The sequence below is a fragment of the Micrasema longulum genome, unplaced genomic scaffold (genome assembly GCF_059751315.1).
Source record: "Micrasema longulum isolate JH-2025_06_02 unplaced genomic scaffold, ASM5975131v1 h1tg000358l, whole genome shotgun sequence".
Classification (NCBI taxonomy): domain Eukaryota; kingdom Metazoa; phylum Arthropoda; class Insecta; order Trichoptera; family Brachycentridae; genus Micrasema; species Micrasema longulum.
In genome coordinates, this window is record NW_028277560.1 from 1 (window position 1) to 251,738 (window position 251,738).

Genomic DNA, 251,738 nt, shown 5'->3' on the forward strand with positions numbered 1-251,738 from the left:
TGTGATTTTTCTCAAGCCTTGATGCTATGTGATGTAATTCACCACTGTTATTAGGCCTCCTGGCCTGTTGTGGTCCAAAAAAATGTTTAAAAAAAAAAAACACAAATATATTAGTTAATGGACATTTCACCTTGACTCCACTGAAACACAACTTTCGATCAATGGGGATTAGTCTATTTTCTGATCTCAGCTGTTACATTTAGTCGCAAACTAAAAAAAACTGGCTATGTGCTTAAGGGTGAAAACCTCTAACGCTCATTATTTGTAAGGAATCTAGGTGTTTTACCATGATAGTAAATTACTTTTTGACACCGATGCTGACAGCGTCATTAAAAAGACTTCACGTGCGCTCGGCTTTGGGATGAGTAGCTCTACGTCGTTCCCCATGGCAAAGACACTCAAAATCCTTACTGCACAATTGTGAGAAGCAACTTCGAAAACGCATCATTAATACGGAATCTTTTGCACAATGTTCAAATATCACGCATTGAAAATATTCAAAAGAAATTTGTCAATTGTATGTGTTTCGGTTGAAACTTGACTTTGAATCTGATCAACTTATTTGAATATGTAAAAAACATCACCTGTACAAAAACGACGCGTAAATCTGATATAATTTAAATATTGAAAATTACCTCTAGTTCAATTGAATGTCCTGAATTACTTTCCAAGTTCTTTATTAATGTTTCTTCAAAAGTTCTTAGAAATACCTTTTTCTTCATACTCGTCTTGTTTCATCTAATTACAGATAAAAGTTGAATAAGGTTGTGATCCCGTTGCTAGAGTCTCGGATATACGGCTCAAAGGTCCATGGTTCGAAACCCACTCTACCCCAACTTGATTCCCATGTTCTAATACCGAGTTTTTTACATCTCGCTGAAAATGGCCCTCAAAATGAAATATTTAGGCATATCCTTCGTACCAAGGAGTTGTAAAATACCTTCGCTGGAGCAGAAAAACTTGCTACAGGTCTGTAATTTTCTACGGGTTATTTATATCATCTTTTATGTATAGGAGTTACTTTTGACGTCTTCCATATTTCCAGGAACACCCCCGTGTCAATAGAAAGATTTTACAAAAAACAAAGCGGTTTTGTTATCAGTTCCACGCAATCTTTCAGGAAGAATGTCGGAATAAAATCTGGACCGAGAGAATTAGTATTAATGAATTTTTCAATAGTGTCGGCCACGTCTTTCTTGTTGACATTCTAAACATAAAAAAACTTTGCATCGGTCTGTGAACATTGGCTTAGCAATATTAATATCGTAATATAGCAATATGTGATCGTATGTTATGTGGTATAAAGCGCGTTACTAAAACACTTAGTCTTAAGTGACCATATTTCTTGGAGAATATAGATCAGTAAAGTTGTGTTATCATGTGATGGCAGAAACAATTTAATGGAGCTAATTGCAACTACCCCCTCCCCTTCCTACCTCCCAGCTATCGCCCAGTGTATGTCCCTCCCTCGCCCACCCCCTCCCCGCCCCGCGACCGGCACCCGCCCCGCCCAGGCCCGCCCCACTGCTATGGGCGGACCCATTTAGGATTAACCGAGACTAGAAGCTTCTTTTTCAAGTTAAATCTGAAACGTCCGTTTATATGTATGCGTGTATAGACCCACAGTACCAGCTTACATTGCTAAGTGTTTATTTTTTTACAGATTTATTTATCTATTTTAAATTAATATTTGCGACTTCTGATCCATGCATGAGTCCACAACACTAGCCACGCGATCACAACTCGATTATTTTTATTTTAAAAATTCAAAAAATATTTCACCCTACAGTAAAATTGAATAGGTTTTCAAATTGAACATATTTTCAACGTTTCGTGTCCTTTTTAATTAAACTGCTTATATGCTCAGAACAATAAAAAAATATGTTTTTTACTACGTACGAAAAGAAGAAAAAGCCAACAACTTTGATGGAGTAAACAAAAGTCCGTGTCAGAGCGGATGAAGAATACAGTTCTGTTTGTAAAGTATAACTAGAATCCTAGTAAAAATCCTGTAACGATGAATTTAGTGGAAAAAAGTCCGCCTCGTGGTAGTGGTTGATTCGTTGACGTTGATCAACTGGCACTGGAAGCGACTGACCACTGATCTCCATATATTTTTGTAACAGTTAATCGTGATACGCTGCATTTAAGTTGACAATTAAGTGGCCTAAGATTTTATTTTATTTTATGTATCTATATTTTCTTTACTTGTGTATTTTGTTTCATTATAATTGTTTTTTATTATTATTTTATACTTTGTTAAAGGCGTAAGCCGTCGAAATAAAAAAAAAAAAACAGTTTACTACGGTTTATACAATGAACTAATCAGTTTAAAATGTCAACGGCAGGCGCCGTGGTGCAGTTGATTAAACGGACTAAAAACTGTAAAACTAGTTCGATTCCTGCCAGTTGCTAGAAAAATTCCAACGAAGATTTTTTGTTAATTGGTCTGGGTGTTGTGGTGTATTATTCATTCTTTTTTTTTATGATTAGAAATGTAAAAACCTTTTCAATGTCTATTTGAAGGGGGAAAGTAAAATAATTGTTGCGAAAATCTGAAGAAAAAGCAAGTTTATTAAGTTGAAAGTACGCAGCTCATAACCTAAAAGGCAGTGGCAATACTTCGCTACCCCATCCATTCCGCGGGTGTCAGGTCGTTTCCCGCGTAAAATAAGCCATTCCGGCATAAATAATACCAAATGTAGTCTCTTCTGCGACGGCTGAATTATCTTTATGCTTCTGTTTTTAAGGCGAATCTCTCGGATCTCAAAAAACAATGGAGTGCCATCTCGTGGCGGCGCAAACAATAATAAAAATGTTACATCGCTAGTATAATAATATTGTTGTGTAACGTCGGTAATACATTATTGCGAGATAAGGGATAAACTACACCCCAAAGACGTATATAACACTTTTGCTTTGTAGGGAAAACCTCGGAACTCTACAGGATGTTGCATAAACAAATATTTTTCAAATTTTATATTTGAAACCTGTCGGTGGGAAAAAAAAATTAGCAGTTAAAAACAAAGTTGTTATATTTATTTTATTTAAATATTATTCACTTTTATTGCAACAAAGAGGGGAAGCATTTTTGAGAAGGGAATATGGATGTTTAGACGTTTACATGTCTTATGACTATCAATAGCTGGCTAAAATAGCCACTACACACATAAACCCTGAAATAGTACTCAAATATTGATAAAAATTATTTTAAGATATACGTTTATAATCAGAACCTATTATTTTTTATACAATAAAATCAGCTATTAGATAATTTATCCTTTTTGTAACTAAAACCAATATTTACTTTTTGTTTTATTTTTTTTTAAATTCTTAAATGTGTTCGATGTTCATTCATTAATAACTTGTAAAAAATTGCAATTAACCCACATAAAACCTTTTGCCAGCGCAGTTATGTGCTAACTAAAGTAAAATTAATTGCGCTCTGTCTAATTCTGGAATAAGGAACTGCGTAAGTCTGTTGGTTTCTGTGAGGCGGCCACTGATCAAACCTGAGGATGTTCAAGAGCTCGCCCTCTACCCAATAGCCCGATACTTTACGGATCTGGGCTTAGAGGGGGTGATTAAGTAAAATGTAAACTCTCTTCTTCCACACAGTAGCCAGGCTCTTTATAAACCTTAGATCGGAGGACGAGAACTATTCACGGGAACCCGTCACAATAGATCTTCACAGATTGCAGTGACATCAGGAGCTTGCATAGCACTGACCTTCACCACTAAGAATAAGAATAATAATAAGTCTTTTGGTTTCTGTGAGGCGGTCGCCCACTACTAAAATCGCAAGTCCGCACACACGCAAATTGAGATCTTACAGGCTCTGTGGAAGCAGTTCTAACAAACTAATGCATGTTCATTTTTCACCTAGGCTGTTACATTACAAATTTTGCACATAAATTGGTTGATACGATGATATTATAATATTAAACTATGAAATTCACTCTTTTATGCTGAAATTATGCTACACTCAACTCGAATTACTGTGTAGGCATATTTGACCTATGTACCTAGTATTGAGTGACTATTTCCATAATCGAAAACCTCACCACACGCCCCTGATTACTTTATTTTTGTTTTTGTATCTAATAAAAGAAGTACAGTAATAGATAATAATTTGTTTTTCATAGACCGACCACTATTGAAAATATGTTCGTTTGAAAATATTTTTCCTTTACACAGAACTCGTTTCCTCTAAATTCATTAAACCAAGTACCGATTTTACCCACTAGATAATTTTTTGGTATGCATTGGTACAATAAACGTAGCATATTTTGATGATCTGTCACATGAAAGTGAAGTGATCAGTCTTATCGTACCAGTCCAGGGACAGTTGAATATTGCAGTAAACAATCTTGAAAATAAATATTTCATATTGATCCTGCCAGGAATCGACCCGAAACAAACCCGGCACCGACAACTGCTCAAGCTAGATATTTAATCCATACATAATCTATTTCACAAACATAATTGTAATCTTCAACCGTCAAAACACTTAAAACATCTCAACTGAAATAAAACATAATGCTTAAATTTCTTGTGGAAATATAAAACGGATCACCCTGTTATCCAAATCGTATATCTCGCCATTAAAATAAAGCGTTTTGGTATTGTAATGTAAAAGATTTACGCGAGTCCCGAATTATTATTAGGAATTCTTATTTTAGCTTCTGCTAACTTAGGGCAGGTGAAATATATTTCTCCTCGAGAAACTAATTATTTATTATCTTCTTAATTTATTTCTCACGGGAAAAATATAATGCGGTAAGGATAAAAAATCTAAATTAATTCATCGGAATGAATGAAATAACCACGACGTTTACAAAATATATTCCTATTGCGGTGCCTTTTCAGGTACCCCCGACCTTGGCGATCACTACGGCAAAAGCGTCGGTCTTCTGCCACTCTTATATTCCGCAGCCAAGACAACTGCTTATTGGATGAACTCGCCACTCCTGGTAAAAGATGACCAGAATAGTTTCCCGTCGCCTTCTGTGCTGAATTTTTCTGTCGAGGTTACCTTCCCTTAGCTGGTTGGTTTTGGTTTTGAGGCGCCAGAAACTCGGCTTTCATCCTCTCGTTATCTGCTGTGATCACACCGTTATGAACGTGATCCCATTGCCCAGGGTTCGCGACGTGGACTCTAACGAGTTGGACTAGTCAAAAGTGTTGCCGGTGGAATGCAACTGGGCGTTCGCAGCATTTTAAAGAATCGCACCCCTTCTAGCAAGATGTGACTCACTGCAACCCTACTAACGGTTCGAACCCCTTACAAAATAACACGCGTTAGAAATTTAAGAGCAAAATCTTCAAACTTCATCACAATTTATTCAAAATGCAAGAAAATGCTCAGATTTAGAAACTGGTACATATTCTACCCGATTTTTCTGCAACTTATTAAAATTGTTATAAACGAATTCTCAGTATAATGAACAAAAAAAAATTTTTTTCTTTCTCATATCAGAAAAACACACGCGTACACATAGAAGCATATTTTTAACCACTTTTATTAATTCTGAAACTTGTTTTTAAACGTTTATTTGCCTGTTGGTTAGAGGAATTGGAAATGTCAACTTTAAATATGAACGGTACCGGATATTTTTTTATTTAATAAAATATAAAGTTACACCATGTAAAGGAAGGATGTCCATTTTTATGTGTTTTGAACTAATAATGGCATCGGACGGCAGGTCAAATTATCTATATGTCTATTTATTAAAAAAAATGACACAAAGTCTCTACTTTCCAAGATAATTAAACAAGAAAAAAATGCATACTGGGGATAAAGAGTGAATGTTTGTTTAATACTGGAAATAAAGCTTTAATTTAATATCAATATAAACCATTTTAAAATATATTAAGCAATATCATATTTTAATTAAGCAGGTTCCTTTATATTTATACGTTTATTTTAATTTCCAAGATGTTTGAATTAAAAATCGCTCTATCTAGAAACTTCAGTTTTTGACATTTATCCTTTATATTCTGTACTTTTCATATGTATCGTTTTAAAATACTCTACCTCACCTTTATCAAAATCATCATGCTTTTTTGTGACAATTGTGATCAATTTCCTGATCAAATTTAATATTTCTATAAACGCTATCATTGAAAGAAAAAAAGTGTTGTTTATAGATTTAACATTGTCCCGTGGCGTCCTGTTCCGTCCTGTCGCGGACTCACTGGTCAGAAGTCCGAGGCTTAAACTCCACTACCAAAACTTGATTCCAATTTTCGAATATTAAATTATTTGCAACTTGTTAAATATGCCCCCGAAATTAAAATTTTTAGGTAAATCATCATTATAATCATTCCCTTTCCTAAATGATGCATAAGGCACTTCATTGGTACACCAATCACAGCGTATCTTGATTATTTTTGTCACGTGAAGGTAAGATGATAAGTCTTACGCTTATGCAAAGGGACTACGATATATTCTAACGTAAAAACACCATTTGAAATAAATACTTCATGTCAACCATGTCGGGAATTGAACCTGAGACCTGTTGCATGGTAGACAAATGCCTTGACCACCACGAGGCCAGAAATAAATGACAAAAACAGAAATATTCATTTGTTTGTACCATAAAAAACTATTATTAACTGATAGTTTGTCTAAACGAATTTTTTGTACGTAAAATAATAGTTATTTCACAAAAAAAAGAAATTTAATCGTAAAATATTATTAACATATTACAACACAGATGAAGAACATTTCAGAAAAAGTAATAAAGAAGTCTAGGAATCTACAGGGCTTACGACCTGTCAATGGCTGGTTTAAGTGGCCACTTTACACACTGTGTAATATTCACCATTCTGCCCATATTTGAATATCTAAAACAGCTCCCCAGGAAGTTAAGTCCAGTCCTTGTCAACAAAAGTTTGGACAAACTCAAAATATTGTTGAATAATATTATATTAAAAAAACAGCTTAATATATAACTAACTTCAACTTTACTTATTTCTAATTTCTCTGGTTTTATGAATCCTGAGTCCTTCAAACAGGAGCACACTCGTATATTACCTTTAACATATTCAGGAATTTTAAAAACTGGTTCATTGTGTACGTAACGATTTATCGTTCCCGAGGTGATAAATCTAGCCATATGATTAGTTGAGTAAATTGTTGAAAGGTCTAGTGAAATCCTCCTTACGTGATTTATGAAGGAAATCCAAGCTCGCACTCTCTCCACAGAACGAACACGCGCTGTAAATCATATTAACACCATCTTTGTACTATTTATTCTTCGAGCGGATATCTTAATATTTGTTTGGGCGGTGATTTGTTTCGTAGAATAATTATTACGTCTGTAGCTAAGCTGAAAACCTTACGAGGGAAAAACAAAGCTTATATTGGATAACGTGCAGGGACTCATTTTTTAAACATTTTATGGATTTATTTATTTATTAACGCCCAAAGGGCTTTTACATACGCAGAGGTTATAAACAATTTACAAATACAAAAATAAAATTAAAAATTAAAATATTTATAAATATTTTTTTTATTAATAAAATACAAAATACAAAAATTACATATTATACTCCCAGGAGTTATTAGAAACTCATTTGGGACCGTACATAAGAAAAAACATTTTTTTGACAATACATAATATCATACAAATTAATAAATCCGAAATAAAAAGAAAACATTATTGCATAAGAAACATAAAACACCATCTTATATAAACTACATTAATAATTATCACTATTAAAAAGATTTAAGAAATATTTTTTGATTGCGACACTTCTGGATTTTTTATTCAGTTTTTCGTGTCTTAGCTCATCTGTGAGTTTATTATATTCGGAATGGCCAATATCTTCCAAGGACCTACTGCCAAACTTTGTTGAGCGAAACTTAGACACATGAAGATTCCCTGAATAACGCGTATTGTAATTATGAATATTATGACCAAATGTGTGTATGAAATTTGAGTGTGCATAAAAGTTGATGATATTTAAAATAGTATTGGTTATGTCAAGCAGTGGCATCACCTTGAAAGGAAGTATCTTTGTTTGTCGGTAGATATCCTTGACATGGGAATCCCGTTTAAGTCCAAGAATGTTTCTTAGAGCTCTGTTCTGAAGAACTTTTATTTCCGAGATCTGATTTTTGTCGTCAAAACCCCATATGCATGATCAATAAGATAGGTGGGAATGAATCAAAGCGTAGTAGTCGGCGAACAAAACGGAATGAGGAAGCAAGCCTCGGAGTCTATGTAATACGCCAGTTACGGGTGCTATTTTTGATTTTACATGCTCAAATTGGTAACTCCATGAAAGTTTGGAATCAATAAATAGTCCCAAGTATTTATTTACAGTGGTTTTTTCAATAAAGCCAGTTCTGAGAGGCATATTGATATTTACATAAAAAACATGTGAAAATACTAGAAACTAAAAATACTATTCAAAACATTTAAAAAATATTTGGTTCTTGAAGTTTGAAAAAGTTATCAGTGTATTTGTTCCCTAAATAGTGAATTCTTAGGAACAGCTAACTAATGTGTGAATTGGACTTAGATACATTAATACATCAAGTAAATTTTATACCACATTGGCCTATTAGGCACATTGAAATAGATATATTTGACCAAATCAGGAACATCAAAAAGATTATTTACAACTTTATACAAAAAAACTATGTCAGATATTTTTCTTCTATCACCAATTTAAGGTAAATTTAATGTATTTAAAAGAAGATTGTAGTTTATATTTTCTCCCGGTAAATGCAATTTAAAATTTATGAACCGGAGAAATTTATTCGGGATTTTTTCAATTTTATTCTGTAATAAATTTTATTCTGTCTGTACAGATAACCAAATTAAAGAATCGTATTCCAATAAACTCCTAACCCATGAACAATATAATGTTTTGATTGAAAGTATCAATTAAAAATTTTTTGCTGACCGCAATACAAATCCAAGCTTTTGCATACCCTTCTTCGATATATAATCAATATGACTACCAAAAGAAAGTGTTCATCAAATATGATACTGAGGTCTTAAATTTCTTTTACAAAAGCAAGGGTAACAATGTCGAGTGAATAAGGAAAAGTATGATTTTTTTTTACGACTAAATCTAATGATTTGACACTTTCTGAGGTTTCTCAAATGTACCGTTAAAAATACGGTGTTAGTATGAAAACACCAAATGTTCACATTAATTTGTTTAAAAGTAGAAGTTGTCTACATTAGTTTATATGCATGAACAAAATCCTTTAATTAGCATTTTTCCTACTAATAAGCGTCACTATCACTCATTGTTTGACGGTTTATCGGGTGTTCAAGATATTCTTTTATATAGGTATTTAGCAGTTTTGAGCTGAATATTTTTACAAATCTAAATATGTTGAGGTCAAATGCTATACAAGTTTCTGAAAAACAGCTATGTAAATTTGAAATATTCCTTTTTTTTAAAGCTTTGATTAATTTTGTACTAAAAACCACTTAGATCCAAATATTGTCTAAAAATAGCAAATATCACAAACATTTTATTAATTATTTAAATATACATACAATATTTATTAAAATATCTTTTTCTGTACAGTGCACTTAAAGTATTTCATCTATGATTTTATTTCATTAAAAGGCATAAAAATTATAGTAAACCCGTGGTATCCAGTTTAAACGCTCCTGAAAAATTGTTTGTTTATGATATTTCACGTTTTCAAAACGAAACCTTCAATTATTCTTTAGGCATTACATACAAAATATTAATATCTTTCTATGGAACTGTATTTTAATTGTGATGAGTAAAATGCATTTTCAGATTTTAACACTTTTAAATTTAATTTAGTTGGCATCGTCAGTGTTACGTATATAGTGGGTACACCGGAAAAAATGTAACCCGCAAATAAAAAATGTTTATTAAAAATTATTTTTTGATTAAAAATATATTTGATAGAAAAAAATTCAGCCTTAGAGATGAAAGTACCCAAAACCATATATATTTTTAAAATTAATAACCTTATAAACCACATTGTCATGCGGCTCATTAATTGATTATTTTAAACTATAGAGACTCGTGTAAACTAACTTACCATAATACAGTCGGTAAGTGGTCAAATACTTATATTTACTAACATTAACTATAATACAATTTCAAGTAGATGTGAGTAAAAGTATTGAAAAAAAAACTTATTTGTATTCCTTTCTAATAAGTATTGATTTTAATATTTTCAGATTTTGAAAGACTAAATTCTTCTTTGTAAACACTCTTAAGGTTCTAGGTGTGTGGCAATTAACCCTTCACCGTCCTCCCGCTGGCGCTGTAGGCTACCCACCCAGGTGGGGTAAATAGGGCGAGGTAGGGTGAGATGGGCCAAGGTGGTGTGAGTCTCTACTGGGGTAAGAAAGCGCGGCCATAACTCATCCATCCCGTAAGATTACTGATCTTTAATCCCCACCACCGCCGTTTTCTCCTAAAAGTTAAGATTTACGAGCCACCAGGAATTATATTATTAGCTAACGGGTGGACGCATCGGAAAACTTGTGTAGAAAGGCAAGTGTGAAAAGGGGTTAAAATTCATTTCAAATTTTACACACTTAGAAAGATTTACGATTTATTGTACCGAAAGCATTATGCTCGTCGATAAGGATAATTTGTTTTTTATGTTATTTTTCAAGCCATGTTCATAAATGAATTTAAAGTTATGCAACTGGTGATTTAATACTACTTTTTTATTGATTGTCTTATGCCTAGTTTGGAATGAGCATGTTTAAATAAACTTAAGTCGGTCCGAACTGATTTTTTTTTTAAGGGATAACCCACTAAGCCTCTATTCTAAAGGCTTGTCAGCAGTTGGGAAATAAAGAATATGGAAAAAAAAATATCTCTAATACAACACAACACCCAGACCAATTGAGAAAAAATCGTTGATGGATTTTTTTCTTGCAACTGGCTAGAATAAAACCCGATAAGCTATTTTCACAGTTGGCAGTTTAACCAATTGCTCTACGGCGCCTGTCGTGGAATTGGGAATTCAAGAAATATAATAAAAATGAAAACTGACTTCACCAAAGATTATTTTATTTAAAACGTCTTGTTAGACTTCTATGAAAACATAGGGAATAAGTCTCAAACATGGTGTTCTGCTTAAAAAATAATCGTTTCATTTAAGTAATGAAGTGAATTGTATAGCTGATTTCTTAAAAAAATAAAAAGCAGTTTTTTTTCTGCACCAATTGTAGACCATTTTTTTAATTGATTTGTTTGTTTACATTTTAAAAAGTAGATAAAAACTGTTATACAAGTTTTGTCATTCCGAAAATGAATGCCCACTGTCAGCTAACCTATTATCATATTAAGGACAATGCAGAAGCGAAATCATACATTTCCTGTGTTAACGATTGATAATCAAAACATGTAAATTACCGATGGAAAATTATTGTTGACATGCGCGGATATCAGCCGTATTGGTAAAATCAGCTGACAGCTAAGAAAATAGTTCACGAAATCAAGTTCCCATCGTAAGAAAAGTGGACACTGGACAATATAAATATAAGAAGTAACATCTTTAGTTACGCAGTCAATCTGCTACAACATGTAGTTCAATTAATTAGTTCATACAGTGCAGTGTAGTTCAGATAACCTCAGTTACAGCTTTATAAAGTTCAGTTGCAATAAGTAGTTCGGACAGCCTCAGACAGTTCCAGCGTGTAGTTTAGTTCGATACTTAGTGATTGAACATAAAACGCCTACGCAATTATTATATTTATTAATCGTGTAATAAATACAGTTTAACCCTCAATATCGATCTCATCCGTCAACCTCTAACTGCGTGGGTGGGTGGGAGCTCCCATGCTTCATCAACAAGCGTCAAATCCTATAACTGTATAAATGTTTTATTTATCTAATATTGAGGGCACTTACAAATATTGTGTGATTTACTGTCGGTTTATTAGTGGTTAAATTTTAGTTCGATTTGCTAAAAATACTTAATTTCTTCTTACAATTCTTGTTGAATCTCTCAGTCCCGCCCTGCTGTTTTGGCATACCTTACTAAGAAGCGATGCGGTGAAGTAAGCGTGGCTTATTATGATATATCTAGACTAAATCACATTATAACAAACACTAGCACCTCCCGCGGTTCCCCGTTTCGCCCGCGTTACTCCATGCACCCGCGTACCCCATCCCACCCTCCTACCCCACAGCCCCCCAAGAACTGGCGAATTAAAATGGTAATAAATCAAAAGATTATTCGCGGGGCTATAAAGCGGTGGTTAGATCGACTTGGGTTTCAATTAACCTGATATCTTGGTCGGCTTCTTTGAAGAGGCCAAGATATTTTAATTCGTCTGAAATATAGCATTGTTTCAATTAATTCTAGGCACCAATATTGAATTGAAAAGGTCCAAAATAAGTTTTTACGATTTATACATTTTAAATTAGGTAATGGTATTAAAAATATAATTTAAATTATAATTTGTCACTGTTTATTTTTTAATTATTAAGACTAAGTGATAGGAGAGTTATTATTAAATTTATATAAAATAATCCATTCTATGTTTGACACCCCTGCACTTTTATCACTAATTAGTTTTAATGTACCGAAAAGGACAACTCGGCAAACCTACCAATACTGTGGCAACAATACTTCGACATCATATGGTAAAATTGCAGTCATCAATAAACTTCACTCTCTAGGCAATAAGTACCAGGACATTGGTGACTCATTTCACATGAAATTTAGTACATATAGAACGGCTCTTTTTCTTTATTTCATTGGTAATAGTTCTAGGTAACTATTTATTACTATCGTTAAAAATTTGTTTTAAACTTCTTTATTAGTGTTTTTTTTTCTTTTTTCGTTTCTTTTCTTTAATTAATTTATAAGTAAAAAATATTTCTCTTTATCATTTTTTTTACATCATTATACATTTTTATACATAAACATATACTATTTACCTAAATATTAGTTTTCAAAAATAATACATATATATTTTTTTTTCATTTATTCAAAATTGTTTTCTTAGTTTTTTTTTAACTGGTTCAAAGTATTTCTAATACCAAATTATCTTTTTTTACCGATTATTCTATAACTGGTAATATTTTATTCTTTTATATAGTTTATATTTCTTAGACTTTCTTAATGAATAATATTGTTTTAAATGCTCTGTTACTAATATGTAAAAGGCACTAAGTGCCGTTTATTTCAATAAAAAAATAAAAAATAATCTCGTTTTAAATATAAAACGCAATAAACTATACGAGGCATATGAAAAATAATCTTATATTTTAAATAGCTGTATCTGTTCTGTGATTACGATAGTAAGTTTGATCATTTATCGATTACAATATTGTTTTATTCAAGTACCAACTTATCTATGATTCATAAGTACCTTATCTTGATGTAAACTCGAGTTAGCTTATAATATTTCGTAATTATATTTTGATAAGTATTTATTTTTATTACGTGTGTGTATGTCATAATATCAATACATCTACCGATGTATTGATTTAGTGTGTATAATAGTCCCGATTTAACGGAACTTTCTAGCAAGTCAAGCATAAAAATGAATCATTGTGTAATAATGTAATTGTATATTGATAAATTAATCAATTAACATCACTGGTTTTTCTGTGAATAGGTACTGTATGAATTTTATATGCGTTTTTTAGTAAACCTTATTTTAATAAACATAAAAAACATCAGCAACACTAATAAAATTAAAGTAATTCACAGTACTTGGAGTAATGTTGAATTATGTAATGCACAAAATAAATTATGTTGCTAGCTGTTACCTTCCATACGGAGATTTTTTTTACTTAATGCGCGTTTTGGAGAGATACGAGTTTTTTTAATTAACAAGTTTAGTATTGTTAGTTCCTGAATATACAAGTTTAACTCTGCCTTCCCGGTAATGTGTAGCCAGTACACATTGCGTCCAATGACTTTTAAATCACCGTAAATATAATCAATTCTAGGTTAACATTTTCAGTACTCTTTCGCCGTGTATTTACAGATCTATTTGAATTTTTTTATTGAAATAATAAGAACTTACAAGTAGCAAAGCAAAAAAAAAACATTTTATCTAAAATTGGACATAAATCACCTTTAAAATGTTGCTTCTACTGAAGGTAAAAAAATAAGTAAAAGAGTACCGAATATACGACTGTCACAAACATTATTTGCTTCTCACTCTCGACGCTAATAGATAGGTATATTTGCGCGCAATAGAGACAATTTTACGCATTATGCCGGTCAGCTAGTATCACTGCCATAAAATGCCAGTTGCTTTTAGTTGCTCATGGAGCCCGTTTGCTCACGCTGTGAGCGTTAGCAAATGTTTTTAACAATTATTTTGAAAATATTACCACTTTCGTTTTTAAATATAATAGATTTAAGTAATTACCAGTGAATGTTCAATTTTCCATGAATCAAATCTCCCATTTTTGTATGTGTTTTATTAACCAAATTAAGAATTAAAACCAAGCTATAATTATTAAAATAAATAACATACAATCAACTTCATTATGTGATGAAGGCAACAGAAAAATGTATCTCTTTTCACGTCTCGTTTCTCTTCTGGCAATAAGTAATATATTTCAATATACATGCAAGTTCCTAAAAAAGTCTTCTAGAATATACTCCAGTGGAGGAATATTGTTTCGAAGTTAAACAGAAGGAATATTTATGATCATAACTTTATTTAATATCAGGGAGGAATAAGGGAAGTGTGTATGTGCAGTTTGATGGGGAAGATTCTACCCCATTCTTACACACTTTCGAATCACAATGTAAGCGCCTTAATTATAAATAAACCGAGCCTTTAAATTAGGATTGACTTAATTTAAAATCTAAAGTAGGATGAGAAGACGGATACGAAAACTGAGCGAAGGCGATTTGGGTGGTTAAGCCACGTACTGCGAATGCCGCCTGAACTTTTTTACTACGCTTGCCTACTTTATAATGCGCCATGTTCTCTGGTTCTAGACGTCCAGTGATGACAGTCCATGTTCAAACTACAGAACGCAAATTTGACTCGAGTGATGCACAGGAATTGGCTAACGACAGAAAAGCCGAGATAATTATTTATTGACGTCGATTTTTTTGCACTTGGAAAAAAGAACATGTATTGTAAGTAAAATAACGCGCTCTTTCTGATCTGATTTGTAGGTTTTTGGAATGCACTAGATAGGTCATACAAATAAAACAAAATAAAAACCGTCTGTTCTCCAATAAGACGGGAAAATTATGGTATTTTGAATCTAGTGGAACAATAAGTATATTTTATTTAAACATGATTTATTATTAATGTTATACATAGTATAAATAATATCGTAGTTACAAATTATGTGTAACATATTTAGGTTTTCTTCGACTGCCTTAGAACAAGATATTTATTTACATGTTTACATCATGTGATCATCTTAACTTCATGTAACTAAAATTATCAAAATACGCTGCGATTGGTGTACTAATGCAGTGTCCTATACACCATGAGGTGCAGAAAGGGAATGATGACGATGAAAAACTATCAGTTTGTTAAAAATTCGACATACATATTACCTAACATTTATACCATCCAAGTTTAATCATGATTCGCAGATTACTTTTCCGGTAGGAAAACAAATTTTAACTTTCCTATTTTAAAATGAATAACAGGAAAATCTGACTGAAACTTTCGTTGTAAAATACAAGGAAGTAATATTTCCTGTAAAAATATTCAGCAGTGTTTACCGCATATTCAAAATAGTAACTTCCTTTACCAGGATAATATAAAGTATAAGGAGATAGAGGACAGCGCGGGATAATATATGGCAACCTTTCATGAATCTTATTAAGATATCCGCGACCTTCTGGGGCGGGGGCAGGAGGCGCCCCCGCGATGGGTGAGGGGCTAAATAAAACTAGGGTGGTTGGAAAATACGAAAAACGAGAGGAATTATCTATCTTTGTGAGCAGAATTGTTTTCAAGCTTAATGCCGCTTACATATTTTATGATGATTTTACAAATACATTTGTGATGTTAATAATAATTATTTGCAATCATAAGCATCAGACTTTTCTATAAAATGTATTTTACTTTAATTCGCGATTTACCCACGTAAAACTTTGTAAAAAGGTTCTTACGACCAAAAATAATTTAATTTACTTAATATTATGTAACTTTGAATTCTTGATTCTTTTACATAATTAAGATAGCAGTTCTGAAGTGTGTGAGTTTTTTTTTCCAAAATTGACATTGAATTAAAAATAAATTAACAAATCTCCGTTCATTATTTAAAGTCTAAATAATATTGTTTTTATGGGGTTTCATTTTTCATTATTAGTTTTCTTTTACTATTCTGTTACAGATATTTTTTTTTTTGCCAACCGACAGAAATATTATCATTTAAAAATATGATTATAATTGACATTGAATATAAAATAAATGAACCAATCTCTGTTAATTATTTTTTGTCTAAATAATATTGTTTTTATGGGGTTTCATTTTTATTATTAGTTTTCTTTTACTATTCTGTTACAGAAAAACTGTTTATTTGCCAAACGACAGAAATATTATCATTTTTAAATAGAGGAAAAAATTTATAAAAATCAGATAGTTTCTATATTAACGTATTATGAAAAATATTATGTATCGTGAAGAATCACACCCGATACTCACTTTTTTTATTTTATTATTCAGTTACTTTAAATAATGAGTTTAGAACATAAACCTATTGTAAAGATCCGTGTTGATTGGGAAAGTAAATCATTTTAAAAGCCAAGGCACTAGAGACACTCCCTTTGGCCAAGAAAACCTATGATGCCATCAAACGGGCGGCCCAATAAAACAGGTGACTGTTTTAAAACAAAGCCTAACCACACCGCTTTATTATGGCTATACCTTTTAGAATTCGAAAGTTATTTTCCCAATAGCCAGTTTAAAGCAACTTTAAACTAGAAAACTGAATAGGGAAATATTACATACTACAAATACCGATTAAAATATATGAAATGGATTTATAATAATTAATTGTATTTTCAATTTTTTCATTTATTTGTTTTTTTTTTTTTAATACGTCATTAGAAAAACGCATCATGTTTGGCCTTGATAGTTGTGACGTCAAGATTCGTGATAATGTTCTTAACACATTTGAATAGTCGGGAACAAATAAACATTAATCGTGACATATTAGGAGCGTGGCTAATAGAATGACCGTTTTTGCGGGAGTTAAAAATTGCAATTTTAAAAATATTTTTTATGGTACTAATAAGTAACAATTTTTTTTTTACCTGACCGTATTTTATAGAACTTCATTACTTAAAACATAAACGTGATTATATCATATTCTACAAACCACGAAAGAATAAAAATAGGTATGTATCTCTGTAGAGAATATTTTTAAAAAAGAGAACATAGAAAAGTGTTGTCCAGTCTTCATTGAAAAAACATAAAATTGAAGGGGTCACAGTGTGTGGAGCTCCTACACCAGTTAGAAAAAACAGAAGAAACTATTTTATTGCTTTGATTTGTATTTATTAGATGCTGAATAAAAGTCAGCCTCGTGGTGTAGTGGTCAGCGCGGTTGCGTACCATGCAAAAGGTTTTGGGTTTGATTTCCAACATGGTTGACTTGAAAATATTTATTTAAAAAGGTGTTTTCACACTAGAATATTTCATAGTCCCTGGACTGGCAGCTGAAGCATAAGACTGTCCATCTTACATTCATGTAATAAAATATATTTTGAAGTTTAAATGAACGACGATACCTGAATTGAACTGCACTGTGTTACCTGTTTTTTTATAGGTGGTGTTCTTTTATTCTTTACGCCTATAAAAGGGGAGTGATATACTTCCAAAAGATGCACAGATATTCGAAAATATAAATATATATATATTGTTGCAGTGAAGATTCACCTCCAAGACCGATACATCTAGTTTACCAGGAATTGAACTAGAATCTCAAGCATGGTAGGCGAACTCTCCAAGTACTGCACTAAGATGCACAGCATACAATTTAACTAATCTAGAGAGACAAAAGTCCTGATTTGAAACTTTGAAATTTTGTTTTTCCTTAATACGATTATGCCCTTAAATGTTTCCTTTAACCGGTCGTGTACTTCAAACATTTTTTCCGCCATGATCCCCTCAAAACCAATTAATGAAGTTACTACTTCGGATGCATGTTGCCAGCAACCCGCCGAGGCGACCGTGAACGTTAACTTTCGGCATATTTAAGTTTGTTTTATGTCAATGTAAGTGCTTTTTAATGATGGATTCTCTAACTTGAAGTAATGATTGATTTATTGTTGCGTTTATATTTGCCAAAATATTCTCAAAAACTTAGCAAAACACACAAAAAAACACAATTTTCAAAACACTAAAAATAGCATTATTTAATTTCGGATAGTCCTAAAGTATGAATTAACATATTACATCAGAGACGAAGCACATTTAATAGAGGGAATATACAAGGATCTACAGGACCTGTCAATGGCTGATTTAAGTGGCTACTTTACACACTGTAACATTCACCATTCTGCCTATATTTGAACATCTATATACCGTCAATTCTTTCATCTGTTGATGTTACGGCTAATAAACCATCATATTTTGTTTAGATAAATTAACATATCTAAGTCAAATTTGCACATTTATTCTCTGTCTCCGAGAATTCACCCTCTCGGAAACAAGGATACTGGTGTTTTAATATAAATAAATGTGTATCTATTCAATTTACAAGAAAAATAAATAAGATCGTTTTCAATTATTCAGTCGACAAAAAAAAAAATAATGAACGTCGAGACAATTCGAGATCTTGGGATACTTTTTAAATCACATACATAACATTGATCACATTTCCAAGAAAGCGTTCAAAATCTGTGGATTTATTTTGCGAATATCTAAGGCATTCAAAAGACCTAAAACTGCAATTACATTGTTTAAATCATTTGTTCGTAGCTTGTTTGAATTTAATTCTATAATATGGTCCCTTATTTATAATATTCATGTAACGCGGATTGAATCGGTGCAACGTAAATTTTTAAAATCGTTAATATTTAGAATTGGATCAAATACGTTCATAATCAACTATTTTGACCGTCTAGACTACTCTCATTTCTTCAGTTTTTAATTCAAAAGGATTATGGCTGGTTTGATATTCTTGTACAAAATAATATCTAACTGTATAGACACCAATGATATTCTTGCTCAGATTAATCTTAACGTACATCATCGTAACTACCAATGCTGTCTATGCTGTGGAAAATTATAAAACTAACATCGGATTCTTTTTCCCTCTGCCAAGGATCTTCAGAACAGTGTACAAAATCTCATTAAACGGTACTGTCGATGTGTTCCTACAGCAAAAGCAAGCATTCAAGAAGCAAGCGGTGTTGTCAACTCTTTACTTGCGAGGACACACTTGCCATGCCAGCATGATTATTCTATAATTATAACTTTTGTAAATTTAAATAGATTTTAAGATAGTTGAGATTAAGTGTTTTATATATACTCGTTGATGCTCATCTGTTAGGACTTCCATAAACCTGGTGATTTTAAAAAACTTTATCAAATTTCGTGAACTAATTATTCTTTAAATTTTCTAGTAAGAATTGAAATTTTAGTATCTTCAGTTTACGTTAGAAGAACATCAAGAAATGTTGATAATCGTGTTAAAGAACATATTATGAGGTGTATTCACAATAATAATTTCTCTGAATTCGCAAATCATCTAATCAATTTAAATCATATTTATAATAAAAATACAGGAGTTTAAATCTTACATACAAATAATAAAGGGTAAAAAGTAAATAATATAGAAATATTTCACATAAGGAAAGCTTTGAAAAATAATTTTCATATCATCAATAATCAAAAAACCTTTCAATATAGTCCTTTTTACGGTATTTCACTGTAATGGTTACTCCATAATGGTTCCACGTAATTTTGTGCATCAACTATGGTGAAGGTATATAGTGGGTGTAATTGGTGTCCTGACAAAGAGACGGGTACGTCACGAAACCTGTAGACAAGTCAATAAGTGGTTATATACAATAAATATTTTATAACGTTTAGTGTTGTATTTTCATTTGTTTTTTACATATATTGTTTTATTTTAAATTGCGTTTTTATTTTTGCGAATTGTTTATAACCTCTGTATATAAAAGCCCTTAAGGCGTTAAAAATAAATAAATATCTTTTCACTGTGAGTGCAAATAAGCCGAAAACATGTTCTCAGCCGTTCTGGTTCTATTTCACACTCGGGAATGTATTCTTCATCCTTCTGGATACAGAAATGTGGTATCGATAAGGAATGATTTATTATTTTCACCGCTTACACACAAAACGTATTTCGCTTCATCCACGACACAATGTACAGGTAACCAATGTGTCTCTTTTATGAGACGGGTTTTCGTATCTGTTCCGTGTGGTTATAGTGTGAGTATAGCGGAATATTATGCGTAGGACCTTATGTAGCGGTTATCAGACGATATGAGGAGAGTAGAGAATAACTGGGAGTACCGGAGGTTAGTAGAGGAGTGAAAGCGCTAAGCGGAAGATATATATCACGGAAATGAAGTGCGTATAAGCTCGTCCTACTAAAATAAGCAGGTACGATGCTATACGGAATTTAAAAAGAAAAGACACGTTCTTTAAAAAAAAAAACAGAAATTAATGCATTCTGCAAATAAATTATATTTTCGTAAGCATATGTTAATTTCGGTTTTTCTTTTATTTTTCTTTTCTATTATTTTCGTGGTCATGTTTTACCATGTATACATATGTGCTATAAACTTTTCAATGATTAAAAAAGAGATGGCCCACGCTCAGATGCTGAGGTCTTTGTGGGCATTTTTTCCAATTCATGTTATTGGACAATTGGAGAAAATCAAAACATTGTTGATTAACTATTTTAACTAGTTAATTTTTTTTAACATCTTTATATAAAAGAAAATTGGCTGCCTCTGTATTGTATTGGTTAAGACGCCTGACCTGGGTGTTCTGTACTGCTCTGCTGTAATTGGGCCTACAGATTTGTGGTGCAAAAAAAAATTATAAAAAGACACGTGTATAATCGATCATTTAAGGCATAATTTAACTTAGAGTTTAAAAAAAACTACAAAGTTGGTTTTTTAAAGAGCTTATATTCCTTAAAAAAAAAACAGTGTTTACACTAGTTTTTTATTTGATATATTCTGTGGCATTTAGGTTAAAGGGAACATGTCACTAAATTGAGAAAATGAGTTGAGTATCTCTCGTCAATCCATGCTTCATGTCTGAGGATGGTGATTACTCCTGACTCCAGGCATGGCTCGTCTGTGGACAGTCTCCCTCCATCTGGAACGGTCTTGTGCTCTTTATAGGCATTCGTCAGTGCTGATTCTGATAACTCAGTGACTGTGCTGCTCCATCTTGTCGGTTGACGTCCACGCGACCTTGTCTCTTCGACACTTCCTAGGAGAATAGTTTTCTTTTAACTATCAGAGTCTCCCCTGGAAATATGCCCCAAAAACTGCAGAATTCTTTTCTCGCACATGAATATCAGTATTTCTCCTATGTCCAGTTCCTGGAGAATAGATGCAATCGTACGTCGGGCCGTCCACGGAAACTGCAGCACTCGCCGCCAACACCACATCTCGAAAGCTTCATTTTTTTTCTTTTCAGATTCCCTCAGAGCCCAACACTCCACACCGTACATTAACATTGAAAACCAAGGCCTTCACCAGTCTCTTTTTGGTGTTAATGGTTATACTGCGATTCTTCCAGATCTTCGCCAGCCGACTCATAACACTTTTGGCAATACCAACACGTCGCCGTATACAGTTCATTTAAGTATTATTATTGTGGATAATTAAATAAAAAACATATTTTATCAAACTAACTAATAATGGTATACAAACAACCTTTGCGTGAATTTCAAAAACAGGGAGATGACATACAAAGCTACTTAAAGAATTCAATCAAATGAAGAATGGAGAAAACGAAAAAAAAAATAATTAGGAAACATAATGCGTCTGAGTCTAAAAACTTGTAATCTATATTACTATAGTTACTATTAACTAAAATTATTTTTGTTTATAATGATTATTATGTAAGTTGTAACTAGTTGATTAAGTTTTTTTTTTACAACTATCTAAATAAATACATTACATAAATACATTTTTTTTCATGCACATAATACACAATTTTTCCATAGCACGATTTTATTTTTTTATGTCCCGACTTGTTGGAAAATTCCGTGTAAAGTCGGGACTCTTCTGTACATAAATCAAAAACATATTGTACCAAATAATATACAAAATAATAATAAAAAAATACAAATGATTCAAATTGATTTAATCGTACATGGCAATATGTTATTAGTAATTTATAGTTATTTTATAACTCAATTTGGTAATTAATAGATAGTAAAAAAAAACAAATAATACAATAAAGTAATAACTGTAGCACATCTGTATGGTAAAATATTTAATTTAATAAACATAGTAATAAATAATTTTTATGCTTCGATTAGCATTACATATAAAGCGCCATTTTTGCGAAAATCACCTCAAGGGCGCTGTACAATAAGTATTCTAACACGTTCCTCTCTTAAAGGTCTACAGAAGGTAGGTGAAGATATCAAAATTAGGAAAATTTTATTTGTTTCAATATTTTGTAGTTTGATATATTTTTTAAAAAGACAGATTAAAGTGGCAATCGATCCTCTCTGTCTAACCCTTCTGGGAAACGGCGTGATGGTTGCTGTTGTTTGGATAAATTTTGGTGAATTTAATGCCGATGAAACCAAGGTGGGCTTAAACGATGTTTTCTTTCTGCAAAAATATAAATATAAAAGCAATTTGATTTGTAAACACCGTGTTGGAAATATTTCTCCGTAACTCTTCGCTTGACTCTGATTGTTATAAGAGAGGATAAAGGACTGGGAATTTTGCTTTATATTTCATCTTCTTATACGCAACCCCCTTCCAAACATTTCTTCCTCGCCCGATCTTCATATTTAGTGCCTCTCCCTTATTATGATAAAATAAGTTAGATTGCGTTTCGTTGATGAAATTTATATTAATTATTTTATTTTTATCCTACGAATTCATAATCGATTAAAAGTAAACACCATGCTCCTTTTTTATATCCAAAACAATAGAAGTGAACTTGAAAGTGACTTCTTCAAAGGTATAAAAAGATGCTTAAACATTAAATGCTTAGACATTATCGAGTCTTTTTTTTTAAATCAAAAATTTTGTTCCAAAAACGGAAAAAATTCTAATGTATGAAGCCTATATAAAAACTAAAATATGTAATACGCAATTACTATGGGGAGCAGGATATCAAAATGACATAAACAGACTACAAAGACAACTAAATAAAATATTAAAGTTAGTATATGACCTTCCCTATTTAACTGCAACTAGAGAACTTTTTAAACAAACTAAGCAATTAAATATAACTGAACTCTTTCAACTAGAATCATTAAAGTTTATCCATAAATTAGCCACTAATGTAATTGTAGACGAAGAACTAAAACTCGTAAAAAATTGTAGTCAACATGGACATAATACGAGATTATCAGACAAATGCCATATTCAACTTTCTAAAACAAGACAAGGACAATCAAGATTAATGAACCGGGGACTGAAATTATACAATAAACTACCAGACAAAACTAAACAAAAGACTCAGACAAACTTTTCAAAAGATGTAAAAAATATTATTTTGAACAACAGAGTATGAACGAAAAATGTACATATTTTCTTATGTAAAATAAATGTTATAATCCGTAAGGGTTTATAAATAAATTTTCAAATAAAAAAAAATAAAATTTTTAAAAAAATGTTACATGTGAAATTGCAAAGGATCAGTCATCTTTTTATTTTTCATAAATTGACAAATTAAAACAAATTGTGCGATTGTGTGATTAATGGCTGTATTATACGGAACGGAAAACCAATTAGATTTTGAGTCAGAGAATATTGAAATTTATTGCAACAAAGAGAGAAAACGTTTTTGTGAAGGGAATATAGAAGTCTGGGCATTTACAGGGTGAACACCCGTCGTTCGCTAGTGTAAGTGAGCACTTTACAGACTGTGTAATATTCACCATTCTGCCCATATTTTAATTCCTTCAATTCTTTCATCTGTTGCTGTTTGTGAAGTTAAAGAGTGAAACTGGTACAAAAAGACTGGATTCAACTCCCTACCTTCTCTAAAATGTTCTTAATCTCCGTTGTAATATGTTAATATTAACAGCTTCCCAGGGAGTTGGATCCAGTCCTCGTCTACAAAAATGTGGACAAACTCAAAATATTATTGATAAATCCACCTGGCTTATGATGAAGTATAGAAATTAAAAAAAAAAAATTCAGGCGTTGCCTAGTATGTAGGTGAGGTAATTCAATTAGATGAATCTCACCCGCATAAAAAAAGGTTTCAGCTCCTTAACGGAATATAGATGTTTAAATATGGGCGGAATGGTGAATGTTACACAGTGTGTAAAGTAGCCACTTAAACCAGCCAATGACAGGTCATAAGCTCTGTAGATGCCTTGACTTGCCTTCTCTGAAATGTTCTTTATCTCTGATGTAATATGTTTAATCGCAAAGTATTTTCAAACATTGCCTAGTAGGTGAAAAAATTCAGTCAAATAAATCTCACCCATATCAATAAAGGTTTCAGGTCTTTTTCTTCATGAAAGTCAATAGATGGAAAAGTTAAGGAAATTAAGATGTTAAAACCTAGACAGAATGGTGAATGTTCCAAAGTGTGTAAAGTGGCCACTTAAACCAGCCAAAGGTAGGTTATAAGCTTTGTAAATGCCTAGACTACTCTATTGCATATAGTGTATTTATACGCACACGATCCGCAATGCACTAAATATAAGATAAGAATCTGCGATTGCTCGAGTCCAGCTCGAGTCCAGTAACTGGCTTTTTAGGTTAATAAAGTTGTGTCATCTATTCTGCTGTCTTAGATACATTTTTTTTCTCATAAAAACAAAACACATTATAGAATTTATACAATGGTTTCAATATGTCAGTAGAAATACATATTTATAAAAAATGTGTTTCAATTACATTATGAGGATAACTTTTATTATAACATAATAATATTTATGCTAAGTACTTGTTTTATTGTATCAGTGTTATTATCGTACATGTTAGTGAGGGTGAGTATATACAGGGTGTTATTTAAACCCTGTCACATCCGAAACCACGATGATCAGTATGAACAAGAAGACATATTGGCGCATTAAAATACATTTTTAGAACGACTAAAATCTTAAAAAATAAAATATAGAAAAAAAAATGGTTGCTTACTTCTGCAGGGGAGAAACGAGGAGGGGGGAGTCTGATACACCGTCAACCGCACGGCCGCGCCCCCTTCGCTTCTCCCCTGCAGAAGTAAGCAACCATTTGTTTTTTAAATTATTATTTTTTTAATTTCGTTTTATTTTTTTTGTTTTATATGCTAATATGTCTTCTTGCCTATACTGATCATCATGGTTTTGGATGTGACAGGGTTCAAAGAACACCCTGTATATATTTATACATATAAATGTAAATATATATATAAATATTATTTAAGGGTGTGTTATATGTGTATTAATGTGTAAGTATTGTATGTATGTGACAATGTGTAGTGAATATAAGTGGACTTATTGAACAATGTTTTTTTTTAATTATCTTTTTAAGAGTGAAAGCGCGTATTAAGATCTTAAGGAGGAAATCTGAGAGTATAAAGGTCTCAAGTAGGAAATTTGAGTTGGAAACTCCTTGATTATTTCCCAAATAAATCAAAGTTGGTTGGATCATGAAAATATAATGTATTTCTTTGTTTTTGCTTTGTATTAATACGATATGTGTTATGTTTTTGTTTTACCATAATTTATTGCTGGACATAATGTCATTGTAGAAGACATATTATTCATCCCAAATCATCACAGTTCCCGAGTTGAAATTGATGTCCCAGTAAATGCAAATAAATCGATGGTGTAAATGAATAAATATATAAATAACTCTGCATTGGTGCAAAGATACACATTTATTTTTAAGGGCTCTAATTATTGTCATGTTATTGTTTGAACTAAAGTTATTTATTAATTAAATCTACCATTTTATTCAACCCCCGAAAACGATCTCAAGACTTCTTCACCCCCACAAAAGATTTGTTTCATAAAGTTGACACAACATCTCATAGAATTTGAAAACACCGAATTATTAATTAGAACACCTAGAGTTTGTCTTAACTTTTTTGATCTGAACAATATCTTGTTTAATTCTCTGAACATCCGAGAATTCGAATCAAACTTTTATCAAAGCTACAATCTCCGTAGGCGTAGCATTTGATTTTGATTTGTTGAGTATTCTAAATGTGTCAAGAAACTAATTAATAAATTTCTGAAGTATGATTTTAATTAACCAAATTTTAAGTGTGAATTGACTCAACTTTTACACGTGTCGTACTTTCTATCCAAAACTCAAAAATCGAATTCTATCTAAATTCCAAAACCAAAACACATTTATAATATTTGAGCTATTTCTAATTTTCGCTTTTTTCAAAAACGTTCATAAAGCTTTGTTGATACAGCTGATGATAATAGTTGCTTATAAAACAATAATTATAATTAAGAAATAAATCTTTAATTTATAGAAAGGGTGGGTGGTTCAATATCATATTTCTCATATTTAATTATTTTTATGTCAAGGTAAGCCAAGCTAAGCTTCTTTGATTCTGAGCTAATGCAATATTTCTTAATGGTATCTATAAATATAAAGAATTATCAGTTTTTCAAATAAAATAAATCAAACATTTCCGCTCAACACGGGACGGGTCCTTACACTTAGGATAAAATGCACTCAATCGAATAAATTAATTTTTGGATTAAAATAAATATCTTTAATAAATTTTTATTTCCAGCCATCATTAAAAATTCATAAGGGTTAAATAAAATAACATGTCGATAGATTCAATAAAAAACTTTCAAAAGTGGAGGTTGAGGACTGGAGAAAATCTGATCCCTTGTAAAGTAGACAAGTACGGTTTAGAGTCAACTGCGCTTTACAACAATAAAAAATTGTTTGTTAAATCAACTTAAGCAAAAAAATAAATATTCATCGTATTATCATCGCTATGATGTTTTACTGTTTGTAATTTTCTCCTGAAATTTTGAAATTGCCCTCCAGCGACGCGCGATGTTACGATTTCAGGTCGGCGGGTGATAAAAACATATGAATGGTAAAACATAACTGACAAGAAGCAAAGGAAACGTAGGTATCTGGCATTTACTGTACGAACCGCCGACTTGCAGGCATTCTACGACATCTTTTGACATGATAAGATTAGTAGAACGACAAACCATTTGTTTTTATTTCTGACATTTGAACGCAGTTGAACCCCGTACAGTTATGATTTGTACCCCAAACACACTAATCTTAGAAAAACGTAGCTACCCCGGAAACCGGAAATCGGTTGCAATCATGATCGCCCATAATTGCCGAAACAACATGACAACCTTTACGCAAACAGCGTACATTTGCGGTTGCATTTGAGGCTATGAGAGTGAAGTGATGTTGTTTGAAGTTCATGACGGAAAACAACTTAAAACTCACTAATTCTCTAAATAATTTGAGTAAATCAGTATCACGTCATAATAAAAAAATTGTTTTACCTAACTTTCAAATTTAAAAGTTTCAATTAAATTTATTTATCAATTATATTACGATTAGGGCACTAAATAAGTTATCAATAATAATAATATTATCAACGCCATAATTTATTAGCTATCTAACAAGTGATCAAATAAATCTATGGCGTTGCAAAGCAGTTCATTTTTTTTTGCAACCATTTTTTCATACGTTTTCAAGAAACTTCAGTGCACAAATAAATGTTTTAATTTTTACTACGTGCAAGAAAAAAAATCTATCCAATTTCCCGTAGCCCTGAACTTTCTTATTGTCGCCAGATATTATTATTATTTTAGGGTTCGTTGATTAATCATAAATAGACAATAGCTTTTTTTGGAAACGTTTTTCTTAGAGGTGTTTCTTTACCTGTCTGTTCCTACGCGATAAGACTTTAAAACCCCATCTGGGTTGAGATTATTGCACACATTAAGCACAAAGATCTGGTACAATATATAAGTACGGCACTATAAGTAGCTACTCGCATGGCGTCTTATAAATCACGCGAATATTTCGTGTGTAAGCCGCCCTCAGCTTCGTATAAATAAATAAGCGGGAAGATTGTTTTAAATATAATACCGAGATGAGGGTGACACTTAAAGGGTAGCGATCTCTTTGCATAATGTGCCTACACGGTGGTTATGAAAAATGTTGATCGCTTCTTTTTCGGAACAAAAATGAAAATATGTATTAAGAAGCGGCATATACGAGTACCTAGCTTCAATTTTAAATTATCATAAGGGTACAGTCCATTCCAATATTTAATAACAATAGCTGTCATATAAATTATTCTAATGTGCCTATTAAATGTTTCATAACGACGAACATCGACCGATCTTACGACTTTATATAAAATAATAAAACCAACGTTTGATACCCCTGATCTACTGAAGTTGATTTCATTATATGTACCACCTAGGTTAAGCAGAATATCTACAATATTTTATTGTCAAAATTCTCAAACGGTTGCTCAATATAACTCACCTATTTTTAGATAACAGAATACCGAGAATGAATATGCATCATATTTTGATGACATAGTTATAATTTGATTGATTAATGTATTTTGTTATTGTATAATTTCTTTAAAATATGTATGTATTTCAAATAATTTATAATGTGTATAGTTCGAGTATATATTAATATATCATACTCGATTCTTTATTTTTTATTTTTAAGCACTCTTTATACCACATATATGTAAATGGCAGAAATGCCGTATATCAATAAATAAATAACCTTATAATTAATGTATTAAGCCCCATGAAAATTTGATACAATTGTTTTTTTTTCTTACGCGCGGAAAAAAATTGAGAATTTAGAGGAATTCGTGTATCTGGGAAGTGTATGTTTACTAGGGGTGGAATGACTGAGAAAGATATTGAAAGGAGGGTGAGTGCCGGGAACAGAGTGAACCGTGCACTCAAATTAACTTTGGCAAATAAATGTTTATCGCAAGAGGCAAAATAAGCAGTTCACAATGGAGTCCCGGTTCCCACCCTGATGTATGGGAGCAAAGTATGGACTTGAAAAAATAGGAATGAAAGTAGGCTAATGCTGTCGAAATGCGATCTCTCAGGTGAATATGTGGAAAACTATTTACGACAGATGCACAAATGTTGAGATCCGTACATTATGTAAGGCTGAGATAGGTACTATCGACAAGTTTAAGAAAGGAGCTCTGCGCTGGTTTGGACATGTAGAACGAATGAACAGCGAAAGAACGGCTAAGAATATTTACAATGCGAATTTTGATGGCTGCTGAAATAAAGGAAGACCGAGAAAGACATGACATGACCAAATCCAACCAATACTTGAAGATGGATATGTCAAAAGTCGGAACAATCGGCGCGCGTGCATAAGAAGATGCATGAATGTAGAGGAAGCGAGATTTGTATGCATAGATAGAGTGATGTGGCGTTCTATCCTCTCTGCCTACCCTTACGGGGAAATGGTGTGATGGTTCGTTGTTGTAAATTGTATGGCAAAGTTTCCTGAAATTTGCAAAAAAATAATAAAAAGATTTAAATAAAAACAAACTACTTTGAACGTCACTGGTTCATATAAATTAATAAGAAAGTTAGGGAAGATTTCTGGTTTGCTTGCCTTCAATGGACCAACCGGCAGAACTGATCGAGAATAAGTGGAAGAGAACCTCTGACATCACACACGGAGGTATTTCTGAAATACAAAAATTTAAAAACCAGGGCGCTGATAATACGAAATATATATATATGTTTTAATTATCTTAGTTTAATAGTCTATTAACAAATAAAAAATGTTTACAAAAATGACTGAACTTCCTCATTGTTTTAAATATTAAATCGTTTTGAAGTTGCTGCTATTTATTATAGAAGCCTTTATAAAAAATATGTAAGAGAAGTGCTTTATTTTAATTGCGTAAAATTTCAGCGCCACCTATTCGTTGAATTTGAAGACTCGATTAGAATGTATCCGGTAATACGAGTATGAAGTCTGAGACGACGTTATGAAAACACGTATGAACAAGTCGGTAGAACATACCGAGGTAGATAGAGATAGTAGAAAAGTTAATAGTCGATATGTTAGCCATTTTTCTTTCCAAATTATCGAGATACGCTACCTCTATAGCATTAATACAGTTCCATATGCACCACTGATGCCGATAAGAAAACGATGTTGAATACGTTTTTTTCATTTCAAAGTTGTATAACTTTTTTCATATCACGGTGTGTCTCGAGATGCGCGTCCCCACTAAGTCGGGGTGAGGATCTCGGCTACCTCCCCGCAGCAGTATCGGCTAGAGCTAAGAGATGGCGCCCGCTCCTGCCGTACGAATAGGAATTAGGCTCGCGTTATTTATGGCAGTTATTGAAATTTTACGGCCAATAAAGGTTCAACTCTTCCGCGGGAAATTTTAAGACAATGAACTGCGTTTACTAAGGAAATATATAGATATTTTATACATGTTATTCGTAATTAATATCCTGTAAGTTGCGCTGTTTTCTAAGGCAATACATCTGAATAGGATATAAATTACCCACACCACAAATAAAATGCTCTTACGTTCTTTGTACTAGCAGACGAGAATAGCATTTTCTTAGCAGGTAGTGGTTAGATTTTATACGCCACAAAATATTGTTAGCAAATAATTAACCTTTTTTCTCTAACCAGCTTAGTATTGTCCCTAATATTAAATGAATAATTTTTAAATTACTTACTTGAAAACCCCCTCTTGTCCAGCTAGGCTGGTTTTTAATTCAAATCAGTGAAAACTGATTAGTTCAAAAATCAGTAAAATGCAAATATTTTTTAGCGTAAGTCGTATTTGAGAATCGTTTGAGCTTTGAACCGGGTTGTGATCTCGTAGCTGTGCTGTTGACACACGAGTTAAATATTGATTACCGTTTTTATAACTTAGTATATCAACTTCAAAATTTGAATATTTGCATAAATAATTAGTAAACAAAAGATTAAAAACATCAATTTTTTTTAAAATTGGTTTAAGATTACACTATGGTTTCATTTATGACTGCAAAAGTAATTTTTTGAAGAGATGAAATTCATAACATATATTTTTTACTTTATTTTCCATGAAAATTCTATTATAATTTTAAGAATAAAACTAAACTACATGAATATAAAAATAAAAAAAGTTCATTAGTAAGAAATTAAATGAAATAATATTTCAGTTTTTTTTTTACTCAGTTCTGTGCCTAAAATCGGCATTTTTTAAATAAAATAAAACAATGCGTTTGCAAAAAAGAGACAATGATATCTTATATAATTAAGTAAAATTAAAATTAAATTGTATGCAAACATATTAGACACTGTCCATCTTCACATATTTATTTATTTTTATATAGAAAATAAATATTATCGATCTTATAATTTACCCAAATATTTCAATTTTGGTGGCCATTTTCAACTAGTTGTAAATAACTCACTATGAGAAAATGGGAATCAAGTTGGGGTAGAGTGGGGTTCAACCTCGAACATTTTGTTTAACGTGCCATTGGGAAAAATGTATTTTTCAATCAGAATAATGAAATACGGAACCGCGTTGTGGTCTTGTGGTAGCAGAGCCGTTTATCAGAGGTCTGAGGTTTGAAACCCGCTTGCAAGCACAGTTTCTCGTATTTTCGGCTAAAAATGAAAAACCCACCCTTTCCCAAAGCTGATCACAAATAGTTGTATCTTTTTTCAGTTTCGCACATTCTCTATCTTTTATTTTGCATATTAGTTTAACTACGAAACTACAAGGGCCTTGCTCATAAACTAGGCATAAAGTTACGCCTAAGTATACATCCAAAATATCTGGCTGAGAATTTCATTCACCTTTCTGATCATGGTCTTATGCTTCGCTCTTTTCAGGATCGAACACTTTCCATTCCTTGACAAAGCACATCATTGTTAACGTTTCCTCTTCCGACCAAGCTGCGAGACTTTAGAATGAGCCACCTCTTTATATAAAAAAATGCACCTTCTCTAGCCACCTTCAAGAAACGCCTGAAAAATTATTATATATCCCCAGAATCTCGAACTCACTGAATTTTTACTGTTTTTTTTAGTATTTTTTATCCCTATTTCTTTCCTCGGTTTCTCTTCCTCTCTCCTTCCAAACTCATTATCTGATTCCACATCATTTAATATGCATACCATTATGTACTTATTAAAAAAAGTTTATATGTGCAAGCCTTATCTCCCAATGAAAAAGCAGCTGTTAATTTTGATTGATTAGGTAATTTTTATTTAATATATATATATCTTTTGATATCCATTTATGGTTTTTTAGAACAAAATTTTTACCAACTCTTCTTTTGACCAGTCCGTTTTTTAATTGCCTGGAAAATATCCCTTTTAGCAATAAATTCGCCAAAGAACTTATTCTTTGTATTTGAAGTTTTTAAATAAATAAATATAGTGATATGATTCGGATGGAAATGTCATCTTTATTATAGTAGTAGAATAAGGATGGTGTTCTCATCCTTATTTTACCACTATTCCTAGGCGTGACTTTAAGCCTGGTTTATAAGTAAAGCCATAAAAGTTGTTATCGTCGTCAATTTTCGATCAATTAAATACAAATAATTAGTACTTATCTATACTTATCTATCGAAGACTTAGGAATTTTATATGAAAACAAAAATGACATTGAAACGACTAAAACCATCAACAATGACGTGCAAAACCTATTTGAATGGACAAACAAAACTTCTTAACACTAAATGCCAAGAAATGCAATATAATACATTTCGAAACACAAAAGAAGAACCATAACATGAACATAAAAATGAACAACGAAACTCTTAAAGAACTAGAACATATGACTTACCTAGGACTCACAATGGACAGACAATTGAAATGGACAAAACACATAGACGAACTCACTAAAGTAATGGCATCACTACATAGCCTCTTCTACAACATTAAAGATTTTATACCAAGAAAGGAAAAAATTGCGATGTACGAAGCCTATGTCAAAAGTAAATTGAGTTACATGATCGCCTTCTGGGGAACTGGTAACAAGACAGACATAACAAGAATACAAAGACAACAAAATAAAATTGTTAAACTAACATACAACCTACCCTACTTGACCTCTACGACTGAACTGTACAAAAAAACACACCAGTTTGACATAAACTGCTTGACTAAAATTGAGACCTTAATAATTGTGCACAAAATAACACTGGGAAACATACAAGACGACGACATAATATTAGTCAAAAATGCTGACATACACAAATATAACACCAGACAACAACAACACTATCATATTGGAAAAGCAAAGACAAACACATGACAGTCAAAAATACTACATAATGGACTTAAACACTACAACGACTTACCTTACTACTTGAAAACTTTTACTGGAGAAAAATTTTAATTTCAATCTGAAAAAGCACATGATGACTGAACTAACTAGACTAGACGAGACATAAAATGACTAGACAATATTAAATTTCTAATGTAACCCTAACGGGTTTTTTAAAATTGTAAATAAATAAAATAAAAATGTTAGTTTAAGATTGCAACTGAAGCAATACCCTCTGCTCCCCTTTTTAATTTGTCATTTTAAAAATGACCTTAAAGTTTAAATATTTGTGTAAACTGTACGAAAATAAGAGTTTCATTTTTGTAAAGAGAAAAACACTTAAATATAGCACCTACAAAGATATAACCGATTTTGCTAGATCATATTATTTTATCTAATTTTAATAAAAATCAGTATTGAAACCTATTGAAGTAAATCAATTAGTATTACGCTACATGAAACAAACAAGTTCTACCGCTATAAAACACATAGTAAGCCCTTTCTCGCTCCTGTAAGGACATTCCTCTTCCTTACATCCCTTAAGACGTGGGACATGTAAGGTGATACAGGCGCAGGCGGCGCTAATGCCCGGACAATAAAATGTCAATATTCACAATAACTTAATGTTAAGGAGTGCCGGAAGGGGCTGAAACGGCCTACCCTTAAGGACAAACTAAAATCTTAGCCCACTTCGAGTGACGTAATTTGATTTGCTAGCTTATTAACCCTTACCCAGCAGATCACATATTGTTCAACGCTGGAGACCACCTATATTATTTGTGAACATTTTGTACAATTTTACTGGAAACTACGCTGTTTGTTTTCGTTTCAAATTATTACCGTGCTCATATTTTCAGATCACTAATGAAATTATTGATGCCAAAAGAGATTTGTATTTATCTCAAATTAAAATAATTTATTAGCTCATTTCACTATAAGGAGGATACTTGTGGGGGCAGAGTTGATTTATGGAACTCCATTTTCATTCAAATTTGTTGCAACAGAGAGGGAAAACATTTCTGAGAAGGGATATGGGAGTCTAGGAATTTCTCTCTCACCCAAATGATAAAGGTTTCTCTCTTTTCCTTTTTAAAGATGGAAGGTCAACAGATGGAAGAGTTAAGGAAATCTAGATGTTCAAACATAGATAGAATGGTGAATGTTACACAGTATGTAAAGTGGCCGCTTAAACCAGCCAATGACAATGACTTAAAAATGTTTTCCCTCTCTGTTGCAACAAATTTTAATATGAAAAACTCCCTAGAGAGAAAATCCAGCCAGTTTGCAATCATTTGGACGTACTCAAAATATTGTCTATTTTAATTTATTATTTTCAAATCGTTTTTTTAATAGATATAAATGAAACCAGAAAATTTCAATTTGTTTTTTTTGTTTCTTGCAAGATATACCGGATTATATGATAACTATGTTGGAATTCAAATGAATTATGTAGTTAAATATCTCAGTGGAAGTCTATTGTTATTCATTTTTTTTTTTTAATACGTGGCAAGTTTACACTTTTATCCATTTAGTTTGATAGACTAATAACAGGCTTCATTGAATCGTCCAAAATGTTCTTTTTACGTTTTACATTTTTTTTATTTTTTTTATTTCAAAATACAAAAATGTACAAAACTTAATTGTATTCCCATAAGTTAGCAAACTCATTCTGGGATAGGAACAATAAAAGATTATCAGATAAAAATATATTAAGTTAAACATATTTGAAACAAAATTGGACAAATCTCAGAAACCTTTTTAATTTCGGTTACCTTGGAATGTTTGAAAAATTATAAGAAAGTACATTTTCGTATGTAAAATTCTTGTTTAAGTATTTTAAAAGGCTTTAAAAAATTCGTGAAATGTTTGAGAAATTATAAGAAAGTTCAGTTTTGTACATAAAATTCTTGTTCAAGTATTAAAAGGCTTTTAAAAAATGGTATTAATTACAAATGATGTATTATAAAAAACTATTATCCCATAATCAACATTTTCGTCATCAGAAAGTCTACCTAATACTTAAAACGAATCATTATGCAAATCAGTTTATAAATGTTTTTTGACTGTCAGACTTTCAATATTTTTTTTTTATGTTTAATGTTTATTAGGGTAAAATAGGGTTAATACCTTAAAAATTTCAACTATTTATTTCAATTTTTTCACGGATTATTGAAAGCATCATTTTACAAAGAATTCATTCAAATGTATTTTTGGTTAATTTTTATATGTACTCAAGTTTTAAATGAACGGCGCCTGAAAATGACAAATTTCTTACTTTATATTTATTTTTACATAAACGTCATAAATTGCCTTTAACATATATTGAACATAAACATGAAAAAAAAAAACGTTTACAAATACATAACAAAAAACGATGAAATTGCATAACTATAACAGTAATAACAAGTAGGTAAATACACATAAGCAACCTAAAGTATTAACGAAATGTATACATAAATATGAAAAAGTAAAAAAGAAAAACATTTTCAATGTAAAGAAAAGTTTAAGAATTATATTGCTAGAGAAAAAAATTAATTAGACTCGTTTTATAACTATCAAGTCCAGAACCAAATATATCAGCCTTGTCCTCATACTGATTACTATATCTGTGGAGCCTAGGCTCACATCACAACGGCTATCCCTAGGGATAGGCGAGTGCATGTGATAGTTGGCCCTAGAACTTGCAGAACAAAAAAGAGATCTGTGGCGGGTATGTCGACCAGGAACACGGAAACACACCAACTCCAGCAAATCAGCAAATCTGTCTACAGCCTTAAATAAAATAATATGCACCACCATACATATTTATTTTTTGGGAGAATATAGCTACCAGTTCCTGTATTTTAAGATCATTACAAAAGAAATGATCTGCGATTAATGACGTATTTTAAAAATCAAAAAATATTTGAGGAGCTTCGTCCAAGTTGTGTGCTCCACACTCCCTGCGTCCCTCGCCCCCCGCACCCGCCCCAAGGTGCCCCCATGTACCCCCGAAGGTGGCCCCCTTCCCTCGATAATCTAAGTAACACATAAATATGATCAAGTGCCTTTGTAAAGCCGGGCTTTGCTAAAAGTTCCAGCGAAGAGACCGTCGGCGGGCGCGGGGGCAAGGCGGGGATATGGAGGAGGAAGGGAGAGTTTCTAAGAAACAAAGTATTTTATATTACCTGCAAAAGGTATCATTTTATTATGTATAGTAAAACTTGCACGATTTATCTACATACTTGTGACCCGTAATTGATATATTCTGACTAAGGGGCGAAATTGATTTTAAAGCTTAAATTAAGGTGGAAATATTTGTAAGAGCCATAAAAGGATTTTAGCTGAGACTCGAAACAAACTGAGTTGACGAAATCATCGACAATATATTTTAATTCGATTCATGCTTTTAATCGAAAATTCTTGATCAAATTCCATCTATGTTCTATCTATATATATAAAAGGCAATGTTTGTATGTGTGTCTGCAATAGACTACACAACTACTGGACCGATTTACGTGAAGTTTTTAGCAAAATAATGAAATTTGGCATAGGTTTATTTATAGCTGTTAAGATTTTCACAGTCTGTTCTGAAAAACAAGTTAGGAGGGTAGATGTATTATTCATCTACCTATCAGGGCTGCACACGACAAATGTGCAGATACTAAAGAATTGGGAGATGTTGTTCTTTCGTTTGTAGTTGAACGCTTTCAAGCAACATTATTTTTTTATGGATCCCAATCAGATTTTTTAACGAAATTCCTTATAATTTATACTCATTTTTTTTTTAATGGATGTTTGATAATACTAAAATAATATTCAATGAGATTCAATACATTAAAAAAAATCGTATACCTACATTAAGTACACCCCTGTAGGCAAAAAGAACACAGTTTGAAATTTACAAAAATAATTGTACATTTTAATATTTATCATTTCAAGTTTGTTGTTGTTCTGTTGTTCTGACTATATTTGAACATCTGTATTCCTTCAATTCTTTAATCTGTTGATATTTGTGAAGTTAAAGAGTTAAACCCTTTATTTAAGGCTTCGTGGTGTAAGCGTCAGCGCTTTTGCCTACCATGCTAGAAGTCTCGGATTCAATTCTTGACATGCATGATATGAAATATTTATTTAATGTAGTGTTTTTACGCTAGAATATTTCATAATCCCTGGACTGGTACCTAAAGCGTAAGACAGATCATCTTACCTTCATGTTACAAAAAAATCAAGATGCGCTGCGATTGGTGTACCAATGCAGTGTCCTATGCACCATTAGGTGCGGAGAGGAAATGATGATGATGATGATGATTTTTTACCGCGAGTAAGAAAACATTTTTTTTATCCAACAACGTAAATGTTTAAAAAAATATTTTAATCGGGTTGTGTTACCGTGGTTAATGTCTCGGATTCGGATCGAAGGTCCGTGGTTCAAATCCCACTCCATCCCAACTTGATTCCCATTATCATATAGTGAGTTATTTACAACTCGTTGAAAATGGCCTTCAAAATTAAATATTAGGGTAAAAGAACGCAACTATTTATTTTTAATAAAAAAAAAATTTAAAAATTATTCTCGCATGGTGTCGGTGACATTACCAAATATCTTTGTAATGCTTACAGTTTGGAGGAACCAAGGTACAGGAACATTATGTATGTTGGGTAGATAAACAACCAGCTCACTTGCGACTTGCGAGCCACCATTAGATGGAACTTACTAAGATAAGTGGAAAAACCCTTTGACGACTTAAATAGTTGTCCAATAGTTGGACTCTCTTACGAGAATATAATTTGGCCTCCAATTCCTGGTTCGGGGGCTATTTGCGATTGCGGAGGGCACTAATTGGCAGTCTCCTGAGAAGTTTGTTCCTCGCTAATACCTTCCTAGCTCAAGGAAAGCTTTCACGTGTTCCTCTGTACAGCGTGTTTACCGACTTATGTTTGCGGAAACTGGGGATACCTACATTCACTACACTTTCCCAATTTATTGCCATATTGGAGGCTCCGTGGACAGAAGGTATTCACTTACTTCCGAACATATCTGAAGAAAGACGAACCGATCTCCAATTTTGCAACAAAATATTTATTGTTGGAATATTTTTATACGCCATGGAAAAAATATGGTAAAAACATTTTAATGTCGCAACAGAGATTGAAAACATTTTTGAGAAAGAAATATGAAAGTATAAGCATTTACAGGGCTTATGACCTGTATTTGCGTTCACTGGTTTAAGTAAACACATAAACCTTGTAGATGCCTAGACTGCTATGTTACCTTATCTAAAATGTTTTTTATCTCTGTTGTAATATTAAAAGTTCCCTATGAAGTTAAATCCAGTCCTTGTCTAAAAAAAATTGGATAAACTCAAAATATTGCTGTTTTATCCATCTGGTCTATGAAGAAGAGTAAAAAATGTTTTTTTATTAGATGAATCTCACCCGCATAAATAAAGGTTTCAAGAAGGTTTTAAGAAATGTAAATGTTCAAATATGGGCAGAATGCCGAATGTTACTCAAAGTGGCCACTTAAACCAGCCAATGACAGCCCTGTAGATGCCTCAATTTTTATATTATATTCTCTAAAATGTTCTTAATCTCTGTTGTAATATCTTAATAGAAATACTTGAGCTCTTATTATTTACTCAAATATTTAAATTTTCAGACCATTTCCTAAAATTCGTCAGGACACCAATTAAACGACGAAGAGACGGGTATGTCCCGAAACCGGTAGACTTAGAAAACCTGGTTAGTGTTTATATACAAATATTTTTACCACAAAGTTAATGCTTTCAATATTAATAATACTTCGTCACAAACCACATTACAGGTTCTTAATAATCAACCAATAATGGAGTGTTATGATAGTTTTCCCGTTTTCGGGAAGCCAACCCACCAATCAGCAGAACTCTCAGACGAAAACTGAAGACGTCACAGGGAGAGTAATTTCAAAATTACAAAACTGAACTTTATACGATACTTAAAAATATTTTTTTGGCTTAGTTTGGTAGTATATTAACAAATAAAAAACCGCAGAATTTCCTAAGTAAATTATTTTTAAAAATTATAAAAAATCGATACTTTATGAAAAAACTAAAAATATATATATTTATCGGTAATACTTATGATAGTGTTATATTTATTAATAATCTATAAATACCATTTTTTCAAAAAAAAAACTAGTTAAAAGTGTAGTAAGTGGAGAACGAATCAACCAACAGATCAATTTAAAATTAATAAGAAATAATTAACATATTGTTTAACAGTGGATATTTTACACCTAGTATTGAATATCTGAAACATGTATTTTCTAAAACAAACTCTAATATAGACTTTGGATATTTTTAAAATCAAATATGCACAATAATTTTCAAAATAATCCCAGTGCTCGGTACAGAGAAATTATTGATTTATTAATCGTGTGTTCATTTTTGTCAAACAGGTGAATGGAAGTTTTGCGCCTTGTAAAAAAAGTAACTTCAATCCGCGTAGCGCTACTGTTGGTAAGGAATGTTATTTCCACGGGCGCCCTCCATAAAAAAGAGGATAAACTACCCGAGAGTTAAACGATAAGCAACAATTTTGTACTCAGTCGAGTGATATCCTCCTGATAAAAGTTGTGATCGTCATGTTTGTAAGTTTTAATAAAAATTCCAAAGCTTCTAACACGTTCACTGTCAGAACAGTGAACAGTGAACGAAATCTCATTAAAAGGTAAAGTCGATGTGTTCCTACAGCAAGGACAAGCATTCAAGAAGCAAGCGGTGTTGTTACTCTTGACTCACGATGACACACTTGCTAAGTTCACCTAGATTATACCATATTAATACACCTTTTGTAAAATACGTATGATAGATGTTGAGAGCACAAATGTTGAGATCCGTACATTATGTAAGGCTGAGACAAGCATTATCGACAAAATCAAGAAAGTTCGGACATCTAGAGCGAATGGACAGCGAAAGAACGGCTAAGAATATTTACAATGCGAATGTTGATGTATGCTAAAATAGAGGAAGACCGAGAAAGACATGACATGACCAAATCCAACAAATACTTGAAGATGAAGAAGATGTATGAATGTAGAGGAAGCGAGATTTGTATGCAAAATTGGAGTGATATGGCGTTCTATCCTATCTGCCCACCCTTACAGGAAATGGCGAGATGGTTTGTTATTGTTGTAAATTTAAAAAGATTTTAAGACTGTTAAGATTAAGTGTTATATATACCCACCAATGAAAATCTGTTAGGGTTTACATAAGCCTGTTGATTGGCTTAAAAAATACACATTTTAAAAAATGGCAAATGGCGGAGTTAGAGTTAGGAAGCAGTTTTTGTATTTTTTTATTAATTTATCCATCCACTTGTCGGCGGAGTTATCATTTTTACGTATTTCCACAAAAATTCGATTGCCTTATATTGCATTGTTTATTATTTGATCTCTAAGCCAATATAATACTAACACATGATCGATTTTTTCGTCATTTAAATATTTTAAACTATGGGCACGCACTCACAAGCTACAATTTTAGCCGCCTGCAACACCAAGTCCAAGACGTGCACCGGAACCGCAAGATACCGGGATTAAAGAGGCACATTAGATTATCTACGCCCACAGTCGACCCTAGTTCGTTTGCATTCTGTTCTTTCAAATACCAACTTAAAGTAACTTCGTGTCACGGACATAAAATCGCTTTTGTTTAATTTTGTATTTATCTATTATCTATTCAAACCTCAAAACATGTAAGTGAAATCATTCATTTTATTCACTCAACCGTACAACAAAACTTTGGTAAGTCAAGCTAATTATTTCATTTACACAAAAGATTCCACTACAAAACTACCAGTGAACGTGTTAACATAACATATCGATTGATCGACATTGCAATTTTTAAAGTGTTTTTAATACATTTTAAAAATATTTTCCTAATCACTCGGCTCCTCTGTAAAACTATTTACTAGAAAAATAATGAATTTATTTGATAAAAACAAAAGAAGGACGTTAAAAAAATCATAACTTTTATCACGGGGATATCTCTCGACTGAGCACAAAATTGTTGCGTATTGTTTAACTTCCGGTTAGTTTATATTCTTTTTTATGAAGGGCACCCGTGGAAATAGTAAACCTCACCAGCCGGAATGCTACGTGGATTGAAGTAACTATATTACAGGGCGGAACACTTCAATTAACTTACTTAATCCACACATTTTGTAGAAAGGAACTAGAAATTATGAGTGACGTCACAAGTAAAAATCATAGTGGCATAAAAACAGTGCGATTTTTGAAAGTGACGAAACCATATTTTTTGGCAGGACCATTGACTTAATATTGCAGTAAAGACCTCATATTTTAAAGTTGACCATGAGACTTGGCTCTACCGCGTCTGCTGTTAGATAAAATAGGCAGATTACGGTTGAATATTTCTACGCTTGTTCTAAGGAACTTATACATTTCCGTAGATAGCAGAATCAATTCTAATTTTTCATTTGCTTAATAATATTTTAGTATCGTTATATCCGAAGGACCTTATCCGGTCTTCATTATGTAGGTAAAACTCCCCTCCACGTCAGTTGAGCTTCCTCCTCCTTCACCCTCTTTCGAGGCTTTAGGGGTGGAGCTCATCCCTTCTAACCTGTTGCGCTTATCCGACCTATCCTCTACCCTCTATACACTCCAATCTCAAATCCTCTAACGGAACGGTTCGGTTTCATTCAGTTGTGTACCTTATTAAAAATTAGACAAATTTAATATTGGCAATGAAATTAATATTAAAAATTTAAAATGCAGTATCATACGTTTTCTTCGTTTCTCTTACTCATCGATTTATACTGATCTTAAAATTCAAAATACAAAAGTATCTCGTAAAAAAATATGCGTGTCCTGCGTGTGAAATAGAACCAGAATCCTGGATGAGTGTTTTTAGTTGTTGGCTGCTCTCGGGTAAATATCCTGGAAAGGGAAATCGTGTGTAGTGGTCCGTCCCGTAGTGGTTGACGTATAACTCGCCTGCCAGTTTGACGTTCCGGGTTCGATTTCTAGCTAGGATGATATTTTTTTTTATTTAACGAATTTTTCAAAGATGGGAGAAAAATACTTTATTAAATATACTTACACGCAAGTGAACGGAGATTTAAAAATAAATTAATACTAACAGGTAATCCAACAATATATTTACAAATATTCAAAAAGTGTGGAAAATATATTCATCATCATCATCATTCCCTTTCCGCACCTAATGATGCATAGGGCTTGCATTGGTACACCAATTGCAGCGTATCTTGATCATTTTTTGTTACGTGAAGGTAATGTAATCAGTCTTACACTTCAGGTACCCGTTCAGGGACAATGAAATATTCTAGTGGAAAGAAAGTATTTCATATCAACCATATCGGGAATCGAACCCGAGACTTCTTGCATGGTAGACAAACGTGCTGACCATTACACAACGAGGCCAGAAAATACATAAAGTACAAAAGAAAACAAAGGGTTAAACTTAAATAAACAAGTTTTACATAATAAAAAAAAATTACAATAAAAAATCATTTTTCAAATATTTCATTTCATGAAAAAAAATATTTTATAAGTGACGTGTATTTGAGTGGGTATTCAAAAGAAACCGAGAAATATATTTTTTCGTTTATTTGATTGTTTAAAAAAAAAATCTTTAATAACTTTTAAAGTACTCTCCATTGGAGCCAATTTATTTGTCTAATCTCCGATTCCAAACTGGGAAACATTTTTCAAATTCGTCTAACGTTATGCTTGACATCACCTCCGTCGTTTTTTTACACCTCAGCAACGTTGGCAAAATGCTATTCTTGCATATATCTTCAGAAAATGTAATACAAAGTAGTTGCAAATTTTAACATCTTTATGTTGTAGCAAAATATTGCACAGTTTGAAAAAAAAATATGTTAGTTTCGCTTAATAACCCCCAGGCAATGTATGCCAGTATGGACGTGTGTGGCGGTTCATCCTCTCTGCCTACCCCTAAGAGGAAATGGCGAGATGGCAGTAGCAGTAGTAGTAGTTATAACATTTAGTACAGCAAAAAAAAACCATTTATTTTATGTATTTAACAGAATGTGTTGGTGATGCCAAAGCTGTTCTTTCTGTATTGTTTTTATTTAGTTTTATACTTTTTTTTTATGTGGCATGTTATTAATATGGATGTAAAACTCTATTTTCTCTCTTTAAATTAATAAATCATAAGCTTATTTATAACCAAGGAATACAAAAAAATATTTTAGTATTAAACTATTAATAAGTGCCATATTTATTTAATTATATTTTAATATTATTTAAGTATGGTTAACAAACAATAAATAATACATTGGTAAGAGATTGGTATAATAATCGAGATTCTTTATATTTAGATATTGTTCGTCAATTTTATGTAAACACAGCGTGCGCAAATAAGTAATGATAAAGTTTATATATATATACATATATATATATTTAATGGACATGCTTAATTAAGTCCCATTAATAAAATGAAAGTTTTTACAACAGCTTTTTACAACCTGACTAACATAACGTATTTCAGATAACTCAACTTAACTTATTTATTTCATTATTTGACTTTACATGTTGCATATTTAAATTTTAAACGTACTAAAAAATTTTACATATCAAAATATTATTTCATTATTTAACTGAACTTATTTGAGATAAGGATATATTTATGAAATATATTTTAATGCCTTTAAAAACATTTTCTAAAGAAGTAACGAAAATAGAATTTCAAATAATACATAAAACAATAGTCGAGATTAAAACGTCTTTATAATTGTTTTTTTTTAAGAAATGAGTATTCAAAAACTCACAAAATTAATTTCACATTCTTTTTTCTGTGCCTCCCTACTTGGAAAAATCTTTAAGTGTAAAATATTTTCAGGTAGGGGAGGTAATCGGGGGAGAAAGAAAACCGAGCCTAATTATGATTTACCCCGCAGAAAAATCTCACGCTAGCCATTATATCATAATATTATAGGCTGTTAATACTACCCTCCCTAGGGGTGGGGTTTACTAATTGAGGACAGCTTAAGGAACCTTCTTGGATTGTAGGAAAACTTTCGAAAATAATATGACAAAATGTACGAAATCTTGAATACAAGTTAATAAACTCGCACTTTTACTATCTTAAAAATCCATTTAAAAATACTTAAGGGGTTCGAGGTCAGCAGAGACGCTGTGAGTCACATCTTGCTGTAGGGTGTGATTCTATAAAGTATAACACCGGCAACACTACTGACTAGTCCAACTTGTTAGGGTCCACGTCATGAACCCTGGGCAATAGGATCATTTTTATAACTGCGTGATCGCAGCAGATAGCGAGAGGATGAAAGGCGAGTTTCTGGCACCTCAAAACCAACCAGTTAAAGAAAGGTAGCCCCGACGAAAAAATCCACCAGACAAGGCAACGGGAAAACCACTCTGGTCATCTTTTTTCAGGAATCACTATGGCTTGCAGTGGCGAACAGTGATTTTATTTACAGGTAAGCTATAAAAAATTATCATTGTTTTTACCTAGACAGTGGGTACATAATATAATGTAAGTAATATATACTATAAGTTGCAATTTTTTCTGTGATTGTGTGTGATACAACTACTCTTATTTATGAAATCAAATCAAACGACGTTAGTTCGTGATATATAATATTGTGTAGCTAATTTTACACATAACTTAAATAAAATTTTACAAAAAATAGCACAATGAATTCAGTCAGTATTAGGTATTCTCATTACGATTGAAATGTCAACTGGCTGATTTGTTCTAGAAATGATATATGCAAAAACGGCCACGTCGTGCGTCACATGTGTTGCGAGTCATATGTCAAAAGTATCATCTCAAAGAAAAATAGTCCTTAAGAAATAATGTTTGAAACACTGTTTTTCAAATCGAGAATCTTCAAAGAATTTGCGTAATTTGCAAGTTTACTATAGGAAAAAAATCCCGCTACTGGGTTTAAGATGTTCAAAATATAGAACACTTGTTGGTCAATGGTAATTATTTGTTTATTTTTCTGTAAATAAAGTTATTGTAAAATATTATTATGGATAGTCAAATATAATGGTATGCTGCACATAATTGCTTCTATACCCGGTTTGCCCCTGATGGCTGGTGCATCCAATGAGAAGAGCTGAGGACCTGTTCTGAGTAGTGCAGGACAGAGATGCTTTCGCTGCAGTGATCGCCAACGTCGGGGAGATCTGACAAGGCTCCGGAAGAAGAACATCAAAATCGCTCTCAGGTAAAAATCCAAAAAAATCTAATTGATTGGAGACAACTCCACCTCATAGTTTAGAAATTTTAGAGAGTTATGAGATCCCGGGATCAACTTCTGGCAAGACCTTGATGTGTTCATTTTAGAGCTAGTTAGCTACTGTGTAGGACTGATCAGCTTTTGTGTAGCAAAAATGCGTTATTTTGTAGAACAATACAGTATCTTATGCCCCACTAGGTGCAAATAGAACAATTATGCCGTTGATGAAGAGTATCTGAAAACGATTAGTAAAATTTTTCTCCTGCATCCAGGTGGAATAAGCAATACATTTCTCAGTACTTGAAATAAAACCACAGATACAGAAAAAAATATTTATTTTCTCGGTTCCAAGATTCATCGTCTCTACGTTAAAGGAGGCACCTCTCTCCCCTCCCTTAAGTGGGAGCCCCACCCACCCAGCGGACGTGGATCGGTCATCAAGCTACCGTAATGGCCAATTACAAGACATTAGAGCCCACCCTGTACATCCCCAGAAACCACTCGCTACTCACCCCGTACTTAAGGAGTATTATAAGTACCGTTTTAACTTGGCAAAGATGTATACGAACTTCTTGATATATGTTTTGTAATCGCTCTAGAATTATTTTATGGACAGTAATTATTCTATAAATACTTTAATGTTTTACTATTGACGGCCTTCATGGTATAATATGTAAGGCGATTGTCTCACACAAAGGCGTTCCGGGTTTTTAATGTGATCTCTATAACTAAACGTAATTTTTACCTAGCCTGCTTCAATAATGTGATATATATTTTTTAGAAGAATACTAGGTTAGGTTAGGTTAGGTTAGGCTATGCAACGTCTGAAAATATTTACCATTTTTATGATTCTCTTGGACCAGTTGGTTTAACCGACAATAACAGATGAATCTCAACAGCATCCATAATGGTTTCAGCTCCTTAACTTCACAAAAATCAATCGACAGAAGAATTAAATAAATATGGAAGTTCGAAAATAGGCAAAATGATGAATGTTACAGAATATATAGTGGCCGCCTAATATCATCTAGTACTGCCTAGTATGTAGGAAAAATAATTCAGTTGGATGAATCTTACCTGCATCAATAAAGGTTTCACCAAGGAAGAATTGAAAATATTTAAAAGTTCAAATATCTGCAAAATGATAAATGATAGTGTCTTAAGTGGGGACTTAAACCAGCCAATAACAGTTCATAAGCCCTTAATTATAAAGGTACCTTAATTAATTCTCCAATCATACGTATTCTCATGCACTCTCCCATCATGAAGTACTTGGTGGAAACGAGATCGGTTTGCAAAGACAGAGTGATATGGCGTTCTATCTTCTCTGCCTATCTCTACGGGGGAGCGGTTTGACGGTGTGTTAGTTTTATGGGCACTTGCAACACAGATGCCAGGCCTGCCAACGCAGCAACGCAATCGCGTGAAAAACTAAATTCTGACTCTTAGACCGGCGCTGATTTCGATTGTTTCCACACGACATTTAATGTAAATTAAATTCATATTTTATGATCGAGTTCAGCCAGTACTGTCGGCATCCATTTTATTGTACTTTTTTCTTTGTTATAGTCAATTAAGTTAATAATACTCCATATTAACATTGAAGTGAAATCATACAAATAAATAATTTTAAAAATCCAAATAATAATTATTTAAATAAAAACGTTTCACTACAGTTTAATTCAATCTTTTGAGCATTCTATCCAGTGCATGTCACAAATATTTTGATACACTCAAAAACATATAGCAAATATTCGTTAATATAGTTTACCTTAATGAAAATTTTGAGTGGTGACTGTATAACATTAATCTCATTCATTAGGTGTTATCACTTGTTTTCTCAAACTGGATTCAAGACACTAATAAAATATGTTCTTGCAATAATGATATCAGTATATTTTTCAGCAAAAATCTATAATAAAATACACTGTACATTGAGCAGGTGACATTTCAATTTTAGGTGACTTCCAACCCTTGCCGTTATTTCCGAGATTCTGTGAAAAGAAAATCCGCCTGACATCCTACCGGAAGTGCAAAGCGCGGGAAACTTTACTAAAATTAAAGATGGCACCTCCGGAAATGAAATTCTTTTAAAGCGCATTGCACGCGTCTTAAATGCACTTTGTTTCATTGAATTTATGGGAGTCATTGAAATGGTACTGATACAACGGTGTTCAGGAGGCGAGAAAAGCTATTCTATGAAAAATAGTATTATAATAGAGCTTTCAAAGGGTTTGAATATATTTAAAAATAATCAATTATGATTTTTACTAATAATATAAAATACTCTATACATTTAAGTATTGAATTCTCGCAATTAGTCAATTTTTGCCCAGAGGTAGTTAATACAATTTTTTTTGTCCTGGCTTTAATTTTTTTTGGTTGTATTTTATTTTGATCTTACCTGTGTATAAAACAAAAATCAAATGTACATAACAAGTAAATGGGCTAAATAAGTCCGTAAATAAATAAATTTAGGACACGCACTACAAAGGTAAATTGACAGATTTATATTTAATAATGTCCATTAAATGAATTAGAATTTCCTGTATGGTGGATGAAATACTTATATATTTTTGAAACGTGCTTTTAAAAATAACAACTTATTGATGAAGATTTTTTTACATACTTCATATAGACATATTGATTTTACTTTTCTTGTGATGTTTTTCTGGATTATTGTGCCCTTTATTAAAACTCCTGCTTTCAGACGTTTCATACATACTAGGTGGATCAAACAGTTTGGAATAAGTGAAACAAGAAAACTTTTTTTTGCTGAATTCGGTTTTATTTTTCAATATAAATTCCTTTTAAGTCGATACAGCGAGTCCAATGATTTTCTAACTTTTTTATACCGTCCAAAAAGTAGTCCTTTGGAAGCTCCTTAAAATCAGTTTCAGCTGTGAGTTCCTTATTTGAATAAAATTTCCAATGAGCCATCTCTTCAGGTTTGGAAACAGGTAAAAGTCTCTGGGTACTAGGTCTCGTAAATTCGATGGCTGAGGAACTTGTTCAAACCAGATTTGGTACAATTTTGTTTGCGCAACTAATGAAGAATGAGCCACTGTTAGCAAACGCAGCACCCATCGTGCACTGAGCATCTTCATTCCTAAGATGTCATGTTTGATATTGAACACACTGCGGTTTTTGTGGTCTCAGTTAGCTCCTTCAGTTTCATTTTAAGTTCGTTCACTTTAAGGTGTATTGACGTATTTCAGACGTCCAGATCGTTCAGCTTCATCAGTGCTTGTGCGACCACGACGAATCGACGGTACAGAATCCAGATAATACTTACCTATCTTGGTTTTGGTCTCAGTTATTGTTTTCTTGGGTAAATAATAATGTTTTAGCGGAACACAAAACTCGGATTTTTCCATTTAAGAAAAACACGTGGGTCGGTCGCTTCTCACTACTGTAACTTGTAAATGCGTAAACAAAAACGACTGAAATTTTGACAGACGTCCAATGGATGAAGTTTTCAGAGGCCTGGGGGAAGATCTATGCGACATCCCATCGGTGATGGGTAATAAAGAACTCACACGAGAGGTAGTATCATACATGATAAATATAGCGCAGGAAATTGGTAAAATAAACCAAAGTAGGGAACAAAATGCCGAACACTCCTCTAGTGGAACGGAAGGCCTGTTGACTACTGCCAACAGGCCGGCTTCTCCTGAAGAGTTTTAAGTGGTTTCCTCTCCACGTGAGCAAATGCTGAGAAGTTCCTGATTAGCCCACATTAATATATCTCTCCTGATCCCAATAGTTTAGATAAATTTTAAGATATTTAATTGCAGAAAAATCCCCCTTTTGAAATATAAACCTTGTATATTATAAGCAAGGTAAATAATAAAGCAACTCCCATATAATTTTTTTTTTTTTTAAATGGATGTAGTTTTTTATGGTTGGTTTACATTAGTGCAAACTTTATCTCTTTCTTATAAGTGCATACTAGCGCATCAGCTCAGATTTTATTATTTATTTAATATAATAAAAAAGTTACAACATGTTAACAAAAATAAATACATAATAAAGCAAAAACAAAAAACGAAACGAAATAACACACCAAAAAAAGCAACCACTTGTGCCTGCTGTGGGATTATAACATTAATAATTTAAACATAAAATACACATATATTTCAAAAAATAAATAAAGGGATATATTTTTTTTTATAAATAAGTGCACATACATGTGCATGCAAATGCGCATGCGTGCACACACTGCACACGCATGTATATATCCACACATATACACGCACACGCACTCTCACGCACATATACATTCACCCACACACATAATATAACATGGTGAAGAAAATTATAAAATAAGGTTTTTAAGTTACTTAACAAAAAAACCTAAAGTACTGTAGAAAAAAACATTGAAAAAAAACAAAAAAAAAACAATAAAAAAAAAAAAATCCTTAATTTTAAAATGAAAAACTTAAATATGATTTAAATGTTAAAAGCAACATTTAATTAAGGAGGTTGATGAATTTTTTCCTTTATTTTAAATTTTGTAAAGATATCGGTAATTTTAATTTCGTCAGAAAATGTATTCCCTGATATACATAACTTTTTTCAAAATGTTAAGTATTGAATTATGTCATAATTATAATATTGGCGTCTACGTTAATAACTTAATTTAAAGTTTTTTTTATTCTCTTCATTAATTTGTAAAATTATTTTTTTTATACATTCTGTCAATTGATGGAACATTAAATTTTTTAAATAATTCTTTTGTTGGTGATGATCACGCTGATGATGGACGCTGTAACGCTGTTCAAAACGTCGGCAAGAAGGAATTTTAATATTCGGCACAACAAGAATTTGAAGGGCCGTAAAAACCTACATAATTTTTATGTTTTTAAAACTGAATATAAAATTAAAATTTCCAATTGTTTTCGGGATCCAGGAACAAATATTACGATAAAATACATGTTTATTTTAATCTTTAACGCGGAACTAACTTCAAAAATTAATACCTTCCAGCGAACCAAAAACAGACCGGTGAAAAAAATGGTCGAATTTAAAAAAAAAAATATTTAAACACACATATTTTCTAAATAAAGCTGTTTTTACTGTGCAGGTAGAGTTTTTAAAGGTATATTTTTTAATAAAAATACTTGTTTTAAACATACCAGTATGTATTATATGTTCAGGAAAAGAATCCATAGAAAGTGGGATCTACTCCTTATACCTACAATAAATACTGAATGCATTTTTACAAAACTCTTAAAATTTTACCTTTTAACGAGGCAGTAAGTTATTTTATTTAGAAAGTAAAATACAGTTTACTTATTAACAAAATTTTAATCACAATAAGTTAAGTCACGTTTTTGAAAAAAAAAAACAATTCTGTATTTTCAAGAACAATTTTTCGCAAATAATAATGAATAATAAACTTGTTTATCGAAATAAGATCATAATCAGAATCGAACCCGAAACCTCTTGCATGTCCGACAACGCGCTGATCATTTGACCACGATGCGGAGAGATCACACTACCTTCGTGTGGCAAAAAAAGGTTTAAGATACGTTGTTATTAATATACTACTGTAGTGCCCAATAAAACAAAAACAATAATTTATAATATGATTTTTTACTGAAAGCTTGCCGAAAGCTTCTCGCGGATAATTTGCTGTGTTTCAATGAACTCTGAGCCCGAAATGTCTTTTAAAACTTCGTTCGATACATCAAAGGTTTAGCGTTTTGCACATCTCAGAGAGGTATAAACTGATAAGCTTGTTTTTCTCTTCCCGGGATATGAGTGAGAGGCACTCGCGACCCGTCACAAGCGATATATCCCTCCAGCCACCGAGCCGTGGCTACCCCATCCCCACCCACCCAGCCATCACAGGGGGAGGCCGTATTAGAGTAGCCTTGTAAAAAATACATTTGTAAAGGTAATAGCGTCAATGCGCAGGTTAAATATTACATTGGAGTATCCAGGCGGATAAACAATACACCTGAACCCTGGACGAGTGTTTTCAACTCAATGGCTGCTCTCAGGTAAAATCCCTCAAGAAGGAAATGGAGTGGAGATAATTAGTGGTTGATGCGTTGGTCTACGACTCTTGAGGTTCTGGGTTCAGTTCCTGGCAGAGTGGAATGAAATATTGGTTTTAAAGGTTGTTAAAAATGCAATAGTTCATTGTTCTTGGACTGGCACCCGAAGCGTAAGACTGATCACCTTACCTTTAGATTACCAATGCAATACTCAATGCACCACTGAGTACGGAAAAAGGAATATTTTTTATGGTCATAAAATCATATTTCTTGTAAAAATGAAACATACGATAAAAACGAATTAAAACCATTTGATTCGTTCTGATTTTTATTTTATTACGACATATTATTAACTTACTAGTAAAATCACAAAAACAAACACTACTCTTACTATCACGTCATGTGAAATAAATAAATTAAATGAATGATAGGTTAAAAAATATTTTGCTTATGTAGGTACAAATCGATAAAAACTTTGGTAGATATCTCAACTGAGATGAAAGAATTGTGGAGGGACGTGAACATATTGAAGTTATTTCCTTCGGCGCTATTTAGAAATTGGTATATTTAATAGTTTTGAATGTTTTTCACTTGGCTTTTTTTTCAAAACAATGATACTCATACATATTTATTTCATTTGATTTATTTAACACTTTATATACATATACAATATATATACATATAAGGGCGGGCATATTGCCTTAAGGCAATTTCTTCCTACCTACCCAAACCGTTCAGTTTGAGAAAATTACAAATACATGAACATATTGAATCTTACAATTTTATACAAAAATTAAAAACAAAGATTAACAAAATAAAAATATTTAAAAAATAAAAAACACTATAATCTGAAGAGAGGAAGGGGATGGGAAGGAAAGAAGAAGGATAAAGAAATAATTTAAATATTTAGAAAGTGACATATCAATCTTGACTTAAATGTAAATAAAGAAGGGGCGTCTCTAACATTGGTGGGTTTAATATATCTATGTACTAAGTACCCTCAAATTAATAACAAAAACGGTATATTGCTCTGCGTTATCTATTTTACTTTCAGGATTTTACCTAAACTGACTGAACTAGTGTTTAGATTTAAATAGGGTAAAGTTATTTGTACTTTAAGAGATGATAGATTGTTGAGGTAAGTACTCATTTTATACGTTTAAGATATTTTAATAAAAATAACGTTTTTACATCCAAAACAGTGCAAACAGCTTGCATAAAAAAAAAAATATTTCAATGCCGATCGTCGGCCTCGTGATGTAATGATCAGCGCGTTTTCCTACCATGCAAGAGGTCTCGGGTTTGATTCCCGACACTTATATGAAATATTTATTTAGAAGGGTGTTTTTACACTAGAATGTTTTATAGTCTCTGGACTAGTACTTGAAACGTCAGACTGATCATTTTACCTTCATGTAACAAAAATGATCAAGATACACTGTGATTGGTGTATCAATGCGGTGTCTTATGCACCATTATGTGTGGAAAGGGAATTGTGATGATGATGATGATAATTTACAGTTTAAAATGAATAAATCGACTCTTAGGAATAAAAATATAATTGCAATTAAGAGTTACACAGAATTAAAATAACAAACTTTATAATCCTCCTGGACTTTATCCTAAGAAAGTCAATCATACTTACGATGCGGTTATAATTGACGATTTAGTCAGGGGTCTTCAGGCCACTGTAGATAGGCTAAATAGGTACTCAGCATGCATGGGTTTAAAAATCAACATTTAAAAAACCCACGTACAGTGTAACATTTTGTGACTTGATTCCTAAAATCCCCTGATTCTGTCAAAACAATTCATCGAAAGGGTCGAGAATTTCAAATACCTGGGAATATAATATGTTATGAAAAATGACAGCTTTCAAAAAGAACTGGGAGTGCGGCCAGGAATACCTGGCGCCACATTTGACAGTATAAGGGCTGTATGAAAATCATATAACGCCTGTATAACACCTTTACTCTTCTACGGATGCGAATCGTGGCACCGCACAAGAACACAAAAAAGCAAAATTCTGAGACTCGAGAAAATATGTCTCGGAAGAATCTTGAGTGCGCGGTGGTTTGACTTTGTAAGGAATAAAGTAATTAGAGAACGGACGCAGCAAACTCCGGTGACAACCGTTATCAAGCGGAGGCGATACGGTTGGCTTGGCTACGCACCGCGGATGCCTCCTGAGAACCTGAACAACGCTTGCCTACTTTACAAGGCATCAGGTTCTTGACGTCCTGGACGCCCGCTGCTGACTGTTTGTCGGCAGTTCGTGTAAGAACTACGGGACGCGAACCTAACTTGGGAGGAAGCACAGAAGCTAGCTGCCGACAGGGATGCCTGGAGACTCTTCGTGGACTCCCTGTTCTCCAATTATGGAGCGAATATGAAATGATAGTGATAACAATAATAATAATCATTGAATGTAAATTTAGAATTCGTAATATTTTCGTATTTATTAAAAGATCGAATATAACCAGCACTGAGTTTTAATAAAAACATTCATATAAATTATCAAAAAAAAGTGAAAGCCTGTAAAAAACGTTTTTTCTATTTTATTTTTTATTTATTATATTTTTTTCTTTGCAGTTTACAATAGGAAAACGTAAATTACAAACACAAAAAAAAACTATTACAAAAAAAAACAAAAAAAAACCCACAAAGGCATGGCCTGTGGGTGGGTATATATTTTATATTTAATTTTAATAAAGACTGGAAGAATGCAATAGATATCAATAAGTTATGATAGATTTAAAAAAATATATATATATAATATAACTTATAATAAAACACAATTTTTCGGTCAATAAAAATGAGAAAGTTGAAATAAAAGTATTGTTTACAGGCGTTCCTTAGTGGGTGAATTGGTTCACCTGGATGAATCTCACCCACATGATAAAGGTTTCAGCTCTTTTACTTCACAAAAGTCAGCAGATCAAAGAAATGAGGAGATGAGAATGTTTAAACATAGGCAAAATGGTAAATGTTACACAGTGTTGTAAAGTGACCACTTAAATCAGACAATGCCAGGTTAATGCCTATATTTCCATATTCCCTTCTAAAAATGTTTTTCATCTCTGTTGCAACAAATGTAAAAAGTATTTATTTATTTATTTATTTATTTATTTATTTTACATAAACGGCAGAAATTGCCTTTAACATATATTGAACATAAATATGAAAAAAAAAATTAAAAAATACATATATAGAAACATAACAAAAAATTATAAAAATTGCATAACTATAACAATAGTAACAAGCAGGTAAATACATAAAAGCAACCAAAAATAATAACGAAATAAATACATAAATATGAAAAAACAAAAAAGGAAAAAACATTTTTAAATAAAAAGAAAAGTTTAAGAATAATATTGCGAGAGAAAAAAAGAAATCAGACTCGTTTTATAACTATCAAGTCCAGAACCGAATATATCAGCCTTGTCCTCATACTGATTGCCATATCTATGGAGCCTAGGGATAGGCGAGTGCATGTGATAGTTGGTTCTAGAACTTGTAGAACAAAAAGGAGATCTGTGGCGGGTATGTCGACCAGGTACACGGAAACACACCAACTCCAGCAAATCTGGACAGTCAATTAATGAATTGATCACCTTAAAAAGTAATATTAGGTCAGTTAGGATTCTTCTATCAGAAAGTCTTAAAAGATTTGCTGAAGACAACAATTGATTATAATTAAATAAAGCAGCAGGAATATGAAGTTTAAAATTAATATATTTTAGAAATTTCTTCTGGACGCGCTCGAGTGAATCAGAATGTACACGATAATGGGGCGACCAGACTGGAGAAATATATTCTAAACGACTTCTAACCAGGGAGCAATAAAGTGACTTGATTGGTGCGATACTTTCAAATTTATTAGTAACCCTACAAATAAATCCCAACATACTTAGCGCCTCGTTTGAAATCTTGTCAATATGTTTGATAAATGTAAGTTTATCATCAAAAATTACGCCAAGATCCCTAATGAAATTAACTCTTTCAATTGTTGCGTGGTTCAACAAATAGTTAAAAATTAAAGGTTTCTTACTTTTTGAAAAGGAAATAACCTGGCATTTATCTATATTGAGAAAAAGATTATTTTTATTGCACCACTCGTGAATTCTGTTGAGATTCATCTGTATATGCTATTTATCAAAAAAGAAACTATCTAAATCTGCTTCTTTTATCCAAAATTTCAACAAAAGTTTAAATCGAAATAAATTCAAGGGATTTAAAGTAAACTTTTCAATCTTTGACTAGATCTATTATAAGTGTTTAGGAAATAAATGTTGGCGCAAAAAAACATATTTTAGACATTGCTGGCAATAGATATCTCGCTGAACCGAACACCTTAAATTGAGCGCCCCTTATTTACATAATTTATTGTTCGTAATCCTCAGATCATTGTTCTACAAAATGAACTATATAACTATGATATAATTCGTCATTATTATTAGTTTAGTATTTAGTTTCTAAATAGCTAAACCCTTTGGTTCCTATTCTTCTATTATTTGCCTCAAAACTCTGATTACTACTGTGTCCCTGGACTTCATTTGCATTTATTTAGGAAATAGAAAATAGTTGGAAGTCAGTTCCATCCCTGGAGTAAAAAGGATTTAAACTTTTAGGGAGTAACAGGAGACTATCTACTTACAATTCTCTACCTACTTCCTTCCAACCCCTCCCCACACCTTCCATCCTTGTAACTCCCCTCGCCCATCAAAAAGCCACTCTTGTCTTTGAGAAGCGGAGACAGAATTAACGTGAGTCGATATCGGCTTTGTCAAACAGGGAAGTATTAAAAATACCGGGGAAAAATAATTCTAGTTTAAATCCCCATATGTTTTTTGGTAGAGTGCAAAATTTGAAGTCATCGAAGACACTACACTGAAACATGTTAGTTTTATAAGTAAATCTCAATTTACATTCATAAAATTGTTAATATTATTTTTCAATCACTGATAAAATTTCAGCGCGTAGTTTTTGTAATTATTTTATTCTATGTTCTTTATTATGTATTCATATAAAGTAGTTTATTTTGTCTATACAGTGCTGCGGATTTATCTTGATAAATATATTAAAAAGAAAACTATTAGTTAAAAACTATAATAATATGGAGATATCGCGATTTTTTTTAAATTTGTAAATCAAAAGGGTCTATGAAATACTTCCGAGTAAAAATTAATTTGAGATGATAAATAAGTATTTTTTCTAATGTATACATTGTATATTATATTATTTTGTCAATGTGTTTTTTTTTTTTTATAAATAAAATTATTATTATTACATATCATCAAATATGCTTTTAAGGACTTTAAAAATAGCTTTGTATTCAAAGGTGTAAAAAATTATAATAATCTTCCTAATGAACTAAAAACTATTAAAAATAATATATCAATAAATAAATTTAAAGTTAATCTAAAGAATTTTTTTGAACTCGTGAAAAAACAACTTTAAATTTTAATTAGTATTATTGTTTTATGTTTTTTCATTATAGATCCTAGAAGCGGTCCTATCCTATGTTTTTCTTTTTCTTTTCATTTACTCGTATTTAACATTATATAAACTCTTATAAATAAACAGCTAAAACAGTGTAAGTCTCCAGTGTAACTCTCCAAGCACAAGAGTTAGTCTCGTTTTTTGGAGTGTTACAGTGATAACATTTACTAGATGTGTAAAAGTAGATATATTTAGAATTTTACAAAAACAAGTAATTTTTATAAAATGTATGAATAAAAAAAAAAAATTAAAAAAGACGCTTTATTTTTTAAATTTTTTATCATTATTTTTTTTTATTACTATCATTTTTTTAATTTATTATAAAAATTTATTTGCAATACTAAGTAAGTATTTTTTCCAATGTATACATTGTATATTAGATTACTATGTGCTATGTAAATGTGTTTATTTTTTCTGCCAAGTAGAATTATTATTATTATATATTATCAAAGATGTTTCTAAAGCAGCTTTATTTAAATCACGTCTAAAGGAACCTTTCCTATCTCTTCCTCAAACTCTCCCCCTTTCTTCTCCTTTTATTTCCTATTGCAAACGACCTATCGAAATCATATTGTTTGTTAATGCACACTTCGCCGTAAGGTGCTTTTACACTATAATGTTCAATAATCCCTAGAAACCTGAAGCGTAAGACTGATTTTCTAACCTACAACATTGATCAAGATACGTTGCGGTTGTTGTATTAATTAAGTGCTCTATGTACCATTAGATAGAATGAATAAAATAGATGAAAAATCGAAGAAATATTAATTTCTTAATTGGTCTGGTGTTGCGGTGTATTTTTCATAATTTCCTTCCATATCCTTTCATTTCCACCTGCTCACAAGCCTCTAAAAATAAAGGCCTAGCGGGTTATTCATCTGAAAAAAATGGTAGATTATAATTATAATGACAACTATGGGTTCACTGTCCTTTGCCAGAACTGAAGCGTAAGATTGACCGTCGTGCTTTCATGTATGAAATAATCAAGATACGCTGCAATCAGAATGGGTGTGAAATAATGATGTTTTATTTAAGTAGCTATTTTATTTAGTTTTTTTGTCATTGATGGCGAATTTAAATTAACAAATTAAAAACCTTTTTAAAATAATTTGGTTGATTGAGAGAAATCACCATCATCAAAATCCATCTATAATGTGTTCATTTTATAAGCTGTTTTCCCGGCTCTAAAGCGCAAGTGATTTTAATAATATGAATATATTTTTTCAGTATTTAAATTAATGAAAAATCCCATTTGGTTTTTCGTATTTTTTACCTATTCTTTCTGTTTCCGAGTCCAGTCCTGGTAGCGACAGTCGAAGACCGAAGATCTATAATGGAGTGAAGGGGTATTAGGAATAAACTTAAGCACTGATGGCAATATATTGACAAGCGTATTAACCACCGCTTTCTCTTCTTTATCGAGCCATTTATATGAAAATACTTTTTCGGATAATAACTTCGGAGAAATAAACTCTGTGTATATTTTTAGAAAATCTATCAATTTATCCAAAGTTGTATTTCAAAGCTTTTATAAATGTTTTTTGCTTGATGTATCATTACTCGGTAAAAAACATTTTTGAGTTATTGGAATAGAATGAGTACATTATTAATTTTAAAACGTACGACAATTATTAATTTTAAAACGTTCTTAAATGCACTGTTTGAAGCAAATTATTAATGTCGTAATAAAACTTTCTTTTTCATACAATTCTTTCTCTGTTTTTGATGTGTATTATTATTATCTTATCTCTTTCTGATATTAATTTATCAAATATTTTTGTGTACCGTATATTATATTATTTTCACACATATACTTACTGTTAACTAATTTTCATTATTTGTTTTTAAGATTAATTTGTTAATAACATTTTTTTTTATACGTATATATGTGTATATATGTGTGTATATATATATTTAGAATTCTTAACAAGTTATTTACAATTTGTTTTTTAATTTTAACATTGTTCTTATATTCATATTTTTTAATCTTTTTTTTTTTTTAATGCAAAGTTTCGCTTTTTATTTTGCATTGCAGTTTGCTTTTTATTGTTTCTACATGTATATAAAATCTTTTTTTATTTCTTTTAATGTGTTGTGTATTTATAAAATTATTACTTTCTTTGTTTGTAGTTACCTGTATATTTATTTTTATACTTATAAGTATATGAAAATGTATTTATTTTTTTTGTTTGAATTCTTTACAAGTTACTTACAATTTGCTTTTTAATTCAATTACTTTTATTATATCCATAAAAATTATTTTTTTCTTTTTACTATGTAAAGTTTCACTTTTTATTTTGCATGGCAGTATGCTTCTTATTGTTTCTAAATGTATTGTTTATCTTTTAAATTTTTACGCACTATGTTTGTACTTAACTGTATATTTTTTGTAAATGCCCCTTGGGCGTATTGTAAAATTAAATAAATAAAAAAAAAGTAAATAAATATTTGTTTTAAATAACTCGCAAAATACAAATAAAAATATCTCGTATTTAATGCAAAAAATGCCTGTGTTAGATTTTGGTAAAAATAAGTAAGCGTCAGAAATAAGAATTATTTTATTTAATACAGGCCGTGTCATTGTCCACAATGGGAACACGTATTCAACGGGTGCATTTTTTGTATGATTACATAAGTAATTTTTACTTTTATTTGCTGACGCCGGTGCTTATTACTTCCTCTGAAATTTGATGATAGTAATAGGGATAGTAATATAAAACTACCTAGTCAAAAAGTTCTTTAGGTCTTACATCTAGCGCTTCAGTATTTTTTATTTATTTATTTATTTCATAAAAAAGTTTATATTTTTTATTTTCTATATGAATACCTCACTGAGCGTAACCCGTGTCGAGGCATTAATTTACATTATTTTAATGTTATCTTCTAGTACATAATAAATAAAAATAATATAAAAATAACACTGTATGGATATAAACATAAAATATAAATAGCAGACATGCAACAATAATTACGAGTTCAAATATACTACTGATTTGGTGGGGTGGCCATCTTAATGCAGTTCTCGGGACCTTAATCCAGAAGCCATTTTTTAACAAATAATTTGAATTTCGGTTTCTTTGTATTAAATTTTAAATCAAGAGGTAGTGTATTGTAAATTTTGGGAGCAAGGTACATCGTGACTCCTCTGACCAAACGATGTTGTTATTTTAGGTGGCACGAATAGTAAAGTTGTCTCTTTTTTATCTTGTTTCATAGATTGTATTATGTTTACTCCTACCATTATACAACGGAAAGGCGCTGTATAAGTTTTCCATTCAAATAATAATAACAAATAGTTGACTGTCTATAAAATGACGTAGTGCAGGCGCGTGTAGTGGTAAAGCCATAAACATTATAATACCCATAACATTATTTACCCGAAGCAAATTTTTGAATTACAGTTTTTTTTTATATAACATTCTGATCGCTTACCATATCGATAAAATGAGGCCCGGAGTGCAGATTTATTGAAGGCCGAAGGCCTGAAATATATTTAAGTTTCATAAGTGCACAAGCCAGCCACTTTTAGAAACATGTTATGCAAGAGGTCTTGGGTTTGATTCTTGACATGGTTACCATGAAATACATATTTTAAAAAACTGTTTTTATACTAGAATATTTTAAAACCCCTTGACGGACACCTGAAGCATAAGACTGACTATCATATTACCTTCATGTATAAAAAAAATCTAGAGACCCCGCGGTTTGTTTGCCAATTCAGTGCCCTATGCACCACAGGGTGCGGATTAGAGCTGGATGATGATGATGATATAAAAAAGAGAATGAGTGCATGAAAATGTGTATATATATATCTGTGTATATATATTAGTGGCGTGCGGTGACTTTTGAAACAGGGCATGCGGTCATGGGAAGGAAAAAAACACCATTTTTATACTTTAAATCTTTTGTTAAAAAAATATATAAATTAATATTTGCGGTCTTCTGATTTACCAAAATATTTCATGTTAAGGACCATTTTTAACGAGTTATAAATAACCACTATTAGAAAATGGGAATCAAGTTGTGGTAGAGTGGGATTTGAACCACGGACCTTTGATCCGTCAGTCCGTCAGTGCGTCAGTCCGTCAGTCGGCCGCGGGCCTCCGTAAGGTGTGGTTGTTTGTTACCGATTTTTGGGGTGATTACGTAAATAATCTATAATTAAAATACTTGTTGATTTTTATTATTTTAAATCTTGAAATAGGGCACACATAAACATATTCTTATGTGAGCTCTAATGATAACAGTGTACATATATTTTATTTACAAGTTATGTACTTACTACATACGTAGTTTTCCAGTATTAAAGACATGCGCCGCATGTATCGCATGTATGGACGACACGCCACTGATATATATATATATATATGTGTGTATATATATGTGTATGTGTGTATGTATATGTATCAAAATTTGTATAAGAGTAAGTTTATATTTTATTAGTTTGTGCTCTCTATTAATTTGTTAACTATTATCATATTTTAGAATGTTATTACCTAGCTTGGGACGGGGTACGTACCCTTGTTAGCTGGGCAAAGGGAACGTAAAATTTTATTTTTGATAAAACGTGTAAATAAATAAAATACAATATGCAGGAAGGGGGGGAATAGTTATGGATTCATCATTTTTTTCTGACAAAAATCTCGATGACGTCATACTAAAACTATATAAGTCGTTCTTTATTCTTGGTGTTTTTTCAGTTTTTCCTTTTTTACTTAATCTTCTGAAATCCGTAATTTGTATTATACACTAAATTGAATTCCCTGCCGATCTTTTCCTCTCCAGTTTATCTTATTTTGAATTTCCTTCCCGAGTAAGGGATAAGTTATGATATATGGGAAAATAATAAAACCTCCTAATAGCATTAGGCGGTCAGTGGACGCAGGTAGTATCTACCTAATGTCCACTACCGGCCGCTGTACTGTATCTATACAGTGGCTACCTATCCACTATCCTCAGTCTTCAGCCCCTATTACGATAGGGGCTGAGAAGTTCGATCGCGAAGAGACGATTAAAAATTTGCCGATATTCGTTGATATCATTATCATGTTCCTATTCGCACCCAGTAGTGGATGAGGTACTACATTAATACTTTAATCAGAGAGAATCTTGGTAATTTCTGTTACGTAGAAGGTAACATCATCAGTTTTACGCTTCAGGTTTCAGTTCGGCAACAATCACCCGTCCAGGGTTCAGGTTCTATTTTATACTCAGAAAAGTATTCTTCATCCGCTTGAACACAGAGGTATTTGATACTAGCTGACTCGACAGACGTTGTCCTGTCGGAACGTTGGCTTGCCTGCTATTAGCTGGTTCAGCAAACGTTTTTTCATAAATAAGGACTCACGTTATTTATTTTTGCCTTTTTTGAGCTATTTATACATTCGTAATAAGGGTAAGTTTTTCATTTTATCTCCAGTTGTGATTTGATAAGAAGCTTCGTCGTATTCAAATCAAAATCATGCAAAAATCACTACTCTAGTGCCATAATCAATGGAGAAAATACAGGAATACGTGTTAAAGAAGAAAAGTCTAACTGCGTTTTACCATGAGCATTCTAAAAATATCTTGTGACACTAGGCTCATGGTAAACATGAATTTAGTCATTCTTTAGCCACCAGCTGGGTTTCGACGTGATCTTGACATTTAATTTGAAACCAAAAGAAAAGAAAATGTCGAAGATATTATTATTAACAAACCTAATTCACGTAAATTGGATTATTTTTCGAAAATTCGTCCAGCTGTTGAGTCTATAAAGGACAAACATACATGCATTTATTTTTATATTTATCGGTAAATAAGATACTCACATTAATTTCCTACCATTTTCTTTCGCCCTGTCGATAACGTTTAACCAGATACAAAAGTCGGTTACATTAAATCAGATCATACATTGTCATCATAGGTATCCCTATCTCCACCCAGTGGTCCATAGAGTACTACATTAATGATTCAATTGCAGCGAATCTGGATTATTTTTCCAGTCCTGTGAATCCAACACAAAATATATTTCTATTTTTTCCTCGATGCTTAGTGATTTTTTTTCTTTTCGATACCTTTTTTATTACTATGTTCTATTGCACACCAAATTTTTTTTTTTTTTTTGCCTTAGAACAGATTATTGTCTAGTTGGGCCACAAATTGTGACTTGCAAACGTGAAAAACATTTATTGGCAAATTGTAAAATGTTTGTTTCTCTTCTCTTCAATATCAATCAATATATGTAAATATGTATGTATGTTCGTAAATCTTAATAATAAATCAATTTAAAATAAAATAATGGTATTTTGTGATGTAAAAGCTACTTTAAAGCCTTACCCTCCAAAAATCAAACTAAGAAGCTCTATCGTGGTCACAGTGGTATTTTAGCTATTTTTTATAAAACTTAATTAATCGGAAATCAACAATATATGATATTATGTATATATTATGTATCATTCCATGTCCACTCCCTAGTTGGAGCATATATTATTTACAAAGAGCCTCAATGCATCTCTATCGGCTGCCAGATCCTGTGCGTCCTCCCAAATCAGGGTCGCGTCCGTAGTTCTGACATAAACTGCCGACGAACAGTCAGCAGCGGACGCCTAGGACGTCAAGAACCTGATGCCTCGTAAAGTGTATAATATGGCCCAGCCAACCGTATCGCCTTCGCTTGATAATAGTTGTCACCTTACAAAGACAAAAAAATGTTTAAAGTGATCACGTAAACTATCCAATGTCATGTCATAAGCCCTATATATGCCTTGACTTTTATATTCTTTTCTCTAAAATAGTCTTCATCTCTGTTGTAATATGTTAATACTTAATCAGAAATGTCTCTTATTTATCTATCCTATTTATTATTAAAGGTTCAAGAGATTAAATATCAAATTTAGAAATAATTAATTGGAATTTTTTCTTCGTGCCCAAATTAATTAGGTTTTTTGAGGTTTTCATATTTAAGGACAGATTCTTTAGAAATTTTTCACTGATTTTAAGCTAACCCTAAATGAAAACATATTTTTGTACCTAATTTCAGCATTTTCAGAAATATTTAGAACTCTATTTAACCAACACTCAGCTTATAATATAATTTTTACGTTAATAAAAACGGTAGTGATTTCTTTTTTTTTTTACAAAAGAGAAATACGTCCTCAATATTTACTCAAATATTTAAATTTTCAGACCATTTCCTAAAAACCGTAAATAACTTGTGCTGGAAAAATGGATGGGATTTGAACCGCGGACCTACGGCCTGTGAATCGACGATACTACCACGGGACAACAACCCGGTTCGATTCTAAGCAACAACACAATATCTAGAGATCCATATGCAAAAAACAGTGTAGACATGATACCTATTGGATTTATAATTAAAAACAATTATTACCTAAAACAGATTTGAAAAAAATACATGAGATAGTCAAAGTCGCGACTTAGGTGTTTTTATTGATAAGAAACTAATGTTTAATATTCATATTGAAACAGTCCTGAAAAAAACTTATAAAAAGGTCAGACTTTTCACGCGGGTATCAAAACCATTTAAACATGCAGAGACATATGAAAAACTTTATACAACTTTTGTTCGTCCCCAGCTTGAATACTGTACTCCTATTTGGTCACCTTAATATAATGTTCGTATTAATAGGCTAGAAAGGGTCCAACAATTTTTTTTAGACAGGTTGACTACCGGTTAAACCTTAATTTTTCTAACTATACTGAAAGTATGCAGTACCATGGAATAAACTATCCTAAAAATCGAATAATTATGTTAGACCAGTTATTTTTATACAAATTAATAATTAATAAAATTTATTCTCCTATTCTACTTGAAAGGCTTCTATTCCGTGAGCCATCTAGACCGACAAGACAAAATCTTCCGTTTTACACAGATAACGCGTCAGCGAACTATTTGAAACAATCTGCAATGCCTAGAACAGTGGCGCCAAGTCGATCGCAAGTACTTTTCGACTCGATCTAGAGAAAAAATATCCGTTCATATTGTGCGGAAAACTATTATCTTTGCCACGGTGGACCCTACCTAGATGACAATCCTGCATCACACATACTTGCAGCCTCTCAGAGTCGATCGATCGTAGTCTAAAAATATTGAGGTAGATCGCCAGCCGTTCAAGTTTGAGCACCCCTGACCTAGAATATGCGACCAATATAACAATGGATGTACCGAGGCTGATATTTTTATGACAATGTAAATTAGGTCCAAACTCATAGAAATATTGAGAGAAACAGATATTAAATTAAGTTAATTATTATACACAAATGTTTCAATTCTTATCTTTTACATTTGTTATATTGTATTAAGTGTAAACATTTTTTTGGTGTGCGCATGAGTGTCCTACACTAATAAACAAAGAATTTGTAAATATTTTTGTACACACTGTTTGTTTACCCAATAAAATAAATACTCAAAAGTGTCATATCTCAAAACACGACTTTTGGCAATAGCTTCCTTATTGCTTATTATGGTAGAATTCTTCTATCGTCTCTTTGCAATCCAGATCGTGGTGAAACGTGCTGTGAGAGCACATTTGGGGTCTGAATATCGAATAAAGGGATGAATATATCGTGTTTATGCGCTGTAAGAAGAACTTATGGGATAGAAAGGTCAAGATACAAGAAGATCAAGTAGTCGAGTAATGCTACTTTAGGGAGTTGTAAAAATCAAATCGTAACTGATCGTTTTTACGTAATATTCTAGTAAGAGGACAGTTAGTGATTTGAGTTATTTAAATTTGCATCAAAACAGGCCAGGAGACCTAATTACGGTGATAAATTACATCACAGCCAGGCTTGAGAAAAATCACATGAACTGTTGAGTTGAACCCGGAACTCTCCGTGTGTGAGGAAAGCGTCATAGCTATTACACCACGGGGGCCGCCTTGTAGATGATTTTATAAATTGTTTTAAATAGTTGGGTGGCCTTGATTTAACGAATCCCACAATTTTTAATGTATTTAAAACTCATAAACGACAAACATAGGCGACGCTATTTTGTATTTTGTAGAACGACGACGCGTGTGATTTTTTCTTCAACTTAGAGTTTAAAAAAAATAATACAATTTATTTTACAGCTATATAAGTACAAAAGTTTATCCTCTGATACTTGTGTTAGTTATATATATTTGTTTTAACTTGGATTATAAAGTCTTTTTATATCTTTTTTAAGATCAAATATAAATAATGTCAATGTCGCATTTTTCACGCATCGGTCGTTTTTTTCTATCACCACAAAATAAACATGAAATTTAAGATTTATTTACTCAAGTTCCTGCTTAAATAAAATTGCGTTTTAGCTATTAGTACCTACCGAAATAAAAATACAGCTAATTTATTTTTTTATTACTGGTTTCCCCAAGTACGGTTTTTTGTCTGCTTATTTTGGTAGTTGGCATTACACAGAAAAGTTCGTTTTTTCGTTAAGTAGCTGTCTTCTAGCTGTTTTGTTTGTTTTGGAGTAAACTCCAGTGCCTTTTTTTAATGCTTTGAAATTACATACATTAGGCAGAATGGTGAATATTACACACTGTGTAAAATAATCATTTATGTAGCTTTGTAGCTGCAAGGCAATCGGTAATTTTGCTTCAATATGTAAATGTTCATCAACCATAAAATATTAAAATTTTGTAAATGGGGTTTAGAGTTTCAACAGTCCATGCACTCAGTAGTCGCAAGACTTGTTATAATCTAACTCCTTTTTTTTTTACTCGTTTTATGATATATTTATTTTAACTTTATTCTCAAAGTAAAACATAATGTAAATAGGGACTAGATTACTTACCGTCCATGCGCTCTGTAGCTGCAAGACGTACTGTAATCTAGCTCATACGTGTTATAATTGAAATACATAATAATTGGAAAGGAGGAACTAGAATCCGAATCGTCCATGCACTCTGTAGCTGCAAGATCTGCGGTATATTTATTTATTGTACAGCGCCCATGAGGTGATTTTCCAACTATGATAATAATGGGTCAGAAGCCCTGTAAATGCCTAGACTTCCATATTTCCTTATCTTAAATGTTCTGCTTCTCAGATGTTATTTGTTAAACTCAGTAACTCTCAAGGGGGTGAAATGCAGGCTTTTGCCAACAAACATTTGGACAAACTCAAAATATTGTAAACAATTTATTATTTGTGTTGTATGCACAAATTTTCAAGTAAATGAAGAGTTCACTCCGCCTCCGCCCACGCTCCCGCCTCCGCCTTATCTGTTCCCTGTGTCCAGAAGAAAATAAACCTCCACGTTACAAGGACTTTGGGCAAAACACGGCGTAAGCTGCCATATATTCTGCCGGAAGGAAGTGGGATCCCCGTATTTCCGGTTCGGCGGATGCCATTTTCTACGGCTGGACTCTTGACAGGAAATACGCTTCTACTTCCTAAATCTGCGGAATTTTATAATGTACGGAGACGAACTAACACAATTTATGAAATATTTTTTTAATATTTAATAAACTGGTAAAACGACTAATTAAATAAATAAAAAATCTTAATTAATTACAGGTACTTAGGTTATCAAATTGTAGAAGTTATAAATTGTGCAACGATTTACATAAAACAAACAAAAGATACAGGTACCAGATATTTTTATTATAAGGTGTTAAAATGAAGAGTTCGAAGAAGACACAAGAAAATAAAATTACAACAAATTAGTCGATAATATCTTCTCTTTCATTATTTTACAACAAATTAGTTAATAATACAGCAGCATTAAACGAAAAAAATACTAAATTTATGATTTGTGACACATAATGTCAAATAAACTTTGCTTAGCGTAAATCTTAAAGACATAGAACTGGATCTTGTTGATACTACTGTATTCTTGGGCATAAAATTATATTCTAAGCTTTAATGAGGTCCACATATAGCTGGTTTATCTAACAGACTGAGTTCTGCAGCCCACGATGTTTAAAATATTCGACATCTTAGTGTTATAGGAACAGCTAGGTCAGTCGACCGATATTCCTTTCTCAAAAATGTTTTCCCTCTCTGTTGAAATAAATTTAAATATTTCGGTCACTTTCACAGCATTATGTCTTACGGTATACTGCTGTGGGGAAATGTCGCGAAAAGTATAAAGATGAAAGATCTTGGAACTACAAATAACAAAATCAGACAATGGCAATACGATAATTAATTTTAAATGGACAACAATCCAATATCCCTAAATGTGCTAATTTTCTATCCGAATACAGCCGAATGTAATCCAGACTGCAGGTTTCGGCTGAGCCGAAGTTTCAGCCAATTTTTGGTCGGAACCGAAACCACTGCCGAAACTCTTTTTATTGGCTGAAACTAACTGAAACCAAACTGTCGGTCACTAAGTAGTGTAAATTTAAAAGGTGGTATAAAATCGTACTCATTATTTACCCAAATACAGTAAAACAACTACATAAATTAAAAGAAATAAATAGTTTCGTAAACTTACACCCAGTCATCCGTTTTCAATTAATGACAATTTTTATTTATGGAAATTAAGATGTAAATCTGTTTTACATTTATTTATTTTTTATTGACTGAAAACAATATTAATACCAGATTCTACGAATAATCAAAATATAATGTATTCAAATAACAACTTTCCTTTATAATAGTTAAGCCACTGTTTCGGCCCTGTTTTATGCTCTTTAAGTATAAGCGAGTGTATATAAACTCTGTTTTCTCTAAAGCGGATCTGTCCAAGAGAAGATTATTCGAAAACCTACTACAAATAATGTTGGACATAATACCCAATTTCAAGGAATACATTTTCTATAATAAAATTTCAGCTTTCTATAAGCCGGTCAAAATATGAAAATCTCAAATTCAGGAAAATAAATTGAATTTACAGAGGATACATATCCATACCTGTAGTAATATCCATTTGAATGTTAACAGTATAAACCCCTCTCCTTATTTTGTAGTAGTACAAACAAACAAACCATCATGCCGTTTGCCCGTAGTGGTGGTTTGGTGAAAAGTCCTCGGAGAATATCTCTCGAACTACCGACCAAAATTAAAGAAAATAAAATGCGTAAATTACAACGCGTGGCCCTCGGGGACTTACCTGGACCTTTTCTTGGAAGATCTGATTAAAAATTATTTCTGAAAGCTTCTTCTTCTTCTTCTTCTTGGTTAAGATCAGTTGACCTGTTATCAGCTAGAAGCTGACTCCTGAGACTTTGAGTTCCAGCTTTCCTTCCGTCTTCTCGGTGATCTTCCGGGCAGACAGCGAACGACTGGGATTTCGTGGGCCAAAATACTGGGATTCTGGAGCTGTCCATTCTATCGACGCAATATCTACATAATCTATCTTCTATGCTTTGGGTATCGTCTAACTTTTTGACTCCGGATTCTGCCCCTTGGCGGTTTCCCTGCGACTACCCTTAGTACCTTCATATCTGATGTTCTGAGCAGTTATTTGATTTTTCCACTTACTTTTTTCTCTTTTTCTCTTTTTCTCTAACTATTCTTGCCTCCATTCTATACTGTAAACATCATGATTGATCGGACACACGTTTTGTATATCCGAATCTTGCTTTCAATCCGAATGTGTTTATCCTGCCAAACAACATTTCAGGCATCCGGATGTTTTACCGATTGAGATAGATATGTTCCAATCATCACTGCCACTATGGCTGCATCATCTGCGTGACATGTGATGTCAACGACTTTATCTCCCTTAGTTCTAGATTTGCCACTGCCATCATTCTTGAAAGCGTTTTTATATATATTTATTTTGCTTGTGTAAGAAAAGGTTTTGGGCTTAAATATTGTTGTTATATTTAGTTATTTATTTATTGAACTTTTTGTACATAATGTTAATTGTACATTAACGGACTTATTGCCAAATGGCAATTTCTTCCAGTTTTATTTTTATAATTTATGTTACAAAACATATTCATTCGAAAGTAAAAAAGCTAAAAATATACTAATTCATTTCATTGTTCCATCTCTGCTCCCTAGTTGGAACATATGGTGTTCACAAAGATCCTCCAAGCATCTCTGTCGGCTGCCAGCTCCTGTGCATCGTTCTGATACGAACTGCTGACGAACAGTCAGCAATTGACGTCCAGAGCGTCGAGAACCTGATGCCTTGTAAAGTAGGCAAACGTGGTTACGGCTCTCAGGAGGCATCCGCAGCACATGACTAAGCCAACCGTATCGCCTCCGCTTGATGACAGTTGTCACCGGAGTTTGCTGCGTCCGTTCGATTCAACAGAAAAAAATCGAATTAATAATAACAATTCTGTTTTTAAAAATAAAAAGAATATTTAGAAAAATACGCGTGAAACACATTTAATTGCTGTAATCAACCGTATGTTCATCAATAAAAAATTAGGCTTTACCGTGCAGTAATAATAAATTGTAGCAATAGAGTCTTTTATACATATTGATTGAGCATTCTGAAACAAGAACAATTAACTATTCGGTGTCCAAATTCACGCCACAAAATATTATAGTAACAAAATAAATAACAGATTACAGTTGAAACAAGTTGTTTCAACTCTCCTAGGTCGAAAAAAATCAGGCCCTGTTCAGAATAATGGCTTTTAGCCTCTAAACTAGAGGTGAGCTATAAAAAACAATATCACGCTTTGAAACTTGAATAGTCAGTGCATATTAGAAATAATATCACGTCAGCGTTTACGTAATACGTATCGAATAAGAGGCTATCAAAATACTGGCCAAAAACTTACTTTTGATTTTGTTTTCCATCCAGACGTCGAATACACACAACCACTTCTATAGCACGTCAAAAAAACAATAAATGAGCGATGTTGCCAGTTCGCCATTGATCATAGATTTCTCAAAATCGCCATTGTTGTAATTGGGTAGGTACATCGATATAAAACAAGGGGAAGCGGGCGTCACGTTACACATATCTACGAACTTAAATGACATAGCTTCAGTATGACGTCATACTTGAAAATAAATTTCTCCCTACTGATTACGAAGATACACTACCGATTACCGATCCCTCCAAAATCAAGTTTTGATTTAAGTACATCGGTTTGTATCGACGGGTCTGAAACCCCTCGATACGTTTATCCACGCATTAAAAGTGACAAAAATTTATAAACGATTTATTTTAATTTTGCATCGTTCTGAGGTTGGCACTTTTTTTTTCAAAATATTATTAAAAATACAATAGAGAAATAAGTCAATTTTGAAGTCGAATTAAATTCTGACATAATTGTCAGTTATGAAAACGAGCGGCTATATATAGTAGGCTAGACTGGTTAGATGCTGCCCTATTAACATACAAGAGCATCTAGCCGTAAAATGTTACGGCTGTAAAAAAATAAATTTGGTTATTATATTTTTTCCATCTGTTTTACTATATTTCTGAGTGTACGTATCGAGAACAGCCTTGTAATCGCTCAGTAGATAAATACAGACGATTGTTAAGTATACCGTCTTCGTAATTGTCAAAAGTCATATAAAAATCATGTCCAAGCGAGCATTTATTTCTTGAATTGGGATATATTAGAGCTTGTAATCGCTTTGAAGTAAGCATTTTTTATCCCAGAAGCCTACTTAAAATATAAATTAGAGCCATTTTAAATGATAGTGAAGTAAGAAACGTGGACTTTATTTGCAGGGTCATTTATTGGTTATATTCGATCATATGACGTCGTGATGACAAGTCGGTAGAACATACCGAGGTAGTTACAGATAGTACAGAAGTTAAGCATACCGTCTCGATATGTTCAGATGAAGATAGCTTTCATAATTGAGGCACAGGTGTGTAAAAGTGGGTGTATAAAATAAAAGCAAGTGGGAATGAATCGCCGCCAGATAAAATGAGTAGTAATTTATTTAAAAATAAATTGAAGAGCATGTGAAATATGTCAATAGATAAAAAAATATCAATATACACTGTAATTGGTACACAAATACAGTGCTCTATCCACCTTAAAGAGCAGATAAATTAATGATTATTATTTGTTTATTATATATACGGCCTAAGCCAATTACAACAGTTAAATGAAGAAACATAAATGCAAGAAACTGAACAAAAAGAACATAAAACTATGTAGCAAAGACAAACAAGGGCACAACAATAATGGTATACAATTTACTCATAAAAACGAAAGACATAAGACTTCGAGCTAAACCATGCCCATCCAACTTCACCCCACACTGTTTAGTCGTGAAGAGATCAACGAAAAGCCGGAAGATCTATCCCAAAGAATTCCAAGTCGTGTGATGAATTGACTAATCTACACATTCTGGACATTGGGGCATAAAAACAAAAGTTGCTCTTAGAAGATTTTATAAATAGCAGATTTTGACTTCTGGTGACACGGTTGGGAACATGAAAAGAAATTGATTGCAACAGAGATGGGACATCACTTATAGCATTAAGTATTTTGAAAATGCATACAAGGTCCATCTCAGTTCTACGTCTCTCCAATGAAGACAGATTAACACTTTGTATCCCGGAGCCGTGTAAACACGTGATTATATAACCACGCGTTGTGTCCCGGTCCCGTGTTTTCACGTGGTTTACCAGCTGTCTAAAAAATGCATTTTATTGACATTTAGTGACTTTTATTAGTACTTTTTTGCTGCTGGTAAACCACGTGAAAACACGGGACCGGGATACAAAGCACAATAAAAGGAGTGAGACCATGTATATTTATTTATTTATACTTTTACAATGTTTGTATTCTTTTTTTATACAGAATAATGTTCCCTCACTGAGGTGTCCCGTGCCGAGGGAAACATTGTACAACAAGTAAAACATGCCTTAAATTAGTTATTTTAAAAAGTTAACATAATAATAAAATAAAAACTTAATTAACCTAATTATCATTAACATAATAAGCAATATAAACTAAAATAATAAATAAATAATTGTGCGAACATTGCAATGTGGCTCTCCATAGAGGCCAATGTTGGCAAAACTATCATCCAAAAATGACTTATTTAATTGTTTAAAATAAATTTAAGAAGTTTCGATTGATTCAACCCAGTATTTTCACAATTATGATACTTTTAAGAAATTCTTCACAAAGCATGAAATTTCACAAAAATGGGCCGGGCACAGGGTAAATTCTATGTGTATTCGGCCAGTGCTCAAAGTGTTATGAGATTGCTCTATTTCAAAATAGGAATAATTACCTTTTTGTAATCCGAGCAATCATGCCACCTTTCTTACAAAACTGTGTTAGACAGACTCAATATGAGTCCTGTCGAATGGAGACCAAATAGGAGAAGCGTATTCTAGATCGGGTCGAACTAGTGAATAATAATGATAACTTCTGAATATATTGATAGTTTAATATAACCCTTTTACTATAAGTACCTACTATCAATTCATAATCTGAAGCACTATTACCTATGTATAGTACATAGTTCCTAACTAGGTATATGTGAAAAAAACAGTTGTGCACATATATATAATATTTATTATGTATATCCGCCGGTAATAGTAATATTCATAGTACGTAATGTGTGAGTAAATTTAGGACGAGGACTCTAATGTGACTACACTACATTACTATGATATCTCGATATATACATTATGTATAATCTAACTTATCTTTGAAAAGTGATAGTGTTTCTCTCTAACAGGGCTGTCCACGTTTATAATTAAGAAAGCATTTGAAAAAATCTTAATTCCCAATAAAGGGTTTGGACAATATCATTTTGACAGCTTTAATTTTTTTAACAATTATCGAAGGCACAATTTAAGCTAGAATTCAAGAAAAATACCACATAATTTGTGTGATTCAAAACGCTTGAAGTTCTTATTAAAAAAATAATTTAATTCACATTTTTATTTCATTTGTCGTCTTTAAATAAACAAATTAAACTTAAATTCTGCGTCTATACATAAATACCAATTATTGTACCTAAGTTTAGTCTAAATTACTTTAGTTGTATAAATATTTTGTATCAGAAATTGCTTAGAAAATAATTGTTTCTATTCACTTTGAAGCAATTAGCTATTTTAAAAGAACGGCATTTCAAAATTGCGAAATCATGTGATTTCCTTCATTTTTATCAGACTACAGCCTTAAATAATCAGTAAATAAATCTAAACGCTATTAAATATTTGTATGAAACCATTTTCCGACTTTTATTTGTCTACCGGTTTCGAGACGTACCCGTCTCTTCACCAGGACACCAATTAAACTAACATGCCAAACCCCCTGTACGCCTTAACCATAGTTGTTGCACAAAAATATGAAACTAATTTGACGATTTGAAACCACATGCTTTTAGCAGGCAACCCTTACATGTACTGTTATATTTATTTTATTTATTTATAATTTTTTTTTTTGCACCACAACAGGCCAAGAGGCCCAATAACTGTGGTGAATTACATCACAGAACACCCAGGCTTGAGAAAAATCACATTTTATTTTTTGTTCTCTCACCGGGAATCGAACCCGGAACCTTCCATGCGTGAGTCAAGCGCCTTGACCACTACACCACGGAGGCTATGTAATATCTACCTCTGTGTTTTACATGTTTTATATTTTTCTGCAACAATTATGGTGTATATAAAAGAACCTGCTGACAAGTTGCATGTTTACAATTTTGCAAAACTTTAATTTTAAGATTATAGTGTAAACATTAAAAAAATATAGACCTCTATTTATAAATACATTTTTAAAAAGGTTTGTAGTGGGTTTTGTAAGTTAAATTAATTGGTGTTCTGACGAAGAGACGTGTACGTCTCGAAACCGATAGACCTAGAAAAGTCGGTAAGTTATTATTAAGTTATATACAAATATTTATTAACATTTACTAAAATGTTTTACCATAATACTTGATACTTTTGATACTTTTGATATGTATAATACAAAGATCACTTAAATCAACCAATGACAGGTAAAAACTATTATAAATTATTTTATGATAATGATTTTAGATTATTTTATGTAAATAAAATATTTGTCTTGCAAATGAATAAATTCATATTGAATATGTAAATTGTCGGCCTCATGGTGTTGTGGTCAGCGCGTTTGCCTGCCATGCAAGAGGCCTCGGATTCAATTCCTGACATGTTTGATGTGAAATATTTATTCAAAAACGGTGTTTTAAAACTATAATATTTCATAGTCCCTGGGCAAATGTAACCCATGTAACAAAAAAATATGAAGATACGCTGCGATTGGTGTACCAATGCAGTGCCCTATGCTCTATTAGGGGCGGAAAGGGAATGAAGAAGAAGAAAATAAATAAATAAAATAATATAAATAAATATTTCCTTCTCCAAAATGTTTTTCATTAAAACAGGTATTTACGTTAGGTATGCCAAAATAATATTCCCTATATCATAATGTGTACTCTGTTTATGGTTGATAATTTTAACTTGACCATTAAAGATATGACTTATGTGTATTGTGATTCAAATAAGGTGACATGTTTGTAACATACTTAGAATGACAGAAAAATAATCATGTTAAAATTTGACCAATCTTAAAGTTCAAACACGTGAGTTTTAATAGTACATTTTTTACGAAACGCTAAGCCTCTTCAGTAATATCGCAACCCTTTTTACGTTATCTTATCTAAAGGTTTACGAAGATAACGACGCATTCGTTTCATTCTTGTAACACCCGAAATATTACGCACGTACAACGTTCAATATCCATTATCCTTGTATTCCGCCAAGTTTTAACAATAAATTATTTTCTCAATGTATTATTATCCTCGGTGTTCTTCAAACTAAACAGTTGGACCAGTTTAGAATCCGTTTCTTAAGATTGCCTAATCAATCTAAGCGATTAGATTTGATATCTCGTGATGAAAGTGACAGCACCGGTGAAACTCGTAAGAATTTTGCTAATATGTTTTATCACAGTCTATAAAAGAAATTGTTAAGAAAAGTGTCATTTTGTTTCATATTTAAAATAGTTTGTCTGTGATTAATATCCACTGTGGTAACAAATTAGATAAGTGATTGAAAACAAATTTCTCCTTTTTCCTTTCTACATACATAAGTGGTCTGTTCTCCAGATGTCCGGGGGTTTTTTCCCTCTAGCCTTATCCTTTCATCTTTCGGGAGGTCTTCCACGAGGGCGAGTCTCGCGAGGCTGCTTATGTAGTGCAATATAAGGGAGTCTGGTGGTGTCCATTCTTTGGACATAACCGAACCAATCCCTCTATCGCTGTCTCCTTCACCTTACGACGTCCTCAGCCCTCAGCCTCAGATATCTCTCTTATTCTGGTGCTAGACTTCTCTTAGCGTTTTGGGTGCCATCATCCTCGGTGTCTTAATCTCGGAAGTCCTCAATACTTGATTAGTCCTGACTGCGTCTGCCCTCGCTTCAACGCCCTATGTCATTATTGGTATTTGCTGGTATGCATCATGTATAGTAATAGTATATCTGATTGCTACCGAATGAAAAGTAGTCAAAAGAAATCTTGTAACAACTGATCCATCGCATCCAAGTATTCAAATATGTACACAAACTCAGATAAATGTTTTTTTTAAGTTCTGTTACTATATTCACTGTAAGTCTCGCCCCTTTCTGCGAAGCAATTACATCAGGTAGATTCTAATCTTATATCTATATAACACGTTGCATATTCATCATAATATTTTCTACGATGCGATGATCATGGTGGCAATGGGCATATCGATACAATCTGCAGATTTGTATCGACAAAAAAACAAAATCGCTGGTCTAAGAATTGCTATTTTTGTGTGAAACTTTAACGGTTATATTTTACCGACAAAGATAATTTTTAACCTTCACACTTTTGTGAATTCTAATTTTTCTATGGAAAATTTAATTGATTAACTCGATAAATTCAATAATCAGTCAATGGCTATTTATAATCGCACCACTGATTAAAGACAAATCGCTCAATATTACGCTTATGTGGATTGTAAATTATTTATAATACTATTATACTCGTATGTTAAACATAACTTAATAATGTGTATTAATTTATGAGAGATAGGTTATAGATACCAAATTGAATCAATTTTAAAATCTGGTACCTGAGATTCCGTATTGTGAGCCTTTTGATTAAATGAATAATTACAGAAAATATTTACCCGCTTACTGGTATTCTGAATTGATTAATTGAGTGAGTATTTTCAAAAAATATTTAAAACACCAATTTACTTATGGACATTAAAATTATGCTATTTTTCCCAACTTTCAGATGGTCTGAATATGTGGGTTGTGCTGCCATGGCTATTGGCGGCGCTCCTATCGGGGGTGGCGGGTCAGGGGCTTCCTTGTCCCAGCGAGTGTGAGTGTTTCTTCAACAGCCATGCCTTGTTGCAAGCGGACTGCTCCGCCAGGGGACTCTTCCAACTACCGGAGGGGATGGACCCGCAGGTGAGGATAACTCTTGATAATTACCTCTAGCAGCATCCGAACTTTGTAATCAATCGATTAATTATAATTTCTCTTGTCCCCAGACGCAGATACTGGACCTCTCTGACAATCTCTTTGAATCGATTCCTCGAGAAATATCAAAAATAGCCTATTTGGAATCGTTAAATTTAAGCGGAAACATAATCAAGACTCTCTCCGGCAGCTCTCTTCTCAATTTGACATCCTTAGATATCCTGGACCTCTCTGAAAATCTAATTTCAAGATGGAAAGACATAAATGCTAACACTATTTTGCTGCCCGCTACGAACTTGAGAGTTCTAAAACTTTCTAGGAATCCCTTAAACGATATGGCCAATCTTAAAAACACGGAAGTCTTGATTAGCAAAAGTCTTTACACTTTAGAACTGGACCAGTGCGGGATAATTAATCTATATGGGAAATCTCCTATTTCTGGACTGACAGAATTACGTCACCTCAGTATGACCCATAATCCACTTAAGAAATTTCAAAATCTCGTATCTCCGAGTTTGCGATCCCTGGACTTGAGTCACTGTGAACTAACTTACATCGGCCCCGGCGAGTTGAACTATCTCCCTTCTCTGGTGCACCTCACAATGTCACATAACTATAGGATCGGAATACTGAACTCGATAGATACACTGGCCTCAGTATCACTTAAAACAATCGACTTGTCATATTGCAATATGGACAGAATAGTTCTGACTGGATTTCCGAACTTGGAGGAAGCAAACCTCAGGGGTAATATGGTGAGACACCTCAATGCGAGAGATTTTATAAATAATTTCCACATGGTTTCCTTAGACATGTCATCTAACGCAATAGCGTCAATTCACGAAAACGCATTAGAGGGTCTAAATTCCTTGAGATATTTCAATCTCTCCGTTAATGTAATTCCTAGTATAAATGAAGACATTTTATTACGTACACCAAATCTTACGGTGGTAAATTTATCTCGAAACTATATTTCGAGCGTCGGTAAATTAAAATCACGGTCATTACTATCTCTAGACCTGAGTTTTTGCGAAATACAGCACTTCGATTCCGACTCTCTAGACGGTCTTCTATCTTTACTAGAAATTAATCTTTCGCGGAACCTCATCGGCAGTATTCCCGATAATTTAAATTCACCCACTTTACAAATTATGGATTTGAGTTTCAACCGACTAAGTTCCATCAACAATTATACATTTCATCTTCTACCTGAATTGACTACTTTATATCTATCTGAAAATAGATTTACCGATACATGGAAGTGGTATTATTTCTTGGGAAACCCGAAGTTATCCGAAATATCTTTGAAAGATAATACTTGGAGATGTGACTGTTTCGAAAAAGATATGAAGACGTTTTTTGATTATTTGACGAACGATCCGCCGAAGGTTTGGAATACCAACAGCTTGATGTGTCACAGTCCCCCGAACGCATCCGGTAGAAATTGGCTGGAAGCGTGCTATTTTACGTGGAACCCGGAAACTTCCCTAAGTCCGAACCAACGGGCCTTGACTTTTGTTTTCATGGTGTTTGCCGGATTTTTCGTCACTTGTTTTATCATCATGCTGATCCGCCGAGTGATGAGGAAAAGGCTGAAAGCGGCTCAAGAAGAACAGGAAAGACTCGCGGAAGAAGCCAGAGACAGACTCAGGCAAGCGAGGATCAGGAGAGAACAGGAACAGCAGTTGAACGCCCCGGATCCGAGGGATTTGATATCTCCCCCCAGCTACGCCGAGGCCCTGTTGATGCCTAAGCTGGATGGATCCTTCCACTCTCTGTCGGGAGTGGGGTTGGGTCAGGACCAGGAGAAAAAGCCGAGGCGGAAAGCGAGACGGAGGACGAGGTCCAGTGGCGACCTTTACGAGGAAGGAAGAAGTTCAGAGAGGATCCGAAATAGAAGAAGCGGCTCCAGAACACGTCGGCGTAATAATCCCGAACCGGATACACCCACAGAGGAGTCTGGCCTCACATCCCATCGCTCCGAAGGGAATTTGGATAATGTGTGTATGGTTCAAATTACTATGCAAGAAAGTGATTTGTAAAAGAATATTATAAATCCGAACTTATTTATGGGTGCATTTAACATTTTTATCATTATTTGACGTTAATAATTACTTAGGTTAAGTTACGTAAGGTAAATATTTTGTACCAAATTGTGTTTGAGAAAAACCTGTAAAATATGTATGTGAGTATTGTAAGTAGGTAGGTATATTTGATTATTTATGTTTTTTATTTAATAAAATAGTTCCTCCCGATTTCTTGTATTTATCTCTACAAAGTCCGCCCACGTGATCTGCTTTACTAATATGTTCTACAATATGGATGTAGGTAATACATAAATATTATTGCAAATTGTTAGTTCTTTGTTCTTTACCTCTTTTACTTTACTCACCAAACAATAATGACTTATATCGATATAATATGGAAGTTCAGCGGTTTTTTATGTTAATAAACTATTCAACTAATCTTTATTTATCGTATTATCATCGCTATGATTTTTTAAGTTGTGTATTAATTAATTTAATCCGCGTATACGTCTCAAGTTCTCTTCCGCTTCTTCTCGGTTAGTTCTGTCAATAGGTTCGTTGACGATAAGTATACAGGAAATCTTAAAACAACTATCTTATCATTGGTTGATTCTTATGAAAAGTGACGTAGTTAACCAAAATATATTTCTTACATTTTCAAGCCGTATAATGCTCTAATTTTTACCGCGCCTAAGAAAATATTTTCTGTATCCAATTTTCTGTAGAGCTGAAGTTCCTCATTAAAAAAAAGAAAAACATCTAAATAACAGTGTTTGTAGTATATCCAAATGTTTGCAGACAGGCTGGATTTACTCCCAAAGGAGTTATTCAGATCAAAATTTGTTTCAACAAAGAGGGAAGACATTTTTCAGAAGGGTATTCTTTTCTTTTCTTTTTTCTTTTCATTTTTTTTTGCACCACAACAGGCCAGGAGGCCCAATTACAGTGGTGAATTATATTACAGACAACCAGGCTTGAGAAAAATCACATCTTTATTTTTGAGTTCTCACCGGGAATCGAACCCAGAACCTTCCGTGCGTGAGTCAAGCGTCTTGACCACTACACCACGGAGGTATATGGAAGTCTAGGCATTTGCATGTTACACAGTGTGTAAAGTGGCCACTTAAACCAGCCAATTACAGGTCTTTAGCCCTGTAAATGCTTAAACTTCCATATTCCCTTCTCAAAAATGTTTTCCCTTAATGTTGCAACAAATTAAGACCTTAAAATATTTCCAATTTACCTAATAATTCTGTTATCGCACCCGAGACTAGGTAGTCAGCAAGCAGGGACTGGACTTTATTAATCCGATATAAATTTATACGGCATAAGTATAGCCTGTGAGCTCGCCAATATATGACAGATGACATTAACATAACCATAGAAAAACATAGCAGTTGAGCTCTCAGAAGTAAAGCAACGTGAATGCAGCAATGCTTGAACTACATGTCAATAATATTCTAATAATAAATAATATTATTTGGCCATACGGAACTTTAAAGCACACCTTGGTTTAATTACTAATAGTATTTTATCGGTTAGGTAGGTGTATTTAAAAAAAATGTTGCGTACCTGAAAAAAGCACAAATAATTATGTTTTTGTAAATGATGTCAGTAGCGACACTCAGAGAGTGGCTTTGTGACGTTTTGACATTTTTTATAAGAAATTCATGGCGTAGCCGAAATACTGTTATAAAAACGAGGATGTTTTTGTTGATTGACGTTAGCAGGCGCTACCTAGGGGCGACTTTGTGACGTGAGAAATTATTTAAAAAAAGAGATTTATGGCGTAGCCGAAATATTGTAATTAAAACGAGGATGTTTTTGTTTATTGACGTTAGCAGGCGCTACCCAGGGGCGACTTTGTGACGTGAGAAATTATTTAAAAAAAGAGATTTATGGCGTAGCCGAAATATTGTAATTAAAACGAGGATGTTTTTGTTGATTGACGTTAGCAGGCGCTACCCAGGGGCGACTTCATGACGTGATGAAATTATTAATTTAAATATTTTTTTTCATTTTACATAGCGTAGCCGAGATAAGAAATTGTGTGGTGTTTCGAAATTTAACCGTGTAGGTAGCCGCCTAGTTACAATATTATTTTTGTATTTGTATAACTCCTGTTTCATAATGTTTATGTATTTATCGCTATAAGAATTAAACTAAAGATAGTTTTTACTTTTAATCGCTATCCGTTTTTTAAATTATGTTTGTAACACTCAGTAATATTTATTTTTCAAGTATTCAATGTTATTTTTGCATTTTAATTAATATTGTTAATATAAAGCGTATTTTTATTTATTCGAATTTACTAGACTGTTTTTATTACAAAAAATAAAAATGCATATTTCTCTATGTATTTTTCTGTTATAAACAATCTATTAAAATAATACACATCAAATTTCCATTGTCTGTTGATTTTATTTGCAATCTTCTTTTTTTTCGATGGTTAAAACTCTAGGAAATTCAAAGACAATAAAAGTTTTACTGTCATATATTGGCGAGCTCACACGCTATACATAGCCCATTTATACATATTTTCGAATATTTCAATCTTTTTACTTATATTTAATGTTGCGTAATATAAACCATAAAGACCGACTGCCGCACGGTGTAAATTTATCAAAGAAACATGTGCAACTTTAAAGATAAAAAAAATCAGTTTTATTCTACTCAGCGATTTATTTTGACAGTCAAATCGTCACCCTTCGCATCCCACCGATTCCGAAGATCGTTGAGCGCTCCGCCCTGCGGTCGTGGCTAACCACTCTGGTCCGGGCGCGCGCTTGTGGGCAACAATGCTATTATTTTTAATGATTCACTAACCTCATTTCATTTGTTTTTTTAAGTAGTGGCAATTTTCTCAGTTCATTGTAGTATTAATTTATTAACTTAAAAACAAAATTATTTCCAATAAACCACCGCGATCGTAGATAATGTATTTTCACGAAACTTTCACTTGTATGTTCAAGTAAGGAAGCAGTTTGACCATACACGATAAAAAAATAAACAAATTAGGTAGGTAGATATTTATTATTTTTATTACAAAAAGTACCCAAATTACAAAATAATGAAAATAGTTTAAAATGCGCTGTAAAAATAAACAAAGTAATAAATGTACTGGTATATTTAAAAACAGAATTTTAAAGAACCCCGTTTACAATACTGTGATTTGCTTAGCTTAATATAATAATATTAATTTGTAACAATAAAATTTAAATAACGATTGTAAAAATATTATAACGATTTTACTCAAGACTTAATAAAAAGTAAAAACAGTTCGTTTGATCACCGATAGATGTCAGACGTTCATAATAGGGAAATACATAAAACTCGATAAAGCTTACATGAAATCTCGCTAGATGTCCTACACATAATGAATCGCACCAAAAGATCAGTATTGTAGGACCTAAAAGTGATGATGCGCCACTGGCTAATAGTCGCCCATGCGGACAAATACCATTCAATGATTATCAACCACGAAGTTAGCCACAGTTTACAGCAATACAACGAGCCCTAGATACTCAGATCGAGAATTGCGAGCCCAAACCGAAACCATCCGTTGCACGTTTGCTGTTAATCTAAAAATCAAACCATATGTTTGGAACTCTTTTGTTCTATGCAATCATTAATATAAAATATATAGAGATGACACTCCATAGAAATCTGATCTATAAAGTCGTCCCCAAAGGAAAGGGAATGGCCAGCAGGGGGAGCAAGTGTCATCACGTCATGTTACATAGGCTTTGCCAAGCAAAAAACCTAGTACAGTAAAAAACACAGACTATTTATATCGGCTTGCTGTGAGTTCTATTTAGTATATCCCTCTCTTCCCTGAATCTCTCATTCACTAGCTGAGAAGAATAAAGACAAGAGATAGCTCAAGAATAAAAAGTACTGGTAACAGTGGTAACATATAAATAAAATGTTTTTAACACTAAAATAGCTATTAAAAAAAAACATCAATAAGAAAAAAACATTACCTATCGGTCAAAGGTTATACCATGACTTTTTATATCTTTTCTTGAAGGATTTTTGCAGTATCTTTTGATGGCATTTTATTTTATTGTTGGATTGCTCGCAACAGATGAAAGCCCATTCTATCAAACATATGCCAATTGGCCGCAGGTTAAGGGACCACATTTCGAACGCTTATACTTACTCTAATTATATACCTCAACGTATGCAATAGAGCATAGTGGTATTTCTCGCTAATTATTACTCTGAGTACAGAACTCTGTTTATCCGAACTCCAGTCATCCGTATTGCCAAATATCTGTATCAGGAAATAATAAATAAATGTTATAACAATAACAAATTAAAAATCGAAAAGTTAAAACAATTTACTTTGTTTGACTTGTTCGAGTAATTACTTCATGTTATTCCAATACGCTGTATTATTTAATAGCAATAAATCTCATAGTACATTTTGTGTTTTCTTTCTAAACACTGCATTAATTCAATGGTTAATCCAACTATTCAGATTTCTGCATATCTGGATAACGTCTGTTAATATTAAAAATAATCTGGATTATTGAAGTTTTACTCCATTATGTTATTTTTATTATGTGTCGAGTATCAAATACAACTTCATATAATGTTCATCACATTACACATCTTCAAAAAGAATATCTAAGACAAAAAACAGTTCAATAGTATTTTTGGCAAAGATCAGGATAATACTTCCTTCGTGATGTTTATAAAATAGGAAGCCACGTGGTATAGTTAAGCACCATCTTTTAAGCTTAAAAATTCACATTACTATAAAAATATTTATGATAAATAAAGATTTTTTTACTGTTTATTCAGATTAAGTATATTCTTTCGTCTGTTTATATGGGCAATCTTTATTAATTGAAATTATTAAAATTAATAAATACTAGGTACCTACATTCATAAACCAATGTTGCTTCCAACTCCAATAAGTATATTACAGTACAGAGATGTCTTTGTAGTTAATTCAAAATATCTTTCCAACCTATTTCACTAAAATTATTTTAGGCATTCTAACTCTCAATATAATTTCAATCAAATGAATTATTCTGTCTTGGATTTTCTGTCTTTCATGTGCAAATAACTTTATTTTTATTACCCGTATATATTTTTCCAAACACAGCTAAAATTATTAATATTCTTCTTCTTTAATTGATGTAGATGCTTCCACTTTCCATTATGTCATATCCCAACTCAACACAAGGTTCTTGGCCTCGTAGATTTAGGGATATGTAATTATTTTTTTGTAACATTTATCTTTGCATAAATAAATAAATAAAATAATATTTAATTAATAAATGCATTCACAAGTCAAGACGAGGATGACTAACAACGGTGTGCCGTGATCAAATAAACCAAAATTCCAAGTCTGGTTATGTCAAAAGCAGACACAATAGAAGGGCAGATGAGACAGACGTATGAATGTGGAAGAACTAGGAATGAATCTCAGGATAAATGTGTGTGACATTTCAACCTCTACCTGTACCTTCAACAAAATGACATAATGGTATTTGTAGTAATGTGCTTTTTTTATATGAACTGCAATAAATAGTGTTAATAGCTCTGCACTTAAAAAAATACTTTTTAATTATGTCTAGTTAGTTAAAAGCAGATAACTGTCATTTGTTTAATAGCAAGGGATGATTTCATGTAAAGAAACAAACTTTATAACAGTTTCATAATTTTATTTTTATTTTGGCTTTGACAATATATATCTCTTTATTTCATATACATTAATAAATACAAGCAATATTGTACATATACATGAACGTTTTATATTCTTGATAAAACTTTACTTTTACACATTTGTCATTGTTAGTTAATCAGACTTTTCCAACAAATTACAGAACTGCCGCCCACATAACTCAATTCAAACTAACCAAATCCAGTGCATTCATAGGAAAAATGTACAAGGAAATATTTAAATACATCTATTAATATATCGATACAATAAGTCGATGAGATGTGATAAATCAAGAATCTTCATCTGGTGACCTTAAATAAAATACATAATATACAATGATAACTTGTCACGTGCATATATACATTTTTCCCGTGAAAGAAAAATACTAATGAATGTGTTCTATTTTATACTGCATGGAATCATTAAATGTTTAGTTATTTTATTTAACTATTTTCATATTCACAATACACATTTAAAACACATTTACATGTTAAATAACATAAAATCTTTAATAATCTGACAACTACGATGAAAAACAATATTTTTTTTAAACATTAGGTATAATTCCAGCCCTACTGAAATGGAATGTGTATTTGTGTTGTTGTCAATAATTGATTCAATCAATATGTAAATGTTTTTACAAAAATAATAAGATTTGAAATATTTATTGCATTTGAAACGTTTAAACTGTTTTCAATTTATGTAAATTACTATTCCATAATGCAATACATAAATTATTATAATTAACTTTAAAAATACATTGGTTTATTATACATGCATCTGAATTATTTGCTAAAATATTGTAAGCACCTTTTAAAACAACAAAATAAATATATATTTGACTATGTTGACACTTTTTTTGTGGTGGCACCATCAATTAATATTAATATTGTTATTCAAAGTAAAAATGTTTTTTTAATAGGTGCATACCTATTTAAAATTCAGATAAATAAGAAATTTTATTGGGCATTTAAGTTTAACAGAAGACATGCAATTTGTCATTATTTTCCTCAGTCGTTTATTTATTAGAAACAAATAAAAATATGTTAAGTTTATGATGTTTTACTCAGTTTAAATGTTAATAATTAATTGTGTTTATAATTATAGGTCCAATGGAGAACAGTGCTGGAACATAACATTTAATTCAACAACATGTATTTAGAAAAGAATTAAAGTCACTTTAAAATACAATGCCATTACAGAAGTTATATTAATTTAGCTCCACGGGATTTAATTTAATAAGGCAAAAATCTGAGAACTTTTTTATTTTGCCTCTGTCTTATAATTTGCCTTAAATGGAACTGGCAGAACTAGAGTTTTAGATGACTAAACATTAAATTAAAGAATATCACAAAATTACAAATCTGAAAAGGAACATTCCACATAAAATATTCATATAAAAATAGTATTTTCCTTAAATATTTTACAACTAACAGTAAGAGTCACTTTGCATTCACTTCTTATAAGTACCAAAAGATGGGAATCCGCATGTTCCTTCACATTGTAAATTTTCCCTGCATGGTAATAATTTCACTTATTAGTAAAATATAAATAAGAAATGCACCTTCACTCAACGTTAGTCGGAATCATAGGTCATACAGTATAAAGGCTATAATAAATAGTGTAGCTTGAAACTTGTTATACTGTACAGTAACTGTTGAAATAAAATCTTTAAAAATTTATAGTAGATCTCACTCTGCATCGAATCTTGCGGTTAAAAAAATGTTTATGTGTATTAATTTAATTAATAAAAACTAAGGCACTCAATAATGCCATGGACTACAAACACTTTGGCAGATAATTAATATACAAAAATATATTATATATAATTGTCTCAAATGACACTCACTGCATACATGGCTGACATAAATGTTTTAATTTTCTTTGCTGAATTGTCTCACACTAAAACATTTCTTACAGACCTATGAAAGCAAATATCAATCCTTCGATTGAATGGCGCAATCCCCAATATATCCTAAGTTGGTTGGGATATTCAGGTTGTGCTCTTGGATGGTGATATTTGCTCGGGAGAAGGAGTAATGATAATTTCTCCGGCGTTTGAACGACTTCTCGTAATGAGGACTGGTGTTTTAGGCTTCGGTGTCTCGGTAAGTTTTATTCTAACCCTACCGGAATCTGGATTGTACACTGGAATATATTCACTCGGGGAAGGAAGCAAATTAGAGGTAGGGTATGAACCACCATTAGTGAATGGACCATCATAATCTGAATTGAATGGTAGGTCTATAGAAGGTTCTTCCACTCGAGGAATACTTTTATTTTCACTCGGTACTCCATTTGTTTTAGCATTTGTATTAGGACTCTGTGCTAATTGTTGAGGAGCTTCCGCTTTTTGTGTATTTTCATCGACACTTTTATTACTTTCCAATGTGCCGTTTTTATTACTCTTTCGAGGATCGTGTGTCGGAACTAATTCATAATTTCCATTACTCTTCTTTTGAGTTTCATTAGGAGTGATAACTGGTTTCCCCAATAATGATTTGTTCATGTCTACCATTTCTTTTCCAGCCTTTTCAACATCTTTCTTTTGCTGTCTCATAAGTCTCTGATCGCGCCTCTTCCTGGACTGTCCTCTAATAATAGTAACTCCTATTAAGCAAACCAGGATAGCAATAATTATTCCAATACAAATGTATGTTCCAACAGAGCTTTTTAATGTTTGTTTAGATTCTTCCTGTAAATCTTCATTTAACGGTTCAACGTTACCTTTACCTAATGGAACACCTCCTTCAACGTCAGTATTGCTTTCTGATTTTTCTATAGTTTCCTTAACTATGGCTTCCTCCGTGCTCGGCTTCTCCGAGGGTTCTGTTTCCCAATCTACATTTCCTTGGAAAACACTAATTTTAGGTATAAAGGGTTCTTCCGAAGTTGAAGAGTTTTGATCCATCCCAGATTGGAAAAATGGATTAAACATGCCTGTAATAAATGGCTCGGTCGTTGTTGAAGAATGATTATCTTCATTTCCACCACTACCTTCGTATTCATATTCACTGAACAAATCAGAAGAAATTTCATTCGAGGATACATCGCTGATATTTAATCCAGACCCAAAATCTCCAGATCCTGGTTCTTCCGTAACAGATGAATCCATTTTCAAAGGGGCAGATAAATCGTTTGATTTTCTAGAAATCAGTAAGTCTTCAGTGTCAAAAATTTCAGAATCTCCAGAGCTTTCAAAAATATCAGGTTGTTCAGTCGAGGGAGCATTAGAATTTTCAGTGGTTACTCCTAAGAAAACTTTGTCATCGTCATTAACTTCTCCGCCTGATCCTTCCCAAACTTCTCCAGCATCAAGATTGAGATTTGTGAAGGGCATGGACTTTCTATTTACCGTATCTTCTCCAATATTCTCAGTTTCAAATGGTTGATCGCCCATCATCATATCTTCTAAAAGACGACCACTGGATTTTTCTGATGAATCTTTTTTGTCCACACAGATGTCAGAAGCCTTCAGTTCGGACCAGCTGATACCTTTAGCATATAATGGCTCGATACATTTGACATCATCTATAACAATTCCTCGAGTCCTGAGACGATCTAGTTCCTTAATATTACTGCACGTACAGTGGAGCGGGTTTCCTCGCAGGACTAAATGTTCGAGGTCAGGTAACGTTCCCAAGTTGGTTGGAACGTCATGAAGCATATTGTGACTCAAGTCTAATGAGCTAATACTGGATGGCAGTATGGAAACACTCAGTCTCTTCAGATTATTGTTGCTTAAATTCAGATGCACCAACTTTTTCCATCCCCTGGTTAATTTCAAATGAGAAATTTCGTTCGACGAAAGGTCGAGGGATACGATCTCCGTGAACCTATCGAGTTCTCCATTTAACTTAGTGATTTTGCTTTTAGACAGATCGATGACATTTATGTTGTGGTGTTTGTTCCTGAGTGCGTACTTCTGAAGGGTGAGTAGGCTGGAGCAAGCCGCCTTGTGGAGCCCCTCGGCGGTGGTCGCGCAGCGGCAACCCTCGGGGCAGGAGGGGGCGGGGGCGGGAGAGGACCGCGCCACCGCCCACACCACCACCAGCAACAGCAAGGACCGCGTTATCGTCTTCATTGCGCGTTCGCCAAACTAGAAATAAAATATAACAGGATCAATTATATACTCGCTCTACGCGTTCTAAATTTAAAAAAAATATTTTTTGGGAATTGTTTCATTTTTGTTTAAAGACTAATGATACTGGATATCTTATTTTTGAAAAACGACCGACGATGGTGGTAGAAGTGGACTTTGTTGTTTTTTTATTTGTTTATAGACTGTCAAACTAAGCCAATTTTTTATTTAATTATTTTTATGTATCTTATCATCAGCGCTATGATCTTTTAAAGTTTGGTTATTTTGAAATTATTCCTTCTGACACGTCAAAAGTACTCTTCGGCGAGTTCTGCTGTGATCGGTAAGTGGCTTCCAAATCGAAAACATACCAAAACAATCTATCATCGGACGATTCGGAAGAACTAATGACATCGTTCAAAATATACCATTTTTATGAAAAAAAAAAAATACTAACTTTTCCATACATTTTCGAGAAACTTCGGCGTACTATTAAAATCCTTAACTTTTTACAGCGCGTAAATAAAACTTCTTGTACGTCCAAATTTCCAATAGCACTGAACTTCTGCATTGATTCTCGGTCAATTAAATTTACGTTAGCAATGTGCGTATCTTATTTATAGTTAACTCGCATGCACATAATACTCACACACCCATACACATATACACACACCCTCCCACACCCTAAATATATATACTCACCCTAACTAACATGTACAACAATAATAAAACGGATACACTAAATAAGAGTACGCATTGTTTTTTATTTATGTTATTTTATTGTGACTATTATTACTATAATTATTGATATACATTTAAAAAAACTTATTACTACTACGAGACTTTATCAATAATCTAGTAAAATTATATTCGATTGTATAAATAGCATCTATCTGATATTAAATTTAATTAAAATTAACCTTATGCAAATTCTAATAACTGCTTTAATAACATAAAATTAAAACTAAATTTTGGTCTATATGTAATTTTTCTTTTGTGACTATTGGTGTTCACATATAATGGATGAAAGATGTCTAGTGTTAGTATTTTTCATTTTATAAATTGTATTTATATTGTAATATCTTTTACTGTTTGTAAACTGAAAATAAAAATAAATAAATAACACCTTCTTTTATATAAATCAGATCAGATTGATACCGCCGATACTTTCCTATAAATATCGATATCGTATCGGCAGAAGCGTCTGTAGATACGTCCCTACGACTGATATATATATTTTTCCCCAATATCCCGTCACGTGATCTTTATACATTATCCTCCCAAAACAATAACCGAATACCACTCGCAACTATTCTTCACAATATTTTTAATAATCCCACTTCGCCTATTTATCTGAGACAGCTCTTCAAACCTTTATCACAACTTGGCTATCTCTTCGTTCTAGAACCCTCTTAATACAAACTCTTTCACAGTAGGAGCTGCTCGACTGTGAAATAATCTACCCTCCAATGTCAGAGACTTTTTTCAAAAGAAAGTTTTAAATCAAGATTGAAATGTCGCTGTCTGAATATTTGAGTTTTTATTTTCTCCTCCATTTTTCCTTCCCATTACCCAACCTCTCTTTATAGTATAGTTTGGATTTTTAGTCTAATTGAATAAATAAATAATAAAGTAAAATATTTCTCCCAATCCGTCCTTCTTAGAAGGGCCGGCCGGCGCCAGTAGGCTCTAGCTCCAGTGTTGCGTGGCTAGGGTTACCAGAGGCGCGATTATGAACGGCTATCTTCAACTGTATATACTGAGACGGTATAAACTAATATCGATATTTATGTACGAAAGTGTTTATATTTGAATAAAAATTTAAATGGTCTTCATCGAAAACCTATAATTGAACATGTTTCAAAGAAAAAAATGCATGCATATTTTGCTTTTCATAAAGAAAACTAATTTTTACTTTGTAGATAAAATTGTAATCGGGGCCCAGGGCTGCTATTCCAAACGCTCTAGCGGCCGTAGAAAAAGCTTTTATAGCGCGTATTTAATGTGTAAAGCGAAGGAGCAACTTTATAAATTATATACACGTATATATTTTTTTATAGTTGAAACTGTCGCTTTATTTTATTAAAATTACAGAACACATGTTATGGGATGGCAGGCCCTGCTATTTATATACATTTAAACATATGTTTTTAATAGTCTCTATGTATAAATATTTAACCTGGACATCTGTTTGTATTGTAAATAAATCAAATAAAAGTAAAATAATTTTGCCCCGGAAAAATCTTTTATTTACTTTGTCTACTGAGATAGAGAGAAAAAAATTACACGTTATTATACAAATAAAGTATTGACAAATTATTATTATTGACAGTAATTCAGAAAAACTATTACTGTCATTACAGGCAGTAAAGGAAATGACCCATTGCTTTTCAGCAAGCTCTTTGTAAAAGTCGTGGTTTGCGTTGAAAGAAGTTTTCAGTAGGCATGACAAAAATCCGGCCCCGAATGAAATCCGGGTGGAGTCCGGTCTAAGCTCTCAAAATCCGATTAAGACCGGATTTATCCGGTCAGATGCAAACCCTGTGCATGGCGCATGCAAGCGGAAACAACAGTCTGTGGTTAGTGGCTAGTGGTCCAACGTTTAAGCGCATTTCACACGTATCATCAAAATACACACGACGCTGTCGGTGGCAAAGCACTTTAGCGAATGGATATTTGAACAAAGTTTTTCTGTCATTCTCTCGCATATGCGTTCCTGGTACTGTGCGAAGAAAATGACCTCACATTGGACTAATTATGCCTAACAAAAAACGACAAAATCAAAATCTAAAATACCGTTCGTTACAGCTAAAAAAAATGTTTTTGCAATGTAAGTAATCCAAGAAAGATCCAAGTAAGTAAGTGGGGTTTCAATGACTTTTATGAAGTAAAAGAGCTGAAACCTGTATTGATTCATTTGGCTGAATTATTTCACCTACTAGGCAAAGCTTGAAAATATTGAGTGTTAATATAATTGTTTCAACAAAAATAAAACAAAACGGTAAACTTTATACGTCGTTAGCACAGTTTACTTTTACGTTACATATCTATTATTTCATTTTATTACAAGTGTTCTAAACAGAAAGGCATGTGGACGAATGAGAGCGTTTTCCACACCCCCTTCTGTCCGTGAGTAATCAAAGGAATAATGCTGCCAAAGCTGCTCGCGGTATCTGCGCAGTGTACTTTTTGTGCACATTTCCAAATTTAGAAAAAAACTGACACACCTAACGTCCTTAAAATATAGCTTGATTAGAATGACAGCTGTCAAACTAATTTCATTAGTGATGGGAAATTACTGATCACTGATCAAATCGATTTTATCGGTTATTTCATGCAATCATGAAACTCTGTTTCCGAAAATTGATACAAAAAAACGAAAAAACAAGTATTTTGTGTCTTTCATGAACAACATCAAACGAATATTTTTTTTATTCGATCAATTTACAGTGATCAATTTGTCCCATCTCTAATGTTTTCGAAAAATGATTTAACCTTGTAAGAACGTCGTTAATAATTAGGTTTATTTTAGTTTTTTTTTTTAGTTTTAAAGCTGATTTGATATATTAATTTAGATTTATGTTTCAAGCATTGTAATAAAAAAAATAATTAACACGTCAGATACAAATGATTTTTCGTGTGTCAATATAAATAACTCCTTTGGCGTTACTAAAAAGTTATGTCGTATTTTTTTTCAGACAACTGTCATTCTAATCATGTTACATTTTAAGGACTATAGTACTTTTCAACGTATGAGTCCTGTGATTGCCTGGATTTTCACATCACCTCCTCAAAAATGTTTTCCCTCTTTGTTTTGTTCTCTCAGTGTATATTTTGATAACAGGGAGTAAAATCCAGTCTTTCAACCTGTCTACACACATTTAGACCTACTCAAAACACCGTTTAAAATAATAGTTTACAGATAAAGTTTTCCGCCCGGGCGCAGACAGCAGAGATGAAAAGAAAAGACAATTCGCTGCGGTGAAATAATAATGTCCGCTACCTTGTCTGGCAATAAAACATCTGGCCTTGGGCTTGCCCCTCGTCTTCGAGGAGATCAAATTCAAAACGAATCGAAGATGCAGAATTTTTTGTTCGTTTTGCACAACGGAAGGGTCATTGGCAGGATTATTTACCAATGGAATAATAAACAAAAAACTTTATATTGAGCAAAAAACTAATATATTGTGATATCAAAGTCCAGAACGGGTATCTTTTAATTCAAACAAACAAACAAGCCATAACGCCGTTTCCTCATAGTGGTAGGCAGAGATGATTGAACGCCATACCACTCTCTACATTCTACATTCATACGTTTACTCATGCACGCACATCTATGATTCTTAATCTTGACATGTCCATTTTCGAGTTTGTTGGACTTGGTGGTCCGAATGCCTAGATAAAATCTACAAAATCTCTTATTTCAGATTTTCTGTCGGTAGATTTTCCGTTTTTCAAAATTATATATCATATTTGTATACCGAACGTCCGAAGGCGGCAGATAAAACTGGGTGTTTTTTTTTGTTTTTGGGTGGTCCTAGCTCTAATAAGAAACAATTTATCAAAAAATCAAAACGCTAAAAGCACGTTGATGGTAAATATCTACAGTATGTAAAAAAATACTACTCTAGTGCCATAATCCAGGGAGAAAATTCTGGAATAAGTTCAATGAAGAAAAGTCGGACCGCCTTACCTCTTAAGAATAAATCTACCTCTATCATCACGCCATTTCCCCGTAGGGGTAGGCAGGGAAAATGGACCGCCAAACACGTCTATCCTGGCATATATTCCTAGCTTCTTCCACATCTTGTCATACATGTCCTTCGGTTCTGTCTGCTTTTGACATGAACAGACTTAACATTTTGGTTTATCTGATCATGCTACGTCTTCTTCAAGAAAAAAACTTAATTAACAATAGTTTACAAGCACATTTTTACAACTTTTTTGTGCAGGACGTAAGTATTAAAAAAAAAATTAAAATATAGTATTTAATGTAATCAGTGTGATTCTGAAATAGAAAACTTTATACGAATTAAATCGTATCGTCAAATATCTAAAAATTGTAAGTTGCTCTAAGCATGTATTTCTGTGAAATTATCTCATTAAAAAAATATGTAAAAATGACATGCATAAAAATTATCTTCTGGCTCTACTTAGATGACGTATAATGACGAAAAAATTTCTAACTTTAGAAAAAACATTACACGTAACTCATTAATGCAAATATTTCAGGTTTCGTATTATCCGCGGTGGATATCCAATTTTCCTTGACTCACACAAAAGCACCCCACACCCGATTGCTTTTGCATGCGCATTCTAAATTGACAACTAAGATAAACGGACCAAGTCAAATCTGTGCATAATTAATTTGCCCGCCGGAAGATTTCTATCAGACTGCCAATCTATGCTGGTCAAAGAGCAATGTGCCGTATCACTTATTAGGATTAGATTAGGTTATGAAAGTATTTTAGCTTGTGGGAGAAACAGTTGAAAAAAGAGGGAGGGATGAAGGGAGGGGCGTGAGTTTAATATGTATAGGGTGACCATTACAATGGAGCATCGTATAACGGGCTATATTGAAAGGTAGTTTGATTATTGATCAAAGGAACATTATTTTTCGAAGCTTTCCTAATTTGAAATATTTCACATTAGGAAAGCTTTAAAAAATATCAAGTACTTCTTGCAGAATATAAAATATTTTCATAACCTAATCAGTGCATGTTAGGGCTGTTTATGGTTTTATATTTTTGTGCAACAACTATGGTGAAGGTGTATATTGGGTTTTGCATGTTGGTTTAATTGGTGTCCTGACGAAGTGACGGGTACGTCTCAAAATCGGTAGACATAGAAAAGTTGGTAAGTGTTTATTTACAAATATTTTATAACATTTAGTAAAACGTTGACCACAAAGTTAACGCTTTCATCATTAATAATACTTCGAAGTTTTGTTATTTTGAAATTACTCCGCCCTTAACGGCACGATTAGCCGTAGGTGAGTTATGCTAATATTCAAAAGTAGGACCCCGTAGTTGTCAAAATACACTAAACGTTGAAAAAATGGCTAAACGGAAACTGGAAATCTATCACAACACATAATAACGCTATAATAAGCATATTTACTAAACATTAAACAAGAATTTTAATGGTCTTGACATATTTAACATTCCATATAATAGGTACAAAAGAGAACTAACTTGCTTGATTTAGAATAACAGAGAATAGACGTTTTATCTTTTTTTGCTCTTTATTTCTCGCAATCAAATCAAATTCAATTTTCCATTGCTACTTTCCTTCATTCATCCTCCACCACTTCTTATCACTATCCTTCTATTTCCATCTCACTGTCTCCTTATTTCTTTTAATTTAATTTATATCAAGAACATTGTTTTAAATACTTATATTTATATTTTTTATATAGTTCAAACCATGGCTTTTTGTTAAAATTTAATGAATACGTACAATTGGATCGCAGGCCCTACTATTTATATATATTTTTTAAATAGTCTCTAAACAGAAACATTTAACCTGTACAAATGTTTGTATTCTAAATAAATGAAATAAAATAATTGACTGTTTATTGTTCACAAGAACTTGTGACGTTTCAAAGCAGTTCATTTTTTTTTTTTTTTTCGAGAAACTTCGTGGTACAATTAATGGCTCTAATTTCTACCGCGCTTAAGAAAAAAAATGTATTCAATTTTCCATAGCTCTGAACTTCTTTACTGAAAACAATAGCATCAAAATTAGTCAAAGATATACGAAAGGAGGACCCATTTGTTGTAAATGAAACTGTCAATATGTGGAAACGTGTTTCAAAACATGTTTCACCGTGTGTTTTTAATTTACAGAAAAATTATAATAGGTAGATGCTAAAAGATGTTGTTAATAAATGTTGTTTTTAGTTTATATAAAAATTATAGTAGGTAGATGCCAGGGGCGAACCGTCCATATAATCGATTATTCGCAGCTTACTATTATATTTCACTACAAATAATAATGTTTTATGGTAGTTTTAATTATAGGAGAATTAATAAAATAATCTATATTTATTATAAATTAACGTCACTGTTTATATCTTCCTCAAAAAATAAATATAAGCTGCTAAATGCGCACCCAGCGCATTGCCCGGTTCCGATTATTACAGCTTATTTTTCAATACAAAATGTATACTGTATTTTAACATTCAAAAACCCAGTGCGTATATTTTCCTTGCTAAGTTCACTCGCAGATTACAGATATTATTTCAAGCTACTCTTTTTGGAGAGTAGCATTTCGAGCGTTATTTCTTAAAGACCATTTTCGTTTGATAGTATTCTGTTGACATATGACGCCAGTTTTTTAGTGCGTTTTAGCGAGTGGCGCCTCGCTCGGTGTCGTCAATTTCTTGCATTATTCATTCTCAGTTTAGAAGGAAACGGAGCTGACGGTTCGGCGCGGCGCAGCGCGGCTGTCACGACGGTCACGTGACATTTTTGTTGTAATATTATTGCGAATATGAATGTTATTGTTATGTTATGTTAAGTAAGATAATATGTAAAGTTAAAATTATGTATTTTGGCATAAATTAATTAATTTAAATCTAATCTTATTGTTTTTTTTTTAATTTTTCAGAAAAAAAATATATAGTAAAAGAAAAAATATTTTTTTGTGGACATAATGGGAGTGACGTCTTACAATAGAATGTTTACTTTCTTTTATATTAGTACCTAAATATTTGCAGTATAAAATGTAAATTACAAACAAATATACGGTGTTTTTAATCAGTGCCAAACAAAAAGGAATTATGATTATACTTATTTTATTATTCCTATTTTTTAACATATTTTATTTTTTTTAACTTTTGCATACATGTACTGTCTTGAAATAATGGAGAATATACCTACATATTACGCAAAGTTATTAATTGTTGTTTGTTTGTTGGTTAAAATTATTTTGATTAAAAATAAGTAGGTATTGCGTCTTCTGTTGCCAGCAGGTAAAACTGGAGCTGGAGAGATGAAGTTATTTTTACACAAAACTATAAAAAAAAAATCCGTGTACCTGGATATACTTCTTTTTTATACGCCTCCACTCATTTGCGAGATTACTTATATGTATGTATGTACATGCAGGTACAAATTATGAAAAAAATTAAAGCTTACCTATGAAAAAAGTCACCGTTCGCCACTGGTAGATGCATACCTACAGTAAATACTGTATGAACTATTCAGGTGTGAAGGCCAATGTGTTTGATAAAATATAATTGATGGATTGAGAAATACAATGATGTACAATTTATTTTCAATTAATTGGAAAAAACACAGCCTTGTGTACTGAAGATCTTTTTCCCTGTTACTTTGTTATTATTATTATGGAAAATTTACACATCGCCATTTTTTTTAAAATCCCCTCAAGGGCGCTGTAAAAATATTTTAACATGGAAGGTTTTACCTAGGCCACAATTACCTTCAATCGGCCGGTGTAATAAATAATTTAGTAAAAATGAATAGCAGCGAGATTTGTGGGTACAGGCGGTTGAAGAATACAGTAATGTGTGAGTACCCTGCACAAGTGTTGTGACTCTCAGATAAAAATCCCGAAAATGGAAATCGAGAGGGAACAGAAGGTACTTAATGTATGCAGTATCATAGTATGTGCCTAGGAACGTTATAATTTAGAGATAAAAAAAAACTTTTAAAATGTCTGCAAATTCTTATTTTTATTCTTAGATATGGGGGTTAGTGCTATTCAAGCTCCTGACGTTACTGCAACCTGGGAAGATCTATTTTCCCCGTGAATAGTTCTCGCCCTCCAAGCTCAGGTCTATAAAGAGCCTGGCTAATGTGTGGAAGGCGAGAGCTTACATTTTGCTAAATCTCCGTTTCCAAGCTCAGATCCGTAAAGTATTGGGATATTCGGTAGGTAGCGAGCTCTTTAACATCCTCGGGTTTAACCGGTGGTCCCCCGAAGATGAGACTGATGTAAAGCATCACATTCACATAGAATGTGCATCGGTGTTTCCTCATCTGCACTGCAGAATCTACATCTAGAAGCTTCGGAAAGGTTCATTCTGGCGCGGTGTTTGTCCAATCTGCAGTGCCCTGGGCGGGCTCTAGTGATAACCCTCACTTGATGAGGCTGAGCTTTATTAGGTCAAAGGTAAATCTTTGCGAATACCCTTTAAGTTCCTTCGCATGGTGCTGACCAGGTACTCTGCTTCCTGGCCCATGACCTAAGCTCGTATTTATTTCTACATGTCTGCAAATGTAAAAATAAATAACATAAAAGCAAATTCTTTAAATAAATATATAATAAATTTTAAATCCTAATAAACATAATTACATTTTTACCCACTAAACTCCTTGAAAACCAGGCAAAATACAAAATATCTAAACAGTTATTTTTTAGCCACAACAAGCCACGACACCCTATTAAAGTGGTGAATTGCAGTACAGAACACCCAGGCTTGAGACATTTTTTTGTGTTCTCACCGGGAACCTTCCATGCGTGAGTCAAGTGGCTTAACCATTTTATCACGAGGCCGCCAGATATTTATTTATTTATGCTTTATTGAGTTAGTTCATAAAATTTTATGAACTTGATATATTATTTGCCAACTTTTATGAACTAAACCTTTTATGAACTTAATAAAATATAAACCAGCCAATGACAGGTCATAAGCCCTGTAAATGCCTAGACTTCCATATTCCCTTCTCTAAAATGTTTTCCCTCTCTGTTACTATAATATTTTAATAACAATACAATTATTCATCAAAATTTCTCAAGAACATGTTTTTAAAAGTTAATTTTCAATATTTGAATGCTTTCTATTTTTTCAGGTAGATATGAATTGAAACTTATTCAGGATACAATAAATTGTTTACAATCATTTTAAAATTGTCAATTCAAAATACAGCTTTATTTGTGAGAGTTTGACTTTCAAATTAATGGGTTTGTTGCAAACATGTTGAGTATTGCAAAGCTTTGTTTCACTTTTATTTCTTGATATAATCATAATTATTCACAACTAGTTAGATACATAAAAAAATAACTGGTTTTTTGTCAGTTATACGCGATTTTATAAAAAATAACGAAATATGGAATTTCCCAGGTTTACAAATAGTACCCTCATTTTTAGTGATCCATCATACAAATCAACACGGCACGATAACATTAAATAGAGCGGATTTATTTTAATTGTGTGTTTTTTTTTTTTTTAAGTTAGGGAAACGCACTAACCAGTACACCATAAGCCGATTAATATCCACATGATTTCCTTTTGCAGGATTTTTACCCGAGAGAAACCACGAAATAAAAAAAATAAATATATGAATATACGTATCCATTCTAATATTGTAAATGCGAAAGTGTGTCTATCTGTTTGTTTGTATTTCTTTTACGTCGCAACGGAGCAACCGATCGACGTGATTTTTGCATAGGGATAGCCGGAGAACTGTGAAGGGTCAAAGGCAAATTCATCCCGGAAAAATATCACTCCTTCGAAAAAAAATCCTATTGTAAAAAATGGATTCTTCTCACACTTAGCAACGGAGCGACCGCTCGACGTGATCAAGTATTAAATACGGTGCTATTAATTGAAATGAAGAAAATACACTTTCATAATCACATTAATAACATATCACATATATTTAAAAGAAGTATTTTCAAAAACTGTTAACTTTTTATACTAAAACATCATCTCACTCCCTCCTCTCAAACGAAGCCCGGAGGGCCGATCACACGAAGCCCAAAAGGCCCAGTTTTCTAACATGTAACAGTCGACAGCTGACTGTTATCTGTTAGTATATAATAAAAATGATTCCACTATAATTTTACCGTGTCGTATGGATTTGAACGACAGGTGTTAAATAGGCTTTTACCTATAAATGTTGTCAAGATATCTGATGAAAACAAAAGTGTTCTTGAGTTTTAGGGAGTATTTCAAAATAGTGACTTTGTTACAGTACGTAGAAATGCGTTAACGATGCTAATAGTATCGTCTACACGTGGACAACATGATAAATATGACAATATTGTCTTATCCCAGCACCGTGAACTGCCTAGGCCGCGCAGGACGCAGGACAGAACGCTGGATAATGCGAAATATCGACCGCAGTTCACACGTGTGTGCTGTGAAAATTAATACGCGACGACGTTATTTTTTTTCCGATTTTTTTAATAAAAGGGGTCTAAAAGCTTCCTTTTTGATTACTCGGAATGCAAAAAATATTTTTTAAATATTCGATGCTACTTTTGGCCCTTAACCATAGCTTGAAGTTTTCGAAAAAGTCGGATTTTTGCAATAAACCGGCTTTCATTTCCTACTTAACTAAGAAAATAAGTCCAACTCAATTTTATAATGTGCATTGACTGCACTTTGTTTTGTTATAAATGGGTAGCATTGTTTTAATGAGTTTTCGTCAATATTAGCCAGGTGCTCAACGGAATCAGTTCCGCGGTGCGTAAACTTTTTGCATTTAGGTAGTTTAAAAACGTGTTCGAATTTGTAAAGTTATTAAATTATTTCTTTTTTTATTTATTTATTTATTTAGTATTTCACAGTTTTAAAATGTACAGAGTTTATTTGTTTCAGGTCCCGACTAGCTAGGTAATTCCTGTGTTTAGGAAGGACCTTATTTTTTTCATGTGTTTTTTTTATATTTTTAATTTCATTAAATGATGCTTAATAAATTCAAAGAATAATAATTACATTAGAAAAAATCAATATAAATATAAATTAGAAAACATGCAAGTAATAATAATGAAAATTGAATCATAAAAATAAATTAGAAAATATGCCATTAATAGTAAATAAATGAGACAAAATTATTATAAATTATAAAACATACCGATAATAATAAAAATTGAACCACAAATACACATTATAAAATATAAAATTAGTAATTAAGAAATTAAACAAAAATATAAATTGGAAAACATACCGAAAATAATAAAAATTGAAGCTTAAATACAAATTTGAAAATATATTGTTAGTAATTAAAAATTGAAGAACAAAAATAAATTACAGAATATACCATTTATATATTTTTTTTAAAATAAGATACGGTTAAAATATTAGTATTAAAAAGAGAAAAAAAAACATATGTAAATGAATAAACATAGAAAGTAAAAATGAAATATACATAAAAACAATAAGAGATTTTTTTCAATTAAAAGCAACACAATCTTTACTAACACAAAAATAATTTTATCAATATAGATAATTAACAAAATGTTCAGACAGTGATAATCTTCAAACCTCGGTTGAGGGTCAAAGTAGTATGGAATATTTTTACATTCAATGTGATCCAAAATGCAACTTTTTGGACCCCTTTCACTTTGATCTGTAAAACAATAAAAAACTTCATACATTATCGGCCCACTCTAATGTACATGGCCAGTGTACACAGACAATTTTGTCCTGGGACTGAACAATATTGTATTGTACGAAAGTAAACGGCTGTAAGGAAATTATTTAAACCTTAATAATAAAACATAAAACTATAATTATTGTAAAATCGATTAAAACTCAAAACCTTGTAAATATCTAAAATTACATTAGTAATAATAAATAGCAATTTGCCTCGTCGTATTTACCTGTGCTATTAAAAATTCAATTTAAAACATGTACGTTGCGTCATAGTTTGTAATGTAAACTGTCACACTTATCACGGTACAATGTATCGATAAATAAAATAATATGGTTATGATCAGCCGCAAGTGAGCTCTAATGACAGCAGAGATCAAGGTATGGACTTGAGAAGAACGTAGCAAATTGAAATAATTATCTTCTAATTAGTAAGACGGAAAACCCCATAAAGGTATAATTATTGCCATGTCAAGATAAAATCACGCCAGTTTTTTTTTTTAATTCTTAATTCTGACTAGATCCACATGGCACACATTTATTTTTAATATCTCTACAGAGACGTTGAGGAATTAATCCCATACGTGTCGATGACGGTTTTTCGGACTCACTAAAAATAAATGGTTAAATTTACTCGTGTCTTTTAAATTTGTCAAGGAACTTTTCGGGATTTTTTTCGCACCACAACAGGCCAGGAGGCCCAATTACAGTGGTGAATTACATCACAGAACATCCAGGCTTGAGAAAAGTCACATTTATTTTTTGTGTTCTCATCGGGAATCGAACCGGAACCTTCCGTGTGTGAGTCAAGCGTCTTGACCACTACACCGCGGAGGCCACCATTGTTCGATTTTTTTTTAGAAATTACTTAATAAAAGTCATAGTGCAAACCTTACACTACCAAATTTATAGGTAAATGTAGATATTTTTTTAATATTATGACGGCAACTAAAATGTACTCTTGTGTGCCTGTGATGTCACGTGAGTCTACACTATACTTGATATCATATCTGTTCTAATTTTTTTTCATGGTGTCGTATATGGCTCTATCAGGCCTAAGTTGTACTTTTATTTCTATAAATTATGGTTTATTAAACAGTATATGTAAACATCAAAATTTTAAAATATGGTGGCCCTAATAAGGTTTAAATATAAAACACAATAAATAAAAAAACTTCGAAACATAATAATATATGTTAAGTTCGATTCAGTTTTTATGAATTATTTAAATACTTAAAATATGCCTACTTTAAATATTGAGGAAAAAACTGACAAAGTGCCATATTTTTTATTAATTCTATGCGCCTTTTGTCAAACGCATGAAATCTACAAAAACCTCAAATTATCATTTGAAATTATTAATCACAATTTTTCCTTATAATTTAGATGAATCGTATGTATTTGTTTTTACTCATTTAAGGATAAAAATGACATCAAAAATAGAATTATCGATAAGATTACATTACTTAAAATGTTATGAAAAATACATTTTAAATATTGAACTGACTAAATGTCGACTAAGTAAAGAGTACGGTTATCATTATCAGCGCTAGAGGCTTCCTATTGGTCCAAGATTACCCCCTCCAGAATACATAACTGTACCGAGAACTGGACGACTGAATAAACTCCAGATAATGAACAGAATACTTATATTTCAAACATCAACAGACTTAAACATGAAATCAATTATTCTACAATTCGATATGGTAATTTTGATTCCCCTTCCAAATTAATGTTCCATATTAAAAGAAGATTCATATATGCGAATGTGGGAATATTCCAAGTATATGTATAAGTAGTCAAAAAGGCTACAAAAATGTGTTACATAGGTAACAAATACATAAACCTGTAGCTCAATCACAAATAACTATCAACGTGCTAATAAGTGACGTGATAACAATTTCTCACCATGGTTGTTTATCGTATTCGCGATCACAATGAAACATCCGTGAATACCCAATATTAAACGTTAGATTAAAGGCAACGTTAGACGAGGACGACCAAGGAAGACGTGGCATGATCAGATAAACCAAAATCTTAAGTCCGGTCATGTCAAAAGCAGACAGAACCGAAGGGCATGTATGTTAAGATGTATGAATGTGGAAGAGGCTAGGATTGTATGCCAGGATAGACGTGTGTGGCGGTCCATTCTCTCTGCCTACCCCTACGGGGAAATGGCGTGATGGTAGTAGTAGTAGTAGTAGAAAATATTTACGTTTCATGACGTATAATCCTGCTGCGCAATCACATATTTGAATTTCACCGGTGTAAATGAGGAAAATATTCCATAACTGCTATTTTCATTTGTTTATTTGTTAATAAATGGAAATAGCACTTTTGATAAACGCTGCAACTAGCGCGATAGGTGTGGATAACAAAAAAAAACAATAGGGATTCCTTGGTTCTTTGATTGGACTTCAATTTTTAACGCCAGCATAAAAAATACAATTTAGCTACTTGAAAGGCTAATTCTTTCAAGTGATCTCTGCACGAAGACGATTAGCCAATTATCCCAAAGCTCTTCCAGAGATCAGATCAGATAAACTTCATCGCTCTCGCAATCAGCCATTTAGCCTTTGCAATCATCTGCCAACTTCCCCATCCTGCAGAACATTAAATCCTGACATTGACATCTATTGCCTTGAACATGTCCACCGTTTAGCAAAACAATGCAATACTGTTATAATACTCGTATGCTGATGCGGGCGCCGCCCCGATCTCTTTGGAAACGGAAAAGGCGCGGTGAAAGACGTATCGAAGGGCTTTGCAATAACGAAAGCAACGTTATTGACTTGACCGAAATTCCATACGAAACATTACAAAAAAAATTAAGTAAGGTTTATTCAAACACAATCGCCATCTTCAACCGTAACTCATTAAAAAAATATATTTTACGAACTTGTTTAATTTTAAAATTATTTATATATTTAACTATACAAAAAAATGCACTTTTGTTTTCTCCACCGCAATCTATGTATGTATCATTATGTACACCCATATATTTTTTACCAAAATGTAAAGATAATTATTTATATTTCTTTTGCATTTCTTTCTTTTCTTAAATAATTTTTATTTTTTGCTACTTTTGTGTAAAATACATGTCTGTCTATATTTAAAAATGCACTTCTGTTCTTCCCACTCCAATATAAATATGTATGTACTATAGTATATATTTTATAGATTACTAATATTTAAAAATGTTTTTTTTTAATATTTTTATTTTTCTTCATAAAATCATTTTTATTTTTTGCTACTTCTGTGTAAAACACATGTCTATCTTTATATGTATATAGTTTTATGTGAGACATGTAAAAGCCTGCGAGGCGTTTAAATAAATAAATAACCTAGTTGATTCAGTAGCAAAAATATAACACTAATAAATTAAATTCGCTATCAAATTTATTTAAATACGAGTTTGGAGAAATATTATGTCATCGACAGTTGCAAACAACGCATTTTTGGGGAATGAAAAAAAACTAATCAATATAATCAGTTTTATTTTACAAAACCATAAATAATCTATAGTAATCGTATTATTATTATTTTTTACTTTTTCTTTCTTATTTGTCTTTTCATAATGGAATTCCGTTCGAAATTCGGGGTAAAGCTACTGATACTAAAGGATCATAAAGGTGAAACTACAAAAATTAGCATTGTGATTTGAGTTTAGTTCATGCTTCGGGACTAAGGATCACAAGGAGTTAGCTACAACAATATGGTTTTATAATGAACGCAAATAAAGATTCGGAATTGGAAAAATAATGATTGAAGTAGATTGAATGCTGTCGAAATGCCATTTCTCTGGCGAATGTGTGGTAAAACGATGTATGAAAGGTGCACAAATGTCGAGATCCGAGCTCTGTGTAAGGCAGAGACGTGCATTATCGACAAAATCGAGAAAGCCGATCGGACATGTAGAGCGAATGGACATCTAAAGATCGGCTAAAAATATTTACGAAGCGAATGTTGACATGGCACGATCAAGTCCATCAAATACTTGAAGATGGACATGTCAAAAGTAGGAATAATCGGCGTGCATGCATAAGAAGATGTATGAATGTAGAGGAAGCGAGGTCTGTATGCCAAGATAGAGTGTTATGGCGTTCTATCCTCTCTGCCTACCCCTACGGGGAAACGGCGTGATGGTTTGTTGTTGTTGTTGTTGTAATAATAAATAAATAATTTTAAAAAATGTTTCAAATTTATTTACAAATTTATAGGTACGTTTTAGCCGATGAAAAAATTAAAGAAATATGGATGTTCAGACATTGGCAGAAAGGTGAATGTTACACTGTGTAAGTGGCCTCAAAAACCAGTCAATGACAAGTCATAAGCCATGTAAAATCCTATGCATCCATATTCCCTTCTCTAAAATGTTCTCCATCCCTGTGGTAAAATATTTATTTATTTATTATACATACGGCCCAAGCCAAATACAATAAAAACAGTTACATGAAGAATCACATATATAAGAAACTGAACAAAAGACAAACAAGGGCAATAAAATTATGCTTTACAATAAATATATTCATAAATACGATTAACATGCTAAACCATGCCAATCAATTTTCATCTCACACTGTTTTAGTGACGAAGAGATCTACTAAAAGCCGGAAGATCTACCCCAAAGAATTCCAAGTTATGCGACGAATCGACTAATCTACACATTCTGAACATCGGGGCATAAAAACAAAAGTTGCTCGTAGAATATTTAATAAACGCCAGATTTTGATTTCTGGTGACATGGTTGGGAACGTGAAAAAAAAAATATTGCAACAGGGATGAGCAATCAATTACAGCATTAAATATTTTGAAAATGCATATATATAAGGTATATTTATTAATCTTTATAACGCCCTAGGGGGCAAAATTCAGGCCTTGTCACCAAACATTATAATGTTTCAAAAATTCTAATATTTTAATTATATTTACTTTATGTATAAATTGTTCATCTTTCTTTCTAATAAACAATTGAATGAACCTTCCCATTTTGTAGGGTAAGTGGATAAACTCGGCCTTCCAACCGCTTCAAGTAGACTCAATCAGCATTCTGAATTGTAATTTAATAAATAATTGCACGGTCAAAACAATTGGTCCAGCAGATGCAAACGGACTACTGCGCTGCAATGTAAGATAAGTGAACATCAAATCAAAAGTTCGCAATACAGACAGTCAAAATACTTATAGACAAAAATACTAGATATAGCGACGAGAACGAGGTATTTACATATACGTTCGGATCTGTCATCGGAGGGATTATTGATGAACATTTTGCGAACCTTTAATTTTTCGTCAGCCAAAAATTTTCGGCAAAATGTTGATTTCAACCGAATAATAAAATCTAAATTGATGCAACAAAGAAAAAAACATTATTGAGAAGTGAATATGGATATCTAGGCATTTAGAAGGCTTATGGCCTGTTATTGGCTGGGTCAAGTGACACGCTGTAACATTCACCATTCTTCCATCTGTTGATATTTGTGAAGTTAAAGAGCTAAAACTTTTACTAATGCGGGTGACATTCTGACCGAATTAATTTACCTACACCCAAGGCAACGCCTGAAAATGTTTTTCAATTTTTATACTTCTTCTTGGGCCGGCTGGTTTTATCAACAGTATTTTAAGTGTGTCCAAATTTTTGTTTACAAGAGATTGATTCAACCCCCATGGGAGTAATTAAAATTAATTTTACATCAGAGATGAAGACTATTTTATAAGAATAATAAATACGTACAATTTGAATGTGAAATATTGTAAAATAAAAACAGCCAGTAATTATGGTAAAAGGAAGCTATCCTCTCTAAAATTATACTTTTGGTAAAATGAAAGACGTTGATATCCCAATAAGTTGGCCTAGCAGTGGCAAACGGTGATTTTATTTACAGGTAAGCGATAAAAAAATATCATTTATTTGTACTTACAAAGTAGGGACATAATAAAATTTAAGTTATATAAATGTTTACAATTCAATCAGTATAAAGTTTTATCATAACGAATGGAATGTCAACTGACCGATTTGTTCTAGAAATGAATAATGCCAAAAACGGCCGCATCGAGCACCACATGTATTGCGAGTCATATGTCAAAAGTATCATCACAAAGAAAAATAGTCTTAAGAAATAATGTTTGAAATACTGTTTTCGAGAATCGAGAATCTTTAAAGAATTTGTGTAATCTGCAAGTTAACTCTAGGAGAAAAATCCCGCTACTAGGTTTAATGATATTTTTCCATATTTTCATATGGAATATAGGATATTTTTCCATATGAAAACAAAATATAAAGCTTCTTGAAAAGATAAGGAATGGATGCAACGCGAAGTGCGCAGAGTAATGAAATGGCGTCGTTACATAATTCGGAAGGAGTCGTGAAGGTCGGCAGCGCGCAGCGGTAGCGACATGACAGTCGGAATATGGAACAGTGTGTGATGGCAGAACGTAATGTGTCCCATCCGGTAATTGCTGCAATTGTTACTCAGCGAGTCCTGTCCCGACTCCCGACTCCTGGCTCCTGCCTGCTGACTCCTAACAGGAAACCTCGGCCATATTGTGATGGCGAACAGATCAACTTGTAACGACAACAATATTATACAAACCGGATCGGATAATATATCGGATTAACGAATTTGCATTGTAACCAATAACGATTTCTATGCGTTTATTTAAACATCGAATTTTAAATTTGAGATGGACGCAAAAATTTATTTTTTAAAGCTTTTGAGCGGGTATTTATAAAAACTCCTGCCAGCGAAAAAATGGTATAAACATTACTCACGGGTTAAAGTTTGTTAGTGAAAATTCATGGTTGAAATTCATGTTGATTTGTTACAGAAATTAAAAACGAGTAATACTCATTAATAGATCATAGATTTTCATGAAATTTAAAAAATAAAAATTGTTATTGCTTCGAAAGACCATAAATTAGTTAAATTTGAAATCAGTAGATTAAAAAACAAACCCAATGTCGAATTACTTAATAAAGATCTCGCAAACATTTATTTCCTATTGCTGTATTATTTAATTTCGTAATTCGCTCAAAGGTAATTTACAAAAATAACACGAGTACAATAAAATAAAAACAACATTTTTTTAAATGTGTAAAAAGCATGCTGTAAAGCAAAAAAAAAATCAGTCTCCAAAAACAGAGAAAAAGTCAATGCAAACACATTATGAGTTACGTACAAAAAGACATATTTTTTAAAACAGTGTATGAAGTGAAAAAGTGGTATAAACGCAAAATAAAAAACACAAATTAAATTACAGTAAGAGTATGATCACACATCAAAAACAGAGAAAATATCCCATGGAAAAAAATATACTTAACTTTACAGACAATCATTAGGTTCACCGGCATGGAATAATCAAGAACTTAATAAAAGAAAAATCACAAAAGCATAAAATGTTTCAAATTATTTACTGACAATTCTTAATGAAGCTCCATTGTAATGATGTAAAAACTTATATTTACAAATAAGTTACTAATTCAAAATACTTGTTACACATCCACTTATTTGCTTGACCAATTAGCGTTTTCACCCTCTAATAGAACATTTTCAGACTGGTAAATATTTTACAGTGTTAGGATAATTTACATAAAACTAAATATTATCTTACGAATAAGTGTAGGTACATTTGAAAAATATGTTGAATAAGAAACAGTATGTATTATTTCAATAAAACAGAGTGGGACAAATTATTGAAAATTATAACAGAATTATTACAGTACACCGCCAACACATGTTTCAATAATTTGACCCAGTCTGTTTCATTGAAATATTACGTATTTTATCTCATTCCACTTATTTTTTAAATGAACCTAAGATAATATTTAATATTATGTAAATTATCCTTACACTGTATAATATTTACCAGTCTGAAGATGCCCACTAGAGGGTGAAAGCGCTAATTGGTCTAACAAATAAGTGGAAGTGTACCATGTATTTTTAATTAGTAACTTATATGTAAATATAATTTATCACATCACTATAATATATTGTATTTAAAGTAATTAAAATATCTTTTTAATATAATTAACGTTTGTATTTACTTGGTTAGACTTTGTAAAAAGGGTCTTCAAACAAAAATAATTAAATGCAACTACCATTAGACAATTTTGAATTCTATATCCTTGTTTTTGTATAAATATTTGCATCCAATTTTATAATAAAGATATCAGTCTCGAAGATCGGTCATTCCAAATGTGTGGATTTAAGCATCCGTTGTATTTTATTTCTATAACAAGTTATGCGCGAGGTTTTAAAATTGAATCCCGAAATCACAAGTATGTTTTTAAATTAATTAAATTAAAACCCATTAGTTCTCTAAATTTCCGACTCGTGATCAAATGCATGTGGTCTAGGATTCGATTCTTGACATGAAATTATTTATTGAAAAATGTTTTTTTTTTTAAATAATCTACATTAAAAATTAATTATTTTACCTAGAACCAGTTGCACAGACCAAGTTAATTTTAAAAAAATAAATTGGTACGTTTTCACAAAAATGCATATATACATGTGTTTTTTTTATTACATTTTCATGAGATCCATTTTGTACAACTTGAAAAAAAAGTACTTTTGTGCAAACATTAATTTACCTTAATTTTTAATCAAATTAAATTCAATGCTACATATAATCACTTTTTCAATGCTCATTGAGGTTACGTATGACGAAAATGGCCCTATACTCAAAAGTTATTTGTATAACTACATTTTCTGAAACAAAATAACAAGTTGCGAACATTCTTTACTTACGAAAATATTGAAATGTGTCAGGCGGACATTAAATATAATTTATAAGAATGAATATTTATTTCTGCCAAATGACACGAGACACGACCTCGCCTGAAACTGAGTGCAGAAAATTAAAAAAAGTTGCAATACGCCATCTTGCCGGTATTGTGCAAGCCAGTAAACATGGATAATAATACCGACGACGAACTCACCAACTCTATTCAATGCCAAGTTGAGATCGAGCCAAGAGATCCCACATGCTAAATAACTTTCACTAAAATTCACATTTATTATAATCTAGGAGAAATAAAAAAAAACTAATTATACCCGTGAGGTAATTGCGGTTGCATCATTGATAATGTCTCTTCTAACTTCAGTATTTGGAAAATTATTGAATTAAGTATGGCTGAACAAAATTTTAACATTATATCACACATATCTTTCAAAAAAAATATTTGCGTTCTTATGATTTAGCTAATGATTAAATTTTGCGGGCCATTTTCAACGAAAAGTAAAAAACTCACTATTAGAAAATTGGAATCAAGTTAGAGGGGGATTCGAACCATGGACCTTTGAGCCGTGAGCCCGAAACACTAGCCACGAAACTACAACCCGTATATGTGTTTTTATACTCTGGATACTAGATACAGCACCAAGCACCCGTCTTGAAGTCAGTAAACGTGAAGCAGCGTAAAAAGGCTCAACATACAGCTTTGAATTCACAGTAAACTTGCATGGACAGTTAGTATTTTTTACTCTACTGCTCGTTTTGTACGGAAATGTTCACGCGACAACGCTCATTTTTTGGAACATTATTTTAAAATATCGTTCTACGAAGCATCATCTCTATTTAAGTATACCTCAGTGCGTTACATTCTTGGAATCGTCGTGGTCGTTGTTATCAAAATCGTTAAATAATTCATAGTAAACATTCATTATACAGTGCACCAATATTGAATTAAATCTTCATCCATTCCCGTGCTCCCTTCATTTATTCAAATACTCCAACTTTGAACAAAATTGAATGATATCCGGTTTTTCATGTATTCAAATACTCCAACATTGAACAAATTTGAATGATATCCGGTTTTATATAATAAAGTCCGTTTATCGTTAATAATTACCAAATTTAACAAATACTTAGAGTTGGACATTTCATAAGTCAGAATAATCGGCGGCTTTGGTCATAACTATATACGTAAGTTTCGATTCATTAGTAAAACTTGTGTAGGTACTTTACATTTGATAGTTTGTATAGAGCCAACCAATTCGTTTAGTGTTAACATCAATAAATTAATAGATTTTGTTCCCCGGTTGATAAAGCAAATAAAATGGTATTACTAATAAAAACTGCGAAATAAACATATAAATTATGATATTTGAGAAAAAAGGTCAGCCTAATTTCTAGTAAAAATAATTTCACCAGATTAAAATTCATAACTTCGTAATCTAAAAATTATTTTTTACTGTCACTACCCAGTGCAAGAACCGATATCATATGAGTGTATTCCATTATGCTAAAACCTGTGTTCAAATTGCATAAGTGTATAAGATCACGGAGTTTCAAATAAATAAAAGAACCTTCAACAATGTGGGTTGTAAATAATGTAAATGGATATTACAATACATAAAGGATGGAAAAATGGATGAATGGAGATGAGAATTCCATGAAAGGTAGCAGTGCGTAGGTGGCACTTAAAATCATAATGAAAGACCTTGAAGATATTTTTTGGGGTAGAATTTGTCTAACAAAATGAAAGGGGTTGTTCAAAGAAAAGGACTGAAACTTGAGAAGGTAGAGCGAGAATACAGTAACAGCAAAATAATTGTAATCGGCTATTAAAAAAAAAACAAAAATGTTTTTCTTGTAATCTTTACAAAGACAATACAAAACATTGGTTGGTTTATATTATAAATGATTAAAGGGTTAAACAAAAGAAATATCCATAAAAATAAACCCGCCTGCGTAAAATAATACATCAAAATGAATCAATACCATGCACACAAGATAAAAAAAATTGTTGCTGTCATTGTATATTACTTTACTGTACTATTGTATGTCTCTCTCTTTTCCCTCATCCGCTCCGAAGTGGAGCATGTGCACATCACCAGACGCCTCCAGGAGACTCTGTCGCCAGCCAGCACTTTCACCTCCTCCCACGTCAATCCCGTGTCCTTTAGTTCATCCGAATAAAGGCGAAAGGTCGTCATCGACGACCTCCCAGCGGGAGCCCGCAGGTATAAATAAAAGGCAACTTGTTTTTATGTTCTCCCGAGACATGCGCAGTAATTTGTCGGCCTGCTGGTGTAGTGGTCAGCGCGTTTGCCTAGCATGCAAAAGGGATCCGGTTCGATTACCGACGTGGTTGATGCCGACGTCAATTAATAAATGCATTTGTAGTATCTATAATCGATTATTGTAATGGTATCTCCGCAGGTCTACCAATGAACAAATTACTCACCTACAGTCTGTATTGAATGCTGCAGCGAGACTTATTTTCGGAATCTGCAAGTTCAGTCATATCACTTCACTAATTACACTGGAATTACACTAGCTACGTTTACCACAGAGGCTGGAATACAAATTCTGTTGGCTTATGTATAAATCACTTCACAACTCTGCTCCGGAATATCTAAGGGAATCATGCATTCCAGATAAACTAGCTGACAGGCGTCTTACGCTTAGATCAGCTACGTCTACGGTGAGAGAAAAAGTTATTATACCTCTACGCAAACAGCGCAAATTCATTGAACGCGCATTTGCAGTCGCAGGCCCTATGGCATGGAATGCTCTACCAGCAAAATTGCGAGGCTGTAAGAGTGAAGTAATGTTTCGGAAAAAGCTTAAAACCCACTTGTTCTCTAAATCTTTTGGATAAATCCGTAGCATGTAATAACAAAATAAATTGTTCTTATTAAATTACAAGTTTATTAAACTCATATATTTATTTATTTATAGAATCACTTCGGGTGCCAATCAAGAAAAATAAAATATTGCAATGTAGAACCACCTTATTTTTATTGTAGACCTTACCAGAAATCAAACCCGAGACCTTAAACACGGTAGGCGAACGCGCCAACTACTATACTACGAGGTAGGCTTACCTCCTTACTTACTCGATTTCCTTTTTCAGGATGTTTACCTGAGAGAACCCGTCGAGTCTAAAGCACCTGTACCGGATTCTTGTTCTATTTCACCCCCATAACTGTATTCTTTCCGTCTTCTCCGCTCGGACGCAGAGAAATACACCGTGAAAATACAGCACAAAATATATATATCACTTCATGTCTACCTAAAGTCTAAAAATTGTTAACGATACTCTATTTAAAGTTTATAAAAAAAAAACCGAAATACGGAAGAAGGTGATGGAATCAACAGATGGAAGAATTGAAGGAATATGGATCTTCAAACATAGGTAGACTGGTAAATGTTACACAGTGTGTAAAGTGGCCACTTAAACCAGCCCACAAGCCCTGTAAATGCCTAGCCATATGTATATTCTCTTCTGTAAAATGTTATTTATCAATGATGTAATAACTTATATTTACATATAAGTTATTAATTTTAAAATACTTGGTACACTTCCACTTATTTGTTTGACCAATTAGCGCTTTCACCCTCTTATGGGCATCTTCAGACTGGTGAATATTATACAGTGTAAGGATAATTTATATAACACTAAATATTATCTTAAGTGTATTATTTATCTATGTTGTGATTAAATAATAACTCCCATGGAGGTTGAACTACATAAATTCGTGCTAACTCAAAATTATGTTAGTGAAAATATTGTTTTTGTTGAGAAAGTTGATCTTTTTAAAGTATTACTTCGCCATCTTGGAGTTTATCGAGATAGTTTATGAAACGCGAATCGGTTCGATCAAAATACTATATTTATAGACGGCATAGTAAATAATTTGAGTTCCATAGAGATGAATTAATAATAAAACGGGTTGTTTCCCTCCTTTTAAAAATATACTTGTACTTTTTTTTGTGTTTTTCCATATTGACACAACAATATTTTGAGTTTGTCTTAATTTTTGTAGACAAGGACTGGATTCAACTCCCCGGGGAGCTGTTTATATTAACATATTACAACAGAGATGAAGAACATTTAAGAGAAGATAATATAGAAGTCTAGGCATCTACAGGGCTTATGACCTGTCAATGGCTGGTTTAAGTGGCCACTTTACACACTGTGTAACATTTACAATTCTGCCCATATTTTATTTTTTATTTATTTAAATCTTATATTAGGGCACACATATCATACATATTGTTATGTGTGATCTAATAATAACATTGCAAATATATTTAATTTATAAATTGTTTATCACATATGTCTTAACCATTATTTTAAATTTTGATATGTTTTTTTCTTCATAAATATTTTTTTCCATTTCGTAATACTTTTTAATTGCTTTAAATAAAATTGAATTTTGTGACTTTGCCTTTTTCCTAAATGGAAGTCTAATTTTGTTCTTAACAACATCTATACTCCTTCAATTCTTTCATATGTTGATGTTTGTGAAGTTAAATGAGCTGAAACCTTTATTTATGCGGGTGAGATTCATCTAATTGAATTATTTTACCTACATACGAGACAACGCCTGAAATTGTTATTTTTTCTATTTCTATACTTCTTCATGGGCCAGGTGGATTTATCAACAATATTTTAATTTTGTACAATTTTTTGTAGACTAGGACTGGATTCATAATAATAGGAATATAGATGTTCAAATATGGGCAGAATGGTAAATGTTGCACAGTGTGTAAAGTGGCCACTTAAACCAGCTATTGACAGGTCATAAGCCCTGTAGATGCCTAGACATCTATATTACCTTCTCTTAAATGTTCTTCATCTCTGTTGTAATATGTTAATATTGACACAATATAAATGTCTTTTGATTTCATTAACGACCGAATATCTCGTTCTAATAACGAGACGAATTATATATATTTACAATTATATCTCATTGTCTCAAATGGCATGGAATGTTCTTCATCTCTTTTTCAATATATTGATTGAAATACGTAAATTTGGTTGTGACGGTTATCGTTATATAAATGTCCCTATTATCAGCGTACCTTAATGGTTGTCAATTATGACGTGATGTATCGGATGCTGCGTGAGTTTTGATTTAAGGATATTTTGGATTCATCCTAAACATAAAGAGGAAGGTGCTTGTTAGTAAATCGCTCGAGCAACCTTGCATTTGTCTTCTGTAGCGTCATTCTCCATTCAGAAAACGCTTCGCAATCTTTCGCGAACGAGGAGACTGTTCCTCCCACGCAACTCTGCTGTAATAAACTAGAGAACCAGCTCTGCATTGCATAATCATCGGCTGTAATAAAATTATTTTTATTATGCATAATTCACTTCAGACAGTGTAAGTTTTAATACCTTTTTACTGTTTTTATTATAAATCTCGTTCATAAAATGATGTTCATGGTCTATCAGTTTTCTCAGAGTTCGCGTTTTCCGTCATGGTAATTTTATCTCAATATTATTTTGACATACAACTAGCTAACAGGTTGACTTATTTTTATGAAAGTAAAATAAATTAACTACTACTACTACCATCACGCCGTTTCCCCGTAAGGGTAGGCAGAGAGAATGGACCGGCACCCACGTCTATCCTGGCATATATTCCTAGCTTTTTCCACATTCATACACCTTGTCATACATGCCCTCCGTTTCTGCCTGCTTTTGATATGATGAGCCTAAAGTTCATGCCACGTCTTTCTTGGTCGTCCTCGTTTCACGTTACCGTTCATTTTAGCCATATATACATGTTTTACCTTTCCTTTGTCATCGTTTCGTTCTACACGACTAAACCATCTCAGAGACCCTTTCTTAATATAATAAATTATACTTGACTCAGATTTACACTCTCGCCTGACTTCTTCATTCGTAACCCTGTCATGCATTGATTTCCCACACATTCGTCTAAAAGATCACATTTCAACCGCGTTCATTCGGCTTTCATTTTTCCTCTGCCAGTTCCATGTTTCACTTCCATACATAAGAGTTGAGACTAAAACTCCGCTGTGCACTGCCAGTTGAGCTTCGATTGACATTTTTTTATTGGCAATTACTGTGCTTAGTGCGCCGTTCATTTTGCTTCCCGCATTCACTCTCCTTTCAACATCTTTTCCTACTCTTTCATCTCTTGAAAACCTGCTTCCCGGATAAATAAATTAATGTACGCCTTAATACATATTACTTTATTTTACTTTAATCAGTTTTTTTTATTTTCTAATGCACGTTTTAGCAGATTTTATCTGCAGTCCTATAAACTTTTTTTTATCTTAGACATACATATATCTCAAGAAAGGTTAAGACATTTTTAAAGATCGGTATAATGTGCAAGTCTAGACACAGAATTTAAACTTATAAACTAAAACATAATATTAAAATTCCTTAACTTCACACAAGTCATGGTCAAAATAGCTTTGTCTTCAATTGCATTTTTTTAAAAGTCATGTTGGCATCGGATCTAATATGCATTGTTTGTTGGGTAATGCCGCAACAATCATTTTAACCTTATTTATAGATGTTGGTTCAAATTGACTGAATTTTTGAGAGGCATTAGCTAAAATTACAGGTTTTTTCGCTGAATTACACGCCAGTCTGATTTTTTCGACTTTATTTGTAAAAAAGTCCGCAAAATCAGTAACAGTAGCGCCTGTATTCGATGTCTCTGCTATACAGTTACCACGAACAGATTAAAGGCTTCGCCAGAGTTGTTTTTGAGACTTTTTATGTTCAGTGATTTTTGTACACCAGAAACTAGATTTTATTTCTTTTATCGATGTCCTATAAGAGGCTTGCATATCTAACCATATTTATCGATCCGAAGTTGACAGTGTATTTCTGTATTTGCGTTCTAGACGTCTTAGCTCTTTCTTTTGAGTCAATAATTTTCGTCAAACCATGCATCATAATATTTATTTATTTATTTATTTTACATAAACGGCATAAATTGCCTTTAACATATATTGAACATAAATATGAAAAAAAAAAAATACAAATATAAAAACATAACAAAAAAATTATAAAATTGCATAACTATAACAATAGTAACAAGCAGGTAAATACAAATAAGCAACCAAAAATATTAACGAAATAAATACATAAATATGAAAAAACAAAAAAGGGAAAAACATTTTTAAATATAAAGAAAAGTTTAAGAATAATATTGCGAGAGAAAAAAAATATATATAAAGATAACCATCAACTTAGTGCCTCAAAAATAAAATCTAACATTTATATTGTTCAAGACCATTGCAAACCTATTAGTTCTGCATTACGAACTCTTCAACTATAATTACTTAACTAGATAATTAATTTCTTAATTAACCTCCCCAGTGATTGGTTACACGATCAATCGATCCGGTAATAATAACATGTATACATTTGTAAACGTTTTTACACTCGCAAATAAATAATAATAATGATTAATTGCAGTTAGTTTTATCACCGATAAGATTATACCTACACTCCTTATTGGGTAAAGTGTGGAAACTTTCTATTTAGTAAATACTGCAGACAACCGTCGGAATAAAAACTATTATCTTCAACAAAACAACTTTCAAGAAATGAGAAAGAATGCAAACGCTCCCAGACAAGAGAATAATATGAAATACACTTTCAAAAAACCTCACATACACCACATTCTTGTAAATTAACTAAATGAAAGCAGTTTAAAGAATTGATTTATTTATAACTTGCATTGCAAAGTCAGAAATGTGATCCCTTAGGCGAATGTGTGATGAAATTATGTACGGTAGATGCACAAGTGCCGAGATCCGTACATTATAAAAGGCTGGGATAAGCATTCTCAACAAAATCAAGAATGGGGCTCTGCGTTGATTTGGACATGTAGAGCAAGTGGACAGCGAAATAACAGCTAAAAAGATTTACGTAGCGAATGTTGATGGATGCAGAAATAGAGGAAGACCGAGAAGACATGGCATGACCAAATCCAACAAATATTTGAAAACCGACATGTTGAAAGTCGGAAAAATTGGCGCGCGTGCATGAGATGTGTGAATGTAGAGGAAGCGAGATCTGTACAAAAAAAAGCGATGTGACGTTCTATCTTCTCTGTCTACCCTTAAGGGAAAACAGCGTGATGGTTTGTTTTGCAAAAATAGAGAAATTAAGATAAATTAAGAAATATGTGCTTAACAACTTATTATTATTATTAGATAACTTATATAGCGCCATATAATACTTCGAGGGCGCTTAACATAGTGATTCTATAGATGCGAATTTAATTGAAGCTTTTAAATTTGTAATTTAATTAAAACAATTTATTTTGTTATCACATGCTACGTATTTATTCAAATGATTTAGAGAACAAGTGGGTTTTAAGTTTTTTCCGAAACATCACTTCAGTTCCACAGTCTCGCACCTCTGCTGGGAGAGCATTCCATGTTCCTATTGGGCCTGCGACCGCAAATGCGCGTTCACTAAATTTAGTGCGCTGTTTGCGTAGAGGTATAATAACATTCCCTCTCGCCGTAGACGTTGCTGATGTCGTAAGCTTGCAGCATATCTGTACATTGTTATTATTAGAGCACACAGAAGAATATCTTTATGTGCGCCCTATTTCAAATTCAAAATAAAATTAAAATTATAAATGTTAGTGATTACGAAAAAATATTAATAAACTTATCAATGAAACTTCTTCGTTTAGTTTTACTTTTTATTATTTTGACCAACGAGCGCTTTCGCCTGAGTAGGCATCTTCAAGACTACTAAGCACTACATGCCTACTTAAGCGAAAGCGCTCGTTGGTCAAAATAATAAAAAGTTAAACTAAACGAAGAAGTTTCATTGAAAAGTTTATTTATAATTTTATCATAATCGTTAACCAAGGAGTTTTATCAAGAAATATCAACAAAAACATCAATAAATATTACATTCATTAGGAAGTATCGAGTATTTCATCAATCGACCCTTCTAGAGTTATTGGTCCACTATCTTGAATCTTACAAGGTCTGCGACCGAACGACCGTGGTTTTACGAATATATTGCAGCTTAATATAAACATAATAAATGCACTCAATTAATCAATTTTATTTTGTTTTACTGAAACTTGTTCATCTCATTAAATAAAATATTACCCGGCACTTAGTCTGCCGTTCGGAGTTGTCATTTAAACAAGAGTGGGTTCATTCTCGAGTGTTCTCAGCGTGTGAACTCGACTGGTCACAGAGGACTCGATGTAGGAGGGAAAATAATAACTGTCTATACTTCTTGTCTCTGGTCTTAACTAGATTGATGGTTTGGCCACTTTTAGAACTGCTAACTATTCAAGCAATGGAAGGCGTGAAAACAAAACGATTAGAGGTATATAACATGAAAATCTACAGATGCCGACATTGCCGACACAGACGCAGCGCTGCGCTCGTCAAACATGCAAAATAGCGAAGTGTTAAAACAATTCCAAACATATTTGCTGAATAGTTTTCATTCTATAACGTGATCGAAATTTTCTTTATCATAGAAAGGTTTTCCAATTGAACTGAGACAACAGCACTTTTGTGAAAAGAGTGAATAATCAAATCTACACAACAGTTGGAATGTTTTTTATTTTGACAATTTGTTTTTTGTAACACAAAACATAATTTAAATATATATTTGACTAGTTTTAATGATTTGTCGGGATTTAAGTCTGGCTTACCACACAACCTAAGATGTGCATTTTGCAGAAAACAGCCAATCCTAGAAAACTCTGATGTAGGTGTCATAACGTATTGAGCATTTTATTTTATGTTTAAATTAGAGTTCTTAATTGTAAAGAATCGTTTGATCAATTTGTTATAGAATTGTATTATGCGTTAAAGGAATTTAGGAAACTACCCAAATTTTTACCGGACACGGAGCTATGAGAAGTTATCTATATAGGTTTAAATTAAGGAATGATGACTGTTGTCCATGCGATGATATTTCTTCACAGAGTATAGAACATCTGTTATTTCAGTGCCCATTTTTCAGTTTGCAACGCCATAATCTTGAAGCAGAATGCAGGAAAGATGGAATATCCTTAACAGATATCCACACTGTAGTAAAAAGTAGTTATCATGCGCCATTGTTCTTGAACTTTGCCATAATGGTGATTGCACTCATAAAGGTAATAAACCAAAATCAGTGATCGAACATCCCATTTCCAAGACAAACAAAAACTTTTTTTTTCCGAGTACCTTAGCCTTGTACATGACACGTAAGGCTACTAAATACAGGGGTCCAAATATATTAAAAAAATAAAAAAAAAGAATTTAGGTGCTTTCTTTAAGTCGGGCTGACCCCACAACCCAAAATATGCATTTTTCAGAAAAAAATCAGATCTAATATTGAACGATATCTCAATCAAATTTTGAATGTATTAGGTAACACTCTGTATTAAAAACATATTTTTTTGATAATGAATTTATAAAATTAAAATACTGATGTATTTATCCACTTTAATTTATTTAAAAGAACTAGATTTCTGGAGGCATCAATCTTCACCTCAGCATCTATACCGGAAGATTTTACTACTGCTGCAAGTGTTTTCTGCAAATTGAGTAATGCCGTGTTTGTGATCAACACTATTTTCAAAGGGTGATTATCACAGTTTTTTTGTACAAAAGTGGCCTAGATGATTTTAGCAGAACATAGAATGGCCTTACCTGAACACGAAAATCTCATTGTTTCAAAATAGTGAAATGGCTGCTTTCTGCATAGCTACGTTTAATTATTGTTGCACTAGGTAATTTTTGTATAAACCTGCCTATTTCTCTATTTTTCTTTCTCAATATGTTATTTTATTAATCGCTTTTTGCTGATCTTTTAACTCACACGCTGTGGACACAAAAGACTGGGTACTAGCTCAGTCATATTTCGTTTTGTATGTACATATGAGTGTTTTTAGAAATTCGTTGTTACCTCAAAAATAAATAAAGTAATTTAATGTAAGATGTGAAAGATATAATTCGAAATTCAACGGAAAAGAAGGACCTAGAAGGTGGTTAGAGATTTAACAAAACGTCGGAGACAGATCAAAGAAATTACTAAGAAGTCATTTATAATATTTATCCTCGAGGTATTGTAAAACATATCATTTCCTGCCTTTTCGATATCCAAATAGTATGACATGTGAACTTTGTTTTTGTTCTAAGAAACATCAGTTTGCGCACAATTTTGAGTAGGTACAATGTGAATTACGAGAAACCTTACACAAGTTTGAAAAATAAATAAAATGCGACATTTTCCGCACAAATATTACATTCTAAGAATACTAAATGGTATGTGTTATGTTTGGTGTACGGTATGAAGTATGTGGAGAGGTGTGCGATAGTGAGGTAGACGGGGCGGTCAACACTTCCGAAATCATTACATTATGTTATAAGATACATTTAAAATGAATCGGTAAATAATACTGACCGTTCTCGATGTGCGAAAATGATAATCAGGTCCTTATTGACACAAATGGATGATGAAACACTTCACAGCTTACTGTTCATAATTTAGCACAATTTTGCACTGATTCATCTCACATAATATGTCAATCTTGAAACCACAGTCGTATGTTTTCGTTTCGTTTTTTTATCTACGTAGAAATAAAAATTATTTTATTTATGTATATTTCGACTTTTTATGTTATTACTACTCCTGAATTATTATTTCAATAACTTTTCACAAAGCCTTAAATGATAAACTTTTTACATTACGTTCTGAACTTATATTATTTTGGTCATGGACAACATAAAACAAACAAGTCTACACTACATAAGATAAATAACAGTTAAATACAAAACCGCGTCTCAATTAATTTCACTTCAGTGAATCCGATTTATGATTTGAAATGTTTTTCCTTGGATACATAATAAATGCCATTGTCATGTAGCTTTTTTGTAGGCAATTCGTAATGTTTTTTTTTAGAAAAAAGCACTGAATTTAAAAAAAAATAACATTCGAAAATATTGATGACGATAAGAATACGTCATTGCCAGGAATTAATTTATCTTCGATTTTAACTAAATTAATTTCGCGATAAATTTTCTGCATTATTACGACTCGAAGATTATTACAGTATTATTTGATAATGATTCTGATAAACTTGAGTCTTAACTACGTATCTGGCATCAAAATCGAAGTTCAAAGAACAGTTATTTGACTAAAAACCATGATGTATGTATAAAGTGCACCCGAAGACGATTCAATTAATTAATTAAATTAAATTATTATTTTTCGGCCTCGTGATTTCGTTGCCTACCACGAATGAGGTCTCAGGTTTAAATCAGTATAACCCAGAAGATTGACATGAATTATTTATGGAAAGGGTATTTTCACATTGAAATATTTTATTGACTGATCATTTTGCGGTCAATAATTATTATTATGGATAACTTATAAAGCGCCATTTTCGTTATATAATACCTCAATGATGATGTACTATTATCTTGTTTATTTGAATATTTATAAATCTAAATTTGTATAATTTATATTTTAATATTTATATATGATTATCTTTTTTACATTGTATTCTTTGGAATTCTATTATTTATTACCTTGTTTTTCTGGATTGTTATTCTATTGCATCACATGTCATTATAATTTAATCTAATAAATTTTACTTTGCCTTTTTTATTGTTCATTATTATGGCTTGACACGGGCACAGCCTAAAAAGCCGTAATAAGTTCATTTATATTTAAACGAGTGTAATTTTGAATGAATAAATACCTAGATTTCCACATTCCCCTGAAATTCCTTCATCTCCATTGAGATGGCTATCAAGTACTTATTTTGTTGCCTTTATATTATGTGAACCGGTTTGTGGTCTCGTGGTAAAATAATTCTATTTTATTCGATGATCAATTATTTATTATTTTTGGGATTACAACAAATTCATAGAAACACTTATATACACATACGAGGAAGGATATGGAAATATGGAAGTTATTTTAAGGCTTTATTTTATGTGTGGAAGCGATGGAGTTTGAATAGCAATCAGGAAAATTTGCTGAATGCTGTTGGAGTGTGTGGGAAACTATTATTTATTTATGTATGCTTTATTAATTTTTTTAAAAAAACTACTCTAAACTATAACTTTTAGTAATATTTAAAGTATTAACTTTGTGGTCAAACATTTTAAGAAGTATTATTAAATATTTAGTAAACTATATTTTTTATTAAAACTATGTATGACAAATGTCAGGATCCGTGGATTATATACGGCTGAAAGAAGCACTATCGACAAAATCAAGAAAGGAGTTCTGCGTTGATTTGGACATGTCGAGTTAATAGACAGCAAAAGAAAAGAAAAGCTTAAAGAATTTTCACTGCGAACGTTGATGGATGCAGAAAATGAAGAACACCGAGAAAGACGGACGTTATCTATGGACACACTGGCGGGTAGTAATTAAATTTTGTGTGCCGCTAAAAAAGTTAAAAATAACAAATTAATGACATTACGAAGCATACCAAAAACGGGAAAATCGATGAACTGCTGAATAAAATGAAAATGTTCGAGGCCTTATTAAAAAAATCAACGACTTCGAAGATTCAAATCGTCGAAGTTGACTACAAAATATTTAAGGGAAGCGTCCTTGCAACAAACCCAAAATAAATTTTTAGGCTGTAAATTAGATAACATTGAACAGAAATCACGTAAAAAAATTGACACAATTCATGGGTACCCGGAAACAAAAGCCGAAGATCCCATTCTGACAGCTGCTGAGTTTTTTGCAAAGCAATTAGCCTTTAAACCTCAAATAAAATTCGGTTATCGATTGGGTGGGTATATTTAAGCAATGGGGCAAAAGGCTCATCGTCTTAAAATTCACAACAAAGATAAACAAAATTGATGTAACGAAGAGCCGGAAAAAATTAAAGGAATTCCATACCTCATAACGGAAAGGCAGTCCATTTTTAAACAAACTAAAGATCACTTTACAGGAGAAACTATCGAGACCGGGGAAAGAATCATCTATATTAAACTCAATGGGAAGATTCACAATGTTCAGACTCAAGATGAACTTGACACTTTAAAAGCGGCGAACACCACACGAAGGGAGTTAAGACCGCGACATAAGATTCTGCATAATTACCTAGAATATGTCTATGTACTTATAATTTTATCAAACTGAACGGTTTGGGTCGGTAGGAAGAAATTGCCTTAAGACAATATGACCACCCTAATATGTATATAAATTGTATTTGTTTATAAAGTATTAAATAAAATAAAGAGGTGGCATGACCAAATTCAACAAATACTTGAAGATGGACATTGGACCTGTGAATAGTAGGAATAATCAGAGTGCTTGCATAAAAACAAACGAGGTCTGTATGATGTGGTGTTCTATTCTCTCAGACGAGGAAACCACATAATGTTTTTCTAGGTTACTATGCCTTGTATCGTTCCGGCGTCTCGCGTTGTCTTTGCCGGCGTTTAGGATCGCATTAGAGCGTTTATTACCAGGGTTGATATTCAAATATTAATATAGGAGGAAGTAGTGCACCAGAGACAATTTCACATAAAACTGCAAAGGTACATAAATGTTTTTTTTTAAACTTATGAACTGGACGATTATAATAATACACGTTGTATTGTGGTTTCTCAAACTCCGCTGATTTAAACATAAATCTGTTCAGTTGGCATAATAAGTCAAGTCAGGTGTGATAAATGTGAAAAAACCCTACTTCAGTATGCAATAATATTAATTACATGGAGAAGGTGACGGTTCATGATCATGTCGGAATAATGAAGGTAAACTTACGGTTATGCAAATTGACATATTGTGTTCAATGAGCGTGGATCGGTATTCGTCGGGGCAAAAGACAAAAAGGCGATAATAATATTCATTTACGTTATTTTACAAAAAAATATTAGTCAACCTACCAAAAGCCGAGTTAAAATCCCAACTATGTTATTTTGGTACATACTATTTATTCGTGATGCATTGCATGATTTTATTTGTCATTTTGAACAAGTTTCGAATAAATTAATGAAATATTTACATATTTTATATTGTTATATTTTATGTAATTACGGACAAGAATAGAAATTGAACTAATATCTTTTTGAAAAATCAAGATAATTATGCAACTGTAGGTCTGATTTTCGTACCCTATGCACCTAGGGGGCTTTAATTCATTAAATATTACTAATGCATTTTACATATGTAATTCGCTTTTATTTTTTAATTCACACATAAGAACAACTTTGAATTTAATTTCGAAGGCTGAAATTAACAACTAATAGGTATTTTGTTTTTTATACATTACACTAGACTAAGGAATAATAAACTTTTTATGGTGCATTTTACTAAAAATACATGTTAAACGCTACAAAAATTAAAGTAAATGCTATTTGCATAATACGGTTGCATAGTTGAGTGCAAATTGTAAATATCATACGTAAAATTTAAAAAATAATTATATCTGTATCTTCAAATGCTTGATTTATTTCAAATTTTTATTCAAAATATTGTACAAAATTTATCCGGGTTATGGGTCCGTGGTAGTGTTGCGAACCACGGATCGATGGTCCGAGGTTCGCCTCCGATTTATTTACATTTATTAACACCGCCTTTAAAACTTAAGACCAACTGAAATCGACCCATTTAATTAAAATTTTAAGTAAAACTACAAGAACGCAATACATTTCTTTTCATTTAAAAAAAAACATAATACCGTGTAAACATGTAAATATGTAATCACTTATAGTAAAAATAATTGATATCTATTTTTTAATACTAACATCATAAAAGGCACTCAAAAAGTACACTTCGCGGTTAACTTAGCACTGAACACAGAAGGGTCGATAAAAAATTGGAGGTAAATCCTCTAAATTCTAATTTCAAATTTGCATGTTCGATAAAAAGTTAAGGTAGCGTCACACACGAACCGATACGCGATACAGCTGTGGCTGTAGCTGCAGGAAGGAACGCGACCGATATGAATAGGTGTCCGATTACGAATGAACTTCAACTGTGTACTGTGCACTGTGCCACACAAACGGACAAATACAGCACGGATAATGTGGCTACGCTCCGTGATTGGCCATCGGGAAAAAAATTATCTTGGCCTAAAAATGTGCATTTCTCAACACGCAAATGTACGAACATTGGCGACATTATCCATTTTGTGTAAAATAAACATGAAATAAAATTTATCTCTGAATATGAAGAATATCTCACTATTTCTCAAAATTGAGTCACGATTGTAGAACAACGACGCATGTAATTTTCGTCATCTTAACATGAGAGCGGCTTAATTTGTTTTTTACAACAATTACGTTATGTTATGTCACAACTCGATAAGTACAAAAGTATATTCTTTGATTCTTGGGTTAGTTATATATATATATGTATATGTGTATATATATATATATAACAAACTATATATACATATTTGTTTTATTTTTATTATTAATAAAACATATAATACAAATAGTACATATTATACTCCCAGGAGTTATTTTTAAAAAAAACTTATTTGGAATCGAACATATTGAGAAAATATTTTTGTGACAATACATCATATCCTACATAGTTAATACCTCCGAAATAGTAAGAAAAAATTATTTAAGAAACACACAGCACAGTACTTTACACCATCTATATAAATTACATTAATAACTATCACTATCAAAAAGATTTAAGTAATATTTTTTAATTGCGACACTTTTGGATTTTCTATTCGACTTTTCGTGTTTCTGCTCACCGGGCAGTTTATTAAATTTGGAAGGGCCAGTATTTTCCAGAGACCTTCTTCTGAAAATTCCCTACTTAACGCGTATTGTAATTGTGAATATTATGACTAAATGTTTATTTTAAATTTGTGTGAACAGAAAAGTTTATGATATTCAAAATATTAATATGGTTATTTTTCGAACCTGAAATATAAAGCTTTTGTAATACCCTTTCGTAACTAAATATATACAAAAGAAAGTCAATGTCGCATTTTTCGCACATTCGTCATTGTTCTACGATTACAACGAATTATTCGACAACTTTTATTTCAGACGAAAGTAAAAATCCACATGCCACGAAATAATTTAATAGAGTGGATTGGTTTTCATTGAAGCATTATTATTTTTATTTACTTTATTTTGATTTTATTTGATATTGATTTATACAACAAGCGTAAAATCGATGGTGTTTTAAAATATCTAATTGTTTGTATTCAGGTGTATCTTTTTTAATGAATTAAAAAAATTGTTCAAAGGACAAAGGACCGAGTAAATTATTTTTAGTTATTTTCCATGAAAGTAGACATTTAATTCGGAAATTTAAAAGAGTATTACGATTAATATTTTTTAAATGAATCTTTACATTATTATATATTTTTTAAATTATTAAGTAAATTTGATCAAGTCTACCTTGGAGTAGTCGACATAATACCTTTATTTTTATTGTACATATACAGTTCACATACATACGCATAAGGGCGGGCATATTGCCTTAAGGCAATTTCTTCCTACCAAATCGTTCGGTGTGAGAAAATCAGTGGTATATGAACATATTGTTGGTTTATTAATAATTTCGTATAATTTCGAAAAATATTCAGAAAAATATTTTTTTTAAGAAGTAAAAATTGACTTAATATCTACACTATGAAGAAAGAAAAGGGTAAAAAGAGAAGGCAAGAGGGAGGAAAAAGGAAAAAGGAAAAACTTAAATATTTAGGAAGTGACATTTCATACGTGATTTTAATGTAAATAAAGAGCGTATCTGACATTAGTGGGTTCCATAATCGAGCAGTTAGATCTACAAAAGAGGATTGAAGAAAATTAGAAGAGGTATTAAAAGGGATCTCTCGTAACTAGAGCGAAGAGATAGTCCGTATTGCGATAGAGGTTGGATGAGTTCTCTCAGACAAACAGGCAAAGGGGAATTATTTAAAATAATGTGAAGAAGCGCTAGAATTCGAATGTTAAAAATGTTAATAAAATACATAGATGTTATATTTTTTTTTAATAGAATCGTTTTTTTATATTAGAATTCCTCGTCTAAAAAAAAATCTACGCGTTATTTTAAATCCGTACCTTAGAGGATAAAACACGGGAGTCCACTTTTTACCGTTTTGAAGTTAAAAATGCAGAAATTATCGCAAAAAGCGATTTTATACGTGAATAAAATACCACGTCTACTTCTCGTCATAAAATCGCTTTTTTAAGTTGAAATTAAAACCTAAGCTCCATTTTGTTTTAGTGCAAAGAACATTAGTAGCCCTAGATACGCTATTTAATTATGTACTTTTATTATCAATATAATAATATTTTTTTATTTAAGTTCTTTATAGATTGTAATTATCTCATTTCGTTCAAAAGTTATCATGTTTCGGAGAACGCACAATCGCGAAATCTTGTTTCCTGAACATTTTGTTCTATGTTACTTCCGCGCTTTACCCTTTAAGGTACAAATATGTACCTAATATTATTATTTTTCTTTACATTTAGTTCGCTGAGAGTAGTATTGCAAGTTTAAATAAAAATACTGTCTATTCTATTTTTATTATCTTCCCAACTCAAGACAGGACATTTGGTCCCATAGAGTCGGGACACACATCTCTGTTTATAAGTAAATAAACATAAAAAATATTAAAACATAAAATGAAACAGTTAGGTACAAGGTTAAAATTAAAGTAACCATAACTCTTGTGTGGTTTAAAATAGCTTTTTGTCAAATTTGCATACAAAGAAAGCTTTTGTTCTTGATGATGAATAAACGCTCATTATTAATTGTTACATCACAAAAAAAGGAATAAACAATTTGCCATAAATAGCAATAAATTCCAATTCCTCAATGCAAGGGTTTTATGGGCTAATCAGTCTTAACATTTTGTCGGGATCGTAAAACAACGATGGATTTGAGAAAAATGGGATATTGACATTATTTTTTATTTGATATTGAAAAAGTTACATAAAGATTTATTCTCCAAGTTTAAAAAAATATGTATATATATACAACTAACCAATGAATCAAATGTTATACTTTTGTACTTATTAAGTTGTGACATAATGTCCCAAAAATTTTAACCTTGTTACATTTATTTACCTATTTATTTTGAAACCAATTTTTGAAAGAAAAGCTAACTCTGTTTTTATATGGTTTATTGCATCAAATTTCAATAAATTTTTATTCGGTACAATATTGCAGCCAAACGTATTTTTCGTAGAATTGTAATTTATCTATGCTTCGTTAGAGGTATGTAACGTGTTAATCTTTCTGTAAAAACAAAACAATTGGAGCAAATTATGAAAAGAACATAATAATTTATATTAATAAGACCCGCATGCTGAAGAGTACGTCACCCCTATCGAGTGTCATGGCCATTGTTAATTGTTTTCATACAAATTTAAATAAAAAATATATTTCCTGAAAAAAAATACTTAGAATACTTTATACACCTAAAGCGAAGAATCGTGGAGAGAATATTTCAGAGGCATTACAGGACTTATGATCCGTCATTGGCCGGTTAAAATAGCCACTTTACAAACTGTGTAACATTTACCATTTTGCCTCTGTTTAACATTTATATTTCTTCAACTGACGATTTTTGTGAATTCAAAGAGCTGAAACCTTTATTTACGTGGGTGATATTTATCTGAAGACATTATTTCACCTACTAGGCAAGGCCTGAAAACATTTTTTTATACATCTTGAAAGAGTTGGTTTAATCTACAAACGTTTGGAGTAACTCAAAATATTGTCGGTTGATAAATATGAAAATATTATTAAATTGTTTACTAACGAAGTATTTTTACTGTATGTTCCATCCGCGTCCGGGCGGATGAGTCAGTACAGTGTTTTTTTTTTGTTATTTTATTTTATTTGTTAATAGACTTTTAAACAAGGCCAATTTTTATTTTTATCTATCGTGTTATCAGCGGTTTGATTTTTTTAAGGTTTTGTTTTTCAGAAATTACTCCACTTGTGACGTTTCAAGTTGTCTTCCGCTTCTTCTCGGTCAGTTCTGCCGTTTTACCGGTTGACTTACCGTAAACCTATCAAAACTCTCTTATCATTGGTTGATTCGGAAGAACTAGTGGCGTCATGCAAATTAGTTTGTTTTTATTATTTTTTTCATTCATTTCACAACAGTAGGACTGAATTTCCTCGATCTCTATCAAAAACAACAATGTTAAACGAAACATGTGCATATTTGCTAAATAACTCAATATTTCTTTTCATTTAATAAGTCGATAGTGTGTTGAGCATTTTCCTTTACTATGTTTTTATTAGTAAAATGACTTAATTTTAATTTCCGTGTGATGATTGTGATTATGATGCAGAGTGAGTGGTAAAGTTCATAGTCTCAGATAATGTGAGTACTATAGTACGTACATTCTCGTGAATTGTCTATTGATGATGTCACGACATGTGTTCCAAAGTTATCAGATATCATTTGGCATCGCTGAAATATTATTTATATTGACTCACACTACAGCACTAAGTGTGTATCTAAGAAAGATTTATGGCGAATGTTAATTCTAGATTAGATTATGTTCGCGAAAAGCCGGATCTCCTTCTTTCTTAGTAATTTATATTGTATCTAGAACTATAAGCATTTCTATGAAGACAGATACTTAAACGTTTTTCTTTGTATTTACCTGTTTCTGGGTATTTTACTGCTGCTTCGTCCGTATCGAAGTATTGATCTTTTGTTCCCGTTAAAGAAAGAAACAATCTGCAACAAACAAAAGAACATTTAAGTGTTTTGTATACTGTGTAAATAATATTATGAATTGTTGTTCGGCATATAAATCTCCGGTATGGCTTTTTCATATAACTTCACAAACTTTAAAGCGTTTAACCATTTTCGAGATACTTAAATGATTCACTGGTCTGCATGAAAATCACTCCCACAGAATTCCAACTGATTCTTATGTAAAGTGATCTGAATCCGAATATGACCCCCGTTTTTCACCATCACCCACTATTTTCGGTGGAGGCCTGCACCTATTTTTACAACTTTTTTTATAATTTGGAGAGATGAAAATGATTATTTTAACCTTTACATTTCTTCTGAGGGGCTAGAGAGGTAAAAAGTTCTAAAACATGAATTTTGAATTTACGGCTAAAATAATCCTAAATGTTATTAAATATTTGTATAAAACCACTTACCGACTTTTTTATGTCTACCGGTTTCGAGACGCACCCATCTCTTTGTCAGGACACCAATTAAACCAACATGCAAAACCCACTATACACCTTCACCATAGTTGTTGCACAAAAATATAAAACCAACACGACATGTATTTTAATAAGCCCATGCACTGATTAGGACAAACATGCACTAATTAAATTATGAAAATATTCTTTTGTTTGAGAATTAATGAAAAAAGTAGTGGAGATGGAGGGAGGTGGTAAGTTTTATAGGTTTATAGGGTGACCATTACAGTGGAACATCAAAATACTATATTGGAACTCGGAACTTGGACTCTATCCCTTCTGCTTTTTTCATTAATTCTCAAACAACATAATATTTTTATAATTTAATGAGCGCATGTTTGTCCTAATCAGTGCATGGGCTTATTAAAATGCATGTCGTGTTAGTTTTATGTTTTTGTGCAAAAACTATGGTGAAGATGTATAGTGGGGTTTGCATGTTGGTTTCATCGGTGTCCTGACGAAGAGACGGGTACTTCTCGAAACCGGTAGACATAGAAAAGTCGATAAAGCTCGGGTTTCCTAGGACAGCGGTGCCCGTATTTTAACGGCCGTAGTGAACATTAACGCGGTTGACAGCCGTCGTAATGGTGACTAGAGAGTGGTTTCCTATAAAAATGGTGTTGATAACACCGTTAAAAAATAAAACCACTCTCTAGTCACCGTTACGACGGCTGTCCACCGCATCACCGTTCACTACGGTCGTTAAGATACGGGCACCGCTGTCCTAGGAAACCCTAGCTTTAGTGGTTATATACAAATATTAAATAACATTTAGTAAAATGTTTGACCACAAAGTTAATGCTTTAAATATTAATAATATAAAATAATCCTTTTTACCCCTCCAATCGAATTCATGGCCACGCAATTATTATCGAATGGTGATAAAAATAGAGGGGGACTCCCCCGAAAATGGCGGGTGATGAAAAAAAACGGGGGCTACATTTGGAACCAGGAAGTGATTATATTCATTCAATCGGATTGTGGTCCCGTGGCTAGTGTCGTGGACTCATCCGAGGATCGTACCCTACTCTACCATAACTTGATTTCCATTTTATAATAGCTAATTATTTACAACTCGTTGAAAATGGCAACTTAGATTGAAATATTTGGGTATATCACAAGATCACAAAGATATATTTTTTACTAAAATTTTTTTTTAATATGAATCAGCAGGAGTGGTGTCAGTGCTCACAAAAAAATATTTTCTTGCTGACTAGTGTAGTGTAATTAAAGCGAAATGGAAAATCTTGAATTCAAATTATAAATCACTCGATCAATTACGAAGTTAAAATAAATTGAAAAATAAAAATAGTTAGTAAATTTACTCCTTCCTAAATCTAACCACAAACAAGATTCATATCATTTAATCATGATACCCTTGATCGTTCTTTTGTGCGAGTTTTATTAGATGATGTAAAAGAGAACTTTCATTACAATAGTCCAGAGCTAATAATAATACCCTAGACCTTTGCATCACCTGACAACTTAGAATGCTGAAATATTAATCAATTTCTCGGTCAAACCTCTGGCTTTCGGAACATTTTTGGCTTCGCGCGTACTCTAATATCTTTTTGGCGACCCAGATCGCAATAATCCGGTACCGGTACCTGTAGTTTAAAGCACAGTAGACGGTAATCGATAGTGACAATAAATCAATCAACAATTACGCAATATTTACGATGAACAAGGTGACTATTTAAATATCGTGGTTTAACAAACTGTATATGGACACTTCCTATAAAAGTTACGAGATTTAAAAAATGATGATGGATTCTCAGAAACGAGTGAAAGTGTTTTTGGGAATGCCAATGGCAAAGGTTGGCAGAAACGTCAAGTCATCGTTGCTAATTTGGGTTTTAACAGTTCATTTCAGAAAATAATCATATAATCATAACATACATATTATTATTTCACTTTATTTAAATTATATTTTCACTTGACAAGAAATAAGTATTTTTTCCATCTGCCAGTCTGTAGCACTAACTATGCACAACACTCTTTCCTCTATCGTTCTTGCTTATAATGCCTTTTTTCAACTATCGATATATTTAACACGCCTCTTAATTTATTTTAAAATAAATTAAGACTCATTATTTCTGGCTGCAATGCGATCCCACTTGCTATTTAATGATGCTCATGCTTACCCAGACCTGAACACTTACTCCCACACAAATACACACAAACACACCTCTACACTTACTCTCATACAAATACACAAAAACACACCCTTTTGTTGTACCACAATTTAATATGTATGATTTTTATTTAGAATCTTCGCTGGTCTGTCTTTAAACCGTATTTTTTTTATGTTATTATATCATTGTCGACTGTTTGTTTCTGTAAAATACATTTTTTTTTAAAAACAGTTGCAGTACGCCTTCTACGTGTTCGGTTCCGTGTCTGTTCAGATTGGGCACATGACCACATTTTCTTCGAAGATCTTACAATAACCCGGGAACTTAATACATAAACTTCTGATGAATAATCTTATGATAATACACGTTTGATAACTCCTATCTTTTCCTTCTATCATGTTTTTAATCCCACCTTTCCTCTCTATCTCTTTCGCAAAGTTATTAAAGCTTGTACCAATTTATTATTCGAGTTTTTGTACAATAACATTTGCACATTGGCGGACTTATTGCCAACACAGTATTAAGTAAGATGATTGTCATATTGTTTTGTATTATAACTTTACATTACAATATTTGAGTTTGTCCAAATGTTTGTAGACAATAGACTGGATTTCACCCCCTCGGGAGTCATTAGATTAACAAATTACAACAGGGATGGAGAACATTTAAAAAAAGGAAATATGGAAGTTAAGGTATTTACAGAGCTTATGACCTGTCATTGGCCACTTTACACACCGTTTAACATTTACCATTTTGCCTATGTTTGAACATCAATATTTCTTCAATTCTTCCATCTGTTGATTTTAGTGAAGTTAAAAAGCTGAAACCTTAATTGTTGTGAAGAGATTCATTTGACTGAATTATAAGAATTAGGAATAATTTGCCGTCCTTGTGTACAAACATTTGGACCAACTCAAAACATTGTGGATGAATCTACCTGGTCCAAGAAGAAGTATTACAATTAAAAAATATTTTCAGGTGTTGCCTAGTATGTAGGTGAAATAATTTAATTAAACGAATCTCTCCCGCAACAATAAAGGTTTCAGCTTTTCAACTTCACAACAGTCAACAGATAGAAGAGTCGAAAGAATGTTAATGTTCACATAGAGGCAGAATGGTGATTGTTACACACTGTGTTAAGTGGCCACTTAAACCAGCCAATGACAGGTCATAAGCCCTGTAACTGCCTTGACTTCCATATTCCCTTCTTTAAAATGTTCTCCATCCCTGTTGTAATTTGTAAAAACTTTACATGTTTATTTTACAGTGCTTTTGTATATTAACGAATATGATTGATATTTTGGGTATTTTTACTCAACTGATGATTTTTTTTAAATGTGTTTTAAATAACGCGCAAAAAATATTTACCACTGTTAAAACATTTATTTCATAAATCAATGGAATTCTTTTCTTTTTTGTTTGTTCTTTTCGTGTAATAATATAACAATCATATTAATTTTTATGAAACATTTTTGTAATCATTTTTATACTGTGGACAGGTGTTAAGGATCACTTATAAATAATGACAAAATGTTTTTTTTAATAAGTACAGTATTTAAATGGTTTGTTTATAATATGTTGCTTTCCAACAAATAAATTATTACATTAAAGAATAACTGGGTGTCAGGGAACGTTTGGTAAAAAAAAAGACATGCATACATAGAATTAAGAATAGTCCAGAAGGAGCGTAGAATCATATTTGAATACATCAGACTGTGTCCAATAATTCCCCCATTTAGACACACTTTCGCCGCGCGCATACTTGAAGTCACTGAGTAATATTGCCAGATCGCGAAGAATATAAACATAACATAAATGTAAGGTAAAAAAAAAACAATTTGTTAATTTTTCTAAAATTTTATTGTGCACTCGGAAACATTGAATGACTCAACAGAGTAGAAGTTAAGGGTCATTCAATAAGAGTTATTGAATTAATGAACTTTGAACTTAAAATATAAAACAAATTTTATTCTACATAAAACGGATATTTATATATCATGTTAAATAATATTTTATGTTTTAAAGATAATGTCGGCCAAATGTCCGCCACGGCGTTGTTTAATTTGAGGTTCCATTTTCATTATTTCTGTTATTATATGAGCAAAGTAGGGTAAAAAAATTTACTACCCTGGCAACACTAATAAAATTTCCGTTTTGTTTCTTCGACAATCTGAAAATAATTCAATTTTTAAGTAATGCATTTGTGACACATTCATTTGATAATTACACATGAAATGTGATTGCATCCTGTTTCTTTAAGAACCTAGCAATATTTCTACGAGCGACGTCTACAAAGAAACTAATGGGTCAAAACGTAAACCTACTCAATTATGAGTATTGAGTCGCCTTCTGTTTGATGTGCGTACGCGGTTTCTGGACTATTCTTAATGATATGGATGCATATAATGAAAATTGTCGTTACAATATATTTTTCTTTCTATTTATCTAAAATACTGACAAACATGTACGAAGGCATTAATCATTAATACGCATTATTTTTTTCTGGTAAATTTACATCACGCCAATCATGTTTATAATGCACATTCGCCTAATTTAATTATTTTTCACAAAGGCAGCGATGAAGCATATTGTACAGTTATGATAAAACGCCACAAGACAGTAGCTGTGTGTGGAAATCAATAAATATTAAGTGTTCATTCATAAATTAGTGTTGAGTGAAGAAAACAGCTGTTTATGAACATCCCGTTTTGCGAGTTCCACTCCTTTGTCTGGTTTCGCATCTGGTACACAACACCAAGTGGATTTATCTGGTGGTCAGTCAGTTTGTAATCTGCATTGTCATATTTTTTAAACTCTCGTGTGACTGTGATGGCACACTAGTCTACATACTTATTATTATTATTATGTATAACTTATACAGCGAAATTTTCGTAAAATAGTACCTCAAGGGCGCTTTGCAAAGTGATTCTATAGATAAATAAAAGTAATGCTACGGATTTATTCAAATGATTTAAAGAACAAGTGGGTTTTAAGTTTTTTTCCAAAATATCACTTTCACAGCCTCGCACCTCTGCTGCAATTTCGGTGAACCAAAAAAACAAAAGCATTATTATTTTATAAATTAAATCGATAATTGTTTTATAGTAATGTTTTTTTAGCTTTCGCAACAATAGAATATATGTTTTGAAAATATAGAACATTATCGAAAAGCGATGACCTAGTATCTTTTCAGTCAATAGTAACATGCAGTGTGCCAGAAATTCGTTAGCAGATATGTTATAATTGACATAACTATACAGCAACATGACAAGATTGCAACATAACGTATTAGTTCAACATATTGGAAGACATTAACCATTCGACAAGTTGTGGATTGAAATATAGGAATTCGGTTGAAACAAAGGCTGTTTTTTCTTCTATATCAACAAGACAAAGAATTCGTTGAAAAAACTCATTGAGTTTGAGCAAATTCAATGAGGATATTTGCAATAGTTAATATCAACTTTTCCTCATTTAGGACGATGACCGTTTGGATGTCTCATGTAATTTTATTTCATAGTAAAATATTTATAAAACTTATATTTAAAGCGCTACCTTTGTGATTTTTCGTGTAAAATAATGTAACTACTAATTACGTACTTAGATTAGGTGCGTAGATTCTCACGGTCACTGTTATCAATATGTATCTGATTAGATGATCCCGTGTAAGTTGGATTCGTTCCGACGTTTCGGCATTTCGGCACGTTCTGACATTTTTTTGCATTCTATAAAAAGTAAAATCTGCCTCGCGGTCAAATGGTCAGCGCGTTTGCCGACTACGCAAAAGGTCTCAGATTCCATTCACGACATGGTCGACATAAAATATTGATTGAAAAATGTGTTTTTACACTAAAAAAGTTTTTAGCTCAGTTTATTCTGCATTATTCTGTTAATAACCTGTATTTAAATATAAGTTATTCTAATTGATGAACAATATCCAAACTAACGATTTGTGATTATTATACCAATGTCATATGTATTGCTTGTGAACCGTGATAAATAAAATAAAATAAATAAATAACTAAAGCGTAAGTCTTATAATCCTTCATCATTTAACAAAAATGATCAAGGCACGCTACGTTACGTATTCCGTAAACCTATGCAGTGCTCTATACACTTTTAGGTGTGGAAAGATAAGCGGCCTCCGTGGTGTGGTGGTCAAGACGCTTGACTCACGCACGGAAGGTTCCGGGTTCGATTCCCGGTGAGAACACAAAAATTACAATGTGATTTTTCTCAAGCCTGGGTGCTCTGTGATGTAATTCACCACTGTAATTAGGCCTTCTGGCCTGTTGTGGTGCAAAAAAAATGTTTAAAAAAAAATGTTTAAAAAATAAAAAATAATTGAATAAATAAAATAATATATTGTTGAACGAACTAAATCCAGCTTAGTCTATTTTTAACGTTTAACCTTGGGTTCACGGTACACCTATGCGATATTTTCACTATTTTTGCATAATAAATTGTGAATTTAGGCGACAATCAGCATAATTAACGTTTTTTATCGAAATAAATTATTGCAATGACTTAAAATACAGACGTAACAATACTAGTAATTACATACAGAGGTTCGTTGTGTAAAGTGTAAAGTGAGCTGTGTTATGTAAAATTAAAAATTGTATAACTTACTCTAGAAGCGACTTTGCGAAAAACATAACTAACTTTAAGCAATAGTATTGCATTATTACATATATAATATGGTGTGCAAAGAGTAAACATTGCGTGTTTTAGATACAATAAAGTAAAAGTCATCATTTAAAATCAGTTTAGAGTATTTGTGCCTTGCAAAATAAACTGCGTTGTTTTCGAAAAAAAATAAATAAACAAATATATTTAAATGCCCTGATAAGGTGAACCATTGCGATAAAAAAAATCATCCATGAATGTATTTAATTATTTTCGTAAATGTATCAGTGGCGAACGGTGACTGTTTTTATAGGTAAGCGATATTTTTTTTTTATAATTTGTATCTGCTTGTCAGTAGCGTGCCTAGGGTTTACGAGTAAGGCAAGCCCATATATTTAAATCCACATGTGGTGTAATTCCCTGACGGCCTCATAGTATAGTGGTCAGCGCATTCGCCTACCATGCAAAAGGTCTCGGGTTCGATTCCCGACATGGTTGATTTGAAATATTTATTTAAAAAGGTGTTTTTACACTAGAATGTGTCATAGTCCCTGGACTGGTACTTGAAGCGTAAGACTGATCATCTTACCTTCATGTAGCAAAAAAGATTAAGACATACTGCGATTGCAGTGCTCTATGCACCATTAAGTGCGGAAAAGGAATGATGATGAATTCACTTTTGTGAAAACATGATGTATACTTTCTTCACTACAGTTGTACAGTCTACAAAGCATCCAAAAGGTATATTATGACGAATAACAATATTTTATGAAAATATGCATAGGATAATCTTTCTGAGTTCGTTTAAATAAACGAAATAAAGAAAACCCAATATTATTTTATATAAAGTAATTCCTCAGATATCAACCATTACCAATAAGTAACATTAATAAAATATAGCATGTGCAGAGTTGAATAATAGTCATCGGAACCCATAGATACATTAATATAATAAAGATAAATTATAATTGATATAGAATATTAGAAAAGGAAAAGGATAGTAGATAGGCAAATAAAAAAGAAACGTCAGCCATCTCCGAATTCTTTTTATATATGACGTTTGCACAAAATGAAGTAAATTATCATAAATCTTAACCAGTACGGGTCTTTAATCAATGAAGATAAAAATAGCCGTTTAAAATTATCAAATTCCGCAAAAAAGAGCATAATAAACAATCGTAAAGTTTGTTCGAAACGAAATACAAGATACGCTCTCTGCCAACTTTACCTTAAAGAAGCAGGCTTCAGATTCCCATATAAAACTCAACATATACAGACAAACATTTTATGAGTTTACTGTTTGTTTACATGCGAATTGCACCGTGAAATAAGCCCCATAAGAACCCCACGTGCGAGAGCGAGATAAGAATGTCGTTCGCGCACACGGATTTCATACGGTTCGGATCTCGGGATGCGTACAATATAATCTGTGACAGTACTAACGTCGAACAGATCTCTAATTCTCATTTGGCGCGAAATTTAAACAACGAAATGAATTATTTTTAAGCGTTTGGTCCAGATTTGGTAATTTTGAAATAAAATTAATAGGCAAGCCCGGCTTATGGGCTTCTATGGAAATACCGCCACTGCTGCTTGTACATACGTTTAAGTAATACACGGATCCTTTTTTGTGGTTTTGTGTGAATACAACATCATATTTCCGCTTTAGCAACTGGCAACAGAAGATGGAATATCTTCTTATTTTAAATTTAAAAAAATATAACCAATAAACCACCAATTAAACTTAAACAACAATTAATAACTTTGCGAAGTATGTTCGTATATTCTTCTTTATTTTAATACAATAGTCGAGCAGTTTCCTTTTTCGCACCCAGTGGTGCATAGGGTACTGCAACTTTACACCAAATGCAGAATATTTCGATTATCTGTTGTATGAATAAGACAGCTAAACGATCTTGAAAGTCTTCGTCTTTTGTCAGCCAAATTGTTATGATTTTTTTGCTTTGTCGCGATCGACATGCGACAGTCCCGATGACTACGATCGACCGGTTGGCCACCCCTTCTCTAGAAGTCTTGAGATTTATAAATATAGTCTAAGCCACGGACAAATTAAAGATTGTCTGGTGATAGCTGATATAACCAAAACATTACACCATTTGTACCTATCTTTAGGCCACTCTTGTTGCTGTTCACAACACCCCAGATAAGCGGTTTCCACACATTATTTCGCGTTCGTTTGAATGTCATTTAGCAAATATGCACATGTAAAAGAAATATCGTGAGTAATCTTAATATGTCAGGCTTAACAGGCTTCCGGTATCTTTGTAAAGGGGTGTTTTGCATTTAAAAGCCAAGTTACTCATTTACTTACCTTGGAAATAAATACTTAGCTACTCGGTCAGATCTTAAAAACGTAATAAGTTACGCGTATGTCATACATTTTCATGAAAGAAATTTTATTCGATTTTCCAATTCGAAAATGTGGGTACTTAAAAGGCAAAACAAACTTATTAAATTATTCAAAACGTAAAAAAAAGTTCAAAATTTGTTGCAACAGAGGGAAAACATTTTTGAGGAGGGAATATGGATGTCTAGGCATTAAATATAGAAATAATGGTGAATGTTACACAGTGTGCAATATGGCCACTTAAACCAGCCAATGGCAGGTCATAACCCCTGTAAATGCCTAGACTTTCATTTTCCCTTCTTAAAACTGTTTTCCCTCTGTTGCAACAAATTTAGATCTGAATAACTCCGTACCGAGAAAATCCAGCCAGTCCGCAAACATTTGGACATACTTAAAACGTTGTTGAAATAATTAGTTGTTTGTTACATTAATTCTTTTTCGTTTTTTATCATTTTAGAATGTACTCATACCTATCACTAAAATATGTATGTAAATCGCGTTTTCGCGACTATTGTAAACGATTTTTTCTTAATTTACAATTGAAGCGAAATAAAAATTATACTCCTTTGTTTTCAGTATTTCAAAAGAACCTGTTTTTATTTTAATTTTTATTATATAGTGAATAATCGCATGTTACTACTTCAAATATAAATTTAAATAAACTAACAGTAAAAATAAAATCTTTGAATGCCTTACTAGATTAACGTGAAGCATATTTTAATATTTAATTGGGATAATTTGTATTAAGTACTTTTGTGAAAATCTACCTCAAGGGCACTGTACAATAAACATCCCAACACGTCTTACTGCTACAGAGCGCGTCGGTGGTTGGGTTCCTAGTTCATCATTTCCGATGATGTTTATTTTTAATAATTTTATAGGAACTAGATTAAAACACGTCTTGCAGCAATGGAGCGCACGGACGTTTAGAAATCTATCCGCAAATTACGCTGCACAAAAAAAAATACTAAGAAGAATTATTCATTAATAAATAATCGTTTACAAATAGAATCTAAATTACATGTCCTATTGCTGCAGAGCGCAAATGTGGTTAAAAATATATAAAAAAAATGGAAAAATATAACATCATATATGTAACATTCTGGGATAAAATTTGATTTATGCATTATTATGCATTTGCGTGTTTGCCGATCAAGATTTATTATCAAAAAGTCTGTCATTACAGTGCGTATTAAAATGATTTTTAGAAGTTGTTTGATTGGTGTTTATCACGTTAAACATTTCATTGAATTGAATTGAATCGTTGTGAAAGCTGTGACGACTAAATATTATCCATATTTTTTGTTGTTTCAAACATAAATAATTATATCTGTGCTTTTTGTTGTACTTACAGTTAGCGATAATACTTTACATATACATAGGTCACACTCGTAATTACAATTGTTTACGAATGCGTTGACTTGAGTGTTGTTATCACGGGAAAATAAATACTAAGTTGTTATTGCGTCGCGCGTCGCATTAATTCGCTACCGTCAATAGATGAACTGAGAAAACGGAGTGCGAAATACGAAGTGAACCTGAGAAACATATAATTAATATAAGCGGTCAAGAACACTGCCATTTTTTTATCACAACGATTAGTTAACAATTTTCCTAAGAACAAAAAATGTCACTAAAGAATTTTAATAACATCGGTTTTTTTTATTTATAATATTTTATTTATTTCTTTGCATTTTACAAAATACAGCATGGCCTGTATGTGGTATACAATTTATTTTCAATTGTAATAAAGGCTACTGGAAGAATACGATAGACATCACCAATATAAAATAGAAAAAGTCCAAAATATTTTTTTTCAATTTCTATCATACAGAAATAATTACCAATTCAATAATTGTAATGAAGCGAGAGTACATTTTAAAATAAATTCTTTGGATAATAGACGACAGATTGCTAACTTAATGTTTCTATTCAAGCTTTTAAATGGAATTACTGACTGCAACAATTTACTCAGTTTGATTAATTTCCATGTACCTTTTAAACGTACCCGTCACACCAAATTATTTTACTGCACCGATGTAAACACTAATGCAGCAAATTCGTGCATTCATAGAATTTGCAACTTATGTAATAATATTATTGGAACCAATGCGAGTGATATCTTCAACTTGAAGAATAATAAATTCAAAAGCGAAATCAGCGACAACATGCAGGCATTATCGTCGCGGGTGAGTAGTGTATGAGTAAATACAATATTATTTTTTCATTTTATTTTAAATTTACAATGGTAAATATGTACAAACATTTTATTTATGGTTTTCCAAATTTTATTCTTGTATAATATAACTTTATTTACGACACATTACGTAAATTGATAACTATGAGTTTGAAACCGTATTATTGTATATATGACTGTGGATTTTTTTTTAAATAAGAAAATTGGAAAAAGAAAAAAAAATAAATGCCAATATTAGAAAATTATTTTTTTGTCAATAAAAATAAAGTAACATTTTTGATATTCATTAAAAAAATAAGGTATTTAAATCTGCTATTCATAATTTCAACAAAAATTAAATCGAAACAAATTCGCATCATTAATCTCTTTCATATTGTCCTAAAAAAAGCATTGAATAGTTTTGGAGCTCTGAAAAATAGGCAGTCTCTAGTCAGTGTCTATGGGCAGTCTGGATCAGGTAAACTATTCAATCTTTGACTTGATCTATGTTTTTTTCAGGAAATAAATGTTGGCGTATAAAAACATATTTTAGACACTGCTGGCAATAGATTTCTCGCAGTTTCAAAAATTCAGCTTCCAGAAATAGTTGGTTAGAGAGAAAAGTCGTTTTTTTAATAAAGTCATTTTTATTATAGAATAAAGTTGCATTTTATTTTTATTTTATTTATTTGTTGCAACCGACAGATACAAAATAACAACAAATAATTAGACCGATTACGAGTTCCGCATATAAACAACATAAACCATAACGTACAGTTCGCAACGAGGATGACGAAATGATTTTTTTTTAAATGGATGAGAAAATAGGGAAGGAGAGAGAACTGAAAAAGTGGTAATAGGAATAAATATAAAATTAAAACAAGAAAAAACAAGAAAACTTTCTTTGTTTGTTATAAATGCAATTGATTGGTTGAATTACATCTTAATTGGTAAGGTACGCAAAGTTCACAGTTTGAAAATGCCTTAAGCTGACGAAACGCGTCACTTTATATTATGTATAATCTTGCCAGTGAAATCCCAGTCAGTGAAAAATTCACTTCCCTCTTCTCCACAATCCAATGAAGTACATATAATGTACTTCTGGATTACCTTCTTTTAGCACAAGGATGCCAAAATTACAGAGAGCTCCTTCGGCAGATTTTCTCGTTCGGCAACGAGCAATTTTTCCGTGTATGTAGGCACCGCAAAGGAGACTTATGGCCTCAGATGCGATGTGCGGTATGTGTTGGGCAAGTCGATGTATAATCTTGTGTGAATTAAATCAAATGATTTTTTTTGGACTGTGTAATATATATTTACATTAGATACAAAAAAGTATTTTGTATGAATAAAACAGTAAGTATAGACACTATAAAACGACTAGTTATTTAGTACCTAATACAAGTTTAACAACATAGATCGTCAAATAATTTATGTGAAATTTTTTTATGTTGAAAATATGTTATTGGATTTTGGATTTGATTTACTTCTGAAAATGACAAGATATTTATACATTTTAATATTATAATTAAGATGATTTCACTATAAATTAGATGAAAAATGTATTAAATTACGAAATCTGATAATTTGTAGTGATGTAATTATAAATACGTTTCTTATTTGGGTGTGTGTTGGATTTATAAATAAAGAACCATTTATTGAGCCCAAAAGATAAGAATCCCCTGGAAACGGGAGCTGTTTATAAACTAAATTGCCAAGGATGTGATAAAGTGTACATAGGACAAACAGGGCACACAGCAAAGAAAAAGATTGACGAATACAAAAGAGCGTGTAAACTTAGGCATCCTGACAAATCTGCAATAGCGGAACACTTCATAGACACCGGACATTTTTTCGCATTTGAACCAAAATTTTGCGTAAACCCAGTAATTACAGTGCGCAAATAATAAAAGAGGCAATTGAAATACACAGACACCCAAATAACATAAACAAAGACGACGGGCTTAAATTAAACTCAACGTAGTTCCTAGCACTAAATACTACAAACATGAATAGAAATGTGCCTTCTGCCGACTGCGACACGGTACAAACTACTAGTACTTAAACACACACTTTTTTCTACAACTACACTCAGTTTACCCTGAAGATGGCTCCTGCAATGGTAGCTGAAACGTCGGAACAAATCCAACACACACAATATCACCCAAAAAAGAAACTTATTGATAACAGTGACCGTGGAAACCTTCACACTTGAATTCATTATAATTTATTAATCAATATTATATCAACATTACCCCGATACCTTGCATACAATTTTGATAATAACGTTCGATTACAAACACTCGCTTCTCGGTACACCGGTGGTCGTACGTCAATATGATATGATCGCAAAACGACTGAAAGGTGATAAATTTATTCCTAAGACGAACGCATGTTTTGTAACGCCGTGAAAGAATGTGGAAGATGCGCCGAGTCAGAAAATGTACCCTAGCCGTTTACGCCATTTTAGGAAGACTTAGATCGAAACATTCCAATTGTGTTTGTTATGAGTGCGGAAGAACCGGTCACCCTGTGGTCGCTCCGGAGAAACCGGTCATGGAGATGCAGAGACCGCACCCGTGGCAATATTCCTCTATGATTTACGATATCGTGTTGCCTACGAGTCTCGGGTATCGGTGTATGTGACATTATATCGACACGACATAAAACTGGCGCGGCGGTTAGTTGCAATACTGCGGAAAGCGCAGAGAACACTCTATTTTCTACGCCATCGAGTTTAAAACGTTTTCATTAAGGTCACTTGGGCTATGGTTTCCTAAAAAAGCGGTGCCATTACATACTGCGATGCGGTGGGTGTAATAATACGGCCGTCTTAACGGTGTCTAGAGATAAATAGTAATCATTGGGCATGAAGAAAAAAATCACATTTACATATTGAAAATAATATTCATTTAATGCGTATCTATCATAGTTTTCAGTAGTCGTGATGTAGAAATCAATTAACTAGAAATAATATCATTAAAATATGTTAACAAATTACAACAGGGATGGAGAATACCTTAAATAAGAGAATATTGAAGTCTAGGCATTTACAGGGCTTATAACCTGTTATTAGCTGGTTTAAGTGGCCACTTTACATACTGTGTAACATTCGCCATTTTGCCTATGTTTGAACATCCATATTTCTTCAATTCTTCCATTTGTTGATTTAAGTGAAGTTAAAGAGCTGAAACCTTTATTGTTGTGAAGAGATTCATCTGACTGAATAACTTCACATACTAAGCAACGCCTGAAAACAATTTTCTAATTTTTAAACTTCTTCTTGGACCAGTTGGTTTCATTACAATATTTGAGTTTGTCCAAATTTTTGCAGACAAAAGACTGGATTTCACTGCAAAAATTTGGACAAACTCAAATATTGTAATTAAAATACGTGTTTTTAAATTTAAAAACCATGTTAGGTATAACAGATAATAAACTTTTTCTTTTAACAAATGAACATTTTTTGTCATTCGTATGATTTTTATTTTTACATTAGTACGTATCTGATATTTTAAGTATTGTCCCGATACTTCTCCACAAATTTGGTTTTTTTGTGGTCTTTTTTTCTATTTTTTAAATTTTTTTTTTTTTAATAATTTATTTGTACATTTTTTCAATTTTTTTTTTAATTTCATTTTTATGTTTTTATTAAAACTAAAATCCCACCAAGTCACTTTCTGTAGCTTGTTGGCGGAGATTATATTTATACTAACTTATATAATATTATTTACATTTATAAAAACAATGAATAACATTTATAAATTAACAGCCGGAAAGATCAAAATATATATGTATTTACAAATAATAGTATATAAATTTATTTATACGGCCGTAGTGTAAACGGCGGCACCGATGTATGACATTCTGCTCGCCGTCAACGCACTCGAGGAATGCAGCATCATTGGTTTGCTCAGACAATGTTTTAATGACGTCATCCACCGCCACATGATGGCCGCTAGATGACAGCACCGCTCTCTTAGGAAACCATAGCTTTACTTAGATTAGATCAGCAACCGCTATTTATCAGTATCATAGGGGCAAAAAATCACAGGAGACATCTACCTCCTCACTTTTAGTAACATAGAATTGGACAACATAGTATTATCAACATACTGTCTATGATCATTAGTCTTTCTGACGTCATGTGCATCTTTTGAATAAAAATTAACCTTAGTTATGCAGAAAGCAGCCAGTTTACAATTTTGGAATAACATCATATTTGTATTATCGAGTGCAGTAAAGTCTATGTTCTGCTAAAACCAGTCAGGCCGCTTTCATACAAAAAACTGTAATACCTAATCACCTTCTGAAAACAGTATTGGTCACAAAGCGACATTTCTCAATGTCCAGAAAACACCCACAGCTTTAGAAATTTCTTACGGGATAGATACTGATGGGAAGATTAATGCCTCCAAAAATCTATTTCTTTTAAATAAATTAAAATGGATAAGTACACGAATATTCTAATTTCATATTTTTTTTAATTTAAAAATACCTGTAATAAAAAATATGCATTAATACAGAATATCACCTCATACATTCAAGGTTTGAATGAGGTATCATTCAATATAAGATGCAACTGTTTTCTGCAAAATGCATATTTTGGGCTATGTGGACAGCCAGACTTTAAAAAAATCACCAAAACTCCTTTAACATGTAATTGAAACATTTTTTAAGTTATTATAACAAATGAACTGAGTATTTTTTTACAATTATTAATTAGGGTTTACAACGTACCCAAGCATTCAGTCCGTTTTACGATGTTTCATTGTAATGGTCACCCTCAACCTATTAAACTCAAGATCCTCCTTCTATCCCCTCTCGTTTTTTCAACTATTTCTCAAACAACACAACATATTTTCGTAATCTAATCAGTGCATGTTTGTTCTAATCAGTGCGTGTGCTTAGTAAAATATATGTCGTGTTGGTTTTGTATTTTTCTGCAACAACTATAGTGAAGGTTTATAGCGGGTTTTGCCTGAAACCGGTAGACATAGAAAAGTCGGTAAAGCTCGGGTTTCCTAGGACAGCGGTGCCCGTATTTTAACGGCCGTAGTGAACATTAATGCGGTTGACAGCCGTCGTAACGGTGACTAGAGAGTGGTTTCCTATAAAAATGGTGTTGATAACACCGTTAAAAAATAAAACCACTCTCTATTCACCACTACGACGGCTGTCCACCGCATCACCATTCACTGCGGCCGTTAAGATACGGGCACCGCTGTCCTAGGAAACCCTTGCTTAAGTGGTTATATACAAATATTTAATAACATTTAGTAAATGTTTGACCACAAAGTTAATGCTTTAAAGATTGATAATAGAAATTACCTCGACTGTTAATTTCAAGTATGTATCGGAATATTAAATCTCCATATCTGATCAACCTACATACATGACTTGCGATTTGTACATTACCTCATATTCAGGTGATTGTCCAGATTCACGTGAGTCATGCTTGTCGCCGTAGCAGTAATTGGAGGTGTTGCACTATGGACCGCGTCAGCATGACTAATTGCCATAAACTCTCGGGTTAGTTAGGCGAAGGATTACGCAAGAACTAGCGTGGCCACCAATCAAAACTTTCAGATCAAATAACGTCACTACTAAGTGAGGTCTCGGGGAATCCCTGGCAATTATTATATCTTTCAATGGATTTATAATCATTTTCCACACGCCCATCGTAATATGTGGGTAAAACCATAGTATTATAGCTTCTTTTCTTGAATATCCTTATTTAAGAAAAATAGTTTAATGTCAAGTTTCACATACCTAATCAAGTCAAAAATATGAATTCAAGTTATAGCAATGCAATAAAAATTTTGTTAACACAATAACAATAGTATTCATAGATCCGAAACTGTTCAACGCATTCCTTTAAAATAATAATACGATAGAGATTCAATATTAAATATATATATATATATATATTTGCGTTCTTATGATATTCTTATGATATATTTCAATTTTTTTTAGCCATGTTTAAAGAGTTGTAAATAAACAATGTTTGAGTATGTCCAAATGCTTGCAGACTGATTGGATTACCTCCCAAGGGAGTTATTCTCACGCTTAGATCAGCTGCGTCTACGGCGAGAGGAAAAGTTATTATACCTCTACGCAAACAGCGCACTAAATTTAGTGAACGCGCATTTGCGGTCGCAGGCCGTATGGCATGGAATGCTCTCCCAGCAGAGGTGCGAGGCTGTAAAAGTGAAGTGATGTTTCGGAAAAAAATTAAAACCCACTTGTTCTCTAAATCATTTGAATAAATCCGTAGCATGTGTCAACAAAATAAATTGTTTTAATCAAATTACAAATTTAAAAGCTTCAAGTAAATTTTTTAACTATAGAATCACTATGTAAAGCGCCCTTGAGGTATTATATTACGAAAATGGCGCTATATAAGTTATCTATAACAATAATAATTATTATTATTATTCATATTTAAACTTATTGCAACAGAGAGGGAAAACATTCTTGAGAGGGGAATATGGAAGTCTAGGCACTTACAGGGCTTATGACCTGTCATTGGCTAGTTTAAGTGGCCACTTTACACCCTGTGTAACATTCACCATTCTGTAAATAGCTCTTTTTTAGAAAGTGAGAACCAAGTTATGGTAGAACGGGGTGCAAACCTCGGACCTCTGATCTATGGAATCCGTGACACTAGCCACGGGACCACAACACAACGGCTTAAATTTAAACAGCGACGGCGTCTTTTTTTAGTGTGTAATGTAAATAAACATATTTTTAAATTTTTTTTATTATTTGACATTTCATATTTATTCATTCATGATTTAATAACGTGACTTTTTTTTTATTTATTTATGGTATTCTTTAATTATTTATTGTAATCTTTACATTTACACAATTGATGCCTTACTTGTATTTTTTTGTGTAATAAAAATAATAATATTCATGGTTTATTAAAAAAAATACCATAGCTTTATCTACTACATATATACTTAAGTAATGGATTTCTCTTGATTTTGTCTAGTCTGCCTAACTAGGTACAACCTGTTTCAAAGCAAACATGTATAGGTGGCCTCCGTGGTGTAGTGGTCAAGACGCTTGACTCACGCACGGAAGGTTCCGGGTTCGATTCCCGGTAAGAACACAAAAATTTTAAAAATGTGATTTTTCTCAAGCCTGGTTGTTCTGTAATGTAATTCACCACTGTAATTGGGCCTCCTGGCCTGTTGTGGTGCAAAAAAAATGAAAATGAAAAAAATAAACAATAACATCGCGATCTACTAGTTAATTTATTATACAGTTATATTATTTAAGAATGTTTTTGAGTAAATTTTCCAATTTCTCTCTCCCGAGTGTATTTAATTTAGTATATCTCACATTTATTGTAAAAAGTAAAAAACAATGTAAAAAAAATCAGTAACATTTACTCACGTTATGAAAATATTTTTGCAATGCATTTTCAAATAAACGGGCGTGATTTCTCCGTAAATTCCGGAAGAAAAAAAATCCAGAAAAACCGTCGTAATATACTTTAAGTTGTTTTTATTATTTTCGTTAATAAAACACTACACTATAACCAATGACATGGCTGTTAGTCTAAAACAAATAGACAAAGAATCGGATACTTATACCCAAAATGTTGGCGCTACTGATCAAAATATGCCTTATATATGAAGAGGAATCCAGTAGTGGCTGTAATTATGGCAAAGATGTGAACCAGTTTTGGGAAGCAATTCCCAAACCAGATTGGAGAAGAAATATCCTTGTCTTCGCCGCTGCCGGCCGCGTCGGGTCAATTGGGAAAAGGGAAAAAATTGCATATTCTCTGTCATAATATAATCGCCAGAGGCCAAGACTGGTATCTGGACTACTATTTTTGGGTCGGAGCAGAAACCGAATTTGGTCGTCAATATTTACTTTTGGATTTGGAAAAACAATTAAAATGCCAATTGTTTTTATTACACTAATTAATTTACACTACCGTTACTCAAACTAAAATACAGGAAGATTATTTATAATGTAATCAGGAAACACTTTAGTTCATTGCTAAAATTAAAACATAAAAAGAAATCCCTAAACATTATAAAATATTGAGTATTCAGCACAACCTTCATATCAACCGGTTATCAGTTTTACAAGGGCATGGATGTGTAAGAGATTAATGTATCAATTTTAAATGATTTATTATTTTAGAATTTTATGATTAAAAGAAAAGTTTTTGTTTTAGGCATAAAGTGCGACTAAAAATTTTATATTAAAACAGATGTAAACGTTTGTAAAGTAAGTTATTTTAAAAGAAATTAGAATACTGTTAGTATTTTTAAGAAAACAACGACAAGCATGCTTAATTTTAAATAAATGGGATCAAGATACACCAAGTCTGACGATGAATTAAAATATACCATTAAACTTAAAATAAAATAATTTTGTTTTTAACCACTTATTTCATTTATACATATGTATATGTTTTTTGTAGATATTTTTTGATAAAACTCCATATTTAGTGATTAAGATAAAATTATTAATTAAATTATCGACAGAAATATTTGGTTTAGTTTCAGTATAATTTAATTTTGACCAACGTGCGCTTTCGTCTAAGAAGGCATCTTTAGGACTGGTAAATTGTTTACAACATTTTGAACTTTTATAATATTTGGTACAAGGTTTGAGTATATGAAGTATGAAGATCACATAAGTATTATTATTGTTACATAAATACGAGTATTATTACAACTGGTTTGCAAAAACTGTTCATATTTTTTACCGATTTTGGGATTAAGTCATAGTAATTTTTATTGTTATTATTATTTAAAAGGTAATGAAAGAACATATGGAAAAAGTAACAGAGTAGAAAATACACTTTTTAGCAGATTAACTTAGCACAATACTTTAATTATATTTAGGGAAGTTTACATATTTTTAATGAACATTGATATTTTTTTTTTAACCGAAAAAAATACAATTTTGATAATAGGATTGAACCTGCAGATGCCTTTTTAGGCGAAAGAACTCGTTGGTCAAAATATAATAAAAGTGAAACTAAAAACCAAGAAGTTTTATTTATATTTTTTCTAAATCATTCACTAATTTTATATTTAATTACCGACCGGTTTCAGAGCTACACAAGCTTCCGAATCCAGGTATAATTTAGTAATACCTCGATAAGGAAGCTTGAGCGGCTTCGAAACCGGTCGGTAATAAAATATAAAGAAAGTGGTTAAAACAAAAGTTTATTTTTATTTTTATTTTTACGGTAATAAATAACTACAAAGTTGGTGTTAAAAATATAAATGTTGCAAAATATACCAATTTTGATGAACAATCACAGCACGATGTTGTAATACTAGCAAAACTTTAAGACATTTACTCTAGCAACACAATACGCAGTATGCGCACACGGTGATGACAACAACTCCACTAAACGACTGAACTAAATAATTATTTGACATGTACACAATTCACTATCTCCTATCTGCAAGAACTGGGTGGTGTTATCTCTCGTTAAAGCCAATACAGTGATACGATATCAGAAAATCAAACGGCACGGCGCCTACCCTCGGCTCGATAATGAGTCATGAGTTATCTACCAATAACGGTAATAGGTAACTTATTTCATTCAATCAATTTCATAGGTAAAATTTAGGCATCAACACTGCTACATTTTTTAAATTTGAATTATTTACTGGCAATTCTTGATGCAATTCCATTGTTATGGTGTAATAACTTATATTTACATATGAGTTTTTTTATTTTTTTATTGGGGATATTAACAGTAATACATGTAACGAAAATATAACAAATAAAATATACAGAGAATAAAACCAATGACAGATATTCACAGAAATACATCAAATACACGTACAATACATACTACTGTGTTTGTGTGAGTGTAAGTGAGTGAGAGGGTGGGTGAGTGGGTGTTATATTGGAATGAGGGTTGACATGTGTGTAAATATTGCACAAGTGTCAAGAGTCGGAAATATAAATATATTAAAAATGTTAAGAATTAGAGATAAAATAAAATAAAATAAAATAAGATAAAATAAGACTTTATTATTGAAACTAAGTATAAGACAACAAAGTATGTTTTAAGACGCGCATTTTAAATGTTATTTTTTTACAATCAAATGGATCAATAAGGGGAAGTTCAAATTATATTCGCGAGCAAAACGTATAAGTGGAGAGTTCAGGGCATAGTTCGTACGAACTGCTGAAACATGAAATAGAGAGCTTGACGCGTGACAGGTGCGGTAGCCGGATACATTTATTGATAACTCCAACAAAAGAGCCGGACTATCAAATTACTAATAAAATACTTGGTACACTTCCACTTTTTTCTCGATCAATTAGCGCTTTCACTCTCTAATGGGCATCTTCAGATTGGTATTTTATTGATTTATTTAACACTTTATATACATATACAATTTATATACATATAAGGGCAGGCATATTGCCTTAAGGCAATTTCTTCCTACGTACCCAAACCGTTCGATTTGAGAAAATTAGGGGAAGGGTGTACTAAATAACATAGTCGAGTAAAATGACATAGTAATCATACGAGTATCTCAGAAACCAAACTCTTGGTCATGTTTGAACCTGCACAAAAATAAGCACTGGTACGACACATAAATACTCACCAATATTAGTTGCTTATTAGTGCGCTTATGGTAACCGCCCGTGTTGGGCGTGTTGCAGGTTACTTTGTGAAATATAACAAAATTTTTGTTGCGCGGACACCAAATGTATTATTTTTATTTTATTTGTATTATTCTACAACACAAACTGAAAGGATATGTTGTGTCATTGTTAATCTTTATGAAAAACTACAATTTTGTTAAAATTTACAAAGTGCTATGTGATATTTTTTTATATTTTTAAAAACTCACGTAGTGGGGCAAAACGACATATGTACCGGTAGGGTAAAATGACATACTATGTCATTTTTCCCCACTTCATACTTTTTTTCTTTCAGAAGAATAATAATGCCTCGCAAATTAGTGCGTAAAACTACTAGGCAGGAATGGAACGCAGAATCAATGATGTAATTTGTTTTTTTCTTTGGGAGCAGAAGTATTACAGAAATATGTTCTCTTTTCTCTTTGCCTAGTGTCGTTAATTTGTTGTCCGTCTATATGTCGGTCAGGATTTTGATGGAAATGTCTTAAAACTGTCTTTATGTGTATTTACATATTTATTTGAAAAAGTGTTTTCACAGAAGAATATTTCATAGTCCCTGGACTGGTACCTGAAGCAAAAGACTGATTATTTTACCTTCATGCAACAAAAATGATCAAGATTCGCTGAGATTGGTGTACCAATGCAGAGTCCTATGCACCATTAGGTGCTGAAAGGTAATGATGATGATGATTAATACGGACTCTCCAGAAATCATTATTCAGCATATAAAACACTAGAATTACTTATCGCAAGTCATTCCAGCGAAGTTACTCAGAAATCTTTATTTTTTTCACAATAGTATAAAGGTTCTCATTGAAACTATACCGACAAAGAGTTCCCGAGCGCTATCACATATTATTTAGAAAATTAAAGTGTTACCTACATGTATTTCACAATCGTTCATGTTAGACAAGAGAATTGTTTGAAAAGACAACATATTTCATTGTGGTGTACAATGCATTTTAGTCCTACAGCGAGAAATCTCTACAAACAAAATCGGATAACTAAATTCCATTTCACTCATAGGCAAGTAATTAAAAAGTTTCATAATCGCTTAAAAACTGCATACAGTGAAGTGAGAAAATATCAGTCTGCGTCATTTAAATATAACCATAATCTAAGACTAGTCTTTTCGACTCGATGACTACTCTCGGGTGAAAATCCAGAGAAAGGAAATTAAATAGAGATAAGTAAATAAATAAATACAACACAGACGTAGAACGTTTTGCGGAAAGTAATATAGAAGTCTAAGTCTAAAATAATTGTAAATATTAATAACTCCCACGGGAGTTTATTCCAGTTCTTTTCTACAAAAATTTGGACAAACTCAAAATATTATAGATACTCGTAAGTCAATTTCTTCCAATCTACTCAAACCTTTCGATTTTACAAAATCATTGTTATATGAACATATTATATAGGTGTATTATAATATTTAAGGTTTACGAAGTGTGCGAGGAGAGTGATTTGCTAATGAATGTGCAAAAGTCGAACGTCATGGTCTTTGAAAGAAATGTAACTATGACTGAATGTAAGATTGTAGTAAATGGAGATAGTTTGAAACAGGTCGAAGAATTTGTATATCTGGGTGGTATGTTTACTAGAGATGGAAATATGGACAAGGATATTGAAAGGAGGGTTAGTGCCGGTAACAGAGTTAATGGTGCCTTAAAGTCTGTCGTTGCAAATAAGTGTCTATCGCAAGAGGCTAAATTAGCAGTCCATAATGGAGTTCTGGTACCAACCCTAATGTATGGAAGCGAAGCATGGAGTTGGAAAAAAAGGGACGAAAGTAGACTGAATGCTGTTGAAATGCGATCCCTCAGGCGAATGTGCGGAAAAACAATGTATGATAGGTGCCCTAATGTCGAAATTAGAGCAGAATGCAAGGCTGAGTTAAGCATTATCGACAAAATTAAGAAAGGTCTTTTGCGATGGTTCGGTCATGTGGAGCGAATGAATGCTGAAAGAACGGCTAAAAAGATTTATGATGCGAATGTGTCTGGTTGTAGAAGTCGAGGAAGGCCGAGAAAGACATGGCATGATCAAGTACAACAAATTCTTGAAAGTGGTCATGTGAAAAGTCGGAATAATCGACGTGCGTGCATGAGAAGATGTATGAATGTGAAGGAAGCAAAGGAAGTGTGCCAGGACAGAGTGGTGTGGCGTTCTATCCTCTCTGCCTACCCCTCCGGGGAAATGGCGTGATGGTTAGTTAGTTAGTTAGTTATAATATTTTTATTATAAAATAAAACAAAGATATTTTTTACACATTTATGTTAGAAATAGAAATTAACGTAATTTCTACACTTTACTTTTGCTACATGGGCTTATGTTATTTTTGTTCAATTTCTTGTTTACATCTTTTTTCATTTATCTGTTGTTATTGTCTTAGGCCGTATATAAATTAAATAAATAAATTAATAAACATTATTTTTGCAGTACAAAAAATCCCATGTAACAAATGAGTAAACACCGATATAACGTATTGCTAATTAATGAGCATCGCGAGGTGTCATTGTCTGGCGAATTTTCCGAATTGATAAAGTTTTCATTTCTACCTTAAGCTATTATATATCGTGTTTGTAAAATGACGAGTGTCGGCTAATTGTGTCTCTAATGGATATCCGGTAATTTTTAACGCAAACAAAATGCCTGAAGTCATAACTCGCGACATTCTTCCATGCTTTTAAAACTACACTTGACGGTAAATTTTCAAAATTATTTTAGTACACATTACGCATTTGATGGATACCAGAAAGAATTTCAAATCTGTTAAGAAGCCATCAATAATATTGATTTACGTAATAAAATATTGTATGCAACTATGTTCTCGAGGCATGTAATGCCAATGACATATAGTTGTAAATATTAAAAATTCATCTAGTTATCAGTAAGACATATACACTCATTAATGAAATCAAGATACTTTTATTTTTTCAATATGTAAAAACACATCTAAAAATGATTATTTTTTTAAGACGGTAACAATGAAAGCATCCACCCCTTTCCCGAAACTGTTCATAAAGACTTGAGTCTTTCTTCAGTTTCGCATATCAATATCATTTTTTTTTTTTAAACTAATTAAGCGAAAATTTAATATTTTTTTACAATCATACCCCGAAAATAACAACACAAATAAACTTTTTAAACTTTCATTGTACCCCTCACTGCAGTATTGTCAGTTTGTGATCAATCAAATACACATGGTCAGCACAATCACCTTTTTCTAATTTCCCAGTATTACAGTGGAGGAATACAGTGTTAGTTCCAAATTGAGACCGCGGCCGTACGCTCCAGATCCCGCATCGGAAAGGAAAGGAAGAAGAACGTAAGACGGTAACAATCTGCAATATTATCAATACATCCCTTTCAAACCCAAATTTTGCAATTCCCAATTCACAAACCTTCTAAATAATCCAGCAAGATGGCGAAGTCATACTTTAATAAGATCGACTTTCTCAACAAAAAGACTTATTATAATTATTTAAAGTTTTTAATTTAAAAAAAAAAAACAATTGTAAAACATTTATCACTAACACATTTTTAAGATTCCCAAATATATTTAGGCATAAAAAACTTTAACAGCCTCCCTATTGAAATGAAAGAGTTAAGAGATATAAATAAATGTAAAATAAAATTAAAGGAACAATTTTTAAAAACTAGGTACAAGATAAAAAATCTAAATATTTCTTTTTTTTTTTTTTATTGATACTCGTATTAATGATAATTCAGCGGAAGTCCCTCTCCAAGTAAAAAAACTCGTCCCTTTTTGGAGAGGAACAACATTAAAAACAAAAACATGACATTATAAATTAATATGTATTGAATCCAAAAAAATACTTTTATTCTATTATAATATTATATATTTAATAAATACAAAAAACCGTCTAATGTTTACGTTGGAATAAATCAATAATACCATATTGAATGAGTATAAAGACACAAAGAAAATTGGCTCCAATTTTTTACAGACATGTTTCCCTCGATTAAAATTACAATTGATGTTTGTAATAAGCATCATCCCCATTTATACTGGTATCCAAGTACATTATGAAAGTTCCAAAAAATGAAGAGATGTAGAAGTTCTATTTTTATTTTTATTTTTTACGTCATCATTTAAACCAAGTTACAGTGAAATCGCTATAATTATATCTCATTATAATAAAAAATAATGAAGCAATAATCTGTAAGGGATCATGTTTTCTTACAAGAGTTATAAAGCCGACTACATTTTAATAATATACTTGATGTAAGCGTGTACTGCGTTTTTACGTATTCTTAAAAATGAAAGAGTATTTCGTTATAAACCTAATTGAAACGTTAAGTTAATATTTTAAAACATTTATTTAGTATTTTTAAAACATGCTATATTTTATAAAAAAAAATTACCAAATGATAAAAACATTACGATAAAAAACAAACGTTTGTATTTCGCATCGCAAATACTTGTACAAAACTGTCATTTGAAGCATAAAAAATGTTACTTCACAAATTGAAAATGATTTACGAGAGAAAAATAAACACAACATAGGTATGTATAAGCAAGGTCATTCTGGGCTAAATGATCATCACCTCAACTGTTCAATTATTCAATATCCACTCATCATTCTGGCAGATAGCCAATAATACTCCCGACATCTGGAAATACATACCATTACGGTTTGGATAACTAAAATATAGTGTTAAACACGAGGGTAAGTAACCTCCAGTCAAAACACTGTCGTATCTCGCCCTATCAACCCATGCGTAAGGGTAGATACATTCCATTCATGATATTAAAAACAACCCTTGAGATAATAAATTACAATAATACTGAGATAGTTGCAATTCGATAACATTGTATAAAAATCGGTCGACTGCAAATCGGTTTAAAATTACAATGTCTGTTACATTTTTAAAAAAATATTTTTTTTTAGCTTCTGTAAAATGTAAAATTCATCGCTTATCGCTTAAGAATCGTCCAAATCCATATGACAAGGTCAAATAAAGGTAGATTGATATTTCTTGTTTGTTTTTTTATTTTTATTTATGTTTGGCTACTCTTACGTAAAAATCATGCAAAACGAAATTAATTGGATATTATTCAGCCTCGTGATGTACTGGTTAGTGCGTTTGCCGACCATTTATTAAATAAAAATATAGCACAATAAATCTTTAATGAGCTAACAGTATAACTGTATTTTTGTTTATCTTACGATTTACAGGAGAAAATATTCCTTGCGTATGCCTGCATCAATGGCATTAACTGTACACGTATACGACTACTCAAAACATAAAAAACTTTGTGTCTATTAAACTTTGGTTTTATTTAAATTATTATGTTTGGCATCAGCTAAAAGCCAACTCCTGAGACTTTGAGTTTCAGATGTTCTTCTCTCTCCTTGGTGGTCTTTCAGGCAGACGACAAACGGCCCGGATTACGTGGGAAATGGTATAGAGGATTGTTGAGCTGTCAATTAATGGAATTACTGGCGTAATCTCTCCATAATATATTTACTATGCAATGGGTATCAAAAATCCGTCTGACTTCTTGACTCTAGATTCTGCCTCTTTGGGGTTTCCCTGCGATTGCCTTTAGTACTTTCATATCTGACGTTCTGAGCAGTTATTTGATTTTTCTATTTAGTTTTGCACTTGGTTTTTCGTATTTTTTATTTTCTCTCTATCTATCCTCGCCTCTGTTGTATACACCATGATTTGGTCTGACACGCGTTTTCTATATCCGAATTATGTTTCCAATAATCATGTGTTCATTGTACTATACGACATTTCTTAGGCATCCAGATGTTTACTTACTGAGATAGATATGTTCTCATCATCACTATAGCAGCATCATTTGCATGGCATGTGATGTTAATGACCTTATCTCCCTTAGTAGATTCACTACTTTTTTTTATTCTGAAAAGCGTTTTTATATATATTTATTCTGCTTGTGTAAGAAAAGGTTTTAGGCGTATATATTGTTGTTGTATATTTAGTTATAAACGTGCTAAACTTGCTTTGTTTCTTTGTTGTTCTCAATATGTTTTATTTTCTTGATGTTAATATTATTTATGTCCCGAATTGAGTTATTGTAACTCCTGGGAATGTTATTCAACGTATTATACTTGTAAAATACTTTGTGTTATATGATTTATAAATATATATTTTTTTTATATGCATTTATGTCATATTTTCAGTGGCACAACTAGGACAAGATAGTCTCCGTAATATCAGCTGACTATTTTCTTTCATTCATTAAGTGGTACAAATAGTATAAGTTAGTTATTTTAGTAAAAGTAGACTCATTTCTGTCTAATCTTTAATGGTTCAAGTAGTATATGTTGAATATTTATGTTATTTGTGCAAATTCCCCTTATCTACACAGATGAAATTATTTGTAACTAATAGCCCATTTCATTAAGTGGTACAAATAGTATAAGTTAGTTATTTCAGTAAAAGTAGACTCATTTATGTCTAATCTTTAATGGTTCAAGTAGTATATGTTGAATATTTATTTTATTTGTGCAAATTACCCTAATATGGCTACACAGATGAAATTATTTGTAACTAATAACCCATTTCGCAAAATAAAAGTTCTGAATCTAAATAATTAGGTTCATAATAACGTTTTTTTGCCCTCCTGAAAAGTTACACTCTTATATCCGCCAATCAAAGAAATATAAATTTTATCATGCCGTATGGATTTTCAGTACCGTCTGAAATGGGCATTGAACATGATCTGTAGTGTAAAATATACCGTGAATACATTTTCCATAAATACATAAATTAAAGTGTAAATGCCATATTGTCCGAAGGAGTAATGCACTGCGTCACAATTCGCAAGACCTGATGTTCCCTATATAGGTATGATATGATATGTATGGTGCAGTATGAAGTCGTAATGTTAGGTTGGGTACTTGAATCCAATCTAAATTTCCTTCGATTGGTCGTTGGTCGCCAGGAATCGTAAATTTCGACATCAAATTCCCGCCTCCAGGTTGCGAACCGGTCGAGAAAGAAACAGGGTTGTCAATATGACCATTGAAAATCAGTTCTTCTGAGAACTTCTTCTTCTGGTTTCAATCTTTAGGATTAGTTTACATAAAACACACGTCTTCTTCATACATTCCGGTCCTTACCAGCTCAGATTTAGCTGGTTTTTTTTATGTGTATTTTACAACATTTTTTGCAAATGACTAATTCCACACAATTATTAAAAAAGCTTTTAAAAGCAGCAAAATTATTTTTGGGAACCACCAGATCTTTATATTCAACAGAACCTATAAAAGGACCTTAAATAAAAGAGAGAAGCTCCGATTATTAGAGAGAGGGAAAAGGACAAGACCACAATATGTGTTCAGAAGATTGATTAGGATATCCGCAGCAGCAAGGAGAGGAATCATCAATATTAAAAACAAAAAATAATTCATTAAATTTACCATCACCTGATAAAAACTGGGACATCCGGTAATCAGGGATGATCACAGTCAGTCAATAATCCACTTTCTTCTTTTCCTTAATCCAATGAATGCATATGCGTAATGCGTGTGCATATTGTGTAGCTTCTTTTTTGGATAATGTAAGTTGGATTCGTTCCGACGTTTTGGCTATCGTTGCAGAAGCTATTTCATACATAAAAGAAGATTACATATCATACAATTTGTATTTGAAGCGCTAACATGACCAACATACATCGACCAAATAAATAATATGGTAAAAAAATCACTGAAATTACTTGGCTTCTGATTTTACTCATGTCCGCACGATCACAACTCTTTATTGCTCAACTTTTGCCCTCTTCTAAAATATGCGTCCGTGGTCTGGTCTCCATTCTATGTGAATCGCATAAATCATATTGAATCACTACAACATCGCTCGCTTCGAAAAGTAGTGTGGATGCTTGGACTAGAGAAAGGTGACTATTTATATACTGATATAGAGTCAATGTTAAATATTTCTAGTCAACAAAAACGTAGAACTAATATTGACTGTGTATATATGTTCGGTATACTGAATGGTATTGTCGATGTGCCATCATTACTGAGACAGGTAAAATTTTATATTTCGACCCGTAGGTTGAGAAAGTACTGTTCATCGATCAGCAAAGAACAAACTATGGCTTTAATTCTCCAATGACCCGTCTCTCATGATGGGATCTGGACTTTTTGAGTTGAGTTTGCAACGATTTTAAAGAGCACTAAATAAATAGTCTCGATCTTGTCTTCATGTCCCTTATATTTATCAATGCTTATTTTTCTTCAGAAGGCGACTAAACTACTCATAAATGAGTAGGTTTACGTTTTGACCCATTAGTTTCATTGTAGACGTCGCTCAGTACGCAACTCCAGATTTGAATTCAACTATGCCGTGTTGCGTCCTTTTAAAGTGTAGAAATACTGCTACGATCTTAAAGAAACAGGATAGGATCACATTTCATGAATGTATAAGTAACAAATGCGTTACTTAAAAATTGAATTATTTTTCCATCTATCAGGTTGTCGAAGAAACAAAATAAACATTTCGTTAGTGTTGCCAAGGTAGTATTTTTTTTTACCCAACTTTGTTCATCTAAAAAAAAAAACTAATGAAAATTGGACCTCGGATTAAACAACTCTGTGGTGGACATTTGACCGACATTATCTTTAAAACATCAAATATTATTTAACATGATATAAAAATATCCGTATTATGTAAAATAAAATTTGTTTTATATTTTAAGTTCATTAATTCAATTACTCTTATTAAATGACTATTTTCTTATCTACTCTGTTGTGTCAATCAATATTTCCGGGTGCAAAATAAAATTTTAGAGAAATTAACAGATTGCTTTTTTTTCCATACATTTGTGTTTTAATTATATTTTTTCCCATCGTGCAACATTACGCTGCGACATCACGAATGCGCGCGGTGAAAGTGGGGCATAGGGGGGGGATTATTGGACACAGTCCGATATATTCAAATATTATTCTACGCTCCTTCTGGACTATTCTTAATTCTATGATTTATCCTTATAAATTCTATAAATGGATAATGTCCGTAAATAAATAAATTACAGAAAGACTTCACTTATTAGCTCCATATGTATTATCGATGTAGTATTTATTAATCACTGTAAAACTAAAATAGGATAAAATTTATTAGTTAAATATACCTTGATAAAGAAGCTCATATAGCTTTGAAACCGGTCGGTAGAAAAAATAAGTGGTCAAAAACAAAGCTGTTTTATATTTGCATATTTTATTTAAGATACATATTGTTACCGAAAACCCCTTCGGGCAGATTTTATCGATCGAGATTTGAGATTTAAGTCCTTAAATGCGGTGTGTGGTATGTTTTGGGAAGCTGTTTGTAATATTATGCTTTTTAAATTTATACGGAATATTCTCGGCGGGGTCATTCCTTACATGTATTACCTTCTACCGTTCATTCCAGAATAATTTGCAGGCGATTTTCGTAGCGCTATGTGGCCGATCCCGTTGATATAAAATTTATATAAGTATCAGCAAATAAGGGAAAATTTTCAAATGGAAGTCTAAAAATTGATATGGCCACTTTTTCCCTCTCAATCACTTTGCTCCCTGACAGTACATATTTGTTCTGGTGCAAAATAACTCATATACCTCTTATATGAGAATGAATTTAATGTAATTAACCGCTGTTGGTACATATTTGACATTCTGAAGTAATTAATTCCAAAAAAATACTCCTGGGTGATGTCAGTTTTGCGTAGAGATCTCACCCGTTTGGCTGTGTGAAATTGCTACCACTTTACAAACTTCGATAATATAATTATGATAATAAGTGCTTTTTTTAAATATTTCTGTTGTTTCATTTTAACGTTTTTTTTTCTGTAAATATATCGTATTAAAAAAATATCAACTTTTTATATTGCAATTTCCTAACGGTAAACATTTGTATCAATGTTTTTTTTTAAGTTTAATAAAAAACAAGAAAATTAAGTATTTGTTTTCAAGCTACAAATGATTGAAATTCAAAACGAAAAAAAAACAAAAACTCTACTTAATCTATGTTCAGGGATCAATTGGCTAGTAACATTCTCCAGGCGGCATTCAGCGGTTCGTATTCGTTTTCATTATAATTCGTATAAATAAATCATGTTTTCGCAGTTAGTAAATGCCTCAAACCATCAACCTAGATAAGTACTTCTATTATCTTTTCACGTATTTTAATAAAATCAGTAATAGGTTTATACCAATATTAATTTAGTGCAATCAAGTATGCCAATATAAAAAGCATTACTATACAATACGCATTACTAAAGCAAAGTATTACTTATTTTTTCAGCTTCGTGCAAATGTAAAAAGTGTTATGTATTATAGTGCACGGATGAGCGTTAATCTCCTCCAATGAACTTCAGGAATGTATTGATTTCAACTCTACTTACTAGAAATATTACAACTATATTCATACAAAGACAGACCAACTACTTTATATATCTATATAAAAATCTGCGGTACAAGCACCACAATTCTTATTACTTATAACATAAATAAGTATCTTCAATATGCTTAATATACAGGTGGCTGGAACTGAACCCGCCATAGCAATTCGCACATAAATGAGGTTATTTGCTAATTATTGGATCTTACTTTCCTTACCTACAGTTTTATAGTTTGGGAGATATGTCAATATTTATACTTTATTGAGATTTTTACAAAATTTGATCTTCAAGCATTCAGAACTGTAAGTTTTTTTCATTATTTTAATATTGTTTTGTTATTTGTTGGTAGTCGTTAACATTAAAATAAGTCGGAACTTCCCTCAAACTAGGGTTAAAAAAAAAACTTTTTAATCAAAATAACTTTCCGATCAAATTCAACCTGAAAAAAAAACGGTGTTTCAATAATTTATTCTACTCTAAGTTAGTTCTCTTGTTCGTCACCTTTTTTTAAAAGCATTTTATCTTATTTTTTAACCCTAGTTTGAGGGAAGTTCTGACGTATTTTAATCATAAATGTTTATGACTACCAACAAATAATAAAAAAATACTAAACTAATGAAAAAAATAAAGTTCTGAATGCTTGAAGGCCGAATTTTGAAAAAATCTCAATAAAGTATAAAAATTGACATGTCTCCCAAACTATAAAACTTTAGCTAAAGAAAGTAACGTCCAATAATTAGCAAATGATCTCCTCTAAATGCAAATTTGCTATGGCGGGTTCATTTCCAGTCACCTGTATATATTTGTTTACAAATAGTTTCCTTTAAATGTTTCAACCCGTCAAAGCCATAATGTGGGTTTGAAGCTTAAAAACAAAATTAAATAAATTGAAAAGCAATGGCGAATCAATCGCAAGCAAGCAATTATTACCAAAAATAACATTGAAATAAAAAACCAAATTGAATTTTTATTTTTTTTTAAAATTATTTTAGTGTTAACCCTGTTCAATTTTCACCCACAGTGCAAGGATCTGCTCCCACACTGCATTAAATACAGGATTTGCCACAAGCAGGATATTCTTGGTATTGAATGCCTATTTTAAATCCAGTGTACAAATAGGTGTTAAAATATGAACAAAACATATAGCTGATAAAGCACCTATAATTTAAATAATATAGGTTTTTATATAATTTGCCAACAATTTTTTTTCCACGGAGTACATGTCAACGTCAATCTTTGCAACGAGATCTTAAAAGGTTAAGAAGGCCATTAGAATCCACGAAGGTAAAACATTAAGTATGTGGTAGAGGCCAAAGGTCAGACCAATTAAAGATGATAATAAATTGTATTATTGAATATAATAAACAATTATTCCTCTTAATATGTAGATAAATCGTAATAGGTGTCATTGCAGGCAGATAAAGTTCAGTTTTAAAGTTGAAAAGGTGTACATATTTTAATATAATTAATTTTTACACAGCGCATATTTTAGTATTTTTTTATTGGCCTGTTGATAGGATGATTTTAAATATTTTTGGGTATTCTTTGACACAGAGTTATCTCAATGTATGTATGTATGAAAATCGAAGTAAAAAAGTAATGTAAAAAATGGCAATAGAAAACGATGACAAGACGCGTTGTTACTTTACGACTGTCCTTTATAAAGATAGACTAATTTACTTGCTATTGAAATGACGAGTAGCGTCATTTTATAAATTTGAAAAAAGTGCATTTAAAAATGGTTACGACACTTGACTCACACACGGAAGGTTTCTGGTTCGATTCTCAGTGAGAATACAAAAATTAAACGTGATTTTTCTCAAACCTGGGAGTGGTCTGCGCTATAGTGCAAAAAAACATTAAAAAGTGTAGGCAAATTTATTTTTAAATAAAAAAACACTGCTATCATTTTATGAAGAAATTTCAAAAGCATTATTCATTTTTAAAAAAATCTTAGAAAATTTATACCTTACGGTTAGTTTTATTGAATTGTTAACCTTCCCAATTGTTATAATACTACGTAGAGTATATTCTAAGCTAAATCTAGTAGCACTATTATAACCTGTGCTTTAGAACAGGTTTCCCCCTAATATCAGACCCTCCTGAAATAAATGTATGTTGGTAATACGTATGAATATAACTAATTCATCATTTCTTGTCTTAATAACACATTGATAAAATGACATCTATTACATTAAGAACGGTAGTATAATATCATAATTAGAATATAAAAGGTATTTAAAAAATAAAAATGCACTGGGTTTAAATTACCCCCCAAATGTGCTGCTCCTTTTAAATGAAGTGGGCGTACTAACTGCTATATTTTTTACCCACGCATATTTGCGTATAGGACATATTTATGAATACACAATACCTAATATTATAAATGCGTTCGCATGAAATTGAATGGCAAAAATGCATCGCTTATTTCATTTTATTTTAAGTACTATGCATGAAGAAAACGACCCACTTAAATTCAATATTACAATTTCTTCGTCTGTTAGACCTAACGCGCATTGCGATTTTAAAACGCGCGGTTTTAAAAACCCTAACCTGTTATATTGTATATGTAATTTTTTTTATTTATTTATTTAAATTATGTACAAAAGTAAACAAAATCTAGATCGCCCCAAACTAATAATAATAATACAACTTTTTTTTTTTATATAGTAATTTTTTACAGAATATTAAATAAACACAAAAACAAACATCAAAAAACCACTGTAAAAATTAAACAACACAAATATATTTGGACTGGATAAACACAATTTTACACCTTGAAGTTTTGATTCTTGATGAGGAAATTCTTCAATCGTTTGCTTCTTTGCTGCAAACTGGTTGAGTTCTTTATCATCGGCAGAAAGCTTATTAAATAGCTTTAGTACAATACATTCTGTCGTCCTACTTCCATAGAAGTTTTGTGCTCTAGACCCTACCAGTTTCATGGCTGTGACTGAGCAGGGTTTTTTCCTCATCAAAATGCTTTATAATTAGCTTAAAGTGGTAAAGTTGCTTCACCAGAAGTACCCCACAATGCTTAATTAGGATTGTTTCATCTTCTTTGCAAATCTTTTTGACGTCATCATTTTCAATCATTATCTTGAGACGAACTTTCTGAACATTGTAAATTCTATCAACGTATGACTTGTGAGTTGCTCCCCAAGACAGAATTCCGTATGGTATAATTCTGCAAGACTTGTGTAAACTAACTCAAATAATTTAAAAGGTAATATTTTCTTCAGCTGATGAAGTTTTACCTTTCATACTTTAAGTCTCGTGCAGGTGAAGTTTGACACGGTGCAGTACCGGCAAACAACATTGAAATGTATCATCATCATCATCAATCCTTTTCCATACCTAATGGTGCATAGGGCACCGGATTGGTACACCAGTCGCAATGTATCTTGATCAATTTAGTTACATGAAGGTAAGATGATCAGTCTTACGCTTCAGGTACCAGTCCAAGGACTATGAAATATTCTAGTGTGAAATCACGGACAATGACAATAGACGGTGGAGGAGATTTTTATATATTGATAACCCAAGCAACCAAATTCTTAAGGACTTGCCTAGTGACATAAGACCGGCATTCTACACAAATAATAATTCAGGAAATTATGTAAAAAATACTAAAGATATAACAAATAAATTAGATAAATCAGGGGTGTTTAAATTAACTGGCCATGTTTGCAGATCCTTTTATATAGGAAAAACATCGCGTTCATTTAATATAAGAATCAAGAAGCATATGAGATGTCTCAATAACAATAATTTTTCTGAATTTGCTGACCACATTGTAACAAATAATCATTCTTTCAATTTTGAAAATAGAATTGAAATATTGCGTTTAAATCATAAAAATAAATTAATTGATCTTTTTGAAATTTTAGAAATAAAAAAAGCGGTTAAACAGAACTTAGACATAATTAACAATCAATTAAACTTAAGTCATAGTCCCATTTTTAATATTTTTCCTATAAAATCGAACTCTACCCTCAACGCAATTACCCCCTCCCTTATCTTATCGACACCTACTAATTTGTTCATTGTTTCTTATAAGTATGTTTAGTTATTAAAATACCCTGAAGAAGGTAACAGTTGGTTACCGAAACTAGTTGGTAAAAATAAAGTGAGTGTATCAAAAAACAAAGTATAAGTTTTATTTCTCCAAATTTAATTTAAAATGATACACAAAGTTATTGCAGAAAATATTAAAAATAAAATAATTTTATGTTTCAATTGGCGATAGTTAATATACATCTTTTCTAATTATTAGGCATTATTATTAAGTTTATAATTCTTACATTGACTTATAATTCTTTACAGTTTGTATTATTAGTTACCTACTTGAAAACTAAAATGTTCATCAATTGAATTTAATAATTTAAAATTTGTATGTGGCCTTCAAATCACTATTTATAAACGTATCTATCAATTTGTACAAAGTAATTTGATTTTGTATTTCAATTGAGTTATTACTTACATGAAATAATACAGTCGATAGGAAAAATATTGGCACACAAAAGCAGCAACAAACCCCGGATTCTGTTCAATGCCAGGACCGAAGATAATTGAAATTTTATCATGGACGCCACTAGATATAAATATTTCTATAGCCAACTAAAGATGTAGACAAGAAAGGTGTAATTAACGAGTGGAGATTTTATTACGAGTGTAAACAATTGCAAACGCACATCCTACCAAATAAATATTTAACGAAAGACCAATATCAAAATGGACGTTCAAATATAGGCAGAATGGTGAATGTTACACTGTATGTAAAGTGGCCACTTAAACCAGCCATTGACAAGTCATAAGCCCTATAGATGCCTATACTTCCATATTACCTTCTCTTAAATGTTCTTCATCTCTGTTGTAGTATGTTAATATAAACAGCTCCCCAGGGAGTTGAATCCAGTCCTTGTCTACAAAAATTTGGACAAACTCAAAATATTGTTGATAAATTACCTGGTCCATGAAGAAGTATAGAAATTGAAAAAATAATATTTTCAGGCGTTGCCTAGTATGTAGGTGAAGTAATTCAATTAGATGAATCTCACGCGCATAAATAAAGGTTTCAGCTCTTTAACTTCACAAACATCAACAGATGAAAGAATTGAAGGAATATAGATGTTCAAATATAGGCAGATTGGTGAATGTTACACAGTGTGTAAAGTGGCCACTTAAACCAGCCATTGACAGGTCATAAGCCCTGTAGATGCCTATACTTCTATATTACCTTCTCTTATATGTTCTTCATCTCTGTTATAATATGTTAAAATATCTTTTTAATTGATATCTCAACCGATATGAAATCATTAATTATTAAGGAACATGAAAACCTACTCATTTACAGGGCTTACGACCTGTAATTGAATGCAATATTTACCATTCTGTCTGTTGATTGCGATTTCCACATCTATATTATTTTGAGTAGTTTTATATATTTAATCAAAGCGTCCATCCAAACGTTTTGACTCTTTCACATAGGAGACATTATTAGTTCGCTTAAAAGGAAATACTACATCAAAAATTACTTTCCGTCGAACGTCAAAATTGAAAAATTAATTTTATGAAAAAATGACGATGAACGTAGCATGAAAAACACTTTGATTTTTTAAAAAGATGTTTTTTCTATTTAAACAACGTAGATTTATAAATTAGTGTATTGTGATAAAAATTAAGTCGACCTCGTGGTGTAATGGTCAGCGCATTTGCCTACCATGCAAGAGGTATCAGGTTCGATTGCCGACATGGTTATGAAACATTTATTTAAAAGAGTGTTTTCACACTAGAATATTTTATAGTACCTGGACTGGTACCGGAAGCGTAAGACTGATCATCTTACCTTCATGCAACAATAATGATCTTTATTCGCTGCGATTGGTTACCAATGCAGTGTATAAAGATCTCCGCGCCTAATGGTGCATACACCATTAGGTGCGGAGAGGTAATGATGATAACTAACTTAAAGAAAAAAAAAAAAAATTTAAAAAATGAGTTAGAAGAGATACCTACTCGTAAAATAAGCCATTTTTAAAAATACGCTAGGTTTTTTTTTTTACTTTGAACTTTATTATTTTTAACAAATAAAAATATTTTACTTTACTGTATTAACCAGTTCAAACATCATCATCATTCTTTTTCCGTACCTAATGGTGCATAGGGCACTGCATTGGAACACCAATCGGAGCGTATCTTGATAATTTTTGTTACATGAAGGTAAGATGATCGATCCAGGGGACTATGTAATATTTTAGTGTACTGAAACCATTTCAAATTCGCATCGTAGATCCTTTAAGCCGTTCTTTCGCTGTCCATTCGCTCTATATGTCCAATCCAACGCTTTACCCTTTTCTTGATTCTGTCGATAATGCATATCTCAGCCTTACACAGTTCACGGATCTCGACATTTGTGCACCTATCACACATCGTTTTACCAAACATTTGCCTGAGGGATCGCATTTCAACAGCATTTAACCTACTTTCATCATTATTTTTCCGATTCCATACTTCGCTCCCTTGCATTAGAGTTGGCACTAGAACTCCATTGTGAACCGCTAGTTTAGCCTCCTGCGATAAACATTTGTACGCCAAAGTAGATTTCAGTGCACCGTTTACCCTGTTCCCGGTACTCACCCTCCTTTCAATATATTTTTCGGTCTTTCCATACCTAGTAAACATTATTCCCGGATACACAAATCCTTCTACCTGATTCAGAATATCTCCGTTCACACTGATTTCACATTTAGTTATATTTTCATTCATAAGCGAAAAGCTTTTCTTGCATACATCGTAGACTTTTGTTACCAAGAATTGCAGTTCTTCTTTGCTGCTGGCAAGAAGCACGGCATCATCCGCATAAAGAAGACAGTTAACAGTTATACCAATCATTTTAGCTCCCATTCTTAAATATTTTTTTATATATCCTATATCTATTTAGTAAATTAAAATACATTACCTTTGTTGGCGTTTTTGTACGTAAAAATATCAAAATATTTTAAGATTGAGATTCGCTGCAAAGCGGAAATAATGTGCACCGACGACATTGAAAGCGTTTTATTGCGAGTATAAGAGTAGGTAGTTTTGCAGCTAACCGACCAACAAGACTGCAGCCAAAACGACAGAAAAAAATGTCGGAAATTTGCCAGCATCTTTAAAACATGTGTGATAGAAAATAGAAATGAGAAAACTAAAAACAATTAAATATTTATGTATTTACGTTTTCTGTAATACCTCTAAAGATACATTATTAATTTTTTCAAACGCATTATTAATTTAAATAGGCGCGAAGGTTTTCACGGTCACTGTCATCAATATGTTTCTTTTTTGGGTGATACCGTGTGTGCTGAATTTGTTCCGACGTTTCGGCTACCATTGCAGGAGCCATCTTCAGGGTAAACTGAGTGTTTTTGTAGAAAAACGTGTGTGTTTAAATACTTGTAATTTGTACCGTCTTGGAGTCGGCAGTAGGCACATTTCTATTCATTTTGTAGTGTGTAGTGCCGGGAATCGGAATTATGAAATAAGAAATATTCTGTTTTTTGATCTGTCAAAATTGGACCGGCTGAATCAATTCACCTACTAGGCAACGCCTGAAAACTATTTTCCAATTTTCATACTTTTTCTTTTACCAGGTAGTTAATTCAACAATTGTTCTTGCATTATTCATTCTCAGTTTAGAAGGAAACAAAGCTGACGGTCGGCACGGCGCGGCGCAGCGCGGCGGTCACGACGGTCACGTGACATTTTTGTTGCAATATTATTGCGAATATTTCTAATGAATGTTATTGTTATGTTATGTAATGTAATATGTAAAGTTAAAATGATGTATTTTGGCATAAATTAATTTATTTAAATCTAATATTTTTGTTTTTTTTTTAATTTTTCAGAAAAAAAATATACAGTAAAAGAAAAAAAAAAATTGTGTACATAATGGGAGTGACGTCTTACAATAGAATGTTTACTTTCTTTTATATTAGTACCTAAATAATTGCAGTTTAAAATGTAAATTACAAACAAATATACGGTGTTTTTAATTAGTGCTATATACCTACCGAACGAATTTCAATTTTCATGACCAACGTTTTTATTAATGAATTTACTTTACTATAATACTGATTAAAATTACACAGCACGTTACGTGCTTTGTACATAATAATGTTATTTGTATGATTCTTAACTTATATAGCGCTGTTTTTACTATATAACACATCAAGAACGCCTTGCAGAAGTCATTTTTCCGATTCCTTTGTCCAAAGTTTAACGATATTGTTTTATTTTGTGATGGAAACATCTACCTGCCATTCTGCTTACCGTTCTAACTCTTTCAAATTATACTAAACGCTTTTGAGTATGTTCAAATGTTTGTAGACAGGCTAGACAGGGAGTTATATAAATCTAAATTTGTAGCAACAGACGGGGAAAACATTTTTGAGAAGGGAACGTACTCAAAATATTGTTGATTAAACTGGTATAAGAAGTATGAAAATTTAAAAATTGTTTTCGGGCGTTGCCTAGTAGGCAAATTCCGGATTAATCTCACCCGCATGATAATGGCTTTAGCTCTTTTACTTCACAAAAGTCAACCTTTAAACATAGGCATAGTGTGTTAATTAATCGGGTTGTGGTCCTGTGGCTAGTGTCTCGGACTGACGGACCGAAGGTCCGTGGTTCGAATCCTACTCTACCCCAACTCTTAGATTCTTAGTGCAATGTTTACATCAACAGTTTAATTGATCAGGACCGTATTCCTGTGATAGTCGCACATTCTGTGTCGCATACTCGTGGATCAAAGCTCCACAGTTCGAAATCCACTCTACAATAACAGGTCTTTACGACTAATTTAGTTAAAATTTACTCATAGATGACAATATTCGGTCAAACAACAAGAACGAAAATGTTTTGTTTTTAAAAATTTTATATTTTCCAAAAATATTTCATATGTTGCCACTTGACTTGAAAACATGTTAGAATAAAAATAAAATTATGTTTTTGTTGCGAAAGTGGTTAGTTGACAAAACGTTTCTATACTGATTTATTATTTTTGTAAAACATTCTTTAACTTAGTATTTTTATCTCGCATTTTCTTTCTTATTTTATTTACATTTTTTTTATCTTAATTTTAATGGATGCTTTTTTTTTCTGTTGATATGAATTGAAATTTTCGATTTATTTTATTTTATTTTTTATCTTATTTTGGTTACATTTATGAGCACACACTATTTATGTACGTATATATATTTCGTTTTGTTTAAAATATATTCAAGTAAATTGCACTATTATTTTAATGGTATTATTTTTCTCTATTTTACTACTTTAAAAAAAATGTTTAACCGTTTTATTCGGTTTTGTTGTTTTTTTTTTCTATCTTTTTAATAACATTTTTAATTTTTCAAAGCATCAAAAACAAAAAAATGTATGTTCATTATTTTATATACAATATTATGTACTCATTCATTTGATTCTTAATTAAAACTAATTTCTGAGAACCCGATGACAAACTATTGTTTAATAGTTTGTAGGGACAAAATATGTTTTAGTACTTTGTTTTCTTTTAAAATGTAATAGTTTTGTAATAATGTATGTATTTTATTGAATAGACACTGTAAAAAAATATTTTTTTAAAAATGACAAAATACAAATTGCTAATGCTCCAGACAATTCATTTCAAATTTACAACGCTAATGCTAATTATTCCGTTACAGTTAATACAGAGTCTCCGTTGTTGCTCCCCGAGGTGGTCGTCTTGTTATTCATGCTAAGTAAAACAGCTGATGGCTGTTGGGCCAGACACCCAGATACCAGTGCCGGGTACCCAGACAGCTGCTAGCTGCGGGGAACATGCGGCAAGGCAAGACAGAGGGGAGACGAACTATTGTTACTATCAATAACAACTTGAGGTGATCGTAAATCTTACACAAATCTACTGCGGATCCATGTGGCTTGGGGACTCTTGAAGTCTATTGACAAAAACATTCAGAAAATTGACCGTCACAAAAAACGTTTTTAGCGAGAATGCACTTGCTTTCATTGAGATATAATATAACTGTCAATGCTTGCTTCAGATATTTATTACTAACATTATTCAAATATTTCGCTTTGTAAAAAAGATTAATTTGAGCGAGCTTTAACTGAGCCAAAAAATTTTTTCTAAATATTTTTATATATCGTGTTATCAGCGCTATGTTTTTTTCATGTGATTTTGAAATTACTCCGTCTGTGATGTCACAAATTCTCCTCGGTGAGTTGTCCTGATTGATGAGTTGACTTCTCGGTAAGCGGAAATCTAGCACAACACTCCATCATTGGTTGATTTCGGAAAACTAGTGACGTCCTCCAGAGTACTTCATTTTTAGCAATTTTTGCCTACATTTTCGAGAAACTTCGCCATTCAATTAAACGCTTTAATTTTTACCGTGCGTAAGAAAACATTTTTTATATTTAATTTCAAGTAGCACTGAACTTCCACATCGCAAAACGTTTTTTTTTTTATGTATCTGGTATCTGTATTACAAAAGCAGTTTTTCTTTTGACCAGTCAGCAACACGCCCGCCAAAATGTTCATAAACACTGACAGACTTTCTACTCTCGTCAATGCATATTTTTATTGAAATCAGTAGCTAGATCTCTATTCGTCCATGCGCTTTGTTGCAGTAAGACGTTTGGTAATCAAGCTTCTTTGTCTAAATGTCATCAACTATCAAACTATTTCGTACTTATTTTTTTATAAATAGAGTAGAGTTATTTTTAGCGACGTTGTATGAATGTAGAGGTAGCGAGGTCCGTATATAAAGACATAGTGATATAGCCGTCTATCTGTCGGTTTGGTATATTTACAATATTGCCGAGCTTATTTCATTACTCAATGAGTTAATTTTTTTTTTTTGTAATTTTTAAAACCTTTTTTAGTAGCTAGAATTTCATACGTCCATTCGCTTTGTGGCAGCAAGACGTTTGATAATATAAGCTTTGATATGATGTAAATTAAATATCTAAATATGTAACATAAATTTCACACTCTTCTTACATAAACTTCCACTATAAAAAATAGTCTGGTTTTCTAATAGAGAAATATCACATACTTCAAATATTGATAAAAATATACGAAATGGATTATGAATAATCAATTGTATTTTCAAAATCAATATGGATATTGTAGAGAAATGTTTTCACATATAAATTTTTAGAAAACTTTTTAAATATACACAAACAAACCATCACGCCGTTTCCCCGTAAGGGTAGGCAGAGAGGATAGAACGCCACAACACTCGATCCTTGCATACAGATTTCGCTTCCTCTACATTCAAACATCTTCTCATGCACACGCGCCGATTATTCCGACTTTTGACATGTCCATCTTTAAGTATTTGTTGGATTTGGTCATGCCATGTCTTTCTCGGTCTTCTTCTATTTCTGCATCCATCAACATTCGCATTGTAAATCTTCTTAGCCGTTCTTTCGCTATCCATTCGTTCTACATGTCCAAACCAGGGCAGAGTTCATTTCTTGATTTTGTCGATAATGCTCGTCCCAGTCTTACATAATGTACGGATCTCAACATTTGTGCATCTATCGTACATAGTTTTACCACACATTCTCCTGAGAGATCGCATTTCGACAGCATTCAGCCTACTTTCATCCCTGTTTTTCCAAGTCCATACTTCGCTCCCATACATCAGGGACGGGACCAAGACTCCGTTGTGAACTGCCAATTGAGATATACGTTGCTAGAAAAAGGCAGCATGTTTGGCCTTGACAGTTGTGACGTCAAGATTTGTGACAATGTTCTAAATAAATTTGAATGGTCGGGAGCAAATAAACATGAATCGTGACGTATTAGGTGCGTCGCAAATGGAATAACCGTTTTTGCGGGAAAATTTAAATTACAAATTTAAAAATGCTAGGTACTAATAGTTAGCAAAAAATCATTTTTTTACTGGACATGTAAAAAAAAGGTATTTCCCTATTATCTATGCGCTGTGAAGCTTTAAGACGTTTGGTAATATTAGCTTTGATATTTTGTAAATGAAATATCTAAACAAAATCAACTTCACACACTTACACTATTCTTACATAAACACCCACTATAAAAAATAGAGTCTAGATTTCTAACTGTCCATGTGCTCTGTAGCTGCAGGAAATGTCGTAATCTAGAGTAAATTTATTAGAAATTTTGCTAAAAACACGCCAGTCACTTTATTTGTAAAATGTAAACGGGGGCTAGATTTCTAACCATCCGTGCTCTCTGTAGCTGCAAGACGTGTTGCAATCTAGCTTCTGCATGTTACGCAAATTTCACATATCGTATTTTTCGGACCATAAGACGTACTTTTTTACTCGAAAATTCAACCGAAATTGGGTGCGTCTTATGGGCCGATGCGTCTTATCATCCGCAAAATACGGTAACTGGAAACGGGGAACTTAATCCCAACCGCCTATGCACTCTGTAGCTCCAAGACGTGTAGGGATGTTTATTGTACAGCGCCCTTTATTGTACAGTAAACGGCGCGGCGTATAGTTTGTTTGAATAGAATTTGATTAGCGAAGTATTTAAACAAGCGACGTGTCGTGAAACTCTGTCTTCCATTTTCACAAAATCCCAGACAGTCGTCCTGAAACATTAACTGAAGCACTACACATTCAACTAGCAACAGCGAAAAGTTATTTATATTGATTTCGAGTAAAAATATTACGGTCGTGAATTACTCGCATCTAGTAGGTATCTTGCACCTATATTCGCTGACTGATTTACAGATGGAGGTTTTAGTTTGCCAAGTTTTTAATTAGACTATGGATACCACAACAAATGACCTACTGAGGAAGTTCAGTGGGTTTTTTTTATATTAAACTAAACCAATTTTTTTTTTTTAATTTTCATGTATCGTTTTATAAGCGCTATGAATTTTAAAAGGTTTGTATTTCTGAAATAACTCCGCATGTGACGTCAGAGGTTCACTTCCGCTTTTTCTCTGTCAGTTCTGTCGCTAGATCCGTTTACGGACAGTAAGCCGGATATCTTTCACAGCTCTCTTATTATTGGTTGATTCATTTAAACTAGTAATTTCGTTCAAAGTAGTGCGATTTTGTTAAAATATTTAAAATTATTTTTTTCATTAATTTTCAAGAAACTTCGTAATTTAATTTAATTCTCTAATTTTTACCGCGCGCAAGAAAACTTTTTTTTTTGTATACAATTTCCCGTAGAGCTGAAGTTCCTCATTTACACAATCTAAATAATAACAATATTGTATTTCACTGCAACGCGCTACAATATATATAAGTCATCTGAACATCATAAAATCGAAGTAACTTAATATGTACATAATATCACTGTTATCACGACCTTATCTCCCTTAGTAGATTTACCACTTCTTTCATTCTTGAAAGCGTCGGTATATATTTATTCTGCTTGTGTAATAAAAGGTTTTTGGCTTATATAGCATCATTATCTTTCCCTTTCCGCACCTAATGGTGCATAGGGCACTGCATTGATACACCAATCGCGGCGTATCTTGATCATTTTGTTACATTAAGGTAAGATGATCAGTCTTACGCTTCAGGTACCAGTCCAGGGACTATGAAATATTCTAGTGTGAAAACACCCTTTTAAATCAATATTTCACATCAACCATGTCGGGAATCGAACCCGAGACCTCTTGCATACGAACGCCCTGACCATTACACCACAAGGCCGACACCACGGCTTATATATTGTTGTGTTATATTTAGTTTGAAAGGTGCTAAACTTGCTTTGTTTTTTTGTTGTTATCAATATGTGTTTTTTTAATGTTAATATTGTTTAAGACCCGAATTGAGTTATTTTAAGTGAGAAAGTAACTCTTGGGAATGTAATTCATATGTATTGCACTTGTAAAATATTCACATTTTTCAATCACATACTTTTTTCTACAAAACACTCAGTTTACCTTGAAGATGGCTCCTGCAATGGTAGCAGAAACGTCGGAACAAATCCAACACACACGGTATCACACAAAAAAGAAACATATTAAAAAGAAAATATATATATACTGCGTTTAATTACTGCGTTCTGCTAAAGTATTGACAGTAAGAGAGGTACAAAAAACATAGGTTTTATAAATTCAGAGCAATAAGGAAGACTCACTATTGCAGATACCTGGACAAAGAAATCACTGTAAAATAGGTTATTAAAAATACACGAAAAAATATCAGCCGAGTCCGTATAAATGTATAAATGCAAAATAAATAAATACATTTTTTTAAATATAAAATCTTTTTTTTTTCCAAAAAATAATTATTAAATTATAATTTTGTCAGTATTTATTTTATTTTCATTTTCTAATAAGAACATGATTTTATTTCTTACATTGTTAAAATTGGATAGTAGCCCATATTATGTATTCGCAATTTTCTGGCTCTGCGTGCAAGTATTGAAACCAGTACATTAAAAAAATCATAAATACGTCGGTTATTTTACATGCGTGTGTCCCCCATCACTGTCAATAACCGACGGAATCTCTTTTCTCACAAACACCGGTCACTGAACAGCTTCTCTGCCTTTCTTGCTATGAGTTCTGTCTTCGTGCTCTCTTTTATACAATACTGTACACCTATTGGCATTCCTATTAAATTCAAATAAAATAAAATAATTTAATTTAGCACAGTTCTGAGCCATTACATAAATATTTTAAAAATCCATTAGAAGTCTTTGGAAATGAGTAAACAAATAGTCTCAGGTACGTACGATTAGGCAGGTACATATCGAAAGCAACAGTTGTTCTTTTCATATCATGTTCATGTCTGTGTCAGATCTAAAATTAACTTGTAGTCCGTGTTAGGCATTAGTTAAGTAGGTATAATGTTATTCAATGGACGATAATGACCCGAATAGGAACATTAGAATACTGGGATACCTATTACCTACTACCTACTACCTACCTACAGCAACACGAGGTCAATCCAATGTCAAGTACAAATTACATCAGGATTAAACACTCCATACACTTTCACCTAAACTCATTTGCGTGGGACGCTGATTCTGATTGGCGTTTGGAGGGACAAGTTTTTTTATTATTGTTATATTTTTTCTTTTTTTTTTTACCCTTACGGATTTTATTTAATTTAATACATTCATTTTACAAAAAAAATATTTTATTTTATTTGTTCCTTTAAAATTACACTCGTTTAAATATAAATGAACTTAAGCCTTTTTAGGCAGTGCCCGTGTCAAGCCATAATATTTTTTTTTTTAAAATAGTAAAATTAATTAGATTTAAATAAAATGACATGTAATGCAATATAATCACAATTCAGAAAAAAGGGAATAAGTAATAAATAATGAAATTCCAAAGAATACAATTTAAAAAAGACAGTCAGACATAAATATTTAAATGTCAATTACAAATTATACTAATTTTGATTCATACATAATCAAAAATACAAAATAAAAGTATCATTGAAATCAAGAAAATAAAAGTACGAGTATAATAGTAAAATATAGAAGTATTGACAAAAAAAAAACAAAATAATAATCATTGAAATCAATAGAAAAAGAATATATATATATAAAAACATAATTGAAATGATAATTGAGATATGGTTTCTATAAACTCACTCGACACTGTAGTAAGAAATATGAGTAATAGATTATATTCATACTCTGTTGTTGATAATAATATTTTTTACATCTTTTGAAAAGTTTGCTTTTTATTAGTTTTGTCTGGTAGTTTATTGTATAATTTCAGTCCTTGATTTATAAGTCTCGATTGTCCTTTTGGAATGTTGTATCTGATATTGTTCTGATATTTTTGTATTATGTCCATGTTTACATTGAGGTATATAACGAGAGTAAACATCGAAATATGGTCCCCCAACCTGCGGCCAATTGGAATATGTTTGATAGAACGGACTTAAGTCTGTTGTGAGCATCCTCTGGCTACTTTTGAACTTTTGTCTTCTCGCAATTACTTAAACGCCTGTAAATGTACGCTAAAATAGTAAACAAATCGATCTGGAAAATATATAAAAATCAATGATATAACCTTTCACGAGTAAGTAATGTTCTTATCTCAATCAATAGCTATTTTAATGTCAAAAAACGTCTTATTAATATGTTGCCAATTCGTGAGTTATCTCCTGTCTTTGTTTTGCTCAGTTATTTGGGCGTATGGTGAAACGACAAACAAAGGTGACTCGTATACGGAAGAGAGCGACATACTGAAAAGAACTTACAGTAGACCGATATAAACAGTCCGTGCTTTTTACTGTACTACGTGTTTTGCTTGACAAAGTCGACGTAATATGACGTGACGACACTTGCTTTCTACGCTGGGAATTCTTTTTCCTTCGAAGACGACTTTTTAGCTCGGATTTATATGGAGTGTCATCACTATATAATTATATCTCAATGCAAGTTTATTACATTTTTTTTAAAGTTTATGTATTATTTTATTTGACTACACGCCTTGAAAATGGAATGAAACTGAGCATTTTCGACACCACCTTCTGTTCGCGATCAAGCGAAGAAATAAAGCTGCCAAAGCTGCACGCGATATTTGCGCATTTTACGGTGAAGATGCTATGAATGAACGGACAGTTCGTTTTTGTGTTTTAAAGACTGTAGGGCGATTTAAAATGGCGGTATACAGTCATGCGGCTGCAATTCATCTGATCAGCCAATTGAGAGTGGTTTGAAGGGGATCTACATTAATAATATGGTTTAAGTAGTCCTCATCGAAGTGCACTGGTCGTGTTCCATGTCTTCCAGATCAAAATTACCGTCTTTGAAACGCAAAACTATCGACTAATTTTCCTTTATTCATAGCATATTTATTCTTCTTGCGGTGCCTTGTGCGATCACTACAGCGAAAGCATCTTGGTCCTGCGCTACTCTTGTATTCCGCAACCAGGACAACTGCTTATTGGATGTACTCGCTGAGACAATTAAAATAATTGTGAACGAAAGAAATGGTTTGAATGTATACAAAAACTGATTTTTATGCTTGGATAAATAACCATAAATGTGAATCTTTGAAGTAGAGATAGAAACAACAATATTAACCATATTACTATTAATACGTTATATTACAGAATCAAATTTGTTTAAACAAACGCGACAGCCAAAACCATTTATTTTATTTATATGGGAAATATAATATAAGTATGTATTATCTAATTTCAGTGGCAGATGTGTTATAATAGGATGGGGTGGTTGTGCTCAGACAATGTGTACACCATTTACGCTCAGATCTTAAAATCTGTATTAAAAATAATACAGCTAAAACCCCTTGTTCTCTAAATCATTAGAATAAATTCTTAGCATGTTGTGACCAAGTATATTATTTTTCTTAAATTAAAAAGTTAAAATTAAATTTATATCTTTATATAATCAATTTGTAAAGCGCCCTTGAGGTATTATATTACGAAAATGGCGCTATATAAGTTATCCATACTTATTATTATTATTATAAATTTCTTCTTACCTATCCATCGGATTTAGTGTTCAAAGAAGCCAAAAACCTTACGATTACACAAATATATGTTAAGTCACGTCTGATTTAGTTTTGGGGCATAATAAACAAAGAAAATAAAAAATACTGCAGTCCGAATTTTTTTTATGTAGCACTAATTGAAAACACAAACATTAAAAAAAGAAATAATGTATTTAAAAATATTTGTAAGACATCATTGTAAGGCAAGAATGTACATGAGAATTTTTTTTTTCTTTTACGTAATGGGTAACGTTAACATAAATATATATTAAATCTATGTAAAGTTGTATTTCGTTGTATTTTTTTTTTCTTAAATAAACTAAAAAGGGACAAAAAAACAAATAATAACGAGATATTCCTCTATCGTAAATCACTGCATACCAAAAAGTATGTAGAACAACTTTAGCTAAGATACATTTCTCAGTTGTAGGCCCTAGGATCTTTTAACTTGCTGGATCAGGCGACATAGGTATCTGAATCCTTTTCAAATTACAAATCTGGGGTGAGTAATTACTTTAATATTTGTGTTTGTGTGTATTTGAATGTATTACCAACTGAGAATGGATTTTTTATCGAATTGGGGAATTTTAACGTGCATGAATCGTTCCTTGGTGTATAACTGTAAGCTGTGTCTATGTTCAATAAATTTACTCGTACGCATCATTTTGCTTTTTTTTATATTTTCATCCGTTAGAGCTAATACCGTCGTTTCTGAAATATTGCGGTGTCGCGAGGTTAGCAGTTATGTATAATTATACAAATTATCATTACAATCTGACGTAATATTCCGAAGTCAATTTGATGAAATCGACAGCGTAGCTACACGAACTACAATAATTAAAGGTCGTTTGTGGTTTTCTGAACGTGGATGATTTTAAACCTGGAAACACCTACAGGGTTAGGTTATTTAACAATATTTGTACTCGTCTACGTTTTAATAAAGCGACAAATTAATTTCAGTACCGTAACATTTATCAACAAATCTCAGCTATAAATGCCCTAAATTTAAATATTAACAACATTTTGATAATAGTCTGAATATGAAACCCCGTAGGCTTGTAGCATGTTAGCCATTATGCACATAAAAAAATGGTTTATGTGATCATTGAGGTATTTTCATCAATAATCTAGAACTTGTCGAAAATTGTAAAAATCGAAAAATAATGTTAGACCATTTATTTTTATACAATATAATAAATAATAAAATTGATTCTTCTAATCTACTTGAAAGACTTCCATTCCGTGTGCCATCTAGACCAACAAGACAAAATTTTCTGTTTTACACAGTCAATGCGTCAACAAACTATTTAAAACAATCTACAATACCAAGAATATGCGACCAATAAAACAATAGTTTTACCGAGGCTGATATTTTTTATGACAATGTATGTAAATTTAGGTAAAAAAAATATGGAATTATTGAGAGAAGCAGATATTTAATTAACTTTATTATTATATTTTTTTTTTTCATTTCTTATCGTTTACATTTATTATATTTGACATAATTTAAATTATTGTATTAATTCTAAACAATTTTTTTGGTGTGTGTCTTACACTAATTTACAAATAAATTCTCAATATTTGAGTACGTACTGTTTGTTTACCCGATAAAATAAAAAATAACATGTCAAATCAGTTTTTTGTAGCTTGTGTATAGGTTTTAAAATATCACAGAACAAAAATTAGTCACTTTCGATAAAAGGTTGATTTGGCAAATTCGCATTTTAAGATATCGATATTTGCGCTATATATAAAACACAACTTTATCCACCCAATCCCCGCTGCCAAGCATTACCTTCACCCATATTCGGGTCTCTTGTTGGTCCTTTAGCTGTTTGTGTAGTTATAGTTAACACCTACTAACTACGAACTAATTTCACGCGTGTTTACTGACACTTCACACTTGTGATGACGTCACCGGCTTCCTTCAGTTTTACCCGCTAAATTATTAAGCGAAGCTATTTTTAAAGTATCGCAATTTTACGCATTCATTGACCGACTGAAGCAGACTATGCGGTAACAGGTAAATGCGGTTAGTGGAAGTACAGAAATATCCTTCTCCCTTTTACTTTAGGCGACTGCCGCTGTAAGGATATAATAAAATGAGCGGGAATTAATTTATAAAGTTTTGTCAAAAAATTCAATAAAAAACAAATATTCCCACAAAGGAGAACATTTTGTGTCAATATAACCTGACCGAGGTGTAAAAGCGAACTGCCTCCCTAAAGTCGTGTGACTTGGATGGAGTACCCAGACGATGCGGTTCTTCTTAAAAACTCTGGGTCTTCATATTAATTGGGAGTTCACATAAATGAGGATGGTGGCATGCACAAAGAGCTTATAAATCTCATTCTGGATCATTCAAAATACATATTTGTATTTGTTTCAGCTCTTTAACTTCACAAAAGTCAACAGATGGAAGAGTTGAGGAAATGTGGATGTTCAAACATAGGCAGAATGGTGAATGTTACACAGTGTGTAAAGAAGCCACTTAAAGCAGCCAATGACAAGCCATGAGCCCTGTAAATGCCTAGACTCCCATATTCCCTTCTCAAAAATGTTTTCCCTCTCTGCTGCAATAAATTTAGATACATATTTGTAATTAAAAACAAGGAAACCAACAAGGAAAATAACACTTTATATTTTATTTGAAGCACTAATTACAAAGTTATTAACCACAAGGTTATTTGTTATATTAAAATAAACAAAAAATAAGTAGTTAAAAACAAAGTTTTTATTGAATTGTGTTGTGGTCCCGTGGCTAGTGTTGCGGACTGACGGATCAGAGGTCCGAGGTTCGAACCCCACTCTACCCCATCTTGGTTTCTATTTTCTAATAGTAAGTTATTTACAAGTCGTTGAAAATGGCCGTCAAAATTGAATTTTTTTTTTTTACCATTAAAAAAAAATATAAAAAAATTATTAATATTATTAAACATTTTTACAGTTTTTATAATTTCAATTTTCTTATATTTACTAAAACTAAAATCCCACCAAGCCACTTTCTGTAGCTTGTTAGTAGAGATTTATATTTATACTTATATGTATAATAATATATAAGTTTATAAAAACAATGAATTTACAGATATAATTAACAGCCGGAAAGATCAGTATTTTACATTATGTACAAATGATAATAATTATATTTATTTTTTTTGAGTAACGGAAAATATATGAAAAATCAAAATGATTCTTTATTCAAATAATCCACCACCCGTGTGATTACCCAATGAGCAGCTTTGAAGCGAAGTCTTTAAATTTAGACCTAGACATTTATTTAATTGTATTTATTTTGCAAGGACCTGGAAATATGTTTCAGTGACTATTAACGACGAACCTCTTTTGCCACATATATCTGTTTTACCATTCTTTCGTCATCCGTTCGTTCTACATGACCAAACAATCTCAGTGACCCTTTCTTAATCTAATTAATTATATCTGTCTCAGATTTGAGCTTTCGCCTGATTTACATTAATTTAAATTCAATTTTGCATCGAAAAACATTTTTAATGCGCCTGTTGATGTTTTACATTTATTAAATGGCACTATATTCGTTAAAAAAATGTTATTAGCATACGAGGGGGTATAATTGTAAGCAAAGAGCAATAATCAATAACCACTACTTGTAACAAATTAATTGTTCATAATCTCTAAAACGTTTTAAAACACGATTAAATCAAGATTAAATTTCAGAATTTTTAGTCAGCGCGTTTACTTTTATTGTGTAAATGAGTTCAGTCAAATGTTTACGAGACGTTACTATTGACGTCATTACCTGTAATTTACAATATTTATATCCTATCCATAGTATGCCTTGTGACCCCCTCTCAATAAGAATCAATTATTGTTTTCTATGTCAATATCACATGGTGTAATGTGCACAACTGCATTCTAAATTTTATTAGGTAACTATGACTGTAATAAAGCAGACAGCTTTTAAATCAGGCTGCGAAAAATATCTTCAAAGTAAATCATAAGATCTAGGCAAGAGCACCCACATAATTAGATACGCATCGGAAGATATTGCTGTGTCATTTACATTTTTATTTTCGATTGTATTTGTAAGAACTTCCGATCAAAAATATTATATATTAATAAAAAGAAATATTATCCGACTAGAAAGGAAACTTTCCCACGGTTTCTGCTCGAAATTGACTTTAAACAATTATAATTCTGTTGTGAATTACCATTAAAATAGGCACTATCCCCTTGAGCAGATAAATATAATTGATCCGATTTACATGTATATTGATTTATTTTACATAAGGAAAACGAAATTCCATGTCTTAATATCTTTCTCCGTGGGACTTTTGCCCTCTTTGGAGTCGATACAAATTCATATAAATTGTATAAGCCTAAATTAAACGAAAATAAAATATTCACATGTGTAAAAGTACAACAATGCAACACAAACAAACGCATTGCTACTGTGAAAACTGGTTGAAATGGTTATAATCAATAATTTTTATAGATAAAATAAATAAAACCACTATGTTTTTAACCACTATTTTTTTTTCTACCGACCAGTTTCAAAGCAAACAAGCTTCTTCGTCAAGGTTTACGTAACTAATGAGTCAATTCCTATTTTATTTTTATAATGTTCACTAAATACTACACGTGGACCCAATAAATCAAGTCTTTTTTTTCCTTACAAGGGAGGTAATTTGATATCAATTAAAAAATTATTAAAAAAAAAAAATTAATTAAAAATTAGTGGTTAACAACAAAAATGTTTTATTATAATTAATAACCACAAAGTAAGTGCTTCAAATATAAACTTTATATTAAATTATTATAGAATTTATTTGAAATGCAACTAACTAGAAATGTGAGTAAAACAAAAAATATTCATTTGTAAAAAACGTATTTCTAATAATCAGAAATAGAGGTTCATAAATCAAATATTTCATGCTTACACCTCCGGGAGATACACAACATTTAGGTCCTTCTCACAACTCTTTTGTTTATTATTTTAGCTTCCGAATGAACCCTATCTAAAAACATTAAAACAGTAAACCGTACTGAAAATTGAAGACGACCGACAGAAAGCACTATAGAAACACGTAGAATAAACATTATTTATAATAAAAATATAATCAGTTACATTACACTATAGTTTTACTGATGTTTATCGTTGTGTTATACTAAGAAAAATATAATGTAAAATGTTTCCTCAGTACTGGAGTATTCTTTACCCTCGTAATTTAAATTCAACAATAAAAAATGAACAAAATTTTAGTGGCAAATAATTCTGCATCGTTGAAAAATATTTTTGTTATTCTCGTATCATGAACCTTTTACCAAAATATTCAGTTCTAAAAAAAATGTAGTGGAAATAAATATATACATTTTACTTTCCTTCTTAAAAGATACGAGTTAAAAGATGTTGGAAACGACAGTGTGTTCTTTTAATTTTATTTTCATGGTTTGTTTATTAAAGACATAGACGATTTTTTTAAATTCAAAAATGGTACAACATCCTTATCCAAATTTAATAATAATGTAAAAAAAATATATGATATTTGCTGTTGTTCACTGCCGAAAGAAAAAAATATATTAAATTATAAATAGATAGTTAAAAATTATTATGCGCTATGTTATTGTTTATGTCATTCGGCCCTGTTTATCATTCTGATAAGCAGAAAGGAAATATTTATATATTCGTAAGCATAATCACCAGAATCAACGTACCTTTGACCTAAAGTAAAAGTTTTAATCAAATATTGAATAAAATCATATTGTCTTTTGTGCTTCCATGTTACCGATGAATAAAATTACCAACATAAGTGATAAAATTTAAATATATACCGGTTTTATACAACATTTCAGTCACTTTATTTAAAATTCTTTAATATTGATAAATACCACGTGTTTAGATTTGAATTTCAAATTAAACGCCGGCTAACTGAAATCGATACACGAAGAAATTCAGATTACAGGTAGGTACCATATAATTTTACACCATAAAATAAATTCGCGAAATCCATCGTCAGTAGGTAGCAATCACATGTTTAGTAAATGTCGACTAAAAAATATTTTCAAAAATTAGTGTTTTTAAACTTACCGCTCGAAGTAATACGGAAGATATGCGAGTCGCCAACTATCCCTCGGGGTTTTAAAAAATCTCCGTCCTTTCGTTAGTCCAGGTAGACGAAAACCAAAAAAAATGCCAACCACTAGGAAATACGTAATTCGTTTTCTAACAATCTAGCGTCGAAACATCATCCTGACGCACCTTCACTGATAATTTTGTCTGAAATCACTTCAAAGGATGCCGGCATGGACGTATCGCGCAATCGTTAAGTAGGTAGATTTTAAGGTTCTTACTGCAGCGAACAGTTTTAGCGCAGAATAACAGAATAACAACCGCCGGCGGCGGTCGCTCGCACCGAACTGATGTGGAGACTGAAGATTTCAATATAACTCGACACGTCGAGCTACCCCAGCGTGATAATAGCGGATTCGGTATCGCCAGTAGACGACTGCTGGCCGCTGACTAGCTTTCCGCTGCTGACTGCTAACTGCATAAGAAACTTAGCGAATAAAAAAACAAAGTCTCGGAGAATCAATGTAATCGGAGTATCAGACTGATACATAAATTCCAAGAGTAAAAATGTGTTAATTATACGTTACTAATGGGGAATACATTAAATTTAATAACCAAAGATATTATGTAAGTAACGATAGTAATAATTGACTAATTCGTAAAGTGCCGTTTTTGCAAAAAATCTTTACAATTTTGCAGTTACTGCTACGTTAAATTTAAATATTAATATTCACTTTTAATAACAGAGTTTACTTAGGAGTAAAACATTTCAATAATCTTCCGTTATGATTTTTTTTTGAAAAAAAATTAACCAACTAAAAAAGAATTTCAATTGACAATACCTACAAATTTTTGTTAAATTCTAAGCATGAAGGTAACATCAATATGTTTCTTTTTTAGGTGATAACGGTATCACCACACGGGTGCGTTGGATTTGTTCCGACGTTTCGGCTACCATTGCAGGAGACATCTTCAGGGTAAACTGAGTATATATATATATAATGTAAAATGTAAAATGTATACGTAAAATGAGTGGTAGACTCAGTTTACCCTTAAGATGGCTCCTGCAATGGTAGCCGAAACGTCGGAACAAATCCAACACTCACGGTATCACCCAAAAAAGAAACATATTGATAACAGTGACCGTGAAAACCTTCGCACCTATGAATGTTACATGTTAATCTATTATTTCTATTATTATAGGTATACCCTTTTGATATATTTTTCAATGGTACAAAATTGAAAGTGTGATGTCCCTTTCCAAGTACTAGAGTTTTTTTTTTCTTTTTTGTTTTGTATTTCTTGATTTGGGCACTGAAAATCCAAAGCAAATCGGATGGCATTTTTCTATCAATGTGAAGAGTGGGTTTATTTCCACATAACACATTTTATAATGCGCTTTCAGAAACGATTCTTAATGGCCACTAAATATTGAATAAATGCATATCTCCGAGTCTCCAAGACCTTCACATTCCACGATAGTTGTGAGGTGATAATTGCATTAAGGTTATCGCAATTACCTAAACTCAATTGCACATTTGGCTTGTGGTTGAACTGGCAATGATTTTTCTCTTACTATGGCATTACGCCTACCGATCCAACTACCTCTTTTCAAAAGCATTTATGTCTTAGAGTATATTATAGTATTCTCTAAGATTCATATAACACTTTATAATGTGGGTACTGATACATATACGTAGGTACGTATTTTTTTTAATTTAAAAAAATATATATTATGGCTTTAACAATTCTTGGTAATACTAGCCTGAAACAAAAAGTATTTTCAAATGTTAAATGGAAGCAAAACAATTTAACAGACAAGGCAGAAAAAACAGATAAACCTCAAACAACTTTAAAATACATGTAACATAATATATCTTAAAATTAAAATAACAACGATTGGAAATAAAACAAAAATCGCAATAATAATATGCATTATTAAGAAAAACACACAAAACCATGATAATACAAAGGTACATATTGACAGTAGTAAGTCTGTTTCAGTGGAAAATAAACCAAAATTTAAAAAATATTAAACGTAATACCTACTTATTCTAAAATCAATTTGTGATATTTAGACAGAACAGCTGAAGCACCAATGAAAATAGTTATAATTTATATACTTAATTAAGAAAAGGAAATGCTTCAAACCTTAAAAAAAAGAAAGCTAGAGAACTTTGGACATTCAATGCGGTAAGAGAGATACGAAATAGTCCGAATCATATTATTAACTATTACGTAGAAAGAAAGAAGAAAACTTATCTCATGGCTTAAAAACTTAAGAGGGTTATTCCAATGCATCTTCAAAATCTTATTCAGAGCGGCTGCGGAAAAAATGTTTTTTTTTTTTTAAATCTGTTTTTCATTTCCATAGTCAATGTTCCTTTTTATTTCAAATATAGGTATATAAAGTATTACAATTTTAACACGGTTGTACCCTTAGAGTATATACATCTGGTTGTACCGTTTGCCCAATTCATAAAATTATGTAAACTACGAGAAATACGCTTAGTACCTATCTAAAAAATGCAGTATCATTTTCATCATTAGTTGCGGACAGTGATTGCAATTTCCATTGAAAATCGTGTTTTTATTTTAATTTTGGTGGATAATGTATTAGGTAAGTTGGTAGTTTTAGGTCAACTCAATAATTTGATCTACGAATACAGTTAGTTTATTTCAGTCTACCACATTTGCCCGTGAATGTAAAGGTCGAACTGTAATAAAATAAAGTCTTTTAGCAGTGAACGAAAATACCTTGTAAAAATAATCACCATTACCTTCGAATTCGCCAAACGCCTCAACAGTACGTACACCTGGCCTTAGCAATACACATTGTATGTTATAATATAATACATATTAGTTTACTTGCATACCAAATTAGTACTGAACAATACATAATCGTTTAATAAAATAAATTTACTGTCAAATTAATGTTTTCACTCTCCAAATATTTCCATAATCTTTCACAAAAATCTGATGGTTGGTCAAATTACACAATGTCGATGGCTATGCAGACAAAATTGCAATATCAAAAATGTAGAAAGCTATCAAAAATTCATAATACTTCTTGTTTTGTAAATAAATTGCTATCGTAATAAATCTATTTTCATAAAAATAGCCTACTCAGACAGTAGGTCCATATACAAAATACCTGTGAATGTATTACAAAAAAATAAACTACGTACAATAATATAAATAAATTAATAACCTTTATGTATAATTTATTGTAATAACTTTCATAATATTAATAGAGTTCAATTAAGCAAGCATTTTTTTTAAACATACGAATAAATTGAGTTTTTCTATTGACATTTCTTGGTGGAACTGCATTTTAATTATATTAATAAAAATAACATAGAAATTTGTTTAGTCTCCCACCAGTCTGACGATGTCGGTCACGATGAAACCCGGTCACTGGTAAAAAAATTATAAAATAATTATAAATAAAAGTGGAATAAAACTATAAAGTATTTTTATTATTGTAATACGTATAAACGTTTTTTTTTACTAACTTATTTGTGCATGTTGTGTTTACATTTATGATTGATAAACAAACTCAAAACATAACTAATTGTGATTATTATACCAATGTCGTACGACTCACGGACCGAAGGTCCGTTTTTCGAATCCCACTCAACCCCACCTCGATTTCCATTTTCTAATAGTGAATTATTTACAACTCGTTGAAAATGGCCCTCAAAAAAATAAATATTTCAGTAAATCACAAGAACTCAAATATTTCTTTTTTCATTAAAAACATTTTTTTTTTTTAATTTTAAAAAATTACAATAAATAAAAAAATGTGTCCGTGTTATAAAGTATTGCTGAAAATATACAGAAATTGTTTTCATGAGAACAAACTATGTATGTAATCATTAAATAATATGTATTAAACTATCAACACAGAGCCCTTGGCCTCATAAAGTCAGGGACACGTTATATTTGTTTTTGTAATATGTGTCTTTATAAAAAAAGAAAAAAAAGCTGAGCATTTTATTGCTTATACTGATGACTTGATAGTAATATACAATTAATATGTTTTGTTCAGTCCACCTTTCCAGTCGGTCGGTAATATTTTTTTTATAAAAACAATTGAGATATTACCTGTCAGTTGAATTTTCGCTTCGTCAGTTATATTTATCTACCTACCATTTGTCTACTCACCATTTTTTATTTATTCAATTAATTACTCTCCCAGGGGTCATTGACAAAAATAACACAGGTATGAACAAACCTAATTTTAGTAATGCAAATAATTTATTTTAAATATTAATTTAGTTTTATGAAACGCAAATAACTTTATCAATTGCAAGTTGCCTTTTCCTGTTGATTTTTAAAGCTACGAGTTTTTAATGTACACTTGATTTGAAAAGTTTATCCAGAAGACGGAAACTGAGTGATTTAACAAACAAACCCCGTAGGGATAGGCAGATAGGGTAGAGCGCCATACACTCTGCTCTGAACTGCTAATTTTGCCTCTTGCGACCAACATTTATTTGTTAAGGGTGATTTAAGTTCACCGTTCACTCTGTTCCTGGCACTTACCCTCCTTCAATATCTTTCTCAGTCATTCCATCGCTAGTAACATACTTCCCAGGTACACAAATTCCTCTACCTGTTTCAGAATAACCCCATTTACAGTGATTTCACATTTAGTCATACTTTCATTTCTTTCAAAAACCATCACATTCGATTTATCGTCATTCATCAGCAAATGGCTTCCATCGCATACATCGTACACTTTTGTTACCAAGAATTGCAGGTTCTCTTTGTTGTTAGCAAGAAGCACGGTATCAATAGCACAGAAAATATAATTGTCAGTTAAATCGCCTATTTTCGCTCCCGTTCTTAAACCTTACAGTTTTTTTCATACGGTTATCGATATATACGTTGAACAGCCATGGTGACATCACACATCCCTGTTTGACTCCTTTAGGAATGACAAACCACGATGCGTATGATCTATTTACCCTAATACATGCTATGCTGTTCTTTTGTAAAGAAATAATAAATGGCATGTTAGACTCTCCTAACTTACTATATAAAATTCAATTCCGAATACTTGTTAATACTAGACATAATGTGCAATTTCATAAAGAAATTGTTGCAAAAAATTATGCTATTAATTCACCTATTCCAAAACTGCACTATTTAAAGAACCAGATCAGTTGTATTGAAATTGTTCACACTTACTAGCCAAATCAAGCCTAAACTTGCTATTAAAGAAATAGTATAGGAATCTGACTACTATTTTAATGTTAGTGTTAATTGTAGAAAGAGAAAAAAAAAATATAAATAAATACATTTATACTTAATACTAGATTTTCGCAACTTTATTTTTGAAATATTTTTAATTGTTTTATTGTATGTTTTCTTTACATATATATAATTCATTAATTCATTAATATATCTATATGTATATATATATAATTCCTCTGTACGTGTGATGTCACCGTACTCCTCCTAAACGGCTTAACCGATTTACGTGCGGTTTTCAGAGAAATATAGATCTTTGCGCTGTGCGTGTTCGTAGATATTAAAATCTTCAATCGAATATGTAAAAAAGAAGTTGGAAGCATAAATGTTTTCTTCATCGATCTACCAGGGTTGCATTCGAGGAGAATGCATTTGCAAAAAATGGAAAGATGTTGTTTTTTTCTTTGTTTGTTTTTTAATGTTTACAAACAACATTTGTGTTTTGTGGATCTCAATCAGATTCTTTCTTTAAATTCCTAATAGTTTCTACCCATTTAAATCTTTTTATTGGAATTTTCGTAATACTGAAATAATATTAAATTAATACATTTTTAAAAATCGTATTCCTGCATAAGTACACCCCTTTGTTGGTGAGACTACCGGAGCTTGACGTTTGCAAAATGAATGCCATATTTGAAAAAAATATTTATGTTTTGGAATTTAACCATAAACAAGTACCTACTTAAATTCAATATTTTTTTAATATTGTCAATTTTTAGTTTTGGAATTCAATCACAAACAAGTATCTAGGTACCTACTTATCTATGAAAAGTCATTTTCCGAGGCAAGCCGACGTTCGGGCAGGACAGCGTCTGTCGGGTCAGCTAGTTTTTTATATTTATTTTTTTTATTTTTTTTTTATTTTCTTTTATTCAGGAAACATACAGTACAGTTACAAAGTTTAATATTTTACACAATTGGACTTAATTCTAATGGACCAGTGAAGTTTCCATATTAAAAAGCAATTAAATCTAATGTTAATTATGAAAGTATAAAAAAGAGAAGGAAAAAGAAAACATAAATGAAAGTTGTTTAAATATTTAAATTTAAGTGAAAAAAAAAAATATTTTAAGGTTTGTAGTTTGTAGTGACTATTTACAAATGGAAATAATATTAAAAATGAAGAAAACTTGTAAGAGTAATTAAGAATTAAGAATGGAAATAAAGAATGAAAAAAATACTCAGATGTAAAAATAAAATAAAATAGTAATAACATTTTTTTTTTTTTTTTAAAAAAGGAAAAACATAAACACATATTTATTTTAAGAGATTCAAAGAAACGATGAGAAGAATCTTTAAGTGAAATATAAGACAGTAAATTTAAATTTAGGTCAATTTAAAAAACATCTTCAAAATTAATGTCACATTATAGTAAGAGCAGCAATATATTGATTTTATTAACATATATAATATAAGTAATTAAAAGTAGTTTAAAAGTATAACAAGTATAAAAACATGCCAATGGCAGCAGAGAAAAAAGAAAAAATAAAGAAGGAATAACAAGTATGGCAAGTAATCATTTAAAATTTGAAAAAGCAATCTAAGGAGAAGATTTTAAACCAAGAAAAGTCGATAAAATTTCATTAAAGCGATTTTAGAAGTAATACAAAATTTCAAAAGAGAAATTTAATTTATAATAATAATATGAATGTATGTAATTTGAGTGATATAAGAGAAAAAGGGACCAACCGGAGTTTTATTCAAAAGTTTTCAATACACTATTTTTAAATAATTGTAATCCTGTATGATATATATCTATATGGTTAAAAAAGCTGTTAAAAGTGGAACACGATCTGTGTAAAAACGAATTCTGGCAATAGTTCGTATTGACACTAGGTATTCTAAAGGTTGGGTGATTTCGTAGGGCACGTGATGGACAGTTAATTTGAATTTTATTTAGGAGCTGGGATGAATCAGCTAGACTGTTAATAATTTTATAGAGGAATGTGAGGTCCATTAATGTTCTCCTTTTTTCGAGGTTAATCAGTTTGTGAAAACGTCCAGATAAGTCATGATTTGGAAATATAAGAGAGCATCGGAAATTCAAATGTTTTAAAAATTTGTTTTGTACTTTCTCCAGCCTGTCAATATAAGTAATGTATTGTGGATTCCAAACGATAGACGCAAATTCAAGATGGGTTCTTACATAACTATAATAAAGATTTTTTATTGTTAGATCATTTTTAAAAGGCTTAGATACTCGTATAATAAAACCTAACATTTTATATGCTTTTTCAATAATTTTATCAATATGTGATTGAAATGTCATTTTTGAGTCCAGAACTACACCTAGATCTCGTATTTCTTGGACACGGTGCAAGACTGTACCCGATAGAGAATACGAATAATCTATCGGATTTTTTATTCTCGTAAAGGTAATTGTTTTGCATTTAAGCGGATTTAATATGAGCTGATTATTTGCACAGTAAGTAGAGAAGTTTTCAAGATCTTCTTGCATATCAAGACAATCTTGTAGGGAAGTAACTTTCTTGTATATTTTTGTGTCATCGGCAAATATTTTGTATTCGGAAAATTTAAAGACGTTACCCATATCATGAATATAAAGAATAAACAATAATGGACCCAAGTGGGATCCCTGGGGATATATATTTCATTAATCTTCTTGCGGTGCCTTTTCAGGTCCCCCGACGTTGGCGATCACTACAGCGAAAGCATCTCGGTCCTGCGCTACTCCGCAGCCAGGACAACTGCTTGTTGGATGTACTGGCCATAGTGATTCCTGGGAAAAGATGACCAGAGTGGTTTCCCGTTGCCTTCTCTGGTGGATTTTTCTGTCGGGGTAACCTCCCCTTAGCTGGTTGGTTCGGGTTTGTAGGCGCCAGAAACTCGCCGTTCATCCTTTCATATGTTTTTATTATGATTATTTTTTTTAATTGTTATGAACCCCTGAGGTCTTAGCTCAAGACTGTTTGTATTTAACCTAGGGCATTCAATATCGAGACATTGCCATAGTTCAGTCATATCACTCTACTACTTCGGGAACTACACTGGCTACATTTTCCACAGAGGGTCGAATACAAACTCTGTTGGCTTATGTATAAGTCACTGCGCAACTCTGCTCCGGAATATCTAAGGGACCTATGCATCACAGATGAACTAGCTGACAGGCGTCTCATGCTTAGATCAGCTACGTCTACGGCGAGAGGAAAAGTTATTATACCTCTACGCAAACAGCGCACTAAATTTAGTGAACGCGCATTTGCGGTCGCAGACCCTATTGCATGGAATGCTCTCCCAGCAGAAGTGCAAGGCTGTGAAAGTGAAGTGATGTTTCGGAAAAAACTTAAAACCCACTTGTTCTCTAAATCATTTGAATAAATCCGTAGCATGTGACAACAAAATAAATTATTATAATTAAATTACAAATTTAAAAGAATCACTGTGTAAAGCGCCCTTGGGGTATTTTATTACGAAAATGGCGCTTTATAAGTTAAATCCATAATAATAATAATAATAATAATAATAATAATTGCAACAATACCAAAAAATTAAGAATTTATGGTTTTTGCCATTTCTAATTTACTGCGTTAAATGTATATTTATTTACCTATGTATATTAAGTATAGTGTTTTGCATATAGTATTATAACCTCGTACAATATATTTATATCATTTTAAAAACTGTGTAAAATGGATAACTATATTATTTTTGTATTATTTTATAGTTTTGTATAGAACACTATTAAGTTTGATGAATGTGTTTTTTATTTATTTTTTTTAATTGGAAAATATAAAAAGATAAACTCGAGTTCTTTTTATATACTGAAATATTTAAATTTTCCGACCATTTTCTTAAAACCGTAAATAATTAAGTTGTGGTAATTTAGGTTTTAAAAGGCATTTGTGCCGTGAACTTATTCTTATAAGTGCCGTGTACACTAATAAAGTAAAAAATAAAAATAGAATTATTATATTCTAGAAATACAAAATCGTAGAAAAAAATCTTTAGGAAGACCGTATGACATAGCGGTTTCCTTTTTTCACTTTATGTGTCCAGGTGAATGAAGAATATAGTTCTATGTATGTAATAGAAGTAAAACTCTTTTTACAAGATTTTTTTACTTAATGGCAACTACCATTAAAATTTTAATTTAAAGTATTATTTAATAATATGCATGCTTCCACTTTCTATTTTCAATTCAATTTATTTTTCAATTTATTTATTTATTTATTCATATATATGTATGTACATTACAAATTGGAATATCTTAATTCGTATATATAGAAATAATTAAAATAATTAGGTAAAATTAGGTATCTATATATAAAAAAAAAACACATTAGTATACATAATATCCGAAGATTACTATGTTAAAAAAAGTAAGAGAATCTTGTAACGAAAAACTCCCTCAGAGACGTGAAAAATGTCAATGTCCAAAGTGATATTGTTCAACATAGAGATAGCTCTTCCAACAGGCATAGCCATTGGCAGGTTAGTCCTGTATATTGGAATGTGAAACAGTCTATGCTGACGCTGTCTAAGGTATTACCTTCAGGAACATAAAAGCTAATGCTCCGCATAATTTCAGGGTTGTCAATAATACCGCGCAACAATCGAAAGAAGTGCGTTGTTAAATACACATTCCTTCGAGTCTTCAAACTGCTGTAACCAAGCATACCCTGGACGAACTCAGTGGGATAAAGACATGGATAGTATCCCAACACAACACAAGGCTCTTCGCCTCAAAAAAGTTTTTTTTTATAACATGTATCTTTATATGAATAAATAAAAATAACAATAAAAAAAAATCGTTACCTTCGACCGTCTTTAACGTAAAATCAACATTTATGTATGAAAATGGGTATATTTGAGTATAGTTGTATGGATGTTTAAAGTATCTTCGTTGGCACGCTGTAATTGAACATGTACAAGAGAAAAATAAACTATTTTTAACGCGCTAAGCCTCTATTTAGAGGCATGTCAGCAGGTAGGATAGAGGGGATATGGAAGGAGATTATAAAAAATATACCACAACACCCAGACCAATTGAGAAACAAATTTTTCTTGAATTTTTTTCTTGCAACTGGCGGAAACCGAACTCGCAACGCCAATTTCACAGTTAGTCGTCTAACCAACTGCGCCACGGAGCCTGTTGAAGATTAATGTTAACATCCTATTGTAATACTGGCCCATGGTCCGTATTACAATGGGATCTTTAAAATTCTTTATTCGCAAAGCCTGAATTTCAAGAAGTACCTTGTTATAGAATCGTACGTAGTTTGAGGCAAAATAATTATTAAATAATGTAATAATACATTTTATTGGTATAAGGAGTGAGTTTACATAATTTTATGTGTGTGACGTTTGAATTCATGTGTATGTGCGTATGTGTGGGTGCGTAAATAAAACATTATAATTTAAAAACGTGTTTTTAAAACGAAAAGCGTAAAGGATAGAGCTTAGTAAGAGGTTAGATCATTTTTTAAAAAAATGTAAATCTACATTCGAAACCTTTTTAGATATATTTTAGTATTTATTAATGTTAAAATGCTTTGGTTTTATTTTTAAAAACCATGGTACATTTTTAATTTACCATACTTTTTAAAAATATGAGATGACTTACTAAAACTTGTTTCGTAATCACAAGGCCGCTTAATTTTGGCGGGCACTGCAAATTCTCAGACCAGCTCCAATCTATCACAAAAATATATATTGTCTATTAATAACATATGGAAAATGTCTTATCTAATAGCATTGCTACAACAAATGCAGCATTTATCGATCATTGCCATACAAAACCACCTTGTAAACATATAATACATTTCAGGAATTGAACCCGGTATCTCAAGCATGGTAGGCAAACTCGCCAACCACTATACTACAAGGCGGACTTAAATTATTATATACGTGTAGGTACTTACATATTTATTATTGTATTCTTTCCTACTTTTCATCATCATCATACCATTTGCATCATAAATTGTGCAAAAATACACACAAACACACCTCTACACTTACTCTCATACAAATACACATAAACACACCCTTTTGTTGTACCACAATTTAATATGTATGATTTTTATTTAGAAACTTCGCTGGTCTGTCTTTAAACCGTATCTTTTTTATGTTATTATATAATTGTCGACTGTTTGTTTCAATAAATTAAATAAATAAATATTAATAAATAATAAATAAGGCACTACATTGGAAAGCTACATGAGACGTACTTTGATCATCTACTACATGAAGGTAAGGTACCATGTGTTCAGGGCCCAGATTACAATTGGAAGTTAACGTTTATCTTCAATTTTATCTACAAAGTAAAATTAAATTTTCTATATGAAAAGCATAATATGCATACATTTTTTTCTTCTAAACTTCTTCAATTATAGATTACCGACGAATATTCTTTAAATAGTAATGCAAATATACTTATTTTTGTACACAAATATCGTTTTTTCTTTTTAGACAGTCGAAGATAACTCTGTTAACATTCCATTGTAACTACAGGCCCTGCGACAGATAAATATTTCAGTGAAAAACCATCTTTAAAATAAATATTTCACATCGACCCTTCCAGAAGTCGAACCCGGAACCTCGAGCAAAGTCCAAACCACTACACTACGAAGATAACTGTTCCACGCTCGATTTCCTTTTTTAGGATTTTTACTTGGGAGTATTTACCGGGTCGAAAACACTAGTCCAGGGTTCTGGTTTTATTTCATTCACAGATCTGTATTCTTTGTCCGCTAGGACACAGACAGATGCCCAACTTTCAAGGCACTGCTAATAGTTTTGCTATTATGATGAACAAAAAATGACAAGGATATGCGTGCAGGCATTGGCCGATTTAAATTGTTTGGTTTATAAGCCAATATTTTTACCACAAGGAAAATAACGACCAATAAAACACAAGGATACGCTAGCAGAAATAATATTCCCAGCTCCGCTGTCTATTCTACAAAACCACACATATTTATTTATTTCGATTTAAAATAAATGGATTAAAAATATCTAAATTTGTTGCAACAGAGGGGTAAAACATTTTAAAGAAGGGAATATGGAAGTCTAAGCATTTACATGGCCTATGATCGGTTATTAGCTGGATTATTTTTTATTGTAATGTCCACATTTCCTCAACTCTTCCAGCTGATGACTTTTATGAAGTAAAAGAGCTGAAACCTTTATCGCGTGGGTGAGATTCATCCGGCTGAACCAATTCACCCACTAGGCAATGCGTGAAAACATTTTTTTCAATTTCCATACTTTTTCTTTCACTAGTTAGTTTATTCAACAATGTTTTGAGTATGTCCAAATATTTGCAGACTGACCGGATGACTCTCTAGAGAGTTATTCATATCAAAATTTGTTGTACTCCCTAGGGGGGAAATCCAGCCAGTATGAAAACATTTAGACATGCTCAAAATATTGTTAGATCAAAAATACGCTTTTCATCCAACATTATGATTAACTATAAAATTTCCTGTATTCATAGTCTGCGTCTAGGCGGAGACATGCCGAATGTTAATGAATCGCCATATATGCATATATGCACAGCATATCTCGATCAATCATAACAGAAAAAATGCAAACAGTACTTTCTGTCTTTTTGTTTATAATGTTTATGAAATATCTACTTATCTAATATATTATTCAGATGCATGCACATTTTTCTTAAGCGCTGATTATTATTTAAGTTGAATGACGGTTAAGTTCATAAACTTATAATATTTTTGAAAGCTACAGTGAAAGCACATTACCAGTTCGACAAATGAATTATATTGTTTTAATGGCCTATTTGTGAATCGAAATGATGTTAGAAGGTTAACTAGGTACATATTATTAACCCCAACGAGATAAGTTTTATCTCAAACACAAATAATTTTTTTTAATAACGAAGTTTTATTTGATTTGGATAGATTTTGTGGATTTCCCAATAATTTTAAATGACATATATGCAATATAACTAGAATCGGGTTGTGGCCCCGTGACTAGTGTCTCGGCTAAAGGTCCGTGGTTCTAATCCTACTCAACCAAACTTGATTGCCATTTTCTCATAGTGAGTTATTTATAACTCGTTGAAAATGGCTCTCAAAACTAAATATTTGGGTAAATCATAACAACGCAAATATTTCTTTTTAAAAAAAACAATAAATATATTCAAAAAAAAAACTTCTGCTTAATATCATTATGCATACGTTGGTAAAAAAACTTTAATAATCTTCCAGAAATCTTTAAATCATTGTCAAATATTAAAAGATTTAAATTTAAATTAAATAAAACACATGAAACTCACCCTATCCTAAATTCCATACTGTAGCAAATATATGTATCTTTTAGAATAATATAACATCTAATTTTAAATAACTGGTTTTAGATAACAAAAATTAATGTAAAACGAGTTTCCTCTCTAAAGACGAGTTTTTACTTTACTAGAGAGGTAGAAACGTTATTATTACTTATGCATGTACAATACATATGTAATTTAATACTTATAGTGTCAACATTTTTTTTTCAATAATTAAAAAATAATCATTCATAAGATGTATTTTATATTGTTTTTATAAAAGTGCCTCTCCAAAGTAAAGGCTGATTATTAACGTGTCCATTTTTATTTGTCCGCAGCTGCTTTCAATAAGGATTTAGAGCTTTGGTGCAGTGGAAGAAGCAGTCTTTTAATGTCAAAATGACTGTCTTTTTTTTATTGTACCATATTTAGTATTCCTCTTAGGTTTTCCCTACGCCGTAATTCTTCACTCCTCCACCCACAATATTTTAAGCATTTTTCTTTAGCTCCATATTTTGAATGCCTGAATGTGTCCAGCTTTCGACGTAGAGAATTACTGGAAAAATATAATACTCGATTGGGGTTAAATTGTTTGTTTATTTATTAATAATAGTACATTAAAATTGACACTGGTTTACTTTACATTTTTACTACAATATAGAGGTTATAAAAATAAAAATAATCAAATTAGATATTCCTATCTACTATCTATTATTTAATGCAAATGATGAAATGTGTGCATAGGTAGTATACAGCATGCGAGGTCCTTCCATACTCTTGGATGAAACCAATTCTTTTCTAAAAATTTCACTTCTAAACAATCGGTACTTTTTTTATGTATGTATAATAAAATTAGCCAAGTTAATTATTATTTTTAATAGCTAGAACATTTTTTTAAAATTAGTTTGTTTTTAATCGTAGCGATCGGAGATGGGTTAGATGTTCATGTATGTACATGTTCTGTACAGTTATAGGCGAACTGAAGTAAAATTTACTGCACTCCAGCTAATTCTGAAATGAATAACTACGTTTTATGAATTTTAACAAATGAGTAACATGCATTATTGTATTTTTGTTCCCGCAAAGCCGAAGCTTGTCTGCGGGTTACATTACATTTTTACATTACATTAATTTATAAAAGGTAAATACATAGTTTAATAATAAATGAAGAATAAAATATATTTATGTGCACACTTGCTGTTTTTAATAAGTTTTTGACTATTTATTTTAATGATATTAAGTTTTTTTCCTCACGATTTTCAACTGGTATAAAATTAAATAGTTATGGTATTACACTCCCCATTGTTCTATCTCCAAAGTAGTTCTTCTGTCGTGGCACCGTCAGCTGCTGTGCCGATACTTGTCGGGTCACGATCTAGTGGGTTACTTTAGTTTTAAAACTGCAATCTGATAAACATGCGAAAATTCTTACTTGGTAAATTAATAATATATTTTGATACTATTTTATAGAGGCGGTTATTGCATATTACAGACATCAATGTCAGGAGCGCAAGCGCGAGCCGTAAGCATTCGCGGCGCGGTAGAGATTGTCAGTCTCGGTTTAGTGTCATAGTCTACGTCTAGCGAGTCTTTCTAGAACTTTGGCCTACTTTACTAAAGCTGGTATAGCCCAAGGCAAAACATAAACAATACCACATGTGCAGATAAAACAGAGGAACAAACCTATAAATTTTATCGCACATTATACTCATTCCAACGTTTGTTACTGCAGTGTCTTTGATCTAATTTTTGCATTCTACGCGTCTTGGAACTGAGAAAGAAACCACAATGTTCAACCTTTATTGTCTCTTGCATTAGGACGATTGTTAATTGTTTATCATTGAGGTGATTTACACTAAGTTGTAAAAAAATAAGTAATAATTTAGTGGCTTAAAAATAAATAAAAAAGATATAGGATCTTTTTGTTTTTTTAGCATTGACTGATGAATTGACAAGAGATATAATATTTGTTTTTTTAATATCGTATTGTAGACACGTGATGACTTTGTGGCTTAAAGCCAAATGAAAAAAACGCTCTAAATCGGCGGTTTTTCGTTAAAAATACTGATCATTAATTATTGTCTTTCGATTTCATTAATAAACACGATTTCTTATTCCGTTTGCGTATAGCGACTAACGCTTATTGATGCGCTAACAGACCGACAATTTTTTCAGTGGTCAAAAATTTAACACGCCGTTAATCATCATCATTCCCTTTCCGCACCGGCACTGCATTGGTAAACCAATTGCAGCGTATCTTGATCATTTTTGTAACATGAAGGTAATATGATCAGTCTTACGCTTCAGGTACCCGTCCAGGGACTATGAAATAGAATGACCATGGCTAGTGTAAAAACACCCTTTTAAATAAATATTTCATATCAACCATGTAGGGAATCGAACCCCTAACCTCTTGCATGGAAGGCAAAAGCGCTGACCAGCGGTCACGAGGCCGACGTAGGCCATTTCAATCATTTAATATTTAGATATTTAATTTCATCATAATATATTATTATTTACTTTTTAATATTAATGTCAGATTATCTTTTTTAAATTGTATTTTTTAGAATTTTAATATTTATTACTTATACCTTATTTTTCTGGATTGTAATTATATTGCGTCACAGTCATCATATTATATTCTAATTGATTTTACTATGTATTTTTTATTGTTAATTATTATGGCTTGACACGGGCACAGCCTAAAAAGCCTTAATAAGTTCCTTTATATTTAAACGAGTGTTTTGAATGAATGAACAAATAAATAAATAAATTATTTAGCTCACTTTTTGAAAGATGAAACTTACCGACAGGGCATTGATGTCTTGTCTCTTGTCTATGAGATAATATATAACTATTAACATATTACAACTGAGATGAAGAACGTTTTAGACAAGATAATATAGATAACTAGGCATTCTACAGGGCTTGTGACCTGTCACGGGCTGGTTTAAGTGGCCACTTACTCACAGTGTAACATTCACCATTATGCTCATATTTGAACATTATATTCCTTAAGTTCTTTCATCTGTTGATGTTTGTGAAGTTAAAGAGCTGAAACTTTTATTCTTGCGGGTGAGATTCATCTGATTGAATTATATCACCTTCATATTAGACAACGCCTGAATTTATTTTTTTTCAATTCTATACTTCTTCATGGACCGGGTGAAATTATCAACAATATTAAGAGTTTGTCAACATTTTTGTAGACAAGGACTGGATACAACTTTCTAGGGAGCTGTCAATATTAACATATTACAACAGAGATTAAGAACATTTCAGACAAGATGTTATAGAAGTCTGAGGATCTACAGGGCTTATGACCTGTAATAACTATTACTTTGTATATTTTCTTTTCATATTATATTGTTTACAATATGTAACGTATGTTTGTTTAAGCCCTTTTTTTATATTTCAACTGTTTTTATACCATGAGGGTTTATTTAATAACCTGTCGATTGGTTAAAATAAATAAATAAAGCGGTTAAAATATAGTTTTCTTTGTGTGCAGACGGATAAAAAAAAACTGTTCCGTGTATGAAATAAAACCAGAACCCTGGACGAATGTTTTCTAGTCGATGGCTGCTCTCAGGTAAAAATCCTGAATAAGATCATCGAGTCGAGCCACCTCATTGTGTAATGGTTGGGGCGTTCGCCTACCATTCACAAGGTCCTGGGTTCAATTCTTGGCTAGGTATACGTGAAATATTTGTTTCAAGGGTTATTTAAATTATATATATTATTTTATATTATAATTCTATATTATTATTCTGGACTAACCTGAAGTGTAAGACTGATATTCATGTAACAGATGATGAAAATACACGCTATTTTGGATTATCTGTGCAGTGCCCTATGCACCGGGTACGGAAAGGGAAAATTTTCGTTTTAAGAGATTTACGTTTTAGAATAAAAGTTAAGTTCTTAACCTTTAACATACTGTATAAAAAAGTTCCTCGAGTCACGGTGTGGTAACCAGAGGTTACCTTAGGTTAACTTAAGGTATCCTTAAGTTAGAAAATGATCGCCTAATAATCACTGTCGTATGTATACGAGCGTCTTGCTGAGTGATCTAATTAGATTACACCTTTTCCTCTTAAATGAATGTTTTTTTTTTCTCGGGTACTCAATATTTGGTCATTTTCGGAGATCCTGATAGACAAAATATTTAATTTAAAATTATTTTATGTACCTAAATAAGTTTTCTTATTCATTAATAGCATTGTACATACATTTATTAGGGACGAAGACACAGTTTATAGTGACACAATCAGGAACGATCTGCCCAGACTCACTAGAAAATCCGCGTTGAGTCGGGGCACTTATAATGCATCCATAAACATTTTTACTAGTTTTAAAACGATAAATACTCAAGTTCTTATTATTTACTAAATTTAAAAAATTTTCAGACCGTCTCCTAAAAGTCGTAAATAACTTGTACTGGAAAAATGGAAATCGAGTTGTGGCAGAGTGAGATTTGAACTTTGCACGTCGGCCCGTGAGTCCACAACACTACCACGGGACCACAACACGGTTCATATACATATATATTCCCATATACATATTCGTATTATATTTTACACACACATATTAACTTTATACATATCATACTACAAATCATTAATACACTACGTACTAAACTAGTAAAATATTTTTTTCTTAAGTGTTAAGTTAAGGTCTTCAAGTAAGATTTTTTTTTAAAAGTTGTAATATTCCTTAAGCTTTTAGAAACCGTACGAAAACTTATTATTAAAATAAGGCTTCATAAAAATTCTACTTTTCCCTCCAACCAATTATTTTAGGAAGCTGAACTTTTGGAGCTACGAGAAATCAGCAATGTATAAAGCATGTTTTTATGCGCCAACATTTATTTCCTTAAAATTTTAATAGATCTGGTCAAAGATTGAATAGTTCACTCAAAATCCTTTATTATAAATCCAGACTCTGACAAAGACACTTATTTTTTATAGCTCCAAAACTGTTTGATGCATTTCACAAGAACGATATGATAGCAATCAATCGATTTTAATTATTGTTGAAATTATGGATAAAAAATCAAATTTAAATAGCTTGTTTTTTTATGATTATAATACTTATAATTTTCTCATTTTTAGCGTTTTTCTACTATAAGCACTTATTTTTTAACTTGTTTATTTCTATCGAATTCCTCCAGTAGTCTTTATTTCAATTTAAAATAAAATGTTTACCCAAACACAGGCCATGCCTTTGTGGGTTTTTTTTTTGTGTTTATGTAATCATTTTTTTTTTGTATTTGTAACTTTTAACCTATTGTAAAATGCAATGAAAAAATTATAAAAAATAAAATAGATAAAACTTTATTTAAAGACTTTTTTTTGGTAATTTAGATAAATGTTTATATTGACACTCAGTGCTGGTTTCATTCGAGCTTCTAGTAAATACGGCTTAGTAAATATTTGTGTTAGTGTAAAAGTTTTTTTTTGTATTTGCAACTTTCGTATATCTACTATAAAATGCAAAAAACATTTAAAATAGTGAAAAAATAATAAAAATTCAAAGTAGTTGCTGAGATGTAATTTACTTTGCCCGTTACTTGTTACATCACAGAAACGGGAGAGTTAAACTAGTAGGCTTTAAAATACGAGAATATTGTCAACAAAATGTCCAAGTATTGTGTAGGTAATTTTTAAGGTAGATTGTAAATAAGACTAACTGATCATTTTTTTAAGTAGGTAACGTACAAGGTACAAGGTTCATCTTTGTATTACCCGTGTATATTTATTAAGTAAAAACATTTCTTTTAACTAATAAAAATACCGATTTACTTCAACGCATTAATTTGTGTTAACATGATTTTAAATCAGCACAGTATTAAGAATACCACAATACACACATATAATTTACATATTTTTTCTCACAATTCAGTAGCGCACTGAAACAGGTTTGTCACTGCAGTTTCAGTTCAGCGAACTTCAAGTGTTATTCCTTAGCGAAGCAAAAATAAAAATATCCAATAAATAACGTGGAACAATTCAAGTGCTTATGATTCCATATTTCTAGTTGTTTTGGAATATTTTTCTGACTCATTCAGAACAGACACGATGATTTATTGTTTTTTTTATTATTTTTAGTAAACCAACAATGGAGAATTTGTTCGTCTGAAAATTTAAGAAACAATGTGATTTTTTAAGTGCCTTAACCGTAAGAATGATCGAATTAGCTTCGTTAAATTGGTAGTTAATGCAACTAAAATATTTTAACAATGTTTGAGTATGTCCAAATGCTTGCAGACTGGCTGGATTTCCTCCCTAGGGAGTTATTCATATTCAAATTTATTTCAACAGAGAGGGAAAACATTAGCCTAGTAGGTGATTTGTTTCAGCCGGATGAATCTCACCCACGTGTTAAGGGTTTCAGCTCTTTTACTCCACAAAAGTCAACAGATGGAAGAGTTGAGGAAATGTGGATGTTCAAATATGGGCAGAATGGTGAATGTTACACGGTGTGTAAAGTGGCCACTTAAACCAGCCAATGATAGATCATAAGCCTAGACTTCCATATTCCCTTCTCAAAAATGTTTTCCCTCTCTGTTGAAATAAATTTAAATAAAATATTTTATTTCTATCAAATATTATATTAAAATAAATTATGAGACAGGAGTAAAAGAACACTCAAGATGCTAAAATAATAATAATTTTTCTGAATTCGCAAATCATCGATAAAAAATAATCATAACTTCAATAAAGACACTGGATTAAAAGTATTCATAATAAGAAAACAATAATCAATAACCAAATAAACAATATTTATTTTAGTCCTCTCCTGTCTTACTTCGAAAATAATGATATCAGATTACCACCCGTGTAAGAAAAAAAAACACTTGATTTATTGGGTCCACGTGTAGTATTTGGTGAACATGATAGAAATAAAATAAAAAGGAATCAATTCATTAGTTACGTAAACGTTGACAAAGAAGCTTGTTTTCTTTGAAACCGGTCGGTGAAAAATAAAAATTAGTGGTTAAAAACAAAGTTGTTTTATTTATTTTATTTTAAAAAATATTTAAATTAAATGCAAAGTTCTAAGGGATGCAAACAAAAATTGCGTGCAAAAAATTAGTGTTATGTTAAAGAGTTGGTATTAGAATTAGCTTTCGGAAAATTGATTTTGACCGTTATTTAACACTCGTAATTTGCCAACAGTTTTGAATAAAAAGAACATCATTGCAGTATAGTGTGAGATAAACGCTTGTAAAGAAAATATAACATATACATAAGAGAAAAGAATTTAAAATATGACTCGACCTAACAAGTGCGTGACAGATGCCGTTGACAATAAAATAAGTATGAAATGTAGGTACAGCTAAGCACTCGAACGAAATCAACCTTTTCTCACAGAAGAAAAGAACTAAGTACATTATTTCTAAAACAAAAAAAGTAACGCGCGTTAATGTGACATGTTACAGCAAAAATAATCGTAACTCGGAGTCAAAGAGTTTTTTTTAACGACTTCAAATGACTAAATCTTATTAAATATTTGTGTATAACCACTTACCGACTTTTCTATGTCTACCGGTTTCAAGACACACCCGTCTCTTCGTCAGAACACCAAATAAACCAACATCCAAAACCTGATATACACCTTCACCATAGTTGTTGCACAAAAATATAAAACCAACACGACATGCACTTCAATAAGCAACCGGTATATAAATGCACTTTTTTTTATATTTATTTACAATTTTAAAAAACCCGTTAGGGTTACATTAGAAATTTAATATTGTCTAGTCATTTTATGTCTCGTCTAGTCTAGTTAGTTCAGTCATCATGTGCCTTTTCAGATTGATTTTAAATTTGTCTCCAGTAAAAGTTTTCAAGTAGTAAGGTAGGTCGTTGTAGTGTTTAAGTCCATTATGTAGTATTTTTTACTGTACTGTGTTTGTCTTCGCTTTTTCAATATGATAGTGTTGTTGTTGTCTGGTGTTATATTTGTGTATGTCAGCATTTTTGACTAATATTATATCGTCGTCTTGTATGTTTCCCAGTGTTATTTTGTGCACAATTTTTAGGGTCTCAATTTTAGTCAAGTAGTTTATGTCAAACTGGTGTGTTGTTTTGTACAGTTCAGTCGTAGAGGTCAGGTAGGGTAGGTTGTATGTTAGTTAAAGAATTTTATTTTGTTGTCTTTGTATTCTTGTTATGTCTGTCTGTACTGATTAGGTTATGAACATATTTTATGTTGTAGGAGAAATATTATTTTTAAAAAGGGAGGGTCGTGAGTTTAATAGGTATAGGGTGACTATTCCAATGAAACAACGTTGAAAGGTTGTTTCATTATTGATCAAAAGGAACATAAATTTTTAAAGCTTTTAAAAAGGGAAATATTTCTATATTATTTACTTTTAACTCTTATTATTTGTACGTAAGATTTTAACTCATCTTTCCTTATTAAAGCCACGATTAAAATTGATTAGGTGATTTGCGAATTCGGAAAAATTGTTATTGTGAAGACACCTCATATGTTCTATACGAATATTTGTGTTCTTGTTGTTCTTCCAAAATTTCAACATTATTTTTTTTAAACGAAAGCAAATTACGCACTGCTGATTTCAGAGTCCTCCGCACTAAGATAACTTGTTATAAAGAGAACTGCATTTTTCCTTTTTCATATTTCTTACATAGATTTCAATATCTTTTTGAATGTATCTTTTTAACCTGTGAACTCAATAATAACATTCATGCCATGTTCAATGAAATGTTCCTGTCTATGTTTTTTTTTAAAGTGTACGATGTATGCAAGAAAAGCAATTTGCTAATTAATGTTGAAAACTCGAAATTAATGTTTTTTGAAAGGGATGAAAGTATAACTAAATGTGAGATCAGTGTGAACGGAGATATTTTGAATCAGATAGAATAATTTGTGTAACTGGGAATTATGTTGACTAAGGATGGAAAGACTGAGAAATATATTGAAAGTGGTGAGTGCCGGGAACAGGGTAAACGGTGCACTGAAATCTACCTCGTCAAACAAATGTTTGTCGCAGGAGGCAAAACAAGCAGATCACAATAGAGTTCTAGTGTCAACCCAATTATAAAAGAAGGTTGAATGCTGTCGAAATACGATCTCTCAGGCGAATGTGTGATAAAACGATATATGATAGATACACAAATGTCGAGACCCGTGAACTACTCAATGCTGAGTCAAGCATTATCGACAAAATCAAGAAAGGGGTGCTGCGTTGGTTTGGACATGTAGAGCGAATATACAAGAAAAGAACGGCTAAAAGGAACCACGATGCAAATGTAAATGGATGCAGAAAACGAGGAAGATTGCGAAAGACATGGCACGAAAACGGAAAACGGACAAGTAAAGAGTAGGAATAATCGGCGTGCGTGCATGAGAAGATGAATGTAGAGGAAGCGTGGTCTTGCCTGTATGGAAAGACAGAGTGATGTGGCATTCTATCATCTCTACCTACCACTAGGGGGAAACGGCGTGATGGTTTGCTTATTGTTTATATTTTCTTCCCTTACATTTGACCGCATAATTCTTTTTAAAAAATTGACAAAGACACAACATAAATATGTCCTCGAAGCCCAACGATCACTGTGCCATTGTTTTTTTTTCAGATTTAACATTGAAAAGATGGGACAAGGAACATTGAGTAGTATTTTTGTTGTTGCTAATGAATATTAATTTACTGATAACGTTGCTCTTTTGAAAATATGAGTTTTTTTAAAAGCTGTGGCTCAGTTTATCCTAGATGCGAAACATATTTATTTATTTATTCATCGTGGGCTGTTTCGTGTTTTATTCTACTTATTCAAAAGATAAAAATATTATTTCCATAAATCTAAATTAATTTTATTGACATGTCTATTCAAAATCCTATGTTTGCACTTCTAGTTCCTTATAGCCAGCTTAGTACCGACTCTTCACTAAAGATTACTTTTTGTTTGAATAGTTGTGACAGTTGAGGGGGAGAATCTAAATATATCGTCCTAATAGGAGCTGAGATTAAAGGTAAGATGCTGAAAGCAGAAATAGAAAAGTTTTATCTGAAACGAACGGAAAATATAATTAGACGAAGCAAAACAATAATTGTTGTTTTTTGCTATTAAGTTTAAAACCAACGATAAAATTTTCAACTTACTCGACACATTTTACAATAGAACTTAATTAAAATAGAACATTGACCCTAGACGAGTAATGATTTAATAACTTATATTTAAACATGGGCCTTAATTATAAGTTTGGTATAAAACTACGCCTAGGCATAGTGATAGAATAAGCATGGTATACTAAAAATTCTTTCTTATAAACCTCGCATAAAGTTACACCAGGTATAGAGCTGGGATAGCGACCGTAGAAACTCACGTTTATACCTGCTTCCAATGTAGTATTATACTGGACTATGCTTGCGATTTATCATCTGCCATATTTTTCAGTAGTAAAACGGATTGCATTTATATCGAATTTTAACAATTTAATATTATTATTAGAATATATAGGCATCTAAACATTTATCAATGGCATAGGTATTTCATTTCGTTTTCTGTGAAATGTATGAATCGTCTTTCTTCAATAATTTACATTGAATATTCTTTTTCAAAAGTCCATGACACCCAGAAAATATAGTTTATTTGCAGTTTGCTCTTTTAAAAGAAATTCCAAGTCTTATACCCGTATTCAGAGACAAACTTTAAGGCGAGGAAAGTACATTCTATTGTTTTTACTTTCGGGTTATTCTCTGCATGTGAGATTAGAATGTACTTTCCTTACTTTAAGTTTTGTCTTTGCATACGGGTATTAAACTCCACAATAAAAAATAAAACATTCATTTCTAAATATTATTACAGGTTTTTGATTGACTTGGATTTCGTAAGATACGCTTGACAATTTTTATTTTTTATTCCATACAGTTCACCGGGAGTTTTGGAAAGTGGAATTCTAAAAAATAGCTTGGGAAAATAGGAAAGGAAAAAAGATTGGAAAAAGCAGTAAATAAATGTTAATATAAAGTAATGCAAAAAATACAAAATTAAGAAAACTAATGAACAACAAATTTAGCTTGTGTTATGTAAAAGTCATAATTTTCAAATTATTTAAAAATAATATTTAGTTTCACGGAAAGAGTCTATCCTTCTAAAGTTATTGTTGTATAAGAATTCTCAGTTAATATATTCCTCTTAACCCAGATTTGATCGTAGTAGCTTTGGTAAAAAGCTGTGTGGTGTGTTAATCTGCTATTGAATCTATTCTATTCTGGTGTCTCTGTATCTCTTAAGAGATTACGGTTCAGTGGAATAAATTTCTTCTCTGAACAATGTAGATAAGTATACCTGGGGTGGTATTCTGAACGCAAAAGCGCGCATAGATAACGCATTTTTAACGCGTTTTTACGTGCTAAATACACGCTAACAGAGCGATCTCTTCGCGCGTAATTCCGTTCGAAATACCAGCCCTGGGTGCTATTCTGAACCACTCTCGTAGCACGAGAAAACAGCATTTCTCGTGTATTTTGTATATAAATACACAAAAAAATACAACCGCGAGAGGCCATACAAAATACACGAGAAAAACTGTTTTCTCGTGCCGCAAGAGTGGTTTAGAATAGCACCCCTGCTCTTGTTAATGTCGTCGATCTTTTAGAGACTCAATTCAAATGATCGCTTATACGTTGCATTACACCATTAGGTGCGGAAATCGTAAGGATGAGATGAAACAATACTCTACATAAACCTTTTTTGATAATCACGCGTCAACTCCAATGTTTAATTTAACAACGCTGTTTTATTACTTCTTATCCACGAATATTAAAAATATTTTTTAAACCACATTTCATGATCAAATATAAATGAGCCTCATCTTTTTTAACTTAGTGAAATTAGCTCAACATAAGTAGGGGAGAGTGCCCATGAATGGGACAGCTAAAACTACTGTCTCAAAATATGCTACATTAGCATCACGATAAAAAACGGATTTATAAACCTCATTTACTTGCTGTAATGTATGGGAGCGAAGTATGGAATTGGAAAAATAATGATGAAAGTGGGTTGAATGCTGAAAGTAGTCGAAATGCGATCCCTCAGGCGAATGTGTGGTAAAACGATGTATAATAGGTGCACAAATGTCGAGATCCGTGAAGTGTGTAAGGCTGAGACATGCATTATTGACAGAATCAAGAAAGGGTTGCTGCGTTGGTTTGGACATGTAGAGCGAATGGACAGCAAAAGAACGGCTAAAAGGATCTACGATGCAAATGTTGATGGATGCAGAAAACGAGGAAGATTGAGAAAGACATGGCACGATCAAGTCCATCAAATACTTGAAGATGGACATGTCAAAAGTAGGAATAATCGGCGTGCGTGCTCGAGAAGATGTATGAATGTAGAGGAAGCGAGGTCTGAATGCCAAGATAGAGTGTTATGGCGTTCTATCCTCTCTGCCTACCCCTACGGGGAAACGGCGTGATGGTTTGTTGTTGTTGTTGTTGTATTTATTTGCTGACAATGAAGCAAGCTAGACGTATTTTAAGTTTTTTGGTAAAAACTTATTTTTATTACGGTAATTTCTTTAAATTTGTGCATTTAAGATTCAGTGTTTGTATGTGTTTTTCAAAAAATTATGCATTTTCTTAAATGTGAAACGTCCAGTATTCATGAATAGGATACTTCCTGTAACACATGAATGAAATACACTGCATGTACTTTATGTTCTTCACTACACTAAATGTTCTTCATCTCTGTTGTAATATGTTAATAAAAAATGTCTCATTCATAGGCACTCTCCCCTACTCACCACCTGAGCTAACAGGTGACCCAGAACTAAAGTATTTTAATTGCGTCATGGCGTAATACAATAAACCTCAAACGGACATAAGACTTAAACTTATAGCTGGAGATATAACTATCTCTTAGGTCCAAGAAGTAAAGAAACTCGTGACCATAACTCAGTAGAACAGACGACAAGAATCAGAGGAGCACACAAGAACAACACGTGTCTTGTGATTTAGTACCTAATACAATTCTTGATCTATCGTTGCGTTGCATTTTAGACAAGACCCATTTTTTTTAAATGTAACTGTAACTATTTTAACATTCACGTTTCTTAATAATGTTATCGCTGTAATTTATAATTAGTCACAAGATTATTATCATCACATAGTTTTATGATATCACACATAAAAAAATCTGTCATCAAAATCTTAATAATTTTATGTACCTGGGTAAAAACAGGATACATGTCATGATGTACCCACCGTTGCACGTCAAGACCATTCTTTAACTGATTGTTTTTTTATGAATACTAAGTATTTCCAAATGTTTATAGACAAGTCTAGATTTCACTAAAGTTGAGGAAAAGTAAATTGGCAGTAAACATTGGCAGTATGGTGAAAAAAGTGGCCACTCAAACCAGCCAATGACAGGTCGTAAGCCCTGTAAGTAAGTGTAAGTGTCTAAACTTCCATATTCCCCCTTAAAAATGTTGAGGCAGTGAAATCTAGCATTCTCTACAAAACATTTGGGCATTCTCAAAATACTGTTTTTAAAACTAACCGCTATAAGAATTATTTAAATGAAAGTGTATGTACGCGTCGCCTGGGAGGTGAAACAATTTAGCCATATGAATCTCACCCACTTCAATTCAGCTCTTTTAATTTACAAAGGTCAGCAGATGGACAAGTTAACGAAAATTGGATGTTCAAATAAAGGCAGAATGGTGATTGATACATAGTGTATAATGTGGCCACTTAAACCAGCCAATGACCGGTCATAAGCCCTGAAAATGAAATTTCCAAATTCTTCTCCCACAAATGTTTTATTTATCTGTTGCAACAAATTTAAATATTTCATTTTTCTTGACTGTTAAGTAATTCTCGTCTTTATAAACATATATTTTCTATTTGGGTAGGGAGCTTCTTGCAATAAATTATAAATTTCCTTTATTGATCGCCATTTTTCATTTTGAATGCGTTCTCATCGTATTTTTAAAGAAATATCTGTTAATCTGTGAAATTGTTTTTTTTATTTACAATATCATTTTTTTGACTTGTACCGAGACACAAATAAAGTATATCAAATAATAACTTTAAAATTAAGAAAAAAATCTAACTTTCTTGGAAATTTTTTTCACGTTTCCTAGAATCATCCTCAATTAAAATAACATTTAAAATGTATTTTTAAATATCAAAAATAACAAAAGTAAAACAAAGGTATGAAAACTAATTACTTAGTTCTATAAATTAATAAAACGACTTAATAATCTGTTTGTTTTTTTTTTGTTACACTTTAAATTAAAATGTGATTCTATCAATTACCCATTTGTACAATAAACATTTTATATTTTATATTTGAAAAGACTTCTCTACACGTTTTTTTTTTAATTCGTGTTATCTGGTATCGTAGTTTACTAACTTCTTATATTTCATTGAATTTGTTAAAACAACAATCTTTAGCAAAACTCTGAACAAAAGTAAAGTCTTTTCTACCAGTGATTTGCGATAAACTTTTGAACAAACCCCTCTCTAAAATCATACGTTTCATTGGCGTCAGGAGGTATCTGTATGACAAAGCGGATGTAAATAAACTTATCAATAGTCAATCGTATTTTGTATCCTGGACATTAGTGCCTCCTCTATCATTCAGTTAGCTCAGCGGAGTTCTTATCATTCCATTACATGAATGCATTAGTTTGTTTCGGATAATGAAAACATTGTACCTAAAGAACAAGCTGACCCTTGTATAGAAGCGTGCCCGCATTGCAACAAAGAATAAATAATGATTAAATATCCATTAAACGGCATTTTTTACAGTAAATTTCTATCCAATTTCGTTTATGGGCTAATTGTTTCGTTTTTTAATGTATTTTTTTATTACCGGCGACATGGTTGAAGGGTTTCTGGTTTTACTGGTGAATGACGTCACAGGCAGGACCGTTATGGCGAGAGAAATTCGTTTTGACAAATAAAGTAATCACGAATCGCCAAAACTTCGTTCGGGAGCGACTTTAACTTATTATAAGATAACTAAAATCAACTAAAAAACTTGTGTTCCACGATAACCGGCATGGGACCAGTTTTTGTGAAGAGATGAAAGCAAATAGATGGGCGTAGAGTTAACTTAGTACACGAGAACGTACTCTGACTGAGTATTACAAACCACAGTGAAGGATTTATTTTTATTTTTATAAATAATAAGTATACTTATATTAAAGTATTTTTTTCTCAATTGGTTTGAGTGTTGTGGTATATTTGTCGCAATTTCATAACTTCCTTTCGCATCCTATTTTTCCCACCTGCTAACAAGCTTCTAAAATAGAGACTTGTTAACATGAAGTTAAACATTGTTTTGACAATATTTTTTTATAAGGCTTTTAATATCAGAGCACTTTACATTTTTATGTATTTTAAGAGTATCAATTGAACATACTTATGCAGAAAGCAGCCAGTCCACAATTTCGAAAAAATAAAATATTGATTTTATCTCTGTCTATTACTTGGTAATACATAGAATTGAGTCTTAACAGCAAGGCGGCTTTCATACTAAAAAACGGTACTATTCACCTTCAGAAAATTTCATGATGTCAACATGCCATGAAAATTAAAGTCACCTCATACATTCTGAGTTTATATGACGTTACATTCAATATTAGATCTGACTTTTTTCTGCAAAATGCATATTTTAGGTTGTTTAGTCAGCCGACCTTAAAAATTCACCAGAATTTATTTAAAAACATAATCAAATTATTTTTAATGTTATTTAAAAAAAATAAAATATGTGATTATTTACAATGAAGTATCCTAATCTAAACACAAAATAATATGATCAATATGGGGACACGTTAAAAAAGTCTAAATTAATATGCATATTGTATTTTCATGTATTTTTTTCTCATAAATGCGGTTAACCGTTTTTTTCGCAATGTATCTTTTAGGATACATACGATTACATTTTTCTTTATGAACTAAAACACGGGTAAAACAGCATTCAGTTAAAACTGCTTTACCATATTTTTAATTTTCAACTGTATCATCACAATTCATAATAAACTTTGATTAAAACAAAAAATATATATTTGTTTGGAATTCTGAAGCCTTTTGTTGAAATAGTTGCATCGAATGTGCAAAAAAAAAATTCGTTTTCCTAGATAAGGGTCAAAGAAAATTTATGTAAACTAACAAATATTTTAATCAATGTCTAAAAATTATTGGGCGCAAATACCGAAAAAATTCGGTTGATGAATTTCCAATTTAATTATTTGTAGCTTTAAATTTTTGTCGAAAAATATAACAAAATTAAATAATTGACTCCGTCAATTTTACCGACTTTTTATAATACGGGCCCAGGTGTAAGATTTCATCATCAATTTGACATTTTACACCTTTCTCATTCATGTCGACGTCGGCTTGTCTATGTTATTGTCTATGATATTAAAATATATACATGAAATAGGTCAATGAGTCTTTTGCCTGCGTATACATTCTATTACTTCTCATATTATACAAAGTCACCGTGTGAACTTTTTATGATTTTAACCAAACAGTAACTTAACACTGAACTAGATAAAAATTGTGATAAGCCGTAACTTCACACATCAAATTAATCAGAATTTATTTTGAATAGTTCATTGCAGACTAATATGTATTTACTGGAGTAAAGAATGATACTGTGTAAAACAGCTTAGTCCGTAAATTTATTTTTAAACGCTGCACACAAAATTTTATGAAAAGATGTATATTTTTCATTTTGCCTTCAGTCCTGCTAAGCAACATATTATGTGAACTAACAAGTGTGACATTTATGAAAATTTAAGAATAATGCGTTTCAAAAAAAAGTTTTAGGTTTTTATTTATTTTATTGTTATCAAAAACATTTTTCACTTTGTGGTATGACATTTTACACTTATTTACTGAATTATCCTACCAAAGTGCGTATAAATTAAAAGTCACACAGATAGGCATGGAGCGAGTGAGCGATGTTGTGGATTGGTCTTTAAGACAAAGTTACTTTCAAGGTACTACTAATAGATTTGCCGTTATGATGAACGAAAAATGGCAAGGATATACTCGTACGTGCAGGCATTGGCCGATTTAAATTGTTTGTTTTTTTAGCAAATATTTTACCACAAGGAAAATAACGATCAATAGACACGCAAATAAAATTCCCAACTCCGCTGTCTATTCTGCAAAACCAGACATATTTATTTCGACTTATCATTATTTGGTCGAAAATACGCTATTCATCCCCAACTCCGCTGTCTATTCTGCAAAACCAGACATATTTATTTCGACTCAAAATAAATAGATCAAAAATACGCTATTCACCAAACATTTGATTAACTCTTTATAACTTCCCGTATTCATAGTCTGCGTCCAAGCGGAGACATGCCGTGTGCTAATGAATTGCCATATTATATGCACACAGCATATCTCGGTCAATCATAGCAGAAAAAATACAAACAGTACTTTATGTATTTTTACTCATAATATATAGAGAAATATATACCTTTGTAATAAGAAAATATAACATACTACGAATACCGATAAAAATATATGAAATAGATTTAAACTAATTCATTGTATTTTTAAAATCAATTTACATAAATGTAAAAAATAAATTTAACCCAAATACTTTGCTTGAAAAATGCGACGTGTTTGGCCTTGGTTGTGGTGACGTCAAGATTTGTGATAATGTTCCAAACGAATTTCAATAGCCAGGAACAAATAAACATAATTCGTGACGTATTAGGGGCGTGGCCAATGGAATGACCGTTTTTGCTGGAATTCAGAATTACAAATTTAAAAAACTTTTTTATCCTACTAATAATTGGCAAAAAAATATTTTTTTACTGGACAGTATTTCACAGACCTTTATCACTTTAAAAATGTTTAAAAAGATATATTTCCCTATTCAGATGCATGTAAAGTAGTTTTCTTTAGCACAGATTAATTTTAAATTGATGAACGGTTAAGTTCATAAACTTATAATATTTTTCAAGGCTACAGTGAAAGCACATTACCAGTTCAACAAATGAATTATATTGTTTTAATGGCCTATTCGTGAATCGAAATGATGTCAGAAGGTAAACTAGGTACATATTATTAACCCTAACGATAAAGAGATACAATATAAGTTTTATCTCTAACACAAATATTAAAAATATCAACTGAGTTTTATTTGATTTAGATAGATTTTGTGGATTTAGATTCAATACAACTAGAATTGGGTTGTGGTCCTGTGGCTAGTGTCTCGGACTCACGGACCAAAGGTCCGTGGTTCGAATTCCACTCTCCCCCAACTTGATTCCCATTTTCAATTAATTAGTTATTTAAAACTCGTTGAAAATGGCCCTCAAAACTAAATATTTGTTTGTATTTAAATATCAACATACAAATACACACAAACACACCTCTACATTTACTCTCATACAAATACACACATCATACACACACTTTTTTTGTACCACAATTTGATATGTATGATTTTTATTTAGAAACTTCGCTGGTCTGTCTTTAAACCGTATTTTTTATGTTTTTATATCATTATCGACTGTTTTTTTATGTAAAATAAATAAATAAAGTATTTATTAAAAAGGTGTTTTTACACTTGAATATTTCATAGTCCTTAGACTAGTGCCTGAAGCGTAAGACTGATCATCTTACCTACATGTAACAAAAATTATTAAGATACGCTGCGATTGGTGTACCAATGTAGATGATGATGACATTGATAATTCGTAAATTATATTTAATACGTCGCTTACTAATTTACTGTTCTTATTAGAAGTTTCTTTTGTGTGAGGGCAAAGTTGACTTCTTTTTTTTATTCCCTCGGGTAAAGCGTTGTCCAAGATCCTGATTTAATAGTTTGCTCTTGCCTAGTTTTTGAACTTTGTACATATAGTACGTACATTCCAGTCGATCTTGTAATATGTGTATGTCTACTACTGTTTTAAAATCAAATTTAAATATTAGGATCATTCGATGGCATTCTATGGATCATCTTGGGTAGGGTGGTGATTAATTTTGTAGTGAAATTAATTGACGCATCAATCCTACGTCGCGCGTTTTGAGCATTATCAAAGCGGATACATCCAAAACAGTTAAAACACGCGTCCACGCCTTAAATTAATATTTCAAAAAATTACTCACGCATAGATGACACGTCCAGATTGTGGAGGATAGATAGTGAATCGAAACCAAACAATGGTGGTTTAATAGGTGAGGAGTCAGGAGACAATGCACCATAACAGGGACATATCGCCTATTGCCTCTATACACAATTTAGGGTTCTGGAGTCTACGCTTCACAAGCGCTATGTTCAATTTAACGCCATATTTGTGACATAATGAAAAAAACTAAAGCATTAAACTTACCCACTTGTACTTGAAACTACATTATACATAACTAATTACACATTATTTAGTATAATATCCAATGTTGTTTTGGAAAAAACTCATGTAAGAACAAGCATATAACAATATTAATTTATAGACAATTTTATACTTTTACTTTTAACAATTATGTTAATAAAAAAATAACAATAATGATGATATTATTATTTTTATTATTTTTTTGTATTTTTATTTTTTTATTTATTCATGGGGTATTCCATGAGAAAGTGAACCTTGACGTAAAATAAAAAAGGTTTGAAAAATCATGTGATTATTCAATAAATCAATAGCCAAAACATTAAATTCAACATTTCATTTTAAAAAAATAAATAAAAAGTATTTTTTGTTTCGCAAATGCTCACTTGTAAATTCTAATGGTGGAAACCTTCATGAACCCTACATAGATCAGTAATGTTGGCAGCACTCTTAAATCCCCCATGTTCGTCATTTCACGAGTTTGTTGTGATAAATAAATACCGCGAAGTGTCTTCTATTAAACAAGTGCGATTGAATTCCAAGTAAAGCAAGTCTTTTGATTTATATAATATAATGAACTACATGTGATTAGTCATGTCCCACCCGTTACGAAAACTAATAAAAGTTGCAATTCTCATTGACTTACTTTGATGTTATGTTTGGAACTTGTTGACTACAGGTAGAATGTCATAGCAAAGCCATTTCTAATTTTATTTTTCTTATCTATACGGTTAATTAAGAGTTTTTAAATATTAAAGCATGTCCCACCCGTGACTGTCACGGGTCGGACACTTGCCACGGGTGAAACAATTTGGCTTTTAATGCTTACGTTACTTAACGCAGAGCTTTAATTTAACGACAAAATGTAAATTTGTTGGTACCATCTTTAGCATTAATAGTTACATTGTCGTTTAAGCTATTGATTGTTAATTGTTTATTTGTTAAGGCTTGCTTATTACTTAACTTTCAGGACGATGGGTAAAACAACATCTGCCGAGCAAATAAGAAAATATAGGCAAAAATTAAAAGAGAGACCTGAACATTTAAAAATAACCTGCAGCTAGAGAAGGAGAGAGATAAGAAAAGACGCGCAGAAAGGAAGAAAAAAAGAAAACTTTCTAGTAGTCTATTAAATGAAAGGCGACGTAAAGAAACCAAAAAAAAACAGACAATATAGACATAGAAAAAAAAATTCTTACACCAAGTACATTGCATTTACACGAACAATCATCCTCATTGTTGGAGTCATACTCTTGTCTGCAAACCTTCGGAAAAGCTGTAAGCAGGGTAAAAAGAACGCTTCCCTCTAGTCCAGGCATGAAATTTGCGATTATCCGCAAGCATGTTTATGACAATTTTGGTGATGTTTCTCTCAACGAGTCTAAAAAGAAAAGAGTTGCCAAGCATGCCTTATCTAAAGAAGATAAAAACATATTTAGAAACTTACATATTGTTGGAAAAATCTTATTTTTCGTCAATAAAATCGCACGCGTCTCACCCGTGACAATTGTTATCCCGCCCGTGACATGGACAAATTAGCTGTTTTTTATGAAATAGTGCAATGAATCTTAGTGTATTCGTCTACTCTATATAGCTAAGAATCTAATGTATGTAAAAATGTCTAACTTCAGTAAAAATGTGAAATAAATTCGCAGAGTTTTTGCAAACATTTCTTTTAACTAAATTGATGTCTAATTTTTGTCCAGCCCGTGACAGAAGAGTGTTTTAGTATTATCTCCAAATGAAATAAAATAGGGTTTATGTTCTGTTGCTAAATTATTGATTGGAGATAAAATAAGTTGATTTCTTCAAAAAATAATGTTATAAATTGCATATATGTTACAAAATTTTAAAACATATGTGACAATTATCTAAAGAAATGTCCCACCCGTGACGATGGAATGCCCCTCATATAAATATACATATTCCTAATATATAAAAATTTGTCCATAACTCTTTGAGGCCAAGAGTCCTGTGTTGAGTTGGGATGCAATATAATAAAAAGTGGAAGCATGCATACTATTAAATATTACCACAAATAAAAATTATTACGTAAACACAAATCTCAATAAACGTCTGGAAAAAAATTTGACAAACTCAAAATATTGATGATAAATCCACCAGGTCCACGAAGAAGTACGAGTACAAAATTAAAAAAAAAAAAAAATTCTGGCGTTGCCTAATATATATAGGTGATATAATTCAATCAGATGAATCTCACCCGCATAAATAAAGGTTTTAGCTCTTTAACTTCACCAACATCAACTGACGAAAGGATTGAAGGAATACAGATGTTCGAATATGGGAAAAATGGTGAATGTTACATAGTAAGGAAAGTGGCCACTTAAACCAGCCAATGAGCCCTGTAGATGCCTGGACTTATATATTACCTTCTCTAAATTGTTCTTCATCTCTGTTGTAATATTGTTATATGCAGGTATGTCCAGTATTATGTAAGTTCTCGCGGTCCTGGACTTCCACGGCTTAAAAATAATCTGCAAATATGTGCATAATCAAATACGCTTTAAGCAGTTTTTTTCCTCGGTTGGCTTTCATTTTATAAACTGATTTAACTTAACAATGATGTAGTTTTTATTTGATGTTCATAGTCGTTAGAATATTGAATTTTGTTCAAAATTTAATAAATAATAACGTATAATAAACTACTTTTACGCTTTATTTTAATATAATCAAATATAAACATACATGACTTTCGCCGAAAACTGCCTAATATCTTTTAATAAATTGACTATAATAATAAATTGATAAATTTCAATTCAATACGGTATCATGAAATCTCAGGCAAAGTCCTAACTGCAAACTCCCGCTCGTTGAGAAACGATTAACCTTAACGTACTTGGACATAGGAGGTCAAACACCAGCCCTTAATAGTCTTCTTAACAGTCTACGATCTCCTAACTAAAGTTATTGGTTCTGTTTACTGCATATTACGGGAAATTTATGATCCTTAGTAATACAAACGGTGAACACATGCATTTATAAACATGTAATATATTTATTTTGAAACAATAAACAACTATTTTTTTAACATATTACAACAGATATGAAGAACATTTAAGAGAAGTTAATATATAAGTCTAGACATCTACGGGGCTTATGACCTGTCAATGGCTGGTTTAAGTGGCCACTTTACACACTGTGTAACATTATTATTTATTTAACATTACATTAACTATTTTTTATTGAATGATTTTCTTTATTAAACTATATTTTAGTCACTTATTTAACAAAATGTTTTTCATATTATTAATATTTAAAGCATTTACTTTGTAGGCATAGGTAGATATAGGTATAGGTAAAAATATCGAATTCAAATTTTCAATCAATGTAGCATAAAATAACTATCATAAACGGCTCTTGTGATATTAAATTACGAAAATAATGACATATAAGTTTTCTATAAGTCCCTAAAAACTCGAGATGTTCTTTAATTTTGGCCAAATTTCAATAATACGCTTTTAAAATATTTATGCTATATCTTCACTTCGTAGAGTCACTTTTTCTTTGCATTACACGAGTTAGATGCACTTTTTTCCACGAGTCTTATAAAGCAATATGACAACGTTATGAACATTAATGCGCGTGCGCGGAAATTCGATCACTTGTAATATGACTGGACTCAAAATGAAGAATAGTATCCAGATTCCAGCGTATCTAACTAATACTGCCAAGGTACTTCGATATTCAGTACGTTGATATAGAAAATACTGAATGCGATAATTTTAGGAATATCTGAAAATTTTCTTTTCATATTTTTAATTTTTAATAATAAACAACGAATTATTAGTTTTAAATAGTCAACGAATGCGCCGCATCCGCCGCAATATTTAATAACATTAAGTAAAATGTTTTTCACCTAATACTAGCGAATATAAATATGAACATTATCTATAAATATAATGCTTATCAGCAAAGTTTTTACGCAGGAATCCAAAAACATTTTAAAGAATTCTATAAACTGTAAACTATAAACATGTCCTTAGATTTATTATTGTTTGTGCTTTATTTCTTCAGGTATTTGATTTAGAATGCGCGACGTGTAACTCAATAGTGTGCGCAATCAATCCACTTTAACTGGACGTACGGAAATACCTGGAGAGCATTCCAATATAACCTGAAGCCGCTTCATGTCATCGTATCGTCTTCAAGAAGTACTCCTGGTGACTTGAATGTGTAGCTAATGACGTGTGACTGACATTACCACTATCAGCGCTGATCACCGATGGATTCTGTTACATTCATTTTAATGAAGAAAGCTGCTTTCAGTAAACTCAGGTAATAGTCCAGGGGATGTTCTTGTTTCTTCACATGCTCTCGACTATTATTATTTATGAGATACCGTATTGTTGCAGCCTTAATTATAAACTTATATTTAAACCAGTGGACCCGACAGACGTTGCCCTGCCCGCACGTTGGCTTGCCTGTTATTAGCCGGTTCAGCAAACGTTTTTTCGATATTCGAATTTTCAATCTTTTCGTTTGGTCATTGTGTGATTTGCTGTTGCCCAAAGCAAAATCAAAAGAATAGTGCAATATCACCAGCCACCTACCGGGTCTAATTGTGAATCTAAACCATCCTGGGACCCACTTCAACACACAAAAAATTTCATCAAAATTGGTCTAGCCGTTTACGAAAAGTTCAATGACATACACACGTACAAACGAATTATATATATATAAATGAGTAACAACGTTTTATTTTTTTAGAAAACAAATATTTACGTTCTTATGATTTACCTAAATACTTCATTTTGAGGGCAATTTTCAATGAGTTGTACATAACTCACCATTGGAAAATGGGAATCAAGTTAGGGTAGAGTGGGATTCAAACCACGGACCTTTAAGCCGTGTGTCCTAGACACCAGCCACGGGACCACAACACGATTCAAACACTTAACAATATAAATAACGTACTTTTACCTCGCAATTACCCAATCAAAGAACTCTATGTTAAATATTATTTTTGAAGCACATTACTAGTGCGGTCAAAATTCTACAATGTTGTGAGTACGTCTAAATGTTTGTAGACAGGCGGATTTTTTTATTATTTTAATAAATGAGTATCATATTTTTTGCCTTGCTTATTATGCGCAAGACTTATATAAACTGCAAAAGGTATGTTCCTTCTGATTTTTTTTACTATAGTATGAGGATCTGGTGGTGGAAACTCACTCAGGAGAAGCCAGACTATTGACAGGCAGATCTTCCGTTCCTCTTTGAGAGCGTTCGGCATTTTGCGTCCTATTTTTATTTATTTCAACAATCACCTTTACTTTTTTTACCATGCATGATATTACCTCATGCGAAAAGTCCTTATGGGTTATTGCTGTTACGATATCTTCTTGGTCCTCATCCAGACTTCTGCATTCGCTCTAAGCTGAAAATGGGACAATGCATCAACAAACGAGGGACATTTTAGGGTGTCTCATCATCACATGGACAGCTATTGATTTCTGAGAGCTTGAAACGGTGAAGATAGTTCATAAAACATCCGTGGCCTGTAAGGATTTGAGTCAGTTTGTAGCCAACTTGCTGCGTTTTCTTGAAATCAAAAACATGAAAGATTGTTGGAAAAAATATTTTAGTTACCTGTCCAGTAGTTTTACTTAAATACCGGTCGTTCCGGAGCTTAAGAGTTCTGCCTCTTATTTTCTTTTCTTTTTTTTTTTCAAGAAATAGAGTTTTATCAAGAAATATCTGTAAAAAAACATGATTAACTATTAGCATATGTATTGTTTTTATGTGCAATGTACTCGCACTCATAATGACGAAGTTTAGCCCTACGGGAAATTGGATATAAAAATTGTTTTCTTACGCGCGGTAAAAATAAGAAAATTAAATTACGGCAAAGTTTCTTGAAAATGTATGAAAAAAATTACAAAAAAATATTTTGATAAAAACGAACTACTTGAAGTCACTAGTTCATATAAATTAACCAATGATAAGAGAATACTGAAAGATTTTCTACGGGTCTTTCTAGAAGTCTACGGGTGGTCAACGGACTAATCGGCAGAACTGGCCGAGAAGAAGCGGAAGAGAACTTGAGAGTAATTTAAGAAGTTCAAAATTTAAAAAAATCATAGCGCTGATAATACGATACAAAAACATTTCTGGTTTGGTTTTTTTTTTTTAAGGAATAACCCGCTAACCCCCTATTTTGAGGCTTGTCAGCAGGTGGGATATGGAAGGAGGTAATGAAAAATACACCACAACACCCAGACCAATTGAGAAAAAAATCTTTCTCAAATGGTTTTCTTGCAACTGGCGGGAATCGAACCAACTGGGCCACGGCGCCTGTCAAGTTTAATTTATAATTTATGTTAACAAATAAAAACGTTACTGGACTAAAAAAAAATTGTTCCAAACTTTACTTTTTAACGTGGGAAACATCACCTTTTTTTCATTTTTAAAGTAAAAAGGGTCTATGAAATACTGTCCAATAAAATAAAATAAAATTTGCTATTTATTTGTGGCATAAAAAATATTTTCAGCAGAATTCTCCTACTACTTGAACATGAGTCTCTTTCATATATTTTTTTTATTTTTTATAATATGTACGTATTGAATATATGCTATATTTTAATAAACGAATTGAATGAACTATCTCGAGACAAAGGGGTGCAGCTGGGTGTGGACTTTAACCAACCATTATGAAACTATTATTTAAGAAATGGCGATATGTAAATAAAACGCAATTTTATCAAACAAAGTTACTAGGATGATTAATACAGCCAGCTTAACCTTTTAACAACCTTTCTAATGAAAAGCTTTAAGAATTTTAATTGGTTCAGATATAGTATAAATAAATTATAGCAATGCAGTCATAAAGACATCAAAAGCCGTTCTGTTGATGAAATCACTAATGATTAGACTTCAGTCAGTCAATTTTTATTTAAACCCAATTACTCGGTATCCAAAGATACGATTACTACGCAATGCTGTAATAAATTTTGAGCTAGGGTTTATTTATTTCTCTATCGTCAAATACAAACCGCAGATTAGGACCCTTTTTTGGGTTCTTTACACAATCCCCGGGGACTCTGTAGGTAGTAGTGCAGTGTAGACACAGACAATCGCTCCGGGACAATAAATCACCGTGCACCATTCATACTGGGAACTGGGATCGGGAGATGTATGGATTTAGAGTCAGGTCACGTTATATAACATTTCCTGTCCCCTAGCATTGTTCTGGACTGCGACTGGACGAGTGCGCCCCATGCGTAGAGTTTATAGAAAGGTACGCATAGAAACACTCACGAGACAACATTCCGCAGATGATCAAACATCCTTGTTTTGGAAGAAAACATAACATTTAAGTACTGCCATGCCATGCAGTTAAAAAAACATTTTTTTTTTTTATCACAAATTTCATAAAAAGTACATGTTTTTGTAAAATTCTAAACATATCTACTTTTACACATCTAGTAAATGTTATCACTGTAACTCTCCAAAAAAAAAACTAACTCTTGTGCTTGGAGAGTGACTTACACTGTTTTAGTTGTTTATTTATAAGAGTTTATATAATTTTAAATACGAGTACATGAAAAGAAAAATAAAATCATAGGGTATATAAAGAAAAAACATTATACAATAATACACTCATACTAATTAAAATTTAATGTTGTTTTTACACAAGATCAAAAAAAATATTTAGATCAACTTTAAATTTATTTATTATTATTATTTTATTTTTTTTTAACGAAATATTTGCGTTCTTATAATTGACGCAAATATTTAATTATGAGGGCCATTTTCAACGAGTTGTAAATAACTCACTATTAGAAAATGGGAACCAAGTTGGGGTAGAGTGGGATTCGAACCACGGACCTTCGATCCGTGAGTCCGAGACAATAGCCACGGGACCACAACCCGATACCTTGATATATTATTTTTTATAGTTTTTAGTTCATTAGGAAGATTATTATAATTTTTTACAGCTTTGAATACCAAGCTATTTTGACCATGGCTTCTATGGAATTTAGGAATTTTAATATTATGTTGGTATCTGAGTGACTTATTCATTTCAAATTCTTTTATTTTTTCTTTTTTATAGTGTGAATCAGTGCACAGTCTAATGTACCAACTTAATTAGTTAGAATTGTGTGTTTGTACTGCTTTCCAAGTATAGAAGACCAATTAGTTTTTTACAGTCTAATCTGCTTTGTATATTTTTTTGAGAACCATGTATTTGTATTAAATAAAGGTTTTTTTATAGATTAATGAGTGCTATGAGAAAAAGGTGAGTACTTTTTAAAATAAGTAATCTTGGTAAATACGATTAAAATTAGTAGGTATTATTTTAATTAATTTAAAATACAATATTAGTGATTTTGTAGTACGTACTAGGTAAACTCAACAAGGACGTCATTTTATTTTAAATGTTCACAAGATTCAAACAAATGAAATGTCAATTATTACAACTCTTATTTAAAAATTGTAATTGACATTTCGTCGTTTTAGTTCGTTTTTGGCTAACATACTATTTTTAACTAAATTGAGTTAAGTGCACAGGAGCTCTAAGAAAGCCTTTATTTATATGAAGAAAATTCAAATAAAAAAAAATGTTTTTTAAAATGTTTAAGGAGTTTTTTTAACGAATTTTGTCTTAAATGTGGTCATAATTTATGAGTGTTTCGAAAAAAAAACTTTAAATCTCTATTTTTGCAGATTTGTGTTTTATTCTGTTGGACAAAAACGAACTGAAGCGACGATTTATTATACAACAGTTCGCTTAATACGTTTTATCTTATACGCATACTTACCTGCTAATTAACTTTTATGTAATATCTAATCTATTTATCAAATTTTACATTTTTTAAGCAATGTCAGTCACCACACAATAATTGTTTAGAAAAGTCATTTATATAACATTTCTTTTGAAATGTATTTTTTTAACTATAAAATTGGTGTTTTATTATAGAAATAACAGACGAGTGATACTTCAATCCACAAATTTGGAATATCCAGTGACCGGTTTTATCGCTTTCGCGACATCTTCGAGAATGGTATCTTTATTAAGGCGTTCAATGTATTTATACAAAACAGAGGTAAGGATAGATAATTGAAAATTATATGAAAGGAAATTAAATAAAGTTATTTTTATCTTAAGGATCATTAACAATTTTTTTTCGGATTAACTAATGAGTTGATAATTGAGTTGAGCTAATGAGTTGACTGGTTATTCCAAACTTGTGTATTAAAATATCACTCGTATTTTATTTATATAATAAATAACAATGAATTTCCATCAAGAATTTTTACTTACAAACTTAAATGTTATAAATTTTTAATCGGTGTTTTTTTTTTATTATAAATTTTTATTTAAGAAGGTAAAACATGAATAGAAAAATATAAAAGGAAAAATAATGAAACCCACTAAAGTTTCGTATTTTTCCTTTACAAAGAAAAAAGTTAGAGAAATGATATAAATTTAAAAAGTAATATTAACATTTTTAAGAAATAAAATCATACGTATTTTTACACAAATTGTAGAACTGTTAATTATTTAAGTACTCAATTTATATTTTAAACTTGCAACTCATATAAGCCTGTAATTATTCCTATCCTACCTACATCCTTCCTAATTCAAACTGTTGTTGTCCTACCGTCCTGTGAGCAAGACAAATTGTGTCAAGTGTTATGTTGATAAGTCTTTATAATATATCTGCATCTGCATAGTTTCGGACGAAGTACAATTATTAGTGTTCCATAAACAGCCTAAAAATACATCTCATCAACATCTACGCGAAACCGGTATCTGTGCTATTGTAAATTGTGAAGTGCTTCATGAAAGAAACAAACAGAATTTAAGTGAGTACTTTGAAAATTAAAAATACAAAATTCCCTCTGTTATCAATGTACAAAGCCTGAAAAGTAATGAGATGACAAACAATACTAATGCACTAATAGTTATTTCGTTTGATGGAACATTTGTTCATAGTAAAAAGAAAGCTAGCAGACATGTACCCCCGTTAGGTACCGTATTAAAGATGTATAAATACGTATATTAGAGTATTTATTGCTTAAAGAGTATTAGGAAGGTACGTTAATAAGTTACGCCCAATATTACCCGGCCGATGGGTTAAGTGCCCTGGCAATGGCTATGGCGACTGGGTGTCGTAAATGTCAACAAAAACTATGTAAATGCTTGTCTCGACTCTCGACTCTCGACACCCCTTTACAATATATTTAAATAACCTTATTTTGGGCCAACGGACCCATTCGCTTATAACGGTATGAATGAAAATTTCTTGGAATAGGCTACTCGTGGAACCAAACTACCAATACATTAAGTACTTTTTATCCGCGAAGAATACGGTTGTGTGTGTAAAATAGTACTAGAACCCTGGAAGTGTTTTCGACTCTATAGCTGCCCTCAGGTAAAATCCTGAATAAGAGAATCGAGTGGAGATAATTCCGTCACGTTGTGTGGAGGTTGACGCTTTCGCCACTATCCTTGAGGTTCTGGGTCGATTCCTGGGAAGGTTAATGTGAAGCACTGATTTTATAGGATATTTTTTTATATATATTTTTTAAAGTAAAAGAGAAATACTAGAGTTCTTATTATTTACTCAAATATTAAAATTTTCAGACCATTTCCTAAAAGTCGTAAATAACTTGTGCTGGAAAAATGGAAATCGAGTTATGGTAGAGTGGAATTTGAACCTGGGACCTTTGGTCCGTGAGTCCACAATACTACCCCGGGACCCCGACCCGATTCAATTCATTTGATCTGCAATATTTCATTGATCCTGGACCTGGACTGGCTCCTGGAGTGAACGACTTACTATCGTACCTTCATGTAACAGATTATCGAAATACACTGCATTTGGTTTACCAACGCAGTGCTCTATGCACCACTGTGTGCAGAAAGGGGATTGTGATGAATCATTTGATTTTTTTAAATGATTTACATTTCGCTGAATTGTCATACGTTTTATTATATATTTTGTTAGTTTTTATTAAAATTTATTTGTTTTATAAGAATAATGTTTTTGTATTTTTTTATGTGTGTATTTTGAACTTGCCATATATGGCTGGTTTGGTATTGCTCTACCTATAGAGCTAAAATGAATAAATAATATTATTGCAGTGCATAAAATAAGAACAGAAAAATATGTGTATTATATTTCTAAAAGGGTTCTAGTCTCCTTGAAAAACTCACTGTTGTACAAAATAAAAATAAACATGCGAGTATATGTCCGAGCACCAGAGTGTGTACAAGTTTGCCTTGTCTATATACAGGTGTTCTTTAAACCCTGTCACATCTGAAACCACGATGATCAGTATGGGCAAGAAGACATATATATTAGCATATTTAGAGAAAAGAAAATTTTTAAAAATGAAATATTAAAAAACAAATGGTTGCTTACTTCTGCAGGGGAAAAGCGAGGGGAGCGCGACCGCGCGGTTTTCGGCGTATCAGACTTCCCCACCCCCCCTCTTTGTTTCTCCCCTGCAGAAATAATCAATCATTTGCTTTTTTTGATATTTTATTTTTTTAAATTTTATTCGTTCTAAAAATTTATTTTAATATGCTAATGTCTTCTTGCTCATATTGTTCATCGTGGTTTCGGATGTGACAGGGTTTAATTAATACCCTGTATACAAAACCACAGAACAAAACACCATAAAAATGTTACTTGCTCCTTCCAGGAATACTCAACATGTCAGCCAAAAGTAGGTTAGATACCAGTTTTTATTTCAAAATAAGTAGATTTATTATCAGTGGCGAGCCGTGATTTATTTTACAGGTAATCTACAAAAACTGTTTACAAATTTGTACCTACTTAAAAGTACATAATATTATTAGTTAAATAATTATAAATGACTATTTTTTCGGTTTTTCTATGAAAATCAACTCAAACAACAATCAACAATATTTTGAGTTTGTCTAAATTTTTGTAGACAAGGACTGGATACATTGTTTATATTGACAGGTCATAACCCCGGTAGATGCCTGGACTTCAATATTTCCTTCTCTTTAATGTTCTTCATCTCTGTTGTAATATGTTAATCAAACAACAATTATTATAAACCACGCGATATACGTAACTTTATTCTACACTATTTCAATACAATACTCGTGCAAAAGATTATTGACAAATGCAGACTTTCTGGATTTCCATAATCCAGCCAGTCTGCAAGCATTTGGACATACTCAAACTGTTTAGTAAATAACAGCATTTATCGATACTATTCCTGGCCGATTACCTTTCTTTTCCATCTTTCTCTTGACCCATCCTTATGGTACTTACCTAACATCAAGATAGAAGATATTCAAAATTAGAAGATTCGGATTTAGAACAAAAACAAAACAACATTTTTGACTTCACATAAAATCTAATAAAAAGTGGTTGGGATCGTCGCGCGTCGTGGACATTGTTACATTTTATAGTTCATTTTGTCATCTAATGCCAGAAATTGAAAAACATTCAGATCATATTAAAGGTGCGTATCTATTCCATCTTCCTATCCTTTCTCAAATATTTCCAAATCACAAAACTGAATAAAATTCGTTTTTCATTTACAGTCCGCCTTTTCGTTAACACAAACATTGTTGAACTAACTACCTGGTAAAAGAAGAAATATAAAAATTGGAAAATTATTTTCAAGCGTTGCCTAGTAGGTGATTTGGTTCAGCCGGATGAATCTCGCCCACGTGATAAAGGTTTCAGATCTTTTACTTAACAAAAGTCAACAGATAAAAGAGTTGAGAGATGTGGATGTTTAAATATGGGCAGAATGGTAAATGTTACACAGTGTGTAAAGTGGCCACTTAAACCAGCCAATGACAGGTCATAAGCCCTGTAAATGCCTAGACTTCCATAGTCGCTTCTCAAAAATGTTTTCCCCCTATGTTGAAATAAATTTAAATAAGAACAGTATGCCTACCTTGTGCATTACTCAAAACAATTCAGTTGAATTGACCAAACCGCATTCGTTTTTTTCCGTTTTTTAAACAGTTTTATTTGATCACGATCATCACTGTGGCCATTATGTGAAGCAATGTTTCGTCGTATTAAAAAATAAAATTCCTTTAATTAACGACTCTCTAGGGAAGATTCAGAATACCACCACTAATGAAAATTTACCACACTTTTCTCTGGAATAATGTCTCGATATAACGAGCTGTGATATCTCTGTTTAAAATATAATTGGTGAAATAAAATCATTAGATGTAGAACAGCCGGTCCGTATAAGATTCCTCTCGCTTTTTTTACATAATTGTGTTCTTGAATTGAGTTTTCCATTAAAATATTAGTTTAATTTGTCATTTTCTGTAGGCGCATTTCCGGATCTATGAAAAATTTGTTATTTGACTCCAATATTTTTAAAAAGCAACGCAAATGAAATATAAAAAAATACAGGAAACCATAGACTGAAACGACACAGATTTCAGGTTAAAATGCGGTGAACAGTGGTGGTTTGATGAATAAGTATTTGAATATATAGAATTGTTTCTGCTACTATCTCGCAAATACCTGAAAAGATGCCCCTGTGCGAAAGAAACGACTGCACCTAGAACCAATTATGCCTAACTGAAATCTACAAAATCGAGGTCCCGTATTCCCGTTTTTCGCACCCCAAAACTGATCCTTTTTTTTTTAAAAGAGGATTTAAAAGAAAATAACCGGGTCTGGATACGAAAAATAAAACTAGACGCTTTAAAGGATTTTTGAACGGTTCTAGCTCCCATAAAGGATAATTTACCGACGATAAGGACTCGTCAATAATGGTTATCTATAGTGTGTGTCGCTCTAGTACCATAATCCAGAGAGAAAATACTGGAATACGTTTGTATGAAGAATCCTCTTCGCAAGTTGCATATAGCAACGTCAGTGACATGGTCTGGATCATAAGTAAAATATAAAAACCTAATGAAATTATTGGAACCTCATCATTAAATTACAGTGGATCCTGCCGGGAATCGTACCTGAAATCCTCCAGCGTGAGGCAAACTTAGCCATTACACTACCGAAATTGACAAAAATTATTTGGATTAGTTTTGCATGGAAATAGCTGGTGGCTTTTTGTAATCATGTACTTCACGTCGTAAAATTCCTTTAGAGCAACATAATATCCAAGGAAGAAAAATAAGGTTAATTGAAATATTGAATTGTTTAATTTCCATAGTAAATTGGTAACGTAAAGTTGCAGAAATTTAATACTGTCAATATAATAATATGATTTTAAGAATCAATCTATCACATTCGAAAGTAAGCATCGCAGAGTAACCTAGATTTTATATTCCAGATGTAACTGATTTTTCTACCTGTAAATGCAATTAATCTTACCTAACACTTCGTACGTCTTCGGCTCCATTCGGCAATCTCCGGTCGCATGATCACCTGATCAGGTGATACCGACATTGAGAGAGGACCGAAATGGCCTAAAAAATCAAGGCCAATCGTTATGATTTCGTCGTTATTCCGCCTTTTTGCTATAATACTGTAAACCTAAACATAGCAATATTGTGACGAACGATATTTTTTATCGTGTTTTATTAGTATCTACGCAACTCCGTAGAAACGTAATTATAAAACACTTTAGGTATTGTAGATTCCTACTTATTAAGCCTTTTTCTTTTTTTTACTTTATCTTTTTTTACGATAGTTTTTTTGCGTACCTAAATTGTTAAAATTTAAATTCATTAATTTCATTCAACGTAGTAAAATATTTGAATATCTCGTAAGTAATTAAATTACGTTAATAAATGTTGTAAATAGTTTAATGTAAAGACTTATTATTTTATCAAAACAGACTATTGTCTAGTTGGCGACAAATTGCGAATTGCAAATGTAAAAAAATATATATGCATTGTTAACTGCCTTTCTTTTCTTTCTTCTTGTTTTGCTTCTCTTTAACATAATATATAAAATGTGTGCATGTACGTAAATATTAATAAATAATTTTTGAAAATGTTAAACACTAACATACTAACTTGTACTCGTACATAGAACTTTCAAATATAAACTATTGTTATTATTATTATACTTGCTTACAAACATTTTTCAATAATGCAAAGTATGTATTTTATAAGTAGGAATATATGTATAGTATATGCCTGTATATCCTAATTATTTTTTTAAATTTTTTATTATTTATTTATTTTTCAAATTGTTTAATTGTTCATTGATTTATTATTTTTTGTGCATTTTTGTTTCCAAACAAAAGCACAAATATAAAAAAAAAACATAATAATATTTTTTACTATTTTAATTACTTGCCAAACACAACAGCTTGAATCTTCTTTGGCAAGTTCAACCTGAATCGTTTTTTTTTCTTAAATAAATGTTAAAACATATCAACATGTGCGAAAACAAACAAGCCACTGGAGATGTGAAAAAGCCACAAAAAAATAAGAAGAATTTCTTTTTTTTTCCCCTTTTTTATTTAGCAAGCTTGGATACAAAATAACAAATAATAAAGTAATTTTTTTTTTTTAAATTTTTATTACGTATTTATTTCACATTATTTTTTTTTCCTTTTTTTCTTTTCTATATGAACACGTCACTGGGCATAACCCGTGTCATATTATGTTCTAGTTCACAATAAATAAATATAATAATATGTAATAAAAAATATATTAAAATATAAAATATAAATAAAATATAAAAATAAAATACATATAAAAAAATATAATAAAAAACACTGTATGGATATAAACATAAATTATAAATAGCAGACATGCAACAATAGTTCCGAGTTTAAAAAGACTACTTACCAACTAATAAATTTTCAAACACATTGTTTTTTAAAGAGTAACTTATGAAAGATATAACTAACCACAGAACAGAGAATTTCTTACATGTTCTGAGACCTATCAGTTTCGGAATTTGAAATAATCTTATTATTAGGATAGAAAATATATCATTCTAAACTAATTGCAAAAACGTAATGAAAACATTTTAGAAATAAGTTTCTTTTCTACCCACACGAAACAAATAATAATGAATAATAATCATAATATAATAATAAATAATAATAATACCGTCATGGTGAAGGTATGGCGTCCTTAGCTTCGGGGCCCAGAGCCGCGATTACATTGGGAAGTTAAGAAAGTTATCTTCGACTGTTTGTAAAGAAAAACCGATATTGTGTACAAAAACGGGTATATTTGCATAAACGTTTAAAAAATCTTCGTCGGTATTTGAACATGTCGTCGTCGGATTGAACATGTTTAGAAGAAAAAAATGTATGTTTATTCTGCTTTTCATACAGAAAACATAATTTTACTTTGTAGATAAAATTGAAAAAGATAAATGTTTACTCCCCGTTATAATTGGGGCCCTGGTAGCTACGTCTGTGTGTTTGTATCTTCTGGGAACTTCTCTTGGCAGCAGAGAGAAGATAACAAATAACAACAGAACGTCGAACCCAGAACCCACCACATCCTTGTAGGGTGTGATGTGTGACGCGTGACAGTACTACTACTGCACACGATGCTTGAGGAAATGTTCCTTACGGAATACTTACTATTTACTCATTACTTCAAGTGTGTACTTCTATTTTATGTACGATACATCATCGTGTCTTAAACATTTAAACGTGGTCCTAATTAAAGCCATACATATTTACTAAGTCATTAATAAACTTTTGGCTATATAAACTATTTACTCAAACGTTATCGATACTTTTATTTGTTTTTTACATACGCCCAGAGGGCTTTTATGTAACTAGCACATTAAAGTTTATGCGTTTTATGGTATAATAAAACAATATGCAGGTCTAATAAGTATGTATCTAAAAAACTTTTTTTTTAAGAATTGAATTACATAAATACAGATAAAATACTACATAAAACGTACCAGTTTTAGGCAAAAAAAGTTTACATTAGGTATTATTTAAGAGTAGGTAAGTAAAATATAAGAAGTTGGATAATTTTAACAGCATTTGAATAATGGAAGTTATTTTGATTTACAGCCGTAAAAAAATTAATGAAAAAACTGACAATAGAAAACAAATCACCTCAATTTTCCCTTTCTCGTTTACGAGCCGATGTAGCCTGACGATTATTGGAGAATTTACTATGTCTAATGTCTACTAGACGCCACAACAAAAGTAGACTAATTTTTTAAAAATAATTTGAATTCATCAGGCGCTGCACATTGCCGCAGTTGGTTAGGTGGTCAACAACTGTAAAACTGGCGTTGCTATTAAACTCGATTTCCACCAGTTGCAAGAAATAAATAAAAAAAACATTGATTCTCACTTGCTCTGGGTGTTGTGATATGATTTTCACAACTTCCATCCATATTCTCTCTTTTCCACCCGCTGACAAACCTCTAAAATAGAGGATTTTGGGTTATTCCGACTGTTTATTGTCTACGTAAATTATTACTGATTAAGATTTTGTGGATTTTGTTAGTTATTAGTGAGAAATATTGGTTGAGCCGATAATTTGATTCGATTAAGTTTACACAAAATAATCATATGTAAATAGATACGGGCTTATTTTGGTTTTGCGAAGTTGCTACGCCTGACGGGACATTTTTGGTTGTGGCTACACTGTTTGGCTCGCGCGCTTCGCTCTTCGCTTTTTTAACGAGCCATGTTACTCACGTCTTTTAAATTGACAAATGTATTGCACTATTTTCGCCTAAACTCGCACAACGCCGCAAACATTTCATCACCTATCGCCGCTCATCATCATCTGCTGCCTCCAGACGAAATTGTGTGCCCGCAGTGTTCCTGATCACCAATTTCTCCGACAGCGTGAGCTGGTCTCAACACCACGTCAGTTTTATTGCATGTTGATTTTCTCTGGTCCGAGTACATCTTTAATAAATTGTTGGCTGAACCCACTAGCTCATATTATCAGTTTGGAGAATTAATTTATCATCCGCTATTAAAAAAAAAATTTTTCAAAACGCAAATTTGAATCTGTTTACACGATTCACCAAATATTGTTTTTTTTAATATAAAAAATAATGATTCCGTTAATATGATTTACCCGAATGTTTCAATTTTGAAACCATTTTTAACTGATAAATTACTCAACGCTAGAAAATGGGAATCACGTTGTGGTAGAGAGTAAAGAGGAGTTCGAACCTCGAACCTCTGATCCGTTAGTCCGCGACACTAACACAGGACCACAATCAAGTTCAAAAGCATAACTTTTACAAAATTTCATAGTAAAATATTATTCGATCCCCTCTCTGTATTTCTGAACTCCCATCAAAGTTTTTTGCACTTTTCGTGTTTTTCTGGGTTGTTCAGCCAACATAATACACTTTATAACATTCCTAACAATGGCAAGAAATATAAATTATACACGGTACAAGGACAACAACATCTGAAAGGCCGTGAAAACCTGGGAATTTAGATAAAAAGTTAATCGTTTCAATTTTAATCATACTTGATGAACGATTTTGATAGTGATACTCTCTGAATTTTTTTTCACTAATATGAAAGATGTCGATATCTGAAGAGATACGGTTGAGTAAAGATATTGCTTTCCTACTGGCATTCCCATCGGCAGGTTGGTTCTGCAAGCAGGAAGATAAAACAGCTTAAGCTGTCTATGATTAAGTTAGCCATTAGGAACATAAAGAAAAATACTCTCCATTACACCTATGTTGATCGTTATACCACGGATTAATCGTAAAAAATACATAAGCAAGTATGCATTTCTTCTTTTCTCCAAACTATCGTAGCCAAGCATTCCCAGTATGAAGTCAGACGGGTAACCACGGGTAGTATCCGATAGGTCGACTATGTTCAAATAGCTGTTTTATTCCACCGCATATCCTCTTACCTTTTTATAATCGCGACGAAAATACCTGTGAATTTGAACTTGTTTTAATACTCAAAATCCCCTTTTTCGAAAAAGGTAATTCAAAGTAGTGTTTTCACATTTAATGTCACTAGTGTACGATGTTTCATCTCTGTGTACCCTGGAAATAAGACAGACTCATAAAAATGTACCATCTGTTTTGAGATTCTTAAAATATACTTTAGAATTGCTTTATATGAAAAATTACATGAAATTTGTATCCCTAAATCACACTCCATTGAGTATTCCCATTAAACTAATATACGCTTGGAAAAAGGTAGCTTTTTATTTTTCCTGCCCTTTCCTCCGTGAAATATTCAGATTCATCATCATAATCCCTCTTTACGCACCTAGTGCTGCATAGGGTACCAGGGGCGAATCCTCAAATCAAGCGATCATGCACTGAGTTCCGTACGCAAATATCGTAAGTAGAAAATAAATAAATAAACATAAAAATGCAGATAGGAGCCCCGGTTTTTATACGACTGAGAGCTAGGCTCCCAATAAAGTCAAATGATTCACTTTCGAGCCTGGCCTCAGTAATCTTCTTCTTCTAGGCCTCGCCGCGTTGGCGATCACTACAGCGAAGTCATATGTATGTGTCCTGCGTTACTTTTATATTTCGCAGTCGAGTAAAGATGACTCAGATATTTCTTCTGAACCATCTCCGGCATAAGATAGTACTTCAGTTCGTGGGGCGCCCAGATCAGAGATCCACACTCAATTGTAATGACAAATACTGTTTGAGAAACCGTGTTCTACAGTATTCGTGCACCGGGGACGCGCAAGAATGGAAATACCTGATATTTTAAAACCAGCTATCAATAAATATATTTGTCTAATCAAAATAAAGTGTTGTGTGGATTCTGAGGATCGGTTTGACTTTTACTGGAAAATAATTAAATTAATCTCAACATTAATAATTACAGAGACAGAGACACCATTTTATGCTAAAGTTCAACATTTATTTTGACACAAATGGTTTAGTTTTACTTTTCATTAATATCCATGTTCCGAAATAAATATCCGTTAAGATTATTTCATTAAACTAGAAATAAATCACACGCAAGTAGCAGATAACCTTTAATTTCTGCAGCTTTTTCAATATTTTTTTGAAATCGTAAAAAATATTATTATAGTTTCAGGTCGGTTAGTGAGCCGGAACCTCAAACGATTAAACCTTTTCGAGCCTTAACTTGAAAAATCCGCGAGGTACTAGATAATACGAGAATACCCCAGCTAAAATGCTATAAATACGACTTAAAAAATAAATAAAATTATGTCGTTATGATTGTCATGGTAGAGTTTATAAAACTGAAACATAGTATTTTGAGTTTTCTGGAAAATTCATACATTTTTTCAAAAAATACTGGTGCAAAAGGATGCTGCATGAAATCATGCTCCTCTTGCTGATACACGTTGAATAACACTGATCTAAAGTCAAGCAATCTGGATTTTTGTAGTTATTGCTGGAAATAAGCGACCAAAAAGCAAGAATCGCAGTGCGAACTGACCTACGCATCGAAGATTATTCAACTGTAGAGTGAATAAATTGTATTTTTTGTTGTTTGCACGGGGGAAAAGCTAAGACAAATGTAAATTATCATTGAAATAATTCTGCAAAAATATATTTTATTTATTTTCAACATTATGAGGTAGGATCAGGCAAAAAATGAAATCAATATGATGATCAACAAAAAAAATATTGAAAAAAATATGCCACCTGGGGCCCTAAATAATCTTACTGACGGATTTATTACTTAATGGACATTTGAATACATGTTACCAATATAAATATATTATACTAACGGATAGAATTATAATAAACTAGAAGGTGCGTAGAATCATGTTTGCATACATCGCACTGTGTCCAAAAGTCTGACATCCCGCCTACACGCATGCGTGATGTGGCTGCGTAATGTTACCAGACCGCGAACAATAATGAGAATAACGCACGAATAAGATACTTTTGTGTTATGTTATGCCATGTTTTACCACAAACAATATTTTACCAAATGAACTATAAAAAAAACAGATACTTTTATTAGGCAAACGTAAAAAAATCATTTAATAATTAAGTAAATGAATACCCTTTAATGTTATACTAAGGTTTATTTATAGATAGCCGGGTAAAAAAATTGACTACCCTGGCAATACCAATAAAATGTCTACCTTGTTTTATTAAACAATCTGACAGACGGTAAAATAATAGAATTCTTAAACAATATCATTTGTGAATTCACTACTTACGCATGAAATGTGATCCCACCCTATTCCCTTTTAATCCCAGAAGTATTTTGACACTAACTTACAAACGACACAACACGGCATAGTTGAATTTAAATAGGCAGACGCGTACTTAGACGTTTACAGAGTAACTAATAATCAAAACGTAAAAGTACTCATTTATGAGTAGTTTAGTCGGCTTCAGTTTCTTCGCGGTTTCTGGACTAGTATAATTATATGTACTAATGTTTTCATTTTTAAAATATGTAAAATGCTACAGTGGGTTTTCACGCAAATGCGTAATTTCTTTATAAAAAATGTTTCATTTTTCAAATACACAGAAATAATTGATATAACGTTATTTTTATATCTACAGAACTTCGAATAAAGGGATGGTCTGAGTATGTAGGTAAATTAGGTAATTACCCAGCTGAGCGTGTATTTGTACGTGACCAAAAGTATTCATGCCAACGAACCCATTATTCGAACATATTTTATGGAACCCAAATAGCCAAAAATTATATGCTATACACTCGTAAAAGGTTTACAAAAACCGATCGGAGAATGAATGAGTGATGTTAGTTTGAAGTCATTTCTGTACTGTTTCATTTTATTTTTTGTTTTATTTTATTTTATAAGGTAATTCGATAGAGATACATACTAAAAAACATACAATTTAAAGGTATTCGTCGATAAAATAGAACGTAGTTATGCAGAAAGCAGCCAGCTATAGAAATGCGAAACTGAGACAATAGCACTTTGGTGAAAAAAATAAATAATCGAATCTACACAACAGTTTGAATGTTTTTTACTTAGACAAATGATAAATAATGCATGCATTAGTTTTTTTACAACACAAAGGGGATTTTAATTGTTTATTTGACCAGTTTTAAGGTTTTTTCAAGTCTGGCTAACTAAACGATATATTTTAATGTAAAAAGAATGCACAAAGAAATTGGCTTTCTCACAGTAAAGCAGCACATAAAATAATTAAGGGGATGAATAAAATAAAAACAATAATAAAATTTAACCAAAAATGTCATACATATGAAACAAGGGATAAAAAAATATGAGATTACCAATAAGGAGAAAAATAGAATCTCGAAACTCATTGTTCAAGGAGTCGAAGCTGTACAATGAGTTACCTGAAGAAATAAAGGAGATCAAAAAGATCGGAATATTTCAAATTAATTTTAAATAAGTGTTTAAAGAATCGTTACATATTTGAAGACCGTCAATATTTAAGTTTAATTAAAAAGTTTTTTTGACTTCATTAAAGTCATCTGTTTTGTAAATATTTCTTATTAACGCAAATAAATACCAGTAATACCTACTCAGTTCATTATAATTCCTTTTCCGCACCTAATCTTGCATAGGTCGCTGGATTGGTACACCAATCGCAGCGTATCTTGATCAATTTTGTTACATGAAGGTAAGGTGATTAGTCTTACGCTTCAGGTCCAGGGACTATGAAATATTCTAGTGAGATAAAACCCTTTTAAATAAATATTTCACATCAAACGTGTCGGGAATCGAACCCGAGACCTCTCGCATGGTAGACAAACGCGCTGACCATTGCACCACGAGGCTGACTAAACCTTTCAGTTACTTACATCAAAAACTAAATGTATATATAGATTTAAAAAATAAGATACTATTCCTAAAATGTGCATATTATAAATAAATAATCATGGCAATATGAAATTTTTGAATGGCTAGAATCATGCGTTTTCTTATTTTATACACTAGCGCTTCCTGTTCGGGTCATTATTCTCTTCCGATAATACTAGATAATAAAATAATGCTTGTGATAGATCGTACTTATACAGTAATAATTATCGTGTGTGTAAAAATAATGACGTAAAGACAAAATGCAGTATTTTTTTGTTATATGATTACAATATCTTACTTATATTGAAAGAGTTGCAGGTAAATAAAGAATAGGTACCTACTTACATAAAGCTTATCATTTTTTAGTAAATAATATTTACTATAAATATATCACAATATATGTATGCATGGTGTGTGATTATCTACCTAATGAAAAGTATGTTGAAAAGGGGGAGGGATATTTTTATTGTAACCCCAATTATTTGACGCGTAATAAATTGATCGAGTTTATTTTATTTGCTTTCGGTGAAAGTGTCCCCTGCGTAAGTTTTGCTGTCAATCGTTCATTGAGTTGGGACAATTTATTGCCACAAATAAATTGCCTTAACTGTGTAATCAAACAACAAATAATAGATAACTATTCACCCAGGAAAACCAACCAAAACAGCTTAGGGTTAATCACAAACGATAAATCAATATTTGCTTCGCAAAAGTTATATCTGACCCGAAGTTAAGATGATAACTTAATCTTTTCAAAGAGTGAAATAATAGATTGAATCGTAAATAAATTTTAAACAATGTTAAATGATTTATAAAATTATGTCCTTTGGGTATGTCGGCATCGTGGTATAGTAGTCAGCGCGTTTGCCAACAGTGGAAAAGGTCTCAGGTTCGAGACTGGAACATGAACCGTAAGACTGATCATTTTACCTTCATGTCAAAAAATCATCAAAATGTGCTGCGGATGGTGTACCAATGCAGTGCCCTATGTACTATTAATTGCTGAAAGGGATGAAGGTGATGATGATGGGTATATCGGTCAAAATAACATGATATAAAGTAGAATTAATCAACATACCGATTTGTTCCGTATATTTCAAATTAATATAAATTTTATTTTCAATCTTTAGTACATCAAGAATAAAGAGCATATTGTTTTACTAAAATTTATTTTCTTAAATATTACTTATATTATTATATTTCGTGCAAATAAACAATAATTTTTAAAAAAGAACAATTAAAGAACAACTAGTTTCAGATAGGCATATTTTATTAATGACTTAACGTTCTTTTAAGCAGCAAATTATTTATTAAGATACTAGTCTGTTATCTAAAATGTTTGGTATATTATATCGCACCTTTAGAACAAGAACGACTTAACTCAAAAACAGCTTAAAATGAGTTGAGATCATAAAACAACTTCCATGAACATTATTCTTCTTTCTGCATTAAAAAAAAACAACATTCGGGTGGGAATAGGACAAAACCGTTACATCGGTCTTTTTGTTACTCAGAGAATTTAGTTTCCGTGTCTATATTTGTTGTGTTTATATTGCTGTGTGAACGACGCAGCGCAGACAAACATATAGTGACCCAAAGCCGGTTGAGTTAATTTTATTCCGATACAAATGGCAACTTACTTTATTTTTTAAAATATTAAAACGACAAATTTACCCTTGTGATTATTTCGTTCCGACTTACTTATAATTTTAGTGACTTATTTAAGTGTATGTAATTTCGTAAATCAATAAAAACATGCGTTTGGTAACCTGATCTGACCTAATAAAAATTATGTCATTATCTTATTTATTTGTTTGTTTGATTTTTTAAAAATCTAATAATGATTCACTAAATAGGTCTTGTTTAAACTTATAATAATTTATTTCAATACGATTTTTTTTCAAAAATTCATAGCTCAATGCTTTCGGTATAATTTTAAATTCAAAATTTGGTGTTTACTTCAAAAAATACGACGCAATCGATGAAATAATACAAAGGTGTCATAATTTACATTCTTCTTTTACAGTTTCCCAAAAAGTTGATTTTTTAGTTGAGTCGTTTTCATCCTAAAGGTGCGATATATTACCTACATTATATTCGTAGAAAGCCTTAAAAGGCGGCACCTAATTGACTGTCTGGTAAATCGTCTAGAGAAACTCTGCGTGCAAATTGAATACTTTGCCCTGTGAGAAAGCGCATGATATTCATTCAGTTAGAAGATACTCGAAAGGCAGAACATGATGAACAACCCACGCTGCTGTCAAATCTCAGTCCGAGCTCCAATCCCGGCCACTATTATAATATATAATATGTGTATTGTGCCAACCTAAAGACCTAGAGATTTATGGGCGATGGTTTCAAAGTCGGCAGAACGAAAGCATGTTAGTCTTACTGTTACCGTTAGGTACTGTTGCTGAGATAGGGAGATGTGAAAGCTGAAAGCCATACTTTAGCTGGCGAGCTTAGTAACAGACCCAGTACCGCCACTAATGAGACTAGATATATAATGTCACACTCCATACTCCGTACTCTGGGCTATCTTTCACTTGACCACGACTCTGCAGACTAAATCGTGATAAGTGTAAAAGGGGTTGACGGACCACTCGTTGAACAACCTACTTGCGTGTAAATAGCTACAAAGTATCATCGTACAATGTAAGTTCAAATATTTACATTTACTTTATGCAGTCTGCATTACGTGATGAGCTAAACAACCCGTAAAGTAATCCAGACTGCAACAGTCAAATAAATTATTTTTTTATTTTTTTATTTAAATTATTTATTGACAATTCTTGATGGAATCCCATTGTAATGATGCAATAACTTATATAAATAAGTGGAAGTGTACCAAGTATTTTTTAAATGAATAACTTATATGGAAATATAAGTTATTACATCATTACAAATAAATAAATTATATGTGCCCCGAAATTTAAATTTCACTGCCATGTATCAACTGCAAAACTGATACGTTGCTATGACTGTTCGAAGGTATGAAACGATATTAAAAATTGTCAAAGAAAGGTTTTATAATAATATAAAAACAAAGCATTTACAAAATGCAAAAATTGAGACAGATTTTAGAATTATATTTCAATTAAAATTTATTTCAACAGAGAGGGAAGGGAAAACGTTTTTGAAAAGGGAATATGGAAGTCTAGGCATTTACAGGGCTTATGACCTGTCATTGGCTGGTTTAAGTGGCCACTTTACACACTGTGTAACATTCACCATTCTGCCCATGTTTGAACATCCACATTTCGTCAACTCGTTTAAACATTTCATTTCCTCGTTTTCCCTTCCCTCTCTGTTGAAATAAATTTAAATATGAACAACTCTAGTTTTGTGCGTACTAAACCATCGGACTCGTGAGCCACCGGAACCTAAGACGAGCACGTGGACGGGGATAGCGGACAGAGAACTGCCACATGTTCATCACTCCGCCACTCCGTACCCTTGAGGGAAGTTACAAATACCCTTACTTGATTTATGATATGTCGACAAAATTGTTAACAATTTGTCGATTCTCTAAAGTTAAGGCATGTGCAAAGGAGTCTCTTCATTACCTTACATTACCTACACAACAGACTCATTGCTTCAGTTTAAAAATGTAAAAGAACGCTTAGATCAGCATGTTATCGATATAGTAAATAAATATAATTTAATTTCTTCAGGACAAGTTTCAAATCTATTTAAGAAATATAGAGGATGTCGTGGGGGAAGAAAAATAAAAAATAAAAATAAAACAAACACAGTTGATAACACAAATAACACTTTTATTAATCAGATTTCTAAGTCACAAGTCACATATTTAAATAAAGATAAAAATCAACCAAAAACAATTAAACACGTAAAAATAAATAGAAACGCAAACACACCTTGTCCTCTTTCACTTGGTACATGGAATGTACGTTCAATCAGAAATAAAATTGATGATATCCCCAACATAATTAACGATAATAATCTAGACGTTCTTGCATTAACGGAAACTTGGCATGAAGACCATAATTCTGTTACCATTAATCTACTTCGTAGTAAGGGTTTCAATGTTATTGAAGAGGCACGGAAACCATCCATTGAAACCGTTCATAAGAAAAATAATATAACATGGACGAACCACGGTGGAATTATTGTACTAACAAAAAATCAGCTTAAATTAACAAAAATTAAAAATACCACTCTACACAACTTTTGAATGCATTGGCTGTAGGGTTAGCGCAGGCAGCAACCATTTTACCTTAATCACAATTTATAGACCAGGTTCTAAAGCACCACCTCGGAAATTTTATTCGGAAATAAAATCTTTACTTGAATGGGCCATCACTCGTACAGAAGTAACATACGTAACTGGAGATCTGAACATTCGTTTCGACCGCAAGACGGATTCAGAATCTGTTCGTTTTAATGCACTTTTAAGTGATTTCGATTGTTCACAAGAAGTAAATACCCCTACACATGATGCGGGAGGTACACTTGATGTTATAATACGACGGAATTGTGATAAAAAAATCACAGTTTTTGTAACAGACATCGGACTTTCAGACCACAGATTAGTGCACTGTAAAATTAATATCCAAAAACCAACACCAACTTACAAAACACTCGCATCAAGGCCATGGAGAAAATTAAATTTAGAACATTTTAAATCCGAACTTCTGACATCGTTGATTGGTCCGGACATTGACCGTCGCTCAAACGACGTCGATCAATTGGTTGGGTTGTACAATGAGGTACTATCTAACCTGATAGACAAACATGCACCATTTACTACGAAAACTATTCGAAAAAGGAAATCTGATGCATGGTTTGACGAAAATTGTCGACTCAAAAAAAAAGAGCTAAGACGTCTAGAACGCAAATACAGAAACACACTGTCAACTTTGGACCGATCAATATGGTTAGATATGCAAGCCTCTTATAGGACATTTATAAAAGAAATAAAATCTAGTTTCTGGTGTACAAAAATCACTGAACAGAAAAAGTCTCCAAAACAACTCTGGCGAAGCCTTCAATCTGTTCGTGGTGACTGTATAGCAGAGACATCTAACACAAGCGCTACTGCCACTGATTTTGCCGACTTTTTTACAAATAAAGTCGAAAAAATCAGACTGGCGTGTAGTTCAGCGAAAAAACCTGTAATTTTAGATAATGCCCTTCAAAAATTCAGTAAATTTGAACCAACGTCTATAAATGAGGTTAAAAAAATTGTTGCAGCATTACCCAACAAACAATGTATATTAGATCCGATGCCAACATGGCTTTTGAAAAAATGCATTAACGTATTAGCTCCATTTTTAACAGATTTATTTAATACATCCATGGAGCGCAGCATTGTTCCGAGAGCCATAAAAAAAGCAAATGTAACTCCACTTTTAAAAAATTCCCAACTAGATGTGGAAGATCTTTCCAGTTTTCGCCCTATTTCAAATCTTCCCATCGTATCAAAAATACTAGAAAAAATAGTTTCTCACAGGCTCGTTAACTATATCGAGCGGAATTCTTTATTTTCGGTAAGGCAATCGGCATACCGACGTTTTCATTCCACGGAGACGGGAGTGATAAGAGTACTGTCTGACATTATAACGTCGGTGGACTCTGGTAATCTGGTGTTGATGGCTCTTCTGGACATGAGTGCTGCATTTGATACTGTAGACCATAATATTTTGCTTGAACGTCTGGAGAAAACTTATGGTATCCGTGATCAGGCACATATGTGGTTCAGTTCATATCTTAATAAAAGAGAATATGCAGTCGTGTTCCAGGGTAAAAGCTCAACCAACTTTCGAGTGTCTACAGGAGTGCCTCAAGGGTCAGTACTCGGACCACTTCTCTATCTCCTTTACACTAAAGATATAGAGAACATTATCAAAGAATGTGGATTGTGGTCGCACTGCTATGCAGATGATACGCAGATTTATTTTTATTGCAAACCAGGCGAGAGAAGTGTGCTTGTCAATTTAATTGATGGATGCATCAAGAAAATAGGAAACTGGATGGCTGAAAACAGACTAACATTAAACCCATCAAAAACTGAACAACTGTGGGTGGCTTCAGCCAGACGACAGAATTTGATCCAGGATACGGCTCTACCCAATGTAGGGAGTGCCGTTCTACCCACCGTTAAACTACTGGGAGTTTTACTCAATTCTGACCTATCTCTTGACGCTCAAATTAGTAGAACGATAAGTTCATGCTTCTACCAGCTGAGACAAATTAAATGCATACGCAAAAATTTGCCGGTTGATGCCGCCCGTCAATTAATAAATGCGTTTGTAGTGTCTAGAGTCGATTATTGTAATGGTATCTATGCAGGTCTACCAATGAACAAAATGACTCGCCTACAATCTGTATTGAATGCCGCAGCGAGACTTATTTTCGGAATCTCTAAGTTCAGTCATATCACTCCACTACTTCGGGAACTACACTGGCTACGTTTTCCACAGAGGGTCGAATACAAACTCTGTTGGCTTATGTATAAGTCACTGCACAACTCGGCTCCGGAATATCTAAGGGAACTATGCATTCCAGATGAACTAGCTGACAGGCGTCTCACGCTTAGATCAGCTACGTCTACGGCGAGAGGAAAAGTTATTATACCTCTACGCAAACAGCGCACTAAATTTGGTGAGCGCGCATTTGCGGTCGCAGGCCCTATGGCATGGAATGCTCTCCCAGCAGAGGTGCGAGGCTGTGAAAGTGAAGTGATGTTTCGGAAAAAACTTAAAACCCACTTGTTCTCTAAATCATTTGAATAAATCCGTAGCACGTGACAACAAAATAAATTATTTTAATCAAATTACAAATTTAAAGCTTCAATTAAATTAACTTAACAGTAGAATCACCATGTAAAGCGCCCTTGAGGTATTTTATTACGAAAATGGCGCTATATAAGTTATCCACAATAAATAAATAAATAAACTCCCTAGGTAGAAAATCCAGCCAGTCTGCAAGCATTTTGACATACTCAAACATTGTTTAATTATATTTCATTCAAAATTTTAAAAATTAATTAAAACTTTGCTTTCAAACATTTCAGCATCGGCCTTAAAACTTTGAAAGATTTAAGGCTTTGGATTCACCAATTATAGAACCTGTTAACAAAATATTTTATAAAATATAAATGTTGTACAATATTTCTTATGAAGTAATGTGTTCATGTCGGCCTCGTGGTGTAATGGTCAGCGCGTTTGCCTACCATGCGAGAGGTCCCGGGTTCGATTCCCGACATAGTTGATATAAAATATTTATTTAAAAGGTTGTTTTCATATCAGAATAGTCCCTGGACTGGTACCCGAAGCGAAATACTAATAATCTGTTACAAAAAATATCAAGATACGGTGCGATTGGTGTACCAATGCAGTGCCCTATGCACCATCAGGTCCGGAAAGGGATTGATGATGAAGATGAATTAATTTCTCAAAATAAGTCATTGTAATTGTTCAAAATTATGTATATGGCCGTATAGAAGGAACGTCTACAAATTTAAGAGCGTACCCTTACTAAAGCTTGCTCCAGGTTTATAAATGCATTTTATTGAAATATATTTACGTTTGTTGTTATAAACAGATTTTAGAGAGTATACGAGTAGGGTCCAAGCACCAGTAAATGACCACCCCCCAGTAAATGACCATTTGTTAATAAAACACAATATACTAAGAATTGCTACATGTGTCCAGTCAAAAAACTTTTAACACCAGAAACTATGACAAAAGCAGTAGGCGGACACATCTTTTGTTAAGAAACAAATCTATCGATTTTTTAACTGTGAGTTGTCAAAAGGTAATAGTGCGTCTTCCGTTATTGTTTTAAAATTGATAGTGTTTTTTTTAGGAAAGGTGTGGTAAGTGTTTTATTTGATGCTATTTCTTATGCAATTATTTGAATATATCCATATTTTAATGTGTTAGGGTGTTTTTTAATGTTATGATGTAACTTAATCTAAGTATTATTTTTACTGAGGTAGTAGTGGTCATTCACTTGTGATTCTGCTATTTTTTTAGAGTAATAATTAATTATAATAATTGAAATACTCGTATTTCAATAAAAAGTCAAAGTACTTTTACTAAAATTTATGTGTTTTTTATTATTTTCTTTTATTTTGTACGCATAAATAATGAAATTTATACCTTTAATGTGGATTTCACTACAAGCTGAATCTTAACCGGTCATTCATTGGTGCTTTTTTTGTTTTTGAAAACACTAGTAATTCGTTAAAATATTCAGTCTAGCCTCGGGCCCGTATTACAATGGGAAGTTAACAGTTATCTCAATTGTAACTACTAACTAAAATTAAGTTTTGTGAATTAAAAAATAAAAGAATATTCATGTATTTTTTTTAATAAACATGTTCAATTCCTGATTACTGAGGAATATACTTTGAATTTGAATACAAATTAAAACATTTTCGTACATAAATTTCGAATTTACTTTATAGATAAAGATAATCGAAGATAACTCTGTAAACTTCCCATTGTGATCGGGGCCCCGAAACGGGGAAATCGATAATTATTTATCGACTGTGTAAAATGATTAGAAAACCGTTAGTGAATATGAATTCTGCGAAGTACCGATCCGAGTCAGCTCTGAATAATTGGGGGTCAGTAAACGATAACCTAACGCTGAATAAGCTCAGTTCGAGCTGCAGCTGTGAGGCAAGTTGCCAACATTATATAAATATAATTCCGTGATAAGATCTTCCAGCTCACATGACATGTGTCTTGAGTTAGTTCTGCTTCACTACGGATATGGGAAACTTGCAGGCGAAGATATTCCAAGATTTACATTAACACTTTACCTACGTATTTGTTCAAGGTACTCGTAAACTGCCACAAACTAATGACACCGCTTCGATTTTATTATTTTATACCGACATTA

At 32.1% G+C, this 251,738-nt stretch overlaps 2 protein-coding genes across 5 annotated transcripts; one reads left to right on the plus strand and one right to left on the minus strand.

The window, feature by feature from the left end:
* The first annotated feature begins 75,714 nt into the window (after positions 1–75,714).
* On the plus strand, positions 75,715–79,731 carry LOC148282227 (podocan-like). Its single transcript, XM_088225417.1, has 3 exons — positions 75,715–75,941; positions 77,286–77,464; positions 77,548–79,731. The coding sequence occupies exons 2-3, from the start codon at positions 77,297–77,299 to the stop codon at positions 79,516–79,518; spliced, it is 2,139 nt and encodes a 712-aa protein (XP_088081543.1). The 5' UTR covers positions 75,715–75,941; positions 77,286–77,296; the 3' UTR covers positions 79,519–79,731.
* A 5,429-nt stretch (positions 79,732–85,160) lies between these two features.
* wdp (Leucine rich repeat protein windpipe) lies at positions 85,161–187,822 on the minus strand. 4 transcript variants are annotated; one of them, XM_088225418.1, is made up of 3 exons: positions 126,094–126,314; positions 121,775–121,940; positions 85,161–89,279 (listed from the first exon to the last, which is right to left on the minus strand). In XM_088225418.1, exon 3 carries the CDS (start codon positions 89,262–89,264, stop codon positions 87,174–87,176), a length of 2,091 nt encoding a protein of 696 aa, XP_088081544.1. In that variant the 5' UTR covers positions 89,265–89,279; positions 121,775–121,940; positions 126,094–126,314; the 3' UTR covers positions 85,161–87,173. The 4 variants fall into 4 exon arrangements, with proteins under 4 accessions (XP_088081544.1, XP_088081546.1, XP_088081545.1 ...); XM_088225420.1 differs by lacking the exons at positions 121,775–121,940; positions 126,094–126,314 and adding exons at positions 130,951–131,027; positions 187,390–187,822 and having other exon boundaries at positions 87,059–89,279; XM_088225419.1 differs by lacking the exons at positions 121,775–121,940; positions 126,094–126,314 and adding exons at positions 130,951–131,027; positions 152,097–152,213 and having other exon boundaries at positions 87,059–89,279.
* Positions 187,823–251,738: the final 63,916 nt, after the last annotated feature.

What these genes read in the sequence shown, in the direction of transcription:
- LOC148282227 (XM_088225417.1), top strand. Translation starts at nt 77,297, where the DNA reads ATGTGGGTTGTGCTGCCATGGCTATTGGCGGCGCTCCTATCGGGGGTG. An exon ending in CGGAGGGGATGGACCCGCAG is followed by an intron (nt 77,465 to 77,547) that starts GTGAGGATAACT and finishes TCTTGTCCCCAG; the next exon opens with ACGCAGATACTGGACCTCTC.
- wdp (XM_088225418.1), bottom strand. Translation starts at nt 89,264, where the DNA reads ATGAAGACGATAACGCGGTCCTTGCTGTTGCTGGTGGTGGTGTGGGCG.